This window comes from Petromyzon marinus, chromosome 60 (genome assembly GCF_048934315.1).
Source record: "Petromyzon marinus isolate PM22_M1 ecotype Great Lakes invasive population chromosome 60, UKy_Petmar_22M1.pri1.0, whole genome shotgun sequence".
Classification (NCBI taxonomy): Eukaryota; Metazoa; Chordata; class Hyperoartia; order Petromyzontiformes; family Petromyzontidae; genus Petromyzon; species Petromyzon marinus.
The window spans coordinates 7,591,570-7,847,632 of NC_133726.1; the positions used below are offsets into that span (position 1 = coordinate 7,591,570).

Genomic DNA, 256,063 nt, shown 5'->3' on the forward strand with positions numbered 1-256,063 from the left:
CCCTCGACGAGATCCCTCTAGCGGAGGCCCTCCCGCCAGCAGTGGCGTGAGCAGGCAATGCACGGCCATTCCTGCCTTTACCTCTCTTTAATGGCGTACTCAGGTTAGGACGGAATTACACGCGCAAGGATCACTATTCATCGCACGCACTCGCTGTAATTGTGCAGAGTACGCTATTAATTGCAGCGATTACAACTTTGTTCGCAGAACAGCGGTGCAATAACAACACGCCCCCCCCCTCCATAGCTCGCGGGAAAGAATAACATCAGCCACGGAAATAACTCTCCGTGGCAGATGAGACGATAGTCCAGAATCTGCGGAAAAGTTTAGAATTAAGCGCAAGAAGACCCTTTGCCAATTTACCCAAATGCCACAATTTTCAACAACGGACCATGTTGAACCCAACAAAACAAAAAGAGCGAACACGTTTTCGACGGACCCGTGATTGAATTGTGTCCCTTTAGAAGAGGAACGCTGATAATAATCATTGGGAAAGAAAATTGCTAGTAATTGAAAGGCAGGCTTCGTTAGCGTGCCCGTGAAGCTGTGAGCAGGCCAATAAAATCACAAGTTGTGAAAGGTAATCAGGGTGAAATGTGTTGCCTGCTGCGTGCGTGTGGATTATCCGCAACTGGCATAGCCAACAATATAGGGGCCTATTTGCCCTGTAATTGGCCAGGTGGCTCACAGCAAAACAAAAAAACTCAAATATTTTTTTGTGTTTTGGCACGTAAGACCCAGTGAGCTGTATAGCTCTTTTTCAGAAGCGACCTGGTCACACATGATAGCTCAACGACGTGGCTGAACGTGTGTAAATGTATAGCAGCCTAATAATCTAAACACACGGCGATTCTAAAACATGTGGAGGGAAAATCCAGAGGGAACTCGAAAAAAAATCCACGCGACCACGGGGAGAACGTGCAAACTCCAGATATACAACAGGCGTCAGGGTTGGATATCGAACCCACGACCTCCTTGTATACCATGCGAGGTAGTTAACATTTCCTAGCCACTGTAGGGCCTACCAGAGCGAGCAGCTCCCAATCAAAATATTGCGGGTTCAAATCCTTGTCTGGGGGTTTGGCTCATGCCATCATCCCTCTGCAATTGATAAAAAAATATATATTTTGGGAAGGGAAGGCAACAATAATTGGCATATGGATAAACTCACCTCCCTGCCATAGGAACGCGGAGTTTCCACCACTGGCTCAGAACTTTCAACGGCAGATGAGCACCAATCAAATTAAGCAGTGACTGTTATGTAAGCGGCTAGTCTTGCACGCACGTTTGCCCAGGAAACTTCTGCACTGCTCCCACCCATTTCAACAAACACACGTTTGAAATTTACGTATGACAAGTAAAGGTCAATATTACGAACAAAACCGTTGAGTTTTTACCCAATAATCTGGCTTATCTACCCTGGTGCCCGTTCCTCCGTTCGACTGTCTAAAATCATTCAGATTCATTCCTTTATTATACGGTTGTGGCCCCGCCACTATCTGGCCAAATTTGTGCGGCAAGACCCTCTCAACCAACCTGACGAAGTCAAACAAATTAAATTGCCACGTGGTGTGCAAGCCTTTGATGAGATCATTATTGTTTGTATTATTATTATTGCAGAGTTGAACAACGATGCTCACAAGATACATTTCACAATCGAATAGCCATTTGTATGCTGCCGAAAAGCCAGGGCTTTGTGTAATAACTTCACGGAATGCGTCTTGGGATTACTGCCAACATTTATATTCCACTAGAAATGCAAAATTGGCTCGTGCATGATTTGAGGTGTAAAGTTTTGCAGCGAGATGAACGGCTGATATCGATGTCTTTACCGACTCGCTCCATTCGCAATTTTGTGTGGGGCGGTTGAGAAATAACATCGCGTGCGTGATCTTCACGCGACGAGCTTCGCTCTCATATGCAGAGCAGGTGGCAGCGTTCGAGTTGATTTTGTTTAACTGGGGTGAGAACTCAAGAGAGCAGCATGGAGTCTGACTTTGCCAGAGTGACCTTGGGTTAAAAAAATAGCCCTCTACTGTGGCGTTGGCTTTGTGTGGTCACCTGGAGGGATCTCAGAGGTAGCTCTGTGACATCTGCTTCCCTGTGGGCCGCTCTCTATCTCTCTCGAACACACACGAAGTGCGGACGCGATGCCGATAGCGCGATCAATATGAAACAAAATTAGAAACCAGAAAAACATTGTGACGTCAGTATTTGCAAATATGCCAACACTTTTTTTACTGTTTTATATGTTTTATTATTTTATTGTTTCCCTTCAACGTGACTTTACCGAAAGAGCTGAGAATATGCCAACACTTATTGTTGTCCTGGCAGCTTTCCATCCCGCTAATTATCCACTGCTGAATACAAAGAAGAAGAAAATCCGTCCTGGTGCACGGATTTTTTTTCCCGATTAACCCCTGCACCTCCGATTAGCACGGTTGGCTACGTATGGTGCGAAATTCGTAGACAAAGATGCCCCATATAGCCGTAACAGACTGTTGGGGCAAGTGGCGTTAACGATCACCTTTGAAGGCCAGCACGGCACACGGGGGGGTGGGTGGCCAGCACCACGCCCGGCCGCCTTTGTCTCCATAGTGGCGATGTTTACTACACACCGCACCAGGTACTCCGTTGAGGCTGAGTCAACCTAGGGGAGGCCCAGGACCGGTTCAGAGCAGGAATCGAACTCGGGATCGCCGGAATCATATATCGCAGTGCGCTAACCGCTACACTATCGCTCACCTTCGCACACACAAGTGCATACATGCATGCATCTTCCAACTTATTTTGGGTCGCATCTCCTGTTGCGTAGCACTTGGCACGTAAATACATTGACACCAGAGTCCACCGTGAGATCCACTTTACTTTATTGTTACATCCAAACAAAGGGTATGCCTGTGTACAAGCAAATATTGGGCAGCGTTTGCACCGCCTAACTTCATGACAACGAGGATATGTTCCCCCGTATACAATCTATAACAAAAAAAACACATTCGGGTTCCCAACTGGTGTGAGACAGGGAAACCCTCTAGGCCAAAGCGTGGCCTGGCTGCGGTGTATTTCTCGTGGTACAGCATGTGCCTTGGCCATCCGCAAAGGATAACAGTGGGATAATTTTCAGTGTAAATCTTTGCCCAAAAAAACCTGTAAATGTAATTTGGTCTCTGTTTGTGTGTACATGGGGGTTTGTGTGTTTAAGTATTTGGGTCTCCCTGTGAGTCGATGGGTCTGTGTGTGAATCTATCAGTCTGTGTGTAAGTAAGTATACAAGGGCTCTGTGTAAGCCTTTCGGTTTCTGTGTAAGTCTATGGGTCTCTGTGTGGGTCTGTGTGTAAGTATATAGGTCTCTGTGTGAGTCGTCGATGGGTCTCTCTGTATGATGCAATGGGTGTGTGTGTGTCTGTGGGTTTTGTGTCCAATGGTCTCCGTGTAAACCAGGCTTTTGAAGCTCGGGACATGAGAGCAACACAATATAACAATCTAAATGACGTCTGCAGAGCGTGTGTGTGGAAGGGATGAGCTGACTTGTACATCCTACATTAATTTTCATCACATCTAAAAATCTATGCAGGCTTGGGGCCTGGTTGGTATTTGTATTGTAGACAGGACCTTCCTAAAAACAAGTCTTGTGGCTCTGTATGGCTTTTACGGTCAGTTCAATGGAATTATTATGATTATTATTAACAGTAGTTAATGTGTCAGCGGTGTTGAGTGATTAATGTTCTCAAAGAGGGGTGGTGTAGTTGAAATTCCCATTAATGATTACCACCACCATCATCATCCACAGGCATGATCTACCCACTGCTGGATGAAGGCCTCCCTCCCAAGCAGGGGGCATGGTGGGGGCTCGAAAATAAAAACTCAGGAAAATTGTAACTCGGCGATTGTACAGTTTCTGTGAGCATCAGAGGAAGCTTGCAGACGAGCGCTTGGGAAGGCAGCCAGAACTGGCACCAAAACAATTGCCCAAGCTCTGTGATCCTACATTCGGGATGTTTGGCCAACTCCGCAGGTAAGGTGTGGCAAGTGACGGGCTCAGGCGGCGAGCGGAATCTGCATTGCACCTCCCGATTTAGCACCTGCGTGGCTAGGTACGGTGCGAAAGAAGTTCAAACATAGTACACATAGCACGCCGTCCATCGCCTCCCCTGTTTCACACAAACCCGTTAAGAGCCCAAAAAGGAGGTGGCCCCGGGCTGCATGACGACACAGCGACGACGCTTTCCTGGCACTCGCTCGCGACAAGGACGCGCTGGACAGATGCACTCGGCTGGTATTGAACTCAGGACGAATCAACAAAATGGTGGGTGTAACGCGTGCGCGTGTGTGCGTGCGTGTGTGCGCGTGTGTGTGTGCGTTACGTTTCGTCACTTGTTCTATTTGTCGTTTCTGTTTTTCGGTGGCCTAGTTCCTTCTTAACTTAACGGCAAACGAGGCGGCGTTGGGAAATGTAAGAAAAAGTGCGAAAAAAATATGTATACGTGACGTGAAAAGTCGGGTGTACGAACCCACTCGTCCACGTTCAACCAATGAGACGTTCCACAATTTGAGTACCAAGCACAGACGTTTCGTAAGTGGCACTGCCGTTTGCAGGGCGGTGGAACGGCAGTGCGGATAATAATTTCCCGCTTACTGACATGAGAATGACAAAATGATTAATATTTCACTTCTAGAGTCGGTGGTTAAATCTTCCCAAAAATTATTTTTTTTGCAGTTTTTCGTAAGTTCACGGTAAAGGCGTTTAGTTCGGATATCAGTTTTAAATTTGACAACTTTTGCGATCGTTAAACATGTTTTTTTGTTCGCTTATTCAATCCACCGCGGAATATTAACGCGTTGCCGACAAATCAACACGACTCACAGTCACGGGAAAAATCATGTCAGGGTCTATTTTTTTGTCGAAAACATTCGCTCTGCAAAAACTCTGCTTTGGAAACAAACACAGCGCCGACTGGGATTTGGTTAAAAAAAAAACACTTTATAAATCTCACACTGATCAACGTGTACGTGTTTGTCAACACAGTAAGGCGCTGGGCTGGGGTGATTGGGTTTGCGACGATCAAGCATTTTCTCTCTCTCCGCCACATTTTGTCCACGGTCAACATTTCCCACGTGGGCTGAAGGCCGTCTGGTCTCGCTTGGCTCCCTGCACATCGCCAAACACTGGGTTCGAATGCCAGAGTCGTTCGCGGCAAGAGCTTGGCTTCATCACAATGAAGAGCATCGCAAAGTGGATATTAATGTAATAATTTACAGCCCTCTGCCAATCCACTGCTGGATGACCCTACCTCACTGCGATCACCGACGGCGGCTGATGAAGAGGGGGGTTGTGGGGGGGTGTTGTGGTAGAACTCAGCACCGGTTCAGATATTGCTCGCAGCCGATTATTATTATTGTTATTATTATCAGCCATGGCCCGGAATCGAACTTAGGTGAGCAGGCTTTGTCGCGCGGTGTGATAGCCACTGCTCCACCCTCAATCAATCGTGATTTGTGGTTTTCAGATTAATTTACCTACTTTTGCAAACGACCTTTGCACCTGCGAGTGCAGAGTGTGGCGATGAACCAAATGCGATAGTTTCCCAGTACAGTATCCTTTGTAAAGACAATCCATGTTATCCATGGGATGTCTACTGGTGGGTGAGTGAATTGCTCGGCACGAGAATTGAGGATCTTGTTCCTGTGTTGCAGCGGTCGGCAACCAGAAGCAAAGAACAAGAGACGATTTTTGTTGTTGTTGTTGTTGTTTTCGAATTCGGGACAAAGCTTACTGCTTCAAGAGCCGCGTTTGCGCGCGAATGCGCACGCTGTAGTGCAACTCCCTAACACGAGAGAGCATTCACTTCATTGGGTTCCTCTCACCCGCCCAGCATGAGAGATGATCAGAATTGAATCGGGAGGGCATCATGAATACATGGGCTCTCGTCTGGTTTTAATTGAGGGGGCTTTAGCCGTGCGACTAAAAATTTGAATTGTACGCATCGCAATGACATCGAGGTTGGTGACCCAACATTTATTAAATGAACGGCAGAGACGGGCAGTGAAAGCCATGGGTGGAGTCCTTTCACGCCCTACCCTGTAAACACGAAGCTTTCTCCCTCCTCCCCCCCGCACTGACAACGAACTTGAATAATTTAATACGCAATTATTTACCGTAAAACGGCACAGCACGGCAAAACATTTTATAACGACTCTTTATATTCTTGGTTCTTTCGGTAAAGTCACGTAGAAGGGAAACAATGAAATAATAAAAATATGAAACAATAAAATTCACAAATTTTCTTGCTGTGGTTTTCACACCTGATGATGATTGCTTGTGTTGCAGTCGAAACGTCGTGAGAATGTTATTGTTTTATATTTTTATTGTTTTATTGTTTCCCTTCTACGTGACTTTACCGAAAGAACCAAGAATATGAATCCCTGCAGTCACGAACGCTTTAAATCAAAACGACTCTTTAGCTCTCTTTTAGCATAGTGCGCCGTAATAATTGTTAAGGCGTTAACTTTTAACATTACTCGGACGTTTAACAGATACATTTTAATTAAGCGTGAGTTCATGACCTGTATGCCACGGTAGCTTGAGTCAGCGGTTATCTAAAAACACTTAAACATTCACGAGATTTGAATTCCACCCAACTGATGCTAACAGTGTTTTCAGTGACAATAAGCGGTGGTACAACTACAGTTGTAAACACACACACGTGATCATTTGTTTGGCATATGAATAATATTTCCACGCAACTTGTCATGCTATTGTTGTTATAGGTGTTTGTGTGCGCGTTTTCCTTGATGGCCATGGCGAGATCAGAATCAGTATATTTATTTGTACTGCAGGTATCCGATGAGCTCTGAAGTTATTTTTTCACAGGCGTTTATTTAATACGACGGCATCGCCACACGCACTGGACCGGTGTCGTTTTCCAGAGTTGAGATTTATTCAAACGGCAAGAGGTTAACGTCAAAGGAGGTTTAAACTATTACATCATTGGCACTCGTTTGATGAGTCACACCGAAAACACACGCCACATCCCCAGCACGAGAGAGGCGAAGAAGCGAAAACGAGAAGAGGAGGGAGGAGGAGGAGGAGGAACGAACCGCACGGTCTTCGTTAGCAGCTTGTGCGACGCAAAATAAAACTACGGCACGTGACAAAAAAAAAAAACTTTATTGTGTACGATCGGGTGATTCTTTCGGGAGCACATCTACCCAGAAGATGTTTCTGCATCCTTCTAAAGCGAGCAATGAGCGCAGAGATTCGATCGACGGAGTAGCCGCTCGCTCGGATTTTTTTTTATCAAGTCAAATTATTTGTTTTTTTTCTTCTGCCACCGGAGAAACCCACCGCTGCAAAATATGACGACGCTCTAAAATACAAATGACCAGTGAAGTGCTCGGCACCCCCCGTAACGTCGTGCGACGAGCACGTTCATATTAGGTAGAAAACAAACACGAAATCATAACACACACGCGAGACTTACACGCACGCGCACGCACGAGTGCCACGTCTCTCGCCGCCAGTAAACTCTGCACGAATGCTCTAAAAACAATTGTGCATTTCTTTTTTGTTTCTCTGGTTAATCTTTCCACCGCCAGGACCCGCCAGACACGGGCACGCAGCCTTACTTATTCAAGGACCAGTCGCACGAGCCAAATTGTCTCATCACCCCCCCCCCCATCCCCCCCTTGCCACCGAGACTCAAAAACGCTCCAGAAACGGCAGCCTAGACCCCCAGTTCGTGCAGCAGGAGAGCGACTCCAGGTCACGATGGGTACAGACCAATACAAAGGATGCAAAGGTTTACAAAATACATCCGCTGTAAGAGCATTACAGGGCATAACAGATAGCCATTGAACATTAAAGTCAAGTCTTTAATGTATCCGTAATTGTATATGTCTACGTTGTAATATAATATTAACAATAAATATTAAGAATAGTAAGACTTTAGTTATTTTATTAAGGTGTGCAGTAACACGGTCGGAGAGGTTACGAATATATTTTGCGGACTAATAAATGTCTATTGAAAACTACTGCATAATTAGCTAAAACCATACGTGTTCGTCTTATAATATAATCTCTTACAAAACATCGCACATGTTGGAAAAGCGTGACTGATGCTCTCGCAAAAACACCACCGGACGTGCCGTATAAACGTATACTTGCGATGCGTGTGGACGTGCCCCGAGCGTGTTGTCCGCTTAACGCGTTTTCGGTTAACGGCAATGAATTATTTTTTTTGTCAAAATATACTTTCAAATAAACGGTTCATAATATTGCAAATGAGTCCTTCTAAAGGATGGAAGATAAACTTATTATTTATTAAAGCATAATTCGAATCTCAAACAAAGAAGAGAAAAAAAAACCTTTAACGCGCCACGTCTCGAAACGATAAAGCCAACTTTATAAACGAGAAAAAGAAAAGACACCTTAAGGTTTTCAAGAAAAAACGTATCATAGAATATTTGTTTATACTGGAGGAATCCGATAAGCTATGAAGCTCTTTTCCACAGTCGCCCAGTATCGCACTCCAGGACCTATAAAGCTGAGTCGAATGCGGCTCCCATCGTGCAGCACAGAGTTTGGCAATGCGGTGATGAACTTTTAAACATTGCACTTCCCCCTGCCACTCCTCCCCACATCAGCCCGCCCGTCCGCCCTGAACCCTACGAACAATATCCACGCGCAGAAACCCCCATTCCCACCCGCACACTCCCGCCTCCGAGCTCTCGATACGAACGTGCCAGGCGGGAACGTGTGCTACGTTAACCTTCGCGACGCAGGTTAACAGCTCGGCGTTGCCACTTGGCACGATTGCATCTCCACTCGGGCCGCCCCTCTGCGAATCTCCCCCTGCACCTTTACACCGGAGCCCGTCCGTGTCGCATCTTTCCCATGTGTTGTTGTAGTTTTGTTTTCGATTTTTTTTTCGCGTGTGTAAATATTCCATTACCGCCGGCGCGTCCCCTCTCTCCCCGGAGGGATGGGTGGTGGTTGGGGGGGGGGGGTTGCAGGCGCTCGGACGTCCACGCGGGCTGGGATTGTCTCCGTGCACAGGAGCGCTTGCGGTCACCGGCGGTGTTTGCGCGCTCAGCGAGAGCGAGCGGGCGAGCGTTCGGAGTGACTCTCTCTCGACCCCCGACCGTCTCCTGGGCGGGACGGCGATCGCGGCTCCTCGCTGCTCGCCGCGTTGCCTCACAGTTGGTACCACTTCTTGTCTTTCGTCTTCAGCATCATCTGCACAGTGACAAAAGGCAGGCACACTCGTTGTAGTAACAAAACATTCATTACTTTCATCGTAGTAATAATAATGATCGTCTTTTCCCTAATTTGATCCTCCGATCGCGCTATCGGAGTCCACTTTTAATTGCAGGGGCTGCGCCTTTGCCCGTGTAAGAACGGCATAAGAACGAGCAAGAGGTTCCATTCATCGCAGAGCAGTGCCAAGCCCCTTTGCGTTCGAGAATGGCCTGTGTCTAATTGGCCACCACAGAGCTACCGCCGGAGAGGCCTTCAACTTCCCGAGCTTCACATTTTTATTTTGTTGAACCACGTGAGACATCAGGAGGCCAAGAAGAGTTTCATTTGCAAGAGCGACCTGGGGCTTCATGTGCGTTGAACGTCAACATGTTTTTCACCGTTCTGCAGCCATCCGTGCTAATCGGATGTGCGCTGAGAGGAAGCACAACAGACTAAACACACAAAACGCTGTTATAAATAAGTCTGCCGGTCAGGGGGCAATCATTGATATATACAATCCCAATTGAGTTATTTCATTTGTGACCTCTCGTCCATACAATAGAGAGCAGAACCTTCCCACCCACTCTGCATACGAGGGGGATGGTGCCATGGTACATGACAGTCAGACTGATATTTTAATTCCCAGAGCAGAAATGTATCCAAAATTAAGAACAGAACCAAAAGGTTAATGCGATGGGGTTTTGTTGTTGTTGTTGTTGTTGTTTGTGCAGTCATTCCCAGTCGTTTGGATATTGTTAATTCAGGGAGCAGGAATTGAGCAAAATTAATTGCAGACATGTTTTATGCTTGTATGTTGAACTTCTTTCGCACCGCACGTAGCCAAGCGTACTAATATCGGAAGGGAGGGCACTCCAGGCGCCCGCAAAGGGGCATCTGAAAGCGCACCATGCGGTGACCGTCTTTGTTTGATCGTTAACCAAAATACCGCTGCTGCGAGGATGACCGGAGTTTGCGAGATGGTTCATGCCCCTTGATGAAATCGGCAAAGGTATTGTTGCTTCCTTCGTGGCAAGCACTTTGCATGTAATGAGTGCGACCTTGCTGATTGAATGTGGCAAATATTTTTCGTTTTTTTTTTTTACGTGTGCGGTCATGAGTATCCAGACTGAGACCATCAACTCACGATACTTGAGAACCCGAATCAATCACAGGCGGCGGCTGAAACCTGGATTTGAACCCAGGATCTCAGTAATGCCAGCTCAGCGTCTCTGACCTTTGACCTCTGAGCTACCCGGAGACTTCTTCGTTTTGCCCTGCTAAAGCGTGGCTCATTCGTGTTCTGACAGTTACCAGATCTTTAGAATGAAAATTGGAAATGTAATACGTTTTAGCTATTTTTTTATTTCATACATGAATCATTGATTTTTTTCTTCGTATTAAATGAGTCACACTGTCACCACACACGAACACGGGCACCCACAAATGAGTTGTCATGATTCAGGGTTGCAAATTCATTTCATTGCGGCCTTTTTTTTCTCTACTGCCAAGTCGGTATTCTTTGTCATTTGTGTGGCCTTGTGAATCACCACCGTTCGCTTCAGTGCAACATTTGCGTACAATTCACACAAAAGGTAAAATGCAACACGAGTGTAAAGGATCGAGTCTGATAATTATCGATTCAACCGGTCGTTTTTTTTCGGGATGAGGGCCACCGAGCTAAGACTTTTTTTTTCACGGCGACCCTGCCAAAGGTGAAAAGCAAGTCACATGGGAACGGTGGAGTTTACCAGGGGTTGCGTAGAACGGCTGATACGGTGGTAGTTGGCAAGTCACATGGGAACGGTCGAGTTTACCAGGGGTTGCGTAGAACGGCTGATACGGTGGTAATGGGCAAGTCACATGGGGAGGGAGGGTTGACCAGGGGCTGCGTAGAACGGCTGATACGGTGGTAGTGGGCAAGTCACATGGGGAGGGAGGGTTGACCAGGGGCTGCGTAGAACGGCTGATACGGTGGTAGTGGGCAAGTCACATGGCAAGGGAGGATTGTGATGTTCGTCCATTATTTTCACTTTTGTCATGTGACACCATTGTTTTTGTTCCGGTTTCTATTCGCTTCATTGGCGTGCTTTATTTTACTTATTTTTAACTCTCACGTCATATTGGTGACCCCAGGTCACTCTCGCTTGCTCATCCTGGCCGCGTGAATTCTCACCTATAAACTTGAAACTTGATTTATCATCATAATCGTCATCGTTAGGACTACTGTCTTTATTGTTAACATCATCATGATCTCTCATCCTTTCTATCATCATTCATCATTGTCGTCAGCATCACCGTCATTGTTCTTCAGCGTCGTTAAGGCTTGGGTTGGCACCTCCACAACAACACCGCGTGGCATTGCCCTTGCCACTCGCTGCAGAGGTTCAAGGCTCAAATAAAAAAAATTGCCGGTATCAAAATGATGAAGAAAATAAAAAAAAAATACAAGAAGAGGCTTTTACCCTTTCTGGCAATATAAAACAGGCGTTAAGATGTTCAAACACCACATTGATATACCTACGTAGCAACGCACGCTTGTGGCAAAATACATGCAAACACACATTCTCTGATCATATATGCCTATGTCTTTGAAACGGATGCAAGTGTCAAAAGTATTAAGAGCAACCCGAGCTATTAATAATTTGATACCTTCATCGCTTTTGTAGCGTTCACCTTTTGCTGCTGTTCTCTGGCCTAACACTGGTGGTGAGACTAGGCCATACACACGTAGGCTGTCTCTGGTGTCGGCCAATCAGTTTCAAAGACAATACATGGATTATTATCATGTACTATTAACACGTATTATCATCATGTATTACTATCACGTATTGTCATCATGTATTTTTAATCACGTATTACCATCGTGTATAATTATCAGAGCACGAGGGGTTAAAATGTCGTTGCCGATACCCCCGCCCGCCCAAAAAAAGCTAAACTAAAATAAATATGCCCGAGATGAGCTGCAAGTTGATGAGCGCCTGACATCACATCCACCAATCGGGGAGCCCCGCGGCACTCCCCGCACTCCGAGGCACCACTCGGTCGGCGCGGGGGGGGGGGTGTTGGTGAGTGAGTCAGAGAGCCGCGAGCGATTAGGTGAAGTGTGCTCCTGCCAGCGGCTCTCGCCCCCCACAATCACACCCAACCCACCACCCACCGGGAAGGTCACGGCGGCGGGAAGGCAGGGGGAGTGGAGGAGGAGACTGAATGTCTTAGAGTGTGGGAGAGACGAGTGGAGAGGGGTAATCCCACTTCACTGGCTCGCTCGGCCAGGTGGGAGCGTGTCGATGCCGCGACTGAGGCTGGGCCGATGGGGCAACGGAGTTGCGGTGCGGCGCTGTGCGGGTTTGTGCGGTGGATGTGCAGAGTAGTGCGGTGCAGGCTGGCGCAATGCGGTGGGCAGCGCGGTGCACAGCGGAGGGCGGCGGTGGTGCCCGTGGTAGCGCCGTCACCTCGTGCGCGTGCTTGCTGAAGTTCTCGGCGCCGGAGAGCATCGCCGCCGTGCGGTCCTCCAGGTCGCCTAGCCGCTGCCCGCGCTCGTCCAGCGCCAGGCGCGCCCGCGACATCTCGGCCGCCACCCCGCCCGCCGCGGCCTTCACTCCCTCGGAGCCGGAGCCGTGGCCCGGGATGTGCTGCGCGAGGCTGCGCGACGCCCTGCCGGATCCGGTCTCGCCGACTTTGTTTCGACCGAGAAAACAACGGCACGCCGCACCGGTTGGGCACGAGGAGGGGCGGCCGTCGCGGCTCGCGGCGATCGCTCCCGTTCGCGAAGTTCGTGACCAAAAAATGTTACCGAACTAAACTATGTTTTATTTATAGGCCCACACCTGTAATCTCTCACAATACTGTGTGCTTTATGTTTTATTTACCAGGTAAGGCTATGTAGCTCTTTTTCAGAAGCGACCTGGCCGTAAATGATGGCTCAACGAAGTGGCTTATCACGTACGGATTTATAGCAGCTAAATAATTGAAACGCATGTTTCTAAATGTTGGAGGGAAAATAATCGGAGGACCAAGAGAAAAATCCACGCTACCACGGTGAGAACACGCAAACTCCAAATATACAGGCGTCAGGGTCAGGACCGAACCCACGACCTCATGTACACCAGGCGAGGGAGATAACATCTCGCCACCGCGGCGCTATGTAAAGTTCAAAACAGCAACACCGGTACGGGAGCTCGGTTACAAAATCAAATCCCACCGCTGCCACCCGATCACGGACGATGCCAATTCCCGGACTGTGCTGGTCAACCACGGACAGTTGGCGACCCAAATAGCACCCCATCGCCGGAAGGCACGGCCAGTGGGATCCCTTTGTCCAGCGGCAAAAGCCGACGAATCCCCGCCGCTGAAAACATTCCCGTATTTATTTTCGCCGACGTCACTGCGCGGAGGCTCGCGTCCGCCGGACAGCGGCGGGCCACTCACAGAGCTCTTCCCTGTCGAGCGAGGGGCTGTTTCCGCCGAAGAACCCCTTGAAGAAGCCTTTGTTGGGAGCCTCCGGGGTCTGCACCGGGATGAACAGCTCCCCCAGCATGTCCTGCGGCAGACAACGATCCACGGGGCTCGCTCAGCCACGTGGTGCGGGGGGGGGGGGGGTTATCGCGTGCGGGGTGCCGTGTGTGATCGGCGTGCCAGCCGGCGGTGGAGGTGATGGGGCAGCTCTACGTTCCGCACTGCCACTCGCGAGGAGCCGTTCTTTCTTTGCGTCAGGGATGGGTGGGGGAGGGCGGGCGGTGGGGGATCTATGGACCTACGGCCCGTGGGTCCAGTCAATTAAAAAGTCCCTTGACTCCGTTTCGAACGGCCGCACCAAGGGAGATGGACAGGGTTTGGAACGCTACAAAGATGGAGAGGGAGGGGAGAATGCAAAGTGGAGAACGAGCAAATACACCACGTGGAAAGAGAGGCAGTCACCAGCAGAGAAAGAGAGTTACTCCAAATCAAGGCTGAATACGGCCCACGACTTCACTTCAGAATAAGAGTCAGAATCATTATTTATACTGGAGGAATTCGAAGAGCTATAAAGCTCTTTTACACAGATGTCCAGTAAGGGGGGGGGGGGGGGATCATAAAGTTACAACAACAAATAGTACAACATACATTGGGAGTGCAAAGTTAAGGAAAGGTTAGCCAATCAGCAATAAAATAGAAAATAACTTTTTTTTATTATGTTGTACCAGGTAAAGCCCACTAAGCAATTAGCTTCTTTTTCAGAAGCGGACCTGGCCACAAATGATAGCTCCACGAACTGGCTTTTTTTTCACGTGGAAATGTATCGAAAGCCAAATATTCTAAACACGTGATGATGTTGATTCTAAATGTGGAGGGAAAAACCGGATGACGCCGAGAAATCTCCACGCGATCAGAGGGAGACACGCAAAGTCCAAATATACAGCAGGTGTCAGGGTGGGCATTGAACCCACGATCTCCTGTATACCAGGCGAGGTAGTTAACATCTCGCTGCACCCCTGCTTTACGAGAGCACATAAGACACATTGTATTTATATATGAATTAGTTTTCTCACAGTCTGTCCAGAAAGTGCCAATACTGTGTGCTTCAAAGGTATGAAACAATTCAGTTCCTCTATGATTCAATATATTGTCAGGATTCGGGCATTAACATTCATTTCGATAATCTATATATATAAAAAAATTAGTCTTATTTGCAAACGCGTCGATAATTTTTTAAGATTTTTTTTTCCTCTGGCAGCAGCAGCTGCTGACGAATTTTGGCCCAATTCATTATCGAGCGAGGTAGTTAACATCTCGCTGCACCCCTGCTTTACGAGAGCACATAAGACACATTGTATTTATATATGAATTAGTTTTCTCACAGTCTGTCCAGAAAGTGCCAATACTGTGTGCTTCAAAGGTATGAAACAATTCAGTTCCTCTATGATTCAATATATTGTCAGGATTCGGGCATTAACATTCATTTCGATAATCTATATATATAAAAAAATTAGTCTTATTTGCAAACGCGTCGATAATTTTTTAAGATTTTTTTTTCCTCTGGCAGCAGCAGCTGCTGACGAATTTTGGCCCAATTCATTATCGAGCAAATGTCCGTGCGTGGAAGGAGACTGGAGTGCCCGGTTGGGAATACCCACGCACGTGAGTAAAACAAGACACCAGGAGTGCAAAGAAAACACACCTTAGAAGAAGAGCGGACCTTCGGAGCACTGTGACCTTTACAACAAATCGTCGTATTGCTTCCTTAATGTCTACACGACTTTCAGACCGCGCAAGAGAAGGGGGTGGGTGGGGGGGGGGAGGCCTTCCTATGCGATGCGAGAGTAGCCCGGTCAGCGTCACGTCCACTGCTAAGCACGACGCCCGTAATGGGGTTATCTCGCTCACGTATCGATTCACGCTTTCCGCCTATTTGTTTACTTACTCGCTTATTCCCCCGGCAGTGAAACCGACGGGTGGATAAAGTGCGGTCGGCCCGACCGAAATCACCCGAGACAAATAACACAACGGGACGGCCGCCCTCGGGCCCCACGTGCGACGAGCTCATTTGGACCGTCTGATTGGTCGCAGTGCTCGCGTGTCCGCGGGGGTGGGGCGGGGGCTTCTGCTGATACTGGCTAATAACTGGCCCAGAATGAACAACCTGAGGACCGAGGTCCGTGTCCTACCTCGCTCCGTGAGCCCCTCTCTGTGTGTGTGAGTGCGTGCGTGCTTAGTCGACCCGTGGCACCTGCTGGGTCTGCCCCGTGACCTCCTGCCAGCGGGCGTTCGACACTTCACGTGGCCTCAGGGTGCACATAGCCTGGCACAAGCGTCGTGGTGACGTCACCGCCACTTAGTGGCGAATGGCGGTTGTTGTTGTTAGTCCGTTCTGCTCTGCTCCAGCCGCCAGACCCGTCCTCCGCGACCCACAAGGAAGGGGGTCATGGAGTGGTCATATTCCTTATTTTTCCCTATTTATTTCTTGAACCGGGTTAAGTGCCCAACCGAGCCATGTGGCTCTTTTTTTCAGCAGCGACCTGGCGATCACAAATGGCGGCTCGATGAAGTGCCGTTTCATCACGTGGAAATGTACAGCAGCAGGCAAATTATCTTAAACGCGTGGCGATGTTGATTCTAAATGGGGAGGGAAACAATCGGAGGGCCCGGAGAATAATCCATGCAACCACGGTGAAAGAGACACGTAAACTCCAAATATACAGCAGCAGCAGGCGTGAGGGTCGGGATAGAACCCACGACTTCCTGCATACCAGGTGAGGTAGTTAGCATAGAGCAGTGGTTCTCAAAGTGTGGTCCCCGGACCACACTCACCTGCTTCACCAGGTCCTCACCTGTAATCTCTCACTCACATCACCAGGTTCTCACCTGTAATCTATCACATCACCAGAACCTCACCTGTAATCTCTCTCTCACATCACCAGGTCCTCACCTGTAATCTCTCACTCACATCACCAGGTTCTCACCTGTAATCTCTCACATCACCAGAACCTCACCTGTAATCTCTCACTCACATCACCAGGTTCTCACCTGTAATATCTCACTCACATCACCAGGTCCTTACCTGTAATCTCTCACTCACGTCACCAGGTCCTTACCTGTAATCTCTCACATCACCAGGTTCTCACGTGTAATCTCTCACATCACCAGACCCTCACCTGGAATCTCTCACTCACATCACCAGGTTCTCACCTGTAATCTCTACTCACATCACCAGGTCCTCACCTGTAATCTCTCACATCACCAGAACCTCACCTGTAATCTCTCACTTACATTACCAGAACCTCACCTGTAATCTCTACTCACATCACCTGTAATCTCTCACATCACCAGAACCTCACCTGTAATCTCTACTCACATCACCAGAACCTCACCTGTAATCTCTCACATCACCAGAACCTCACCTGTGATCTCTCACATCACCAGAACCTCACCTGTGATCTCTCACATCACCAGAACCTCACCTGTAATCTCACACACCACCAGACCCTCACCTGTAATCTCTCACGCACATTACCAGAACCTCACCTGTAATCTCTACTCACATCACCTGTAATGTCTCACATCACCAGAACCTCACCTGTAATCTCTACTCACATCACCAGGTCCTCACCTGTAAACTCTCTCTCACATCTCCAGATGCTCACCTGTAAACTCTCGCACATCTCCTGGCTGTAGGTGATTCGCTGGATCTCCGTGGGCGAGCACAGGTACAGGGCCTGGCCGCCGTTGGAGAAGCAGAACGTGCGAGCCGCTCGCAAGTCGGCGAGCGGCAGGAAGTTCACGTCCAGCAGGGGACGCAGGCTGGGGAGGCTGCACAAAGACAAAGATCCCCCGTATAGCCTTAACAGACTGTTGGGGCAAGTGCTGTTTGCAAGAAGCACCTCTGAAAGCCGGTACGACACACGAGAGGGGTAGGTGACCAGCACCACGCCCGGCCGCCTTTGTATCCCCACTGGCGATTTTTACACACACCATGTACTCATTTGAGGCTTGAGTCGACATAGGGGAGGACCAGGACCGGTTCAGATAATCGTCACCGGTGTCGGCCATAAACGGGAATCTAACTCGGGCCGCCGGGTTCGTAGCGCAACACACTAACCGCTACCGCTCCCCACCATGTGCACGGTGTGCTGACGTGCAAAGTGTACGGCCAAGCGCTCGCTGGGAGCGCGGTGCGTTTTCGCTGCAGCCGCACGCTCTGCCATTTAGGGGAACAACGTGGAACATGCGCACCGCGTTCGCGTGCCGCTGTAACGCATCTCGCGTTACAACGGCACGCGAGCGCGAACTAAACCGTCACGCAAACTCCGATCACCCTCGCAGCGGCGGCTTTTGGCTGGCCATCGAGCAGAGATCTTCACCGCATCGCGCGGCTTTCAGATGCGCTCATGCGGCCGTTTGCAACGCTCTTTCCACCGACATTAGGAAGCCACTGGAACTATGCAACTTTTAAATCATCTAGATGGAACACTCATTTCTTCAGGACTACTTTTTGTCTTTAGTTTGCTGACCTTCGCCAGCACCTGCGATTAGCGTTCGGCTAAGTACAGTGCAAAAGAAGTTGGACATACGTGCATGCGTACGTACAACGCACGCACCGTTATAACGTAGTATGATCTTCTTTGGTTCTTTCGGTAAAGTCACGTAGAATGAGAATAAAATAATAAATTGATAAAATAAAATAACACAATAATACGTGTTATTCTCATTCTACGTGACTTTACTGAAAGAACCAAAGAAGATGAATCCTTGCAGTCACGAAAGCTTTAAATCGAAATTTAGCGTAGTATGAGCAACGTGGTCCGTGGGTCAAAAGAAAAGTTAGAATAATAAATGAAAACTACTGCCCCGCCTCACTGCCCCCCCCCCCCCACCAACTGTCTCCCTCCCCCCACTACCCCGAAGGAGGTCAGCAGGGGTTCAATAGGTCATGGATATAGGTCGTTGGTGCGAGCCCCTACGAATGCTTTGAAGGTTAAGAGTGCAATCATCTCGAAATGGAACCCTGTGCCTCGCTGCTGTGAGCCCAGTGCAAGGGGGCCACCACTGGGGGATTGAATGTTCGGAAGGAGCAGCAGTTATCAATAGAACCGTTTTATTTTGGTGATTTCGAAAAGATATGGTTAAGCCATGTTTCTTGCGGAAGTGCGGAGTTGGCCTGATAACTTTAATCTAAATTGTCTTATGGTTGTTATTGTTTGACTTGCATCACACTGGGATTTTTGCACACAGCGTTGTAATACGGTGGGGGTTTCTTTTTTCCTGGAAGAATTGCTGGTTCATCCAGGATGTTTCTGTTGCGCGTCGTCGCTTTAAGATGTTCTCTGTTCATATTTTGTTTGTTGCGGTTGCACCCGACTCAAGAGCCGCATGGCTCACAGGGCTATACCTAATAAATGAAACTTGAAACATTCTCAACACTATATTATCAATGGTTTAAAGAGCAACGGGAGGTCATAGTAATAGGTCGGCACCGGAGAAGATGAGTGCCTGGATTAACTCCTCTGCATCAGAGGTGGAGAGGCAGGGTGTTACCCAAGCGATGCTATGCAAATGGACATCAAGAAAAGTCCGTCATGTGTTTTTGACATGCACTTAAAAAGAAAGACAGAGCCGGATCCGCGATGACACCTAGGTTTTTTTTGTGTGTGCAAGGGTTGAAGCAAAGAATGTTACGATCGTCAAGCGACAGACTTAACGGCTTTGACAGGACGACCCTATGCAATAGATATGGGGAGCCGATCAGCACCACCTCGGTTTTGTCGACGTCGTGGGACATTAGGATGCAACCAGGATTTTACACCGGTGAACTGAGCGGTGAGAGGAGAGGCGGCAGATGAGAGGTCGGAGTTGATGTGTTAAATAAATGAATGCGAATGTCATCGGCATAGAAATGTCAGTTGATGCATGCATGCATGTTGAACTTCTTTTGCACCGTACGTAGCGAACCATGCTAATCGGAGGTGCAGGGGGAGCACAACAAACTAAACACAAAAAGCAGTTCTAAAGAAATGAGTTTTCAATCTCGATGTTTTAAAAGTGCATATCTCCAGTGGCTTCCAATAATCAGAAGGAAGAGCATTCCAGACGACCGCAGGAGCGTATCTGAACTCGCACGAGGCGCTGTGATGAGTATACTTGCAACTGGAGTTTCACGCGATGGTTTATGCCAAATCGACGGAAATTTTGGCCAAGTGTAGTCACGTGGATGGAGAATAGCAGTGGGCCTCAGGACGGAACCATGAGGGACACCAGAAGAGACATCGCCAAAGTCAGATTTACAATTTCGCAGAGTCACGAATTGTTGCCGATTATGAAAGTAGTTACCGGAGCCACTGGACTGCCAGTGCCGTCATGCCAACGTTGCTTTCTAGGCAATTTCAAAACGATTGAGTGATCAACCATGTCAAAGGATGCGCTAAAGTCAAGGAGGACGGAAGCAAGCATTTGATGGTTCAATTGAGTGAATTATGGAGCAGGCATTGAATTGACTGGGTGAGCGAATCACGGAGCAATCGCTTGAGGAAGTGAGTGAGATCATGACGGCGCTGAACGTGTCGCGAAGCGAGCGAGCGAGCGAGCGCTCACGGCAACCGGCACCTAAAGATGATGATGTGGCCATTGGCACAGAAGCTCGCGAGGCACGCGCTGGCGCCGATGGCGACGGCGTCGGCGCGCAGCACGAACGACGTCTCCGTGATGTTGTGCTTGTAGACGCAGCTCTGCGCCGGCAGTGCCACCACCTTGGCCTGCTTCTCGGAGCACGCCACCACGTACTGGGTGGCGGCGCCCAGCTCCTGCGCCGACGCCGACGGCGTCACCGACTGGGGCCTGCGGCGCCGCGCCCGCTCCCCCCGCTCGTCCCGCTCGTCGCTGTGCGAGTTGGTGTCGCGCCACGCCTCGTGCGGCCGCCTCGCCAGCGCCCCGCCGCAGTCGAGGAAGTCCACGCGGAGGACGGGGCCCTTGAGCAGCGTCACGGTGCCTGGCCGACCGCGGCGACGGGGCAGACGGCGAGAGGTGGAAATGAAGTGTGAACGTCAGGTGAACGGTCCTCCTCCTCCCCCGTGACAACGTCGGCACTGCCTACCCCCCCCCCCACCCCCCACAGCAGTGGTCTTCACTGCTAGGCCCGTGGGGGGCCGCTGGCAGGCCCCTGGTGGCCTTGAGTGCGACTCCCCGAGAATACGCGAATGTGAACCACCCCCCATCATCATCATCATCGTGCTGCTGTAAACCCCCCCCCGCCCCCCAATGGTTTCGAATGTGTGGCGGCACCGTCACACTGGTGATGTCTAATCAGAGAATGTTGCCACCCCTCTGAAAATCAGCGCCGACGTCAATCCCTGCACCGAGTTGACCGGGAGTGACCCCAAGCTATTGAGAGGGGGGGACCGGTGGCTGGAGATGAGACAGGGATGAAGAGGGAGGGGGTGAGAGAGGGGGCCGTGGGGATAAGCGGGGACGTCGGCAGGAAGAGTGAGGGGAGGAGAGAGCTGTGGATGAAGAGGAGAGAGCTGTGGATGAAGAAGGGAGCTGTGTGTGACGCAGACGGTGGAAATTAAGGACTGCAACGCGTACCTGTATCCATGTGTTGGTGAGAAGCATGTCTGCTACACTTGTGAAGACTTGGCGAGTGCAATTTTATGCAAGTTTCGTCTGGTCTGGTGAGACTTTGCAACGCATCTTTTCGCCTCGCCTTGCGTGTTGTTTGTATGTGAAAATGGCAAGTTTGACAGCGGTTGCGTGCAACCAAGGTGCGCGACTGATTGCGCAGACCTGGACTGACCCTTTATGCCTCGTGGCAAAACAAACTGCACACGCGTGTGTGAGCGCTTGTGCGTGATCAAAGGTGGATTTTATAAACTTCCAAAAGTGGAAGCTTTTTAAATAGGGGGCCCACATTCTTTTAAAAACAACAGTCCCATTTATTTTTCGCTTTAAAGCTTTCGTGACTGCAAGGATTCATCTTCTTTGGTTCTTTCGGTAAAGTCACGTAGAATGAGAATAAAATAATAAAATGCTAAACAATAACATGCTAATCCAACTCTGCTAATCCAACTCCGCCCATACAGCTTTAAAAAGACTCGGTCCTTGCGTGACAGCGTCCATTCAAGCTCTGTCTCCTGGATAGACCTGTTTCTTCACCTGAAGACCACTTGTGGCCGAAACGTCGTGAGAATTTTATTGTCTTATTGTTTTATTCTCATTCTACGTGACTTTACCGAAAGAACCAAGAAGATGAGCCCCATTTATTTTCCCTGGTTAGTTTTTCATGGTTGTCATAGGATTGGGGGGAGTGGCAATCCCACCCACCGCTGCCCCCCCCCCCACCACTGCCCCGAAAGAGGTGAGCGAGGGTTCAATAGGTCACGGATATACTGTAGGTCGTTGGTACGAGCCCCCTCCTAATGCTTTGCAGGTAAAGAGTGCAAACGTGAAATCGATTCTCTGCCTCGGAGCCAAGCGCAAGGAGGTCAGGACTGGAGATTGTGTGTTTGGAAGGAGCAGCAGTTCTCAACAGAGCCACGACATTCTCAACACATCATCACTGGTTAAAGTCCCTTGCCGGCAGACCTGACGGGAGGGCATTACAATAGTCAGCCCTCGAGAAGATGAATGTATGGATTAACTCTTCTGTGCCGCCCCCCCTACCGATGGCAATGAAAACGCACCGCTCGGCGAGATGATGACCGGCTGGCTGAGCCGCTGCTCGCTGGACGGCGGCAGGCTGAGGCCCACGGAGAGGACGGTGCCCAGGCTGGTGCCGACCCAGAGGCACGGGCACGTGGAGCCGTCGCCCTTGCGCGCGAAGCTCTCCGAGAAGCGCAGGGCCGTGACGGACTCGCGCGACTCCTTGTCGATGCTGCACACGCTGGAGCTTCGCGACTGGCCCAGCGAGTTGTCGCGTGTCTCTGCGCCACGGGCACACAGAGGTGGGGGCCGCTTGATCTCCGTCGCCTCTCGCCGTGTGTCGCCTCTCGCCGTGCGCCCCATCGCGTTTTCGTTTCTTTTCCCTTCTTGCTCACTGCGAACAAACTCTCACTTGCGCGTAATGCAATCATCTTCACGATAACAACCTGCCTCTGTTCCTCCCCTTACAACCGCCTTATATTCTCCCCCAGCACATCGTACCCCTACTTCTCCTGCCTTCCCCCCACCCCCAGGTACGACCAGGTGTACCCCAATCCCTATCACTACCCCTATCACTACCCCTATCACTACCCCTATCACTACCCCTACGACTACCCTACCACTCCCTGACCTCCCCTGCCTGTTCTCCTCTCACCATGACTACACCACCACTTCAAATAACAACCCACACTCTTTATCTCAACCGCTGTCATCTTGTGCACCATCGTTTTTTTTTTACAATTTATGTAAAAAGCCTTGGAGTAGGGTGCTCACGTGAATCTGTATAAGATGATGAGGATGTCGCGAGCTCGCATCACTCGCTCACTGCGGTGATTCACTACGTCGTCGAGTGAAAAAAGCGTGTCCTCGAAATAACGTGGCTTGTGCGGGCGACTTCGTGGGTGATTTTTTTTAGCGTTCGTACAGAATTTGGGCAGGGGGGGGGGGGGCACACGGGTGGTGCATCTCGCCGGTCGCCTGAATTCAGTCGACCCACGGCACCTGCTGGGTCTGTCCCATTGACCCCCTTCCCGGCGGGCGTTCCGACATCTTCAGGTGGCCTCGAAGTGCACCTAGCCTGGCACAAGTGGTGATATGGCGAATGGCGGTTTGTTGTGGTTGTTGGATATATTGTCCCGCATACGTAATATTGGGGAGGGGGTATAATGGCCGAAAGAGGAACTGCCAGAAATTGGTGACGATTTGAAAAATCAGCACTGCTGCCGACGTTTGTAGGTATACACGCTGTCGGTGCAGAGACATCGGTGCCGTTGCCACGGGGAGCGAGCAGGAACGTCACGCGCCCGGTGCAGTCTCAGCGTGGTCCGGCAGTCGACAGCAACTAACCACGACGCGGAGTGTCGCGCGTTCCAGAACTGACTTGCGGATCACGATGGAGGTTCGTTGTTTTTTGCATACATTTCTTTTAAACCGCTCTTTGCATTCGTGTGGTGCAGAAGTGATTATATTGCGATTTATATTTGTATAATATGAAAAGCGAAGTGAGGAGCATTGTAAGCTATACATGGGTTAAATGGAAATAATGGGGCTACACATGGGGCACCCACCCCCTACATTAGCCCGGTATTTCGAGGACACCTCGTGTATGCATTGCCCACCGTCTCTGCCAAACCTTAACTCCTTGCTTCCGGCGATCAGCTCCCTCCCATCTACAATCCCAACCAATAGCCTCGCGATGCTATTGCGTGCGGACGCTTCGTCATTTAATATCGTATCGATTTCACCAATGCGTTTAACCAATGTGACCTCGTGGGTGCTGTTGCTACCACCAGCAAAAAATGGAGTCAAGGCCATGCACGTGGAACGTGCCGTCAAATTGCTGGAAGTGAGAATCACGACAAAATACACACCAACGTCATTAAACACAGCAATTACATAACACAATTTTGGTTTGCAGGTACGAAGTGAACACCGTTCAGAACGTGCTTCAAATGAGTTGCCGTGACTTTTTATTGTTTTTTTTTTTTAACCCGAATTCACTGGCAAAAAAATCCCCATCGGCAATGTATCTATCTTGAACGCGTCTACGGGGCAAAATGATTTCTTGCAGAGCTGGGGTTCGTATGGAGCACGCGAATCACGGGGGTTACAAAAACCGCAGCAGGCAATTTGAACGAGGTGCGTTATTTCTCAAGCGGCTGCGGTTACTCCCGCGCTAAAGCCAAGCAGCTGTCAGTGTTGAAGTTACACGGGCGTGTGCACAATGGTTGGGTCCAATTCTTCATTCACTGCCACAACACGACCGTATAACGTGCACGGTAAAAAAAAGCACGCAACTCACTGCCAAAACCACCTTACTCTCTCAAAACAGTGCTAGCTCCAGCTAATCTGCTCGTAAAATGCTGCATTTTACATGTAATTACCCGTGGGTGTTAATTATTTTTTATACGCCAAATTCACACCAAATAATGGCTTTCTCTTTTGATTGTGCCGTTCATTTGCACCGCAGGATTATCCCGCACTGTGTAAACATTTACGTGAATTAATGTGCGGCATATGTGCACACATTCAGGAACGTCGGTACCGATCTGTATTCATCAAGGTGGTGGTGCAAAAGGCAATGACAAAGATCCCCCTATAGCCTTAACAGACTGTAGAGGCAAGTGCGGTTAGCGAGCACCTATGAAGGCCGGCACGGCACACGTAGGAGTGGGTAGCAAGCACCACGCCCGGCCGCCTTTGTCTCCCCAGTGGCGACGTTTTACCCGTCGCACGGGGTTCTCATTTGAGGCTGAGTCGACCTAGGGGAGGCCTGGGGACCTGTTCAATTATTCGTCACCGGTGTACGGCGTGAGCGGGAATCCACCGCGGGTCGCCGGATTCGTAGTGCAGCGCGTTAACCGCTGCGCCACCGCTCACCACGCACGAGCTCACATAGTGCAAAGCCGTGGGACTTGCTCAAGTGAATGGGCCAGATGGCTACGATCCATGAAACGAAGGCCTTCGACAGACGTGACTCTGCGCGGCGGTGAAATTTGCAGCCGCGCACGCCGTCAGTCGAGAGGCACCATCCGAGCCTCTCGCAGGTCCCCCTCCCCCGCCCGACCCACGTGCCGCTCGGCCTCAAACGAGCACCTGGCGCGATGCGCGAACATCGGCACACGAGTGTGGGCTAACCGTGGCGCATTTCATAGGTGCTCGCCAACACGGTTTTGCCGCAACAGTCCGTAAGCCTGCGCGGGGAACCTTTATCTCCGTCTTATAGTCTGCGAAGCGATCAAACTTGCGGAGATTGTTAAGACACGATTGTGACCCCCTCAAGGCCTCCTAGCATCTGGGGATGCCAGATCTTCCCTATGCTCCTAGATCGAGGCTTCGGCCAAGAGGCAATTTACCACTTCTCCGTGGAACTCTCTCTCTCTCTCCCACGAGATCACAGGATCTCCGAGTCTGTGAGGGTTTGTAAAACTTCTCTTAAAACGTATCCACGCGCCTCTGTTGATTAAACTTTTCGCAAATTAAAAAAAAAATGCTTTTAGGATTGATTTATTTCTGCCGTTTCTTCGTTTTTAGTTTCACGGGTTAGCGTCGTGCCGTGTGCCGGCTTCTGCCGTGCATGCAATGTCAACCCACACGGTTCACTCCGTATTCCTGTACAGGGAAATTGAGTGTTCAGTTCCATATGGCGTACAGCCGTTTCAGTACGGGCAAAAACAAACAAATAAATAAATTGCCTATTTGGTTGTGTTTCTCCCATGTGATGGGACTTTGCAGGGTGAACGTTGATATTTACGCTCGCGAGCCCAACTTTGTATCCAATTCAACAATGACAAACTGTTGGAAAGCAAATGCTGGCATTGGTAATTTGAAAATAAAACAGATATTTTTTTAATAATAATAATATAAAATACTCAAGCGGCTGAAAAATAAAGCACCTCTTTCCGTCAAATTGTGTGGAGACTGACAGCTGGGGTACAAGTGTCCATGCCGAGACACCGGTTACATTGTAACAGGGAGTGAGTGGTTGGTAATGGGGTAGAAAAGGATTGGGGGATTGGGGGAGAAAATGAAGAGGGATGACTGCGATTCTGAGTAGGGTTGCCGCGATATCAATTTCACGATGAACGTTGCGTTTAGATTATTTGGCTGCTGCTATCCATTTCCACGTGAAAGCCGCTTCGTTGAGCGATCATTTGCGTTAGCCAGGTCGCTTCTGAAAAAAAAGAAGCTAAAAGCTCAGTGGGCTTTACGTGGTAAAATAAAAATGAGTTTAGTTTTTAGCGATTTGCTTAACTTCGCTATGCTTTGAACTCCTATGGTGTGTTTTTGTACTGTGTGTAGTTTTCACGTTCTTACCCGCCTCTACTGGACATCTGTGAATAAGAGCTTTATAGCTCATCGGATTCCGCCAATATAAATTATTTCAAATTTTGACGATGTGGCATCGATCATCACGATACCAGTTTCGCGTAAGTTTGGAATTGCACTTAGAACTTTTTTAAAGTTTTTGCATTATTATGCTTTTGCTGTATTTCCTATTACGAATGAATATGACTGAAATGTTCTCCGTCTGCAGTTCACTTGGCACAAGCCCGACATACAACTTACGATCATTGCAACTTTACAATCTGCCAAGCTTATAACTCGTACACCGTTAATAACGCGTGGAAATCTTTCCATATTGTTATTTAATGAACTGCGAACACTATGACGCCATGCAATATATCTGCCTGCTGCGTCAATCGCTCTGGAAGAAAAAAAAACGTTTGCAAAGCATTCAATTTCCCGCAGCGATAGTTACTCGTTTAGAACGTTCATGATCGCATTCTTAATTTCATAAATGCTACGGGAACGTTTTGTCACGAACGTTTGAATATTTGGCGAATAAAACGAGCAAGGGTAATCGCAACGCAAGGGCATTCTTCAAAACGGACGATTTTTTTTTTGGTCCGCGGACATTGCATCGAAGCGGAATTCCCGCAGCCCGGCGATATCGCCGCAACCCTAGTTCTGGTGAGAAGTGGTGGCGTGAGGCATGGGATATGTGGAGCCAGTTTGAGATCCTGGCTCTTGGCTGGTAAATGACGAGAGAGATAGCAGGAAAGAAGGCACTTTGGGAAGTGAGGTTTGGTGATGTTAAAGACTTGGAGCAGGGGGGGGGGGGGTGTGGGGGGGGGGTGAGTGATGTAGGAGAGGAATGGAGCTTTTGTGCGCGTCTTACCTCGGCCATTCCACGCGTAACCGGAGGCCTGGTGATCGTCATGCGAGAATATACTGAAGCTGTGTAATTGCTGAAGCATTGCTCGCCTGCCTCCGTGCGTCGTGGCGGTCGTGGCTACATGGAGGGGCCGAGAGGGGACCAAAGTGTTAATGCCGATCCCAGGTGCCACCACGTGACACTGGCCCGGCAAAAGCTCCAATTATTTTTTTTTTTCTGGGAGGCTCAGCCCAGGGGCCCCTCACACCACTGCCAGCACCGCCCACTTTCACATATCCACACCCACTCACCCACTAGCCCCTCCCCCACCCCGCCCACTCATCCGCCAAACCCCCGCCCACTGCTTAGGTAGCCACGCCCCCTTTGCCCGTATTATGAGTTGAGCATGAGGTCTCACATCTTTACGAGTTAGCCTCTAATCTGTGAGCATCGTGCAGCTGGTGAGCCAAGGCTCATACCGCTGCATTATCTCCCCTTAGCGAGTCATAATTTCGTTTTCTTATAAACCATTTCATGGGGTCAGCTGCTCGGATGGCGATATAACATCTGCATAGATATTTTAATTGAACAATACATCATTAGCGCTGTAATGACTCCACGTTTTAAAACACCGAATGCCCGCGCATTTGCTAAGCGGGGCCAATGTGTGTGCCTCTGTCAACGAGCACCGACTGCGAGTTTAGAACCCCAAGCAAAACACCACGCAGTTCAGCTTTTGGCGAGATCTCAGGCTCATAAATGTAGGAACAGAAGTATCAGGACTAAGCACATGTGGAGGACGCGGGGATATATTTCCCCACGTGCGGTTGGGATTAGGCTTATGAACTTTGGCGGAGAAAAGCAGTGAGTGCTCTGCTGCCGTCGCTGCTGACCAGGCTGTGGATTTCGCTCGCGACGCTGCAGGATAACCCAAACGGTGACGCAAAGAGTTGAAGGGGTTTTTTTCTTTCTTTTTTGTTCTCAAACGGTCTTCACTTATTTCGATTTGCTTTTTCGCCGGTATCTTGGGCCGCTCTCGTGACGTAACACTTGCACGCGTTTCGAGAGCGCGCGGTCGTTCTAGCACTGACAAGGATAAAGTTTGGGAAATAAAACGGGTGCTTTGACAGAAGGCACACAAAGGGCCACCGGTTACATAAAAGGAATCAAAGTTTGTCGTTTGACGGCCAACTTGAAAACCAGCGCTGTCTGCCACCAATGTTACCAATTTAGCGAGGATATATATATTTTTAAGGGCAGTGGTTGATGCTTCCCCACTCTCGTTCCCTCCCTCCCCCTCCCCTCCCCCAAATTAAAAGCAGCAAGTCAGCAGCACCGGAGGTGACTGAGCATCTGCCCAGTCAGGCCGCACGCTGACGTTTGAATCCGCAGCCGAACACTGATCAGCTGATCAGACAGGACCAGCCGCCACGGGCAGCCGAAGCACAGGGCACGGGAGACAAGGGGGCTACTCAAGAGGGGGTGGGGGGGGGGGTAGCCCGGCCACACAATGCTTCAGCAAAAAAAAATTGCCACAAAAGACGATAAGGTGGGGTCGATGGGGAGACGGTCGGCAGGAGGGGAGGGGGCTGGGTGGACTGGGGGAGGGGTATTAGGTATGGGAGGGGTACTAGAGCCTGGATGTAGGCTGCTAGGTTATGAAGAGAGAGATGGGGGGGGGGGAGAGACTCGGCAAAGAAGGAGATGACACAAGCCCCGGGACAGACGTAGATGTGAAGTGACGCGGACAGAAGGGATGGAGGACACAGGACGACAGGATGTGGACAAATAAATAAAAAACATCATAAAAAAAAACATGGACAAGGCTGCAGGACTATTTTGCGATAATTTAATTTTGTTGGCCGGTGATTAGTTAGGTACAGATCAGTTATTCATAATTTATATGCAAAGTAGGAATATGCACTGGGTTGGGTTTTTTTCTCTTGTATGTAAATATGTATAAAAGTTACACATCTCATCGAGATTATATATATTGTAACGTTATTAAGAACCTTCGGATTGTGTTTAAATACATAATAAAAATAACCAGATTTAAGTTGGCTACTTTGACGTGGGGAAATCTGATATCTTCACTCCGCTTAGCGTGAAGACAGTAAAACCATGGGGCGATGCAACGGGCTTCGGACGGGACACAAAACAGCGACGACGTTTAACAAAGAAACAAAGATGCAATCGTATCCACCTCCTGCAAAAGAGACATCTCACATGCGGAACGCGGTCAGCCACGCTGGCGGGCTTCCCCGCTGCCATCGCTGCGAGCATCTGGCTGCTCACGCTCGTGACACGGGTGTCAGCGGAGGGCTTCAAACGACGTCGTTAACGCGTCGGGACCAGGGCACAATCGATCCCTTTACTTAAACAGAAACCAAAGCAAAGCCCGAGCGTCAACGGTTAATGCGGATTTAATGGAGAAAAAAATGAAAGTTAAATAACCGGCAGAGAAAATGTTGCTCTCGACTACGGCAAAGGCCGCCAAACTCAACGTGAGCCGGCAAGAAAGAGGGACATGAATGTCATTTTGAGCGAGTCGTGGTGGTGCTGCGATTAACCTCCCTGGGAAGGAGAAAAAAAAAGTGAGCCCAGCCGATAATGAAGTTGAAAAATCCGCGTCGTATCGACTCGGAATGTCACGGGGCACGCAAACGCAGATCCATCCGTGTAAATAATTGACGAGGCAGCCGGCGGCCTGCATTCTGCCACGCGCTTAACGGCATCGTCGGAGCGAGTGTGGCAGGCGACGGCCGGTGTGAAACGGACGATTCGAATCGCGCTCACGTCTTACTGCTGCCACCGCTGAAAAACAATAATGCACTGCACACCGGCACCATCGTCTGCCAGAAGCGGGTCACATCCCTCAGGTCGGAGGGGAAATGCTGCAAGCGGGGACGGCCGCTGCAGACTTGCTCGCCAGATGCGCGCGAAAATGGCGTGGCATCACGTGCCTCCATTGTAAGGCCGTCAAATGTTTTTTTCCCGAATGGACTCTTGTCGGTAATGGACGGTGCAGCGTCCGTTAAGAAAGGTGAAGTGGGCCTCGGGCGAGACGCACCGCTAAAGGGGACGACGGCCAATGATGTAGCAGCCAATGGGTGGATTGCGTCTGAGAGGATAGCAACCTTAAACTAAACTATATTTCTTTCTTCTTTAAACTATCAACGAAACATTTTTTTTTTTATTTTACCAGGTAAGGCCCACGGAGCTCTTGCTCAGAAGCAACCTGGCCACAAGTGATAGCTCAACGAAGTGGCTTACCATGTGGACATTTATAGCAGCCAAATACTCCTAACGCATGCTAATTCTAAATATGGAGGGAAAAAAACGAGAGGACGCGGAGAAAAATTCACACGACCACGGGGAGAAGATGCAAACCCAAAGTATACAGAGGCGTCAGCGTCGGGATAGAACCCACGACCTCCTGCATCCCGGGCGAGGAAGTTAACATCTCCTAGCCACCGTGGCGCCCCACCTTGCAGACGGAGCGATTAAATCAGACCCGTGTGTCCACACGTGAAATGTACCGCAGTGTACAGCATGCACGTACGTACACTCCTCTGTGAATCCATCGCTGGACGAAAGCCACCTGGTTAGTACACGTCTGTGAAGGTGGGTGCCCCAGTACCGATTCAGTTGTCACTCGCCACTGATGTTGGCCGTGGCTCGGGGGGGCGGGAATTTGAACAGGGGTTGCCGGCGTAAGCCGCTGAGTGCGCTAACTGCTGCGCCTCCGCTCAGCCCCTAACGTGCAGCGGAGTGGTGAGCGTAAAAAAAAAAGCGACTGGGATCATACAATAGCGGCGTAGGGAGGAAGAGGATTGAGAAAAAAAGATGCAATACCAGCTGGAGTGGAGGCGCCCACGCCAATGTGGAATGATTTGGAGGCACCTGCGGTTCCACAGAAACATGAGAAATACAGGGGTCAAAAGTCACGTGGGAACGCGAAGGCAGGGAGAGCGCGCGAGCGTGTCAAGCGACGTAATCACCGGGCCACGGGGCTTCGCGTACCCAAATGCGAACCTTGCGGTTTACGACGATGTGGCTTTGGTGAGCTCGCAACAGTGAGCGCAGTCGAAGCTGGATACTAGCGACAGTGCCTTCAGGAGCGAGGCCAGCGTGATGTGAGGGTGCGCGACTTGTACGGGAACTGTGCTTGGGCAAACACATCTCATTGCTGGTGGTGGTGGTGGTGGTAATGCTGCGTTGGCAGTGGCACGCAAGAACAAACGACGACAAACTCCGATTTAAAGCTTTCGTGACTGCAAGGATTCATCTTCTTTGGTTCTTTCGTGACTTTACCGAAAGAACCAAAGAAGACGACAAACTCATCGCATGCGTCGACAACGCTGCGGTCTTAAAAGGAAGAATATATGAGAGGCGTCGTTTTGGGCAATTGCCGTTCTTCAGAGCATCAGATTTTTGTATTTTTCATCAGGCCCCATGGTGTTAAATGTAATCTCTCACTCGTACCATCCACTCTGCCTATCTGCTGGCCTGCCAACGGATGTGCTCTGAAGAAGGGCCATTTCCCGAAATGGCACCTGTTATATATTTTCTTTCCTTATTGACGAAAGTGTCCAGGTTATTTGTTATTTGTGTGAGGTGTGCCCGTGTCCAGCTTCTACTGCAACAGGTTCAGTAAAGTCATAAAAGGCCCTCTTGTTAATCCACTGTTGGATGAAGGCCCACCTCATGCTATTTTGGTCATGGGGGTTGTTGGACCATACTTCACCACGCTGGTCAGTGCGGGCTGGTGAAGGGCAGTACCTAGGATCAGTTCAGATATCATTTACCACCGATGTTAGCCGTGGCCTTGATTCGAACTCAGGTTTCCGTGTTCATAGAGCAGTGTGCTATGCAACTGGCTCTACGCTACTGCATATATTTGGGCATAAACGTAAACAAAATTGGTCAAATTCATTACTATATGTAAATATACAATACAGTGCAGATATGGCTATAAACGTAAACAAAATTAGTCAAATTCATAACTATATGTGAATATACAATATAGCGCAGAAAGCGATAGTGAGATTTTAAATCACAAAATTTTTCAACAGAAGGCACACATCTTTTTTTTTTACTTTAATGTTCATGGCGAATGACTTCGGGTGAACGGTCCACAAAGCATATAACAACACAACGTCCTGTATCGTTTGCCAAGATGGATCTGCCTGATATCATTTGGCAACGTTTTGCGTGGTGGTGTCACTTGCAACGCACCGCCGTACCACCAACAACGATATCGGTGGAATGTTCGCACGTTTCAACGCACGCGGGGACTGAATCGTAGCTCACACGCTTTTTTTTCCCCTCAACAGAGCACGTGATATATTTCGAAACACTGCCACCAACTCAGCCTCCCGATATCTGTCACGTGAAACTCTAATATCATTTCTTTTTATTATCAATGTTTTGGTTGTTGTTGCATTTCGCCACCCAATATGCCGCGGCGATCGCTGATTTTGCGTACCGCTGACCAGGGCTCCCCCGCCGATCTGACAACCGATGCCACCCGTTCGTTGTACTACGTCTCGGGGGGACAAGCTGGAGCGGTTCTTTTTGTCGCTGCCGAAAGCGTGGGCTGTCACCAGATGGCACGGGTGGTGCCCCCAGCAGGTGCCGACGAGCGGGACCCAGCGATTATCCCCTGTGTGTGTGTGTGCGCCAGCTTAAAAAATAAATAAAGGGATTCTAATTTAAGTTTCTTAAGTGTCGGGTTCAGGATGTGGTGCCATTGAGTGTGCAGCAGCTTGCCGTTTCCCCGTTCATGCAATTTGGACAGGACTGTGATTTATTTAAGATGTAATATCATACATCATGGCTGCGGGAAGCCAATGTTGTTCATCGTTGGGTTCCATGATTTTTTCAGTTTCCTAGCAGCACCAATGGCCATAATTTTCAACTCTCCCAAACGTCAACTCTGCACCGCAGGACTGGCTCAAGAAAAAACAGAGAGGCTGTGGGGACAACGTTTATGTAGATGTCTCTGGTGGGTTAAACTCAATAGATTTTTTTGTTTTATCTAGTATTGTCTTGTACCAGTTTCTTCACTCTCTTCCAATTAGTTTACTTGAGACTATGCAAGACTGCGCATTGCCCCCCAATTAGTACAATGCCATAAAGGGCCCTGTTTTACAACCACTCATTTAACATTTGACACCACTCATTATACAACTTTTTTAGTTTTGCTCCAACAAATTACCAACAAGTAAACTGCGTCGTGGACACAGACCCACTGTCGTCCATTCACCCAAGCTCACCGCTGTAAACTAATCAAGTCTCTCAATTCAAAGTCGACGTCAGGAGTCTCAACAATCGGGACCTGCCACGCGGCCGTTACAGAGCAGGCCTTCGCGGTTGTTGCTGCCCGTAAGGTGTGTACCATGTGCAGTGGTTACACCCTACGGGCTATCTGCCCCATGGATCGTGATGATGATGATGCTTGTCAGGCTCTCCGTACGGCCACGAGAAGTTGTTCGGGCCTATTTTTGTCATCGTCATCATCGTCGTCAGCATGCGACCTCCCTACTCATCAGTTCGGCAACAGAATCGCTATTTGCACCGGAGGAATCCGATGAGCTACTAAGCCCTTTTTGTTCCACAGATGTCCAGCAGCGAGCGCCTCACCCCCGTACCTTCTCCGTTGGCGGGCGCGGCGGGCGCGCTGACCTCCATGCAGGCGGCGGACATCGCCTTGCGGAACGGAGGTCTCACGGGTCCCCGGCTCTTGGCCTTGGGCGCTTCGCTGGGGGCGAGGCGTTTCGCGGGGCTCCTCGACTGCTGGACCGCCGTGGGACTCGTGCACACCCCGTTCAGCTGGTCTGAGAGACACAACGGCAACAACGGCGGCGGCAGCGGCGGTGGTGGCACTGCGTGGACACGGGGCGGGCCGGGCCGAGCTGGCGCGTGCGGCAAGCGAGGGCCCCACTTCTGTCTAGCCTCATAAATGTATCATTGTTGTTGTTGTTGTCGCTGTGCTTGTCTGTCTTATTCCTATTGGATATGTTTACGGAGCGCCATGGCGCCAGGTGCTTTGTCATAGCTTGAAAGTGTTAATGGTAAATAATAATAATAATGCATTTTAGATGGCAGGGGCCAGTGTAACGGCCGAGAAATCAGTGACCACGAGAGAGGGCAGGGGAGGGACGGGAATGAGTGGAGGGGCGAGGGAAAAGGAAAGGGAATGGACGATGGAGAAGAGGTTGAGGCTTTAAGAGAGGAACGGATGGGGGCTAAGCAGGGGACTGCTTCGTGGACTGAGGAAGTGTTGAGTCTACGGGCAGTTTTCAGTTTATGGGTAGCGGTGGTCTATGGGGAGTGTTGAGTCTATGGTGCAGTGTTGAGTCTATGGACAGTGTTGAGTCTATGGTGCAGTGTTGAGTCTATGGTGCAGTGTTGAGTCTATGGTGCAGTGTTGAGTCTACGGGCAGTGTTGAGTCTATGGACAGTGTTGAGTCTATGGTGCAGTGTTGAGTCTATGGTGCAGTGTTGAGTCTACGGGCAGTGTTGAGTCTATGGACAGTGTTGAGTCTATGGTGCAGTGTTGAGTCTATGGTGCAGTGTTGAGTCTATGGGCAGTGTTGAGTCTATGGTGCAGTGTTGAGTCTGTGAGCAGTGTTGAGTCTATGGGTAGCAGTCTTGAGTCTATGGGCAGTGTTGAGTCTATGGGTAGCAGTGTTGAGTCTATGGGCAATGTTGAGTCTATGGACAGTGTTGAGTCTATGGTGCAGTGTTGAGTCTATGGGCAGTGTTGAGTCTATAGTGCAGTGTTGAGTCTGTGAGCAGTGTTGAGTCTATGGGCAGTGTTGAGTCTATGGTGCAGTGTTGAGTCTATGGGTAGCAGTGTTGAGTCTATGGGCAGTGTTGAGTCTGTGGGCAATGTTGAGTTTGTGGGCAGTGTTGAGTCTATGGACAGTGTTGAGTCTATGGTGGAGTATTGAGTCTATGGTGCAGTGTTGAGTCTATGGGCAGTGTTGAGTCTATGGTGCAGTGTTGAGTCTATGGTGCAGTGCTGAGTCTATAGGCAGTGTTGAGTCTATGGGTAGTGTTGAGTCTATGGTGCAGTGTTGCGTCTATGGTGCAGTGTTGAGTCTATGGGCAGTGTTGAGTCTATGGGTAGCAGCGTTGAGTCTATGGGTAGCAGTGTTGAGTCTATGGGTAGCAGTGCTGAGTCCATGGGCAGTGTTGAGTCTATGGGTAGCAGTGTTGAGTCTATGGGTAGCAGTGTTGAGTCTATGGGTAGCAGTGTTGAGTCTATGGGTAGCAGTGTTGAGTCTATGGGTAGCAGTGTTGAGTCTATGGGTAGCAGTGTTGAGTCTATGGGCAGTGCCGCTCAATGTACAGGGGAAGTTGATTCCAGTGGAGGGGAGCAAGGAGGGAGAAGGACCGATGACGAGATTGGCCACAGGGAGAAGGAGGGATGGAGACAGGGAGAAGATTGGGAATGAAGAGGATGAGAGGAGGGGACATGTAAGGAGACGAGAGGCGAGATGAGGTGGGGAGGCACGGCCACGGAGAGACTTAAAGACGAGTCCAAGGTTTTTGAAAAGCCAGCGGTGTAGTAAACGTCAAGCCAGCGAAGTTGGCTTATCGCTAACGACAACAATAATGGTGAATCTTTATTTTATAAAGCGCCTGCCATATCGAAAACATCTCAAAGCGCTGTAAAGCAAACTACTCACAGCTCGAAACTTCACGCGCATTAGGAAAGCCTCGCCGAGTCTCGAGACACTCGTTTATGAGGATTCTAATGGGTGGTTATATTTTATTGCATAACATTTGGTGCTTGAACATCTTAACACCTGTTTTATTGCCAGAAAGGGTAAAACCTCTTCTTATTTTCTTCTCATCATGATGCTGTTGCCCTGCGTGTCATCTCCATCGGGGCATTCGCAGGGCATTATCTTCAGCCATGGGGGGGGGGGGGATGTTCTGGCCAATACCCAGTCACGTGCTTTATTTTTTTAGCGCATCGTTAACGTGCACCAGTTTCACTGCACAACATATACCCAGCCGCATTGCCTTAAACCCAACGCTGTGCCGTGCCGCGTAGCGAATTCCGTGCATTCAACGACACCCGCTCGAAGTGTAAACGTTGCGCCCTCACCTCGCGGCCATCTCAGCGTTTACGCCTAAAACCTTGTGGGCAAGTTCCCCGTTTTTCTAGGCCGGGGCTGTCATGCCCGTCCGCTGTTTGATCGCCGCTTTGCATACGGGGTGGGGGAGGGGGGGTGCACGCGTGCTTCCCTTTAAGCACCCGTTCTTTTATTTGGTAAGGGTCTGGCCTCGACTTACGAACGTAATTCAATCCTGAGACGCCCGTTATTTTATTTAAGGGTCTGGCCTCGACTTACGAACGTAATTCAATCCTGAGACAACCGTTCTTTTATTTGGTAAGGGTCTGGCCTCGACTTACGAACGTAATTCAATCCTGAGACACCGGTTATTTTATTTTAAGGGTCTGGCCTCGACTTACGAACGTAATTCAATCCTGAGACGCCCGTTATTTTATTTAAGGGTCTGGCCTCGACTTACGAACGTAATTCAATCCTGAGACAACTGTTCTTTTATTTGGTAAGGGTCTGGCCTCGATTTACGAACGTAATTCAATCCTGGGACAACCGTTCTTTTATTTGGTAAGGTTCTGGCATGGACTTACGAACGTAATTCAATCCTGAGACACCCGTTATTTTATTTTAAGGGTCAGGCCTCAACTTACGAACATTACTCAATCCTGAGACAACCGTTCTTTTATTTGTTAAGGGTCAGGCCTCGACTTACGAACATAATTAGATCCCGAGACACCCGTTTGTAAGCCGCGGGTGTAAATACAGGCACTTGTCCGTAAGTCGATGAGTGCCCGTAGTTACCCAGGAAAGCCTCGGTGAGTCTGAATACTCTTGCACAGGTAAGTCCTGCATTGAGCGATGTTCAGGCTCCTTTGCTGTCAAAATGTCGAAGGGAATCGATGACCTCCCCCCCTCCATACCTCCTTCGCTACCAACACGTTCCACACAGGGCCAGATGAAGGTGATGAGGGGACTCAGGATAATCGGAGGGAAGCGCCTAAGTATGTAAAAGTGTTTTCATATTGCAGGAAAAAAAAAAGTCATCAAACATATTTAATTATTTTTCCTATCTAAAATTAACACATTCGACTCGGGGTAAATTCGTCAAACATAAAGCACTCGCTGCACTCATTACTTAAAACAAACAAAACTTAGTTCCCCCCCCCGCCCCCCCCCAGCTTTAGCAATTGTGACAAAGTAATTAAAAAAATGTATTCTCGATGGGCGCGCTACCGTCGCTCAGCTGTTACCTCAACGTGCAACGGAGGGCCCTGAAAGAGGCCCTAGAACGTTCGAGGGAGACTCAGCCTATGGGGTAATCCGGCCCTGGGTTCTCCCCTCCGCCAGGTCCCCGCAGCTGCTTGCCCGGCAGATACGCAGCGACCACCGAGGTCTGTCCCTTCGGCTATCGTCTCGGCTCTCTTACCGACGGTCGTACAAAACTCGGAGCTCGCGGAGACCGCTCCGGTGGCTGCGTCGGAAAATTGGCCCTGCTCTAAACAGCGCCGCCACCGTTGAGGGTCGGGGTTCACGATCCAGCTCTATCCGTGATCCACCAACCCCCCCCGCCTCACCTCCGAGGTGCCGGATCGCAGGCGTGCGCGCTGCGCTATGAAGCCGGCGACCCGAGTTCGATTCCCGCTCGCGGCCAAGACCGGCGACGATTATCTGTACCGGTCCTGGGCATACCCTAGATCGACTCAGCCTCAAATTAATGCCTGGTGTGGTGTGTAAAGAACGCCACTCGGGGAGACAAAGGCGGCCGGGCGTGGTACTGGCGACCCACCCCCGGCCCGTGTGCCGTGCCGCCCTCCGAAGGTGCGACTCGCTAACAGCACTTGCTCCCAACAGTCTGCGAAGGCTACACGGGGGATCTTTGTGTTTGTTTGCGTGCCAGCCACGGTGGGCACCGCGCTCTTCGCGAGCACCACCGTTTCAGGCTGGCACGAAACGCGACTGACCTCCCACCCAGGACCCTCCGTCTGTAGACAGAGAGCGATGGTCACTGCGGTGGCCACGCGCAACTCTTGCGGAGCTGAGAGTCGAGAGTTGTTGACCATGCAAGTGTTTCTCTTTAGCAATCATAGCACGTTTCCAAAGAAAATAAACAAGTAACAACACACACAGGGTTCGTTAAGAGGGGAGGGGGGGGGCACTTCGGTCGATTAGCCCAATTTAGGAAAGATGCATGAATGCATTTATTCTGTCACCGAGATGTCGACATTGATTGTTTTCGTTTTCTTTTTTAACTTTTCCAAGAAATTGGCCTCTTTCGGATTCAATCGAACTCCTCTGAAATAATGACACGGATCATGCTACGATGTCTTAAAGTGGTTGAGAGCCAAGAGTTTTAGATTTGGGTTTTTTTTCTCATTCGCAATCGAAGGGATGAATAAACTTTGTTATTTATACTCTAGTTTGACTCAGACTGCGGCACGGCTTTGACAAACACCATTAAATTTCACATTTTAGGTGCTCCAGGCAAACTGTGAACAACAACAAACTAACAAAAAAATCCTGGGAATGAAACACAAAGCTTCGTGACATCTTCGAAGCGACATCTTTCAGATTTGACTGGAGATATTTTAGGAGTTCATTTTTTTTCTCATCTCAACGCTCCAGCATCAGCCAATGCAACCCGGGGGTCAACGGATGTCCATCTCTCTGTGTGACTGCTGCCCGGTCGGTTGGTCACACTTGCATCGAGTTCATCATTTTGGCGATCATCTTGGACAAATATGCCCCCACAGCTATGAAAAATAAGGATAGGTTTTTACCCTTTCTGGCAATAAAAAAACAGCAAATATTAAGATGTTCAAATACCAAATTAATACCTTTTGCAAGGAATCAAGTAGGAATTAACCGTTCTTATTTTTGCATACTTTGATACTGGCTGAAAAGGTCCCTTAAGATAACCCACAATGCACTGCTTCAGGATATGCTGCTGCTGTTGTTTTATTTGCATGTGCACCATGGGCATATGCTTCATGCACAGCTCTTTGCTGTTTGAAACCTAAAGCAACGGTGAACATTTTAAGAGGCAGCCCTACAGTAAATAAGACACCTTCTGTATTCTGCATTCACCGTCCACGCAACTGAAAAAAGAGTCCAAGCACAACGAGGTACGAGTTCGGAAATTGTCTCTGCTTGGCATCCTAGCATGGCTTGCGTGCCGTGAAATTATAGTACTCCAAAACGTTTCCTCCCAGCTGGGAAAAACGAGAATCATCGCTCTGTAGGCGGTCTCATGATCGGAAACTTTTCACATGCCCGCATTTACAGTAATACCTCGATATGCGTACATTCGATAAACGAAGTTTTGGTATAACTTTGGATCTTTTAAAAAAGTTTAAACAATTGTTTCACACAGAAAGCTACGAATAAAATACGAAATAAATTAACTGATGCGAATACGTAATTTCGTCAATCTACGGTGCGATATAAGTAAGAATAAAAGTGGTTTCTTAGATGTTTGTAAGTTTGTGTTGCTAGTGTAATACTGTGCGGTATAAAACATAATTCTACTTTCGACATAAGTTGTCTTAATTTTACGACACGAAGGCTACGTTTTGAAGTGTTTATGCAGAAGCATTCTTTTAAAGTAATTTTTTTCACAGTTTTTACAAAGTATCAGCCAAGCGCATTTTAAAGTGTGCTGTCGCGCTCGCCTACCGCCAGGCAGTTACGGCGGTGCGAGCGAACCGAGTAGGTGTCACGGCCAAAAGAAAAGTGTCGTGCCTTTCGGGAGAATGACATTGGATCACCCGACAAATTGGCCACTTATCGAGTCATTTGCAGTTTAAAACGTAGGCTTGCGCGACCAATATTATCCATAATAGAGGTTTTTTTCTTTGGGGTTAGATTGCCTGAATGTTAATGTGTCGTTTAAACCGCCTCTGCGGCCATCCGGCACGGCCAATTAGTAAGGTTTGTAACCTAAAAAAAAAGTGCCAATTCGTTACTAGTACAACGCACCGGTCGTGTGTTGGAGAGCCTGATGATGCTGGTTGTAATTACTTGCAGAATGTCACGGCACTCGAATTGTAAATGTTGTGGGTTTACTCTCAGACACACAATCGGTGAGTGCTGTACCAGTATCGAACTGTGACGTGTTGTTTACGTCACAAACCTTACTAATCGGCTGTGTCGGGTGGTGGCGGGTTTAACAAAACATTCATATTTACGCGATCTAACCCAAAAAAAAAACCTGCATAATAGCTAATCATTCGCGTCCGGAGTGGCGGCGGGTCGGTCGCTGCTCATGCAAATTTGGTTGTTAAAACTTTTTTTTTCAAAGGACAAATACTTTTTTTTCTTCCGTTGCCTCCCACCGCCAATGTTTTACGCTTTGCCAGACAAAACGAAATAGACCCTGCCGCACGACAAACCCCGTCTGCGGCAGTCAAATAGTTCAAGGCCGAACGCTAAAAGCTATCGAGGTGTCGTTATTTCGCGTGCTATTGTATACCCAAGGACCCATTTTCGTTGTCTCCCGAGAATGCATTAGTGCACTGTCACTAAAGGTTTGTATATGCTCAAGGATGTCTCCTGGCTGGCACTATGAATAGGGCCTAAATGTCACCTCATTACAGACAATGGACGAGACCTGTTTTTTTTAAGTAGTTTTTTTTTTCAAAATTCTACTCGGGATTGTGCAATCAGCGTCATTCCTAGAGGCGAAGAAATCGCTGGCAGGTTCGCTGCGTGATTCTATGTTTCGGGGGGGGGGGACGGCCTGTGGAAGGAGATATCAGAGAACTACATCTGATATTCCCCTGCAGGTGACCTCTCGTATCCACGCGCTGCTGCGCTTTACCGCGCACCTTGATGCAGAGATGCTTGTCGCATGGCTGATTAAATATTTACATTTTCAAAAATAGAATGTGTCCAAAAGCAAGTGAAAATAGCAAAGACGAAGATCCCTTGGGCATAATTCATAGACTGTTGGGGAAAGCGCTGTTAGCGAGCACCTATGAAGGCCAGCAAGGCACAGGAGGAGGTGGGTGGCCAGCACCACCCCCAGCCGCCTATGACTATACAGCAAACAAAGACAAATACAGAGATCCCCCGTATAGCTTTCAACAGACTGGTGAGGCAAGTGCTGTTATCGAGTAGCAGCTATGAAGGCCAGAGTGGCACACAAGGGGGTGGATGGCTAACACCACGCCCGGCCACCTTTGTCTGCCCAGTGGCGATGTTTAAACCCTGCACCAGGTACTAATTTGAGACTGAGTTGACCTAGGTGAGGCCAGGGACCGGTTCAGATAATCATCACTGGTGTTGGCCATGAGCGCAAATCAAACTCGAGTCACTGGGGTTCATAGTGCAGCGCGCTAACCGCTACACTACCGCTCCACACTACAGCAAACACACGCACGAGCAATATACATACATATGCAACATGACGAACAATCCCTGAGCGTGAATATCAACAGGTAAACCCTAACAAGAGTAAAGCCGCTGTGGATTTCCTCATTTGGAGAGTTTTAAGACAGCTTACCGTCTCGCTCGCTCTTATCTTGTAAATACATTCCTGTGCTATCCGACGTTTGTTCGGAGATCAAGAGGAGAAGCATTTAAAGTCGCAGGCGCTCTGGAACGGTGCCACTGGCCGTAACATTTACAATATGCCAAGTGCAGGGACATCGCCGCAACACAGCACTGGAATTGGCCAAACATCAACAATATAGGATCACAGAGCTTGGGCCATTGCTGGCACAGGTTCCGTGGTTTCCCGCACCTCTGACTCATCTCTCTCTCCCCCTGCCAGAGAGCGAAACGCAAATTGCGCTGTGCACGTCGCAAGCTTCTGCATCGTTGCTCCTGCGCGTGGTGGCAACGCAGCCGGTGAGTTTAAGAGGTTTTAACCCCATCGGTGAAGCCGCCTGTGCTCGCACTTGGGGCAATTGACGGAAACCACCGTCAGGCTTGTCAACACGAAGACGCCAGCGTCTAAACGCTGTCACATTCGCCCTCGTGATTTCGAACTTCCTGCCCCAAGCGTACGCGTGGTGGTGGTGGTGGTGGGGGAATTGACGCAAGGGTCGCGTGGATCTACCCGTGCACCCTTAAGACCACATACCTGTGTCAATTACGTCATCTCGTTTGCTGTTTTGGTAGCTCTTTTGGAGAACTACTAATGAGTGGGTGAAGAACACAAATGGGAGCGAGACAGAGACAGATCGAACAAATGGAATTAACGGCGCGTCGTCACGACGGCGGCGACAGCCGAAACAAAACAAAAAACGCAGACGGGAAGAAGGAACGCGTGAAACAATTAGCATTCTGGCCAAAGCGACGTCGACCATGGTTGTCGGAAGAAATGAATAAAGTTCTCAATTCAAGCACGTCGCAGACTCGACCGAGCGTCGCACGGGTTTGCGATATTCAGCACGCGGCAACGATGGAGCGCAGCATCCACGCGAGCCGCGCGCGACATTCGCATTGGCGGCAGGCAAGCAGCAGCTGCAGCACGTGCGACTCTGCGATGACATCACTCTGCAGCGTTCACGCTCCTCGGAGTCATGGTCCTGACCGCTGGGGTTGCATTTCATTCATTTATCCCGGCAGCACCGATGATTTTTCACCCAACTACCCCCCTCCGCCGCCCCTGCCGTCACTAACCCATTCGCTTTGTACTCCCCGTTCAAATTTGAAAAACGCTGCACCCCAACCGCGTGGGGTAATCACCGGGGGCCCGTAGCAGCGCCTCCCCGGGTGCTCAGCACGTGCAGCGATCTCAGATAGTTGCAGACGGACGCGACTAAATGGTTTGCTATCGCGCGCGAGGCAGTTTACACCCGACTGGTCGAATCGTCGCAATTATATTAATTGCACAGTACCGCCACAAGTATAACGGTCGCTTTCGCGGTCGACTGAAAAATAGAGACTTCGTGCGAAGCGGTGAGCGATGCCATTTTACATCGCTCCCTTTTAGTTCGCTACTACCGTGAGCGCAGAGCTATTTAAAATGAAACGAAATTCTTATTTATTTTTCAGCGAGCGCCAATCGCCGAATAAATGGGTCATTGCGATTGACTGCGAGATGCGAGACAGTTTCTTTAATAAAAAAAAAATATTACGACCGCAATTTTTCGTAGAAACCCACAGAGATAACTGTAATTTCCAGAATGTATAGAGCCAAAACATGTACAAACCCTGACAGTCAAATCAAATAGAGGAGCCACAGCGGCTTTCTCGGAAACGCAAATGCCAAGCCACGTTTAAAAATGTATACGTATATAAAATGTAGCGTTACGTTACCCGCATGTAGAATTATTTTGACCGCCTTGCGTGACCCATTCAGACGGCCTCTTTTTGTTCGTTGCCAAATTGCAATCACCAAAAGTTCCCGACGTTCAAACTGACAAATCAACGGCGTGCGCGACTGTCGAAGGAAGGCATCGTCATCTTATGAATTCGAAACACGGCTCAAAACGCAAGACGCTAATATTACGGCGGATGCAGAGGCGGCATTATGCAGTGAGCCTCACCCCAATAGGACCGAGCCTGGAATGGAATTTAAAAAAAACCCCGATTTAATTTTTAACCCCTTGCCCAAAAGCCCACAGCCTCACCGGTCAACCGGGCCACGCAGAGATAACCAACCCCCTGTTTAGCGAGCGGCGTTTACGGGGACTCCGTCAATCGGCCACGGTCAATCCACCTTGCTAGGAAATTCATCACCAGCACCATAATTTCGAATTGTTGTGATGGTAAAATAAACTCCATCTTCATCATCATCAGTCATGATCGATCCGCTGCTAGTTGAAGCCGTTGCCATCTCCCGTGGCTCTGCGATGTTGGCGATCCATCTTGCTCCCTGCTCGTAAACGCCACGTGGTTTGCAAGCACCACTTGCTGGGGTGGTCAACGGTGGTTTCCCTTTGGACGACCTCTCACCCACCATGGTCATGTGGAATTTCCACCACTGGTACAGGACAGCCAGTGAAGATGCGTTAGCGAGAAATTGCATTCCCGTGGGCAGTGGCAATCGGTCCATGATCCCGCAGTTGCAACGATCCCACTCGCACCTACACATGAGCTGATTATGGGAATATTCTGACTGCGAAAAAAAAAACCATCCCATTGTCAGTCCAATGCCGGATGAAAGCCTCATCATGCCGTGTAGGTTATGGGGGGGTGATTGACCATACTTCACCAAGCTGGTCAGTGTGGGTTGGTGAAGAGGAAGGGGGGAAGGGTTAGGGTGGGGGGTGAAACACCAAATTTCAAGTTTCAGGTTTATTTCCTTTAACCAGATGAGAACTCTAGAGACCAACACAGGATAGTCTCATTTGCAGTTGGAGGGCTACGATTGTTCTGCGATGTACAATCCCAAGTGACCAGTTCAGGCCCAGCGTAGATATCACGAACATGGCCGGAAATCAAACTCAGGCGGTGGGGTTAATAGGGCCACGGCTAAACGCTGCGTCGTCCACTCCACCGGTCTATCTGATGTGAGTACTTAAATTAGTGTAAAACCTTTGACATGCGGCACACACCACGGGAAGGGAACGAGAGCCAAAGGATTTCGTACACGTGCAAAGGAAAAAAAGGAGCGGGAAAGAGAAGGGATTAAAGTACGGGAAGAGGATAAAGGGTGGGAAGGGAACGGAAAATTTCGGAGCAGAGAAGATGCGCAGGGCAAGCATGGGAGAAGTAATGACCGGGTCAAGATGTCAGGGAGGAGGGGGGGGTGAAGATGAAAGGGGAGGGGAAGCGAGGGAGAGAGAAGGGGGAAGCAGGCAAAAATGAGCTGCACGTAGTGGCGTCTGTTTTTCAGAGTGGGCGGGGAAAATGGGAAGGGATTCAGAGACGAGTTGTGGCCATCATGGAAGTCACGTGGTTTACGTGAGGCCTGAGTTGGTTTAGATAGAGAGATAAAGGCAGCGGAAGGTCCTTCGTCTGAAAGTAAATGTGATGGGCGATCTTGTTGAAGCTCGTTATTTCTCTCCATGGTATCCTGCAAGGTCCTGAAGCGTTATTTCCAACCCAGAATAACTTTTTTTGCTCCTTCAGTGGTGGAAATTTAACATTCCTATGGCGAGGGATAGACCATTCAAAGATTGCTGTCGATATTTTAATTGGGTTTTTTTCCACGTAATTTATTCTCTGTGGGAAAATGAATGCCTAGAGAGTGCCTTGATCTGCTGAGTATGGATTTTTATTTTTAGATAATCGGATTTCTCTACGTTATTTGTCAATTTACCTTTGAAATCTCTCTAGATTTTTTTCCAGAATTCTCTCGATTTTTTAAGTTCTTACAAACTGCAAGATAATTTAAAATACCTGCCATAATCTAGGACTGTAAAATATAATTGTTTTAATGGAACATATTTTGATTCCAACGAGCACTCATCGTTTTGCCAGGTCACGTGCCCTTTTGATCACCAGTTGTGGATAATAGCTGCGGCTGTATGGAACATAATTTTAATAACCGTGGCTTTGAGTGGCACTTGTTATTCATTCGCAAGCACCAGAAATACAAGTTCGATAATTATTAGAGCGAACAAGTAGCAATTACGTTGTCTTGTTTTGATCGAGAAAATGTGCAACATCCAAGTCGATTCCTCGGGACTCTATCTCGTCTGAGAGTAATTGCATTGACCAGTCACACACGCGCGCCTGGTTTGACCCAGCAGAAGAGGCAGACGATGAGGTTTCAGTGCGATGAGCTTGGCGTTGTTGACGTTGTTCACGAGTGCCCAGCATGTCTCTTACGAGGTGTTTTGTGTGGCGTCCTAGCGGATAAATTGCTTTGAGAAGAAAAAAAAACACAGATACTATTAAAATAAAAAAAATTGACAAAAAATAATTTTCTTTAAAAAAATCTATTATTACGAGTCATTATATTGGCCGTGAAAACGTACGTGTGATATAAAAAAAGAAAACGAATTTTTTTCTTTAGAATTTGGGAAAATAAGTGGCTTACTCTCCGACGATTTTGAAATTATCAATTCAAACAGAATTGGCTATTTAAAATCACCCCCAGCGAGGGGTTACAATGAAACATAAGGGGCACAATTAATTCTGCCTCTGGCCAACAACCAACAATGAGTTTCCGTTCCATTTAGAGTATTTAGAATTAGATTATTTTGCTGCTATACATTTCCATGTGACAAGCCACTTCGTTGGGCTATCATTTGCGGCCAGGTCCCTTCTGAAAAAGAAGCTAATAGCTCAGTGGGCCTTGCCTGATAAGATAAAAAAAAATCGTTTAGTTTTATTTGTATATATTTTTTTAAGTGATTTGTATACCTTTCCTATACTGTGCAGACCTATCGTGTTTTTTGTACCGTTTGTTGTTGTTGTAACGTTCTGACCCACGTCCCCTACTGGACTTCTATGAAAAATAGCTTTATAGCTCATCGGATTCCTCCAGTATGCATACACATTCTAATTCTGATTGAACCCTCTGCAAAAAAAAAAAAACCTCTCCCCTTGCCATTGCAGTATTTGCACTGCTGCACTGCTCTCCCAAGAATTGGAGACACCGGGTGTCCACCGGTTAATGTGACAGGTTTCATGGTCAGATATGGCATGGGACTTGTGCAATTGCGATGCTGGCAAAATGCGCAATTTTAGTGCACGAAGCCACAATGCACAATGCTTGACTTTGCGGAGCTCTGCCCGTGTACCGATGTCTTTTTTTTAGAGATGCTATGGAAAAAGCACGCTGTTACAAAAGAAAATACATGTCAGAAAAATGGGGTTAGTGGCGTCGTGTGGAAGGAAATGACCCGAGCTCAAATGCAGATCAGACATGGTTCAATGGGAAATAATGTTATTTAAAGCACTTTCAAACAACTTTACCGTGGACCAATGGATCTCGTTCAGGCGAAATGTGTATATACGCTCGCCATAAAAAAATACATTACAAGACGCCAGCACTGCTGTGGGCTTCAAATATTAAAATTCCACCGTGTAAGGTCCGCGAATGAAAGTCGCGCACGTCAATCCGCTTGCTTTGATGCTCAAAATGAACTGGATGAAAACGCAATTTTAAATGCATGGTTATGTGATCCCTGTGTGTGTATATCTAATGCAAATTCCCTGAGGAAAAACACTGCATACGCCTCATGCCTCCACAGCAATGCTGTCCCAAACTGTAACGTATTTTTGGAATAATGATGTAAAGGTCGGTGCAATATGATGTGAACCACCAGTAATGGTAACTCCCATGTGAACCACCAGTAATGGTAACTCCCATGTGAACCCCCAGTAATGGTAACTCCCATGTGAACCCCCAGTAATGGTAACTCCCATGTGAACCACCAGTAATGGTAACTCCCATGTGAACCCCCAGTAATGGTAACTCCCATGTGAACCCCCAGTAATGGTAACTCCCATGTGAACCACCAGTAATGGTAACTCCCATGTGAACCACCAGTAATGGTAACTCCCATGTGAACCCCCAGTAATGATAACTCCCATGTGAACCACCAGTAATGGTAACTCCCATGTGAACCCCCAGTAATGGTAACTCCCATGTGAACCCCCAGTAATGGTAACTCCCATGTGAACCCCCAGTAATGGTAACTCCCATGTGAACCACCAGTAATGGTAACTCCCATGTGAGCCACCAGTAATGGTAACTCCCATGTGAACCACCAGTAATGGTAACTCCCATGTGAACCACCAGTAATGGTAACTCCCATGTGAACCACCAGTAATGGTAACTCCCATGTGAACCACCAGTAATGGTAACTCCCATGTGAACCCCCAGTAATGGTAACTCCCATGTGAACCACCAGTAATGGTAACTCCCATGTGAACCCCCAGTAATGGTAACTCCCATGTGAACCACCAGTAATGGTAACTCCCATGTGAACCACCAGTAATGGTAACTCCCATGTGAACCCCCAGTAATGGTAACTCCCATGTGAACCACCAGTAATGGTAACTCCCATGTGAACCCCCAGTAATGGTAACTCCCATGTGAACCACCAGTAATGATAACTCCCATGTGAACCACCAGTAATGGTAACTCCCATGTGAACCCCCAGTAATGGTAACTCCCATGTGAACCACCAGTAATGGTAACTCCAATGGTGGGGGGGGGGGCAGGGCAAGGCAGGGGGAAGAAAAAACAAAACGTTAGGCAAGAGATTTAGACATCCGTGGACCGAAGCATGACATTATGATTCATATGAAAGTATTTTTGGGTTAGATAACGTAAATGTAAATGTGTCCTAAACCCACCTCCCCCGGACACCGACAATAAGTAAGGTTGTCTCCCTTGGTATACAGTTGGAGATTTCGAATATGCGTGTCTCTGTCTCTCTCTCTCTCCGTGCTCGCGTGCTTTTTCTTTGGGTCCTCCGGTTTTTCCCTCCACATTTAGAATTACCGTGCGTTTGTAGTATCTGACTGCTATGAATTTCCAAGTGACAAGTCACTTCGTTGAGCTATCATTTGCGATGGCCAGGTCGCTTCTGAAAACGAGATCAATAGATCATTGGAAACTTATCTGGTAAAGTAAAAAAGTCTAGTTTATAGGTTTTGCCACGTGGAACAAAACGTGGCAATTAGTTACCGCTTCAGCACACCGTCGTGTTGGAGAGCACAACCCACACGTTTAATTCCACGTGACACACCTTAATGATTGGCTGTGCCGCGGGGGGGCTTGGGGGAGGTGGGTTTACGAAACCATTTACATTGATGCGATCTAACCCAATTTTATTGTTATGATTTTAAAGTGGTCGTGAAAGGCCTACGTGTTGAAAGTTGCATGGCATTATGAGTCGATGGGCAAAACAAGATCAAAACCTTTGATCTTGGGGTAGGGTCGGTAAATGAGCCGCCAAAACAGTCGCAGTGAGCGGGCACGCCGTCGTGTTGTTCAAGCCATTCAAGGTGGATTCGCGCATCGCACAGACAAAGCTCAACGCAGCAGCATGCATACCTATGCTTGTCTTAAGGTCACTTGGGAGACTTAATTTCCGGTGTCTTTTAACTGAAATAATAAACAAAACACAGGGAACAAATTCAGTCGACGAGACATTACGACGAAGAGAACAAAAAAAAATCCGAGACAGAAATCATGATTATAATAACAATACGCTTCAAATCAAGATGGAATAACAACAATCATAATATATTTTTTTTAAAACGCGACAAGTTGTCTTGCAAAAAAAAATCATGAAAACCCCTCGAAGCCGGACCCGAGAAAAGCAACAAGGCTGCAGTAAAATAAAAAAAATATAGCTTCAAAAATAAACAATAAAAAACGTTCCAACGGGTGCAACTGTGCGTGCACTTATCGAGGGGCAAGTGGTAGGAGACTCCACTTATCTGTCGTATGGAACTCCAGTAGATGTGTACAATTGGATGCTGCGCTCATCAGCCAGGCCTGTGCAATTCCTCTCTTCTCAATCCCGCAATTTTTCAACATTTACTTTACATTTATCCCGCAAATCGGTACAATCGCATGCTTCGCTTCCATCAGAGGAATAGCTCCTTCCGCATCCGATGGAAGCAGCGGCCCACGTCTGCTTCACGGTAACATCGACTCGCGTTAAACTGCACAATGGAGATTTATTTTGCGTGTTATTAAATTATTTGGTGAACTTGTATCGTCAGACAAACGACTTAGTATTTTACAGCAAATAATTAACAAATCAATGCATTGATTGGTTAATTATTAATTGATTAATTTCTGTGTCGCGGATATCCCCCATAAACCGGAATGTCCCTCCCAAATTGTAAATATTGCGTGAACTTGTATGTCCGACGTAGGCGTTTACAATTAATTAAGTAATTATTAATTCAGCGATTCGTTGTTTGATTAATTCATTGATTGATTCATTGCAGTGTCGCAGTCACCCCACCCACAAAGCGGAAACAATCTCTCCCTCCCGATCAGTCCGGCTTTGAGAGGCTTTACCGTAAACAATAACAACAACAATCATAACGACTTGGAGCGGAAACGAAACGGCACACGGTCCACCACAACACGCAGAGGGAAGGAGCGCTTGTGCGCTCGACAGGACGGCAAGCCGAGCTAGGAACAAAGGGGCGGACGGACAAACAGCGACACGACATCACGCCTCGTTACCGCATGCAACACGAGGCCGGGGGAGAGGGACGTTGGGGGGGGGGGGGGGGCGCAATCACTGGACAATCGGTGCGTAAATTGAACATTTAGCAGCAGCAGCCGCCGGTGTTATAAGCAGACACGCGTGGGGCACTTTAGAGCTGTGCGCAAACACACACACAGCACATTTTTTTTGAACGCAGACGGCCATTTGACAAAAATAAAAAAAATAAAAAAAACAATGGTTATATTCGTGGAATCGAGTGTTCTTCGCAGCACCCGCGGCTGATGAGCGCGATGATTGTGCATTGTCGATGGCGACGGAGGCTGACCGCTTCTGAGGTTCACCCCTCTTGCAGAGAGAGAGAGAGGGACGCTGGACAGACGGTTCTTGGAATAGGTGGGGAGTGCCCACGCTTTATCCCACCGCACACGTGGCCTTTCCGATCGACTGACCGCGCTGTACCCATTAGAGATGCTGGTTGAGCAGAGGCAGTGGCGGGGGGGGGGATTTGAGAACCTCGCGCAATTGTTTTCACCCGCCTTTCGCCGGAAGATCGAACCAAACCAGCGACCTCCGGATTGCAAATCCATGACAGCGTAGCAGCATCCCACCAAAGAATCGGTATCCTCCACCATAAATGATGTCGGGGTGGAGCGGGGGGACAGAAGCGGTGGCATGGCGTGGCTGGCTCCCTGAACATTTGGTCGGCGAAATCGCTGAATCTGGTCTTCAGGCCTTCAAATGCCGAGCGGCACATGGGCATCTCCTAATGCCACCACACGCCTGTGTAGTACTACTGAGGCTTAGAGCTGCAGTGAGCCATATGATTATGCCGAATTTGATGTACTCATGTATGATATGGCTGTTGCACCCGATAAAAAAATGGCACCACTCCAATGGGGCCTCACTCCTCTTCGCTCTGTGTCTGAGCCTCTCGCGGGGGCTGTGGGGCCCCCTGTGCAGTTGCACCGCCTGCACACACTCGGTAGCTACGCGATCGGAGACGTGAAGCCTAAATCGCGGACAAAAATCCATCTCACTGCTCCTACGCGAGCTCCGTTCACCCACTGTGTGATTGCTGCTGCTGTCGAACGTGCGTTGCACGTGGCCACGCGACGTTGCATCTGCGGCCACAAACATCGCTCCGATGGTGTCCGTGCGTTCATTCCCATTTTTGTTCGGCGTTACGAAACGCCGAGCATGTAATGAGACATCAAAAGCCCTCTTTCATCCGCGCAATCCGACACGAAAATTATTTCCTTTGGGGATTCACTCGTTAGATGGCCCAGCGAAGTTAATCACATTCGCGATCAAACATTTTAAAGGGCACTTACTGGGTCACGGTAAAGCCGGTGGGGAAATGTTTATCGCGAGCCAATTTCGCCAAGAGGGAGTCTCTCGCTAAATTCTCTTTGAGTTTAAACAAATACGACCGGGAGCTTGATCACAAAATTACATCACTATTCAATCAGAGTGGGGGGGGGGGCGGAGTTATAAAATGTGGGTGACACACAGCTTGATGTATCGGGCTACCTGTAACTTCGGTTGCATCCGTTCACCTTGAAAACGTCTTAACCATTGTTATGAATTAATTAAGTGGGGAGGTTTTTAAAAAATATATCCATTAAAAAAATGACATCCACTTCAGAGATGAGGCTGTCGACCAAGACACGGGCCAGCTAATCACGCTGCAATGACCCCATCTAGGTCGGGGCTAATCATTGGTGGAACCCGGCAATGCACGTACGTACTGTACATTGAACAGTCTGTGAAGGCTACGTGGGGGATCTTTGCCTTGCATTTACGTTGAACTTCTTCCACACACCGTACGTACGTAGCGAACCGCGCTAATCGGAGCTGCGGCGTAGGGGGGGGGAAGGATGGCAAAAGTGAATTCACAAAAAGAAAGCAGAGATGCAAGGAGGAGGGATCTCTTAACGGAATGTATATAGCGTCTTAGCCAAGGCGCTTGAGGAAGAATTAACGACGGTACGAGAGCAACGTGCGAATGGAGTGGCGAGTGAGATAGACGAGAGGGGGGGTGGGAGTTCTGTGATGCGCGAATTCGGTGAAAGCGAAATTGACGACAGTGAATGACGAACGCATTGAATGAATGTTGTTGACGAGCGATAGCCATGCGTTGAGAATATGAAGAGGGAACAGCAGCGGTGGTGGTTATGAGGGGGAGATGACGCGGTCGTGGGGTGACCTCGGGGTAAACAATTAGTGTGAGTTTTGAGTGAGGAGCGGAAACTTCGTGAGCGAAGGTGACCGCTTCATGTGGAGGGGGAAGTTTTCTCCGGTGAACGGGGGCAAGAAGAGAGAGAGAGTGTCCCACCTGGCCGACATTTCCAGCGCCGGTGTAAACAAAAGGGCCCAGGTGTGTGTGTTTAGGTTTCATGTGGGGGAGCGGTGGTGCAGCGGTTAGCGCTACGCTGCGCTACGAACCCGGCGACCCGAGTTCGATTCCCGCTCACGGCCAACACCCAGTGATGATTATTTGAACCGGTCCGGGGCCTCCCCCGAGGTCGACTCGGCCTCAAATTAGTACCTGGTGCGGTGTGTTAACATCGCCACTCGGGAGACAAAGGCGGTCGGGCGTGGTGCTGGCCACCCACCCCCTCGCGTACCATTCCGGCCTTCATAGGTGTTACTTGCTAACAGCACTTGCCCCAACAGTCTGTGAAGGCTATACGAGGGATATTTGTCCTTTTTGCTTGTGTTTTATGCAAGGACCTTGCATTGCGTCCTTACGAGATCACAAGAGGCAATGTCAGTGGAAAACTTAAGTCGATCTGAACGCAATCAAGAACACGCCATGTCATTAACTTTATTTTCAAAGTTAAATTCTGGGGCATTTTTTTTCTCAATAAATTATGCATAATTGTTGATGTGGCGAATAATAGTGGTTGTTGTGTAATGGATACGTGTATCCAAGCTTTGCGTTGTCCCTCTGCACCAAACGAACTGTCAGCTCCACGAATAGTTGGCTTCCACTTGCACGCATCCAAGAACAGCATTTAAAACGCATTAATAAAAAAAATATTCTCTTTCGTTTGATGAAAGGGAGTGGATAAACCACACGCACCAACACGTGTACGCACACACGTACAGACACACTCGCGCGCGCAAAAACAAAACGTCCCCAGCATAGCCCACGTGGACTATTGAGGGCGAGCGCCGGTAGCGGACCGCCCGCCTCCGATAGCCGGCACGGCGCACGAGAGGGGAGCGGTGAGGTGGGTCTTTAAAAAAAGGGCTTCTGCCACCTTCATTAAAGCGCCCCCCCCCCCCCCCCCCCCTGTGAGAAAGGGTGGCTATTCATGTCCACCCAATAGAACTCGACGTCTTGCTGGTGAGGGCCGCCTCCTGAGGACGAACGATTAGCAAAGTCTCCACGAGGGTGCAATCAAGCGGGGCGAGGCCACGGCTGGGTGCTCGGTCTGCCACCCGGTTGTCATCCAACCGTCAGGGTTGCCACCTGCCCGGGAATTGGCGCACTCCGGGAATTTGCTTCTGTGGTGTCCGGGTGCCAGCCGAAGTCGATTTGTTGACCGCGATCTGGTACCGGTGTCGTGCTGAACTTCATTAAAATATTTTTGAGCCTAGAACCCAGTCCAACTGAGAAACATGTTTGGCCTATCTGACGCCCAGCCAGACTCTCGAACCGTCTGGGTTATGCAGTTGCATACCAGGGCAGGCAAGGTCCTTCTTGTACAGCAGAGCTCCAGGAGGAGACGATGAACCTATTTTCTGCCAGCGAGACATCGGCCTTCTCCGTGTTTATGGTGGCCAGTGGCGTAGTGTGGTTTGTGTGGGCCCTGGTGCAAGATGTTAACTCCCTCGCCTGGTATAGAGGAGGTCGTGGGTTCGATCCCGCTACTGATGCCTGCTGCTGTATATTTAGAGTTTGCATGTTCTCGCTGTGGTCGCGTGGATTTTTCTCCGGGTCCTCCGGTTTTTTCCCCTCCACATTTAGAATCGACGTACGTTTCGAGTATTTGCCTGCTACACGTTCCCACATGATGATGAGCCACTTCGTTGAGCCACCATTCGTTGGTGGCCAGGACACTTCTGAAAAAAGAGCTCCACAGCTTGGCGGGCACATGCCCGGTGAAAATAAAATGAACTAAATATAGTTTGCAGTTTTAGTTTCGTTTCCTCCCCCCGAGCGTCGTAGCCCAGCGCCTGGGCCACTCCGGTCAGTGGGGGACACTCGGTGCAGTTGCATCGCCTGCGCGCCCGATCGCCGCTCCACCGTGCAGAACAGCAGCCACGGTGGAGGCTACGTGGGAATTCCCAGGGCCCCGACGCCGTCGCGTGTCCTGCCCCCGGGGTTTGTCGTTGAGCTAACGGGGGGCAGGCAGGGAGGGGGGGGGGTCCATGCGAGCTGGCTGACGTTGCTCGAGGCCAGGAAGGAACCACGCCGTGGTCGCTGGGCGACTCCAAGCTCACGTCGAAGATGCCAACAATGGGAAAAACCGACCCGGCAACAACGGACGTCGGGGGGGGGGGGGGGGGGTTGCGGCACTCGGCTCTTAATACTGCTTCGGTGGCGCCCAAAGAGAGGCAAACGGAAGTAGGGCACCTTTGGAGCTGCAAGCTTCGAGCGATCTTTCACGTCCAACAAGGGGTTGTAGGGTCCTCACTCGTGGATGACGCCGGCGTAGCAGTCGGTAGCCAGGGACCTCGGTTCCAACGAGCCCGTGGGTCCCCGGTGCAGTTTCACTGCCTGCACACTCGATAGCTGCGCCACTGGCGATGTATGTACATACTGTATGTTGAACTCCTTTCACATCATACGTAGCCAACTGTGCTAAATCGGAGGTTCGGGGGGGAGGAACAACAAACTAAACGCAAAAAGCAGTTCTGAAGAACTGAGTTGGTCAATCTTTATGATTGCAAAGTGCGTAACTCTCAGTGGGTTTATGATTTCGGAAGGAGGAGCGTTCCAGACGGCCGCAGAAGTCTATTTGTGATGCCTGTGACCGTTTTTTTTTCGATGGCTATCTAAAAGCCGCCGCCGCCGCCGCCGCTGCTGCTGCTGCTGTGAGGATGACTGGGAGTTTGCACGGCAATGGATTAGCGACGGTGAACACAGTAAGGGCTCCCCCCACAGATTCTTACAGGCCGGTGCGGATCACGTGCGAGCTCTTCCGGCATTCCAAGGATGTTCGGAGGTGGATATTAGTGGTCAACTCCGAAAGGCACCTGACCACCGGCTCAACACATTTTGGGTCAAAGACACTGTGGACTAAATTCACGCGAGGCATCGAGAGACGGCGACTCAAGATGTCCCGGACACGTTCTCAGAATGGACTAGGACCATATACCAAAAAACTGCCCGAAGATGGACACCACCGGGCAAAAGGAATCCCTGGGAGACCCGAGGCCACCTGCCGCGAGACCACGAAGGAGGAGCTGGCAGCGATCAACCTCTCTCGGGGCGAGGGCTCAACATGTTGCCAAGGGCAGGAAGACGTGGAGGGAACTCATTGTGGCCTTATGCCCCGTAGGGGATGAAGAGGATTAACCTAACTGTGGTCTTAAAAGGAAACAAATATATAAATAGGAAAAATGTTGGGCAAATCGCCCTTCTTCTTGAGCACAATTCGTTCGCCAACCACCTGATCGATCATGGGGCCTGTATAGACCCCCAGGGGAATAAAAACGCCACCCCATGGGTGTTCCAGGAGACGCGCGGGTACTTTGGAAACCCGCGCGTAGATCTTCTTGCTTTCCCAACAGAACATTCAGCTTCAGAGCTCTTGTTGCCACTTCCAGGGAGGGCTTGGGGCGGTGGACTGAGATTGCTAGAGGTTACAGTGACCCCAAGGACCAGTTCAGGTATCACTCGCCACTGATGTTGGGACAAAGCCAGAATCGTACTCAGACCGTTTGGTAACTGAGCTCATTTGGTGCTTAGTGCAGTGTGGAAACCACTGCTATGTACACGGGGTACTGCCAGGATGTCGTCCTTAAGTGTGAGTACCAAACCCCGCTTCATGCGTAGTCTCGGTGAGTTGCACATTCCTATTTGTGTGGCATCCCATTTTGTTAAAATGGAAGGTTTCCATAAGGATATGTCCATCGTGTGGGAGCCATCATCTTGCCTTCAAAGAGCATCGCAATTGCTCTCAATCAAGTGAGGACGGAAGGAGAGATAACCCACGCATTTGGTATTCTTCTTCATTCGACGATTTATGAGCAGTCAAAGCTGGTTACCTGGATGGTAACCAGGGGAAATGTTGCATCGCGAAGTTGAATAACGACGCACCTCTCCGAATTAGTGAAGCTATTAGAGAAACAAAGAAAATAAATAGACTCTTATCGTCGTAATTCATATTCTTTCTGGATAATGTACGTGCTGTGTACAGGATATTTGTTGCGATTTTTTTACAAACTAAAATTTACACTTACAATGAGTTTTAATCCAAAGTGAGTGGGTGTCAGCATTCCAACGCATCGTTATTTACAAAGAAAATATGAACAAAATGGTAAGCATCATGCATAATTAAACTAACCAATTACAGTAATTAAGAGTTGTGTTTCAGCATACAAAATGTGCCCTGAGCATTTATGCTAAATATTAAAAATCTCCATGCTTAATTCATTTCCAGATTAGCATAATATTGCATGAATATGTGAACCACGTACAACATTTATGTATTACATTACCTAATTGAAAATAGATGTATTACTTGTAATAGCTGTATTATCTTTATATTTTATAAATACGTTTCACTGGCAATGCACAAATCCGGCTTACAAGAGATCTTCACCTCCGATTAGCACGGTTGGCTACGTAAGGTGCGAAAGAAGATCAACGTGTACATTGAAAAGTTAGGCGCGGCTTTGCGAATGTGTCACGAATCGCAGTAGCACAGCACGCGTGCCCTTTGACCCCTCCCACTGCTTGGGGGGTGGGGGGGGGCAGGGAGGGGGGTGGTGCGGAGGATCGGGAGTTGAATCTCTCACGGGGCGAAACGCACATTTCATTACGCGCCGCCGACAACAGAAGACGCCCGGCAGCCACCTCCTCGCCCTGCCCGTCAAGACACGAGCGGTGGGTGACGACAGCGAGGACCGCGGCGCTCGATGCGAGGCGCGCGGCACCGGGGCCGACGGTTCGGCCGCGGTGCCGCGGGTTGCGGCGTTTTTTTATCGCGCCCTGATTTGTAAGTAACAAAAAGAATAAAGTACATGGATGGAATAGTAATGGGGGTGCTCAAAAAGAAGGAAACTGGCTTCTCAGGACCACTTGTGTAAACTCCTCTACGTTTATCAATTCAGTCGTTGGAGCTCGGGACCGAGATGAAGCTGCAGGGGTTCCCGTGCATGTATTACCGATCCAGCGGCAGTGCGTGGATCATCAACCGCATCGGGATATCCAACATCTGATGCACGGGCGGCGATGATTACGGGACGATCTACGCTGCAGCTGTGCCAGGGCGTACTCCACGCAACAAAAATAATCGCGAACGGTCGCCCCCCCCCTCCCAACACCGATATTCACTTCTTCCCGTCGGTGAGACGGCGAGAGTTCACTAAGCATCCGATGATGCACATTCACTGAATGTCTATGCTCGATCCAACCCTTCGTAGTTGTTGCTATCGCCAGGAAGGAGATGGAATCGCCCATGATCAAATCACTCAGATTTGCACGATCCCATCGGATCTCAGAAGCTGAGCGCTGAGAATGGACGGTGCTCTGGTGGGCGACCACCGTGGGATGGGTCACGGTACTCCATTGTGGGTAGCAAAGTGCAGTGAAACACAATACGCTCTGCTGTACTGCTATGGTCACGTGTCCACGCTTCCCACCAGCAGCGGACCCGCAACTGGCAAACGAGGGTGGCGGGTGACGGTCAACTGACCCCCACAGAGGCACATGGCATGGGGAGGCCCTCATCCAGCAACGGATTGACAAAAGGGCTGTGTGTGTATGTATGCGCGTGTGTATGTTGAATTTCTTTCGCGCCACACGCAGCCAACCGTGCAAATCGCAGGTGTGGTATAGCGTCACGGCTAATCGGAGGTGTCCGTGTAGCGCCATGCTTGCGTGTGCGGCCACTGCAATGTTACCGCAGTCTCGTGGGCAAATATTCCGTGAAATTGTAACGAGTTGCCAAAAAAAACGTCTCCGGTGAATTTTCGGCCTCAACGTTTCACGATTCATTCGGGCAGCAACAAGCCAAAAATTACGGGCACCGCGAAGAACACGCAAGGGCCTTCCCCATTCCTGCCCGAGATGCACCGAATGCGACGGGCGAGCATTTACATCGTTACGCTATTTAAATTGATTTTTAAATGTGGTGTGTATATACAGGTTGCTTCAAATAAATGTTAACACTTACATGGGACTATCGTTTTTAATGGAGAAAGAACGGATAATACACTGTAACGTGATAAGAAATATATGTTTATGGCTTCAAAAAGTCTCCACTTGTTCGCCATCCTTGTCAACGCGTGCCTGGAATCATCTCCAGGTGGTCTCAAGAGCCCAGGGGCAGCACATTTATTGTGGTATCGTTGCAAATTCTCAGAAGTCTTAACATTTTTTTTAAAGCACCCTGCATATATATCAATGAGTCATTCGTCCCCCTTCATGGAAACAATGGCACGGTACCCTCCACGCCATTTAAGCCACAAACGTGAAGGCAAGGGAACGGGAGTTCGAGGCCACACGCTCCCCATTTCTGTGGAGCGAGGTGCGAGGTACTCCGGCAGGTCGGCGGGGAGAGGTGCATGGAATGCCTCCCGCCCTTCCTCCAGGGATGGGCGGGAGTTAATTAGCGCCCTACGAAACTATGACAGGTTGATAAGTTCACCACAGCGCTTGTAAGTGATTCATTCCTAAGTGCTCCTCCCTTTCCTTCATCCATAACTCCCCCCCCCCGCACTGCCTCTACTCCCTTCCTTAAGCTCTTATTCCCCTCACCTTCACCTTCCCACACGCACGCACACACGTCAACACACGCACACACACGCACATGCACACACACGCACATGCACACACACGCACGCACACACACGCGCGAACACACACACACGCACACAGGCGCGAACACACACACGCAAACACGCGCGAACACACACACGCACACACAGGCACACACGCGCACACACGCACGCACACAGACACGCACGCACACAAAAGTACACACGCGCACGCACGCACACACGCACGCGCGAACACACACACGCACACACGCGCGAACACACACACGCACACACGCGCGAACACACACACGCACACATACACGCGCACACACACAGGCCCACACACACACGCACACACGCGCGAACACACACACACGCACACACACACGCGAACACACACACACACACACACGCGCACACACACAGGCACACACACGCATACGCACGCCCCACTCGTGGTCCCCACGTGGCGGGGCAGCAGCGAGCCCAATCTTCCCCCCCCCTCCCCATCTAAACCCAGGCGCACAGCCTTCGGGACTTCTGTCTGCGCAGTTTCTGTACCCCCCCACCCCCGCATCACGGTTTTTGCTTTGTACCGGGCTCCTACTGAAATATAATTTTTTTAAAAAACATGATTATTCTTTTTTCATAATTCGTCAGTGGCTCGCTGCCTTGTTGTGGCAGAGAAGCTCCATGTCCCATTTCTTCGTAAGCCTGAGCAGCTCCACTGGATAGGGGCGGCCACACCAGGGGAGTGGTTAGCAAGAGTCGAGACAAAATGTGACTCCCTTCACCAAAACCGGCTCCGACCAGCGTTACTATCTTGCGTACCAACATCTGCCAATGGAAAACCACGTTCACGCCAAATTTATCATCATGTCAATCGTTGCCGAGGCGTGACAGTAAAATAAAATGTCCATAATTTTACATCCTTCTGTCTCCTCCCCATCTGTGTATTTAATTCGCTCGTGAGAATGTCATCTGGCTGAAAGGCACAGACTGCTCTATAATTTCAGATAAAAGTTTTTTTTTTCATGCAAGAAGAATGACAAAGCGGAGAGATTTTCAGCCCCAGGAACCTCTGGTGCTCGCCTCCTGAGAAGCCAGTTTGTGACTTTCTGTTGCACGGTGAGAATACAAACACACGGCAACAAGCGTGGTATGGTATACACGGGCAGCGTATACCAGGGCACAGATGTACCTGTTAAATAAACAAAACTCCATCTTCGTGATCGCACTACTGTGGAAAATGTAGCGGCAAAGAGAAAAAGCAATACAGCACTTGAACATGCATGAAGAGTCAAGGAACGAACATGCCGCAGAAAATGCAGAAACAAAGAAATTTTTTTAAAAAAAATTGTCAAGATTTGTTTTTTTTTTATTCAAACATTTAAACTTACGAGCGAGATGACGTGACGTTGCAATAATTAACGTAACCCACCCGGCGATAGGCGAAACCAAATCAACCGTGGGGAAATTTGAGGAGCATACGTGTCACAACGTAACTCGGGCCTGATTTAACAGCAGGCAGAGGCTCTCATCAGTGAGAGCCTGAGTTCAAATGCTGACCAGGGTCAATTGACGGCAAATAACAACATCATCATCATCACCACTACCACCATTCCTCTGGAGTTGGTGAAATAACCTCCCCCATCATCGTGATGATCAGCCATGATCAATCCACTGCTGGATGAAGGCCTCCCTAAGCCGTCTCCATCTCTCACGGTCCTGTGATGTCGCAATCCCTATCGATGCCCTACGCATAAACTTCACTGGGTGGGAGTGGTCACCTGTGCTTACCCTTTTGGATGATCTGCCCCTCGCCATGGGAATGAGGACTTTCCACCACTGGCAATGAACTGCCAGTGAAGATACTTGTGGCCCAATTGCGCATTTGAGAAAGTTAAGACATTTTAACGTGAGAAAAAAAAGACAGTTTAGAGGTCAGGGCACTTGGCAGTACAGTACAGTGTCTAATATCCGAAGCGTTGAGAACGGAGGTATAGGCAGCTATGTGAAAAGTCGGATATGTGAACATCAAAATAAAGTGACAGTTACACCACGCACAAGTAAGTCACTTTACAAATTTAAAGAGTAAGCCGCTTTAAACACGCCACAAAACCTTCCTGAGGTTTGAAAGAGAGCGAATGTACGGAGGATTAAGAATGTGTGGCTGTCAGTGAAAAAGGTGGCATTTGTGAATATCTACAGATGATTACTGTGATACTACGCGCGGACACCACACTTGGGAGTGTGGGCCACAAATAAGTGGGGGCGGATAAGTGGCAGCCAGATAGGTGACGTTGTACCGACGTTGTGCTTCTACCGTACCCACAGTTTGCGATGTATCGTGATGGATTTCGTGAGAGGGAAAGCTATCGAATGTCCATGCGTCGCAGCCTTAATTCCTTGCCAAGTGAGGCAGAATAATAGACGAAGAAGAATAATCGCTTGCGTCTCCTTCACATATCTGTTCCTCCACGTGAAAAATAAAAAAAAAACACAAAGGGAGATTTAATTTTACACACGCCATCGGCCACACGGCCTTCTGGGAGCGATTTACGTTCAGGAGTGTCTTATTTATTAAAACAATGCTGCTGGAAGAAAAAAAAAACGTACTCCCAGAAAGCCGTGGTGGCTGATGGCACGCGTGTAAAGAATGTTTTTATTTTTTAATGTTGCAGTACGGATATGGGAAGGTGTATTATTACCCACTTCTGTATCTTGTAACCATTTCATATTGCGTTCAATTAATCCACAGTGTGGCACAGGGACCCCTAAAGGAACAGCTTCCTCCAGTCAGCGTGGCAGCACCCTCTCCATTAAGAGGACAAATGAGCGGCAAATGAGGAGGAAAACACCTCGTTCAGAGAGAGTAAGTGCGTTAACCGTGCGTTAACAGTGCGTCCGTTAACTGGAACTGTGCGAGTGCTTAATAGCGGGTGAGCTCATCGCAGACACGGAGCTTAACAAAAGGCCAGCGATTTTTGCCAATACACCGATGCATAACTGCCCATCAATCGCGCAACAAATTACCACGAGCTTCGAGATGCGTGGGTATTTAATTGGAGGTTAGTCGCCGCATATTAAACGGCCATTGGGAAGATGAGAAATCTGGGACACTTGGGTGTCATTCACAAATATATGAGGTGTACATGACCCCATCCTGGTGCATGTTTACCCTGCGGCCCTGTGTCAACTTTGTTGTGGGCAATGGGTCAGCACAAAGTCTGCGTCACTTACAGAATTACATCGGAGAGGGGTGGGGGGGTGGGGCGGAAAATGCTCGTACGTGTAGAAATTAATTTCAGTCCGTCTGTGCAGTATTTTGGAAAATATCCGTCAGCAACGGGAGGCAGCGGGGGGCCAGTTTGCAAAATCCGTAGAAACCGCACAGGCGCGGCCGATGATGCTTAACGGAGAGAAATGAAACCCCACGAGCGTGCACAGCCTGCAGAGGAAACCCCGCGTCTACCTACCGGGCTCCCACATTCTTGGTTCTCTCTCGGTAAAGTCGCGCAGATAGAAAGTACAAATAAAAACAATGAAATGAAATTGAAATAAAAAATATTTAAAATAAAAAATAATACATTTAAAATTGAAGAAAGCAAAAAGAACCCACGACGTTTCGATCGCAACACAAGCGGCTCCCTTTTCATCATCCACGACTCTCACAACAGCTGTGTGCGTTTATGTGGTTTTTTTGTTTGGGGGGGGGGGGTGTGACCAGTCTAACAGCGTGACATCGAGTAGCTGTGACAGAAGGTGGCTTTTTCTTCAAAACAACAAAAAGACGCGCATATAAAGGTGCGGGCTCGACAATGAGGCGAATTAGCAATTAGCAATCATTAGTTTAATCCCTGCCAGCAGTCTGCAAGGCCGACCGTCTTCAGATTTAATTGGCCACTTTCCTCAAGGAAAGATACCAAGAAATGCAACACTGAGGAGTATGAGAAACATGACTCATCGCCCTGAGTCACTTTGTTTAAACCTTCATCTGCCCTATCAAACAATACGGTGACTAATGCCGTTCGGGGAGCCTCGTGTGTGTGTGTGCGCGGTGGTTAGCGACCAGCGCTAGGACACCTGGCCACCCGATTCCCGCTCAAGATCAACACCAGTGACGATCAGCTGAACCAGTCCTGGGCTTTAAATGGGTACCTGGTGCGGTGTGTAAACATCAGCCACTTGGGAAGACAAAGGCGGCCTGGCGTGGTGCTGGCCACCCACCCCCTCGTGTGCCGTGCCTGGCCTTCACAGGTGCTTGCTCACAGCACTTTACCCGAGTGTCTGTTAAGTCTACACGGGGGATCTTTGCATTTGTGTGTAGCTCATTGTTAACGGGAGCAGGGCCGCTTGAAGACTTATGCAGGAACAACAAAGTGTATGTTTTTTTTCAAACCGCGTGCACAACACCTGGCCAATTACATAATCGTTCTCTCTGCATTTTCAATTTCGTTTAAGTCTCACGAAAAGAGAGCAAGCAGTAGTGCAATGGGAATGTTCGAAATGAAATAGACGTAGGATAAATATGTACGTGTGTGTATATACTGTATAGTAGTTTGTTCAGAAGTCAGTGAGCGGGAATAGTAATTTACACAGCGGACCAAACATTTTCTCGTGAAGAAAATGCACCCCCGCATTGCATTTTTGATTAAAAAGGCAAACACATCAAATTTAAATCATAGTTTAGTCGCATTGATGATGATAATAATAATCATCATAGTGGTAAAACTGCAATAAGAAGAACTAAATGTATACTGTATACTCGACTCAGATCTCCCGACTGTAAGGGATTAATTATAAAAAACAAAAATTCCACCCGAGGCTTGCACGACAACTGCTGCGATTGATAACACCGTGTAACAAAACATTTATTTTGGTTCCTGGGTACTAAGTGTTATTATTCCAATTGCTTATGCCTCAAAAGTACAGAAGATGGCTATTATTATTCCCTACAAACTTTGCTTTGGTGACCAGGACACAAAGCAAAGTTAATAATCCACCCCATTAATAACACTGTGTAACAATTTTATTATTTTTTTGTTCCTGGGTAGTAAGTGTTATTTTCGAATTTTGTATGCCTCAAAAGTACAGAAAATGGCTATTATTCCCAACAAACTGTGCTTTTGTAACCAGGACAGTGATATTTTGAAATTTACCTATTTTCCAGAACATTCCAGATAGATTCAGTGCTGAGTAAACTTGGATCAACTTCTAGAACATTCTAGAACTTTCCAGTAATATACAAAGTAGAAAAAATATAGGGGCCTTAAGCCCACCAGTTCAGTTTAGTTCCAGCTGCCTAAATGGATACATACAGTGAGGGCAAAAAGTATTTTATCCCCTGCTGATTTTGTACGTTTGCCCACTGACAAAGAAATGATAAGTCTATAATTTTAATGGTAGGTTTATTTGAACAGTGAGAGACAGAATAACAACAAAAAAATCCAGAAAAACGCATGTCAAAAATTGTATTAATTGATTTGCATTTTAATGAGGGAAATAAGTATTTGACCCCTCTGCAAAACATGACTTAGTACTTGGTGGCAAAACCCTTGTTGGCAATCACAGAGGTCAGACGTTTCTTGTAGTTGGCCACCAGGTTTGCACACATCTCAGGAGGGATTTTGTCCCACTCCTCTTTGCAGATCTCCTCCAAGTCATTAAGGTTTCGAGGCTGACGTTTGGCAACTCGAACCTTCAACTCCCTCCACAGATTTTCTATGGGAATAAGGTCTGGAGACTGGCTAGGCCACTCCAGGACCTTAATGTGCTTCTTCTTGAGCCACTCCTTTGTTGCCTTGGCCGTGTGTTTTGGGTCATTGTCATGCTGGAATACCTATCCACGACCCATTTTCAATGCCCTGGCTGTGGGAAGGAGGTTCTCACCCAAGATTTGACGGTACATGGCCCCGTCCATCGTCCCTTTGATGCGGTGAAGTTGTCCTGTCCCCTTAGCAGAAAAACACCCCCACAGCATAATGTTTCCACCTCCATGTTTGACGGTAGGGATGGTGTTCTTGGGGTCATAAGCAGCATTCCTCCTCCAAACACGGCGAGTTGAGTTGATGCCAAAGAGCTCCATTTTGGTCTCATCTGATGACAACATTTTCACCCAGTTGTCCTCTGAATCATTCAGATGTTCATTGGCAAACTTCAGACGGGCATGTATATGTGCTTTCTTGAGCAGGGGGACCTTGCGGGTGCTGCAGGATTTCAGTTCTTCACGGCGTAGTGTGTTTCCAATTGTTTTCTTGGTGACTATGGTCCCAGCTGCCTTGAGATAATTGACAAGATCCTCCCGTGTAGTTCTGGGCTGATTCCTCACCGTTCTCATGATCATTGCAACTCCACGAGGTGAGATCTTGCATGGAGCCTCAGGCCGAGGGAGATTGACAGTTATTTTGTGTTTCTTCCATTTGCGAATAATCGCACCAACTGTTGGCACCTTCTCACCAAGCTGCTTGGCAATGGTCTTGTAGCCCATTCCAGCCTTGTGTAGGTCTACAATCTTGTCCCTGACATCCTTGGAGAGCTCTTTGGTCTTGGCCATGGTGGAGAGTTTGGAACCTGATTGATTGATTGCTTCTGTGGACAGGTGTCTTTTATACAGGTAACAAGCTAAGATTCGGAGCACTCCCTTTAAGAGTGTGCTCCTAATCTCAGCTCGTTACCTATATAAAAGACACCTGGGAGCCAGAAATCTTTCTGATTGAGAGGGGGTCAAATACTTATTTCCCTCATTATAATGCAAATCAATTTATAACATTTTTGACATGCGTTTTTCTGGATTTATTTGTTGTTATTCTGTCTCTCACTGTTCAAATAAACCTACCATTAAAATGATAGACTGATCATTTCTTTGTCAGTGGGCAAATGTACAAAATCAGCAGGGGATCAAATGCTTTTTTCCCTCACTGTATCTGCATTTTTCTGAGATGGCATCAAGAGGCTGCAAGCATCTGGCAAACGCATTTTGCTATGTCTGCGACCAATTTATCAAGACAAGAGCGAAAAAGTACTTGTGGAAGAATCTGCCCAGATGTGTGAGGCCTACAAGGCATATTTCGGCATGCCTGTCGGGGATCAAGACAAACCCTCGGCACCCCATTTCACCTGCGAGCAATGTAAAAAAAACCTCTGGAAAGTAAGATGGACAATTTTTGCTCGGAATTTTACTTCATGAAATTTGTTAACAATTTTTTTATTGTAAGTATAGGGGTTTTTCCCCTTTTTTTTCTGGCAACAAACCCCTATTATTATATTTTGGTACTGGCAAACGAGGTCTAATGATGTAATTTTTTTATTGTAAAAGTTTTTAATTTTAAAATGTTTTACAATTTTCAATGTTATTGAAAAAATATATCATACATGAAAAAGTGTTGCGATAATCTCTTACCTATGAGTCATGGGTGAAATAAATGTATTTTTGTAGGATGGCCCAGATGGGAAAAGAGGGCCATGAAGTTTGCTATTCCAAGAATTTGGCAGGAACCCACTGACCACTCAAGCAACTGCTACGTCTGCATGGTGGACCCTTCCAAACGTGGGACAGGTAAGAATGGACCTGCTATCATCCATAGCCCCGGTGCCACGCTGCCATGAGCTCCCCGTACCCACTCCTCCGGAGAGAGAGCAGCCGTCTTTAGAAGAGAGCAGCAAGTTAGAGAGCGAGGAAGATGTTGTAGATCCAGATGACAATTTCAGAGGTGGAGCTGAAGAGAGAAACCCATACTACCCCAACCAAAAATACCTCAACGAATTGATCAGAGATCTTGGTCTCAGCAAGTCCAATGCCGAGCTTTTGACATCTAGGCTCAAGCAGTGGAACTTGTTGGATGAAAGTGTGAAGTCGCAGATCAGAGGAAGTGTCACCAACCTTTTTGCAGCATCTTCGCCCGTCAAGATGGGCTCTGCTTCTGCCACAATATGACCAGTCTGTTCGAGTCAATCAGAATCGCCTATAACCAGAATGAGTGGCGTCTCTTCATTGACAGCTCATCCAGGAGCCTCAAAGCCGTGCTGCTCCATAATGGTAACAAGTACCCGTCTCTTCCCCTGGCTCACTCGGTGCACCTCAAAGAGGATTACAACAGCATCAAGACCTTACTGGACGCCTTGAAATATGATGAGTACGGCTGGGAGGTCATCGGAGACTTCAAAATGGTGGCATTCCTGATGGATCTCCAAGGCGGGTTTACCAAGTTTCCCTGCTGTCTTTGCCTTTGGCACAGCAGGGACACCAAGGCGCACTACCACAGGCGGGACTGGCCACAGTGGACCAAGTTCTCTGTGGGGAGGAACAACGTCAGGTGGGAGCCACTGGTGGACCCCCGGAAGGTGCTGATGTCACCACTGCACATCAAATTGGGCCTCATGAAACAATTTGTCAGAGCTGTAGATAAGGAGTCAGCAGCCTTCATGTACCTTCAAGACTTCTTCCCTAAGCTGTCTGAGGCAAAGGTCAAAGCCGGTGTCTTCGTCGGACCACAGATAAAGAAGATCCTGGAGTGCAATTAATTCCCCAAGAAGCTCACTAGTGAGGAGAAAGCAGCTTGGGACAGCTTTGTCGCAGTGGTTCGTGGCTTCCTGGGCAATCACAAGGTCAAAAACTATGTGGAGCTGTTTGAGACTCTCGTGAAGAACTACGGCACAATGGGCTGTAGGATGTCCCTCAAAGTCCATATCCTTGATGCTCATCTTGATAAATTCAAGGAGAACATGGGAGCGTACTCGGAGGAGCAAGGCGAGCGCTTCCACCAGGATATAATGGACTTTGAATGTCGCTACCAAGGACAGTATAACGAGACCATGATGGGAGACTACATTTGGGGACTGATTCGTGAAAATGATCTACAATATAACCGTAAATCTGGAAAAACTACTAAATTTCTAAATATTTTGTAGTCATTTTGTATTACTTTAGTGTAAATACATGTTTATTTAGATTCATATGTTGTTTTTTCTGATGTTATGTGAACGAAAAGACACAAATTTCTCCCATTTTCTCATTGAAAATAGGTACATTTCAAAATATCATTGTCCTGGTCGCAAAAGCAAAATTTGTGGGGAATAATAGCATTTTATTTTATTTTTAAGCATAAGCAATTAGGAAATAAAACTTACTACCCAGGAACAAAAATTGTGTTACATAGTGTATAATTCGTTACCCTATGGGTCAGATCGTCACGTGAATGTGCAATGCCGATTGGCAGTTCTATCCCACAGAGCCATCCGGGATACCAGAGCCAATCAACGCTGCCGACTGATTTAGCTTTTCGGCAACGCGCCAGAGGCACGTTGCCGAAAAGCCAGAAAAAAAATTACAACAACAATAATTGAGCCCCCACCACCACCACCACCTTCGATTGAGCGACCGTCACTCAACCAGTGCGGCGTTTAAAGCCGCGGCCCCGAGGTCGCGACCCGCCACTCACTGCCGCCCGCCCGCATCGAGCCGAGCGGCTCAATAACGTAGCAGCGTCGTCCGCGGTGTGGCCGTGGCAAAAGTTTGAATAATTACAAAGGGTTCTTTCTCTTACGGCAGGCTTATCAGAACCGAGTGCAGCCGAATGAACAACTGAAGCGTACTTCATTCCTACTCGACGGGAAAAACAACAACAACAACAACCACAAATACAATCACGGAGTTACGGGAAAACAATATCGGGGCTGGTAATACAATTAATCACATCGTGCCGTGTGCGAAATGCCATCGCGCCTACCCGTAATTCGGTGCGCTTCCAACGAAACTGCCAGCAAACATGTGTAGCTCATAGGAGGCTTTTTCGGCTCTCGCCAGGGTGTGAGGGTAATGGGAAATCTCGCCGAGTGTGGGAATGAAACTTTTTTTGTGACACGCGAATCACAACGACTGCTTTCTTTTTTGAGGGGGGAGGGGGGGGCGGCGGACGTGTAGGGGGGAGTCGAGAGGGGGGGGGGGGTGCCGTGCTACACAAGCGCGCACGTGTGTCCGTGTGTGTCTGTCTGTGTGTCCGTGTGTGCGTGTCCGTGTGTCTGTCTGTGTGTGTCCGGGGAAGCGGTAGTGTAGTGGTTAGCGCACTGTGAAACCGGCGACCCGTGTTCGTTTCCTGCTCACGGCCAACACCGGTGACGATTATTTGAACTGGTTCTGGGCCTCCCCTAGGTCGACTCTGCCTCAAATGAGTACCTGGTGCGGTGTGTAAAAACATCGCCATTGGGGAGACAAAGGTGGCCGGGCGTGGTGCTGGCCACCCACCCACCCGTGTAACGTTCCGGCCTTGAGCGGTGCTCGCTCACAGCACTTGCCCCGACAGTCTGTTAAGGCTACACGGGGGATCCTTGTGTGTGTGTGTGTCCATGTGCGTGTGTACAGACGGCGTTCGGCTGCCAACGTGGCCCGAGGGCCGTGTCATGTCGGAGCTCTCTCACCTGAACTTGGCGAGCGGCTCCTCTCTGTGTCCGGGGCCCCGATACCCTCTGTGATGTCAGCCAGGCCTGGGGGGTGGGGGCGGGGGCGGGGGGCGGGGGGTGGCAATCGGACCGAAGAACAATTCAGGGGGAAAAGTTTTGCTCACTTCCCTCCCCTTCCCGAAGTGGATGCTGCCACCCGCGGGCGTAATGGTTGCCCGGCACTCTGTAACACGCGATGCGGCCTGATGAGATTTACGTTTTAAAATTGTTTTCCCAGTACCATTTTTTTTAAAGGTACTCAGAAAGAAACACTAAAAGAAAATACATTTTTCATCAGTACCGAGGCTCCCGCAAGGCCATGCGGGAGGGGCGTGTGGCACAGTTTGGCCGCCAGCGGTCGTGTCGCTACAGTTTTCAGCGTTGAGTAACGATGTATTTAAAACAAAAACAAAGGCGCTACGTCTCTCGAAATAAAATTAACGCTCACCGCTTTCATATTAAACGGACACCCACCCTGCAAACTTTCAGATGTCTGGGAACGGGAAAGGGTTAACTGGACATTTGAATAAGTACTTTATAGTAGCTCACGAGTAACAGACAAACCCCTTCACGAATGGAAAAGTATTACGAATACATCCACTCATTCATATTAAAATTACTAAATGTTGCTGGCACATTGCATTGTGGGAAGCTTTGCCCTTGTGAGCCCATGGGACAAATCCACAGAGCCAACCATTCGCGGTTGTTTAAAAAAAACAATAATGAAACTGCCTCACACTTCTGAGGCAGAGAAGGTCTGAGAAATCAAATACGACACACACACACACGCGCGCGCATGGAACTGAAATAAATCAATTAAAATAAAAAAGACGTACGGGTTTTGTCTGACGGCTGGATCACCCAAGTTGCCTGCCTTTGGGTGCGCAAGCCCGATTGAAGCGATTTCAGAAGCACAGTCTGATGCTTTGATTAGAATCCGGGGTGGGTGGGTGGGTGGCGGGGTTACGTCGAGGTTAAAAAAAAAACAGAACCGACGGATGAAGCAAAAAAACACACGCGGATGATGCAACGCAAACATGTTGACTGTTTACCTACGCACAGCAAGACGGGGGGGGGTAGGGGGTGGTGGTAGTGGTGGTGAAGATGTGCGGTGCGCCCTCCTCTGTTTTTCGTTGACTTCTTCAAGCTATCGCTTTCACTTGCCCGCCCGCGTCTCTTTTTCGACCCCCCCCCACGGCAACGCGAGGAGCCGCCCAGCGATGAACCCGGCGCGCGCGCGCGCCCATCGAGATAGCGGAACTTCTTCCGCGCCGTACGTAGCCGACCGTGCTCGGCGCGGGTTCACCCACGGCGCAAATCGACATCTGCCCGCCCGCCCGTCCGCCCGCCCGCGGATATAACCGGCAGGTTTAACCGTTGCGAAGACGTCTTCCATTGCAAAAGCGTCTTCTGGTTGCGAAGACGTCTTCAGCTGCCAAGACGTCTTCCGGAGCCGTTTGGTGCCGCCGTGAGCGCGAGCGGGCCGACGGTGTGACTGAAAACGAACATTCGTTTGCTCCGTGAAGCAGCTCACTCGGGCAGCCTGGGACGGACAAACGGCAAGCGACGATGCAATCTACGGGATACGAGGCAAGGAGAGCTCGGAGAAGATAGCAGGGTAAGATTTTAAAGATATTGCCATTGTTGCTACGGGCCATGGGTGACTCTTGTCAACGGTGACCCGCGGGGCGTTAGAATCGCTGAGAACGATGCCCCCCGCCCACCCATGCGTGGTTCGGACAACAAACGATGGATGTGCCGACAATTCCTAACAAGTCACGCGGCTTCAATGGCCCCGCTGAAAATCCCTCCACTGGTTCCCCATCCACTCCAGGAGTAGCAAGTACAACATCGCGATCATCTGTGCCATCGTGCTCTCTCTCTCTCTAAGGTATCTCTACCTCACCTCTCCTCCACCCTTGTCACTCCCCAATGTACCCCGGGCAAGTCGCCGTGTCCTACGCAGTTCATCTTACGACCTGCTGCTGCTGCTCATCGCACCCTGCACGACCGGGGCCATCCCCTGCGGCTGAGAGGGGCGGTTTCCTCCGTAGCTGCACCACCAGCAGCCGTCTGGAACTGTCTCTCTCTTCCACTGCTGCACATTCGCAGCAGCAGCAACAGCAGCATCCAAGCACCATCAACCACCTTCAAGCAGCAGCTTAAGGCTCACACCTGTTCAGATGCTCACCTGTCCAGACCCTTACCTGTCCAGGCTCTCACCTGCCCAGGGTCTCCCCTGTTCATGCTCTCACCCGTTCCATCTCTTACCTGTACTATGAGACACAATCAGCGTGACGACTGCTGCCACCCTGCCACCTTAGCTGGAGGGCAGGTGGGGAGCGATGGGGGGGGGGGTGATCAGGTACGATGCCTTAGGGCTCACAGCCGTGGGAGGCACCAAAAATATCTCCCAAGTGCGGAGGGATCTGCACGGCTGTCACCCCAATTACGCCGACGCCTCACGAAGACGCTCCGCGCGCTCTGGGTCAAAAAAATAACCCCAACACACAATGACGCGCGCGCGCGTGCGTGTGAGTCACGGCTGCACATGACGGCGATGACAACAAAATACGGGGCAATTAGCAAGGGGGCAGCTTTGGGTGGCACGTGTAGTGACACCCGACAAAAGTAGTCTTCAGCAGCAGGAGTCTTTGTTGCTTCCAGCTCGAGGCATACACGGTGATCTTAAAGGATTCCTTTCGCTCCAAGCGTCCCGAACTCTCTCGCTTCCCCCCCACTTGTATCCCTCAAGTCACTTGCCCGAAGGTTCCTTCACCTTCCACTTTCCCTCCAGCCACTCATCTTCCCACACTTTTCCGAACGGATTCCCATCGTCCCACCCCGTCGATCATCCTCCCGTTTCCCTCTCTCATCCACTGTTGTACTTCTACCTGCAATCCCCTTCGACTGCCCTGCCTCTAACCAATCCCCTCTCGGGCCCCATTAAGTAAACAAGCAGAAGGGGGGGGAGCGTGTTTTTACCTCCCGTTCATCCGTGTCACACAGTGGTTGTCCACCGCATCCGGTGGGTATCGTTGGAAAGTCAAATTAAATGTTGTGCACGTGGATCTAGCACAATGACGTGCATCGCGTGCAATTGCAAAGTACTTTTACAAGAATATTTTAAAGCGACGGACCCATGTTTAACAACGATAAGATTGATACGTTAAAGAAAGACGCAACATTATAGTGAATTCGGTATCATATTTTTTTTTTAAAAGCATGATAAGCACACAATTGGGGCATCCGAATAAAGAGCCATTCTTGAAAATATTACGTTTTAAAGATGTCGTTTAACAAAAACATTCGCCGAATCTAATGCCCTCAGATCCTGCGGCAGGCCGTTCCAAGGTACGCAATCTCTGCCCACGTCAAAACGTGTCTGGGCGGATCTCAGCAGATGAGTACCTGGTACGGTGTGTAAAACATCGCCACTGGGGAGACAAAGGCGGTCGGGCGTGGTGCTGGCCACCCAACACCTCGTGTACCGTTCCGGCCTTCATAGATGCTCGCTAACAGCACTTGCCCCTACAGTCCGGTAAGGCTACACGGGGGATCTTTGTCATCTTTGGTAGGGAGCGATAGTGTAGTGGTGAGAGCGCTGCAATACAAACAGCGATCCGGGTTCGATTCCCGCTCGCTGTGAAAGCCAGCGGCGATTATATGAACCGGTCCTGGGCCTCCCCTAGGTCGATTCAGCCTCAAATGAGTACCTGGTGCAGTGTGTAAAAACATTGCCACGGGAGAGACAAAGGCGGCCGGGCGTGGTGCTGGCCACCCACCCCCTGGTGTACCGTTCCAGCCTTCATAGGTGCTACTCGCTCACAGCGCTTGCCCAAGAAGTCCATTAAGGCTATACGGGGGAATATTTGTCTTTCTGGGGAGTGTGCATGACTGATTGATTACTATTATTGTATTGGAATTAAAATAATTATTGGTTCAAGAAAAACCCTCTGAAAGACAGTCTAATAGTGGGGGAGAGTGTGTTTGCTCTTTCAGGACGTCTGGCACACTGCATTTAAATCACTTAGTATTACCATTATACGTTTTAATCACACCTAGATAATTGCATACATAAGTGGTTAACGCGTACGTGATTTAATGAACAACTTAATAACGATGACAGTGGCTGACGTGCCTGAAGAATTAAGTTCGTTGGCATGCAAAGTACGAGTCAAACAATGGTGAGGAAACAAAAACGATGAGAGAATGGGGGCCTCCAGCCGAGTACGCAGCGTCCAAGGTCGCTGGTTCACGTAGTACATTCATACAACAGACGGGCAACTCGAGTAGCTTAAGAATTACCGAAGCACATGCACGTCCCGTCTCGTGCACAGCTTAACTCTTGTGTGCGTGGTTACCGAGACACACAGCGTGTGTCGGTGAGGGTATCTCACCAGCAGCCAGCTGCTTGCTCTTGCGTGGAGACTTGGGTTGTCTCTGGTAGGGGTCACTGGAGCCGTAGAGGTCGAGGCAGCTCAGGCTGAGAAGAATGCTCCTCTGCAGGACGTCCACCACGACGAGGCCACTGCAAGTACCCAGCGCCACCCTGCACAGTATAGGCACACACAGAGACACAAAGATCCCACGTGTAGCCTGAGCACATCTCAGAAGCAAGTGCTTTCAGCCAGCACCTACGAAGGCCGACACGGCGCCCGAGGGGGTCGGTGGCCAGCACCGCGCCCGGCCGCCTTTGGCTCCCCAGTGACAAAGGCGGCCGGGCGGAGTTAGTCGGCACATTCTGTCACTGCCCAAGGCCCTACGCTTTGTGGAGCACTCGGGCAAACGTTGCAATAAATAAACGAATACAACTTACACACAAAGACACGAAGACAAAAAGATCCACCCAGTATAGTAGCCTCAACAAGTGCTGTTAGCGAGCAGCACCTATGAAGGCCGGCACCAGCACATAAGGTCGTGGGCGGCCAGCACCACGCCCGGCCGCCTTTGTCTCCCCAGTGACGATGTTTCCACACTGCACCATTTGCTCATTTGAGGCTGAGTCTACCTAGGGAAGGTCCAGGACCGGTTCAGATAATCGTCACTGGTGACGGCCGTGAGCGGAAATAAAAACTCGAGTCACCGTGTTCATAGCGCAGAGCTGCGCCACCACTCCCCACACGCGCACAATCGCACACGTGCACAATCGCACACGCGCACAATCGCACACGCTCACAATCGCACACACTCACAGAGTGCCCGTAGGGAAATCCCATGCGTGTGCGTTGAGAAGGATTCAATAAACGAGGAGGGATTATGCATCCCGTTTCTCCCTCGTCAGTTCTTCTTCACAACGTTGCCCCTGGTCCAAACCTCCAGGCGTTTACACGCGAGCCCGTGCCTGTTATCGACCCTGTTGTGAGACGATTTTAAGGGAGGGGGGGGGGGAAATAATAAATCCAGGCCGGCCTGTTGTGTTTACCCTAAGATTTATTTCACCTCTGCTAAGTGGCCACCGCTGGGAATTCATCGAAAGCAAAGGGAGAGGGAGGAGAAATTTCACAAGGAAAACGCAAAAAAAACCGTGACAAAATTTGATTCTGACAGCGAACCCCTCTTTGTGGCTGCCGTTTTCGATTCTGCCGCGGGATATTACGGAAAAATAACGAGTAAATATTAATATTTGTCATCATTATAATTATGATGACCATCTCTCGATGTCCCCTGGGGGTACTCACAGGCCATAGGCGGAGCTGACCTCCAAGCTGGTGGGCAGCTGCGAGGTCTCCCCGTCGGCCCACACCAGCTGCACGACGAGCTCGGCCTGGTAGCCCGGCGACTGGCGCACGGCCTCGCTCTTCACCCTGGCCAAGAAACGGCGCGCACACGCAGCAGCAGCAGCAGCAACAGCAGCAACAGCAGCAGCAGCAACAGCAACAGCAGCAACAAAACGTGACTCCCGCTTTGGCCAGATTACTCGGCGAGCCTCTCGGTTATTTTGGGGGAGCATGGTCCGAAGAGTGTCTGAAACGCCCACGGACACGTAGAGCGCTCGCGAGAGAGAGAGCGCAGGGACGGGTACACGGATCGCGCGTGCGGTGCCACTTCGTGCTCCGTGGCGAGACAAAGAAGGAACGCTAAAACTGCGCTGCGCTGGCCGGTGACAGCGCACTTCGGAAACGACGGCGACTTGCAAACATCCGGGGGGCGGGGGGCGAGATTGAATTTGCGTGGTGTGCGCGGGCAAGAGGGTTGCTCGGGTTTAGGATACCGGGGTAGGGTGTCGCTTTGCTGGGCATGCATAGGCCTGGGGGGGGGCGAGGGAGTGAGGTGGAGTGTGGTCTATTGGGGGGTGGCAGTAAACCGCCAGATTTTCAGAGAAATGCACACGTGGGGTCAGCTAGAACTTAGCTAAAATATTCTTTTAACAAATGATAGCTCAACAGAGTGGCTGATCGCGTGGAAATGTATCGCAGTCAAGTACTCCATAGTGTGGAGTGGTGGGGGGGGGGGGGGCGGGAAGCGGAGGACCCGGAGACAAATCCACGCGACCGTGGGGAAGAACATGCAACCTCCAAAAAATATACAGCCGTCGTCCGGGTTGGGATTGACCCCACGACCTCCTGCGCACCGGTCCAGGGGGTTAACATCTCGCACCTGAGGGACGGCACCGCCCCGTCGCCAGAGCCTGTGCTGGCGCTGGACGGGTGCCCGCGAGGGTACGGCAGCTGCGATGACGACGCCGGGAGGCCCGGGCCGGGTCCGGACGGCGCCGGGGGGGGCGGAAGCGACGAGGAGGGGAAGGTGGAAGAGGAGGAGGAGGAGGTGGCGGCACCGGAAGCAGCGGCAGCAGCAGAAGTCGTGGACGATGAGGACAACGAGGAGGAGACGGTCGCTATCACCGCGTCAGGATCGGGAGTCTCGGCTCCCTCTGGCTCCGGCTGCATCCTCACCTCCAGCACCTGCAGCCGCCAGGCAGAATGCTTGTTCCTTGTAGGTTGAAAACTCATCGTCTTTGGAACTCCATTATTGTGTTTAGTGTGTTGTTGTCCCCCCGCCCCTCCGATTAGCACGGTTGGCTCCGTACGGTGAGAAATAAGTTCAACGTACATACGCACATACGGTTGAGTATGGGTCTCTGTGGGTCTCTGTGGTTCTTTATGAGTCTCTGGATCTCTGTGAATAAAGAGTCAGTGGCAAATCTCCGCTTGGACGCCACACGATTTTGCGCTCTTTTGTCAAAAATATTGCTATCATATAATTAGCTGTCAAAACGCTTCAGCTTTGTGTGCAAACAAAAAACGCGCAGCTGAAGCACAGCTTCGTGACAACGGCAAATGCCGTTGGGTTGTTACGCGTTGCGATTCTGGTTCAGGCTGCATGCGTACGTAATGAAATGTCCCGTGGTTATCAAAACATTTTATTATTATTTTTTTTTACTACGAGACCTTTGCTTCCGACACCGCCGTAACAAATGTTACAATGCATGGGGAAATTGCTTTCCTTATTTCGCACTGCGATTTGCACGTCCGTAGGCGTGCAGACCTTTTGTCAATCCACTGCTGGATGAGGAACCTCCCCGCGCTGTGCGGGACGTGGGGATTATTGAACCATACTTCACCGCGCTGGTCAATGCGGGTCGTGAAGGCGAACACGATAGACGTCGCTGCATAGCACGGTGCAAAACACGGACATTGATGCACATCCCTACGAATGTCGTTCAAATTCAGGGATTTACTGCCACGTTCAATGGGAGGCATTCCATTTGCACTTCTCTCGACCTTGTGCAGCTTAAGAATTTTCCAGTTTTCGGCAATGGAGCCGTAAGAAAAACTCTAAAATGACGTACTCTTTGGTTCTTTCGGTAAAGTCACGTGGGTATAAAATAAAATAAATCACGACGTTTCGGGCGCAACACAAGCATCCGTCATCAGATGACGTTATCAGCTACCCAGGCTCCCACAAGGCCACGCGGCAGGTCGTGCAGCAGAGTTTGGCGCCGGCTTTCGTAGAGTGATGGCGGTCGTGTCGCTACGGTTCTCTGCGGTGAGTAACGACGTCTTTAAAAACAACGGCGCTGCCGACGCCTCCGCTGAATAAAATCAACACCGAGCCGCCAGAATCAGTGCTGAACGGGACACCCAATACCACGCAACTAGCAGACGTCTCACAGAGGGAATGGGGTTTAACGTGCCTGCTGTAGGGGCTCACGGTTCGGTTTCCAGAAGCCGCCCCGGTTAATACCACAGCGTGTAGCAATTGTAATGCTACTGCTGCTGCGCGCCGTCCACATGCCCCGTGACGTCGTTCAACAAGAGGAACGGGTTGCGTGCCGGCGGTCAGGAACCCAAAATTCGCCAAATTCGAAAATCGCTCAGCAAATGGCTCAATTGGGATTGCACACACAGACAGAGCAGCGATCATCGCTCCGCTGTTGGCACACTAATGCGCCTATTGGCTTTCCCACGCCGATGCTGCACCACAGGATTTGTTTAAGCAAACAAGAGAGAGAGAGAAAAAAAAAACACCCTGGACCGGTTCGATATTCCGGGTCTCGTCAGCAGGGCAGGCTTGTTAAACAAATGCGTCTGGGTGACCAAATGTTATTGGCAAGATCGCTCCGTATAAATTATGAGGGACCCATTCAACCCCCCCCCCAAAAAAAAACTGTACGCAAACTCATGATGCGTTGTATATTGAACCGCACGTATGTTGAACTTATTTCGCACCGTATGTAGCCAACCGTGCTCACCGGAGCAGAATGGGTAAACGTGAACACAAGACTATTTATTCATCCTGGAGGAATCGGATGAGCTATGAAGCTCTTTTTCGCAGATGTCCAGTAGGGGCGGGTAAGAACGTTACAACAACAAACAGTACAAAAACACGACAGTCGAGCAGAGGACAAGAAAGGTTCACAAATCTCCCAACACACAAACACAACACTAAACCATCCCTATCCTACCAGGCCAAAGCCCACGGAGGTATTAGCTTATTTTCCAGAAGCCACCTGGCTTCCACAAATGATAGCTCAACAAAGTGGCCCATCACGTGGACATTTATAGCATGAAGTTGTGTTGCTATTACAGAGACTTGCCCTGGAGAAAACCCAACAAATTGACGAAAAATTTTTTCGCATTTTTTTTAGAGAAAATAAAATTGCTTCATTGTTAATACCACGGGATTCTTTTACCATTAGCGGGACGTGGCGTGCCGCAGCCAGTAGTGTCACACGCGGTTGATGAAGAAGACAGACAGAGAAGGCGCAACATGTTCACATGTCGATCGTCGTGAACTATCCACGACGAGGAAATCACCTCGAGTGGAAGCAAAAAAAAGTGCGGATGTCGAAAACGCCAAGCAAAGGCGGCGGCACAGAGAGAAGGGGGATATCTGAGGGTGCTATTTATGAGCAGCCATCTGCTTCGGGAATTTAAAAAATATATATAAGGATATAAAATGCTTTACAATTTGATAACGCTCCCCCATTCCATCTGAAGGCCTGGAACTTGGCCCCAGGGCCACAAGGCCTCAGCTGCGGTTTTTCGCTGAAAATTAATGCAGTCCTTATGAACAGATGATGAACACATTACGGGAGCTCATATTGCGTGGGTCGCAATCTCCTATAACCGTTCACTTATTAAGTTTTAAAACGTTGGTGGCTCGAAATGAGATTTAATTGACTGATCGATTTAATTGATTGGTGTTGATTTTATTGATTGCTGTGGAGTATTTTTAGCCCACTAGCCAGAGGAAAATCATGTTTTTTGCATCTGGTTGAACAGCTCATTGACTTGATGGATTCATTTAATCGACTGATGGCTCTCGTATTTCCAATCTGCACGTCCGATGGAGCCTCCGAACGTGCCTCTGTCTGGTTGTGAAGTTAATTGATGCACAGATTGATTGATCGACTGCAGTGATGGGTGGTTGAGCAATTTTCAACCTGTGGAAATGAAGGACGCATTATCATACTAATGTGACAGTGAAATTTCACTGGTCGATGGATCCACGTCATTGATTTAATTGTCACCAGTCATTTGAACCTCGTTGTCGTGGTGGTGGCACATCAACCTTGTTATGACTTGGGTCTACACTGAACGAGAGACATTTTTTAAAGTCTTAATCGGCTCTCACACGGTTTGAAATTAAGGACCAGCAGACTGCCTGCATCACCAGTTCCGAAATGCACTGTCCAGACCAGAGACTGGATTCACTCGGCTCAAACAGAAGGTCCCACTGAGACACAGAATTACAAAAACAGGATTCAAAAAAATTACTGCAGCTATAGCAGCAACAGCAGCTACAACAGCAGCAGTAACTACAGCAGCAGTAGCCACAATAGCTACAGCAGCAGCTGCAGCAGCAGCTATAGCAACATCATCTACAGCAGTAACTACAGCAGTTGCGATAGGAGCTACAGAGGCAGCAGCTTCAGCAGTAGCTACAGCAGCAGCTACAGCACCTAGAGCAGTAGCTACAGCAGCAGCAGCAGCACCTACATCAGTAGCTACAGCACCTACAGCAGTAGCTACAGCAGCAGCACCTACAGCAGTAGCTACAGCAGCAGCACCTACATCAGTAGCTACAGCACCTACAGCAGTAGCTACAGCAGCTACAGCAGTGGCTACAGCAGCTACAGCAGTAGCTACAGCAGCACCTACAATGGCTACAGCAGCAGCTACAGCAGTAGCTACAGGGGCTTCAGCAGTAGCTACAGCAGCAGTAGCTACAGCAGCACCTACAATGGCTACAGCAGTAGCTACAGCAGCAGCAGCTACAACAGTAGCTACAGCAGCAGCTACAATGGCTACAGCAGTAACTACAGCAGCAGTAGCTACAGCAGCACCTACAATGGCTACAGCAGTAGCTACAGCAGCAGCTACAGCAGTAACTACAGCAGCACCTACAGCAGTAGCTACAGCAGCTACAGCAGTGGCTACAGCAGCTACAGCAGTAGCTACAGCAGCACCTACAATGGCTACAGCAGCAGCTACAGCAGTAGCTACAGGGGCTTCAGCAGTAGCTACAGCAGCAGTAGCTACAGCAGCACCTACAATGGCTACAGCAGTAGCTACAGCAGCAGCAGCTACAGCAGTAGCTACAGCAGCAGCTACAATGGCTACAGCAGTAACTACAGCAGCAGTAGCTACAGCAGCACCTACAATGGCTACAGCAGTAGCTACAGCAGCACCTACAGCAGTAGCTACAGCAGTAACTACAGCAGAAGCTACAGCAGCACCTACAATGGCTACAGCAGTAGCTACAGCAGTTGCTACAATGGCTACTGCTGTAACAGCAGTAGCTACAGCAGTTGCTACAATGGCTACAGCAGTAGCTACAGCAGTAACTACAGCAGTGGCAACATCAGCTTCAGCAGTTGCTACATCAGGGACTACAGCAGCTTCAGCAGTAGCTACAGCAGTTACTGCGGTAGCTACAGCAGTAGCTACAGCAGCAGCTACAGCAGTAGCTACAGCAGTGGCTACATCAGCTTCAGCAGTAGCTACAGCAGGGACTACAGCAGCTTCAGCAGTAGCTACAGCAGTTACTGCGGTAGCTACAGCAGCAGTAAAGCACAGAGCTGAGCTTCTCGTGTGCTGTCACTTTCCCACCCTCGGCTGTGGCGCTGCTCTTTGCACGCACGGGGGACCGCACCGTGCCCCCTTGATGCGGCCTCGGCTCTTTCACTCGGCTCGCTCAGCCGGGCAACGCCGTTGACTCTAAATCGGAGGGCTCGGCAAAGTGAGTTGGAGATGATTTCACGGACACCGCTTCAAAGTACTGTCAACGCCGTTCGCTTGAACCGATACCCACGTTCTGAGATATTCGTTCAAGGGAATGTCACGAGTTTTTGTTTGTTTTTGTTTATACATACGTCTCAACATTCAAGCTTCTGTGTGCTCGCCTTGAACGTGAAACCGGGCGACAGCTTTCAATCACTCTAAAATATATATCTACAAGTGTCATGTAAATCGTCGGCCCAACAGCATCCATCATACAGCGGCACCATATTTAGAATGTTACCCACGTAGGCCGTCCTTCAAGTCGGCCGTACGGATGACATTGGGAGGGTGCCGGATCTGGGCGGTGGATGGTTGGTGCACAGTCCACCTGGACTCATATTCGTGCAAGAGAATGTCATCAGTTCATAATTTTTTTTTTTATATGTCTCAACGTTTCCGCTTCTGTGTGCTCCCCCTAAATGTGAAACCTGGGTGTGGGAGGGGGGGCGCACATTCCATCACTGGACAGATTCACCGTGCGGATGCCATGAATAATTCAGCAAAGTGCTCAACACTCGCAGTCTTTTTTGTTCACGGACACCGAGACATTTGTCCGGGTGGAATATTTTGCAGGGGGGGGGGGGGGGGGGTAGGAAAGCAAGAGATGCACGTGCTTACCAGTGCCGGATTAAGCTAGCGCGGGGCCTGTAGCCGATGTTATAAAGGGGCCCTAAATTCAAAAACACAAATTTTTTACTTGCATAGTAAAGTAATCGTATCTTTTCACTTGCTATACAGCCAGATAATACGACAAATCGGTAACCTGAAACACCCCGTCGTTCATGAAAGTTGAAGGCGGCATAGTACTATAGTAGTAGAGCAAGTGCAGAATCACTGAAACGAAATTGATAGCTTGAAAGCATTTAACGTGGGCCGCATGAAAGTGCGGGGCCCGTAGCATCATATGCAGCAGCTACTACATATGCAACTACATATGTAGTAGCTACTTGTGCTACCAAGATAATCCGGCACTGGCGCTGACACTCACGTGGAACCCGTGGGCACGGCGTCTCATCAAGGGGGCCCAAACGAGTTCAGCGGCGTGCGAGCGCGAGCGCGAGTCTCTCGTACCGCAATCTCGCCGACGGCCTCCTGACGGCTGAATCGATAGAAGACGACGTGGGACGACGCGCCGGCGACGCACAGCATCCGGCTCTCGGGGCACCAGGCCAGCAGCTGGACAGCGAACGGGTCCTCGGGCTCGTCCACCGTCACCGCCGCCGGGGCAGGCGAAGGCACGATGCCGCCACCCTTGCCGACGTCACGAACTGCGACCCCGGCTGCCACGGGTCGTTCAAAAATCTTGGCCGTGCGGAGCTTGTACAGCAGCTGCAGGGTGACTGGGGGGGGGGGGGCGGCAGAGGGGGGGGGGGCACACGGGGATAAGCGCGAGAGGCTCGGTTAATACGCGGGTGCTGGGCGTTCGAGTCCGAGCGACGACGGGTTCCGCATCGCTTGCTGTCGACGGGCCGTCATCCTCATGCGGACCCACTCGCTGGAGGATGTCTGTGAGTCGTCCGCCTGTCTGTGACTCGCTGTAGGATGTCTGTGAGTCGTCCACCTGTCTGTGACTCGCTGGAGGATGTCTGTGAGTAGTCCACCTGTCTGTGACTCGCTGGAGGATGTCTGTGAGTCGTCCACCTGTCTGTGACTCACTGGAGGATGTCTGTGAGTCGTCCACCTGTCTGTGACTCGCTGGAGGATGTCTGTGAGTAGTCCACCTGTCTGTGACTCGCTGGAGGATGTCTGTGAGTCGTCCACCTGTCTGTGACTCACTGGAGGATGTCTGTGAGTCGTCCACCTGTCTGTGACTCGCTGGAGGATGTCTGTGAGTCGTCCACCTGTCTGTGACTCACTGGAGGATGTCTGTGAGTCGTCCACCTGTCTGTGACTCGCTGGAGGATGTCTGTGAGTAGTCCACCTGTCTGTGACTCGCTGGAGGATGTCTGTGAGTCGTCCACCTGTCTGTGACTCACTGGAGGATGTCTGTGAGTCGTCCACCTGTCTGTGACTCGCTGGAGGATGTCTGTGAGTCGTCCACCTGTCTGTGACTCACTGGAGGATGTCTGTGAGTCGTCCACCTGTCTGTGACTCGCTGGAGGATGTCTGTGAGTAGTCCACCTGTCTGTGACTCGCTGGAGGATGTCTGTGAGTCGTCCACCTGTCTGTGACTCACTGGAGGATGTCTGTGAGTCGTCCACCTGTCTGTGACTCGCTGGAGGATGTCTGTGAGTCGTCCGCCTGTCTGTGACTCGCTGGAGGATGTATGTGAGTCGTCCGCCTGTCTCTGACTCACAGGAGGATGTCTGTGAGTCGTCCGCCTGTCTGTGACTCACTGGAGGATGTCTGTGAGTCGTCCGCCTGTCTCTGACTCACTGGAGGATGTCTGTGAGTCGTCCGCCTGTCTGTGACTCGCTATAGGATGTCTGTGAGTCGTCCGCCTGTCTGTGACTCACTGGAGGATGTCTGTGAGTCGTCCGCCTGTCTGTGACTCACTGGAGGATGTCTGTGAGTCGTCCGCCTGTCTGTGACTCACTGGAGGATGTCTGTGAGTCGTCCGCCTGTCTCTGACTCACTGGAGGATGTCTATGAGTCGTGCACCTCTCTTTAACTCGCCACTGCATAGAGAGAGAGAGATGGGGGGGGGTTGTGTGGCACGAGATGCAACACTTACTGGCGGAAGCATCCCAGAACTTGAGGGAGCCATCCGCGTGCCTAGGATTGAGCGGGGGGGGGGGGAGGGGGCGGGGAGATAAATAAATAAAAGTGTGAATCTCTCTCCGCTCAGTAACCTTGGCCGCTCAGTAACGGGGAAGGGGGCAGTGGGCCACGCGGCGAGAGGCGCCGCCGGTTGACCCTCGCCGCTCGAGCAGCGCCACATCCCTCGCTACGTCCGTTTGTCTTCTGGAAACGTCACTGTCACCTTTGCGTCGAATATTTTCAATATACATGATGTGTTTTGTTTACACCGCTCTGTCAATACGTCCGTGGGCAGAAGGGCAACCTACGCGCTCCAGAGATCGTGGTGGGGTGGTGGTGGGGTGGTGGTGGGGTGGCGGTGGGGTGTTGGTGGTGGTGGGGTGGTGGTGGGGTGGTGGGGGGGTGGTGGTGGGGTGGTGGGGGGGTGGAGGGGGGGTGGTGGTGGGGTGTTGGTGGAGGGGGGGGGTTGGTGGTGGGGTGCTGGGGGGGGGGGTGCTGGGGCAGTCGTTCGACCGTAAACACAGCAGCGCACCCACCGCTCAACGCTGCAATATGACGAGCAAATATTTGGAACTGACGTTATATTACCTGAATGTCGGAATATCGACAAATTCAGGCAAAGCAATTCTTTGGATGATACCGCTTTTGCCAGTTGGTGCACAAGGAAAAAAAAGCCCTCAACGCATTCGTCAATGACGTAGCGCGTGTGCTCTGAACAAGGGACATGAATAAATTGCTTCTAGGGTGACATTTTCGACGAATGTGTGGCGTTTTAGTCCCGTGTAAGTTGAGAAACCAAATTGAAACGAAGAATAGTTGTACAAGAGCTCTCAGCATTGTCCAGACTACCAGCTCAAATGAACTGAATGTCCGAGTCAAGGCTAAGAGCTTTTCCATGTGAAATACTGCATCCTTTGTTCCCAGCATGCGAAATTGTTTTCTGCTGTGATGGGTTTTCTGTGTCACGTACATATTTGACACGAATGTGAAATTCAACAACATTAATCATGCCAGCAATTTGAAAAAAACAGACCGGTCATTAATTGCTAATTGGAAAGGTGAATACACACAGAAGCCGAAAGGGGGGGGGGGGGGGGTCCTGATCAACACTTGAAGGTAACGAAAGGGAAGGAATGACCTTCAATCAGGAGTTTCAAACAAACTCGCTCAGCTGCATTTAAAGCGCACAGCCCTTTGTGCTTTCTGCAACAACAAAAAATCCATTCTGGTCCTGACATCTAAGGTCTCCATCAAAATAAATTCCAGCAAATTTGACCGACTGAAAGCAGCGGCAGCCATGCAGTGATAGACAACTGTGGACTGGATTCATTGTCATCAGCACAGCCACCAACGCCTTCCCCGAGAAACTATACCCGTGGAGTCCCAACTTCGCCCACCATGGGACCCATGACCTTCGCTCGTGCCAACAGTAATCAAATCTCTGAAGAGCAAGCAAACCCATAATCGTAACAGAGAAGTAGTGCTGGCCGGAAAACCATAAGTTTCAAACAACAACAACAACAACGCAGAGAGACATTTAAATAGCACACAGTCCCTATGAGTTATGCAAAAACAACGATCCACATTTGCTGAAAAAATGCATTGTGGTCTTTTTGTCTTAGGTCGCCTTGAAAATGTATTTGAGCCAAAGTGACCAACTGACTTTACGTGACAGTAGCAGCAGCTTTGCGGAGATATCACGACGGCGATATCACGACGGTGATATCACGACGGCGATATCACGACGGAGATATCATGACGGCGATATCACGACGGTGATATCACGACGGCGATATCACGATGGCGATATCACGACGGAGATATTACGACGGCGATATCACGACGGAGATATCACGATGGCGATATCACGACGGTGATATCATGACGGCGATATCACGATGGCGATATCACGACGGTGATATCACGACGGCGATATCACGACGGAGATATCACGACGGCGATATCACGACGGAGATATCACGACGGCGATATCACGACGGCGATATCACGACGGAGATATCACGACGGCGATATCACGACGGCGATATCACCACGGCGATATCACGACGGCGATATCACGACGGCGATATCACGACGGCGATATCACCACGGCGATATCACCACGGCGATATTACCACGGCCATATCACGACAGTGATATCACGACGGCGATTTCGCGACTGGACCTCACGGGCAGTTGAGCGGGGTTCGTGTCTGCGAACTTAAAAACTCTACAAACTATTTTTATTTTCGCAGGTAAGGCCCACCGGAGCTATATGGCTCTTTTCAGAAGTGAGCTGGCTATCAAAATGATAGCTCAACGAAGTGACTCATCCTCACGTGGATATTTATAAACGCTTTTTTTAAATATGGAGGGAAAAACCGGAGGACCCGCAGAAAAATCCACGCGACCACAGGGAGAACGCACAAACTCCAAACATACAACAGGCGTCAGGGTCGGGATCGAACCCACGACCTCCTGTATACCAGGCGAGGTAGTTAACAGCTATCTACCGTGGCGCCCAAGAAAGGAGTGAGAGGAGGAGGAGGAAGAGGAGGAGGAGGAGTAGGAAAGAGGGGGCCCGCGCACTCACCCTGTGATGATCACCTCTGGGTAGCTCTGGTTGCCGATGTCCCAGCTGCCGCCACTAATGGGCCACTCCTAAAGCAGGGGGCAGGGTGACCCGTTGGCCTCATTCGGCTCGCGGACGAGGGAGCATTCGGAGCGTGCACACGAATCAGCTCCCAGGGAGGGGGGCGGGGGGGGGGAGATTCTCCGTCGCAGTGGGGATTAAGTTTGGGGAAAGTCACTAAAAGAAAAACATTCGTATCTTTAAAAAAAACATAATCGTAATAATGCATTTGTTTCACTAATTTTAATGCATTTTTTTTGCGTACAGTTATTTAACATGCAAATCCATGATCCCTTCTATTTGACATTCATTACCACAAAGCAGTGTCGATGTTTACGCTCGCTAATTAATATTGACTTGCCTCGGCATGTGGTTTACTGAAGCAGCACCAGTGTGCGTTTGATGTCGTTTAGAATCTTGTGTTAGTTGATTTATCACCTCCAATAACCCCACTGAAACAGCCGGTCAGACGTTCCCACGTGCTCTGCGTGTCAAAATAAGGTTCGTCGCGTGACAGTCAAATTGTTATTCTCAGCGCTGGCATTTTAGCCAAACGAAGAGCCGAGTTTAGTCAAATTAAGAGCAGATTTCAAACGTGATGCCGTATTTGTTGTTGTTGTGCAAGTCACTTGTGACCACGCTGAGACCGCCAACTCGTAGCTACACTGGAGAGCCCCAATTAATGACAGGCAGCTGCAAGGAATTGAAGCCAGGATCTCAGCGGTGCAGTCTCAGGTGCAATGACCTTTGAGTCCATGAGCCCAGACCAGATATTTCACTAGCTGGTGCCACCCTAGGTGGCATAACTTTACTCGTTCAAATGACTTTACGTGGCTAATAACAGTGAAATTATGTGGCAACCATTTGAAACGAGTGGGTAATCACGTAGATAACTCGTAATAATAGCCACCTAAATACAGTGAGGGAAACAAGTATTTGATTTATCATGTTTGACAAATTTGAACTTTGCAGTTTGTCCTTTGTTGCAAAGTTTGATTAAATTTCATAAGCAAAAATGAAGTCCAAGTAACTAATTGCCAATGCATGTTATATACATTGAGGGAAAAAAGTATTTGATCCCCTGCTGATTTTGTACGTTTGCCCACTGACGAAGAAATGATCAGTCTATAATTTTAATGGTAGGTATATTTGAACAGTGAGAGACAGAATAACAACAACAAATATCCAGAAAAACGCATGTCAAAAATGTTATAAATTGATTTGCTTTTTAATGAGGGAAATAAGTATTTGACCCCCTCTCAATCAAAAAGATTTCTGGCTCCCAGGTGTCATATATACAGGTAACGAGCTGAGATTAGAAGCACACTCTTAAAGGGAGTGCTCCTAATCTCAGCTTGTTACCTGTATAAACGGCATCTGTCCACAGAAGCAATCAATCTATCAGATTCCAAACTCTCCACCATGGCCAAGACCAAAGAGCTCTCCAAGGATGGCAGGGACAAGATTGAGACCTACACACAAGGCTGGAATGGGCTACAAGACCATTGCCAAGCAGCTTGGTGAGAAGGTGACAACAGCTGGTGCGATTATTCGCAAATGGAAGAAACACAAAATAACTGTCAATCTCCCTCGGCCTGGGGCTCCATGCAAGATCTCACCTCGTGCAGTTGCAATGATCATGGGAACGGGGAGGAATCAGCCCAGAACTACACGGGAGGATCTTGTCAATGATCTCAAGGCAGCTGGGACCATAGCCACCAAGAAAACAATTGGTAACACACTATGCCGTGAAGGACTGAAATCCTGCAGCGTCTGCAAGGTCACCCTGCTCAAGAAAGCACATATACATGCCCGTCTGAAGTTTGCCAATGAACATCTGAATGATTCAGAGGACAACTGGGTGAAAGTGTTGTGGTCAGATGAGACCAAAATGGAGCTCTTTGGCATCAACTCAACTCGCCGTGTTTGGAGGAGGAATGCTGCTTATGACCCCAAGAACACCATCCCCACCATCAAACATGGAGGTGGAAATATTATGCTTTGGGGGTGTTTTTCTGCTAAGGGGACAGGACAACTTCACCGCATCAAAGGGACGATGGACGGGGCCATGTACCGTCAAATCTTGGGTGAGAACCTCCTTCCCTCAGCCAGGGCATTGAAATGGGTCGTGGATGGATATTCCAGCATGACAACGACCCAAAACACACGGCCAAGGCAACAAAGGAGTGGCTCAAGAAGAAGCACATCAAGGTCCTGGAGTGGCCTAGCCAGTCTCCAGACCTTAATCGCATAGACAATCTGTAGAGGGAGCTGAAGGTTCGAGTTGCCAAACGTCAGCCTCGAAACCTTAATGACTTGTAGAAGACCTGCAAAGAGGAGTGGGACAAAATCCCTCCTGACATGTGTGCAAACCTGGTGGCCAACCACAAGAAACGTCTGACCACTGTAATTGCCAACAAGGGTGTTGCCACCTAGTACTAAGTCATGTTTTGCAGAGGGGTCAAATACTTATTTCCCTCATTAAAATGCAAATCAATTTATAACATTTTTGACATGCGTTTTTCTGGATTTTGTTGTTGTTATTCTGTCTCTCACTGTTCAAATAAACCTACCATTAAAATTATAGACTGATGATTTCTTTGTCAGTGGGCAAATGTACAAAATCAGCAGGGGATCAAATACTTTTTTTTCCCTCACTGTACATGGGCAGGAATAAAGTTTAGCCAACTGGGGTGATATCCAACTGGGGTGATATCCAACTGGGGTGATATCCAATTCTGCTCTGGCCCATAGGCTATTTGGACCATCCGGGCCACTTTTCTCAGAAACGAATTTTTAAACGTCGACGTCACCACCGCCGCATGCGCACTTTGGTGCACGCCAAAGCAGGCAGGCAGGAATTTCCGCCAGAAAACTTTGCTTCTGATGTAGTACGAAGAGAGACCTGTTTGCTGAAGCCCTGCTTCTTCTGACGGGCTCCTACAGAATACAGCGCCGGGATGATTTCCACCGAGCAGTCGGCAAAATACTCGCAGAACGTGACGGGTGAGTCGTGGATGTCCATCGCGTAGGGGTTTTCAAAGATTGGGTAGCTGCAACCGACGGGAATGCAAGCGTTAGGCACCTCAAGAAACTCCAAACAATTGCCAAACCATGGTCACCCACATCGTCCACAGAGACTGTGATCCTCGTCTAGATTTTCTCACCTCTCTCCACTCCCTACTCCACTGGCTTCCCTCCATCACCAGCAGGGTCAGCTACAACATCTCCTGTCTCCACTTCCTCCTCCACTGGCTTCCCACCATCACCAGCAGGGCCAGCTACAACATCTCCTGCCTCCACTTCCTCCTCCACTGGCTTCCCACCATCATCAGCAGGGCCAGCTACAACATCTCCTGTCTCCACTTCCTCCTCCACTGGCTTCCCACCATCATCAGCAGGGCCAGCTACAACATCTCCTGTCTCCACTTCCTCCTCCACTCGCTTCCCACCATCACCAGCAGGGTCAGCTACAATATCTCCTGTCTCCACTTCCTCCTCCACTGGCTTCCCACCATCACCAGCAGGGCCAGCTACAACATCTCCTGTCTCCACTTCCTCCTCCACTCGCTTCCCACCATCACCAGCAGGGTCAGCTACAACATCTCCTGCCTCCACTTCCTCCTCCACTGGCTTCCCACCATCACCAGCAGGGTCAGCTACAACATCTCCTGTCTCCACTTCCTCCTCCACTGGCTTCCCACCATCATCAGCAGGGCCAGCTACAACATCTCCTGTCTCCACTTCCTCCTCCACTGGCTTCCCACCATCACCAGCAGGGTCAGCTACAACATCTCCTGTCTCCACTTCCTCCTCCACTCGCTTCCCACCATCATCAGCAGGGCCAGCTACAACATCTCCTGTCTCCACTTCCTCCTCCACTGGCTTCCCTCCATCACCAGCAGGGTCAGCTACAACATCTCCTGCCTCCACTTCCTCCTCCACTGGCTTCCCTCCATCACCAGCAGGGTCAGCTACAACATCTCCTGTCTCCACTTCCTCCTCCACTGGCTTCCCACCATCACCAGCAGGGTCAGCTACAACATCTCCTGTCTCCACTTCCTCCTCCACTCGCTTCCCTCCATCACCAGCAGGGTCAGCTACAATATCTCCTGTCTCCACTTCCTCCTCCACTGGCTTCCCACCATCACCAGCAGGGTCAGCTACAAGACCTCCTGCCTCCACTTCCTCCTCCACTCGCTTCCCACCATCACCAGCAGGGTCAGCTACAACATCTCCTGCCTCCACTTCCTCCTCCACTGGCTTCCCACCATCACCAGCAGGGTCAGCTACAACATCTCCTGTCTCCACTTCCTCCTCCACTCGCTTCCCACCATCACCAGCAGGGTCAGCTACAACATCTCCTGTCTCCACTTCCTCCTCCACTGGCTTCCCTCCATCACCAGCAGGGTCAGCTACAACATCTCCTGTCTCCACTTCCTCCTCCACTGGCTTCCCTCCATCACCAGCAGGGTCAGCTACAACATCTCCTGCCTCCACTTCCTCCTCCACTGGCTTCCCACCATCACCAGCAGGGCCAGCTACAACATCTCCTGCCTCCACTTCCTCCTCCACTGGCTTCCCACCATCACCAGCAGGGTCAGCTACAACATCTCCTGCCTCCACTTCCTCCTCCACTGGCTTCCCACCATCACCAGCAGGGTCAGCTACAAGACCTCCTGCCGCCCGTGCCACCACTGCGCCTCTATGTTCAGTCATTCAGCGTGTCTCACTCCACTCTCACGTCAGCGAGATCTGACGAGATTTGGTGCATTCTGGGTAATTTGGCCTAATGTTTACATCACATCATGTATGAATAATAAACGCTCTTTGACATTTTAATAGCAAACTATTCAAGATTCATTTCAGGTCACTACAGACACAACCGAGGGTAAACGTCTGGCCTACAGCCAAGCCCGTCAGCAGCTCCTCCAAAATGAGGCAAAGAGCCAGTGAGGTCTGAAGGTCAAAGGTCATATCATCTCTCCTGACTCCACTTTCAGTTACATTACTCTGCAGTCTCCAATACCAGCATGTTATCGAACAAATGACAGCGACTCCGACACATTCATCAATAGCATCCTGGTCCTCAAGGGATGTAAATATATATGCGAGGCCAGACTTTGGGCAAATTGGTCTTTATCCGTAACGCCTTCAAAAAGGGTGTAATAATATTTAGCATCACAAGAATCAGACAATTTACGCACGCTAAGTGAATGTGTAACGTAAACTGGCATTGGCAAAGCATCCCAATGCTGAAGGAATTAGCTGAGATTTATTCAAATTGGATTACACACAGTACAAGCAGCTGCATCAGCAACATTGCCCGCTGCTGCTCAGAACAATTTGGCAGGACTGTCCTGGGAGCACAAACCTCGGTGGCCTCGATGAGTAATAATTATAATAGTAATGGTACGCAAGCATGGATTGTGAACGTTATTTAAAACCAGGCAAGAGCTCCCACGTGGATATTCTCCAGTTTCCTTCCACATGTAAGGACTCATTGACTGAAAACATCTCGATAGATAGAACACTGCAGAGCTTTGGCAATTGTTGGTAGCACTGGCTCGCCACCCGGCTGCTGCCGTCCTGCTCGTCTGTGATTCCTCACCGATTGTGAGATATCATTTGCATGAACGGTGACGCTACGTAAAGCTAAACATTATGATACTGCATCCAGCCAAAAAAGCCACTCAATTAATTGCACAAAATGTCCCCGCATACTTCTGACGCAACGTGTAAATACTTCGGACGCAACGCATCAGCAGAAAAAAACTCTGGATCGGTTTCGGCATGCAGTGTCTCATCAGCAGAGTCACGCTCGCTTGAATCACCGCTGGTGAACTCTCTTTCTTACAGGCCCAGGACCCTCTATTTGCACTATGTGGGTCCCAGTTGAACACGAAATGGTATCATACAAAACCTCAAAATAATCATGAGCCTCACTGTGAGAAATAAAAATGAGCAGACAATGACTTTTTTAACATATTGTCCGCTTTTTTTCACTTATTTATCTATCTATCCATTTATTAATATTCACAACGACGCTCGAGATTGCTTCAAATTCGGTGGGCCGCGCGGTGTTTCAGTGGCACATCTCTCACCCGCTTTGCGTGAGGTCAACCACCACCATGTCCTTTTCAAGCAACACGACCACCGCGTAAGGGTCTTGGAAATCTGAATGACAACACGACAACAACAACAACAACGATGACGACAGTGACAACCATAACACGATCATGTTCTCCTTTACCCAGCCAAGACTGGCCTCGGGTGATCTCTTTTGCAGAAGTTCAATTAAACCTGTTGAAATATATCATGATCATCAATCAATCAGAAATTACCAGTCCAACGCAGGATGAAGGCATCCACCAAAGCCATCGCCGTCCTGTGATGTAGCAATTCGGCTGATTTTATCTTCTATCATACATCCCTTCATCGCAATCTCCAGCCTGCCTCGTCAATGTCAAGCCGCGAGTCTCTCTGAGCCGGACACGGGGGGCGGACGTCGCTTCTACCGCACCTCCAGTCGCCTGGAATTCATTCCCTCGATCGACTGATGCCCGTAGACTCACACAGAGACCCGTAGACTCACATAGAGACCGACAGACTCACACATAGACCCGTAGACTCACATAGAGACCCGTAAACTAACAAAGAGACCCATAGACTTGCACAGATACCCGTAGACTCACATAGTAAAATATAATTTATCTAGATGTCATTGCACAGTCCAGGTGGACTCCTCTCCTCTATCCACCACCCAGATCCGGCACCCTCCCAATGTCATCCGTACGGCCGACTTGAAGAACGGCCTACGTGGATAACATTTTAAATATGGTGCCGCTGTATAATGGACGCTGTTGGGCCGATGATTTACGTGACACTGGTGGATATTTTTTTTCAGAGTGATGGAAAGCTGTCCCCCGGTTTCAGGTTCAGGGCGAGCACACAAGCTTGAACGTTGAGACGTATGTATAAACAAAAGATTAACTCGTGACATTCCTTAAAAATAGGTTTTAACCTTTCTGGCAATAAAACAGTTGTGCTAAATTGTTAAAACACCAAACTGAAACCTTTTGCAAGGCATCATGTCTGCATTAACTACATATACTGCAGACATATAATGCAGACATTATTCCTTGCAAAAGGTTTCAGTATGGTGTTTTAACATCTTCACACCTGTTTCATTGCCAGAAAGGGTCAAACCTATTTTTAGATTTAGATACTGACAAGGGAGGTCCCGTGATCGTGACATTCCTTTGAACGAATATCTCAGAACGTGGGTATCGGTTCAAGCGAACGGCGTTGACAGTACTTTGAGGCGGTGTCCGTGAAATAAACTCCAACTCACTTTGCCGAGCCCTCCGAATAAGAGTCAACGGCGTTGCCCGGCTGAGCGAGCCGAGTGAAAGAGCCGAGGCCGCATCAAGGGGGCACGGTGCCGTCCCCCGTGCGTGCAAAGAGCAGCGCCACAGCCGAGGGTGGGAAAGTGACAGCACATGAGAAGCTCAGCTCTGTGCTTTACTGCTGCTGTAGCTACCGCAGTAACTGCTGTAGCTACTGCTGAAGCTGCTGTAGTCCCTGCTGTAGCTACTGCTGAAGCTGATGTAGCCACTGCTGTAGCTACTGCTGTAGCCATTGTAGCAACTGCTGTAGCTACTGCTGTAGCTGCTGCTGTAGCTACTGCTGTAGCTACCGCAGTAACTGCTGTAGCTACTGCTGAAGCTGCTGTAGTCCCTGATGTAGCAACTGCTGAAGCTGATGTAGCCACTGCTGTAGCTACTGCTGTAGCTGCTGCTGCTGCTGTAGCTACTGCTGTAGCCATTGTAGGTGCTGCTGTAGCTATTACTTGTGTAGCTACTGCTGAAGCTGCTGTAGCTGCTGCTGTAGCTGCTCCTGTAGCTACTGCTGTAGCTGCTGCTCTAGCTACGGCTCCTGCTCTAGCTGCTGCTGTAGCCGCTGCTGCTGATGTAGCTGCGGTGAATATGTTGACTGCCGTGGCACTGACTGTTTGGACAGAGTGGACCAGGCTCTGGTCTGAACATTGTGTCTTACAACTGGTGATGCAGGCAGTCAGTCGCCCCATAAATAAAAACCAGGTGAGGGCCGACTAATACGTTAAAAATGTCTCTTGCTCTGGGGAGACCCAAGTCATAGCAAGGTTGATGTGCCACCAACGAGGTTCAAATGACTCGTGACAATTAAATCCGTGACATTAATCCATCGATCGGTGCAATTTACAGCCGCACGCTTCCTTCATTTCCACAAGTTGACAACGCTCGACCGGCCGTTAATGCGGTCGATCAATCAGTCCTGCGCATCAATTACCTCTGCGACCTGAGAGCGCACGTCAGAGGGCTCCGTTCGACGCGCCGGATTGAACGTGCCGGGCCGCCAAACTCGACGGAGCGAATCCATCAAGTCAATGAAACGACTTAACCGGGATGCGCGAGCGGAAAACAAAATAAAAGCCCGCCGCTTCCTTGGGGCTCCGCGAGCGCGGTGGCTATGTTGCTGGGAGGGCGCCCGCCATGGAGGCCTCTCAACGATCTTACATTGACATGCTAATTTTTACCGGGCAGCCCTTTGATTGGTGGGAAACCCCACCACCGTCGCGGTCGCTGCCCACCACCTACATTAGGCTGCTGACATTTGGGCTCTACGCCCATTTCAAACAGTCATAAACAGCTTACCTTTAGAAGCTAACCCCCTCGTCCTGATGACGAACGCTTGTGTTGCGATCGAAACGTCGTAGTTTTTGCTATTTTCTTGTTATTTTCTTTGAACCTTTCTACCTGATTTTTTTATAATGAAATAACTTTTTTAATTTTAAACAATGTTCCATGGGATACCTTTTCAGCAATTAAACAGGAGTTGTGTTAAGATGTTCAAACACCAAAATAGAAACATCTTTGCAAGGCGCCATGTCTGCATTAACAACACGCGGCACTTGTGGGAAAAGACATGCAAACAACCACGCTCTGCTAATTAATATTTGATGCATTATCTTTGAAACTGATTGGACTACACCAGAGACAGCAGCCTTCTTTACGGCCTTATCTCACTACCAGTGTCAGACCAGAAGAAGCCAAAAGGCGAACAGTACAAAGACAATGCCAGTATCAGAGCATTTATAGCGCAGTTATATCTATGGGACCTGTTTGCCAGTATATAAATGAAGAATAATAAGAATAGGTTGTACCCTTTCTTGCAATAGATATAGCGCAGACGTGATTCCTTGCAAAATATTTCTATTTGGTGTTTGAACTTCTTAACACTTCATGTGTTATTGCCACAAAGGGTAAAACCCTTTCTTATTTTCCATCAACGGCGATCGTTTCAACTTGTAACGTACCGACGCCGTGCAAGCACTCGCTCGTCCTTGCACAGAGACAGCGACAGAGAGGGAGGACGACTCAGGAGCCGCAGACGACGGGCAGAGGGACAAGGCAGCTACGAGCCGGGCCGACGCCATTTCTCGTCGGCGCTTGTTCCCCGTTAGTGTTGCGCAGTTTACAATCGCAGCGACGCAATGTCCACGTAACTGAACCGCCACTACTCGCGTATGGCACGTGTGTGCACAGCGCACACACGTCCAAGTTCAAGTCTGCGAGCCAAGCGGTGGCTTTGGCAGTCGCGTGGCGAAATGCAGCTCGGTCCCCGCCGCCGGAGGGAGCGGGCGTTGGATGCGGTTGTTCGCGATATGGTTCCATTTTAATGAGAGCCGCTCATCTCGATATTCGGGAGGGGGACCTCGCCGGCTGAGGCAATAAAACCCCGAGTACTCTTGGCTGAGGGCTCGATCGCCTCGGAATGTTTGTGGATGAACGTGTAATCATCGCAATTCGTTTGCCGTCGATGCTGCGCGATTGCAATCGATCAGCGTAAATGATTCTTCACCCGCACAGCGCCAGGCGACTGATCTGCGCTTAGCTTCACGCGCGGGGAGGCCTTTTGGGACCTTCTGAGAATTGGTTGGAATTACTTGCGGTTAATTACAATAAATGAGAATGGCCCTGTGACCAACCGAGACTACAAGCATGTGTATACATACATTAATATCCAATTACCATCACTTACGTACGCACGCGCGCAATTGTGATCACAATCACTTTGACCGTCGATTTTGATTTTAAGCACTCCACGGGTGTCGCAAAAGTCTTCAAAATTAACGTTACAGCCCTTTAACGGCTCGCTCATTAACTATGGATTCTTCCCACGGGCTCAGTAGGCGCACGACCACCACCCCCCAACTGCCCGTTGGAAAACGGAGACTCGCGCCCAAACTCTTCGCCGCGGCTCGCCTCAAGCTCGGCTCTGGCTCAGGCGAGCCAGCTCAGGGCCACGCGCTCCACTCGAGCCGCCTCTGAGCGTGGTCCACGAGCCTGACACCTGAGCCACGGCCGAGTCGCTCACCTCCGATTCGGAGTTCAACATACGTACAAGAAGTTCAACATACGCGCAAGAATTTCGACTCAAAACTTTCGTGACTGCAGGAATTCGTGTTCTTTGGTTCACGCAGATAGAAACACAATACAAGAAGTTCAACATACGTACAATGCCGTCCCTTGACTGTCGTACATTGATTAGGTCACGGGAGCTTACCGCTGGGGTAAGGCGTCTCGCACAAGGTGAGGAAGTCGACGATGTTGGAGTCCATCTCGAGCACGGTGATGTTCCTGCCATGCATCACCGACAGGCTGCTCCGCTTGGCCTTGCCCTCCACCAGGCCGCCGGAGAAAATCGTGAAGGGCTCCCTGCGTGGGGGGAACGAACGTCGCACGGCGTCACGCAGCGTCATCGCACAGCCTCATCACGCACACAGCGTCATCACACAGCATCACAGAGCATCACGCAGCGTCATCGCACAGCCTCATCACGCACACAGCGTCATCACACAGCATCACAGGCATCACGCAGCGTCATCGCACAGCCTCATCACGCACACAGCGTCATCACACAGCATCACAGGCATCACGCAGCGTCATAGGCACCGCACACAATTACACGCATCACACAGCATCACACAGAATCACAGGCATCTAACAGAATCACACAGCGTCACAGGCATCACACAGCGTCACAGATATCACACAGCGTCACACAGCATCACACAGCGTCAGAGTAATTACACAGTATCAAACAGCATCACACAGCGTCACACGATAGCACACAGTGCCACACAGCATAACATAGCGTCACAGTGTTTACACAGCGTCACAGACATGACACAGCATCACATCATACAACATCAGAGGCAAAAAAATAAAGACAAAGATCCCCCGTATAGCCTTAACAGACTGTCGGGGCAAGTGCTGTTAGCGCGCACCTATCAAGGCCAGAACGGACACACGGAGGGGGAGTTGGTGGGTGGCCAACACCACGCCCGGCCGCTTTTGTCTCCCTAGTGGCGATGTTTACACACCGCGCCAGGCACTAATTTGAGACTGAGTCGACCTAGGAGAGGCCCAGCACCGGTTCAGATAATCGTCACTGGTGTTGGCCGTGAGCGGGAATGTAACTCGGGCCGCCGGGTTCCTAGCGCATCGCGCTAACCACGACACGACCGCTCCCCCCACACACTACACAAAGACATCACACGGTTCTAGATTTAAAGCTTTCGTGACTGCTAGGATCCATACTCTTTGGTTCTATTGGGTAAAGTCACGTAGGTGAAAATAAAATAACAAAAAATCACGACGTTTCGGCCACAACACAAGGGGCCTTCATCAGGTGAAAGGACGAGACTGTCTGGAGGACAGCGCTGGAGTGAGAGAAGCCACGCTTAGACCACGACCTTTAAGCTGTGTGAGATGAAAACAAGGCGCCTTGACAAAGGATTAGCATATAATTTAGCATTGAAATGGCTCATTGAAATAGCTAAGTTAAAGTATACACATCCGCAGAGGTACCCCTTGACAAAGGAATTAGCATAGAATTTAGCATTGAAATAGCTGAGTGATTAGCTTGTAACTGGTCACAGAAATAGCTATGTTAAAGTCAGAGCATATACATTCACCGAGGCACCTAGTACCAAGTCCACCGGCACGTACACCACCTCTTTCCTAAAATCGGCCAATCAAATGCTATTTTTTATGCTAATTTCTTTGTCAGGACACCTTGTTTGCTCGCACACAGTTTAAAGGTCCGCTGTCTGAGCGTGGTTGTGTTTCGCTAAATTATCCTGTTTGATTAGTACTAGGTGCCTCGGTGAATGCCAAGGCGCCTTGTTTTCTTCTCACACAGCTTAAAGGTCGTGATCTAAGCGTGGCTTCTCTCACTCCAGCGCTGTCCTCCAGACAGTCTCGCCCCTTCACCTGATGAAGGCCGCTTGTGTTGTGGCCGAAACGTCGTGATTTTTTGTTATTTTATTTTCACCTACGTGACTTTACCCAATAGAACCAAAGAGCATACATCACACGGTGTCGCGAGACAGCACACAGCATCGCCAGACATCACACAGCATCATCACAGCATCAGACAGCAACGCAAACATTGCGCAGCGTCACGCAGCATCGCACAACGCCGCGCGTTGTATTCCACGCAACGGCAGTGCGGCCTGAGAGCGTCACCTTGTGTAAAGGGGAGGGCACGGGACCGTCAGTGTGAAACAAACTTTAAACCGCGCGTGTTAGACGCCAAACACGCAGAGTTAGCCACGGTACGAGCCGCTTTTGTCGATCGTGCAATTCTGCTGTCGCTCTCGCCCTGTGTGTATTTACGATTTTTATTTTTATTTTATTTTACCAGGTAAGGCCCACTGGGCTATATAACTCTTTTTCGGAAGCGACCTGGCCACAAATGATAGCTCAATTTAGTGGTTTGTCATGTGGACATGTCGAGCAGCTACAAATACTCTAAACGCGTGTCTCTAAAAGTGGAGGGAAAACTCGGAGGACCCGGAGAAAAATCCACGCGACCACTAAGGAAAGAGACACCGCAAACTCCAAATATACAGCAGCAGGCGTCAGGGTTCAGGATCGAACCCATGGCCTCCTGTATACCAGGCGAGGTAGTTAACATCTCCTAGCCACCGTGATGATGATGAGAGAGAAACATGCAAACTCCAAATATACAGCAGCAGGCGTCAGGGTTCAGGATCGAAGCAAGGGCCTCCTGTATACCCGGCGTGGTGGTCAGCATCTCGCCACCGTAGAGTCACAGGACACACTGCGACCGCCCATCCTCTTGATTTCTAACTACCTCTGGGTCTGTCCAGATCCTTCCAGCGACTTTACACGGTTTGTATATCAGTTTAACACCTAGTAGGAGGCTGTCACGACCAATATCATCCATAATAGAGGTTTGTTGGGTTAGATCGCGTAAATATATATAAATGTGTCGTTAAACCCGCCACCACCCGACACAGCCAACTAGTAAGGTTTGTCACGTAAACAGAACGTGCCAATTCGTCACTAGTACAGCAACACCGGTGTGTTGGAGAGCAAAGCCACAACATTTACAATCTAGAGTACGACGTTTCGCCAGTTATTAGCACTAGCTTCATCAGGCGACAGCCAGATTTGTGTATGGACGTTGTGAGTATGCAGTCGTCACAATGGGAGGGGGGGGGAGTCGTTACCACAGCCGCACACGGCGGTGTTTAAATGTTGCATCCGGATTCGTCTTGTTGTTTACTTGACTACAAGGGGTTAGAATTATTAATTGTATTACGAAGAGCAGGCACAAAAAGGCGCTGCATAATACTCATTGGAGAACGCTAAGCTGTTAGATTTCTTGGACACGTAGCGGAGAAAAGGGGGGGATTGAACGTAAATGTTTTATGGCCGGGAACAGTATAGGTGCCGTGGGAAGCCATGGAAGAAGGCCAATTAAGTTACAAAAGCATTCCAAGCAACCTCGCGCATCTGGGAGTATCTAACGCAGAGCTCTTGAGCGAATGCCATGGACAGCAGCTTCACGGAAGGAAGGCCGCGATTACTACCGACGTCCTTGAGAAAGGACACGGCACATCGTGCGAGAGAGAGATAAGGATTCAGAAAGGAGGCTGAGCTTTAATCAGGTGGGAGGGGTGAGGGCGGGGTAAAATGTGCGTATGCTTTTTGACACATTTGGTCGTCTGTCTGGTTTTAAACTCACGGTTTCCCAGCCCTGCGCTATGGTTTTGGTCGCTTTTTTTTCTTCTCACCCTTTACAGATTTGATTTAATTCACCGTCGTCAAGATGATTGCGATCGTTCGTCGGCGAGGCCACTCTTTGAACGGACATCACGACTATTGTAATCAATGACATCATAGTCTCCCAGTAGGATCGCTTCTGAACCAATCGTGGTCTTCATCATGATAATCAACAGCAGCAGGTAAGACCCACTTTTGTATGCATCGTCATGAGCATGCAATGCAATTTGGATTCATGAAGCGTCTAACTGCAACCACAAAACAAACTGTTTAAAGAAAATAATTGGGTGATACTGCTGCTGCTGCCGCTACCGCGTTGGCAATAGGTGCACAAGCAACGTAAATAACACGTTTGTCAATATCCCCGTGGCCTTAAAAAAAGTTAAAACATATAACAGGTGTTGTGTCAGGCGATGGCTGTTCTTCAAAGCACATGAACACAAAGGGTCAGACAAGGTGGAATCATTTACACTACGAGTAATTCGTGATTATCGTGCAATCGTTATCGTCACCATCATCATCATCATCTCTAATTGAAGCTTTATAAATAATCATTCGAATTGCTTAACATTGTCACGAACACTAACAACATCATCATCATCATAATCTTTGTTCATCCTGCATTCCGCAATAATTGAAATCGCCATCATCATCATTTCCATCTCTCCTATCATCATTGAGCCTTCATGCAACTCCATACATTATATATACACGTGGCCACCTATTCCTTTAATGGACCAGCGAGGGAGTAACAATTCCGGCTATATTTTGTGCTGCATACAGTGAGAACAGCTTATGGAGCAATGTTTCCGACCCCTTCCTCTCATCTCATCTCTTCCCCTCTCTAACTCTGAACAACCAAAGACAAAGATCCGCCCGTATGGCCACGACAGACTGTTGGGGCAGGTGCTGTTAGCAAGTAGCACTCATGAAGGCCGGCACTGCACACGATGGGGTGGGTGGCCAGTACACGCCGCACCAGGTATTGATTTGATGCTGAGTCGACCTAGAGGTAAGAGCCCAGGACCGGTTCAGACAATAGTCACCGGTGTTGGACGTGAGCGGGAATCGAATTCGGGTCGCCGGGTTTGTAGCCCAGCGCGCTAGCCGCTACACTCCCACTCTCCCACTTTCCCCACCACCACAAGATCCACCCCCCTCACCCTGAAATATCCCCCTAAGCCCAGTTCCTAAGGAACAGCTCCGAATTCCTTCAGTTTTCATGAATAAATAAAAATTGTTATTCTTGATTTGGTCTTACGCAGTCCGGCAGGTCTTGTGTTCCACCTTCAAGATGGGCCCACACACGTCCACCTTCCTGCCTTCTTTGAAAGGTTTTTCTAGGGAAGGGTAATGGGACATTTGTAAAACAACAACAACAACCGTGTTAAACATATCATGGGGGCCTTTTCTTTGCCAGTATCAAAAGCTAATGAAGTTGGTGTTTGGACATCTTAAAACCTGTTTTTCTTTTGCCAGAAAGGGTAAAACCTCCACTTGTTTTCCACGCCGTGTTAAACGCTCGCACGCTTCCCAGACAATTTTTTTGTGCAATCCGCGGAACAAAAACAAGAAGAGGTTTTACTATTTCTGGCACTAAAACAGAGGTGTTGAGATGTTCAAAAACACCATTAAAGAAACCGTTTGCAATGAATAATGTCTGCATGAGCCACACGTACTTGTGGTGAACATGCAAATAAACACGTTCTGATAATACATGCGTCGTCATTGAAACTCGTTGGCCTACAACCAGAGGCAGCCTATTCTTATTTTGTGTGTTCATGCTTTGAGACTGTCGAAAAGGTCCCACGTTGGAGCGGCAACACGCCCCCACGCACGCGTGTGTGTTCGTGAGCCACCAAACCCAAGCCCGATCATTCTTCGTGTGTAAATTTTTTTTATAATAATAATCAATCAATCAATCTCAAATCAAATCAATATAAAATATTTCTTTTTAACTCAACACTTTCGTCAAGAATACATCGTGGCTTTTCAAGAAGGAAAACAATAAAATAGGTGACGTTTCGGGCAATGGGCACACTTTCATAGCATGTGCAAAAAATATATATACAAATTACATTGTAGGAATGATAGTTGTTGCGTATTATTTGTATATTCTAGTAAGGTCGCAGTGTTGCTATTGACGAACTTGTTGAATCGTTGTTTATTGTGCTTGTACACGACTGCCAACGCAGCAGCAGCATCACCGAATCATTTTCTTTGTAACCCCCGCGAGGCCCTTCCCAGTAAGTATCGTGAAAGGGCTAAAGGTCTAACGCGAGAAAGAGAATGGTGGACTCTGAGCGGAGCACATGGATGCTGGCTGGTCACTCGCAGGGTGTTTATAAAGAGGCCCACGTGCCACACGCTGGCCCTGTGCCCAGGGCCAGCGGAGTAATATTTCCTTTAGCGGTTTGAGTTACGTTGGCGCTACACTTTAAACATTTTTACAGGCCATATTTCAGAGGTGCACCCTTGGATAGGTCAATGTGCGCGTGCATGCTAATACTTTTAAATTCGGTGGCATTGCGGTTAGCGCATTGCGCTGCGAACCCGGGCGACTCCGCGCTCGAGTCCCGCTCACGGCCAACACCGGTGACGATTGGGCCCCCCCCCCCCCCCCAGGTCGACTCAGCTACAAATGAGTACGTGGTGCGGTGTGCAGACATCGCCACTTGGGAGACAAAGGAGTCCCGTTGCGTGGTGCTGGCCATCCACCCCCTCGTGTGCTGTTCCAGTGGGTGTCAGGCGTTATTAGTGAGGTGCTCACCAATAACACTTTCCCCAACAATCCGTTGAGACTACACGGGGGATCTTTGCCCCGTTTGCGCATACACACAGTCATGTAGGCACGCTCAGTATGTGAAGATTCACCCTCACGTTAATTCCGTGCATTGTCACGACACAAGGTCATGGTTTGATTTGAGAATTGATTCTTGTTTCCCATTTGTAATGTCTCGATTCTATTGCCTGTCTCATACGTCCTGTCTCCCCCCCCCCCCCCCCCCGTATGATTTACATACATGTAAGGGCACAAAATTATCGAATCACCACCACCATCGTTATCGATAATCAATCCACTGCTGGATGAAGGCCTACTCAGTCTGTCATTATCATGCAATGTAAAAAATCCGCCGAGCATCCATTTGATCCTGTCGCCCAACGTTCTCAGGCGAGGTGCTCGCTGCTCGTCCGTGTCCCGTGGTGGTATTTCTAAATGGCAATCATAATTTAGAAGAAAAAAAACTAAAATAATCCATAGGTTTGTGAACTTTTTGTAAAAAACGTGTAAGAATATAGAATGTCATCAATCGCATGAGGTCTGCAAAAGGTAGTCTCTGACATGTTCCATCGAGGCGAACCGATATCGAGAAGTAATAACAAGCTCGTAACCAATCCTTCTCCCCCGACAAGAAATGTAAATGCCGCACGCGAACGGCACGGGATGATTAAAAAAAAGTTAAAGGTGAAATCGTGTTCCCTTAAAACTCGCTGATAAATCGTGCCGAACGACGCATTAACAGACAGCAGAGAAGAAAGCCCACAACCAAACGAAAGCCATTACATTAAATTATACGACGCATGATTAATTTCACTATTTAAAGCTAACAAAGGGGGGGGGGGTGATAAATACGTAAGCTTTCTATGAATAGAATAACATTTTCATTAAGCGGCTTCATTTTATTTCTGTAATCTTCTAGGCGAAAATGTATTTATTTCTTTTAAAGTACCCCACGATAACATTCACGGCCGTGCCTCGCCGCAGAAGAATACCGCATGAATTAGATCCCTCTCCCGCCCACCACCACCACGGACCCAAATCACTCCACGGCACACCGCTATGAGCACGCCGCTCAATCGTCAACTCTCTCCTCACAAATCTTTTGGTTCGCACCCCCCCCCCACCCGCCTATTAAAATGTAGCTTGTGATAATAAAAAAAACAACAACGGAGAAATTGGCAATTCAAATGCGCGGCATTGAGACAAATCGCCGGGTCCGAGCTGCTACGCTTGCAGCGGAAGGTTAGTCTCAAGACGGCCGAAGTCCGACGAAACCCAGCGAGCGGAGTGCTGTTCACGAGGGACCATTTTATGGACGAACAGTCCTGACCAGAGGCGGTGTAGGGGCGCCCTCATCCAGCAGTGGATTGAGAAAGATGCTGCTCAAAATAATTATTTAGCAAAACATTACCACTGCACGGTGGGTGGCCAGCACGAAGCGCAGCTGCCTTTATCTGCCTAGTGGCGAAGTTTATTACACACTGTACCAGGTATTAATTTGAGGCTTAGTCGACCTAGGGAGAGGTTCATATGATCGTCACTGGTGTTGGCCACGAGCAGGAAACGAACTCGGGTCCCTGAGTTCGTACCGCGGCTCGCAAGCCGCCACACTACCGCTCCTCACACACAAGGCAAAGATCCCCCATATAGCCTGAACAGGCTGTTGGGGCAAGTGCTGTTAGCGAGCACCTATGAAGGCCGGCACGGCACACGAGGGGGGTGGGTGGTCAAAACCACGCCTGGCCACCTTTGTCTCGCCAGTGGCAATGTTTACACATCGCACCAGGTACTCATTTAAGGCTGAGTCTGCCTAGGAGAGACACAGTACCGGTTCATATAATCGTCACTGGTTAGCTTGTGACCAGTCACAAGCTAATCACTCAGCTATTTCAATGCTAAATTCTATGCTAATTCCTTTGTCAATGGGTGCCTCTGCGGATGTGTATGCTTTAACTTTAACATAGCCATTTCTGTGACCAGTCACAAGCTAATCACTCAGCCATTTCAATGATAAATTATATGCTAATTCCTTTGTCAAGGCGCTTTGTTTCTTCTCACACAGCTTAAAGGTCGCGATCTGAGCGTGGCTTTTTCGCTCCAGCGCTGTCCTCCAGACAGTCTCGTCCCTTCACCTGATGAAGGCCGCTTGTGTTGTGGCCGAAACGTCGTGAGAATTTTATTGTGTTATTTTATTTTATCAATTTATTATTTTATTCTCATTCTACGTGACTTTACCGAAAGAACCAAAGAAGATCGTCAGTGGTGTTGGCCACGAGCGGAAATCGAACTCGGGTACCACTAGTTCATAGCGCTGCTCACTAACCGCTCCACCACCGCTCCCCCCACACACGCATATAGCACAGACGCGCACAGGCACGCACAGACGCACATTCAAACAGTGATAAAATCATTTCTCCAAGAGCAATGCCATGCGGAAGTAACGGGAACGTGTCCGTTGGGAGCGACCGGCATGCCATCGCGAGCGTCGCTGGCCACACAGCACCGCGCATGAGCGTGTGGCGTTCGCTATGCATGCTGCCCGTCATCCAGGGCCGCGAAGGCAGCGATGTTCGGTGGACCTTCGGGCAGATGTTGCGAAGCTCCCTTCCCGCCTTACTTGCCAGCAGGAGAAGGCGGTACAGCAATGTATGAACTAGTCTCCATCTACTCCACCCTTGCGGGATAGAGCGTTGCCCCCTCGCGCACACGCGTTTTCTCCGGGTCTCCCACTTGTCTCAAAAAAACTCGCTAACTGGCCGAATACAACTTGGTGCATAGAGGACCGCAGAGCTCGGGCAATTGTTGCCGGCGGGTCACAACCTGGCCGCTGCCTTTCCCCGCTCGTCTGTGGCTCCTCCCCGCGCCTCTGAGCCATCCTCTCGCCTCGAGAGCGAGGTGCGAACACTGCGCGGCACCTCCGGCGCCCCGTTACAAACCCAGATCATTATTATCATCATCATCATCATCTTCGAACGACGACGACGACGACACGGCCGTACTGTGGGGCACGACGAGGCCGGTGGGCCTGGCGGGGCTGCGGACGTTCCACGTGGTGAGGCTGCCGTCCGAGTGGCTGCACACGAACTGCTTTCCCTCGTGGTGCCACGACACCGAGTGAATCTCCTGGGGGTGGGAGGGGGGGATACACGGCGAGGGGAGTCCAACACGACCAACATTCTATTCTAGTTAGGATTTATATAACGCCCCAAAACAAAGATCCCCCGATTAGCCTTTAACGGACTGTTGGGGCAAGTGCTGTTAAGGTGGAACCGATTAAGGCCGGCACGGTACACGAGGGGGTGGGTGGCCAGCACCGCGCCCGACCGCCTTTGTCTCCCCAGTGGCGATGTTTTTATGCACCGCGCCAGGTACTCATTCGAGGCTGAGTCAACCTAGGGAAGGCCCAGGACCCGTTCAGATAATCGTCACTGGTGTCGGCCGTGAGCGGAAATCGAACTCGGGTCGCCGGGTTCGTAGCGCGGCGTAGCGCTCACCGCTTCACCACCGTCCCACACGCACACACGCACGCACACACACCGCACCTCCGATTAACACGGCTACGTACGGTGTGAAAGACACTCGACATACAGTACATACGTACACACATACAATTCGAAGTGGCACGCTTCAAAAATGTTCTCTTATTCTTGCCATCTTGTCATTTCCCGACCATTTCTATCCCAACTGTGCGAGCGGCGTCGAGTAAATGAGACGAGGAAGCCGTTCACCAGACCTCCCACAGAGCGGCGCGACCCTTCGAGTTGGGCGACGGGCCCGCAGAAGCGGATATCACAGAGCTACAACAAAAAGCGGCCCAACTTCGAAGTCACAAAACTCGGCAGAACTCAGAGAAGCGTGCTGAAATGAGGTCGAAAATATTTCCCCTTCGATTAGCCGATTGGTGCGGCTCGGATGCTCGAAGCGATGGATACAATATTGTATTGGGCCCTTACGGAATTGGTAAGCCTCAGGCGGGATTGGACGTGTAAAAGCAAGAGACGGCTCACTGATGAGACACCGAAGGTCAAAACCGGTCCAGAATTTCGTTTGCTTTGAACCAACGCTGCTAAGATGGTGCACTCCCAGAAGGCAGTATGGCTGGTAGGATGTGTAAAAAATACTATTTTTTTCTAGTGACAGATACGTGAAAGAGGCGCATTGTCATCTTAGTTCATCACTTATATTTCCCGTAACGACACGAATGATTACGCCACGTTACGCATTATACGTACGTACAGTAAATAAACGAAACTTTCATCATTGTGAAAATGCATCTATCGCCTCCTGATAGGTGCAATGCAGGAGGGTGACAAACGGTGCCGTGATAGCGCGTCGAACTCTCAACGGCGAGGCGTTCCCCAATGTGGAGCGCGCAATTTGTCCCGTCAGTCACGGCGAGAGGTGTGTGGCGCTGAATAACCTTGCGTGTCGGGGCCCGGACTAGGGTGGGGAGGGGGGGCTTGAGGATTACAACGCCTTTCCAAGTGACACGTAGCGATGCTGCCCACGCCTTCCACCGTTATGACTCCTCCGGGGAAATCAGACGCTCTATTTCCGAAATGGGGAGCAGCCGCCCCAGTAGCAGCAGCAGCAATCCCGTGTCCGGATTTCTCGAAGAGCCGCAAAAGACGCCCGGTGCGTCGTGATAAATTAGCGAGCGCGTCCGTCTCTTAAACACCATGTCAAAGTGGTTGCGCGAGGAGGTGAATAAACCGATTTAAAAATTCCGGATGTTATATCACCCTACACGCCGAGAAAGATTTATTTTTTCTTTTTAAGCGACGTTTCCCTTTGGTCAGCTGCTGACATTTTTGCGGGTAGATACGGCGCTGAGCGGAAGGCAAAAGTCGACGTGAACGCGTCCTGTGCTCACTACACCCCTTGCTCTACCAACACGCGCGTAGTGATTCATCATTATCGGTTCCTTAATTGGTCAGATCGCGTTGCGTACAATTAAGAGCTACGCGCCAAACAAATCGCGTTGTCAACGTGGGGCAATTGTGCCAATCGAGTTTGTGTATGTGTGTGTACGTTGAACTTCTTTCGCGCCGTACATAGCCAACCGTGCTAATCGGGAAGGCCACGGCGGACGGAGGACAACTAAACACGAAACAAACAGTTCTCTCGGTGCCGTGACATCAGCAGAACAGCCGCGCAGCTAAGCCGGGCTTAAAAATCGCAGTTGGTTTGCTGATTGATTGTAAGGTCATGCACAAATGCTGATTGATTGTAACGTAACGCACAAATGGCCAGGGATGTTCAGTCGGGCGCGTGGTGACCAAGCAAGACCAAGGCTTGATTTGAAGCTTTCGTGACTGCAGGAATCCCAAATCTTTGGCTCTTTCGGTAAAGTCACCAAGGCAGAAAAAAATTATAGATCAGCTGAGGACGATTGCTTGTGTGGTGATCGAAACGTCGTGATCTATTATTTTTTCAACCTACGTGACTTTACCGAAAGAACCAAAGATTATGTAAAGTGCAAGGCTGTCGGTTAAAACTCCGAGACAGCGTTTCGCCGGATTGTGCCGCTCCCCCCCCCCGCCCCCCATCCGAGGGAACGCTTGGCCCAGTGTTGTTCGCCCGTCGGGAGACAACGGAGAGTGTCGCTCCTAAACTCCGCCGACATCAGAACTCGTCCCGTCGCTGGTTCGTCGTTCTTCTCAATTCGCTCCCACGCTGTTTTTTTTCTTTTCTTGTCTCTGTCTCCCAAATTGGTCGCCCGTTGAATCACGAATGTCGACGACTTCTTTTTACGTGGTGTGCATCGCTTTGAGTATCTTGTAGGAGGACGCTTAGTACAATGTAATGGATTTAGTATCGTAATTATTACTAGCGACCATACCTCTTCGTAATAGTATCGGAAATCAGCCTTCTTGGACTTCAAGTCCCAGAGCACGACGGTTCCCCTCTCGTAGCCAATCAGCAGCTGTGAACGCACAGAGGGACGCAATTTCGGGGGGGGGGGTTAAAAGAGGGGGGAGGGGCACGGGGTGGGGGGCACAGGGGGAGAGGGCACAACACAACAGAAGAAGAGAAGCCATCCCTGTGAGCCACATTTGACTCTTTTGTTTATTGTACCAGGTAAGATCCCGCTGAGCTTCTACGTAGCTATTTTTCAGAAGCGACCTGGCTATCGCAAAACGATAGCTCAACGAAGTGGCTTGTCGTCACGTGGATATTTACAGCAGTTAAATACTCTGAACGCATTCTTCTAAATGTGGATGGAAAAACCGGAGGACCAGCATGAAAAATCCACCCGACCACGGGGAGAGAAAGGGACACGCAAAATCCAAATATACAGCAGGCGTCAGGATCATAACCACGATCTCCCGCATACCAGGCGAGGTAGCTAACATCTCCTCGCCACCGTAGCGTGAGATTGGCAGTCGTGGAGAATGCGCTGATAGCGCTGCGGGAAGGTGCATGGGCTCCTTCCTGCCGGCTCCGCGCCGCTCGCCAGACGGCTCCCACGCTGCTGCTACTGCTGCTGCCAGCCGTTCCCCTCCCCACGGTGGCACTTTTTCACGGAGATGTTCAAAGGGTGGCAAAGTTCCAGCCATGCACACGCCCGCTCGAGCCACCGCTGGCAGAAGGACCGCCACGAGAGCGAGATCTAGAGAGAGGGTAGTTTGGTCTACTCTTCCACGCTAATTTGTTGTTCCTCCCGCCCCTCCACCCCCGGCACCTCCGATTAGCGCGGTTGGCTGCATACGGTGCGGAAGAAGATCAGCAAAAGTACGCACATTGGCAGAGGTGGGAGTAGCCACAGCTTGCACCCACCGTACGCGAACCTGCCGATCTGATCAACTGCGGTGTATTGTAAACTTCTGGGTTGGAAAGAGACGGGGGGGGGGGGGGAGGGAGATCTAAAAACCTTCACCACAAGTTGTTTCAAATGCCACGCCGGGAGATGGAATCGAAGCGATTGCGACACAATCTGACCCAAACGAACCCCAATGACGAAGTGGAAGATGGCGAAACACGTGGATGGACTCGGCAGACGGTTTGTCGTGCGGGCAAGGCAAGGGTGATAGGGAGCGTCACACCTCAACGGATCCCTCCAGGGAGACATGCCCATTCTGGCGATGTTCTTTGCGCAGCACACAGAGCGAGGCCCAACGGACGCGACTCCTTTTAAGCAGCCGCTCGCTTCGCGGAGAAAAAGATTTGGAAAATGTTGGGCTAACCGCGCGGCATCGACTTGCGCAATCACGGCGAACGTCAAACGCTGTTGCAAAACCGTGAGTGCCAACTGTCGGCTACATCGCCGACTCCGCCACCACCACCACCACCATCACCATCATCAGTCGTCGTCAGTCCCGTCGTCGTGAACCGTTTACTTGAATTCCTTAACGGCACATTTATTGTTTGAGACATTCACGGTGAGGCACACCACACACACACACACACACGCGCCAACGCACTCAATTTCAAGCTACATTAAATCGCCGTCCGCCATGTCACGCTGAGCAATCACGGCAATGGACTACGGAGCGGAGGAAGTGCAGCTGCCGATTTTAATCAGGGCATTTACATTTCTCAAAGAGCGGCAGACTGCCTCGAAAACTTGCTTCCTCAAGGTGGGAATGGCCAACACGTTGCAGGCGAGACACGAGGAGACGTCGGTTCGAACACGTCTGGCGTCACCGTGGTGGGGCGGGCTGATCTCCTCGACGCACAAAGCCACGGTGGCAAGGAGATGATAGCTACCTCGCCAGGTATACAGGAGCTCATGGGCTCGATCCCGACCCTGACGCCTGCTGTATATTTGGAGTTTGCGTGTCTCTCTCTCTCTCTTTCATCATCATCACGGTGGTGAGATGTTAACTGCCTCGCCTGGTATGCAGGAGCTCGTGGGTTCGATCCCGACCCTGACGCCTGCTGCTGCTGCTGCTGTATATTTGGAGGTTTGCGTGTCTCTCTCTTCCCGTGGTCGCATGGATTTTTCTCCGGGTCCTCCCGTTTCCCCCCCCCCCCCTCCACATTTAGAATGGACATCGCGCGTTCAAGAGTATTTGGCCTCCGCTATAAAACCCCACGCAATAAGCCCCTTCGGTTGAGTTGTCATCTGCGGTGGCCAGGTCTCGTCTGCAACAAAGAGCTAATTTATAGCTCAGTGGTCCTTCCCGGCAAGTAAAAAAATACGTTTCTCTAGTTTCGTGTTCAGTTTCACTTGGCGCGAGCTGAGCGGGCAACGCTTGCGAGCACGGGTCCCGGTGGCGCTGAGTGCTTCACGAGACCCGGGGAGGCCGGCGTACGCCACTTACCTTCCCTTCATCCACGGGGTTGTCGCTGATGTGCACGATGGAGCCGGGGTGGGCTTTCGTCGACCTGCGGAGCAACAACGGGGTTTGCAGGAACGCACGGTGAGCACTCGCCCCGCTGTACGCGCACACGGACACAGCGTCGTCGCCAAGCGCATTGTGACGTCGCCAAGCGCGTTGTGACGTCGCCAAGCGCATTGTGACGTCGCCAAGCGCGTTGTGACGTCGCCAAGCGCGTTGTGACGTCGCCAAGCGCGTTGCGACGTCACCAAGCGCATTGTGACGTCGCCAAGCACATCAGTTATTTTAGCCGGGCTGATTCTCGCCTTGTGATTGGTCGTGTTTCTTTGGGACTCGACTCAACTACTTTTATTTTACCAGGTGAGGCCCCACTGAGCTATGAAGCTCTTTTTCAGAAGCGATCCGGCCACAAATGATAGCTCAACGAAGTGGCTTATCACGTGGAAATGTATAGCAGCCAAATACTCTGAGCGCACGTTTATAAATGTGGAGGGGAAACGCAGAGGACGCGGAGAAAAATCCACGCGACCACGGCGAGAGAGAGACGCAAACTCCAAATATACAGCAGCAGGCGTCAGGGTCGGGATCGTACCCACGACCTCCTGTGCATCAGGCGAGGTAGTTAACACCTCGCCACCGTGGCGCTAGAGTCCCGATCTCCCGTCTAGGATTGTGCTGCTGCTGCTGCTGCTGTCACCCATCCTAGACTCTCATCCAGATCCGGATGAACGCTGCTGGTGAACAGGAGCGCAGACTGCAGTGCCCTACAATACGGTCCATGCATGGCCATGATCACACTATGACTGTGCTTTGTCTTAAATGTTCCAATTCACGAATTGAGATGTTGCACATCGGCCTGTTGATGTCGTGATGCGGTTGACGGTTCCACCACTGGTGTCTTCGAGGAGGGGGAGGAGGAGGAGGGGGGAGGGAGGAGGGGGGAAGGGGGAGGATGAAGGGGGGGAGGGAGGAGGAATGTCAAAGCCAGGAGGTTGCGATGTTTGGGTCTCGAATGAAGCTCGTATTCCGGACGTCCGACTTGTTCCACTTCAATAATTACTTAAACAATTGTACATCCTGGTTGTGTTCATTTTAATCTCATTCTGTGACGTGGCTGTTGGAGTAATTACGATCGCGGCGAAGCTTGCTGCTGAGCTGTAACCGCGTGCACCTGTGACCAACGTGGCTCCTTATTCACAAGGATTCTGATGAGGGTCTCCGCCCTGTTACCCACGATTATCAATGTCTGCTCCGGTGAAACTACCTCCAAGCTTTGCGATGTTTGGCTTTGCAACAAACACTGGCGTCCTATCTCCCTCCACCTCTAACCACCTCCCAATTGCTACCCCCCCCCCTTCCACTCACATAACAATCACAACATCGTTTGTCCATCTCGGACTCTGTCTGTCGCAAGGTTCACACAAAACACGCAGAGATTTGTAAATAGCATACGACCCTCAGCCATGGTGCAAACAAAAAATACCCATCAGCATTGCCTGAACCAAGTGCATTGTGGTTCCTCTTCCATAACAAAGGTTTTTGGGGTCAGGTGGCGTGAATATAAATGTTGTGTCGTCAAACCCGCCACCACTCGACGAAGCCAATGAGTAAGGTTTGTCACGTGAACAGAACATGCCAATTCGTTACTAGTTCAGCACACCGGTGTGTTGGAGAGTAAATTGAACTAGCAACTAATTGGTACGTTGTGACTACGTGGCCAACTTTCAAATAGACACCTATTACAAGGCTTATCAATTCTGCAAGAGCCACACGTATTTGTTATGAAAATGCAAACAAGTGTGCTTTGATAACGTATGCACTGTCCTTGAAACTAATTAGGCTGCACGAGAGACAGCCTCTTTGATGGCTTTGTACCACCAGTGCTATGGATATAAAGGCAACTAAAAGGCGAGCAGTACAAGGGCAATGTGAACACCAAAGCATTAGTCGGTTTTCGGGGGCCTGCAGACAATTGTTCTGCTACCATGGGGTTTCGTCATCATGTACAGATGTGATTATGGCGTGTTCACACGTTCCCATCATTTCATTGTTGTCCTTCCCCCGCACCTCTGATTACCGCAGTTGGCTACGTGCAGTGCGAAATAAGTTCAACATACATACATACGTACCATAATTGCGTCATCGAGATTGAAACTCATTTCTTTAGAACTGCTTTTTTGTGATTAGCTTTTTAGCCTTTCTCCGCACTTCCAATATGCACGGTTGGCTACGTGCGGTGCAAAAGAAGTTCGACATCCCTACATACCACCATCACCACCCCATCACTTTCGTCAAAACCATCACCACCTCGTCATCAAGCCGCTGGAGCTATGCACTTTTAAATCATCCAGATTGAAAACTTGTTTCGTGAGAACTGCTTTGCTGTGTTCAGTTTGTGGTCCCTTGCCACCGCGCGATTGGCACGGTTGCCTACGTACGGTGCGAAAGACGCGAGTCCGTGCGTAGGTGCGCACGCATACGTGCGCTCAGACAACCGATATTCGTTTCTCAGCCGCGTTTCGCAGAGCCGAAAGAGCGCGCGCGGGGCGCCAATCCGGAGCGGCGGCCACCCGCCAGTCTCGGGACCATCAGGGAGCGAGCGCTAAAAATCCGGCTCCACGTTTCCCACCCGTTGACTGCGCTGCTTCGCCCCCGCCGGTGAGCTCATTAAACCGGGTAGGCGGAGGGGGGCATCGGCTCCACGAAAAGAGATGCCGCTCCGACTCGCGCGGAAGTTTGCTGGTTGGCGAAATTGGCACCTCGGGCTGTCGGAGACGGCATGTGCCGTGAAATCGTTTGACCTCCCGTGGCGGTCGGCGTCTCGCCGGAAGCCGGATTATCTCGCCGTGAGTCCCGCGTAACCTTTCCGGAGGTGACATTTTTCAGTGCTAACGGGACGCAGATTTGAATCGACATTAAAGGCAATGCGTTAGAGATGAAAATAAACCCCCCCAAAAAATAAATAAATTTTAGGAAACGGGGGGGGGGGGGGAAAGCACCAAGACCCCATGATATCGTTGAAAAACAATCTAATTTTCAGGCATCGTATTCAGAAGCGTGAACAGTAAAGGTGCGGCGCTGCAATTTCCTGTTCACACCACAAGCTTCCTGGGAGAGGTGGGAGCACCCCACACTTTGCCCAACCACACGCGACCCTGTCGATTGACTGTGATTCCATTCACAACTGCTGTGTAGACAGAGGCGAACAACTTTAACACACTCCGAGTTTAAGGCACTCAGATTTAAGATGCTCATGGATTAAGACGCTCACGGTTTAAGACACGAACAGTTCAAGATGACCAAGTTTAAGATGTTCACAGTTTAAGACGACACTCAGTTTAAGACGACACTCACAGTTTAAGAAACTCAAGTTTAAGATGACACTCACAGTTTAAGATGCTCACAGTTTATGACGACATTCATAGTTTAAGACGACACTCATAGTTTAAGACGACATAGTTTAAGACGACACTCACAGTTTAAGATTCCCACAGTTTAAGACGACACTCATAGTTTAAGACGACACTCACAGTTAACGACGCTCATGGTTTAAGACGACACAGTTTAAGACGACACTCATAGTTTAAGACGACACTCACAGTTAAAAACGCTCATGGTTTAAGATGACACAGTTTAAGACGACACTCACAGTTTAAGACACTCACGTTTTAAGATGACACAGTTTAAGATGACGCTCATGATTTAAGACGACACTCACAGTTTAAGATGCCCACAGCTTAAGACGACACTCATAGTTTAAGACGATATAGTTTAAGAAGACACTCACAGTTAAAGACGCTCATGGTTTAAGACGACACTTACAGTTTAAGACGACACTCACAGTTTAAAACGACACTCACAGTTTAAGATGCTCACGTTTTAAAATGACACAGTTTAAGACGACACTCACAGTTTCAGATGCTCACGTTTTAAGATGACAGTGTAAGACGACACTCACAGTTTAAGACGACACTCACAGTTTAAGATGACACTCACAGTTTTAGACGACACTCAGTTTAAGACGCTCACGTTTTGAGATGACAGTTTAAGACGACACTCACAGTTTCAGATGCTCACGTTTTAAGATGATAGTTTAAGACGCTCACGATTTAAGATGGCAGTTTAAGACGACACTCCCAGTTTAAGATGGCACTCACAGTTTAACACGCTCATGGTTTAAGATGACACAGTTTAAAACGACACTCACAGTTTAAGACGACACTCATAGTTTAAGACGCCCACGTTTTAAGATGACAGTTTAAGACGACACTCACAGTTTAAGACGACACTCACAGTTTAAGATGACACTCACAGTTTTAGACGACACTCACAGTTTAAGACGCTCACGTTTTGAGATGACAGTTTAAGACGACACTCACAGTTTCAGATGCTCACGTTTTAAGATGATAGTTTAAGACGCTCACGATTTAAGATGACAGTTTAAGACGACACTCACAGTTTAAGATGGCACTCACAGTTTAACACGCTCATGGTTTAAGATGACACAGTTTAAGACGACACTCACAGTTTAAGACGACACTCATAGTTTAAGACGCTCACGTTTTAAGATGACAGAGTTTAAGATGACGCTCATGGTTCAAGATGACACTCACAGTTTAAGATGCCCACAGCTTAAGATGACACTCATAGTTTAAGATGATATAGTTTAAGAAGACACTCACAGTTAAAGACGCTCATGGTTTAAGACGACACTCACAGTTTAAGACGACACTCACAGTTTAAAATGACACACAGTTTAAGACGCTCACGTTTAAGACGACACAGTTTTAGACAACACTCACAGTTTAACATGCTCACGTTCTAAAATGACAGTTTAAGACGCTCACGTTTTAAGATGACAGTTTAAGATGACACTCACAGTTTAAGACGACACTCGCAGTTTAAGACACTCATGTTTTAAGAATGACACAGTTTAAGACGACACTCACAGTTTAAGATGACACTCACAGTTTAAGACGACACTCACAGTTTAAGACGCTCACGTTTTAAGATGACACAGTTTAAGACAACACTCACAGTTTAAGACGCTCACGTTTTAAGATGACACAGTTTAAGACGACACTCACAGTTTAAGACGACACTCACAGTTAAAGACGACACTCACAGTTTAAGACGCTCACGTTTTAAGACGACACAGTTTTAGACGACACTCACCGTTTACGACGCTCACGTTTTAAGACGACACAGTTTAAGACGACACTCACAGTTTAAGACGACACTCACAGTTTAATACGACACTCACAGTTCTCAGACACTCACAGACATGTAGCACCGGGAGACCAAACATGCTCCCTCTGTGTCGCGCTGACAATTGCACCACAGCAGCATCCCTCCATTAGCAATGAAGTCAACAAAACAATCATAAGAATAATTTGCACTTATCAGGCGCATGTCATCCGTAGATCTCACCAATGCGCCCACCACCGTGGTATGGAAAGCCAGAAAATAAACAGAAACTACACGGGGTATATGGCCAGAACTAGGCGGTGTCTTAGCTAGCAAAGGCACAAATTGTCGCTGCATTGTCTGAGAACTGCGCAGTGCCACATGCCCAATCACAAAAGAAACAGAACCTTGACCTCGGAGTGCTCAGGAGACGGGCAAACATGGATAAAGTGGAGTTTACGCACTTCTCAGGGAATGTGGCATTGAAACACCAAACGCCCTGGGACATGAAACATTTATTTGACACAATACTGTGGGGTTGTTTTTTGTTGTTTAGCCACTATACCACTGAAGCCAAGCGAAGGGCAGTGGCAGTTCAGTGCCACTGAAGGAGCCTTGTGCAGGGAGGGCCACATGGCACTATCATGCACGCTGACCCTAAATACAAACCCACTGCACTCACACAACTTACACAGCCACGGTTCAATTTAAATATTCACTTTCGTAAATTGCAAAGCACTTTTTTTTCCCCTGGAGAGGCCCCTTCGGAACGCCAGCCACTCCACAGTCAGAATCAGAATAGAATCAGAATATGTATTTATACCCGAGAAATCCGATTAGCCAAAAAGCTCTTTTCACAGCTGTCCGGTAGTCACGTGGGTGGGAAGAGACTACAGGCGGCGATCATTCACACGTGGGGACGCCGGCGATCACCGAATGACCGCACAAAAACCCCACCGTGGTTAACATGTGGTTTTGCGCAAACACAAAATCAAATCCCAGGCGCGTGAATCACCACAACGTCGGGTTTTGCTGCGCCACGTGACGAAGCGTTACTCTCGTGCGGCAGAGCGGGTGCGAAGGCGCTGCCCACTCTGTACCAGCACGGACCAAAGTGCCACTCTTGAAGGCGTCTCTCGGATGTGGCTCTGCAATGTCCGCTTACCGCGGGGGCCGTACGAATGACATGGAGGAAGACGAAGCGGACACTTTGTCTTACGAAACGATGCCGAACGAACGAACGATAAAAAACACGTGGGAGAACCCGAGGCTTCTTGGACAGCACTTCGGAGGTGTTTCACATCCAAGCTGGGAGGCGGGATGGCGCGGAGAGTTAGCTGACAGCACTTAGCGTGCCAGCGTAATGGATTAGGTGCAAGCTGCTCGGTGCTTAACCCTCACGTCCCAATGTGACCACCTTGATAAAATAAAAAATAACCCCACCACCACAGCCTTTCCTTCTCGGGCAAATTAAAGATCCACGCAGAGAAGGAGCGCGGCCACAGGGCAGTGTTGGGGGGTGTGGAGGGTTCGGCTCACGCCTGGGCGGGGGGATGATGGATGGCCACGATCGTGGCAGCAATTTATCTGGAATTGGGGAAGGCAGAGGAGGCAGGGGGATGTGGGAATAGGGAACGCGTTGTAGGGATGTCTGGTGGCTCTTGCGGTGACGGAGACAAAGCGAGGGCACGGTGGGGGGAGGGGGGGGCGGTGGGGGCTGGAGGAACGGGGGGAGTGGAGGGACAGGGTACGGGGGGGGCAGGGTTAGCGGATAGACGGGGAGACGGGGGAACGGGGGGGGGCAGGGGGGGCGGAGGGACGAGACGGGGGGGTGGTGGGTCAGGCACCACCCCGGGCTGTAACTGCCCTCGTGGTGGCAGTGAGTGAGGTGGCCGCGAGCCGGGCTCCGTGTCGCGGACGCTCGCGGCCTCAGGAGGCGGTGGGGGGGGGGGGCCGTGGGCGTCGCCTTTCAGTCCCCCGCCCGACCCCCCCCCCCACCCCGAACTCAATGGCCACCCCACGCAGCATTCAGGCGATTCGTTTTCGGGACGCTGCCCGAGGGTTATTGAGCGCTCGCGATGACGGAGGGAGCATCGTGATTCATTGCGGCCACGCATTCGCACGTCCCTTAATTGTGCTTCGTTATCCCTTCGTAATAAAAGAGTATTCGCTGGTGTTCACCAAATTCATATACTTCTTTTTTGTACGATTGGCTCTTTGTCATTCGCGGGCTGCGGATTTACCACGCTTGCGATAAGAATGAATAGTAGGTTCTTTGCAAACCCACGGGCTTTTATCAGAGATTTGTTCATGAAGCAATTCAGATCTACAAACACAGACACAATTTCAACCGAGAGGATGGTTTCAAATTAAGCAACCATTGGAAAGATGTTCCAAATCGAACTAAACATTAAACTAATTTCAATGGTACAGTATATTTTTCAAGTAGTGGTACCCCAAACTTTCGCAGCTCTTATAAATTCCCTTTTCACACCATCAATAGGTAAACTCCCCCCCCCCCCCCGCGCCAAACGGCAAGTCCACCACCTCTTTCCTAAAATCCGCCAATCAAATGCAAATTTTTATGCTAATTTCTTTGTCAGAACACCTTATTTGCTCGCACACAGTTTAAAGGTCCGCTGTCTGAGCGTGATTGTGTTTCGCTAAATTATCATGTTTGATGAGTACTAGGTGCCTCGGTGAATGTATATGCTCTGACTTTAACATAGCTATTTCTGTGACCAGTTACAAGCTAATCACTCAGCTATTTCAATGATAAATTCTATGCTAATTCCTTTGTCAAGGGGTACCTCTGCGGATGTGTATACTGTAACTTAGCTATTTCAATGAGCCATTTCAATGCTAAATTATATGCTAATTCCTTTGTCAAGGCGCGTGGTCTTTTTCTTCTCACACAGCTTAAAGGTCGTGATCTAAGCGTGGCTTCTCCCACTCCAGCGCTGTCCTCCAGACAGTCTCGTCCCTTCACCTGATGAAGGCTGCTTGTGTTGTGGCCGAAACGTCGTGATTTTTTGTTATTTTATTTTCACCTACGTGACTTTACCCAATAGAACCAAAGAGTATGGATCCTAGCAGTCACGAAAGCTTTAAATCTAGAAATGAATAGTAGCTTTCAGTGCAAGCTTCACATATTGTATTACTATTTATATAAATATCCACGCCTTCACTAATTAATTTAACCAGCTGCTCCTCACTCGTCGAAGGTCAGTGACTCCGTGCCCACATGACCGCAAACGTCTACAATTAAACCGATGACACGTTACTCTATTTTTTTTTACTACCAAACTTGCATATGTTTTGCGTTGTCTGTGTATTAGTTTCAGCTGCTCTCAGCCCAACCCTTGGTAGGCAGTATTGAGTGTATGGTTAGTGTTGAGTCTATGGGCAGTGTTGAGTCTATGGGTAGTGTTGAGTCTATGGGCAGTGTTGAGTCTGGGTAGTGTTGAGTCTATGGGTAGTGTTGAGTCTATAGTTCAGTGTTGAGTCTGGGCAGTGTTGAGTCTATGGGCAGTGTTAAGTCTATGGCAGTGTTGAGTCTGGGCAGTGTTGAGTCTATGGGCAGTGTTGAGTCTATGGGCAGTGTTGAGTCTATGGGGCAGTGTTGAGTCTATGGGGCAGTATTGAGTCTATGGGCGGTGTTGAGTCTGGGCAGTGTTGAGTCTATGGGCAGTGTTGAGTCTATGGGCAGTGTTGAGTCTGGGCAGTGTTGAGTCTATGGGCAGTGAATGAGTCTGGGCATTGTTGAGTCTATGGGGCAGTGTTGGGTCTATGGGGCAGTGTTAAGTCTGGGCAGTGTTGAGTCTATGGGCAGTGTTGAGTCTATGGGGCAGTGTTGAGGCTGGGCAGTGTTGAGTCTGGGCAGTGTTGAGTCTATGGGGCAGTTATGAGTCTATGGGGCAGTGTTGAGGCTGGGCAGTGTTGAGTCTATGGGGCAGTGTTGAGTCTATGGGCAGTGTTGAGTCTATGGGTAGTGTTGAGTCTATGGGCAGTGTTGAGTCTGGGTAGTGTTGAGTCTATGGGTAGTGTTGAGTCTATAGTTCAGTGTTGAGTCTGGGCAGTGTTGAGTCTATGGGCAGTGTTAAGTCTATGGCAGTGTTGAGTCTGGGCAGTGTTGAGTCTATGGGCAGTGTTGAGTCTATGGGCAGTGTTGAGTCTATGGGGCAGTGTTGAGTCTATGGGGCAGTATTGAGTCTATGGGCGGTGTTGAGTCTGGGCAGTGTTGAGTCTATGGGCAGTGTTGAGTCTATGGGCAGTGTTGAGTCTGGGCAGTGTTGAGTCTATGGGCAGTGAATGAGTCTGGGCATTGTTGAGTCTATGGGGCAGTGTTGGGTCTATGGGGCAGTGTTAAGTCTGGGCAGTGTTGAGTCTATGGGCAGTGTTGAGTCTATGGGGCAGTGTTGAGGCTGGGCAGTGTTGAGTCTGGGCAGTGTTGAGTCTATGGGGCAGTTATGAGTCTATGGGGCAGTGTTGAGGCTGGGCAGTGTTGAGTCTATGGGGCAGTGTTGAGTCTATGGGGCAGTGTTGAGTCTATGGTGCAGTGTTAAGTCTATGGGGCAGTGTTGAGTCTATGGTGCAGTGTTGAGTCTATGGGCAGTGTTGAGTCTGGGCAGTGTTAAGTCTGGGCATTGTTGAGTCTATGGGCAGTGTTGAGTCTGGGCAGTGTTGAGTCGATGGCAATCGGCCATCCCGCCCCCCTCCCCCACCCCCCGAAATTCCTGCACCAATAGTTCCGACCCAGCGCAGCCGCTTTGCCAAATCACATCTCGCACGGTCGACACCAGCAGCACGCGACGAATTATTTGGTGATGCTGCTGCTGCTGCTGCGTCGTCAGTGGTGCAACAGCACAAACTACGTCCTACCCCACGCACGTTCTTCCCCATCCCGCTCCCTCTAATCCCCTCGCCTTCTCGCTCCCCACATGAAAGTACAAAACACCGCGCTCGCAGCAGCGAGCCACAATCTCGCCCACATCTCCCCACCCCCGTATCTCCACGTGAACTCAGAAGCGCAGCGTTGGGTGGGGACTTTCTGTCCTCGGTTTTTTTTTCCTGCAGCGCGCACGCTGGACCCGCGCCGGACGTTCAGTTCGAATGCGCCGTCAATTCAATGCCTCTTCATCTCTCCTCATTAGCATGTGAGGCTTTCATCACACTTCAAAGGGCATTCACACTCTCACCTTTCCGACGTGGTCAATTCACTTTCATGTCAGCTTTTCGCAAACATTTATCGGTATATAATAACGATTTGGCATTTCAACGACAACAACGAAAAAAAAACATTTTCCTCTCTCGACATAATTAACGCGTCAATAATTTACATGTGAATAATGCTCACGGCAGTGTGTGTTAAATGAAAACAATTAATTATTAATATCTCATTTTGTACACGATCATTTATTTGGACAGCGAAAGTCACGATCACATATTTACGAAGGGTTTTTTTTAATTGCTTTCAAAAAAAAATTTCGTCCCGCACACTGCCGCTTGTACCGAACCTGGCGCTGATCTTTGCACCCCTTGAACAGCTGTTTGATGGCGACTGTACGACTCTGGAAACGCGGTGTTCATTTGCGCAACGTCCTCTGTTTCACGATGCCCTCGCTCATGCCCACGACGGCCGCGTTAGGCACAACACGCACCACGTTGGATGCGCAGGAGGCACGTCATCATGCTCAGATATTTTTTTGTTCCTTAAACTCTCCGCGACGACGCTCGTGATTCGTGATTATTTTTGAGTGATGCGTTCCGTAGTTGTCACGTTGAACTGCGGCCCCTGTTCAACAGGGGCGTCTCCTGATTCTGAACATCAGGCGGTTCACCATCATTGGTCCAAGCGAGACTCGCTCTGCTGGTGAGACACTTAGTGTCAGAAAACTTGTCCAGAACGCGCTTTGCGTTGGGGGGCCGTCCATAAATCTCGATTTTTGACCCCCCCCCTCGTCACACGGCGTCACAAAAAGTCAGACCCCCCCCCCTCAAATATGACGTCACAAAGCTCTGCCCCCCCCCCCCCCCCAAATAGTAATATGAAACATGCTTCAAATCGCTTTAAACTATTGTCATTGTAGTGCGTATTTAATGTGGCGCTGCACTCTGATGTTGAAGGAGAAAACATTTATTAAAAAGTCTATTTAACTATAATTAAGTAGAACGTCTTCTTTGGTTCTTTCGAAAGAACCAAAGAAGATGAATCATTGCAGTCACGAAAGCTTGAAATCGAAATTTAAGTAGAACGTGTTATCTATATTTATTTAAAGTTGCGCATTTTGATGTGACGTCACATTTCTCAAACCCCCCCCCCCTCGTCACACATCGTCACAAATGTCTGACCCCCCCCCCCCAAGTGCGTGACGTCATTTATGGACGGCCCCTTGAACAAATGCTTCTGAAATGACGCACTCCCAGAAGGCCGTGCGGCCGATGGAATGTGTAACAATTTTATTTTTGTATTAACAATTAATAATTATTATTCCAACGTGTAACACGCCGCCGCACAGCATTCGCTCTCTCTCGAAGTGAGAGGTCGCCTCAGGAGGAGCCACAGACGAGCAGGGAAACGCAGAGACCAGGCAGTAAGCAGGCGCCAACACTTCCCCTAACTCCACCGTCCTCTGTGTGTCAAGGTTGCTAGCGGCCAATTAATGAGTGTTGACATGCGGGAGGAAACCGGAGTACCCCGAGAAAACCCACGTGTGTGCGAGGGAGCAACGCACTATCCCATACAGACAGATCAGACGAGGATTCCACGTTTACTGTGCACGGACATATATGTGAAGGAGGTGCTGATGTCCACTCATTTATTTAGCTACTTCTGATATGCATTACAAAAGAGGCTATCTCTGGTGTAGGCCATTTCGTTTCAAAGACAATGCAAACGTTACATTGTGTAACAAAAAATAGTTTTTTTGTTCCTGGGTAGTAAATGTTATTTCCTAATTGCTTACGCCTCAAAAGTACAGAAAATGTCTTATTCCCCGAAAACGTTGCTTTTGTGACGAGGACATTGGAATTTTGAAATTTACCTATTTTCAATGAGAAAACGGGCGAATTTGTGTCTTTCGTTCACATAAGGTCCTGGTCACAGGAGCAAAGTTTATGGGGAATAATAGGCATTTTCTATACTTTTTAGGCATGAACAATAAAAAATAACACTTGGTACCGAGGAACAAAAATTGTGTTACATAGTGAATTATCAGAACATGTTTCATTGCATGTTTTGCCACATGCACGGCGCGTGGTTAATGCAGACTTGATGCCTTGCAAAAGGAACCTCTTTGGTGTTTGAACATCCTGTTCTATCGCCAGAAAGGGTAACGAGTCTGTTCTCGTATATTTCATCATTTTGATACTTGCAACAACAACAAAAAGTCCCGTAAGATAAATTGCATTTTTGCGAATCGTTCTCGTCTGTGAGTGTGTGTGAGTGTGTGTGAGTGTGTGTGAGTGTGTGTGAGTGTGTGAGTGTGTCTGAGTGTGTGTGAGTGTGTGTGAGTGTGTGAGTGTGTGTGAGTGTGTGTGAGTGTGTGTGTGAGTGAGTGTGAGTGTGTGTGTGAGTATGTGTGAGTGAGTGTGTGTGAGTGTATGTGTGAGTGTGTGAGTGAGTGTGAGTGAGTGTGTGTGAGTGTGTGAGTGAGTGTGTGTGTGAGTGTGTGTGTGTGAGTGAGTGTGAGTGAGTGTGTGTGAGTGTGTGAGTGAGTGTGAGTATGTGTGAGTGAGTGTGTGAGTGTATGTGTGAGTGTGTGAGTGAGTGTGTGTGAGTGTGTGAGTGAGTGTGTGTGTGAGTGTGTGTGTGTGAGTGAGTGTGAGTGAGTGTGTGTGAGTGTGTGAGTGAGAGTGAGTGAGTGTGAGTGTATGTGTGAGTGTGTGTGAGTGAGTGTGAGTGAGTGTGAGTGTGTGTGAGTGTGTGTGATTGTGTGTGTAAGTGTGTGTGAGTGTGTGTGTGCTGCCATGGCACCTGGGTCTGCCCCGTGACCTCCTGCCAGAGGGCGTTCGACACTTCACGTGGCCTCAATGTGCACATGGCCTGGCACAAGCGTCGTGGTGACGTCACCGCCACTTAGTGGCGAATGGCGGTTGTTGTTGTTGTTGTTGTGTGCTGCCGGCGCACGTGCGCACACTCACAACTCGATGGCTCTGTTCCACATGATGACGTAGCCCGAGAGCTGAAAGCACTCCACGTTCACCACGTGGATGTTGCCCTTCTTGGTGCCGATGTAGAGCCACTTGCTCTGGAATGGCAGGTGGGCGCAGCCGATGCTGCGCGCGCACACCAAAGGCAGACGGCAATGATTCACTCCCCCCACCGCCCCCCATCCCCCCCCCACCCCCCCGTGTAGCCTTGGCAGACTCCTTGGGGGCAAGTGACAGCACCTAGGAAGGCCGGCACGGCACACGACGGGGTTGGGTGGCCAGCACCGCGCACAACCGCCTTTGTCTCCCTAGTGGCGATGTTTTTTATGCACCACGCCAGGTACTCAATTGAGGCTGAGTTGACCTAGGGGAGACCCGGGACCGATAAATATAATCGTCACTGGTGTCGGCCACGAATGGGAATCGAACTCGTGTCGCGGTAGCACGGCTCGCTAACCGCTACACTACCGCCCCCCACACACACACACACAGAAGCTCAGACATGCACAGACGCGCATTCAAACAGTGGCAAAATCAATACTCCAAGAGCCCTGTCATGTGGAAGTAACGGGAACTTGTCCGTTGGGAGCGGCCGGCACGCCATCGCGAGCGTGTCGCAGGCCACAGAGCATCGCGCATGAGCGAGCCAGCGGTGGCGCTCGCAATGCATGCTCCCCGTAATCCTCGGGGAGTCCCAGGACCAGGTTCAAAGAATCGTGAGCGAGAATCGAACTCGGGTCGCCGGGTTCGTAGCGCAGCGCCCCTAACCGCTACACCACCGCTCGCCACACAGACACACACAAAGACAAAGATTCCCCAGGATAGCCTTGACAAACTTTTAGCGCAAGTGGTTGTTAGCGGGCGCCTATGAAGGCCGGCACGGTACCCGAGGGGACGAGTGGTCAACACCACGCCCGGCCGCCTTTGTCTCCCGAGTTGCGATGATTCCACACCGCACCAGGTACTCATTTGAGGCTGAGTCGACCTAAGGGAGGCTTAGGACCGGTTCAGATAATCGTTGGACGTGAGCTGGAATCGAACTCGGGTCGCCGGGTTCGTAGGGCAGCGCTCCAACCACTACACCACCGCTCCTCACCACGCGCACACAGACAAACGCACACACACACGCGTACACACGCGCACACACACGCGCGCACACACACACACGCGCACACACACACACGCGCACACACACCCGCACACGCACACACGCGCACACACGCACACACGCGCACACACACACACGCGCACACACACACACACACACGCGCACACACACGCGCACACACACATGCGCACACACACACGCGTACACACACACGCGCGGACACACGCGCGCACACACACACACGCGTACACACACACGCGCGCGCACACACACGCGCGCCAATACACGCGCGCGCACGCACGCGCGCACACACACGCGCGCCAATACACGCGCGCGCAAACTCTCGTGCTGTGCGACACGCGCGACGCCGACGTTCCACACGGCCGCTCCGCACACGCGACGCCCCGGGCCGCCGCTGCCCGCGACCACCTTCGGCTCGACGCGCCGAGCTACGGCCGTGGAGCGCCGTGCGGCCGAGACGAACGGTGCAGCCACCCGGGGGGCCGGAGCGCGCGGGTGGAGGACGACGCCGAGGGCTCGTCGAGGGGTCGGCGAGCCGAGCCCAACTTGCCGGCTGCCGACTGCGGCGTAGGTTAGGGGCAGAGCGCGGGTCTCGCGACACCGGGCCCCTGTCGCCCACGCCTGCCGGGCAGATGAATGTTTCACGACGCTCGCGCGCAAATGCGGAGCGAGGCGTCCTTCGTCGATCGTGTGGACGGGAGAAACGGGGGGTGGGGGGGGCGGGTTTGCCCCACGGAGTTTCATAGCCGAGCGCTCCGTTCACCCAACCTGAAATGCTGCTCGTTTGAGCAGACGACCGATTTTTACTTTTGTTGCGCTACGCGTTCGTGTCGCGCGTGTGGGGAGCGGCGGTGTAGCGGTTCGAGACCCGCGCGGCGAACCCGGGGGACCCGAATTCGATTCCCGCACGTGGCCAACACCAGCGACGATTATCTGAACCGGTCCTGGGTCTCCTCTAGGTCGACTCAGCCGCAAATGAGTACCTGCTGCACATGTGTAGACATCGCCACGACGGAGACAAAGGCGGCTGGGCGTGGTGCTGGCAACCCACAACCTCGCGTACCGTTCCGGCCTTCATAGGTGCCACTCGCTAACATGCACTTGCCTCCAACATCCTGTTAAGGCTACACGGGGGATCTTTGTCTGTGGTGAGCGAGACGATTTTTTTCGCGTACGAGCGGCAGGGAAAGAAACCGCCGCGCTCCCTTTGACTTGCTCGTCGTTCGCGAGCCGCGCGAGACCCACCTCTCCTTGTGGAACTTGAGCGAGTGCAGCACCGCCGGCTGCTTCTGCCGAAGGTTCCACAGGTGGAGGCTGTCGTCGGAGCATCTGCTGATCAAAGCGCCCTGTTCAAGACACGGTCACAGCATCACACGCCGGAGCCGGCTCAGCGCAGGCCTTGCAAAACCGCCCTGCCCTGCCGCACGCACGCCAACCCACGCGCCTGAAGCGCCCAAAGGACAGATCGTCAATTCGAGATTTGAAGATCGGTGTGCTCGCGCCGTTCTCCTCTCCGTTGTCGGTGATTTGTTATTTTTTTTGTTTGTCCCCACGAAGTTTTTGTCGCGATTGTTGCCATCGCGTCCGAGAACGACACCACGGAAGCGGATATCGCAGAGCCACATCTGAGATGCTCTTCGAGGTGACCTCTGGGTCCACACGGTCGATGGCAGCGCCTTCTCACCCCGCTCTGCCATGGTACATGGCGGTCAGACTCATATTTGAATTCCCAGAAGTGGAATTTATCAAAATTAAAGTACGGAAGCAAAGTTGAATGCGAGGAGGTTTTTCTTGAGTTTTTTTGCGCAGATTGTTCGTGTAAGCGCGAGGCTGCCGCCGCAGGTGCCACGTTTGACAGACGAGCACGGTCTGCCAGTAGGGAATGATGGTGCTACGTGGTGTTACCTGATTGAGTAACTTTTAAGTAATTATTTCTCTCGCAAAATTCGAACGGCGAAAGCCTCCACAAGCTGCCCCCCTTTTTTTCGAACGCTACCACGGGGTCCTCAACATCTACCGTGAACCAGACGGCACCACATCCTCTCATTCATCCACCCGCGGCGTTAACCGGAACCCCGAGCCTCCGGAAAAAAGAGCCGCGAAAAGAGGTGCCGCTTGGCCACGTGAGCTGAAGAAAAAACGTGGCAATTGTTCCCAGACTTCCCAGCACCCTGACTGGCATTTGTCCTCACGACTACTCACACCGACGCATAGTGGCAAATCATCTCTGACATGTAAGGCACAAAGCTTATTCCATGCAACTCAATACACTCTTGCAACAAAGCTGCAAAGCCTCGTGGTTTTGGCAGGGATAGTCCCGATGTGACAACAGCTGTCCCCGGTGTCTCGAATGGCCTATGTGTGTAAGACTGCGTGCTTTTTGAGCGTGTATGTATTTGTTCGTATGTACGTTAGACTGCTTTCGGCACCGTACGTAGCCAACCGTGCTGACCGCAGCTGCGAATTGCCGAGACTTCTCGTCGATCTATGCAGTGAGATCTACACGCTGTTTTTCACTACCAGCTATCGCTCCGCTCATCCAGCCCAATCCCTGCCAGAATAGCCCCACCCCCCCCCTCCCCCCCCTCCCCCCCGAATACCCCTTGATTGATCTCGCAATTATTTCCCTTTTCCCACGCATTGCAGCAGGTGAGAGACAGAGACACCGCCACGTGGGGGAACCTCATCGGGCGGGCATCAATTTGGCGCCGGCGGTGAATACAGCGCGAAATAAAATTACAGGAGAGGAAACGGGGGGGAGGGGGGGTGTGAGGAGGGGGGGAGGTTAATGCAGGCTGCTCGTGGGGCGCATGGCCATCATCGCGTACAGACGCTCGCGTGTATCCCGGCATTTGTCGCGCGTGGCTGCACAACAGTTTTTTTTATTATTATACATATTTATGTTGGGCTGATAAAACAACAAAACGATTTTCCGAATTAATTTAACCAATGGGTCAAAGAACGTCGACGTGATTCCGCGCGCGAGTGCCCATTGACGCTGAGCTCATCTCCTGCTCTTCAGCCCTGAACTAGTGGTGGACATTCCACATTCCTATGTCGGGGGTTGAATCTATCCATAGGACAACCCGTTGTTGACTCGCACACAAAGTGGCACCCAATTTAACGACCCCCAAGGGACGATTGGCTGAGTCACCCCCCCCCCCTACCTCCCCCCCAACCAGGATTTGAACCCGTGACCTTGCGATCGCGAGCCGCTCGATCTACCGCTGACTCGGCGAATAAAAAAAAAAGGCCCATTGTTAAAAATCAATCATGTGACAAAAAAAATATTTGACTAGCCAGTGTGGTGTGCAGCGTATAATATTACAAAATCATGGCAAAGTAATGGCGCCTCGACTCCGGTCATAAACAAGTAAAGCACTTTTCCTAATGGTTTAATTGAAATACAATATATAATTGCCTTCATTGAAAAACATTTTTTAAACCAGATAATTAATTTCCCTTTCCAGCCTACAATATCGAGCTTCTACACAGTGACAGACTCCTATATATGGATCATCTCCACATAATGCATTGTCTCAAATTTATTGATAGAAAAACTCGCGCATCTAAGGGCAATGCTTTTCTTCCCCCCCAACGGCTCATTAGGAATGACGCTCTCCATTAGATCACTGTCCATTTCAGCCTCGCACGACTTGCACACGAGCTCGAAAGAAGTTCAACATACCTACAGCTGCAGATGAACGTCACTGGCGTTGGCCGTGAGCGGGAATCAAACTTGGGTGGTCGGGTTTGTAGCACAGCGCGCAAACCGCTGCACCGCCGTATAGCATTAACAGGCTGTCGGGGCAAGTGCTGTTAGCGAGGGGCACCTATGAAGGCCTGAACGGCACACGAGGGGGTGGGTTGCCTGCCCCACGCCCGTCCGCCCTCGTCTCCCTCGTGGCGATATTTTTACGCACTGCACCAGAGCACTCATTTGAGGCTGAGTCGACCTAGGGGAGGAGGCCCAGGACCGGTTCAGATAATCGCAGCGAGCGGGAATCGAACTCGGATCGCCGGGTTCGTAGAGCGGCGTGCTAACCGGCGCACCACTCACAACCATAACGGGAACACATTCAAGGAGGCATGCCGAAATTCTTCTTGGCGTGGAACTATTTGGAGCAAGGGAGGTGAAGGGACAGGCCGAATTAATGCCCAGGACTCCCCCCCACCCCTCGCCCACCACTAACCGGCTGTGGGTGAAATATGCTGCTTATCTGCTTCGCTCTGACTTCGTGAGCTGCCTCTGCTGGGATCCCTTCTCCATGGGTGGTGGGGGCAACTGGTAGTGCGAACACCCAAGTACTTAAGGCCATGGGGAAGTGGTTTGCAGAACTTTTGCAGAAACACGCATTTTATTTCTAAATAAAGCACCATCATTTTTTTTTAACTGCATAGTGGCCCCGATGAATTGTGTTTCAGTGTTGACAGTGGTCCGCTGGGTCCAGAAAGGTTGGAAGCCTGCCGGTTCAACCCGAGTTCAATGGCCAACGTCAGTGGCGAATGAAATCTGCGCCGATCCAGGGACTCCCCGAGGTCCACTGAGCCTTAAATGAGTACTTGATGCGGATACCAAAAGGGAATGCTGGCACATAGTCGATCGCACACATCTCGGCATCGGGAAGGCGATGTATCTCTGAAAAAATAAATAAAGAACAAAGTTTAAAAAAAATTCAAAGGTTGCGTCTTCATAGTTGAGATGTCACAAATGTCGGTGCGGAGCGGTGGTTGGTTAGCGGCGCCAGGCCCTCAACTCGGCGACCTGCGTTCGATTCCTGGCCACGGGAAGACATCTGATCAGGTCCTGGGGCACACACTTCTCCACCCTGCACTCACCACCGTGGTAAAAGTACGGCCTCATAAAACCTCACGAATGACACGCGGCATGGGAAGCCTTCGACCGATAGCTCAATGGCAATGAGGCTGTACGTCATGATGATACTCCTGCTAATGAAGCGTATTCGTGCTGCCTGTGTCAGGTACACGTTCCATGGCCCTGTTGTCCATCCACTGCTGGATGAGGGCGCCTCCACGCCGTGCAGGTCGTGCGGTTCACGTGAGCTTACTTCACCGCGCTGCTTCGTGAAGGGGGCGGAGAGCTTTCCATGTCAAAGACATATTCTGAACACTCGGGTTGTTTAAAACACATACGAGCGTTGAATTGTTTGACGCAACAACGTTAAGGCTACGACGATAATTATCCAACGTAAAATTGCATAAAAGTGCACATTTTGTGATAGTTTATGGATTTCCTCCGAGTCATATTTTAGACGACCACGTCCCTCGTGAATCACCCGTCAAAGATATTAATTTAGACTCGTCACAACTAATGCCCTCAATCTATCCGGAAGCACCGCATCTAACCGCACATTTTGCGCCAATCAATGTAAACAACAGCACAGGCTTGGCAAGTCTAAAACGATGACGATGATGATGATACGTAACGAGCACAAGTTGAACTGCACAGGCTGCCGACTGCCGCAAAATCCAGAGACGGATCTACACTCTCGTGGTCATTTTCCACTGGCCTATCCGAGCCAGTGTGGCCCCCTTCATGGTAGTGTTGGGCTGTCTTTCTTTCTTTCCCACTGGCTATTTGCTGAGCACGTAATACACTGAAAAAGACATTTGAATCGGGCCTCGGGGGGGGGGGGAGGGTGGGGGCAAGCAGGGCCAGGGGCGTGGCTAATGTTTTGCTCCTTGTGTGTGATGTCCGTCGGTACGCCGTGAGGACACAACATCACCACTTCACCTCCAGGCACGCGCCTCCGTTCGTTCGTTGTGACGTCGGTCAGTACGCACGGTGTCACCCACGTGGCACCGTGCACTCCACGTCTAATAAGGAGTGCTGCGGTGGTGAGATGTTCACTACCTCGCCAGGTATGGAGGAGATCGTGGGTTCGCTCCCGACCCGGATGCCTGCTGTGTATTTCGAGTTTGCGCGTCTCTCTCTCTCTCCTTGGCCGCGTGGATTTTTCTCCGGGTTCTCTGGTTTTTCCCTCCACATTTCGAATCGACGTGCATTTAGAGTATTTGGCTGTTATAAATTCCACGTGATAAGCCACTTCGTTGAGCTATCATTTGTGGCCAGGTCGCTTCTGAAAAAGAACTGTGTAGCTCAGTGGGCCTTGCCTGGTTACATTTTTTTTCTATATTCAAATATTCTACGAATGTTCTACGCACGGTTGTGAAGCAGAAAAAAAAGATTCTTTAAATATCACCTTGGGCGAATTTTGCCAAGGAATTCGACACGAGCCATTGTCTATTGAGATAAAGATGCAGCCCCTTTGCCATTGCTTGCTTGCTCACTCCACTGCCTTCGCACCTCATTGGCTCACAGGGGACGACATCACATTCATCACTCCATTTAAGAAGGAAACAGGAGGGTTTGTGGGTACACATCGACGGTGGCGAAAAGTGTCAGCTGTTCCCACCACCCAGGGCCGGATTCAGATTGCGTAGGCCCCCTGGGCTACAGGTACTGTGAGGTCCCCAGTAACATTTTCAAAAGGAAAACAAAGTTAAAGAAAGATACAATTGTTTTTTTTTACAAGGATAACAACAAATAAAATTCAGCATTGACAAACGAAATCACTTTTCACTTCATCTCTGGTGGCCCTCCAGCTGGTGGAGGCCCCTGGGCTGCAGCCACTAAAGCCCCCCACGCCTTAATCCGGCCCTGCCACCACCGTGAACCACGCTCTGGTGGTGCGGCTCGCGTTAGAACAGCGCCGGCACACGCGGCGCTGTCCGTGGCGAGACGTCGAACCCCGGGAGGCGATCTCTTGGTCCGCCAGGTCCCGGAGTAGCCGAGCGCCTTCACCAAACCTTCACCGACCCGCGCGGACCGGCGTGGTGAAGTGTGGCGAGGGCGTTTTCCCTGCACAGTGTGGGGGGCGGGGGGGGTGGGGGATGTCCTCGTCGCACACCGACCGACTTGCCGTGGCAGACGAATGCTGCCCCCGTAAGTGGGCCGGTGACACGCACGTGATTTCAGCGCAGTCCGTTCACCGAGCACCCCCACCCCTCCCCCAAGGTGATGAACTGGAGGTGTGCCATGCTACACCCCATAATCATCAGCACGATATATTGGAAACAAACAAAAAAAATCAGATATGCGCGTGCAAAGAATGCGGTGCGATTGAAACACCTTGAGGCAGGCATGGGCCTTTACAGTTCATTGCCTATCATTTCACACCGCCGACCCATCGCTCGCATTCATTCCTGGGGCCCCCGAGCTTAGCTACTGGCTCACTGTCCACTTGCGATGGGAGGGAACGTGCTCAGCCAAATGTCGCCCTCTGCCCGTTTCTCTCCACTCGCATTGCCCATTGCTTTTGCTGCATTCCCTATTTGGTGGCATTCTCCGGACATGATCAACGCTGCCTTCATCAATTATTATATCTCCAGGTTCTTTGCCAATGTCTTCATCTATTATTCTACTCCCGAGTGATTGAAATTAAACAGGAATGTGGAATATCCATTACGGCGCCGCCATGGCAGGACGAAGGCATTAGACAAAGCTCATTTGAGCAGAGAGATGTGAGCGATTCACTCCTTGCAGAATCCTTACAGGGCAGAGTGAAAGATAGTGAGCGTTGATGTCTCTCCTTTTCAACTCTGAAGTGGGGGTGGCTACCTCGCTGGGAATTTGGCATCTGTGTGCCGCTGGCAGGAAATGTATTTGTGCCGAGATCTGGCGACGGCATTTGCTCTAAATATCATTGCAGTAAAACTGCACTGCATTGATGGACCCAGGCTGACTGAGAAATATTTGTCTGGATTTAGCCTACAGCCTACAGTGGAAAGGTGTTGCAACCATACCCATCCACTCACCCACTCACCCACTCGCTCACTCACTCAATCACCCACTCACTCTGACACCCACTCACCCAACCACTCACCCACTCACCCACCCACTCACCCACCCACTCACCCACCCACTCACTTACCCACCCGCCCATCCACCCACTCACCCACCCACTCACCCACCCACTCACCCACCCACTCACTCACTCACCCACCCACCCACCCACTCACCCACCCACCCACCCACTCACTCACCCACCCACCCACCCACTCACCCACCCACTCACCCACCTACTCACCCACTCACTCACCCATCCACTCATTCACCCACCCACTCACTCACTCACCCACCCACCCACTCATCCACCCACTCACCCACCCACTCACCCACTTACTCACTAAGGTTTGCCACCAGTCCGGAAATCAGCATCTCTGTGTTCAGCTTGTGGGAAATGATTCGTAACCGCCGGAGAGATCCGGTGCCGTTTACTGCGTTGAACTAAATTTCGGTGAGCCGCGTGGCTTTCATAAACCTGGCCCGACTCGAGAAGTGCCCCCGGGTTAGGTCTCCTGGTGGGGGGGGGGGAAACGTGATAATCCTAATGAGGAGAGCTGGGTCCGTCTGTGACAATCCTGACGAGGAGAGCTGGGAGCGCCTGTGACAATCCTGACGAGGAGAGCTGGGACCGTCTGTGACAATCCTGACGAGGAGAGCTGGGGCCAACTGTGACAATCCTAACGAGGAGAGCTGGGACCGTCTGTGACAATCCTGACGAGGAGAGCTGGGACCGTCTGTGACAATCCTGACGAGGAGAGCTGGGACCGTCTGTGACAATCCTGACGAGGAGAGCTGGGACCGTCTGTGACAATCCTAACGAGGAGAGCTGGGACCGTCTGTGACAATCCTGACGAGGAGAGCTGGGACCGTCTGTGACAATCCTGACGAGGAGAGCTGGGACCGTCTGTGACAATCCTGACGAGGAGAGCTGGGAGCGCCTGTGACAATCCTAACGAGGAGAGTTGGGACCGTCTGTGACAATCCTGACGAGGAGAGCTGGGACCGTCTGTGACAATCTTAATGAGGAGAGCTGGGACCGTCTGTGACAATCCTGACGAGGAGAGCTGGGACCGTCTGTGACAATCCTGACGAGGAGAGCTGCGACCGCCTGTGACAATCCTAACGAGGAGAGCTGGGACCGTCTGTGACAATCCTGACGAGGAGAGCTGGGACCGTCTGTGACAATCTTAATGAGGAGAGCTGGGACCGTCTGTGACAATCCTGACGAGGAGAGCTGGGACCGTCTGTGACAATCCTGACGAGGAGAGCTGGGACCGTCTGTGACAATCCTGACGAGGAGAGCTGCGACCGCCTGTGACAATCTTAATGAGGAGAGCTGGGACCGTCTGTGACAATCCTGACGAGGAGAGCTGGGACCGTCTGTGACAATCTTAATGAGGAGAGCTGGGACCGTCTGTGACAATCCTGACGAGGAGAGCTGGGACCGTCTGTGACAATCCTGACGAGGAGAGCTGGGACCGTCTGTGACAATCTTAATGAGGAGAGCTGGGACCGCCTGCCACGGGGCAAAGTGGCTCATCCCGGGAAAGAGGCCACACTGGCCTCACAAACTAATTATTTTCAACGCCACGGGGGCCAAAGCGGCCGCCTGTCAGATCCGACCCTCTGTGGGCCGGTGCGGCTCACTAAAAAGCGGCGAAATAGGCTCTGCTGCTCAGGGGCTCTGTGACAAATCGGGCAATAAATAAATGTAAGTGCCCGTTATTAAATGACTTCTTTTTTTTTGCAGATGTTGCCGCGAACAGCGCTGTCAGACACAGAGATGCAGAGATGCCCTTTTATGATCCACTGTGTTTATCGGATGATTCTTTTCTGGGGGAGAGGGGGTTCGGGACAGGGGGAGGGGGGATGTAACCCCCCCGCCCGCCGCCCATTGCCGGCCCCCCTTTAGTAACTGCGCAGAGATGTGCGCTCGCAGCCACTCGCGTGTCAGGGTTCAAGTTTGCAGCGAAGATTGATAAGTAGAAACAGCGGTGGGCATTGAATCTTCGTTATTTATGCCTCCATTAACGCGTGGGGACATTACCGTACGTCAAACCCATTGAGTTTTAGCCAATTTCCAATTTATAATTATTAATGACCCATGCTGCCACGCATTGCACTGTAATGGAGAAAACCTTGAAACAAAGTAAAAAAATAAAAAAAATACAAATGTCTCTTTTGTGTGCAACCCACCATTTTGTTTTTTATCCTTTCTGTTCCGTCAATACGTATATATCTTTCTTTAAGCGGAATTCAGCTTCAAACATTTCGAACGCGTGAGCACATTCCTGACACCACGGTTGTGTCCTCCGCTTCACCTGTGAATGGGTCAAGCCAACCGGTCGACTGTGAATGGACCAGCCCAACCGGTCGCCTGTGAATGGACCAAGCAAACCGGTCGCCTGTGATTGGGTCAGGCCAACCGGTCACCTGTGAATGGACCAGGCCAACTGGTCACCTGTGAATGGACTAGGCCAACCGGTCACCTGTGAATGGGTCAGGCCAACCGGTCGCCTGTGAATGGGTCAGGCCAACTGGTCGCCTGTGAATGGACCCGGCCAACTGGTCACCTGTGAATGGACTAGGCCAACCGGTCACCTGTGAATGGGTCAGGCCAACCGGTCACCGGTGAATGGACCAGGCCAACCAGTCGCCTGTGAATGGACCAGGCCAATCGGTCGCTTGTGAATGGACCAGGCAAACCGGTCGCCTGTGAATGGACCAGGCCAACCGGTCGCCTGTGAATGGACCAGGCCAACCGGTCGCTTGTGAATGGACCAGGCAAACCGGTCGCCTGTGAATGGACCAGGCCAACCGGTCGCCTCTGAATGGACCAGGCCAACCGGTCGCTTGTGAATGGACCAGGCAAACCGGTCGCCTGTGCATGGACCAGGCAAACCAGTCACCTGGACATGGGCCAGGCCAACCGGTCACCTGTGAATGGCTCCGCAAACAAGGAGAGTGATAGTTGGTGCAAGGTAGTGGCGATGTATACTCACGTGCTGTACGCAACCGCTGGCAGTTGCGATCGTTGCTCGTCACCCGAGAGCTTTGCTCTTTATTAATTCATTTATTAATTCGTTGCGAGTGTTTACCCAGGAAAGAGTATGGCCGCCCTAAAGTCGATGCACGAACATGGGGAGCTGTAGCGAAATGGTTCTCGTTCACGGCCAACACCAGCGATGATTATCTGAACCGGTTCTGGGCTTCTCCTAGGTCGACTAGGCCTCATCTGAGTACCTGGTGCATTGTGTAAAAATCGCCACTGGAGAGACAAAGGCGGGCGAGCGTGTGCCGTGCCGGGCTTCATAGGTGCTCACTAATAGCAAATGCCCCAACAGTCTGTTAAGGCTATTAGATGGATCTTTGTCTTTGGACACTAATATACTAATATACTCTCGCACTCTACACAACAGGGGGAGACCATGGAATTTCCACGCAGAAAGGTGCCCCTGAATCGGGAATCAAACCCAAGGGACTTATTGCTGTTAGGCCACAAGCGTTACCACTGACGAGATGATATATATTTTGCAACACCTCAATATCATTCAGGAATTTACAATTCCCCCCCCCCCGCTTCCCTTACCCCCAAGAGCAATTATCTCGCACGCATTTCTCATAAATATAAAACAGGGGTCGTCTTACCTCGTTCACCATGAACATCAGCTGTGTCACCTCTACGCCGTTCTCGTGTTGGCAGAAGCAGTCCACTCCAGGCCTCCCGAACCTGTGCGGTCGTCGTCAAGGAGGAACTGAAGGAACGATGCCGTCGTGATCGAGACCGAGCACAGCGTTCAACAACAAGGCACGGGCGGCGACAGCGGGCCAGCGGCGGCGTAGCTGTGGAGTGTGCAGGCGAGTGCAATTGCACCAGGGTCCATAGGGGCCGTGGGGGCCCAGGGGGTGGGCGATGAAGAACGGTTGGCTACGTACGGTGCGAAAGAGTTTCAACATACGTACGTACATGCACTGCTCAGACTCAACACTGCTGACAGACTCAACACTGCCCAAAGACTCAACACTGCCCATAGACTCAACACTGCCCATAGACTCAACACTGCCCATAGACTCAACACTGCCCATAGACTCAACACTGCCCATAGACTCAACACTGCCCATAGACTCAACACTGCCCATAGACTCAACACTGCCCATAGACTCAACACTGCCCATAGACTCAACACTGCCCATAGACTCAACACTGCCCATAGACTCAACACTGCTCATAGACTCAACACTGCCCAGACTCAACACTGCCCATAGACTCAACACTGCCCATAGACTCAACACTGCCCAAAGACTCAACAAAGCCCAGACTCAACACTGCCCATAGACTCAACACTGCCCATAGACTCAACACTGCGCATAGACTCAACACTGCCCATAGACTCAACACTGCCCATAGACTCAACACTGCCCATAGACTCAACACTGCCCATAGACTCAACACTGCCCATAGACTCAACACTGCCCATAGACTCAACACTGCCCCATAGACTCAACACTGCCCAGACTCAACACTGCTCATAGACTCAACACTGCCCATAGACTCAACACTGCCCACAGACTCAACACTGCCCATTTACTCAACACTGTACCATAGACTCAACCTGCCCATAGACTCAACACTGCCCACAGACTCAACACTGCCCACAGACTCAACACTGCCCATAGACTCAACACTGCTCATAGACTCAACACTGCCCATAGACTCAACACTGCCCACAGACTCAACACTGCCCATTTACTCAACACTGCACTATAGACTCAACACTCAGCGCAGAGGCCGGATAACTGGAAGAGCGATCCATGCTCCGCTGATCCCAAAACAACCGAATCCCCGGATAACAGGCCCACGACGAACCGCAATTCTACTGCTGCACATTGTTCACGTGAAACGATAAATGGACGCCACGACACGCACAATTCACTGCGTGCACCTTCACGGTAGCCGTGTGCTTTAATCAGTGACTCGTTCACAATGCCTACGAACTTCGGGGGGGAGGTCCAATGATAGATGCAGAGGATAAAGCGGGACCATGTATTGATGCAAGCACAGCAGGCTTTGCCTCTCCAGTGCTGAGGATGCTTGACCCTTGGGTTCATTCCGCCTCTCATCCTGGGTATGGAGAAGTATCTCTGACCGAGGATTAAACTTGGATCGAATAAAGTAATGGGTTTCATTGGGCTCAGTACGATCACCAATGACTACACGAATACAAGAGCAGGACACCTGATTTGCGAGCAATGTGTTTCTGGCTTTGTACCTTTTCCCTTTAAAGGGACCTTTGTATACTTATTACCCCAAATCCGCCAAGACAGCTTATAATACATATCGTATTTTACGTGGTTGCGGCGAGAGAGGTCTATTTGGGGATCCGTAGGGAGTAGCCGTGAGGTATGGCCATTACAGAGTCGCCCCAAGGCATCGCTTCGTCTGTGCTCCGTGCTCTCTCTCTCTCGGTCGTCACGCTGGAAGCAAGAGGCAAGCTGTGAATGGATAATTAACCCCCCACCCCCTAAAAAAATATGCCTATAAAGAAACACCAAAACAGATTTGTTTTTCAGGCGAGCACCTTCTACGTCCTCATCAGATTAAGCCAAGCTGTGCCGAGCGTCAAGAGAGGTTTTGCTTTAGGAGCCGCGAGCTGCAGCGTCCAAACGCTTCGCCGTGCTTCTTGGCCTGCCCAGGTGTTGCGATCTTGCACCTTCACCGACGCAACACTGCGCAGCGTGGTGAAGTATGGTCAATTAACCACCTCCACCACCACCCCGGCTCCAACAAGACCTGCACAGCCGTTGGGGATGCTGTCCCTACGCGCGTGGCGTCCGGGCGCTCCGGTTTCCCCCCGCGTGTGAACACTCAGTAGTTTAATCTTAATTTGAGTACTCAGTAGTTTATATTTTTTTTTATTTAACCAGGTAAGGCCCACTCAGCTACACAGCTCCTGTTCAGAAGCTACCTGGCCATCACAAATGATAGCTCAGCAAAGTGGTTATCGCGTGGAGATTTACACCAGCAAAATGCTCTAAAGCGCGTGATGTTGTTGCTAAATGTGGAGGGAAAAACTAGAGGACCCGAGGAAAATCCAAGCGACCACGGGAGGAGAGACACCCAAACTCCAAATGTACAGCAGCAGGCGTCAGTGTCGGGATCGAACCCACGAGCTCCTGTATACCGGGCGAGGGAGTTAACATCTCCTAGCCACCGCGGCACCCAATTGGCCCGTAACACCTGAGCAAATAGAAGACCGCAGAGCTTGGGCAATTGTTGGTTAGCGCCGGCTCGTCGCCACGTGGCTGTTGCTGCTGCCTTGTTACCCGCTCCTCTGTGGTTCCTCCTCCTGGACTCCTCACTCTCTCTCTCTCGGAGAGTGAAAAGCGTAATGCTGTGTGGCGACAGCGGAGCACTGTCACAAGTTGACGTTATTTTTGTAATAATAATAAAAATAGTAAACCAAATAAAATCCATTATCTGAAGCGTGCCAGAGGGTCTGCGCGACCCCAAGACGCAAATCAATTTGGGAATAACCGTGCGGAGCTTTTGAAAAAGGAAAAACAAATCTACCCATCGTAAAATTGTGCTCATCGCCTCTCCATTACTCGCTGCCCCATTAACGACGTCTCATCTAAATCCTAACACCCCCACCACCCCACCCTCCCACAGGCACAAAAAAAATAAACCAGATCACCTCCGAATAAGAATAACTGCAGCGTCTATTGCAGCCTATAAAGGAGATGAATGATTTCATCAGCGATGAAAAACACAAGCAATGCTTGTCAACCACCCACCCCCGCCCCAGGGGTGTGTTGGGTTATATTCTGCGGCATTGTATCATTTTCATGGTTGTTTTTGCACGCGCGTGTGTCTATCCGGCTTATTTATATTTCGAAATTATATATGTGTGTGTGTGTGCGCACGACGATAATTATAAGAATGCAAACACGCGTGGATTTTTCCCTCTTGACGGCAAAGCTCCCGGGCCCCGTGGCAATCGGGTGCAGGGTCGTTCCTTCTCGAGCCGCGCACTTCGCTCTCGCGAGCGTCGGCGCGCTCCAATTTAAAGAGACCCCCCCCCCCCGTACCACCATCATCATCACCACCATCATCACCGTCGTCGTTCCTCGGCAACGCAATCCCACAGTTCTCCGTGCGCACTCCGCGCGCGTTCAGCACAATGCGTAAATGTCTAATTTATAGTCTTGCACATGAGACACTCTCCCGCGAGGCTAATTGCCAAGCTGGTGTGAAAAAATAAGAAGAGGTTTTACCCTTTCTGGCAATAAAACAAGCGGGCGTCAAGACGTTCGAACACCAGATAGATACCTTCTTGCAAGGAATCAAGGCTCCATTAACCACACGTGCTGTTGGTGAAGATGCAAACAAACATGCTCTGAAATTAGAAGCATTGTCTTTGAAACTGACTGGCCTTCACCAGAGACATCATCATGGTCCTAGTCTCACCAGTGGCAGACCGGAGAACGCCAAAAGGTATGGGATAAAAAGGTCTCATGATGCAAAGCTGTTGTTGCTGTTGTTGTTTTATGGAGGCATGTACCTTGAACAGGAATGTTTAACTCACGTATTTTTTATTTTTACAATGATTCGAAATTTACATTTAAACAGCGCTCAAACCCACCTTTTACTTTAAAGTCTGGTATTGGTTTTTGTTTCGTCGTTTCCACCGCCCGTTAAACCTTCCCGCTGTGAGAATCAAGAGAGAGAAGGAAAACGAGACAGGACCGTGGTGGCTTCTCCTGGGGATATTGAATAAGGCCACCGCCACTCCCTGCACCCCAGGGCTAACGGGCACGAGCTTGAAGATTCAACACCAAATGAAGAACAATCATGCACACACACACGCACAACAACAGCCGCCATTCGCTACTAAGTGGCGGTGACGTCACCACGACGCTTGTGCCAGGCCATGTGCACCTTGAGGCCACGTGAAGTGTCGAACGCCCGCGGGCAGGAGGTCACGGGGCAGACCCAGGTGCCACGGGTCGACTGACTGAGATGACTGCTGGTGCACCACCTGTGCCTCCTACTGTGCCAACCTGCTGTGCTTTAGCCACCCGGCGCTCCGCTCGTTGTTGTGAGCGTCGCTCCTCCGCCCTCCGTTGTTGTTGGAGGGCGACTGCCTCCAAATGCCCAATAGCGTCCTTCACGAGCCTCCTCCACAGAGGCCGATCTTGACACCGCTGGTACCAGTCATCGGCAAGTCCACTCAGCTCCACGTCCTCCTGTACCACATCACTCCATCTCTTCTCTAGCCCGTGCCGCGCCCGTTAAGCCCCCTCGATCAGGCCGAACAAAAGCTGTTTCGGCAATGCGGTGGCTGGGCATGCGGGCTACATGACCCAGCCAACGCAGCCTTGCCTGCCGATGGAGCTCACCGATGGGACCTTGCACAGATCTTTCAAGGATTTGTGAGCTCCTCACACAATCCAGCCTGGTTAATCCCAGGATGGTTCGTAGGCAGGCCAGCCTAAATGTTTCCAACCGGCGAAGATGCTCCATTAAGGGGGTCCACGTTTCGCAAGCGTAGAGAAGGGAGGGAATGACCGCGGCCGAGAAGACCTGAAGCTTAGTGCGGAGCGACAGACCAGGTAGCTTCCACACAGCGTTACGGAACCGATGAAAAGATATTGCCGCTCGACTGATTCGGAGTGAGACCTCTGCTGTTAAACTGGAGCCGGTCATAAGCACACTTCCCAGGTATGGGAAACTCTCCACTCTCTCCACAACTGCCCCATCACCGATTGGGAGTTGTGGGGGTGGAGTGTCCGATGGTACAAAATACCCAGGCAGGTGCTTAGTTTTGGTGGGGCTGATGGTAAGGCCCCATCTCTTCGTGGCACGCTCCAGTCTCAGCAGCAGCATCTCCAACTCCTCCTCTGAATGAGCAGCTATTACCAAATCATCGGCATACATAACGTGGTTGAGCAATAGGGAGCCATCCCTTGACTGCACCCGGGCATCGATCAGCCTCCCATTATATCTACACACACGCACGCACACATGCATGCACGCACGGGTTCTGTAATGTTGAAGGGGAGCAGCGGATCGCCATTCTGTCTTGTGTCTACCTTTTCCACTGCAGACCAAACCCGGACACGTGTCTCAGTCAGCACGAGGGTCAGTGACTGACACTGCACACCACGCGGGGGGGGGGGGGGGGGGGGTAACGAAAAACAAGCGCCCCATGGTAGCTAGGAGATGTTAACTACCTCGCCTGGTATACAAGAGGTCGTGGGTTCGATCGCGACACCTGACGCATGCGTCTCCCACCCTCCGTAGTCGCGTGGATTTTTCTCCGGGTCCTCCGGTTTTTCCCTCCACGTTAAGAATTGACGTGCTGTTAGAGCGTCTGGCTGCAATAAATGTCCACGTGATGATAGGCCAATCCGTTGAGCTATGATTTGTGGCCAGGTCGATTCTAAAAAAGAGGTATTCAACTAATTGGGCCTTACCTGGTAAAAACGAAAGAAAAAAACATTGTAAGTTAATCATTTCTAATCATGACAACACAGGCAATTAGTGTCCAAAAAGGTAATTATCTGCGTTGTTGATTGGCAACATTTTCTGCCGAGTCTGCTATCAGCGCAGTTAGGCAACTCCGTCCTCAGCCTAACGGTGTGAAGATTGATTTAATTAGGTGTTTTTGCTTTTGTAGTGTCGGTGACCTGGGGTCACTCTAGCAAATGAGACTCCCTCTATTCCGATCTCTTGATTTCTCACCCTGGCTAAGTGTGATCAACGGGGAACAGCTCGACACTCAACGCTGCCTGTAATCCCGCTAAGACCTGGCTCACACGACGCACACGCTCGCATTTTCAAGCAGTTTTTTTTAGTTTTGTGTCGTATCGCATTTCAACGAGAGGCCCACTGCAGAACACGGACGGGGACGCAGAAACCCCACGTGACAGAAGACCCGAACGAACTCTGCGCTCCTGGGTTTAGAGGAGGCGGGGTGGGCGTGTAATTCGGCTCACGGGCGCTTGTGAGCAGGGTGCATTGTACCTTTCCATGGAGAGGGGATGATAAGGGAGGGAGAACGTCCGTGAGGGGTCAAAGGGAACGAGGAGCAGGGGAGGAGGGAGGGAGGACAGGAGAAGTAAGGAGGAGGGGTGGGGTAAAGGAGTGTTGTTACCACGGTGCACAAGCGGTCCCATAGCCTGTGAACCGCTAGTGGTGTCCGTGTGGCCGTGGGGGAAGCGATCCATGCAACCGTTGCAGACACTACGATTTGGGAGTGGTTATCACTCAAAGTGTAGTCGCTCCTCACAGTCATATTTGCCGTTGGGTCAGACCGCTCGGGCAGTTTCACACGGCAGGATTCGCCAGAGCTCGCCGCCCTGACGAAGCTCAAAGCAGTCGGAGGGGAAATATTGTCGCGCGACGCGCGACGATTCAATTCGGTCGCGAAAAGTCTTAGAGCCGCCGGTGAGGAGGGGCTTCATCGATCACAATGTGATCATCACATCGGAACGGGACACTCAGTGATGTGTTTGTAAACACGACCGGCTTGTCGGGTGGTGGGAGGGTCAAATGCCAATAATTGTTGGCACAATAACTACCGCCACGCGGACTAGCCCGTCCAAAAACATGACTCGTCCAGAGTAGTTTTAATGATAAACTTTTTTAAAAACAGGGTAGTTTCAGTCGTGAAAAAACATGTTGCTGGTGCATAGTGGTCCGCGATACAATGTTAGGGGTTGACAGTGGGACTGCGGGTATGGAAATGTTGGGAACCACTGTCTTAGACCATATTTACTATAAATTGCCACGATGCTTTTATAGCCTCGTGCATTTGTCTGCCTAAGAGCAGTGCTTCTGGCCCATTTTATTTAATAGACTATAAAAGGGGCATTTTGTTCTGTGCAAACAAGTGTAGTTACACGAGCTCTATCGCACGGTGGTCCTCGATGGGGGGGGGGAAAAAGATGATGTAAAAACTAAGCCAAACCAAGTGCAATGATGGGATGGCTACGTGTGGGCTGCACCTACGAGAAAGTAAAACAGCCAGGAGGGGATCTGGGAAAGGAGGGCGCGCGCTCTCGACGAGGTCAAATGTCGGCATCGTTCAGAGAACGTTTTTGGGGGAAATTTCAGTTCGAGAAATATAAGCGCGCAGACGGGGGACGCGCAAAACACGCGCGTCAGCCATCGAAATAACCGACGATGTACATGGACCCGCCCTGGGGGGCGAGCGGTCGAAGAAAAGCTGAGCACCAGTGAGCACGCACAGGGCGGGCAACAACGGAGCAACGGAGGGGAGCGAGAGTCCATCCAGGGCAGCTACTGAAGGAGAGCGGAGGGGAAGGGCTGTTTAAAAAATAATAATAGTTGAATTTGATCGGGGGGAAAAGAGCAGGCGACACCGTTTGTGTGCCTTAATTGAATCTAGATTGAAAACTCGTTTCTTGAGAACTGCTTTAAGTGTTTAGTTTGTTGTCCTTCTCCCCCCCGCCCCCCGCCGCCGCGCCCGCACCTCAGATTATCACGGCCGGCTACGTACGGTGCGAAAAAAGTTCAGCATAATACATAATAGAGGTTTTATTAGGGGGTTAGATTGCGTAAATATGAATGTGTCGTTAAACCCGCCACCACCCGACACAGCCAATTAGTATGGGTTATCACGTAAACAAAAAATGACAATTAGTTACTAGTAAACCCACAACATTAACAATTCTGGCTGTCACCTGATGAAGTTGGTTGTAATTAATAGCGAAATGTTGTGGGTTTACTCTCCAACGCACCGGTGGTGTTTAACTAGTAACGAAATGGCATGTTTTGTATAGGTAACAAACCTGACTAATTGGCTGTGTCGGGTGGTGGCGGGTTTAACGACACACACATATATTTCCGCAAACTAACCACACAAAAAAAACTCAATCCCGGTTAATATCGGTCGTGACAGCCCACCCGTGCAATATATACGTACAATTTGAACCGTCTGCAGCCAGTGTAAATCTTCTGTGTAATGAAGGACGCCGAGCCTCACGAAGAAAACAGAACGAGCACTGCCGAGTGCACAAAGCAAGCGGGGAGAGCAGCGCGCGACAGAAAGGGGAGCACGTGGACCGGAGAACTCACGCAAGGCTACGGACGGCGTCATTGACCGTCGTCAATCCAAGTGGGCGAATGGCAGGGCGCCTCGCTCCAAGGTCAAGGCCGGTGATGGCAAGCGCAGCGATGGGGGCGGGCCGTGCGTTCTGCGAGGGCGCGACCGACGAGATGAACGCCGGCGCAGCGATGGGGGCAGAGTGCACGACTGCGAGCGCCGGTTACAGTGTGTGGAGAAGGGCCTTCATCGAGCAGCAGAGAGACCACGGCTGCCGCTGATGACGACAACGTGGCTTGGGTTGAGAGCAAATCACAATCACGTAGCAACATTACAAATGTCATGTTAAATTACCGTAATTACAATGATATGTCTGCATCGCTCAGAGGAGCTGCACCATACAGGTTATTGGCAGTAAGAAAACCACACAAAAGGCTCGCCACTGGCTGGATGGAACCAGTTAGCTGCAGCGTCTCCCACATATATATATTCTTGGCAAGTGCATTAAATGTCGCGTGCAACATCGGCCAGCCGAAGCATCCAATAAAACGATCCCAGCAGCTCTATCGGAGAGATTGAAAACGCGAGCTTCGCACAGAGCATGGACAGAAAGTAAAAACGCCGCGCCGGAAACTTCCCGAGGATCCTGGACGCCAGCCAGCCATCCAATTAGAGATCTCCCCGCCGTGTGCCACGTGAGCGGCGCTCCGCATCGCCACAGAGCTCGTGGCCCAAAAGCGGCCGGACGGGCGCTAGGGTACGGTGCAAAAAAAAAAACGAAGTTCAACATACGTGCGTGCGTGCGTGCGTACAACAGTGGGTTTGATAAAGGGCTGCGTGCTCTTTTACATGCCGATGATAGACTCGGTCTAACCCCCAACCCGGATTTCAACTTAGACATCTCCTGAGTGCGATGTAACAGTGGGGTTCTCAACCCGGGGAAGGAGGGGGGGGGGGGGGTACGTGAGGTGACTTATAAATGTGCGAAATTATATCGCTCACGAGAGTCATTGGTGAATAATCATGTTGCGTGAATCTGCCAAGAAAAAAAAACAGCTACGATAAAATGTAACTCCATGATAGCCGAGAACGATATAAAGACCTTTTCTAGACTCACTGATCGCAAACAACGTTGGTTTCCAAGAGTAACCGGCGGGCGTGAACAGATTACGGCTCGCGTTGCACAGCATCCGTTCAACAAAAAAAAATGTTATTCGCTTGCAGTTACTTAGCAAAGTTTGGATACCTCACGAAAATTGACTTTCGGCTACACTATTGATGCTCCTCCGCCACACCTCCAATTAGCACGGTTGGCCACGTACGGTGCGAAAGAAGTTCAACGTGCACTAACACAGACACACGTCTCGGATAAGCGTGTTGGGTCAGGCAAGGCGGGGGTGGAGGGGGGGGGGCGGGGTTACCCGGTTGAAACAAAATGCAACGAAGGAGGTCACAGTAGGCAACACAAGGGGCTGAGAAGCGACTGCTTTAGATGACGACACGACAGGGGCCGATTTGACAAGGTGGGCCGGTGGGAAGGGCGCCGCTGCTTCGCACTCGCATCATCATCATCATCCGTCAAGCCGGGCTCGCAGCGAGGAGGAGGCTAATCTTCCCCGGGAGGCCCAAGACCGCACGGAGGCCACGGAAAATGGGGGGGGGAGGGGTGGGTGGCCATACGTCACCATCCAGTCGCCCCAGGGACGAGGGCAGGTAGGCAGTTTTGGAGTCAGACGAGGGGAAGGCGATGACGGAGACGACGGTGATGATGATGATGATGGAGACCCCCCATCATCATCGTCGTCGTCGCCACCATCAACGTAAGATGGGGCCTCATAATTTGACGCGAGCACAGGGCCTCGGATGACCCCATTGTGAGGCTGAGTGGCAGCACGAGGCTGTGTTTGAGGCTCCCGGGGAAGATCGGAGCCCTCTCCGGCTTGACGGATGACCCGAGTGATGTCGTACGGAACAGGGTTTAATTTTTTTTTTCAAATCGTCCCAAAAAACTGAAACATATGAAGACACTGATGATGGTAGCGATGGTGATGATTACCCGTACTGACTTTCAGAGTTGAATAATGCCGCTGTATACGTGTGTTGGGCTGGGAAAAGGCATTCTCTTTGATTAAATGTTCTCTTTGAACATCAGCGTTCGGTAGCATAAGGGTTTAAAAATCGGCTGCCTACCTCTTAATCAGCAGGGCTTTGACAATTATGCCCAAACAATGTTGCAAAAAAATACTAGTCAGGTAATTATGCCGTGGCTCATTTTATTTTCCAAAACAATATTTATATTTTTTGTATATTCCTGACAAATAATATTTCGGAAACCCATATTCCTGTTTGTCGTTGGGGGGAGGGGGTGGGGGGTTGGGGTTGTGGGGGGAGTGGGGGGTGGGGGTGTGGGGGGGAGTGAGGGGGTAAACAATCACAGCTCACTAAGTGGGGCAATGGATTCTGCATTCACGTCGAGTGCCCACCCACCATCACCACCCAGGCGATGAGAATGGACACTTGTCACCGCGAGGTTTTATTTCAGGGCTGTTGAATGTCTTCCTTTGCGAGAGTGAGTTGTATAGTTTACGTGATGCACTTCCGACCGGAGGAGCATGCCCGTCGTGCATCATTGTCGTGTCACGTCCTCCCGCCTAGGGATAATTGAGAGAGAGAGAGAGAGACAGACTCCCCAGTAAACTTTTGAGAGTCAGAACTCATATATATTCCCAGGATATTCTCAAGGGAGTTCATAAATCCAGAACCCCACCGCGAGACAAAAAGAGACGCTCATTGTGAGGATTGTGTCTGGCCAAATGAAGAACAAACAATACCAAAATCATACCCAAAAACGCAATAAAAATTGTACCAAAAAAAACTTAAACATATGACACTGATGATGATGGTGGTGACGATTGGCCGTACTGACTTTCAAAGCTAAATCATGCCGCTGAATACATATTTCGTGTTGGGAAAAGACATTTTCTTTGATTAAATGTTCTCTGAACATCAGCGTTTAAAAATCTCCTGCCCACCTCTTAATCAGCAAGACTTTGCCAATAGTGTCCAACCATTGTTTTGAAAAATATATAATCATCCATTAATAACTGTCGCCTTTAAAAAGGAAAACAGTATTGAGCATACTTTTTGGAAATTCCTTCTGAGTGCTACGATCTGGTTGTCAGTCAAAAACAAAATTAAGTGAGCCGACAATCAAATTCTGTGTTTTTTATTTTTTAACCCAAAACTTGCTTTTGACAAAATGAAAAAAAAGGATTTCTCAGCTAAATTAATCTGAAGCCGACTGAATGACCGCTGTCGCATGGCCTCCATGTTGTCAGTGATTGCATCGTCATCATCAGCAGCGGCAGCAGCAGCAGCAGCCATGTCCCTTCCACTGCTGGATGAAGGCCTCCCCAGACCGTCACGGGCTCTCACAATCCCGCGATATGATAAACCGCTCCATCTCACTGGCAGAAGTCATTCCCTTCAGGAACGATCCCTCATCCCTTTGCTGGCAATCCGTCACTATTCTTGACCGGTGGGCCTTTTCCCTTTGGGCCATCACGAATATCCCGCCAAAACCCTCTTGCTTTTCTCAACCGCTTTTTTGTCGTCTCTCGATGTAATTCCAAGCGTGCATCTCACTAAGTGATTGTTGTTCTTTTTTGTTACATCTGTCTGGATGGCTGTACGCCAGTTAAAAATAATTATATTCCACTCGAGCTTAAGGTGAATTAATCTCAAGCACTGAGTAAGTGGGCAATACATCCCCAGCCACCAACGCAACTATTTACAAGCTAATAACAACAACAATCAGTTTAACAGGCTTTCACGACCAATATAATATGTAATATAGGTTTTTTTTGGGTGAGATCGCGTAAATATATAAATGTGTCGTTAAACCCTCCACCGCCCGATACAGCCAATTAGTAAGGTTTGTGACGACACATTTATATATTTATGCGATTTCACACAAAAAAAACCCTGTATTATGTATTCTATTGGTCGCGAAATCCTACTACCTGTTAAACTGATTGTTGTTTTTTTAGTGCTCTGTTTTAGAGTTGTACGCCTTTTGGCGTCTTCGAGTCCTACACCAGTGGAGACTAGGCTCTAAGAAAAGCCGTCTCGGGTGTGGACCAATCAAATTCAAGGACAGTGCATATTATTATCAGAGTTGTCTCTTTTGTTTGCATTTTGATTGCTTGTGTTGTGGTTATTGCAAACATGATGCCTTGAATAAAGGTGTCAGTTTTTGTGCCAGTTAAAAGGGTAAAACCTATTACTATATCTTGTTACTGGCAAAGGAGGTCTCATAATGTAAATGCTCACCCCGAGCCCTCAATACTCTGATAGTGCGCTGTTTTTGAGTTGTACGCCTTTTGGCGTCTTCTGGTCCAACACCAGTGGAGACTAGGCTCTAAGAAAAGCCGTCTCGGGTGTGGACCAATCAAATTCAAGGACAGTGCCAATATTATTATCAGAGTTGTCTCTTTTGTTTGCATTTTGATTGCTTGTGTTGTGGTTATTGCAAACATGATGCCTTGAATAAAGGTGTCAGTTTTTGTGCCAGTTAAAAGCGTAAAACCTATTACTGCTGATTGTTGTTTGTTTGTAAAATATCTGCGTTGATGTCTGGGGATTTATTGCCCACTCACTCAGTGCTTTGGATTAATTCACCTTAAGCTCGAGTGGAAAATATAAAAAAAATCCAAAAAACCTGTGTTATGAACAACTACAACAACCGCTGTTTGCCACGAAGTGGCAGTGACGTCCCCGCTGCGCTTGTGCCAGCGAAAAACAAGACCCTACCTCCTTGGTGGTGCCCTACGGTGACGCTGTGGTGGATGTGAGCAATGCCATGGGGGGAACGGCCAATTCCCAACGGCGACACCCCTCATGGCGTTTGTCGCCAGCACAGCAGCCAGATGGGGGCTCTGGACGGGTGCGAGGGGCTGGCAACCACTCCACCTTCAATTCCACTACCACTGAACTACATGCAAAAATTACAAACACACACACAGAGACACACGCTCGTTATCATAAGTGCAAATGTAGCTGAAAATACCCAGGGCTGCTTGCCTGCCGGCCCTTGGCAGGCAAAAATCTCACGTGTTATTTTGGGTTTTTAAAATTCACCAAAAGGACAGGCCGTCCCGTCCCCCAACGGAGCCTCCATCTTGTTAAATAAAGGCGACTGATACATCAGGACGCTGCTGGCGTGGTGTAACGGTCAGCACGCTTGCAAACACAGAGGTCACCGATTCGATCCCCCGGCGTGGCGTTTGAAAGAACGGTTTATTAAATACCCCCCCCTCCCCAACGACACCCCCCCCACCCCTCCCGCCCCCAACCTCCGTCCACCCCAGCAGCATGAATGGGTACGTCTACGGTCAGTCGATGGGAAGGTCGCACACGGTGGGGTATAGTGTGGGTTCTCACAGCGCGCACAGGACGTCCAGTCAGGCGGAGAGGAGCAGGCCAAGCATCTGCTCGAGCAGCTCGCTCTGCCGGAGGACCTTCCGCCAGCGGCGGCATGAGCGGGTCAAATCGCAGGGGCTGCGCCTTTACCTCCCGCTCAATTAACCCGTTACCTGTTACGGCGTGTGGGGGGACCCTGTGTGCGATGGGGCAGCGAAATCCGAATTGCGTTCCCCGCAATGAACGTTCCCGTGGCCACCGGCCACGTGAACGTTACCACCGCTACAGTCTCCCCACAGGAGCCCCTCTTCAGAGCCACCGCACTGGCAAAGCCTCAATCTTCCAGCCGCCTTAGCGGAGCGAGCGAGTGGGATCACGTAAAAGGTGAGCCAGAGCGGCCGGTCCCCCGCAGGGCACCTCGACAGGCACAGCAGTGGATGAGGACGGCTCACGGCAGCTCGCTTGCCAAAGCACATGTTATGAGTCAACGCATCTCGAGGCAGTGGTCAACAAGAATGATACATAATTACATTGCACCTGTATTTATATTCATACATTTTTCAGGGGGGGGAAGGAGGGATGGATGGAGAAGGAGGCCGACACACGCTGCGCTATGATCCCAGCGAAGCTCAGTTCTATTCCAGGCCACAGCTAACATGAGTGGCGCGTTATATTTTGAACCTAGTGCTGGGGTTATTAGGAGCTCTCTAACAGTACCGTACTTGCCTTACGTGACATGACAGTCAACAACCCCCCCCCCCCCCCTTATAGGAGTCATAAAAAATGTTTGGGTCAGATCGCCAATGTTGTGTTGTACACCCTCCTCCACCTGGCAGTGCACTATTGAGTCTGTGTGGTTTGCTTTCCGCTGTAGCGACGGTGTGCGGAAGTGATTAAAAAAATCAATGTATGCGTTTGTTCACGTGCCAACTTTATTGGGCTGTGAAGGGTGGGGGGATGGCGGGCGACACTATAAACTATTTGAAATTATAAACTATTTTTTTTATTTTACAAGGTAAGGCCCACTGAGCTATATAGCTCTTTTTCAGAAGTGACGTGGCCATAAATGATAGCTCAACGAAGTGGCTTATCGGGTGGACATGTACATCAGCCAAATACTCGAAATGCACGTTGCTTTTAAATGTGTGGGGGGGGGGGGGGGGTGGTGGGTCGGAGGACCCGGAGAAAAATCCATGTAACCACGTGGAGAGAGACACGCAAACTCCAAAAATACAGCGGGCGTCAGGGTCGGGATCGAACCCACGGCCTCCGTATCCCAGGCGAGGTAGTAAAATCTCCTAGCCACTGTGGTGCCCAAGGCCAATGACACAGCATTGGCCTTGTACTTAAGCGGCGAATCTTACCCGAACAATCACTTTAGAATCGTAACATCCGTCGATTCTAAAGTACGTTGTTCTTCCAGTCCTTTGAATAAATGAAGTTTAACAAGCAAATTACCACGACGGAATACTTTTATAATAATACATTAGTTTTAAAAGCATCTTCATCAGCGGCGCATCCTTTACTTCGCAACGTGATTAATGGCTACACGAGTGAGCGAGCGATCCGCTGATACACTCATGCAGTGGATATTAATCTAGCACCATCGGCAATCTGTTTGTAAAACCGGCGGCAGTCGCCAAATTTCTCGCCTAAATGAGAAGGCAAAGGTCAGAACTCCCGCATGGACATTGTTAATGGCTTGTTAATTGGTAAACCTTCCCAATCCATGTCCGACAAATTCACTCCGCTGTATCATTCAAATCTGAACGAAAGGCATTTTAATTCATCCAGACCCTGAAAAATAGGTCATCACTTTTTGTACATTGGGCCGATTGACATATCAATGAGTCGTAATGTTATGGCCACTCCACCACCGCCGCCCTCCCAGTGAAGGTTTGCTGGCCTGGTTGGGAAGTTGGTGATTGTGTGCGCTGGGATGTGTGGTGGACCTCATGGACTCGTTACCTTGTTGTGATGAACATTTTGTTGTTGTTGTGTGTGTTGCTGCTTTTGTTTTGGTGCCATTTTCTTAATTTGTTTACTCTTTAGATTTTTTCTTGCTAATAGGAGTTTTCATTTGCCTGGTAGTCGTGGCCATACATGGGATTTTGTCCTCATATATAATGCATGGACAGCGTTATGGGATGCTATCAGCATGCATAATGCTACACAAAATGAAAGTATAATTATTATGATTACGATTATCCGAGGAAGTACTGAGCTGGCGTTTCCCTCCACGGTTGTAGTTTTCGAAGCATGGAAGCTTACATCACTTCCGCACCGGTTTGAAAACATACTGCCGTGTTTTACCAGTTGCGTGTGTAACCGCTCCGCCCTATGCCTCTCCTCCCGTCATCGTTACGAGGGGACAGGCCGGTTAACAAGTAAAAACAACAACAACAATAATAGTAGTAGATGAGTTCGGAGGCGATGAGTGGATAATCTGCGTTGTGTTCTGCCCTCCTTCTGAGAATCGGTTGACTCCACCACCAAGGGACACCAGAGGGTTGTGTAACTGCAACTCTTTATTTCAAAGGGTTCTTCTGAGGAGCATTCGTGCATCTGTAATTATGACCAGATGCACACCATTCAACCACCAATTCACACCACCTCACTGCTAAACCCCTGTACTGTGTCCACCCGAATCTGAATAAATGCCCTGTACCCTGAATTAATTACTCTGCTGGTGGGCGTGTCCTACTGTGCACTCACGTGACTCTATAGGTCCAATCCATGGTCATTATTACTTTCATTCGCAATTATACTCGTGGTTCATTTACATTGAGCCCATACCGGCTACACGTGCAGCCAACAAATATCTTCAATCTCTGAAAGGGAATTCGCCATGCATCTGGTAAGGGCCAATTCCAAACAGCAGCTTCAATGACCCTCGGGAATAAAACAAAAAACCCAACCGATGCAGCGGATGTCCGCCACCTTAAATAATTAAGTAATGAGCATCATAAGGGGCGGTGCACCGCAACTGGAAAAAAATAAACTACGGGAAATAAATACTGTGAAACGATATTTATTTTATTTTCTTTGGATCTTTCGGTAAAGTCACGTAGAATGAAAATAAAATAACAAAATAACACAATAAAATTCTCACGACGACGTGAGAATTTATTTTTTTATCCATAATAGTGTTTTTTTTTTGCTGGGTTAGATCGCGTAAATATAAATGTCATTAAACCTTCCACCACCCGACACAGACAAACAGTGAGCTTTGTCACGTTAACAAAACGTGCCAATTCGTTACTAGGTCAGCACACCGGTTGTGTGTTGGAGAGTAAACCCACTACAACATTCACAATTCGAGCACTGTGACATTTCGCGACAATTACAACAATCAGCATCAACAGGCGACAGCCAAAGTTGTGGAGAAATCCCCCTCTTGGTTCGGTCTTAAATAGAGCGGATAAATGTGATGCCGTCACCTGTCAGCCAATCAGGTGCAAGGACCAGAGGGGGGGGGAGGCGTTAATGTATTAATTTATTTATTTTTACATATACAGGGACTCCTTTACTTACGAACATTCGACTTACGAAGTTTCAGAGATGCGAACAAACCTGTCCGTATGTCCAGTGGCAGCTGTTTGGACCGAGAGTCGTAAGTTCAACGGCCATGCAATAGGCGGCCGGTGGTGGCATCTAAATTTGTAGAACGTGAAGAACCAGTGGCATCTACACCTACAGAAATTGCTTTGCCCGTTTAAAAACCAGTCATCAGTAAACATTCTTAAAATGTAATTCTCAGCAGGCCAACGTGGGTGTAAACCAGTCCAGTCTCCAAATATTTATCATTCACTCCGTGTCTCTGACCTCTCTATTTATGTGCAGTGCAGAAGGACCATTGCCCGAGACGTTGGCTATGCAGTATATATTGTTCCTTTTACAGCCAAAGTGTGTTTTGATGAATGCGTTGTATTTTTTTCGTACACAAATATAATTGGTTTAGGTTATTTATATGTGCCATTAATCTCAAGAACATATGCGAGTAAAACGTTAACAGTACAAGCTGGCTTCAGATAGTTGGCGATCATTCTCACTAAAGTTGATTTGCCGCGCAGATCTAATAATACTCGGCAACACCCCCCCCCCGTCCCATCCGGGGGTGCTATATGAAATAAAAGAAGAACACAAACATTTACAGGCTGCTCATATTAACCGGGTGTCGCTTTGACCTTTAACTCTGCACTTCCCCGCCCCACAAATCACCGCCTGGGATTAAGAATTTTGGCGCATTCATTCAACTGAGTGGGGCGATAAATTGCGAGGCGCCACTTTTGCACGCAAATACTGCTGCAGGGCCGCAGTGTTAACGGTCAGGACACGGAATGGACTTGCGGTCCGGGTCCAGCTGTGTTCCATCTCACAGGGTGGCGGGGTGGTTGAACATGATGGTGCAGTTCGCAATCGATTGTTTTCCGGTGGAAGATTGCGTTCAGTAAAAATGTGTGTTCGCAAAACCCTCCTCCACCCGACACGCGGACAGTCAACAAAGTTGCCGCGTGAAGAAACTTGCGGCGATTTGTAATTGTGTTGGCACACCCGGCTGTGTCGGTGGGAGCGCAGCTCGTGACACTTAACGACCTGGGCTCAACGTTCCGCTGGTAGTTGCAGCCAGAGCGTCATCGGGCAGTTGCCATGAATCTTAAAACGTCGTCCCCTCCGTGGACAAAAACACACACTGGGTAGCGTGGTGAAGTACGGTCAATTAACCCCCCCCCCCCCCCAAGACCTGCACAGCCGTGGGTGTTGTACCCTACCGGGTCGCTCCGGTTCCCTCCCCGCATGTTAATACTCATTCATTTGCTTGAGAACATCTAAATATGTATAGGACCACTGAGCTTGGGCAATTGCTGGTAGCGCCGGTTCGCCGCATGGCTGCCGCCTTCCAGCTTTGTCTGCGGTTCCTCAGCGACTGTGAGATGCAATTCATATTTACGACGCGATATATAAAACTAAAGCATTATTATTAACTATATATCAATGTCCTTGGTTTGCTTTAAAACCATGCGTATTATAATATTGGAAACAATACAAATCTGGCCAACAACTCGGGGTTCTGGGGCGCGATGGTGGTGAGATGTTAACTATCTCGCCTGGTATACAGGAGGCCGTGGAATCAACATGCGCTTGTAGTATCTGGTTGCCATACATTGTTCACGTGATAAGCCACTTTGACGAGCTGTCACTTGCGGCCAGGTTGCTTCTGCAAAAGACCGATGTAGCTCAGTGGGCTTTACGAGGTCAGCAAGGTATCGTGGTTTATTTATAGCCGCAGGCCAGCCCCTGTCATTGTGCTTCCTCTGGGCCATGAGGGGCTCGGGATGCCTGCCACCCCCCCACCTCCCCCAACGCCCCCACGCAAAAAAAAAACAGATCACCTCCGAATAAGAATAACTGCAGCATCTATTTCAACCGATAAAAGGGGATGAATCATTTAAGCAGCGATGAAAAACACAAACTAGAAGTAGATAGACCACCGACTGGTGATGACGATGATGATGGTGATGATGGTGATGATGATGATGGTGTGGCCCGTTCGATAGCCCTGGCAAGGGCCTCCGCAGTAGCTGCACGGCTCCCCCTGCGGAGCCGCCGGGGGCCGATTGATTCCCCGTGGCCTGAGTCTCACCGCAGCCACGTGTGCCACTGTCGTTAGGAGAGAGGCCCCACGTTGGCACGCTACGTTTGAGCTGCCTGCTCCCCGTGGCCGTGTCCATCCTGAACATTCGCGTTGAGCGCAGAGGTTTGAAATCCCTACTCCCTGGAGGGGTTCTGTAAAGGGTGGCTACCGTGGAAGAGTAGGCCAACTACTCTCTGGAGGGGTTCTGTCTTAACCAGGACAACGGGCACATTTTCACTTTGAAACAAAGTGTTGTCGGTGACCCTGCTGCTGCTGTTGCTGTTGCGAAGAAAACTCAACGCATTCGTCGGTAACTCTGTTTGGCCTTCAAAGAAAAGTGAAATATATAATAGGCGACGTTTTAGGCAATGACACTTTTTCATAGCACATGCGTAAAGGTGCCCAAGAGACATCCACTCTGTCTCTCTGCTTTCTAAATGGGCGCTTTGAAGACGGTCCACTACCTGGAACGACATCTTCAATATATATCATTTTACATTCTAAGGCAGTGTAATTTTCACTGTCGATTCACTAATTCATTATAAATGTGCCCTCTAAATCGTACATACTTACTTACTCCTCTTTGTGGAGCATAAGGCCGCACAAGACCATGCCATGCCGGACGGTCTTTAGCAGCTTGCTCTGCTTCACCCCACGACAGGCCCATGGTCTATCGTTGGTTTTGAAAATATGCTCTTGTTGCAGTTTCCACAACAATTCTTGGGGGTTTTTTTGTCGCGGTGTGGTTGTTAGCCCCACGCCCAAACCCCAACCTGGAGGACCAGGCCTTGTCCATTTCGTCTGCCCTCTACCCTTTGACTAGTCCGGCATGGCTGGACCTGCTGGGAGCCTAAGGCTCCAGTCGGCTTTGCTCTCTGGGTCATGGAGACGTAAGAAGAAGCTTGTCCACCACGACAAGGCGACAACCCATGGGATAAGCTCTCTAAATCGTACGGTTCCACTAATCCACGCCACGTCTCATTAATCACCGCGGCCAACGGTTGGCGGCTGCGACGGCTTCACCAAAATATTTGTAAAAATAAAAAATAATAAAAAAGTTCCAAGAAAGAATCTCTCTCATAATTCAATTAAATCCTTACGCTTAGATGATCGCATGCGAAAGGGATTGAGAATGCACTTTATGCGGGCATTAACCAAATAATACGGCTATCTGTCACGAAGCCACCGCGTTTGCCTTCACAGAGGACAGAACCTGACAGGAGCGATTTAACATTTCTTATTGATGTCTTAGCTCAAGGCTTACACGCGCAAAAAATATAATAATAATAAAGAGAATCCATTGCCGGTGGGCTCGCAAGGAAATGAGACGCGTTTGTCCATTACCTTACGAGATAACAGAGCCAAACCATTTTTAAAAAAATCTAATTTAGCTTTGCTCGATTTCGATATATCACGGCCCCTTGATTTCGACCCATGAAATCAACGTCACCGTGTTATGGTTGTATACGGCACTACTCAATACAAGATAAGGGTGCAGCCCTGCCGTTGCATGTTCACGCTACACTCCAGAGAATCCCTCCAGAGAGTAGTTGGCCTACTCTTCCACACTAGCCACCCTCTACAGAACCTCTCCAGAGTGTAGTTGGCCTACTCTTCCACAGTAGCCACACTCCAGAGAATCCCTCCAGAGTGTAGTTGGCCTACTCTTCCACAGTAGCCACCCTCTACAGAACCTCTCCAGAGTGTAGTTGGCCTACTCTTCCACTGTAGCCACCCTCTACAGAACCCCTCCAGAGTGTAGTTGGCCTACTCTTCCACTGTAGCCACCCTCTACAGAACCCCTCCAGAGTGTAGTTGGCCTACTCTTCCACAGTAGCCACCCTCTACAGAACCCCTCCAGAGAGTAGTTGGCCTACTCTTCCACAGTAGCCACCCTCTACAGAACCCCTCCAGAGTGTAGTTGGCCTACTCTTCCACAGCAGCCACCCTCTACAGAACCTCTCCAGAGTGTAGTTGGCCTACTCTTCCACTATAGCCAGCCTCTACAGAACCTCTCCAGAGTGTAGTTGGCCTACTCTTCCACAGTAGCCACACTCCAGAGAATCCCTCCAGAGTGTAGTTGGCCTACTCTTCCACAGTAGCCACCCTCTACAGAACCTCTCCAGAGTGTAGTTGGCCTACTCTTCCACTGTAGCCACCGTCTACAGAAACCCTCCAGAGTGTGATTGGCCTACTTTTCCACTCTAGCCAGCCTCTAGAGAACCTCTCCATAGTGTAGTTGGCCTACTCTTCCACAGTATCAACCCTCTACAGAACCTCTCCAGAGTGTAGTTGGCCTACTCTTCCACAGTAGCCACCCCCTAGAGAATCCCTTCAGAGAGTAGTTGGCCTACTCTTCCACTGTAGCCACCCTCTACAGAACCCCTCCAGAATGTAGTTGGCCTACTCTTCCACAGTAGCCACCCTCTACAGAACCCCTCCAGAGTGTAGTTGGCCTACTCTTCCACATTAGCCACCCTCTACAGAACCTCTCCAGAGTGTAGTTGGCCTACTCTTCCACAGTAGCCACCCGCAACAGAACCCCTCCAGAGTGTAGTTGGCCTACTCTTCCACTGTAGCCACCCTCTACAGAACCCCTCCAGAGTGTAGTTGGCCTACTCTTCCACTGTAGTCACCCTCTACAGAACCCCTCCAGCGAGTAGTTGGCCTACTCTTCCACAGTAGCCACCCTCTATAGAACCCCTCCAGAGTGTAGTTGGCCTACTCTTCCACAGCACCCACCCTCGACAGAACCCCTCCAGAGTGTAGTTGGCCTACTCTTCCACTGTAGCCACCCTCTACAGAACCCCTCCAGAGTGTAGTTGGCCTACTCTTCCACTGTAGCCACCCTCTAGAGAACCTCTGCAGAGTGTAGTTGGCCTACTCTTCCACAGTATCCACCCTCTACAGAACCTCTCCAGAGTGTAGTTGGCCTACTCTTCCACAGTAGCCACCCCCTAGAGAATCCCTTCAGAGAGTAGTTGGCCTACTCTTCCACTGTAGCCACCCTCTATAGAACCCCTCCAGAGTGTAGTTGGCCTACTCTTCCACAGTAGCCACCGTCTAAAGAACCCCTCCAGAGTGTAGTTGGCCTACTCTTCCACAGTAGCCACCCTCTACAGAACCTCTCCAGAGTGTAGTTGGCCTACTCTTCCACTGTACTCACCCTCTAGAGAATCCCTCCAGAGTGTAGTTGGCCTACTCTTCCACAGTAGCCACCCTCTACAGAACCCCTCCAGAGAGTAGTTGGCCTACTCTTCCACTGTAGCCACCCTCTAGAGAACCTCTCCAGAGTGTAGTTGGCCTACTCTTCCACAGTAGCCACCCTCTAGAGAAGCCCTCCAGAGAGTAGTTGGCCTACTCTTCCACTGTAGCCACCCCCTAGAGAATCCCTTCAGAGAGTAGTTGGCCTACTCTTCCACAGTAGCCACCCCCTAGAGAATCCCTTCAGAGAGTAGTTGGCCTACTCTTCCACTGTAGCCACCCTCTACAGAACCCCTCCAGAGTGTAGTTGGCCTACTCTTCCACAGTAGCCATCCTCTACAGAACCCCTCCAGAGTGTAGTTGGCCTACTCTTCCACAGTAGCCACCCTCTACAGAACCCCTCCAGAGTGTAGTTGGCCTACTCTTCCACAGTAGCAACCCTCTACAGAACCCCTCCAGAGTGTAGTTGGCCTACTCTTCCACAGTAGCCACCCTCTATAGAACCCCTCCAGAGTGTAGTTGGCCTACTCTTCCACAGTAGCCACCGTCTAAAGAACCCCTCCAGAGTGTAGTTGGCCTACTCTTCCACAGTAGCCACCCTCTAGAGAACCCCTCCAGAGTGTAGTTGGCCTACTCTTCCACAGTAGCAACCCTCTACAGAACCCCTCCAGAGTGTAGTTGGCCTACTCTTCCACAGTAGCCGCCCTCTACAGAACCTCTCCAGAGTGTAGTTGGCCTACTCTTCCACAGTAGCCACCCTCTACAGAACCCCTCCAGAGTGTATTTGGCCTACTCTTCCACTGAACTCACCCTCTAGAGAATCCCTCCAGAGTGTAGTTGGCCTACTCTTCCACAGTAGCCACCCTCTACAGAACCCCTCCAGAGTGTAGTTGGCCTACTCTTCCACTGTAGCCACCCTCTAGAGAACCTCTCCAGAGTGTAGTTGGCCTACTCTTCCACAGTAGCCACCCTCTAGAGAAGCCCTCCAGAGAGTAGTTGGCCTACTCTTCCACTGTAGCCACCCCCTAGAGAATCCCTTCAGAGAGTAGTTGGCCTACTCTTCCACAGTAGCCACCCCCTAGAGAATCCCTTCAGAGAGTAGTTGGCCTACTCTTCCACAGTAGCCACCCCCTAGAGAACCCCTCCAGAGTGTAGTTGGCCTACTCTTCCACTGTAGCCACCCTCTACAGAACCCCTCCAGAATGTAGTTGGCCTACTCTTCCACAGTAGCCACCCTCTACAGAACCCCTCCAGAGTGTAGTTGGCCTACTCTTCCACATTAGCCACCCTCTACAGAACCTCTCCAGAGTGTAGTTGGCCTACTCTTCCACAGTAGCCACCCGCTACAGAACCCCTCCAGAGTGTAGTTGGCCTACTCTTCCACTGTAGCCACCCTCTACAGAACCCCTCCAGAGTGTAGTTGGCCTACTCTTCCACTGTAGTCACCCTCTACAGAACCCCTCCAGCGAGTAGTTGGCCTACTCTTCCACAGTAGCCACCCTCTACAGAACCCCTCCAGAGTGTAGTTGGCCTACTCTTCCACAGCAGCCACCCTCTACAGAACCCCTCCAGAGTGTAGGTGGCCTACTCTTCCACTGTAGCCACCGTCTACAGAAACCCTCCAGAGTGTAGTTGGCCTACTCTTCCACTGTAGCCACCCTCTAGAGAACCTCTCCAGAGTGTAGTTGGCCTACTCTTCCACAGTATCAACCCTCTACAGAACCCCTCCAGAGTGTAGTTGGCCTACTCTTCCACAGTAGCCACCCTCTACAGAACCTCTCCAGAGTGTAGTTGGCCTACTCTTCCACAGTAGCCACCCTCTACAGAACCCCTCCAGAGTGTATTTGGCCTACTCTTCCACTGTACTCATCCTCTAGAGAATCCCTCCAGAGTGTAGTTGGCCTACTCTTCCACAGTAGCCACCCTCTACTCTTCCACAGTAGCCACCCTCTACAGAACCCCTCCAGAGTGTAGTTGGCCTACTCTTCCACTGTAGCCACCCTCTAGAGAACCTCTCCAGAGTGTAGTTGGCCTACTCTTCCACAGTAGCCACCCTCTAGAGAAGCCCTCCAGAGAGTAGTTGGCCTACTCTTCCACTGTAGCCACCCCCTAGAGAATCCCTTCAGAGAGTAGTTGGCCTACTCTTCCACAGTAGCCACCCCGTAGAGAATCCCTTCAGAGAGTAGTTGGCCTACTCTTCCACTGTAGCCACCCTCTACAGAACCCCTCCAGAGTGTAGTTGGCCTACTCTTCCACAGTAGCCATCCTCTACAGAACCCCTCCAGAGTGTAGTTGGCCTACTCTTCCACAGTAGCCACCCTCTACAGAACCCCTCCAGAGTGTAGTTGGCCTACTCTTCCACAGTAGCAACCCTCTACAGAACCCCTCCAGAGTGTAGTTGGCCTACTCTTCCACAGTAGCCACCCTCTACAGAACCCCTCCAGAGTGTAGTTGGCCTACTCTTCCACAGTAGCCACCCTCTACAGAACCTCTCCAGAGTGTAGTTGGCCTACTCTTCCACAGTAGCCACCCTCTACAGAACCCCTCCAGAGAGTAGTTGGCCTACTCTTCCACAGTAGCCACCCTCTACAGAACCTCTCCAGAGTGTAGTTGGCCTACTCTTCCACAGTAGCAACCCTCAACAGAACCCCTCCAGAGTGTAGTTGGCCTACTCTTCCACAGTAGCCACCCTCTACAGAACCCCTCCAGAGTGTATTTGGCCTACTCTTCCACAGTAGCCACCCTCTACAGAACCTCTCCAGAGTGTATTTGGCCTACTCTTCCTTGGTAGCCAGACACCTTGGAAGACGGTGGGAGTACACAGACTTTGCCCCACGACACGCATAACCTGCCAATCCGACTGCATTGTGCCCATTCATTCGCTGCTTCGTGTGTTTAAAGTGAATGTTTTTAATTAACATACTGTATAGCTCACGATGCCATAGAACCTCAAGCACCATCCGTGCAATGCTCATGTCTCCTGGTGGTTGTCTGCAGACGAACATCCTAAGCCAGGATTTCGGATCTGGAGTGTTTAATTCGTACATAAAATCAATTTTCGTTTTAAACCACAACATTATGAGCCACGCCACCCATTCCCCCTCTCATTATCACAATCTTATTTTTACCGTGAACTAGTCACGCAAAGCCTCGCAAATATTTATACAGGGAATAATCCTACGCTGCGGTTCATCTGAAATGCCAACGTGGGCAGGGGGCCGGGGGGAACACATGCTTCTGACGTTGTCAGGCTCATAATTACATTTTAAATGTCTTAGTTTGCCATCTCACAAGCAATGGATATGCATTAGAACAACAGCGGCAGTAATGGGGCCCTCTCCAGCCGGGCATGTTTTGACTGATCTCGCACAAAGGGTGACTTGCACGCCGATGATGTACGTGGCTCTCAATTCTCCCATCGCTCACTCTCCGCTTTCCCTCCAGTGCCATATCGGTGTACAGATTACTGGGCAATCGATTGTGGGGGGTGGAGAGGCTTGGGTGGGTGGGGGAGTGTTTGTTCCTCAATTTCGCCTGCGTCCGTGTAATTGTTATTATCGCATTTAGCCACGCCGATGTCTTCATGAGATGTCTCAGGCGCTGGCCTTGAGTCTCTCTTTTCGGTCGGGTCGTAAGCGGACCGGGATAAAGCGCGGCGCCCAGTGCCGGATTATCCGAGTAGCACAACTACCTGAATATGTAGTAGCTGTATGTGTAGTAGCGGCATGTGTAGTAGCTACATGTGTAGTAGCTGCATGTGTAGTAGCTGCACATGTAGTAGCTGTATATGTAGTAGCTGTATTGTTGTAGCTGCATATGTTGTAGCTACATGTGTAGTAGCTGCATGTCTAGTACCTACATGTGTAGTAGTTACATATGTAGTAGCTGCATGTGTAGTAGCTACATATGTAGTAGTTACATATGTAGTAGCTGCATGTGTAGTAGCTACATATGTAGTAGCGGCAAGTGTAGTAGCTACATATGTAGTAGCTACATGTGTAGTAGCTGCATATGTAGTAGCTACATGTGTAGTGGCTACACGTGTAGCTACTACACATGTAGCTACTACACGTGTAGTAGCTACACGTGTAGTAGCTACATGTGATGCTACGGGCTCGCACGTTCAAGGGCCCCGTGCTAAATGCTTTCAAGCTATCAATTCCGGTTCAGTGATTCTGCACTTGCTCTATTACTACAGTACTATACCGCCTTCAACTTTAATCTACGACTGGGTGTTTAAGGTTAGCGATTTGTCGTATTATCTGGCTGTACAGCAAATGAAACAATGAAATTACTTTACTATGCATGTAAAACATTTCTTTTAATATTTACGTGGTTTCTTTTTTTCATTCAGGACCCCTGTATAACCAATGCTACAAGCCCCGCACTCGCTTGATCCGGCACACTGGCGGCGCCCCGAGCGAGAGTGAACGTCAACTCAGGTGGCAGTGGCACCAACGGGCCGCAAAACTCCCGGGGGCCTGCCGCTGACGTCCAGTGGACGAGCTGACGCCGGCAAAAAAGGGAGCCACCACCTTCGCGCCGCCGTTCGGAGCGAACGCGGCCACGTGGGAGCGTCGCTATTTCGAGTGCCGTTGTTATTCACTTCGACTTTCTTTTGTTTTTGTAAAAGTAAAACAATTACACCGCAGCGGTCCCGCACCACCGCGATTGAGTGTCGCCGGGGGCAGAGGCAACGAGCTGGCGATCCTCGATCAGCTGGCACAGCGTCAAAATTCGCGTGGCCGGCAACGCCAGCATCCCTAAAGACACCGCCTCCACCCCTGCCACCACCGCACAAAATCGTTTTCGTGGAAATTACGCACTCTCAAAAGGCCGTGCCGCTGATGGGATGTTCAAAATATGCTCGTATGTGTGTTTTTTTTTTGGTGTGCGGCGAGACAGATACGTGATGGAGGCGTATTTACTGATTTGTTTATTTTGTCACATGGTATTCTCCACAATGAGTGGTTGTTTTGTGTCGCGCCTTGTTGTATATTTGTGCATCGAAACTAGAACCCGTATCTTACAGAGAGGGGTCCTTGCCTCGAAACGTCTGGTTGTTCGCCGGCATTGGTTTAAGCAAGCCTGACTTTGCTGATGAGATGCTGCATGTCGAAACTGCTCCAGACTTTGCTTGTATTAAGCCAATGCCGCTGATATTGCGCGCTCCCCAGAAGGCCTCGTTGCCAAAGGCGTGTGCCAAAAATAAACGTAACCTTTGTTTTGTATTTTTTACTCGGAGGAGCAGGTGTGCGAAGGAGACCCAAGCGATTACGCTGCATCGTCTCCGGTCACTGCCTCGCGTGCCACGGAATTCAGGCGTTCGACGGCTTTCCCTCTCGCGAAATCCATCACGGGGTTCGGTTCCGTGTGCCCCAGGCGTAAACGCGAATTGTCGTAATTTGGGGTTTTTGACTATACCAGTGTAAATTATTCAATAATCATCTGCGTATGATGAACACGAAAGAATGCGAGCTGGGCGCACTCGTCTGTTGCGCGGGGAGTTACGTGTCGTCAAATCCACGTTCGCGTGATGGCGGGCGGTGATTTGACTCCTCGCTTCCCGCCCGTGCATGCAGCAAAGGTGCGAGTATGAATCGGGGGGGTGGGGGGTCGTGTCTGAGTGGGTCCGCCTACCCTGAGCCCGCGTGCTCTGAGACCTTACTGTGCATAGCAAACTGTGGGAGACGGCACAACGTCGGCGCAACGTCGCGTATCCGACCGCCGCTTATCCGCCCCGACTAATTTGCGACCCACACGCCCAGTATGGTATTCACGCGCAGTGTAACGTTTCGTTCTCTCTAGATGCTCGCAAATGCCACGTTTTCACTCGCGGCCACGCGTTCTTAATCCCGCGTACGTTCACTCTTTTCCAAAGCTAAGTAAGATATTTCCCCGGTATAGAATTGTTACTTAGTTGCTCCAGAGTGACGCGAGTAATTGTTTCGTGAATTTTTTTATTCGGGAGATACCTTCAATCATCCTCTCTCACCCAACACCTCGCAAGTGTTTCTAATCCAGCACACGAGTGGCTTCCCAAATGTCAACCGTCAGATGTGTTTATCAATTATAATGGGTGGAAATTTCCAAGTCGTTTTTACACCTTGATTGGACGTAGGCCGATGTTCACGCGCCGTGCGCCAGTCACCTCACTCATAAGTCGAATCACGTCCAGGTCAGCAGGCTCAGAGTACAGGGCACTAACCACTGCGCTCCACCGCTGCACAACCACCAAAGGCAAAAAAACTGACGTCCCCTGTAGCCGTTAAAGGACTCTCGTGGCAAGCGCTCGCACTGCGCACCTAGCCAAGACCATGCTCGCCACCTTTGTCTTACCGGTACTTGTGTTTGCACTACACCAGGTCTTCAATCAAGGCTGAGTTGAACGAGTGGAAGGCTGAGAGCCCAGGACCTGCTCAAACATCAGCCACCAATTTCGACGGTGAATGGGAATCAAACTCCAGGCTCAGTGCGCCAACCAAAGCAATCAACGGCTACACCAAATACAAAGATCCTCCGTGTAGCCTTAACAGACTTTTGGGGTAGTTGCTGTTTGTGAGTAGCACCTGTGAAGGCCGATTCGGCACACGAGGGGTTGGGTCGTCAGCACCAACGCCCGGCCGCCTTTGTCTCCTGAGTGGCGAAGTTTACACAAAGCACCAGATACTCATTTGAGGCTGGGTCGACCAAGGGGTCGCGCCAGGATCGGTTCAGATAATCTTCACCGGTGTTGGCCGTGAGCGGGAATTTAAATTCGGATCGCCGGGTCCATAGCGCAGCGCGCTAACCACTGTGCCACCGCTCCCCACACCTCCACGCCACACACAAACACACATCTAATGCAATGCATTAGACTGCAACTCGTGTAGGCATTGCCCTGGAGAAAGAAAAAAAAACTTCAAAACTGACAACAATTATGGCCGTGAAGGTAACAACCGGGAACGATATTCCCTTTAAAAGCTACAATTTGCATGTCATAACTTTTTTTCCCTGATAACTACGATGGAAGCTTTTGAGAGACCCACTGACTTAATTAATATTTCACCCTCGCACAACCCCGTACAGGCAAGGCCTAACCAATGGTGCTGATGCCAGCAATTTCATCCAATTGATTTATTTTTGTTTTATACTCCCAATGCAATTTCCATCTGTCACAAACACAGGCCCCCCGTAGCAGTAATAACAACAACAATAACTCACCGGGTAGAACCCAGCTGCACAAGCAAGGCTGGTGCCACGCAGACCAATACGTGCATCATCATCATTATTATTATTATTCCATCAACAGCGTGGCACAATAATTAATCACCAGCCAAGCATTATTGGGTCATTGAACCTCTGTGTTCCTTCCCGTGTGTTCAGCCGGGAGCTGAGGCTGCAACGTGGCTGCGTGTAAACATTTGGAGCCGATTATCCGGATGGATAGCATGGCACGTCCCGGTGGCTGGGGTCGCAGTGCTCTTAGATGCGATATTGGTTAAAATCCCGCGACGTTAATTAAATTAGCGACGAAAATATCCGTCAACGGGGTGGTGTTTTCTTTTATTTTCTTTTTGAGTCAGCGATGACGGACGAGCGGATGGCAAACGTCGAGCGTGACGATGCAAAATTGTCAACGATCGTTGATTGTCCGATGACCACTGGATACATAGAGGACCGCAGAGCTTGGGGCTATTGTTCGTCTCTGGTCCCTCGCGCTTCTGAGTCGTCCCCTCTTATACGAGAGCAAGCAGGCCTATCATCATTATTATTATTGTTATTGCGCAAGGGTGCTGTGAATGGGTCGTTGCACAGCAATATACTTAGAGGTGGTGGCGGATTTGGACTGGCCTGAATCCAGCAGTGGATGTATCCTGGTTGATGATAATGATGATGAGATGATGATTATTATTATTATTATTATACAGAAATGCACTGAAGGACATCCCCAGGATGATAACTGGCTATATATGCACAATGTAAAACGTGGTACTGAATTCACTGATTGGCCAACCTCATAATATTGGGGGTGGGGGGAATTATTTATCCCCCCTCCACCCCCCATCACTGCAGCGTGTGATGAGCAAGAGAGCACAAAGCGTGCGACTCACCACTTTTCGTCGACCGCTCTAAGACAACGACAAAAGCGACATCCGCAGACGGAGACAGGCTGTTACCGGCGAGACTAAATTAGGACCGGGAAGATAAAATAACAAAAACAATAATTCCCGCATCGCTTTTTGTGAGAAAAAATTGTCAGTTGTCCAATTCAAAAGCGGCTCTCCCCACCCACAAGCAACGCGGAATTTCCACCGCTGGCCCAGGGCAGCCACTGGAGGCGAGCGTGCCTCACCGAACAAAGGGCCACGCCGACTCTGGAGGGCACATTGAAGTGCAGGAGTGTTTCCATGAAGGATTTAGCCATTACGGCGGAAAAGTTAGTTTTGAAAAGCGCAATGGCATCTATTTTTGTTGCTGTCGGTGACAAACGGCGAAAAACGAATGCTCCGGTAGCCCCTTAGCCCTTTTAAACCCCACTCCTCCAATTTGTCCCACACGATTCAAATCCCACTCCACATCGTCCCACACGATTAAAATTCCACTCTGCATCGTTCCACACGGTTCAAATCCCACTCCGCATCATTCCACACGGTTCAAATCCCACTCCACATCGTCACACACGATTCAAATCCCACTCCACGTCGTCACACACGATTTAAATCCCACTCTGCATCGTTCCACACGGTTCAAATCCCACTCCGCATCGTCCCACACGATTCAAATCCCGCTCCGCATCGTTCCACACGGTTCTCGTGAGGGCCTTGCCCTCGTCCCCCCCCCCCCCCCCCCCCCCCACAGGGTAAAAAAGAAGGGTTAAAGGTGCAGCTCTTGCAATCGCTAGCTTACGCCACCGCTGGCAGAAGGTCCTCCCCGCCACCGCTTCCCCCACCCCCCAACCCCCCCCCCCCCCCCGAGAGGGTTTAATATAGTTAACGTCTATTTTGATTTGTTATATACGGTACGGATGATGGTCCCCCGTCTAGCCAGCCGTCCGGCTATTTTACAAGGGAGGAATCCGTGATGCCTGAGCGTGGCAGCAGCAACGAAACTAAATAAATGATGAATGCCGATGTTGCGGAGGAACGGGTACTCACACGAATCACAAACAAAACCAATGCAGGTGCAATGGGGAAAAGGTCAGGCATACAGGTGCACGTAAGTTCCGTGTTTTGGTTTAACCAGGAAGTAAAGAGAGAGTAATTGGCTGCTGCTATACATTTCTCCGTGATTATGGGCCACATCATTGAGCTATCATTTGTGGCCAGGTGGCTGCTGAAAAAGAGTCATTTAACTCAGCGGGCCTTACCTGCTCAAATACAAATAGTAATACATACTAAACAGTTGCGGTGGTGAAGGGAGGGAACCAAGCTGCACATGGAGTTTAAGAGCGTACTTGACCTACTCTTCCACACAGGCCACAGTTTACCCACACCACAGGTCACCTGCCTATCGACAGACTTCCGTGCGTGGGCAGGTGGCAGCAGGGTGAATTTAAGAAGTTAAGAAAACTTTGGCCGCTGTTTCAACGGCTGCGTCGGCAGATCGAATCAAAGCCGGCGACCTCTGGTTAGTCCAGCGGGCTAAAATCATTACAACCACCGTGGCAGTTTGCCCCCACACTCATTACCCAGCACGTAATCACCCGTTAAAGTGTCTGCCAGAACAGTCCGAAACTCAGCATGGCATAACAAAGACAGAGATCTCCCGCATAGCCTTCAACAGACTATTGGGGCAAGTGCTGTTAGCGAGCACCTATGAAGACCGGCACGGCACACGAGGGGGGTGGGTGGCCAGCACCACGCCCGGCTGCCTTTGTCTCCCCAGTGGCGATGTTTACACACCGCACGAGGTACTCATTTGAGGCTGAGTCGACCTCGGGGTAGAGGCCCAGGACTGGCTGTGAGCGGGAATAGAACTCGGGTCGCCGGATTCGTAGCGCAGCACTTTAACGGCGAACACTTACCACTCCCCATGCACACACACACACACGCGAACACACGTGTGTGAAGCGTGGACTCCCTCTGGCATTCAGGGCAACATAAATTACCGTGTAATAACACTTTAACGGGCCTGCAAATGTAATTACAAATTTAAATACGGTTACCGCGGGTCAACATGTTCCAGGAATTATTGGGATGTCGATATGAGGATGTCGATAGGCCATCCTTGACAACCGTGACAAAAAAGATGTATCGGTCACAAGAAGAACCCCTATCGGGTTTTTTTTCTCCCCGCTTGTCCCGAATCCATTCTCTGTCTACTGCTAGATGCAGACCTTGCAGTGTGATAAAGGTCTGGACCAGAATGCAGAGACACTGAAGGCTTATTAATTATTTACTAGTTCCCCCCCCCACCCCAAATTATATTCCAAGTGTCCTAGCAGCGTCACGTGTTAGAGAATGGTGGCCCACAGAAGCGGATATCAAAGAGCTACTTCTGAGGTGATAATCATAATAGTTTACACGCATAAGGCACATTTCGCAAAACATCTCCAGCGTGCATTTTTTTTTGTTCACCCGACAGTATTTAATTAGCAATAAAAGAGCAACGTTAAACGCATAGGCTTTCGAGATCAAAATTATCCATAATCGCGATTTTTGGGTTAGATCGCGTAAATGTGTCGTCAAACCCGCCACCAATCGACACAGCCAATTAGTCGGGTTTGTCAAGGTTTCAGTTTAATTTATTAGCTACGAGCTGTACTACCCGGCTTCGCCCGGGACATGGATCCACCACGCCCGGCCGCCTTTGTCTCCCCAGTGGCGATGTTGACACACCACAGCAGTAACTCGTTTGAGGCTGAGTCGACCTCGGGGAGGCACAGGATCGGTTGAAATAATCGTCACCGGTGGTGGCCGTGAGCGGGAATCGAACTCGGGTCGCCGGGTTCGTAGCACGGCGCGCTAACCACTACACTACAATGCGTTACGCTTCCACATGCGCCGGTCACGTGACAGATTTGACGTCACAGCTCACTTGCCGTGCAAAAAATATGCATTATTGAGCTCCCCTCCCTATAAAAAACCCAAAAATGTATTTTTATAATTGTTGCATGGTGTACAGTCTGTAAAGTACCCACATGGTAAATTTGCAGTTTGTTGCATGTCGGGAAGTACGCTAAACATTTTGAACAGACACACATTCACAACTTTGCCTTTTATATTTAACTCGGGTGCAACCGCAACAAACAAAAACATGAACAAAGAAACATCTTAAAGTGACTCCACGCAACAGAAAATTCCAGGAAAAAAACAGCAAAGTCTTCCAGAAAAAACACCGCATTTCAACGCTGTGTGCAAAAATCCCAGTGGGATGCAAATCGAACAATAACAACCATGAGACAATTTAGATTAAAGTTATCAGGCAAACTCTGTGCTTCAACAAACAAACATGGCAAAACCGAAACGTTTTCAAAATCACCAAAATAAAGCTATAAAAAACAATGTAACAGTGATCATAGGAACTGTGATTCAAATTTAACCGTAAAAGATACACATAACATGTACGACCAAACTTTGCAGCCATGGCTGACTGTAAACAAAGCGTGCCAATTCGTGACTAGTACAGCACACCGGTGTGCCGGAGAGTCAACACACAACATTTACGTTTCAAGTAAATGTTGATCGAAGGTAAAACCTCGATTATGGAAAGGAGCAACGGCCACGCGTCATGACACCATCGTCACGTGACGTGAGGAGCGCACATGGCAGAGAAGTGCTTTGCCGTTGCCGCTGGAATTAGTTTTTTTTTAATGGCGAGGTTTTTTTTTTGGGGGGGGGCTTTTAACTGAGGGCTTTTCAGCCCCCCCCCACCCCCACGATATGTGTATATATTACTGACTCGATTGTATGGAGGGTGTGTGGGCATATATGCCTGCGAAATAAATACAGACATTTGTGGGGCTGGGGAGAGTGACAATTTTTGGAATCCCGTTGAATCAACTTTTTTACCCCCACATCTGGGGGAGGGTTCACTTCGTAGAACTCTTTGATTCAGGTCTTCTGAAAGGCTCTCATCATTTAGTTGACGGACGACAAACGGAATAGACTTGTCAGATTTTGTCTCTCGCGAAAGTCCTCCACGGCACAGTACCTTAACGTTGACACTGGACTGCCTTTGCGAGACGCAATTACGACCCCACGTTTACGGACGGACAAGACAGAGGGACGGACAGAACACACGAGGACAGAACCAACGCACGGACGCGTTTCGCCTTTCGTTGGCGAACGCTCAGAAAAGACTCAAAATAACACCGCGCACATTAAAGCAATCAACACTCAACACGCGTGTGACTCAACTTCGTAATACGTGCAGAACAAATAACGGAGAAGACTCAACCCGTGAGAACTGTCCTTCGTGCTTACGACTTAAGTAGCACAAACTAGGTACGTATCCACCTAAGGCCTATGGATATAAAAAAACACCACCAATCAAAATCAACCACGCTTCTAACTCGATTTTCCGAGGCGGCGGCATTCCGCGGGACTTCTGTGTTTCTTTGGGAATTCCGGACGTTGCTGTAGAGGGGTTAAAATGTATTTTTTTACCGGCTGTGTGGGGTGGGGGGGGGATCACCAAACAGAAACAAGCCGACGGGATTCCGGTGTCCGTTAACTCGGTGGGGGGGGGGGGATGACCATATGGCTCCCTTGCCTTGCGATTAGATACGTACAGATACGTATGTTAGGTCCACAGAAATCTGCGTAAGCTTCCTCTTCCCAAACGCACTCACGCATTGTGGCATCGGGGAAGTGCTTAATAATATCCCCACCCCCGGTGTGGGGGTGGGGGGATAAAGGGTACAGGTCAGCGAACCGGTAAAATATTTTCCGCACCCGGCACACCACATCGACCATGCATCTATCGCTGTAAATATTACTACGAGTCACGTGCTACCCCACCTCCCCCCCCCCCCCCCCCGTCGCGGACGGCTCCGGTGCGACCTGGAACATTTTCGGAAGTGAATACATTTAGCGACTCGCCATAGGTCTAATGTAACATCCACGGTGGGTTTTTTTTTTGCTTAAATACCGCGGGGGGGAAAAAAAACACAAAATTGGCACGCAAAAAAACAACCTACGGCGGCTGCCGTTTGCTGAATGAACGCTCCTGCGGTCGAATATGTCGCTGTCTTGTTCCGCCGTGGCGGCTTCCGCGGATGTCTAACTTATGGCTGCCCTCATTATCTGTAATGGTATACGGCATTATGCGTTATTAAACAAGCAGAAGAGAGAAAGAGAGAGAGAGAGAAAAAAACTCCGGGAGGTTCATCGGAAATTGCATCGGCGTGCTCCCCGCCATGCAGTTTCACCACCCCGTGCCAGAGATAAACGTAGGCGCCCTGCTGCCATTGCCGTCCTCATACAAAAACTAAAATTATCGTTGTAACGTCATCGCAGCGCAACGGCAGATTTCATTTGCCGTAAACGCAACGATCCCGCGACTTAAAAAAACAAAAAGGCGAACTCGAGCAACGGGCAGTAACCCGCAAAAGATACTCGACAGCAAAAGGGAGTAACGGCGCAGCCTCGAAATGTCGTGACCGCCGCCACCGCTGGCCGGAGGGCCTCCTTCTTGAGAGCCGCTCCAGGGGGAGGGTATTTGGCCTACGATTGCACGCATGGCCAGACAACTCGGAAGAAGTGGGGCCACCCGCACTTTGGGAGCCCCTGAACGTTGGCGCTCAGCTCCCGAACGCATTCCTGCCATCATACGAAAGAGCAGACAGAAGCGATACCACCTCAGGATGGAGGCACTGCGGTGCAACCTCTAAATGTTCACCACCGGGTCATAAAACCACGAAAACGCACACATCCTCCAAAACGTTGGGGTATTGGTGAAGGGGGGAGGTGGTGAGGGGGGATGGGGCAAGTCAAGCCATTTTATCTTTGCTTTTCTGATACAAATCTGCCACTCACAGTGCCATGGTCACGTTAATAGCCGCACATCAATATAGAGCGTGTGTCAACGGTGAGAACAAATACGTACGATCGATAGTTTTATAGATAGAGGAGGTGAGGTTGCATGGGGGGGGGGGGGAGGGGGGGAGGAATCTCACAAGAGTACTTAAAAGTTTAAAATAAACATCCTATGTTGGCCAAAATTCGGTGACGTTTAGCCTACTGCACCGAATTAATTTTCGCGCTGCTGCTGGAAGAAGGGAGGGAATTCCGCACCATTTCAGCGGTCAACAAAAATGCGGGGGAGGGGGGGGGGTGGGTGATGGGGGCGACGGGACCGCCGTTGCGCGCGACGCGAGGACAGCGGAGACGATGAGTGGATATCAAGGGAACGGGAAGGAAAATGGCAAGCAACGTTGCGACCCCCTTGGAAGGCGAACACGAAAGTCGGCACCGCGTAAAATCGCAAAAAAAATCTCATCTCCGCGTGAGAACGCGACCTCCGGCGCTCTCGCGTGGACACGTTGAATGTTTTATTCCAAGCACGCCGAAGCGTGGCAGCGCTTACCTCCCGGTGCTCAGCTGCAACCCCCCCCCCCCCTCGCCGCCGCCACCGTTCACGATTCGAACGGAGGATGCGGATGCAGCCGGCGGTCGCTGGGTCCGCCTCGTTCCAGCGGTGCCGGGCGATGTAACGAGCAGCGCGATTTTGGACGATTTTTGACCCCCCCTCCCCCATCGTCACACGGTGTCACAAAAAGCCAGACCCCCCCCCCTCTCAAGTATGACGTCACAAAGCTCTGCCTCCCCCCCCCCAAAATAAAACATGCTTCAAATCGCTTTAAACTATTGTCATCGTAGTGCGTATTTAACGTGGCGCTGCACTCTGATGTTGTAGGAGAAAACGTTTATTAAAAAGTCTATTTAATTAAGTAGAACGTGTTGGCTATATTTATTTTTAAAGTTGCGCATTTTTATGTGCCGTCATATTTCTTAACCCCCCCTCCCACCCTCGTCACACATCGTCACAAATGTCTGACCCCCCCACCCCCCCCCCTAGGTGCGTGACGTCATTTATGGACGGCCCCTTTATTACTCGCTCAACGTTGGACGTTCGCGCTGGGGGGGGGGGGGGGGGAACGGTGGGGAGGTTGAGAGGAGGAGGGGGGGCGTCGGCAGTGAGTGAGCCCCGGGCCACGCGAGAGGGACATTCGTTATGGCGAGCGCAGCGCGCGGGCATTCCTGGGCTCGCGAAATAAATGAAAAGCGTGGAAATAAACATGGCAAATAAATAACGCCCGCTCCATTCCATGTCCCCGCGTAGCACGCTCACGGGAAGTCTCTCACGCGTTGCCATTGTGTGTCGGCGTGCAGAGGTGTGCCTTTGTCTGTGTCTGTTGGGGAACCCGGCGAAGCCCGACGTTCGATTCCCGCTCGCGTCCAACACCAGTGACGAATATTTTAACCCGGTCCTGGGCCTCCCCTAGGTCGCCTCAGCCTCAAATGAGTGCCTCGCGTGTGGTTCGTAAGCATCGCCACTGGGGAGACAAAGGCGGCCCGGTGTGGCGCTGGCCACCCACCCCATCGTGTACCGCACCGGCCTTCATATGCGGCTACTCGCTCACAGCACTATGGCCCAAAAGTCTTTAAAGTGGCATCGTCTGCATGGAGGAGCTGTAGCTGATGGCTGTAGGACAGGAGACCATTAATTTTGACATGCGAAGGGCGCGGGTTTGAACCCATGCCTCATTTATTTTATCCCCCCCCTCCAAACACATCGTCTCTCCCCGATTTGACACCCCTCTGACCTTTTCTGTAACAATTTAATGGAGTGGAGATATTCTAACAGGAGCCAGTGAGCTGTCAAACTCAGGCGGCGATTGGTTAAAAAATTGCCTTTGTGCATCTCCTGCATAGAGGGTTCGCGCCGCAATCAACAATTCGAGAAATCTAAAGCATCTGTCTTGTTAGTGTCCTTGAATACAAACAGCACGGCGCAATTTGTTTCTTGTTCTGAGACAGATTTCACCCTCAATGCAAAACGACCGGGCCTTAGATCGAATCACAGTGCAATATCGGGCGTGCGTAACTATTTCTAAATGATACCCGGCGGCTATTTTAAGTCGGAAGAAAATCTGCTCGGCTATTTACGTATTCTTCTTTCACCGACCTATCTGGAACATTCACGCCAAGGCAAGATCGTCACATTACAATCCCAGGGTTTGAAAGGGCGCGGCAAGCAAAAAAAACCTAACTGCCCGGGCCCCGGGCTGGTTTTCTAATTATTTTTCGAGGCAAGCGGTAATAACAATTTGAATAAATTTCATTCTGTTACAACGCTTCGCTCATGCAAATTAGCATTTCAACATGCAAATGGAGCACGGAGAAATCAAAGCAGGGAAAGCAGCCGGAACCGGCTGCGGACAATTGCCCAAGCTCTGCGGTCCTACGTTGGCGTGCGTTCGGCCAACTCCCAACGATGCTCCCCCGATCTTGAAGAGACTAGGCCGAGGTCCTGAACTCGGGCCGCATCTCTTTTCGCGATACGTCAACAATGTTGGGTCGAGGCTGATCTAGACAAACATTTATTCGTACCGATGTGTGGTGTGCATGCATGTTGAGCTTCTTTCGCGCCATCCGTAGCCAACCGTGCCAATCGAAGGAGCGGGGGAAGGAGAACAAACTAAACAGTACTAATGTACAACTCATTACTAATCATAACCATTGACTGATTACTAATCGATTATATAATTACAATACCCCCTCCGCCTCTAATCACTGCACCTGATATGAGTTAAATGATGACGTCACCCTGCTGCTCTATTTAAAACCGGGAGCAAGCGAGGGCTTTACCATTTTGGCGAATTGCCCGATGATGCTGGATGTATTTACCAGCGAAACGTCGTACTCAAACTGTAAATGTTGTGGATTCACTCTTCAACACACCGGTGGGCTAAAGTAGTGAATTATTTGTCTTTTGTCAACGTGACACTTTTTTTGCTGATTGGCCGTGTCGGGTGGTGGAGGGTTACGACACATTTATAAATAACGCGATCTAACCCAAAAACCTTTATTATGAATAATATTGGTCACGAAAGCCTACGTGTTAAACTAAACGGTAAAAGGCAGTAAACTTTAAATTATCTGGGGTAATATGGGAGGTATGGCCCCTATAAAAAAAACATGGATAAACAGAAAATAAAATAGGCTTCATAATGCAATTATTCATCGATAATTGCCTTTGGGTTAGCCCTCCGCTACCCGACTGGTTTGCCGTGTTTACCCGGATATTATTTGTAAGTCTATTGATTCCTTGCAATCAATAGACTTAACACCTCTTTTATTGCCAGAAAGGGTAAAACCCATTTATATTTTTCATACTTTGATACTGGCAAAAAAAAAGTTTCCGTGATGTTTGTAAGTTTAATTGGTAAACGGGTAGTCTTCGCGGCCAGTGAAGGCTTTCATTTCCAAGAATGCTGACGTAAAACTACACCACCACCATGAGGCCTAACCCAAAAAACAAAAGCGGACTCATTATACCGACCACTACGAAGAGCTACGTTTCTAAATTAAACGCCCACCATCGTTAACCTACGCGGAATGGGGGTACAGGCGTACTTTGCGCCGTCTGTTTTTATTGCCTCTTTAAGATGTTTGTGGGCACTGGGTCACTGACCCCCCCCCCCCCACCAAAGAGACCAAGGAGCAGATGAACGTTCTTAGCACGAGGGCGCGCGCACGCTTAAAGATGCCACTTTAATACGTATCCTTTCGCGACCAGTGTTATTCATTATAAAGCTGCTTGTTTGTTTTTTTGGGGGGGGGGGGAGGTTAGATCACGTAAATATAAATGCGTCGTTAACCCACCACCGCCCGCCTGATGAGTCTGGTCGTGGGTTTAGTCGCCAACACGCAACCAGTTAGTGCTGCAGCAGTAACTAATTAGGCACGTTTTGTTCACGTGACAAACCTCACTAATTGGCTGTGTCGGGGTGGTGGTGTTGGGCTAACGATACGTTTATATTCACGCAATCTAACAAAAAACAACGTTTTGATGAACATAAGCATGCGTTCGTTATCTCTCACTCAAGCTCCGCTAATCCGCAGCCCGCTTAATCCACCCACGGGTAATAATTAAGAGTTAACGCTGTACTGGGCGACATGAGTCTATACTGTACATGCAGGCCTCATGAGTGATTAAAGTCCAAAACAAAGTTATAACCGGATTTCAATAACGTTCAAGATGAGCACCCCCCCCCCCTAAACCTCACGTAATTAATTTGGCTGCTGAATGCAGCCAAGTGTGCATTACTTTTTTGTGTGTTTCAGCCATAAGCGCCTCCTGGCCGTCCTTGTTTAATTAAGAAAAAGGCTTAGCCGCCGCTTTTTGTGGCTCTCAAAGTCAAAACGATGCCCTGCTCAAAATCAGCATTGCGGCACTGTTACTCCTCCCCCCCCCCCAGCGGGTGGGAATTATCCCTTGCCCACGGCGTGGGACGAGTCCATCCACAGGCCGACCGCTGTTGGCTTTGAGTCCCCCCCGCCAAATCAGGATTTGAACTTGAACCACCAGCCGCTTGCTCTACTGCTGATCTACCTGGCTCCCACCTTGGGAATTACTCACTCCAGTTAATCCGTTGGTGGGGAGGGGGGGGGGTATGTGGGCTTGCCTCTCGAAGCTTCGCGAACAAATGAAAATGCAAGCTTGCGTGTGTGTGTTTTTTTAATTCTTCAGAAACATATCACGTTTGTCGATATTCACTCGCCACCAGCTGGTCATTGCCACCTCCATGCCTACGATCGCTCACTGGCGGTGACGCGATTCATCAGAATTGTTTTTACTTCGACTGCAGGAGGAATCCAATGAGCTATGAAGCTCTTTTTCACCGATGTCCAGTATGGGCACGGGGTCAGAAAAAATACAAACCACGATAGGACTGCATAAAGAGAGAAAAGGGTTATCCAGTCACTATTATATGTCCGCTTTATCAAGCTTGGGCAAGGCGGTAACAAAACAACAACAACAACATGGCCACCACATCTTCCTTGGTTCTTTCGGTAAAGTCACGTAGAATGAGAATAAAATAATAAATTGATAAAATAAAATAACACAATAATATTCTCACGACGTTTCGGCCACAACACAAGAGGCCTTCATCAGGTGAAGGGACGAGACTGTCTGGAGGACAGCGATGGAGTCAAAAAGCCACGCTCAGATCGCGACCTTTAAGCTGTGTGAGAAGAAACAAAGCGCCTTGACAAAGGAATTAGCATAGAATTTAGCATTGAAATGGCTGAGTAATTAGCTTGTGACTGGTCACAGAAATGGCTATGTTAAAGTTAAAGCATACACATCCACAGAGGCACCTCTTGACAAAGGAATTAGCATAGAATTTAGCATTGAAATAGCTAAGTTAAAGCATACACATCCACAGAGGCACCTCTTGACAAAGGAATAAGCATAGAATTTAGCATTGAAATAGCTGAGTGATTAGCTTGTAACTGGTCACAGAAATAGCTATGTTAAAGTTAGAGCATACACATTCACAGAGGCACCTAGTGCAAATCAAACAGGAGAATTTAGCATTGAAATAACTAGGCGAATTTAGCATTGAAATAACTGAGTGATTAGCTTGTGACTGGTCACAGAAATGGCTATGTTGAAGTCAAGGCCTAAACGTCTGAGCTATTCACAGTAACTGGGTATACACTACAATATATAATGAATACTATATAGTGAACCAATGAAAAATCCTAAAATATAAATTACCTCAATGTTATCAAAAAACTCTATATATTCTCTAATCAACTAAGCTACCAACAATAAGTCGTTATATATCACAATGCTATATGACGAAAAAATGGGTGGATTCTTACCCTCAACTTTAGCAACACGAATAGCTACGGGCCCCGTTCAGACGGACGAGTTCATCCATGGTCGGAACAGAGGAGGGGGAGAGAGACAGCTGCGAGGCGCTGTTATACTCCATGTTGTAAACCATACCATTAACCGTGGTCTGAGAGGTATTAAGAGTCAATGCCAGCGAAAGAGCTGCGGTCTGAAGGTCATCTTAAAATACAATTAATTAAGAATGGAAATGGTTTAAAATATCTTTCCAATGGTTACTAAGCCAGAATCCATCTTCTCGGTTGAAATTGTCTCTGTGCTTGTATATGTGAATGGCCTCATGAACGAATCTCTCATGGTAGCCAGTTGGTTTGCAAAGAACCTCCGTCTTGGAGAAGTCAATGTTATGTGAGCCCACTGAATTATACCAGTGATCTGCCACAGCAGAGGAGTTCGTTCTACCGTGTTTCAAGTCTGCTTTATGTAGCTACTACCACAGAGGCACTTTAGTTTGTAAACGCCCGGGTACTGTATGTCTGGAACAGCATCTTTTACAGATGGAACTAGATCACGGATTTTATGTACTGTGTTGAATCGGACCTGGATCTTGTGTTTATTCAGGATTTTGGAGATCTTTTTAGTGACCCCTGCAATGTAGGGTAAGGTGATGGTTTTGAGTGGCTCCACAAGAGGATCCTTCTTCATGACTGGAGTGATGGCTTTGCGGATTGTGTAGTCGGAGTAACCATTAGTCCTGAGAGCCTGGTGTACGTGCTTGAGTTCACTGGTAATGTGTTCCTGGTCAGAAATGCATTGGGCTCTATGGTATAGAGTCTTGATGAGGGAGTTCTTCTGGAATGGATGGTGGTGGGAATCCGGTTTCAAATCAGCATCTGTATGGGTAGCTTTCCTGTAGACAGAGTGGCTCATTGAACCATCATGTCTCCTTTTAATTAAGACATCCAAAAAGGGTAGTTTGCCATCTTTTTCGACCTCCATGGTAAATCTGATGGTTGGGTGTATGGAATTGATGTGGTCGCGGAATTGGTCTAGAGCAGGCTGGCCATGTGGCCAGATGACAAAGGTGTCATCCACGTACCTCTTCAATAAGGTCAGGCGTAGAGTGGCAGTCTGGATGGCGTCAGTTTCAAATTTTTCTATGAATACGTTGGCTACAACCGGAGATAGGGGGGAGCCCATTGGGGTGCCCTCAGTTTGTTTGTAGAAAGTTCCATTCCAGGTGAAGTATGTGTTGGTTAAGCAATGTCTCACCAGGGGGGGTACATCTGTATGCAGTCCTTGATGAACCAGGTCTTCAATGATAGCGATGGTGTCAGGTACTGGGACTTTGGTGAACAAGGACACCACATCAAAACTGACAAGCAGTATATCAGCAAGAAAACGTGCCAGTTTATAGGTGGGGGAGTTGATAGTAGAGACGATGGGACGAAGGGGTGTATCTTCTTTGTGTATCTTTGGAAGGCCATATAATCTTGGTGGTCTGGCAGCAGAGGGTTTCAACGAGAACTGTATGGTCTCATCAATTAATGCTGTTGAATCAGAGATGATTTTGTTCGTTTTGGTAACCAGGCTGTTGGTGGGATCTCTTTTTATTTTTGTATAGCTGCCATCGTTGAGTAGTTCTTGAATTGTGTTGTTATATTCTGTTTTGTCCATGATGACAGTGGCATTGCCCTTGTCGGCTGAGAGGACGACAATATTATCTCTCTTTTTTAATTGAGATAATGCAAAACATTCGTCTTTGCTGATGTTGCTGGGTGGCAACTTAGCGTTTTTGAGGGTTGCAGCGATTTCAGATCTTGCTACGTCTGCAGAGATGTGACTCAAGCCCTTGAGTGCAACGTCGACATGGGCAATGATATCATTAACCGGTAAGTGTCTTGGTGTGACAGCAAAGTTTAGACCTTTAGCTAAAACGGATTTCAGACCATCAGAAATGGAACTGTTACTGCGATGTATTACGACTTTGTTGACGTCTATCTTTTCGGTGTGTGGATCCGATTTTTTTGTTGGAGAGGTGATTGAATTTGGAAATCAAATTGTCCATACATTTGGTCGACATAGTGGCAGCCGAAGAGGTAGTCATATTGTCTACATGTTCCCAATCCGATGTAGACATTGTTGCTGTCAATGTTAAGTGTGATTTGAAGAGTGTCTTGTCTAACTGATCGAGTTCGGTGCGTGTAAGTCTGATTTTTTCCGAGATAAGAGCGAAGCTAGTTTTAGCTAAAATTCGTTTTGCATTGAGAGAAGTTGCAGCAGCAGAGGTTAGTGTAAATGCGGTTGGTATTACCTTAGAGTCGCGGCATCTCTTCAGAAAGGTGAGAGACTCGATTAGTTGAGCCTTCTTATCCCGGAGTCTGTTGAATGATCTTAAGGTTGTGTGGAATCCCTCCCCGTAGAGGCGGTTAAATTTTGATTTAAAGCTTTCGTGACTGCAAAGATTCATCTTCTTTGGTTCTTTCGGTAAAGTCACGTAGAATGAGAATAAAATAATAAATTGATAAAATAAAATAACACAATAATATTCTCACGACGTTTCGGGCCACAACACAAGCGGCCTTCATCAGGTGAAGGGACGAGACTGTCTGGAGGACAGCGCTGGAGTGAAAAAGCCACGCTCAGATTGCGCCCTTAAAGCTGTGTGAGAAGAAACAAAGCGCCTTGACAAAGGAATTAGCATAGAATTTAGCATTGAAATGGCTGAGTAATTAGCTTGTGACTGGTCACAGAAGTGGCTATGTTAAAGTTAAAGCATACACATCCACAGAGGAACCCCTTGACAAAGGAATTAGCATAGAATTTAGCATTGAAATAGCTAAGTTAAAGCATGAAATAGCTAAGTTAAAGCCTATGTATGCTTTAACTTAGCTATTTCAATGCTAAATTCTATGCTAATTCCTTTGTCAAGGGGTGCCTCTCCGGATGTGTATGCTTTAACTTTAACATAGCCATTTCTGTGACCAGTCACAAGCTAATTACTCAGCCATTTCAATGCTAAATTCTATGCTAATTCCTTTGTCAAGGCGCTTTGTTTCTTCTCACACAGCTTAAAGGTCGCGATCTAAGCGTGGCTTTTTCACTCCTGCGCTGTCCTCCAGACAGTCTCGTCCCTTCACCTGATGAAGGCCGCTTGTGTTGTGGCCGAAACGTCGTGAGAATATTATTGTGTTATTTTATTTTATCAATTTATTATTTTATTCTCATTCTACGTGACTTTACCGAAAGAACCAAAGAAGATGAATCCTTGCAGTCACGAAAGCTTTAAATCGAAAAATGGCCACCACAGTTGCGAACTTTCTAAATTCACCACGCAGAGCATTCACCTCCTCCGTCCTTCTGCAAATGCAGAGTTGGTGAGCGCATCCCATCAGCCACATGCGGCCTTCTAGAAGTTGCCTCCTTTCAGCCGCATTGGTTCCATGCGAGCAAACTCTGGACCGGCCTGAACATCCAGCAGCGTCTCACCGGCAGGGTCAGCTGATGGGATGCGCAATATACTTGTAATTCTTATTGTTATTTTTTTATGTTGCAGAGACATATACGTGCGACGGAGGTGTATCGCCTGCATCTTAATGTCTTGTTTCTAATCTCCACATAGGTGCTGGTGACTGGTTCTTGTATTGTGCATATTATAGATCAGCCGTGTACTTGATTCGACACGAAAGCCCGCGACGCTCATTACGTGACTTCTAAAATCCAAACCTGGACGCCTTCCACTATCAATACCGCGGGGCTTGCATTAGCCTGAGTACATCTCTGAAGTTTTACTTAGCATCTTTCATTAACTCCGTCTGGCTGGCTGTGACTGCACTGCAACCTCGGAGCAAGCAGAAACGTGCCCCAACTATTAGTTTGTCAAGTGCCGACGATCGACACTGAATTGGGAGGACCGTGGAATAATACGAGTCTTCTACAATGAACATATACAAATAACGTTTAGTTGTATTATTTTTATACATATATACACACACACATAGCGTTGAATGCAAATTGCATCTCACACTTGCCCAGAGAACCACAGACAGGCTGCAAGGCAAGCAGCTTAGGTGGTGACACCAGCGCCAACAATTGACAACTCGGAAACCGAGTGTTTGCTCGCTCCGGAAGAGGAGAGAACAACTCGGAGGAGCGAGGAGGAACCACAGACGAGCGGTGACTGAGAGCAGCCAGGAGATGAGCCGGCACTACCAACAGTATTTGCCCAAGCTCTGCGGTCATCTATATATTCAGATGTTATCGTCCAACTAATGAGTGTTTCCACATGTCGGAGGAAACTCGAGCACCCGGAGGAAATCCCATGCCTGCGAGGGGGCAACACACTATCCCACACGGAAGGGAAAGACGATATCAGTCTGCCCCTTGCATGTCACCCATCGATCGGTCTTTTTAACGTTGTTTGGAGTGAAATTTGAGTGCAATTGCTTTCTAATGTTGTTCAGACAGTCAGTGTATGCTGTTTCTTTTTGGTAATTCCCCATCTCTGTATTAAAGGCTTTGTTTTGCTGGCATCCCTGAGTTTTTTTATTAATCGATCTTTCAAATTTGTGCCAATTATTGTATTGCCTTGCAAGCCTGCTCTCCCTGGGAAGCAAGACTAACATTCTCAATTTGGGTTAAATTAGGGAATGCCTGGAAAAATCATCATCAGCAATCCACTGCTGGATGAAGGCCACCCCAAGCTTCCACCATCTCTCACTATCCTGCGATGTAACAATCCACCCAGCAACTGCACACCAGCTGAATTCATGGCTGATTTCATCTCCCTCGGTGGACGTGCTCTCGGGACGCTGCGTTCCATCCCTTGGCTGCCACTCCATTATTACTCTCGACCGCCGTCCCTTCTGACGACGCATCATGCCCAGGCCCCACTTGCTTCCCTTGACAGTTTAAATGATGCCATTCCCCCCGGGTCTATAGTCACCAACCCCAGTGTTCCTCTCTCTCCATCTCGCCCTCCGCGTATCGAAATATCCCACCCCTGACATTACGCTCCGCCTCCAGCAATGTCCCAAACGGGCGAACGCTTGGGACTTGCCAATCGGCGGCCTCCTCCCCGCTGCTCAACGTGTCCGAAGGACGACGTCATTTGGCCACCCTGCACGCGGTGCTGACAAAAAACCCGCGCGTTGGGGCGCCGCAGCCTTTAGGAGCGAGCCCATCACAACGGCGGCGACGCCGCCCGGGCTGCACCATCAACCTAAACAAGTCACAATGCCATCGTCTCGGTCTCCCGGTCCGCACGGCTGAAATTGAAGATATCCGTGCATGCGCTATGCTAATTGGACAAGCAGAATCCCCCCCCCCCCACCCCCCCCACTGAAGCGCACTCTAAACCGCGAAGTCTTATCCTCCGGGTGGCCGTGATTGCTTTTGCATGCTGCGATATCTCGGTAGTTACCGTCAAAATAGAGGGCGGTGCGGCGGTGCACCGCGATGATAATCTGCGGCTTTTTGAGTGTTCCGCTGGCTCGCGTCGTGCTGTATCGATGTCCCGGGCGATGCGATCTCTCGCATAGCCCCCAACCCCAACCACAACCCCCCACGCGCGTCATTTACTGAGGGGTAGGAAGCGGCGCGTCTATAACGTCGAGCGTCCCAGGGACGGTCTCCATTCGGCTCCGAGGGCTTCGACATTCGGTTCCGTGGCCGTGGCGTTCAAATGAAGACAACGAGACGAAGCCAGGGGCGCAGCACGGGGTTGTGTGATGTGCCACGCAATCCCACGCAATCCCACGCAAGTCCACGCAAGTCCACGCAATCCCACGCAAGTCCACGCAAGTCCACGCAATCCCACGCAATCCCACGCAAGTCCACGCAATCCCACGCAATCCCACGCAATCCCACGCAAGTCCACGCAATCCCACGCAATCCCACGCAATCCCACGCAAGTCCACGCAATCCCACGCAATCCCACGCAATCCCACGCAAGTCCACGCAATCCCACGCAATCTCACGCAATCCCACGCAAGTCCACGCAAGCCATGGCAAATGCATCCGCTTGGAAAAACCAGGGTTGGCGGATTTGTGCGGAGAAGACGGAGCGATTCAAAGTTGCGCGCGATGCTCAGAGGGGGCTTTTGTCGTGTTCTTTGCGTGCGGTGACGATTTTACTTGAGACTCGTGATAGTTGTTGTGGAAGTAATGGCTAATTCATTTATTTTAGATTTTTTATTTGTTTTTCAATACTTAACTATATACAGCATTTATTGATTTACTTTCCTGTATTATGATTTTAATTCATTTCCCAGACATATATTTACGAACTTGGCAAAATAACCTAACGATGGTCACACCTGACAAGAGCCTCAAGGCTCAGTGGGGAATTCCTGGGTAACTAAAGGGAAATCTTTTTTTTTTATTAACATAACACATTCCTAATTGTTCTTCACTGAATTTATACAAAACAACCTTTGAATTATAATTTGCCCCGAAACTCCCATCGCCAGAAATAATGTATTTGGTCCTAACACAGGTCATGAGCAGATTACATGCATACGATGAAAACCCTGCAATGGACAAAGAAGCATGGAGAGAGACGCATGCTTGGAATCGCGCTGAGCGACTGAAAGAGGAACGCGCGGAATTGAGAACGTGAATAACGCCATCAAAACCATTAAGCCTCTGGAGGTGTGCGCTTTGAAATCGAGGTAGAAAACTAATTTCGTTAGAGCTGCTTTTTGTGTTTAGTTTGTTGTTCTAACCCCCGCGCCTCCGATTAGCATGATTGGCTACGTACGATGCAAACGAAGTGTAACATACATACACTACATACTACACTACTATACAGTACACTGTACAATACACACTACACTACAAAAAACTACGCAACTATACACTACACCTTGACTTAAAGCTTTCGTGACTGCAGGTTCTTTCGGTAAAGTCACGTAGATAGGTTCAAAGAAATAACGAAAAATAACAATATACACTACACCACCATATTACATTGAAAACGCATTTCTTTACAACTGCTTTTGTGTTTATTTTTTTGCCTTCATCCAGCACCTCCGATGAGCAGTTGGCTACGTAGGGTGCGAAAGAAGTTTAACATCCATAGGTACGTACATTAGCAAGGGCCACCTCGAGGTGAACCCTATTAAGTCGTAAATAAACAAACAAAATACTCACCGAGTCTAACGAACCGCGCCGAGTTGGATTAAGGTGCTCGATTCTCATTGGCGATCTGTCACGGGGCGAGCGGGCGTATCGAGTGCACAATCGCGTGATGGCCTCAAGGTGCACCCAGTCTGGCACAAGCGCGGCGCTGGTGCCGTCACTACCACATGCAAGTTTTGGCAGGACACATCACAGCTCGACGGGATGACGGACGAGGGTGATAATGGAGGGCAGCCAAGGAATGGGACGCTGTCCCGCAGTTTCGTCCAGAGAGGAGACGGAGCGATGGAATCAGCTCCTCGGGTGTTGCAGCTGCTGGGTTGATTGTGTCCAGAGCACAAGAGGTCGAGGAGGCTCTGGGGAGGCCTCCATCCACCAGTGGATTGATCATGGCCGCTGATGATGATCAACGGACTCTCGCATGAGTCTCAGTCGAGGTCAATCATATCTATGGAACCTTTTTGCCAGTATTAAATGATGCAATAGCCTATTATTATTTTCATCAGAGGTTAACACGTGATTCACTGTGGCATGTGCACGCAATGGCATGGTTACAACATCACCTACAATGGATGTTTTTTTTTAATGAAAAAGAAACAACATTATCACGAATAAATATAACCCCTGAAATTGCATAACACACTGCATTTTCTTCTCATTCATATAAAATTCCTAATTTTGTACCAAAATATTTTACGGCCAAAGTATCCACCACACGGCACTGGACATTGCACGCCGGGCAAGCGACACAGACAGCCAAACACACACAGCACACACAGCACACACAAACACACACAGCACACACAAACACACAGCACACACAAAGACACACAGCACACACAACACACACACACAAACACACACAGCACACACAACACACAAACACACACAGCACACAACACACACAGCACACACACAGCACACACAAACACACAGCACACACAAACACACACACAGCACACACAAACACACAAACACACACAGCACACACAAACACACACAGCACACACAGCACACACAACACACACAAACACACACAGCACACACAGCACACAAACACACACAGCACCCACACAGCACACACAAACACACACAGCACACACAAACACACAGCACATACAAACACACACAGCACACACAAACACACAGCACACACAAACACACACAGCACACACAAACACGCAGCACACACAAACACACACAGCACACACAGCACACACAACACACACAAACACACACAGCACACACAAACACACACAGCACACACAAACACACACAGCACACACACACACAGCACACACAACACACAAACACACACAGCACACACAACACACAAGCACACAAACACACACAGCACACACAAACACACACAGCACACACAACACACAAACACACACAAACACACAACGCACACACAAACACACAACACACACAGCACACACAACACACACAACACACACAGCACACACAACACACAAACAGCACACACAAACACACACAGAGCGGAACGTTGTCTTTGCTGTGAGCGTGAGTGGCGCCGTGACTCCTGCGTTGGGATGTTCCTATCATGGATATCGCGGCGGCGGCTGGGGCAGGCGACATTACCACGGAGACTGCCGTTTTGTTATCACTGTCCACGGTCATCACATTCATTGCTATTGATAACAGAGGGGCTGTGTACGTGAGTGAGTGTGTGTGGTGGGGAGCGGTAGTGTAGCGGTTAGGGCGCTGCGCTATGAACCTGGCGACCAGGGTTCGATTCCCGCTCACGGCCAACACCAGTGACAATTATCTGAACCGGTCCTTGGCCTCCCCTAGGTCGACTCAGCCTCAAATGATTACCTGGTGCGATGTGTAAACATCGCCACTAGGGAGACAAAGGCGGCCGGGCGTCGTGTTGGCCACCCACCCCCTTGTGTGCCGTGCCGGCCTTTATAGGTGCTCGCTAACAGCACTTGCCCCTACAATCTGTTAAGGCTATACGGGGGATCTTTGTCTTTTTTTCTTTGTGGGGGGAAGCGCTCGCGGTCAGAGCCAGTGGCGATTATCTGAACCGGTCCTGGGCCCTCCCCTTGGTCGACTCGGCCTCAAATGATTACCTGGTGCAGTGTGTAGTAAACATTGTCGCAAGGGAGACAAAGGCGGTCGGGCGTGGTGCTGGCCACCCCACCCACCTCGCGTACCGTGCCGGCCTTCATAGATGCTACTCGCTAACAGCACTTGCCCCTACAGTCTGTTGAGGCTATACAGGTGAGGGGGTATTTGTTTTCGCGTGCGAACGAAAATATTAAAGTGGCAATGGGCAGCGCTTGGTGGTTCGGTAGCGAGGCCCTCTGGCCAGCTCCCTCCTCCTCCTCCTCCCAGGAGTCAACGGTCGCCAAGCGACGATCGCTCGCTCCTCGCATCGCAGAGCGCACGCGCACGCACACACACACACGCACACACACGTACACACACGCACGCGCACGCACACACACACGTACACACACGCACACAGACGCACACAGACGCATGCACACAGACGCACGCACGCGCACACAGACGCACGCACGCGCACACAGACGCACACACGCGCACACAGACGCACGCACGCACACACATGCACGCATGCACACACATACGCGCAAGCACGCACGCACGCGCACACAGACGCACGCACGCGCACACAGACGCATGCACGCACACACCCACACACGCGCACGCGGCATGCGTGTACGGTTGCCACCTGTCCTGGCTTCACCCAGGATCGCCCTCACCCAAGGGCTGGTGGCGCGGTGGGTGGGGGGGGGGGTTGGTAGATCACACTCACAGACACATTCGCCTAACTCCCAAACGCGCACTAGCTGTGAGCTCGCCACCCCCCCTGGCTTTGCCGGAGCATGACGTGAGCACGGCAAGTCCGATAACGTCCTTCTGCATTCCATGTGTGCGGAGATTGAGTGTTATAGCCCACCCCCACCGACCACCAGTCACAGGCAGGGGTTTAAGAGTTATATCCGGGTCCTCGGGTTTTCTCCCACACGCGTAAGGGGCCGTTCATAAATGACGTCACGCAATTGTGGACGATTTTTAACCCCCCCCCCCCTCCTAGTCACACGGCGTCACAAAAAGTCAGACCCCCCCCCCTCAAATATGACGTCACAAAGCTCTGCCCCCTCCCTCCCCCCCAAAAAAAAAACATGCTTCAAATCGCTTTAAACTATTGTCATTGCAGTGCGTATTTAATGTGGCGCTGCACTCTGATGTTGTAGGAGAAAACATTTATTAAAACGTCTATTTAATTAAGTAGAACGTGTTGTCTCTATTTATTTAAAGTTGCGCATTTTGATGTGACGTCACATTTCTCAACCCCCCCCCCCCACGTCACACGTCACAAATGTCTGACACCCCCCCCCAGGTGCGTGACGTCATTTATGGACGGCCCCTAAGCACTCACCGATGAATTTGTGGCCACACGTGGCGAGAGAGTGGTGCCTCGGTTAACGACATTGATTGGTTCCACGAAAGAAAGCCATCGTTCATTGAAATTATCGTTCGTCGAATTTAGGGAATACGCAATAATTTGCCCTACCTTTAAAAATCCTGGTCGAGGCATCCTTCTGTTGAATCCTGGAAGTGGTGGATTTGGGCGGCCCATGTTTGGCGAACCAGACCACTTGCTTCAACACGTCTTTTGTGCGTTTAAATAATGTCCTGCTTAATTTGCACACTAATAATTCTCCTCACTTTATTGTTATTTTTCACATTCATCATAGGGGCCATCGTTATTGAGCTTCTTTCACCTTTAAGATATATTTTTTTTGCTCTCAAAAAGCTCATAAAAGGGGTTGTCGCTGATTGGCTGAGGTCTGCCGAGTCCACTTAGGAGCGCTCCGATTGGCCGAAATTGTCGGCCGCGTGATATCGAAAAACAATATCGTTATCGAAAAAAATGTATCATTAATAGAAACAATGGGACCCTGTGGGAGGCGGATTGTTAATCGAAATATCGTTAATAGAAGGCATCGTAAACCGAGGAACCACTCTATAGGGCCGTAGAATTTGGGCAATCGTTGGAGCTCATTCTGGCTGCAAACCCCACGCTTTGTCTGCCGTGGGTTTCCATGCCTGTGAATCACAAAGAAAACCTGTGCACTGAGCTCCAACCTGGAATTTTTCTATTTTTATTTTTCCTCCCCCTGGACATTTCAGCACCGCCGATTAGCACGGTTGGCCACGTACGGTGCGAAAGAAGTTCAACGTGCACGAACATACGCAGTCGTCTTCTCCCGCCCGGGATGTGTATGTGTGCGCGTGTCCCCGGATTCTTGTAGCTCAGGGGTGGCAACCCTCGGGGCCGTTCAAACCCCGCGCTCAGGGGCCATCATCTCCAACAACCTGCCCCACCCCCTCCTCTCCGTGCGCTCCCCCCAGATCTTCTCCCAACTTCAATGTCACAGCGAAGTCACCCCCCCCCACCCCGGCCACCTCACCCCACACATCAACCCCAGCGTCGGTCCACCTCTCCCCTCTCCTCGCCCCCCCCAATGCCCGATTCAAGCCCAACTCCGACCCGCGGTTCAATCCGTGCTTTATACTTCACACCGCCCCCTTCCTCTCGCGCCCAGTGAAGCCCCCACCAATGGAGAAGATGAAAAGATGCGGACGCCGTTTGATCAAATAAATAAATAAATATCTCGTGCTGTGTGGATAATTTTTTTTAACAAATACACAGGCGCGGCATGCAAACCTCCCATAGAGGTAGCGGTCCCCTGTGTAGCCCACGTAGATTGTTGGGGACGGGAAGTGCTTGCTGGCTTGATCCGGTGAACGACGGCGATGGCCTCGCCAACACCACGCCCGGCGTAGACGTTTACACACGGGCACCAGGTGCTAATGAATTCAGAATCAGAATATTTATTCGCGCTGGAGGAATCCGATGAGCTGTAAAGCTCTTTTTTTCACAGATGTCCACCTTGAGATGCCCAATGGAAGGCCGAGTCAAGCCAGGCCCAGGAACTGGCTCATATATTCGATACCGATGTTAGCCGTGGCCAGGGATGGAAAACTTGGGTCGCTGGGTTTGTTGCGCATAGCGCTCACCACTGCCCGCCACTGACACTATACTAAACAATTGTATTTACCAGGTAAAGCCCCCTGAGCTATTTTCTCCTTTTCAGAGGTGACCTGGCCACACGTGGACATCCTTTTTGTGGAATGCATTCAATTATTCGGCTGCAACTCCCCCCATTAGTCTTCACTGCAGGCCATCAATTGGAATATCTATTCGTCGATTCGGGTGCACTGATCGACTACATATTCTCACCGTCCACTTTTTTTTAGGGGAGGGTCAATTACTTGAGGGGGGGGGGGCATTGAAAAATGTCAGCCGCCCTCCCACGACCTGCTTCGTGAAGGTGGGAAACCCCGACAAGCCATGCACAGTGGTACCGCCCCATCACCTTCCGTCCAGCGGCACTAACCCGTGGGAACAGTGTCGCGAACCATTAAATCGCCACCGTGTTGTTCCGAATTGTCGACTAATCGCATCGATAACCCGCAGATTACTGTAAACAACCGCACGAATAATCGAGTGCGCGGAGTGTTCGTTGCCCGTCGCGTCGGCCGTTCTCTGCGATCCATTGTTCGCTTGAAGCTTCCTCGAGTGTCGGCAGGGCCGAATTCTGCGCAGTCAATCCATCTCCACTTCCTTCCTTCACTTTGCACCTCCCCCCCCCCCACTCTCAGCAAGCCATCGACACACTCTCCTACTATCTCCACGGCATCCCCGCCCACCACATCGCCAGCTCTACAGAAGCTGTGCGTCTCTCTCTCTCTCACCCACTCGTGAATAAATTATGCATCAATCGCGCAAGACGAAGGGGGAACGACGCCACGTGGACTTCGTGACTCATTTGGAGTCGAGTGTCACAGGAAGAAAAAATCAAAGCAAGGGAGAAGTCCTGCTCCCATTCATTACAGTTCTCGAGAAGACTCGTGCTTTTGAGTGCTGAGTAAACCCAGGTTTTGTGTTATTGTAGTGAACCTATATGTATGTATGAATGTTGAACATCTTGCACACCGTACGTAGCCAACCGTGCTAATCGGAGGTGCGCAGAAAGGACAACAAACTAAACACAAAAAGCATTTTTTTTCTATTTCGTTTGTCAATCTAGATTTAAAAGTGCATGGCTCCAGTGGCGTCCTTATTATCGGAAGGAAGAACAATCCAGATGGCCGCAGAAGCGCATCTGAAAGCTTGCGATGTGGTGACCGTCTTTGTTCGATGGTAAGCCAAAAGCCGCTGTGAGGAAGAGCAGAGTTCGCGTGATGGTTTATGGCCTCTTGACAATATCGGCAAGGTATTATTCGGTGAGTCCATGTAAGCATTGGGCAAATCAGTCGGGGTGGCTGTGTGGCCCAGCTGTATAGCTAAATGGGCTTTACCTGGGAGATCAAAGTCTGACGATTGACTTCTTCTTCTTCTTCTTGAAAGGTCAGAGGGCTGAGCTGATATGCCTGAAACCTGGGTTCGAATCCAGGCAGCCGCCCGCCTATCATTAAAACCAGCCCCCCTCGAGCTAAGTGAGTTGATGGTCTCAGCCTGGTCACCCAATGACCGCAGAAAAAGTAAACCTATCGCGTTAAATTCGGTTCTGAACTTAATTTTGGTTAAATTGCAGCTCTGAGAATGAAATCACTGCTTTGACCGTCATGCAACAAATGATACTCTCAAATGTGCTGCTCTCTACTGTCAACCAGAGGTCACTATCAAATTATATCAGAGCTAGTTCTGCGGTATCCACTTCCGCGAGATGCCCTGTGACGCAAAACGCCACGCTGCTCGTGAGATCTCATCAGAGCCTGTCACGTGACACGATGCCGATAGCATAATACGGGATAAAATTGGGAACAAATCGGATCAGATCGATCAGATATGGAGGCGGGGGGGGGGGGCATATGCCCACACAATGCGCGGCCACGTTCCCCCTCTGGCTCCTGCAAAGCCTGCCGGGGGGACAGTGGCCTCACCTTCGGCCTCCTCCAGCCGGCAGAAACCCCAGCTGCCCTGCTGGGCGGGCCTCTGGGAAGCGAGCCCACACAGATACCGCATGGCTGCAGGTGGCGCGACGGGGGACGGGCAGAGAGGGGAATCTCAGCACAGACTCCCGAAGCAATGGATGGTTTGAAACAAAATCACCCCCCCCCCCACCCACAGGATCCCTCGCAGAGGGGGATCATCGTAACGAAGAAGGCCCTCAGCGCCCTCTTTAGTAGTCCGTGTATCCGCCCCGTGGAGCAGGACCTCCGATTTCCCGCACCTCTGATTTCGCACGCACGTTATTGTACCGTCTCGTGGCGAACGACGTCACGGCGGCCATAGCGGGCAGCCGCGTGCGAACGAAGCCATCAGCCGTCAATCGGCAACCGCTGGCCGCGTCGCAGAAACCAAAGAGGTCAGCGCCGCTCACGTGACCTCCGCGCTATCTCGGGGCCCGAGTCAGCCTCAAATCGAAAGCGTCATTCCCCCTGCAACAATGTAATCTCTTGTGATCACTTGAGAGCAATGACTCGCCCCAGAGGTTATCCGTGGCGGCCGGTCTGTATGGGGGCATCGGGGTGGCACCTAAACTATAAATTGGCTTTCATTTTTGTTTTATTCTTTAAAAAAATTATATATATGATATTTTGAAATGAAAAATAAAATAACGTAATTAAAACCATTTGAGGGGAACAAAAAAACAAGTCTTTCATTCACGTAATTATTTTACTTGTTTCATAGATTCAAACAGAACAGATTCATACGTATTCTTAGCTCTTTCGGTAAAGTCACGTTGAAGGGAAACAATAAAATAATAAAATATATATAAACAATAAAAAAATTCTCACGACGTTTCGACCATAACACAAACGGTCGTCAACAGGTGTGTCGGTTCGCATTAATTTATTTATTTTTCAATGGTGTCTTTATTGATTTAAAAAAAAACGTCAGCGCCACGCGCAGCGATTTGGCAGTTTATTTAGAAGGACTAGTCCATCTATGTTCTGAAAAGAGGAGGGGGGAGACGAAAAATTAATGTATGCTGTCTGAAAGCCACCGTAAGCGTGAACAATCAATTAAGACCTGAAATGGTTTATCAAATCTTTCCAATGATTGCTAAGCCAGAATCCATCTTCTCGGTTGAAATTGTCTCTGTGCTTGTATATGTGGATAGCCTCCTGAACGAGTCTCTCATGGTAGCCAGATGGCTTACAAAGAACCTCTGTCTTGGAAAAGTCAATGTCATGTGAGCCTATTGAATTATAACAATGATCTGCCATGGCCGAGGTGTTGGTCCTACCCTGTTTAAGGTCTGCTTTGTATTCACGAATGCGGTCCGAGACATGGCGTTTGGTTTCTCCAATGTAACTACTACCACAGAGGCAACTTAGTTTGTAGACACCAGGGTATTGTATGTCCGGAATCACATCTTTTACAGACGGAACCAGATCACGGATTTTATGTAATGTGTTGAAACGGACCTGGATCTTGTGTTTATTCAAGATTTTGGAGATATTTTTTTGTGATCCCCGCAATGTAGGGTAAAGTGATGGTTTTGAAAGGCTCCTCAAGAGGGTCCTTCTTCATGGTTTGAGAGATAGCTTTGCGGATTGTATAGTCGGAGTAACCATTAGCCTTAAGAGCTTGGTGTACGTGCTTGAGTTCACTGCCTATGTGTTCCTGGTCGAATATGCATTGGGCTCTATGATACAGAGTCTTGATGAGATAATTCTTCTGTGATGGATGGTGGTGGGAATCCGGTTTCAGATAAGCATCCGTATGGGTAGCTTTCCTGTAGACAGAGTGGCTCATTGAACCATCAGGTCTCTTTTTAATTAGGACATCCAAAAAAGGTAGCTTGCCATCTTTTTCGACTTCCATGGTAAATCTGATGGCTGGGTGTATGGAACTGATGTGGTCGAAGAATTGGTCTAGAGCAGGCCGGCCATGTGGCCAGATGACAAAAGTGTCAACTCAAGCTCGTACACCAACTCAAGCATGTACACCAATCTCTTAAGGCTAATGATTACTCCGACTATACAATCCGCAAAGCTATCACTCAAACCATGAAGAAGGACCCTCTTGAGGAGCCTTTCAAAACCATCACTTTACCCTACATTGCGGGGATCACAAAAAAGATATTCAAAATCTTGAATAAACACAAGATCCAGGTCCGTTTCAACACATTACATAAAATCCGTGATCTGGTTCCGTCTGTAAAAGATGTGATTCCGGACATACAGTACCCTGGTGTCAACAAACTAGGTTGCCTCTGTGGTAGTAGTTACATTGGAGAAACCAAACGCCATGTCTCGGACCGCATTCGTGAACACAAAGCAGACCTTAAACACGGTAGGACCAACACCTCGGCCATGGCAGATCATTGTTATAATTCAGTAGGCTCACATGACATTGACTTTTTCAAGACAGAGGTTCTTTGTAAGCCATCTGGCTACCATGAGAGACTCGTTCAGGAGGCTATCCACATATACAAGCACAGAGACAATTTCAACCGAGAAGATGGATTCTGGCTTAGCAATCATTGGAAAGATTTGATAAACCATTTCAGGTCTTAATTGATTGTTCACGCTTACGGTGGCTTTCAGACAGCATACATTAATTTTTCGTCTCCCCCCTCCTCTTTTCAGAACATAGATGGACTAGTCCTTCTAAATAAACTGCCAAATCGCTGCGCGTGGCGCTGACGTTTTTTATAAATAAATACATCGTTGATAAATAAATAAATTAATGCGAACCCACACACCGGATGACGACCGTTTGTGTTATGGTCGAAACGTCGTGAGAATTTTTTTGTTTTATATATATTTTATTATTTTATTGTTTCCCTTCTACGTGACTTTACCGAAAGAGCTAAGTATATGAATTTTACTGCAGTCACGAAAGCTTTAAATCAAGATTCATACGTAATAAAAAAAAATACTCTAAGAGGTGATTAGCCTCACCGTCCTGTGCATCTCATTGGCCGATTAAAACCTCTTGCCGCGGAGGATCACAATGAGGCACAGTTGGTGCAAAGAATTCCCGTCTCTGACCAATACCAAGCGGCCATAGGAAAACCTCATGTCCAAATTACCTCCTGTCTCCAACCTCCTTCACCGCCACCACTGATGATGTGAGATCGACCACAACCCCCTCCACGCGATGTCACCGCCCCAGCAAAACGCTCAAATCCAACGCATCAGCCAGCGGCCGCAAGGATCGATAATCCCGTGCCGTCGCCTGATCGCTTCGAGTCTACGAATCACCTTCGAGGCGATGTAATTTTTTGAATACATTAAATAGTTATGCCACTTAAATTTGAATGCCACACAGATGAGCATCGTCACGCGCAAGAGGGTCCGTTTTGTCACTTATGATTTACCAACAGACCACACCGAATGAATTGAGTAGGAGTGACATTATTATTACGACTACGATGCATGCGAATATTATATTTTCCAATCTCACTTGAGAAGGGAGCCCAGGCCATTCCGCTCCTTTTGAACATCTGTGGCAAATTGGATTTTCAATTTCCGCACTCAGCTGACTGTAAATTCGGTGGCAGGAGCATAAGTCTGACTCAACCCCCGACGTTATTGAATTAAAGCCAAGCTGTCAATGATACGTAAATAATTAAAAACGATTTTAGCCCGAGGAACAACTTAAATGGACTCCTTCCGATCTTGAGGAGTCAGTGGCAAAACCTGGGGCTCAGAGAGCCAAGATAAGGCACACGACGCAATGCAACAATGTATATCAAGCTTCAACAGGACGACCATAACGACGTCGTTTATTCATCTGAGTAGGCCTCGCCGTGTCTCATGATTATTTTTCGGGAGAGTCTTGCATCGGGACATTTGGCCACTGCTGGCAATGAGCGTGTTTGCATGCGGAAAACAGGGAGTAGCGGGAAGTGGTTTAACGCCAGTGTCCACAAAGATGGGTTCGTGAACACCCTCGCTCGGACTGCCTTTGCCCACCCACCTCACAGTTCCGCAAGTCGCTTAGAACGACAGCAACAATGATAATCTCGTGTATGTGTACAGAGTGCCTTGGCTCAAGATGCTTGATGTAGCTTTAAAAAAACGTGATAAAATAGAAGGATTCAGATGGCAGGATGCGTGCTCCAAGGATTTAGGAATGAGTGACCGCGATAGTGACGGGTACTGGGGGATCACGAGAGGGTAGGGGGGGATGGGAAGGGGTGGAGGGGGCGAGGGGAGAGGAAGGGAATGGACGATGGAGAAGAGACGAGGTTTTAAGAGAGGAATGGAAGGAGGTGAAGGGGGGGGACTGCTTCGTCTACTGGTGCAGTGTTGAGTCTCTGGGCAGTATTGAGTCTATGGTGCAGTGTTGAGTCTATGGGCAGTGGTGAGTCTCTGGGCAGTGTTGAGTCTATGGGCAGTGTTGAGTATATGGGTAGTGTTGAGTCAAGAGGCAGTGTTGAGTCTCTGGGCAGTGTTGAGTCTCTGGGCAGTGTTGAGTCTATGGGTAGCAGTGTTGCTCACTGTACAGGGGAAGTTGATTCCAGTGGAGGGGAGCAAGGAGGGAGAAGGACTGCTGACGAGATTGGACACAGGGAGAAGGAGGGACAGAGACAAGGAGAAGATTGGGAATGAAGAGGGTGAGAGAGGACATGGAAGAAGACGAGAGAGGCGAGATGAGATGGTGCAAGGCCATGGAGAGACTTAAAGACTTGCGTGAAGTATTTTGAAAAGGCAGCGGTGCAGCAAACGGAAATCCAGCGGAGTAGAAGGAATAGTAGGAGGAGGAGGGGGGGAGGCGAAGTGTGCGAATTAAAGGGGCGATTGAGAAAACAACTTCGTGCGGAAGCGTTTTGAACGTGTCGGAAAGGAGCGAGGGCAGAGGCAGCGAGACGGAGAAGAATGGGCTTGCAGGGGTAGTCCAGAGCCGTGTAGAGATCAGAGAATGAAGCGGGAGTGTGTCTGCAGACAGTGAAACGATGAAACGAGAAGGCGGATTTTACAGTCGTCTGTCAATCCACTGCTGGATGAAGACCTCCCCATACATGTTCGTTATGACTTTGATGTCTGCATCGTGTACAGTGAACGCTCCGTCGTCTGGCTGATACGTGTGTTAACGTAGACGAGTTAACTTTCATCAAGTGGCCAGTGACGCCGTGATATGTAGAGGACTGCAGAGCTCAGGGGGATTATTTGGCGCTGGATCATCGGCTGACTCGTCTGCGGTTCCTCCTCCTCCGTCTCGCGCCTCTGAGTGTCTCTCTCCCTCTCTTCTAGAGCGAGCGAACAATTAATTGCTCGGCGCGTTACAAGTTTATGTCAATTTTCCGTTGACCTGCGGTGAGTACACAACGTTCCGCGTCCTGTTGTTTGTTCCTGACGCAGTTGCGGTAGTGTTCACTGTGGCGAGATGTTAACTATCTCGCCCGGTATACAGGAGGTCGTGGAGTTTGCGTGTCTCTCTCTCTCTCTCCCGTAGTCGCATGGATTTTTCTCCGGGTCCTCCGGTTTTTTCCCCTCCACATTTAGAATTATCACACGTGCGATTACAGTATTTGGTTGCTGTAAATGTCCACGTGATACGCCACTTTGTTGACCAATCATTTGTGGCGAGGAAGCTTTTGAAAACGATCTGTATAGCTCAGTGGGCCTTAGGTGGGCCTTACCTGGTAAATTAAAATAAAGTTTAGCTGATAGTTTTCCGTTTATCGAGTCTCGACGTATTCCAGTGTTCAATCTTCCTCCTCTTCGCAATTCACCTCTCAACACTTTCAAATATCCCTTCAGGTAGCGGGAGGACATTTCACGGGTGGTTTCCTCCTTTTACCTGCTGACTGCAGGTAACGGAGGTGACTGGGGGGGGGGGGGTGGATGGGCGGGCATTCGAGCGGGCAGTTTTTCGTAAATTCCCGGATCCTCAGTCTTACATAAAATACCACGGACGGTTTGCCACAAACAAGAAACATTGCCCCCCCCCCCCCACAGCTACATTATCTACGAGGCAAGTACCGATTTAACCCGCCCCTACCCATTTCCCCATCCATACCCACGATTGGATGAGACCCGTTAAAGTCCACGGCTTGAGAGCGTTGCAATTCAACTCAACGATCGGAGAGCTCAACACGTACGTCAATAACAACCGTGGTGCTGAAGAGGAGATGCATAATACGTAAATAAGTGTGAATGTAAATTTTGATTTAAAGCTTTCGTGACTGCAGTAATTCATATTCTTAGTTTTTTCGGTAAAGTCACGTTGAAGAGAAAACAACAAAATAATAAAATATATATAAAACAATAAAAAAATTCTCACGACGTTTCGACCATAACTCAAACGGTCATCTTCACCAACACACCTGAAGATGACCGTTTGAGTTATGGTCGAAACGTCGTGAGAATTTTGTATTGTTTTTTATATATTTTATTATTTTGTTGTTTTCTCTTCAACGTGACTTTACCGAAAAAACTAAGAATAAGTGTGAATGTGTTTGGGATAGGCGACGTTTGGGGCAATGGCGCTTCACAATTGCACGTGAATAGAGAGGCCAGTAGAGAGACAGAGTGGATGAGAGATGGAGGCTGCACTTTACACCATGAGGCCTGATGAGAATTTAAATTACATTTTAAAAAAGCTGGATTACCGATGTTACAAATCGCCACGTGAATCGTTACCGAGCGGTAGCTACTGTTTAATAACCCCTTCAACAATCAAACATAGTATTACTAAACAAACTCATGCGTGTTAAAGGCAACGTTATAAAATGTTGCTTGCACATTGCAGTATGGGTGGAGCTGTCACGGTGAGATTGTTGAAGGCTATTTGGAGATGCTCCGATTATACATCATGTAACCCTTGTAATTCAAAGAATGTTTCCACCACCACCACCAAATAATAATGTGTATAACTCAGGAAGCGGTTATCTTGCGTCTCGCGTTCTCGTTTCATCCATCACGTTCATTCCTTCGCGTTCCACACCGTTAGCCCGAACGTTTAATTCGCATACCCCCGGCGTATAAGTTGCCTACGCAGGAATCCCCTTGCTCTGCGCGGTACCGCTGTGTCCGCGGCAAACTCTGCTTCGACCGAACATTCGCTGCCAGCGGTGCAAAGTCACTGACGTGCGACCCCGCGGTCGCGCGCGAGTGACTACATTGTGTGTGTGCGCGTGCGTGTGTGTGTGCGTGTGTGCGTGCGTGTGTGCGTGTGTGTGTGCGTGTGTGTGTGTGTGTGCGTGTGTGTGCGTGTGTGCGTGCGTGTGTGTGTGCGTGTGTGCGTGCGTGTGTGTGCGTGTGCGTGCGTGTGTGTGTGCGTGCGTGCGTGTGCGTGTGTGTGTGCGTGTGTGTGTGCGTGTGTGTGTGTGCGTGTGTGTGTGCGTGTGTGTGTGCGTGTGTGTGTGCGTGTGCGTGTGTGCTGTATGCACTACTCGGCAGGCAGCCGCCCCCCACACAGAAACACAAAACAAAGATCCCCCGTGTAGCCTGAACAGACGGTTGGGGCAAGTGCTGTGAACGAGCACCTGCGAAGGCCGGCACGTGCACGAGAGAGTGGGTGGCCATCACCGCGCCCTTCGTCTCACTACTGGGGATGTTTCTTTTACGCATGGCACCTTGGTACTCATTCGAGGCTGAGTCGACCTAAGGGAGCCCCAGTCTCGGCTCGGATAATCGCCACCGGTGTTGGCCCGTGAGCGGGAATCGAACTCGGGTCGCCGGGTTCGTAACGCGGCAAGTCCGGGCGTGGTGACCCACTCGGCTCGCTCAAGCGCACTGAGTACATCATTCGTGCGCCGCTCGAACTCTCCAGCTGAGGAATCTCTGCGCATCCGCTGCAATATTGGGTCCCAAGCGGCGCCACCATCCGCCAATCGTGGATCGAGCGTTTCCCCCTCGCTCCCTTCCTCCTCCTCCTCCTCCACTCCTCCTCGCTACCCCCCTCTCCTGCTCGCCGGTGAAGAAGAAGAAGAAGAGGAAGAAGAAGAAGAAGAAGAAGAAGAAGAAGAAGAAGAAGAAGAAGAAGAAGAAGAAGAAGAAGAAGAAGAAGAAGAAGAAGAAGAAGAAGAAGAAGAAGAAGAAGAAGAAGAAGAAGAGGAAGAAGAAGAAGATACAAAATAGGTTTTAAGTTTCTCTCAAAGTTAAGTTTTAACCTCTTGCTAATTGTATGTTTCGTGCCATCGAGTCACAACTGAACGCGCGTCCCCAAAAATATTAATGAGAAGAATATGAAGAAGGCAGACATACAAGGCGCACCGTGTTCACATTTCATGGTGAATACCACGGGGTTCTTTAACCATTAGCGGGACGTGGCGTGCCGTAGCCAGTAGTGTCACACGCGGTTGATGAAGAAGAAGACAGACAGAGAAGGCGCAACATGTTCACGTGTCGATCGTCGTGAACTATCCACGACGAAGAAATCACCTCGAGTGGAAGTAAAAAAAAGGCGCAGATGTCGAAAACGCTCAGCGCCAAGCAGAGGCGGCGGCACGGAGTGAAAGGGGATATCTGAGGGTGCTATTTACGAGCATCCATCTGCTTCGGGATTTTAAAAAAATATATATAAAAAATGCTTATTTAACTATAGAAAAATAGGTTTTTTATGCTTTACAATTTAATCACGCACCGCTCCCTCCTCTCCCCTCCCACAGCCCGGGTTTGTCCGTGTGAAGAGCTGCGACCACAGCTGCCTGCGGAAGTTGTCGTTGTGTGTGAAGTCAAGCGCGGGAGGGTTGCGCAGATGAAGGCGATGGGGGGCATCGTCAAGCGCCGCGTCGCCAGCGACCCCGACTCTCAGAGCACCGCAGCGCACCGCTCGGCGGTGGTGATGCGGGGACGGGGGGGGGGCTCGATACGGATTGGAGTAGGGGGTGTGGGGGGGGGGTGCTTTGGAGGTGCATAAGGAGACCGAGACATGGTGAGAAAGAGATAAGGACAATGAGAGAGAGAGACACACACACGGAGCAAGTGGATGACAAAATGCACACAGCAGACGTGTTGACAACCATGACGACAGGGAGAGACAGGCACGGAGGGAGAGACGCAGACAGCGAAAGGGAGGGACGCAAGAGACAGACGGAGATGCAAAAAGACAGACAGACAGCGACGTGGAGTGACATAGACACAGAGACAGACACGCAGATGGAGACGTTGAGACAGACGCAGCACAAAGCAGAGATAGACAGAGAGAGAGGGAGAAATAGAGGCAGACACAGACGTTGAGACAGACAAAGCAGAGATAGACAAAGAGAGAGAGGGAGAGGCAGTCACATACAAAGACCAAGATCCCCCCTAAAGCCTCAAGAGACTTTTGGGACAAGTGCTGTTAGTGAGCAACTATGAAGACCGGCACGGCACACGAGGGGGTAGGTGGCCAGCACCACGCCCGGCCGCATTTGTCTCTCCCTAGTGGCGAACTTTACAAACCACACCAGGTACTAATTTGAGGCCGAATCGACCTAGGGGAGGCCCAGGACCGGTTTCAGATAATCGCCACCAGTGTTGGCCGTGAGCGGGATTCGAACTCGAGTCGCCCGTGGCGGGCTCGTAGCGCAGCGCGCTAACCGCTGCGCCACCGCTCCCCATGACACACAGACGGAGAAACGTACAGAGAGACTCACGGATGATCACAGAGAAGAGAGAGGAGGGGGGGGAACACGCAAAGAGCTGTAGACCGATGGACAGCGAGGCACGGGAGAGACACCGGGAGAATGAATAACGGAAGGCAACCGTTGATTGCGAGCGGACGCGAGCACTCGACTGCTCTCTCGCCCCAGCGGGAACTCGAACGCACTCCCAGCGCCGGATGCACACGGGGCATTCACTTCACAGCTGCTGCCTGCTGCTTACTGCTGCTGCTGCCTTCTTCAATAGCGACCAGTGGGGTCGTGGCTGTGGTTGGTTGTTAGCTGCATCATTTAGCTCACTCCATCGATCGGCCTAGAGGTGTGTTGTTGTGTTGTTGTTGTTTTTACCGCAGCACTCCTGGACGAGCGAACATTGCGCGGTCTCAGCCTTACGGAGGAGGCAAGGGTGAAGGTGCAGCTCTGCAACCGGTTGCCTGCAACCGCTTGCCTGCAACTGGTTGCTCGCGTCACTGCTGGGTGGAAGAGCGTCCCCGAGAGGGAACGATTGACACGAGGATCTCGTGCAGGCTAGAGGCGTCATTTTGACCGTCAAGGAACATCAGCGGGCTTAGCGAGTGACACACCCCCAGAATGGGGGTGGTCGCCTGCGGTTGAGAGTGACTTCTGAGCGGCAGCCAAAGGAGGCAAATGATGGAGCGACGGCTGCTGTAGCGGGTGGACTGAACCACCTAGCAGCGGATCGACCGTGACCGATGCTGACGATTGAACAACACCGGACCCACCCCCCCCCCCCCCCCCGGGATTATTGCAGCCGAAGCTGTCGCAGAAACCCCGGCAGAGGTAAAATAAAAAACGAACCTAGAATGGAACATTCATCAAGAGCCCGGCCTCCCTTCGTCGGGCGCCGAGACGACCCCTCCTCGTGTTTCGGTGGGGATCTCGGAGACGCGATCACAACGGCGCCCTCTTTATCAATATTTCAGTCCTCGTTTGTCTGGCTAATTTGAACACAGCCGCGGGGGGAGGGGACGAGGTGGGGGGGGGGGTGGCGAGGGAGGGGCAAGGGGTGGACGAGGGAGAGGGGTCTCTCAGACCCCCCACCGCCCCCCCCCCAGCTCAAACAAAAATGGTTAAACAAATTACGACCGAAATCTTGACTTAAAGCTTTCGTGACTGCAGGAATTCATTTTCTATCTACGTGACTTTACCGAAAGACCCAAAGGATATAAATTACGATCGTCCCCCCCACCCCACCCCGGTACTTAGACGCAGGTGGGCAACTGCCTCACTCGCCGCTCCCAGGCCGGGCTGTGCCGCTCTTTGCCGGCGTCGTGTCTCCAGTCTCCCCGTGTCTCCAGTCTCCCCGTGTCTCCTGTCTCCCCGTGTCTCCTGTCTCCCCGTGTCTCCTGTCTCCCCGTGTCTCCTGTCTCCCCGTGTCTCCTGTCTCCCCGTGTCTCCTGTCTCCCCGTGTCTCCAGTCTCCCTGTGTCTCCTGTCTCCCCGCGTCTCCAGTCTCCCCGTGTCTCCTGTCTCCCCGTGTCTCCAGTCTCCCCGTGTCTCCTGTCTCCCCGTGTCTCCTGTCTCCCCGTGTCTCCTGTCTCCCCGTGTCTCCTGTCTCCCCGCGTCTCCAGTCTCCCCGTGTCTCCAGTCTCCCCGTGTCTCCTGTCTCCCCGTGTCTCCAGTCTCCCCGTGTCTCCAGTCTCCCTGTGTCTCCAGTCTCCCCGTGTCTCCAGTCTCCCCGTGTCTCCTGTCTCCCCGCGTCTCCAGTCTCCCCGTGTCTCCTGTCTCCCCGTGTCTCCTGTCTCCCCGTGTCTCCTGTCTCCCCGTGTCTCCTGTCTCCCCGTGTCTCCTATCTCCCCGTGTCTCCTGTTTCCCCGTGTCTCCTGTCTCCCCGTGTCTCCTGTCTCCCTGTGTCTCCAGTCTCCCCGTGTCTCTTGTCTCCCCGCGTCTCCAGTCTCCCCGTGTCTCCTGTCTCCCCGTGTCTCCAGTCTCCCCGTGTCTCCTGTCTCCCCGCGTCTCCTGTCTCCCCGTGTCTCCTGTCTCCCCGTGTCTCCTGTCTCCCCGTGTCTCCAGTCTCCCCGTGTCTCCAGTCTCCCCGTGTCTCCTGTCTCCCCGTGTCTCCTGTCTCTCCGTGTCTCCTGTCTCCCCGCGTCTCCAGTCTCCCCGTGTCTCCTGTCTCCCCGTGTCTCCAGTCTCCCCGTGTCTCCTGTCTCCCCGTGTCTCCTGTCTCTCCGTGTCTCCTGTCTCCCCGTGTCTCCTGTCTCCCCGTGTCTCCTGTCTCCCCGTGTCTCCTGTCTCCCCGTGTCTCCTATCTCCCCGTGTCTCCTGTTTCCCCGTGTCTCCTGTCTCCCCGTGTCTCCTGTCTCCCTGTGTCTCCAGTCTCCCCGTGTCTCCTGTCTCCCCGCGTCTCCAGTCTCCCCGTGTCTCCTGTCTCCCCGTGTCTCCAGTCTCCCCGTGTCTCCTGTCTCCCCGCGTCTCCTGTCTCCCCGTGTCTCCTGTCTCCCCGTGTCTCCTGTCTCCCCGTGTCTCCAGTCTCCCCGTGTCTCCAGTCTCCCCGTGTCTCCTGTCTCCCCGTGTCTCCTGTCTCTCCGTGTCTCCTGTCTCCCCGCGTCTCCAGTCTCCCCGTGTCTCCTGTCTCCCCGTGTCTCCAGTCTCCCCGCGTCTCCAGTCTCCCTGTGTCTCCTGTCTCCCAGTGTCTCCAGTTTCCCTGTGTCTCCTGTCTCCCCGTGTCTCCTGTCTCCCTGTGTCTCCTGTCTCCCCGTGTCTCCTGTCTCCCTGTGTCTCCAGTCTCCCCGTGTCTCCTGTCTCCCCGTGTCTCCTGTCTCCCCGCGTCTCCAGTCTCCCTGTGTCTCCTGTCTCCCAGTGTCTCCAGTTTCCCTGTGTCTCCTGTCTCCCCGTGTCTCCTGTCTCCCTGTGTCTCCTGTCTCCCCGTGTCTCCTGTCTCCCTGTGTCTCCTGTCTCCCCGTGTCTCCTGTCTCCCCGTGTCTCCTGTCTCCCCGTGTCTCCTGTCTCCCCGTGTCTCCAGTCTCCCCGTGTCTCCAGTCTCCCCGTGTCTCCTGTCTCCCCGTGTCTCCTGTCTCTCCATGTCTCCTGTCTCCCCGCGTCTCCAGTCTCCCCGTGTCTCCTGTCTCCCCGTGTCTCCTGTCTCCCCGTGTCTCCAGTCTCCCCGTGTCTCCTGTCTCCCCGCGTCTCCTGTCTCCCCGTGTCTCCTGTCTCTCCGTGTCTCCTGTCTCCCCGTGTCTCCAGTCTCCCCGCGTCTCCAGTCTCCCCGTGTCTCCAGTCTCTCCGTGTCTCCAGTCTCCCTGTGTCTCCTGTCTCCCCGTGTCTCCAGTCTCCCCGTGTCTCCTGTCTCCCCGCGTCTCCTGTCTCTCCGTGTCTCCTGTCTCCCAGCGTCTCCAGTCTCCCCGTGTCTCCTGTCTCCCTGTGTCTCCTGTCTCCCCGTGTCTCCAGTCTCCCCGCGTCTCCTGTCTCCCCGTGTCTCCTGTCTCCCCGCGTCTCCAGTCTCCCCGCGTCTCCTGTCTCCCTGTGTCTCCTGTCTCCCCGTCTCTCCTGTCTTCCCGTGTCTCCAGTCTCCCCGCGTCTCCTGTCTCCCCGTGTCTCCTGTCTCCCCGTGTCTCCTGTCTCCCCGTGTCTCCTGTCTCCCCGTGTCTCCAGTCTCCCCGTGTCTCCTGTCTCCCCGTGTCTCCTGTCTCCCCGTGTCTCCTGTCTCCCCGCGTCTCCAGTCTCCCCGTGTCTCCTGTCTCCCCGTGTCTCCAGTCTCCCCGCGTCTCCGGCAGAAATCCGGCATTCGGGGGCGAGCCACAGCGCCGCTAATTTCCGCCCCCCACGTAATCAGCCGCGCGGTTGCGTCGTGACCCCCCCCCCGCCGCCCTGTCTATCACTCAGTCCCACCGCCCTGTCCACGGAGCCTTGCACTCACTCCCATCCTTGGAAGACGCCAGCCAGCAAGGCCAAGTTTCATCGACCTTCAGCTGTCACTCGCAGCCGCCTGCTGGTACCGAAGCCTGCCAAATTGAGTGGCGACGACACCAACCGGGAGGATATTTTTCCGCTCGCGCGCAAAAGGAAATCACGGTGGGCTGGAGGGCACGGGGCGAAGAAGCAAGTGGGTCGTGTCACGTCGCCTCGAGTGTGACACCAAACTTACTCTCGGGCGACAAGTCGGGAAGGAGGAGGACGCGTCTCGTTTGGAACTCCGGCAGCGAGCGATGTATCGCCGCGCATGAGCGAACGTTCGCGTCAGATGATCACAGCGACACTTAGAAAGTCAAAGTAATTATTCGCTGCTGCTGCTGCTGCGTTAGCAGTGGTGCACAAGCACAAACAACAACAACAACTAACTGCAAGCGCATCCGTCGACGACGGCTCACTGAGGGCCGTGGTGGTAACCACGTTTCCACGTGCTATGAGAAATGGGCCATTGTCCAAAAAACGTCACCTATTATATGTACATTTATTTAATTATTTCCCCTCGAAGACCACGGTGTTAGCGTGTTGAGCGTTTTCTTTTTTCTATTTAAAAGTGACTTCAATCGGCATCTCTATCCACACCGCATGCGACGCCGCGTACGATCGGTCCTGCTCTTGGCAAGCGACGCTGATTTATTTGGTTTTTGTAATTCTTGGAATGACAATAATCAAATGTAAAGTGAGGGGGAAAAAAACGGCATGTTATATTGGTCTAGATTTGCCAAAAATTTCCACACCGCACATTACCACAATTATGGTACAGTATATGCACAGTATATGCACAGTATATGCACAGCATGTACTCGCCCCACTTTCCTGCAAATATCTGGCAGGACCCCTCCTTCCGTAAAAGGAGTCACGGGGACTGGGCGATGCTCTCCGTTGTCATGCTGCCATCGCGTCCCAGGAGCACGTATAGGAGGGGTACGGATGCGGCTGCCACTTCATGCACGCAAGGAGTTGTCGTCGTTGTTGTTGTTGTCTCCTGCAGCCATGGGTGGGGGTGTGGGGCCAGGCTGAGACAAGGAAACTCACTGCGCACGTGAGAACCAGGATTGATCAGAAGTGACTAAAAACGAGGATGCGAAGCCAAGCCCCTCTGCAAGTGGTCACTCGGTGTTCTCACATCAGCAACGGGGTGGGGTGTGCCAGGCACGAGAATGCCAAGCAAAAGCTTAGGGCCTACAAGAAGCTTAATGGGCCATGGATTCATAAAAAAATTACACATAAAACAGCGGGGTGAATCAAATCAGAACACATTCAAATCCTAAAATAACAAGATAATTTACATAAGCATTCAAATGCCTCTCACCTCTATCCTGCCCGCATCTCGCTCCTCTCATCTCACTACGCATTTGTTCCTACTTGAAGGAACTAATGCATTTGTGTATCCCATCAAGGTCCTTGAGTTCTTCTGATCTCCAACTGGTCAGCACTCCCAGGGTCTAGGTTGCGCTCTCTTGGCGATGGGTGCTTTTGTTCGTGTGGCACCCAAGCTATGGAACGCCTCGCCACTTGAAATCGGGAAATCGGAGTCGGTAGATAGATTTAAGTCTGCTTTGAAAACCCCGTCTCTTTAAAGTGACCTTGCCTCTATAGTTTGGTCCGTTGCCCTGGTTTTGTTTCCTGCTTTTCATGCATTGGGCATTTTGATCCTAGGATGGAATGCCGCATTACACATTTTAACTATTCTTACATCTCTGTTTGTGTGTACATTTATCTTGTCTTGCTGCATCGCCATCTCTCGCCTCTATCTCTTCCATCGTCGTACTTACCACCACCGCCACCACCAACGTCGCCGCCACCACCACCACCTCCACCACTATCACCACCACCACCAACACCACCAACACCGCCGCCACCACCTCCACCGCCAACACCAACACCGCCGCCACCACCTCCACCGCCAACACCACCGTGACCTCCACCACCATCGCTGCCGCCGCCACCACCAGCACCATCATCACCGCCGCCACCACCACCACTATCATCACCGCCACAACCACTGCCGCTGCCACCACCTCCACCACCGATAATAACAACAACCGCCATTCATCATTAAGCGGCGGTGACGTCACCGCGGCACTTGCGCCAGGCTATGGGCACTTTAAGGCCAGGTGAAGCGTCGATCGCCCGCTGGCAGGAGGTCACGGGACAGACCCAGGAGGCGCCGAGTCGACTCGCAACGCGCCGCCACGCAGGACGACTCAGGGAGGAACCGCAGGCCAACTGGCAAGGCAGCAGCAGCAGCCAGCCGGTGAGCCGGCACCAACATTTTGCCCAAGCTCTGCGGTCCGCTACGTACAAAGATGTTTTCCGCAAATGAGTGAGTGTCACGTGTGGGAGGAAACCAGAGCTCCCCCCGCGTGTCAGGTAACCAGAATACCCCATCCGACACACAGACGGGACAGGTGGAGTCCACATTCGATGCGTCTCTCTTGGCGGGCCAGAGTACGGCACCTCCTCGATGCCCACGGCAAGGGCGTATCAGAGCCCGTCCGTGCGCGATCCACCGACCCCCGCCGTCTCCGCAGCGATGGAGTACGGGCAGCCACGTTCGCAGCCACGAGAGCCCGGCTAAAAGGATTAGGACCGTGAGCCGGGATTTGTCGGTCCTTTGCTCCGATAAGCAGGACAGCCCGCAGAGTGAGCCTCTAACACAGGCCCCGTGCATTCTACAGTGGCATTAAATATTAATGCACTCCCGTGAAAGGCACAGTTAGGGTGTAATGGGTTACGTCCAAGTCGTCGAAATTCGACCGCCCGGTTGCACTGTCGTATCGGTCTCTGCACAACAGCAGAAGAAAAATAGGCAAAAAAATCACCCAAAATTATTTTTTTTCTGTCTCTCAAAGTTCAATTTTAACCTCTCGCACAAAACCAGTGGCGATGTATGCCAGTGTCACCGAGTCACAACTGAACGCGTGTCCCAGTGGAAATGACTCGAGCGCGTCGGGGGCTCCACGACACAAAATCTGATCAGAGCACAACCCAAGAATCAATGATGAACCCATCCATCTGGGCACAATGTGACCAAGGCTTAAGAAAACCCTCCGCAAGTGAATACTCGTTAACTGGCCGATAACACCTCGATACGTAGAGGACCGCGGATCTTTGGGCAATTGCTGGCGCCAACTGTGTCTTCACCGCTTGTCTGTGATTCGTCTGTGCACGGTGGTGTGGCGTCGCAAGTTGATGATTATTCTAATTATTATTTAATGCCGTGAAAAATAATTTTCACCGCGCGAGGAGGTAACTAAACCCCGTGTAATTTGTTCAAAAGATGCCGATGACGGATATACGTATTTATTTATTTCCGTTTCGATTCGTTTTTCACATCGTCCACCCGTTCCCATTAAAACGACGTTGGCCCGTCAAGTCGACCCTCACAGACATGGGGCTGGAGCTGCTCGCTCGTGCTGATGATCTTGAAACCAAACGCAACCGCCCAAGACCCTCGAGCCGTGCGCTCCCCTTAACCACACACGTCCAACGCCTTCTCATAGCCCCGCGATATTGGTGTGCGCACGTGAGCTGTGTGAATGTGTGCGTGCTGTCAATGTGCGCGTGTGTGTGCTGTTATGGAGTGGGGAGCAGCAGTGTAGTGGTTAGTGCGCTGCGCTGAGAACCCGCATGGCGATCCGAGTTCGATTCCAGCTCACGACCAACGCCAGTGACGATTATTTGAACCGGTCCTGGGCCTCCTCTAGGTCCACTCAGCCTCAAATGAGTACCTGGCGTGGTGTGTGTAAAAAACATGGCCATCGAGGAGATAAAGGCGGCCGGTCGTGGTGCTGTCCACCCACCCTCTCGTGTGCCGTGCTAGTCTCCATAGGCGCTCGCTAACAGCACTTTCCCCAACAGTCTTGCAAGGCTATACGGGGCATCTTTGCCTTTGTGCCGTGTGTGCCGTGTGTGCCGTGTGTGCCGTGTGTGCCGTGTGTGCCGTGTGTGCCGTGTGTGCCGTGTGTGCCGTGTGTGCCGTGTGTGCCGTGTGTGCCGTGTGTGCCGTGTGTGCCGTGTGTGCCGTGTGTGCCGTGTGTGCCGTGTGTGAGTGTGTGAGTGTGTGAGTGTGTGAGTGCGTGCGAGCGCGGTCTGCGTGAGTGCGCGTCTGCACACTCGACTGTGGGCGTCCCTTCGTCGTGGCCGTGGGTGTCGGGACATGGGGTCCGTGTCCCAGCGAGAGGTGGCGCTGGTGAAGATTCCCTCCACTAAGCCGCACGCTCCGGCGAGGGCACACCGGCGCGAGAGAGCTATTTTATGCCCACATGCATTATTCATCCGATGCACGCGCTTGGATTTCATATAGCCTCGCTGCAAGGGAGGATATTGAGATTTGCAACTCGCCTAAATTGCATTTAGGAATACAGCAGCGCCTATTGGCTTTCCTTAGGTGCTCGCAAATTCAAACTGGGAGTCGTGCGTTGAGTGGAAAGCAACCACCGCCTCATGCCCGCTTGCAGGCCAGGCGCCGAGTCGCCTTGTGCCGCACAGGGACAGCTGCCACCGCGGGGGGGTGGGGGGGGTCTCACCCCCTTTCAGACGTGTTGAAGATGAGGCGTGACGATGTTGAGTCAGCTCAGGGGATGCCCACCCCTCTACCCCCGACGGAGAGACCGGGGCTGGCCGCTATCGGAAGCAAATGGCAATTGTCGCGGTAAATTCCCATGGGACACACTGGGGATGAATCATTCAAATCAACTCCAAAAATTAAACAACCTCCCCGCCCCCCCCCCCTCCTTTTACTCCCCCCCCCCTCCCCACTATATACGGCTCAGCTGCATCAGGACGGTTCTACGCAGTCTCCGATTCCCGAATTTGCGACCTGCCCGACGTGCTCTAACGGGCTCCGCGTTTTGTTCAAAAGAAAGCAAAAAAAAATACATTTAAAAACAACCGTCCATTAGCATGGTACTCTATATACGCATATATTATACATATATTATACATATATTATACAAGCGCGCAAAATCCCGTGGCGCGCCGCTCTGACTGGCAGGCGCCCGCAAGCGACGATGCGTTTGCCAGACGGCGGCTTCTCACGCGCGGTGCAGCGGGCGGTGTTGTTTTGGGCACGATCGGGGTTTTCTATTTGTTTCGCTGCTCTGCCGGGTTTATTTTTACAGACCAGGTGCCGACGCCCGAAACAGACGACTCTGTGCGAGCGAGCGAGCACACGTGGGCGCGTGGGCTCGCAGGCGAGCGGGGGCACGCGGGCGGCACCGCCAAGGCTGTCGCGCGAACTTCTCGGGCGTGCCAGCCACAAGTTCGGGAGTGGATGTTCAGGTCACCGCACACGTGCGGTGACCTGAACATCCCATTGCGGAGAGAGCCCCTGACTTGCTGGCGCCGTTGTACGTTGAGAAGGGGGGTGGGGGGTGGGGGGGAACGCTTGCGGTGAAAAATCATCCTGTGCAGTTAATTCGAGCTTCCCGTAAGCACCGTCATCTGGCACTGTGGAGGCGATGGGGGGGGGGGGGGGGGTGTCGGTGTCTCGTCAGTGGAAGGCGGCACAACAAAATGTGGACTCCCGACTGTGCCATCTGTATGCATGGGATCGAGCGTTGCTCCTTTGCATGCGTGAGTTTTCTTTGGGCGCTCTGGTTTCCTCCCACACGTAAACACGCATTAGTTGGGCGATAGCATGTGAATGTATAGAGGACCACAGAGCTTGGGCAATCGCTGTTGGTCGTGCCGGATGATCACCTAGCTGCTGCTGTCCCTGGATTGGTCTGTGGTTCCTCCTCGCACCTCTGAGTCATCCTCTCCTCTTCTAGAGCGAACTCTCGGTTACGAGCTGACAATAAACACATTCTCCTATATCTGCCATCGCAACGCGGGTCCTAAAATATTGAGACGGGATCCAGGAAAGAATATCTCGCTTGAAACATGGCTCTGAACATTTTTTTAAAAGAAGTGACCCATTTTTTCACAACCCACGTCGCGTAATTATGCAATAACTGTCTCAGAGAGAACGCTCCAAAGTAATGTGAACACGAAATACCTTCCACCCCAATCCTTCCAGCCACTGCGGTACACACTCCGAGGGGGTTATTGTTTTAATGAACTCATTAAGGACCAGCACTGTGTGTTTTTTTAAAGCTGCCTTTGGGTTGCAGAGCACATCGAGCTGACTGCACGCGTTCATTGCCATCGTAATCAATCAGAATTACAAAGCATAGGGCCATAGATTCAACTAATTGGTGATTTCCTCACAGAGACTTTGATCCTCCCTTAAGACTGAGACAATGAGTCCCATTTTAATGAACAGCTCTTTTTGTTGTTGCCGCTGTTGCCATTTAACCAATGTTATCCCTGATTGAGCTGTCGGCGTCGCGCTCGCAAATAGACGAAGAACTCTAGCGCAGCACAACCCCTGGGGTTAGAGAGCGGCCCGCGGAAGTGGATACCGCAGCGCTACCTCTGAGATCATGTCAAGCGACCTCTGGCTCACGCAGTAGAGGTCAGTCGCGTGAGAGTCATGATGCTCATCGCATGACAGTCCAACCGATGGTTTCCTTTCTCAGAGCTGCAAGTCAGCCAAATTGAGCACGGAATCCAAACGTGGCGTGCTGTTTGTCGCGCTCTCATTGGTCTACAGGCGACATCTGGGCATGCATGTCCCGTTGCCTCCTGCCAGCGGGCGTTCGACACTTCATGTGGCCTTAAAGTGCACGTAGCCTGGCACAAGCGCCGTAGTGAAGTCACCGCCACTTGTTGTTGGTGTGCAGGCTGAGATCATCCACTCCCTTACACCCGAGAATCCAGTTCGAGGGCAGGCAGTGGCTGAAACCTGGATTCGAACCCAGGTTCTCAGCGGTGCCAGCTCAGCGTCTCTGACCTCTGATGACCAATCGTCTGGCCACCAGCCACCTCATGACGAGGCATTGCACGCGCGCACACCACGTGCAATGAGTGCCGCCCACTGGAACACGACGTGGCGTCACAGGCGGGTGTCAGCGATCCTGACACCAGCCTCACCACAGGCCACTCTGCCCACCTTGCTACCCCCCCCCCCCCTTCCCCACCACTAATATTTTGCCACGAGCAATTGTGCTCACAAAAAAATTAAGACCGACCTAAAATATTAAGACCGAAACAGAGGAGGAAGATTTCTCCACAACTCTGGCTGTCGCCTGATGAGGCTGGTTGTAATTACCGGCGAAAAGTCACGCTACGCGAATTGTAAACGTTGTGGGTTTTAGTCTCCAACACAACTGGTGGTGCTGAACTAGTAACGAATTGTCACGTTTGGTTCACGTAACAAACCTTACTAATTGGCCGTGTCGGGTGGTGTTGGCGGGTTTAACGACACATTTATATTTACGCGATCAAATCCATAAAAAAACCTCTATTATGGACTAAATAAAGCATTCACTTTCCACCAGAGCCCCGTTCTCTCGGAAAAATACGACTGCTATTGACCACCCCCTCGATCCCAAGGAACCATACGATGCTGTCCGGCTCGCTGGGATCAATTTGAATCTTTTCCAGGCGCAGCGAGCAACGGTCACAATAAATAAATGAATGAATCGATGGACAAAATGAGTACACAATTAGCGGGATTTATTAGCAGAGTAAAACGGCGATGGACGCAAACGCGTTTGCGCTAATTGATTCGCGAGTAAAACAAATGTGGCCCCAATTATTATTTTCATTTCTTCGCACGCGATAAAAATAACGCTCGCTTTATTGTCATTCTATTTATTTCACAGTACGGCTGGACACCCGCTGAGCCGAGTCGAAGATTCAATTCCCACGACTGTGTGACCTCCACCCCCCTGCCCGCCTCGCCAAAAAATCCACAGGGGATTACCAACTCACGCCGCCTGCACACGATAAAGACCTCATGGCCATCCTTCTAAGGCGTCGCTCATCCTCTGTTCCAGTGGTTCGAGGCCCAACCAGCAGCAGCATCATCAGCAGTCATCATTAATCCACTGCTGGATGAGTGCCTCTCCACGTCAACAACACCGTCTCTTATGGCTCTGCGATGGAGCAGCCTATCCAGCGCCCGATGTCACACGAGCTGACTTCATCGCTCCCCATCCCTTGGCTGCCTCACTCACATCGGTCACAACCAATGGCCATCATTCCTTCCCTCTGACAGTACGATGTCTCTCTCGTGCACGTGTTGCTAATTGTTGTCGCCCGGTGCAACCGCCAGCATGGATCTCTCCACGCTTTATATATGTGTTTTTATTTTGCGCCAATCATGATCACATTTTAAATATTCTACAAATTAAAAAGCAAATTGGGGATTATTTACACAACAATAACAACGACGAAAAAATGCATTTAACAACTTAATAATTCTTCAAATGTATTACGATGATGAATCTCAATGGGCTCTAAACTCTTCAAATGAAAATAATGCAAATATTATCGACAGATTCTAAGCAGGTGCTGTTAGCGAGTGCCTGCTAAACCGACTATACACACGAGGGCATCAGCCCAGCATCGCACACGCAGACACCTTTGTCCCTGCCGCGCTAATTTTGATGATGACGCGATGACGCCACGTGCTTTTCATTGTATGCCGAGTTTACCTAGGGGAGTCTCGGCGTAGGTTCAGAAACAATCATTACCGACATCATTAAACGAGGCTAGGCATCGAATTCGGGCCGCCGGCACTGTGGTGCGCCGTGCAACAAACCCCTACAAAACAGAAAAGAAATACGCATGTATGAACATTGTTACTGGGCTTCGTCTAGTTTGACTCAGCCATAAATGAGTGGCCAAGAGCAATATGCAACGCAACTACTGCTAGCGAGCATTCATTAAGGTCAGCACAGCGCATGGGGGTATGGCGCACTGTACGTGGCGAGCGCCACACCTGACTGCTTCTGTCGTTGATGATTACACACTCACAACAAAAGACAAATATCCCCCGTGTAGCCATAAAAAACGGCTGGGGCAAGTGTTGTTAGCGAGCACGCCACACGAGGGGGTGAGTGGCCAGCACAACGCCCGACCGCCTTTGTCTTCCCAGTGGCGATGTTTTTACTTACCGCACCAGGTACTTATTTGAGGCTGAGTCGACCTAGGGGAGGCCCAGGACCAGTTCAGATAATCGCCACTGGTGTTGGCCGTGAGCGAGAATCGAACTCGGGTCACCAGGTTCGTAGCGCGGCGTACTAACCCCTACACCTACCGCTCCCCACAATTACACGCACACACTACACCAGCAGTACCCATTTAAAGCTGGGTCGATCTAGGGGATGCCTGGGACGGGTCCAGGTAACACGTCATGCATTGTCTAGAATCTCACACGAGGTGTCTGGGGGATGGTAGCACACCGCGCGATGACCACCGCTCACCATACAAAGACCCCCCGTACAACCTGACAGACGTGACAGGCCAAGTGCTGTTAGCGAGCGCCTATAAAGATCGGCGCGACGCATGTGTCCAAGGCTTGCCACGTTAAATACAATCGGAGCGGAGTGGTGCTGAAACGGACAGCGACCGTCTACTGCTGACGCGAGCCCGGCTCAGGGCCAGAATGAGAAGGAGCTTCCGCGGATTTCTATTTCATATCAATCCACTTTAGAATCGAGTTAAAGGAAATGGTGGCGACGGGAGTGTTACGGACGAACGGCATTTATAATCATTATAATAATGAAAACGCATGTTTCTAAAAGAGGAGGAAAAACCCGGAGGACCCGGACAAAACCCTACACGACCACGGGAGAGAGAGAGAGACATGCAAACCGCAAATATACAGCAGCAGGCGTCAGGCTCGGGATCGAGCCCACGACCTCCTGCATACCAGGCGAGGTAGTTAACATCTCCTAGCCACCGTGATGTTGATCAGAGAGAGAGAGAGACCTGCAAACCGCAAATATACAGCAGCAGGCGTCAGGTTCGGGATCAAGCCCACGACCTCCTGCATACCAGGCGAGGTAGTTAACATCTCCTAGCCACCGTGATGTTGATCAAAGAGAGAGACACGCAAACTCCAAATATACAGCAGCAGGCGTCAGGCTCGGGATCGAGCCCACGACCTCCTGCATACCAGGCGAGGTAGTTAACATCTCCTAGCCACCGTGATGTTGATCAGAGAGAGAGACACGCAAACTCCAAATATACAACAGCAGGCGTCAGGCTCGGGATCGAGCCCACGACCTCCTGCATACCAGGCGAGGTAGTTAACATCTCCTAGCCACCGTGATGTTGATGATGAGAGAGAGAGACACGCAAACTCCAAATATACAACAGCAGGCGTCAGGCTCGGGATCGAGCCCACGACCTCCTGCATACCAGGCGAGGTAGTTAACATCTCCTAGCCACCGTGATGTTGATGATGAGAGAGAGAGACACGCAAACTCCAAATATACAGCAGCAGGCGTCAGGCTCGGGATCGAGCCCACGACCTCCTGCATACCAGGCGAGGTAGTTAACATCTCCTAGCCACCGTGATGTTGATCAAAGAGAGAGACACGCAAACTCCAAATATACAGCAGCAGGCGTCAGGCTCGGGATCGAGCCCACGACCTCCTGCATACCAGGCGAGGTAGTTAACATCTCCTAGCCACCGTGATGTTGATCAAAGAGAGAGACACGCAAACTCCAAATATACAGCAGCAGGCGTCAGGCTCTGGATCAAGTCCACGACCTCCTGCATACCAGGCGAGGTAGTTAACATCTCCTAGCCACCGTGATGTTGATCAAAGAGAGAGACACGCAAACTCCAAATATACAGCAGCAGGCGTCAGGCTCTGGATCAAGTCCACGACCTCCTGCATACCAGGCGAGGTAGTTAACATCTCACTACCGACGCGCCCAATCAGTCGTAGTATGACGACTCCGTTGCCCGGCTGACAAACACGAAGGATGCATCGTCACAGCCGTGATTCACGCACCACTCTGCTGCTCCCGACGCGATCATCTGGGCTCAACCACCTCGGCGTTCAACGATAGCCTTAGCTCTACTCCGACGTCAGCCATACAAAGCGGACGTTAGCATCAAATCAATATTACCCCCTTACATCCATCAAATCGGGGTTCTCCACAGCAAAATTACCTTATATCATGGGCTTCAAACAAAGGTGTTCAAGAGTTAACATCACAAAATGTAGGGCAGTGGGTAACTGATTTTAGGTTAACTAATTTGATGAAGTACCCCAGCAGATGCGTAAGAGGTGGTGGGGCCGTGGGAAGACCTTCATTGCACAGTGGAAACACAACAGCTGCTGATGATGATTATGATTACATTTATAAAACAAGAACGGAGAATTGCTCGTGATGACACGACCCACTGATACAGTCCTTTACAGTAATCACAAGACTACAATTACGAATGGCCTACCCATGGTGAGCAGTAGGAGGGGGGGGGGGGGGTGCGTGAATGTGTGTGTGTGTGCGTGTTAGTTGCTAGCAAATAGCACTTGCCCCAACAGTCTGTTAGGCTGTATGGTGGGTTCATTGCATTTGTCTTGCAGTGGGGAGCGGTGGTGTAGCAGTTAGCGCCCTGCGCTTCAAGACCAGAAACGCGAGTTTGATTTGCACTCACGGCCGACACAAAGTGACGATTATCTGAACTCGGTTCTGGGCCTCTACTAGATCGACTCGGCCTCAAATGAGTATCTAGTGCCGTGTGTTTCAACAAAAAAAAACATCGCCACTAGGTGAGACAAAGGCGTCCGGATGTGGTGCTGGCCACCCACCCCTTCGTGTGCCGTGCCGGCCTTCCTAGGTACTACTCGCTAACAGCACTTGCCCCAACAGTTCGTTAAGGCTACACGGCGGAGAGAGGGGGGGGGATCTTTTTCACAGTGACACATCCCTGCCCGAAGATCATTACCACCCAAGTTCGATTGCCGAACACGCACAACCATCACCAGTGGTGGCAAGCGCGATCAAAACCTGTTGCTTGGGCTTCCTCTCGATTCACTCGGCCCGAACTGAGTGTCCGATGGGCTGTTCGCGAATAACAGCACGCGGGAGACAAATTTAATCGTGCGGTGATGTTCGCCACACAACTTTTTGGTTTTGTGCCCGGCCTTAATAGGTGCTCGCTAACAGCACTGGACCCAACGCTCTGCATGGCCATGCGAGGAATCTCCGTTTACGAGTTGCGAGCATGTTGTGTGCGCTGTACAGAATGCGTGCACGCATGTACTGTGTGTTGGACTTTTTTCCCGCCGTACGTAGCCAACCGTGCTCATCGGAGGTGCGGGAAATTACCGGAGTGGTGCGATTCTAAATGAAGGCCACCGGCAAAAGAGATGTGCGTGGAGACGTGCATGCATTTACGTTTACATAGTTGAGATTAGCAAACGAATATGTAAATCAGAGATCACCAGTGGTGGGGGTAGTCTCGCTCACTGTGCCGTGACAACATTGAATCATGATACTCATGTCTGCTGCGCTGGATAACTCCACGTGGACCTTATTAAAACATTTATTTACCCAAGGGATTGCGACATTTCAATATTTTTTTTTTACAAATCAACACGTGTCGGCATTTGTAGGCAGCAGGCATTTAACCGCACTTGCCTGCCACTAAAACTGCTAATTATTTTATTTTCTGTTTAACCGGAAAAAACATTCGCTGAGTCTTGACACAACATTTCAAGAGACTCCTGTCACATGAGGACGGTTGGCCAATTACACATGGCTCTGTGTGCTTGGATTCGCGTGGCATGAAATAAAACGATGAAGTACACAGAGCAAACCGAGACATGGGAATTGGGTGCCACTCGACGTTTTGCACAGACAGATTCAAGAATCCCCATTGCTGGTACCGCTGGCAGGCATGTCCTCGCCACCGAGAGCAGCCCACAACTACAACTGGCACCTCCAGCCAGTCTCAATCCGAATCGTAACCAACCTCAGCCCTGCTTAGCTTCCCAGAGCGGGGTGTATTGAAGGTGAATTTGGTGAACATTGTTGGCTCGGTTCCCGTCATAAATCCGCATAGTAAAAAAAAAAATCTACTTAGGATTAGCAACATCGGAAAATTGATTGTTGTTACTTTCTGCTCCAGCGCACAGCGCCGTCTGCTGATAAGTAGGTGTCAAATACCTCCCGCGCGAATCCCGCACGGGCAAATCGCCGCCATGCATTTGCAGATAACAAACGTACGCATAACACGTTACATGTGTGTGGTGTGTGTGGTGTGTGTGTGTGTGGTGTGTGCGGTTAGCGCGCTACGCTATGAACCCGGCGACCCCGGTTCGTTTATCGCCCACGGCCAACACCAGTGACGATTATCTGAACCGGTACTGGGCCTCCCCTAGGTTGACTCCGCCTCAAATGAGTAGCTGGTGGTGTGTATGTGGTGTGTGTGTCTTGTGTGTGGTGTTTGTGGTGTGTATGTGTGTGGTGTGTGTGTGTGGTGTGTGTGGTGTGTGTGTGGTGTGTATGTGTGTGTGGTGTGTATGTGTGTGGTGTGTGTGTGGTGTGTGTGGTGTGTGTGTGGTGTGTATGTGTGTGTGGTGTGTATGTGTGTGTGGTGTGTGTGTGGTGTGTGTGTGTGTGGTGTGTGTGTGGTGTGTATGTGTGGTGTGTATGTGTGTGTGGTGTGCGTGAGGTGTGTGTGCGGTGTGTGTGGTGTGTATGTGTGTGTGTGTGGTGTGTGTGTGGTGTGTGTGTGGTGTGTGTGGTGTGTGTATGTGGTGTGTATGTGTGTGTATGTGTGTGTGGTGTGCGTGAGGTGTGTGTGCGGTGTGTGTGGTGTGTATGTGTGTGTGGTGTGTGTGTGTATGTGGTGTGTGTGTGGTGTGTGTGTATGTGGTGTGTGTGTGTGTGTGGTGTGCGTGGTGCGTGTGTGTAACTCGACTGAGCAGGGGAGACGGGTCAGTCTATCCGTCTCGCGTAAATGCGTCACGAATGTCCACGTGGGGGGGGGGGGCATCGCCTCGGCCCCCCACCGAGGCGCGGCGCGAGCCACCGGCCGCTTGCAAAACGCCGCACGGGCGGGCAGCACCCCCCCCCCCCCCCATCCCCTCCCAGCTTGAATCTCAGAGGACTCCCAACCGGCACGAACATCCCGAACCGGCACTGGACACCGGGCATCATCCACAACAACAACAACATCATCATCATCATCGTGACAACAGCAACAAGAACAATCATAGCAGCGACAGCCAGGGCTGCGCCCTCCACGCTGGGCACGCGCACAGCGAGCCACGTGGGACCCCCCCGTGCCGACAACCGTGACGACGCGACGGCTCACCACCCCCCCCCCCCCCACACCCCCACCACCAATGCGTGCCGGCCATTCACATCGCTCACCGTGGAAAGCCGTCTTTGTATCCCTTGGCCGTGCGGAATTGCGCGGCTTCTCCTGCTTGCTTGCCTGCCTGCCGCTGTTTGCTACTGCAGCGGGCGTCCCGAGGGGGCCAAAGGATACACTCGCAAGGCGCCTCCGTGCGTCCCTACCGCCAGGATCTTCTGCACCGGGTCGAAGGCGAGCGCCGTGGGTTGATGCGGGAATCCGTGTCTCACCGTCTACGGCCGCGTGCCGTGAACAAGAACGTTTAAGGGGACGTCAACACAGAGGAAGAGAGAGCCTAGGGCAGCCACCACCGACTCCCTCACCCCCCCCACTCCCAAAGAGGACAACTGCGAGGACCGGCGGTGATTAATGCGCGTGCGTTTCTGCCGGATGCTTGCTGAGGCTAAGTGCACTGTTACACCGCAGGGAGGCCTTCGTCCAGCAGTGGATTGATCATGGCTGACGGCGACGCGTCCCCAACCGGCGATTGTGATGAAATATGCAGAGGGGGTTGAAGGTCAGTCGGCCGAAACGTCGATATTTCGCTTTTGCTAAGGATCACCTATTAACGGCTGTTCAACTGACGAGCAGCTGCTGTCCGCGGTACGGGCTCATCGAAGGCGCAGTGTTGGCGACGGCGACTAATCGAATGGCGCTCCGCGTGCCTTCGTCGTGGCGATCACGCTAAAAATACGGGAGAGTAGAACCTGCGTGTGTGTGTGTGTGCCTGTGTGTGTGTCTGTGTGGGTTTAACCTGCAGGCTGGATTGTGTGAGGAGCTCACAAATCCTTGAAAGATCTGGGCAAGGTCCCATCGGTGAGCTCCTCCGGCAGGCAAGGCTGCGATGGCTGGGTCATGTAGCCCGCATGCCCAGCCACCGAATGCCGAAACAGCTTTTGTTCGGTCGGATCGAGGGGGCTAAGCGGGCGCGGCACGGGCTAGAGAAGAGATGGAGTGATGTGGTACAGGAGGACGTGGAGCTGAGTGGACTTGCCGATGACTGGTACCAGCGGTGTCAAGATCGGCCTCTGTGGAGGAGGCTCGTGAAGGACGCTACTGGGCAGCTGGAGGCAGTCGCCCTCCAACAACAACAACGGAGGGCGGAGGAGCGACGCTCACAACAACGAGCGGAGCGCCGGGTGGCTAAGCACAGCAGGTTGCCACAGTAGGGGGCACAGGTGGTGCATCAGCCAGTCATCTCAGTCAGTCGACCCGTGGCACCTGGGTCTGCCCCGTGACCTCCTGCCAGCGGGCGTTCGACACTTCACGTGGCCTCAGGGTGCACATATCCTGGCACAAGCGTCGTGGTGACGTCACCGTCACTTAGTGGCGAATAGCGGTTGTTGTTGTTGCGTGTGACTGTGTGTGTCTGTGTGTGTGTGTGTGACTGTGTGCGTGACTGTGTGTGTGACTGTGTGTGTGTCTGTGTGTGTGTCTGTATGTGGGGAGCGATAGTGTAGCGGTTAGCTCGCTGCGCTATGAGCCTGGCGACCCGGGTTCGATTCCCGCTCACGGCCAACACCAGTGACGATTATTTGAACCGGTCCCGGCCCTCCCCTAGGTCGACTCAGCCTCAAATGAGTACCTGGTGCGGTGTGTAAACATTGCCACTAAGGAGATAAAGGCGGTCGGGCATGGTGCTGGCCACCCACCCCCTCGTGTACCGTTCGGGCCTTCATAGGTGCTCGCTAACAGCTCTTGCCCCTACAGTCAGTTTAGGCTATACGGGGGATCTTTGTTTTGTGTCTGTGTCTGTGCGTCAAGTATCTGCGCCGTGATGCAGGGCACGGCTTGGCGAGGGCCACCGCCGCGAGCTCCGCACAAATCCTCGCCACCTCGGGCGCGCGCTGCCCGGCCACTTCAATTGTCCTCGAAATTACGTTTCGTTTTTTTTCGTGTCGTTGGCGAATAAACCAAAAATAAAAACAATGTGGCACGATACGGCACTTTGATGCGAGTTCATTGGTTCCGCCCGTCCTCGGGCGGGTGTGGGGGAACTGTGGCGCAGCGGTTAGCGCAATGCGATGCTGAGAATCCGGACGAATCCGAGTTCAATTCCCCCGAGCACGGCCAAAGATCCGTGGCGCCAAGCCATCTTATCCAAATCGCTTGTGGCCGGCGTGGTCAAAGACTGCTCCCTCCCCATCGTCCAGGAGCGGATTGCCAGAGCGCAGTCTCTCCATGATTATTTGCGATTATAATTTTTCAACCAAAACAAAACATCGTCGCCTATTTTATATGTTGATAGTTTCCCTGCGAAGGCTACGCACGGGCCTAATTATTGGTGAGCGTGTTGAGTGATTTTTGTTGTTATTTGTGCTTTGTGCACCACCCCTGCCAACGCAGCAGCAGCACCACCCAAATAATTCGTGATAATTTCTGTTTTACTTACTTGCTCTTAGAACTCTACTCGGCTGTGAATGAGCGTTACTCGTATGGGGCTTGCGGCATTGAGGTGCGCGTGCGTCTTCGCGCGCGCGTGCACGGGAGAGCGGTGGCGCAAGCGGTCAGCGCGCTGCACTGCAACCCCGGCGAGACGAGTTTGATTCCCGCTCACGGCCAACCAACACCGCTGGCGATTAATCTGAACCGGTTCTGGCCTTCCCCTAGGTCGACTCGGCCTCAAATGAGTACCTGGTGCAGTGTTTAAAAGAAAACATCGCCACTAGGGGAGACAAAGGCGGCCGGGCGTGGTGGTGGGTCACCCATCCATTCGTGTGCCGTGCCGGCCTTCGTAAGTGCTACTCGCGAACAGCAGCTGCACCCAACAGTCTGCTAAAGGCTACATGGGGTGATCGTTGTCTTTGTCAGTATATACAAATGCGTGTGTACGCGCGTGTGTGTGTGTACGTGTGTGTGTACGCGTGTGTGTACGCGTGTACGCGTGTGTGTGTGTCTCGCGTTATCGTTCACCTTTGATACTTGGAAGTGTTCGGAGGCGAGGCTCTCCGCGATCTCGCTCTCGGGCTTGCTGGGGCTCTGCGGGGCTCCCGGCGTGGTGAGGCCGTCCAGCACCTTGCGGAAATTGTCCGTGAAGCGCTTCATGGCGACAACGGCGAAGAGCGGGCGGCGGGGCGCAAGAGAGATTCGCCGTCGGCCGCAATAATTTTGAACCCGTTTTTCTCTTTATGTGGGGGGGGGGGGACTGTGGAGGGTTCCGAGGATATTTAAAAGGGGGGAGGGGGTGGGATAAATAAACAAGCAATTCCCCTTTTAATTCGACTACATCGGAGCGTGGCAAGTGCCGTCCCTCCTACTCCTCCTCTCCCCTCCGCTTCCTCTCTTGTAAGCTATTCGCCTCTCCCTTGTAGTAGTAACACGCGCACGGAAGACGAACGCGCGAGATGACCGTCCGTGCTCGTCTCGCCCCTCTTTCTCTGTCTCTCTAACCCCGCTCGCGCGCGTCAAAGGCGAGCAGTGCGCTCCGTTCTCTCTCCCTGAGCACTTCCCAGCCCGTCCGCCTCCCTCCCTTTCCCCTCTCGCCGTGTCGCTCCGGCGCCTCTGTCGCGCTCGCTTTATGCCGTGCACGCTGGGCGCGAGAGAGAGAGGGAGAGGGAGGGAGGGAGAGCGGTGGGTTGTTCAACCAAACCGCACGCCTCGCTCGTCATCCGCAAAACCCATCCCCTTCATCCCCCCCCCCCCAATTGGGTAGCAATGGGTCGAGCTGGGCCCCCACCACCTCACCACCCCACACCACTGCGAGAGACGAAGAGGAGGAGGAGGGAGGAGGAGGGGGGTTGATCTCCCTCGTGTTATGCGCATTGCCACCACGGGTGCGCGCTCTGCACCGGCTGCGTCTTGCGGATGACGGTGACGATGGCGTTCGAACACGTTCAGCGGACGGATGGCACATGTCGAGAGCGGGGTCTGCTCATTACTCCTCGATTGGAACTGATGCATCGCAATCATCGCCACCCCCTTCTCCCGCCCTCCCCTGCTGGCAAGACTAACACAGCGAGGTCCCTCTAGCAACACGAGACGCAGCGCTCTCTCTCTCTTTCTCTCGAGCTCTCTTCCTCCTTGAGACGACGTCGACGTGAAGGAGCAGAGAGGCGCGCGCGCGCGCGGTGTTGTGCATTCGATTCCGTCCTTGCGTATGATGGCAAACACGTTCAGCAGCTCATGCCAACGCCCGCAGACAGCTGCCCGTGATCGCCACGGTCGTTGTCGCTGGTGGCGACCGTTCGCCCGGCGCGGCAGTTGAAGCGATGGGGCGAGGCGTGTACTGTATAGCCACCTACCGCTCACTGCCTCTCTTCACTCAGCACCCAGAATCAGAATCAAAATATGTATTTATATCGGAGGAATCCGCTGTGCTATGGAGCTCTATTATTTTTTAATATGCCCAATATAGCTGGGTACTTATGCCACATTTACTCTGTTGGCCCATGGTCGCGTAGCGATGGGACAGGGTGTGGGCAAGCCCACCTCTTCCAAGTCGGGTTGCCAACCGTCCCGGATTGACCGGGAGAATCGACGGGGATATGGCATCGATTTCCCGGTGACGATTGAAAGGAATCCCGGGAGATTTGTTTTCACAGAAAATTAATCGAGTACAAATAATCATAATTCGCTGATATCTCCCGGAATATCTTCAGTCAGAGTTTGTGACCCTAATTCCAGCGTGGGAAGAGCAAACAAAATACAACTCGGCTCATGACCCCTATGGCGGATGAGCATTCAGCCAGCAGTGGCGTGAGCAGGAAAGCAATTGTGGAGCAGGGGGGGGGGCTACGGGGGACGGGGGGGGGGCTGAGTCCCTCCACCCCTCCACCATCCCCCCCCCCCCACAAAACTGACAGATCAGGCTGCCCCTTTAACAAATGGTGTCGGGCAGTGGTTCTTCTGAACCTGTGGTGCACCCTGCACCCCCTGGGGGTGCGAGATGCCCTTTCTGGGGGGTGCGAGACGCGACGCAGGGCCAGACTAAGGGGCCGTCCATAAATGACGTCACGCGATTTCGGACGATTTTTGACCCCCCCCCCCCCCTCGTCACACGGCGTTACAAAAAGTCAGACCCCCACTCTAATATGACGTCACAAAGCTCTGCCCCCCCAAACCCCCGAAAAATATAAAACATGCTTCAAATCGCTTTAAACTATTGTCATTGTAATGCGTATTTAATGTGCCGCTGCACTCTGATGTTGTAGGAGAAAACATTTATTAAAAAGTCTATTTAATTAAGTAGAACGTGTTGTTTATATTAATTTAAAGTTGCGCATTTTGATGTGACGTCATATTTCTCACCCCCCCGCTCCGTCGTCACACATCGTCACAAATGTCTGACCCCCCCCCCCTAGGTGCGTGACGTCATTTATAGACTGCCCCTGATTTGTTTTAGAAGGTAAATCATCGAAAACACCGACGGAAGCACGGGCACGTAAGTTACAACTTACTTAGTTTCATTAAACCCCACGTAGTTATTAACATTCTACATTTTTTTACGATTGAGAAGCAAAGAGGTTTGGCAGGCTGCAGTAAAAGGTTCATCACCGATGCTGTAGGCGAAGCAGAGCATTTTGATTGGATAAAGGCTTAACAAACACGGTACAATGGCAGCTATGGCATCATCACCACAAAGACAAAGATCCACCGTATAGCCTTAGTATACTGCTGGGGCAAGTACTGTTAGCGAGGAGCAACTATGAAGGCCGGCACCGCACGCGACGGGGTGGCAGCATCACGCCCGACCGCCTTTGTCTCCCCAGTCGCGATGTTTACACACCGCACCAGGTACTCATTTGAGGCTGAGTCGAGCTAGTTTTCAGTTTCAGTTTCTTTATTTTGGTATAGCCCTGTGAGCCATTCGGCTCTTGAATCGGGTGCAACCACAACAAACAAAAACACGAACAAGAAAACATCTTAAAGTGATTATGTGACTGTGCAAACAGAATATCCATGAAAAAAACAGTAAAATATTCCCGAAAAAAGCACCGTACACCAACGCTGTGTGCAAAAAATCCCAGTGGAATGCAAGTCAAACAACAACAACCACAAGAAAACTTAGATTAAGGCCATCAGTCTAACTTTGTACTACAATAAAACACACATGTCTAAACCAAAACACGTTTTCGAAATCACCAAAAAATAAAGCCATAATTGCAACGTAACAGTGACCGAATTTTTACAATAAACTACATAAATAACAGCTAGGGGAGGCCCAGGACCGTTTCAGAAAATCGTCACTGGGTGTTGGTGGCCGTAGTGAACGGGAATCAAAAATGAGGTCACCGGGTTCGTAGCGCAGCGTAGCGCTAACCGCTGCACCACCACTCCCACCGCCACCAGCACCACCAGCACCACCACCGCTCCCAGCACCACCAGCACCGCCACCACCAGCACCAGCACCCAACAACACCAGCACCACCGCCCCCAGCACTACCACCACTCCCACCGCCACCAGCACCACCACCACCACCAGCACCACCAGCACCACCAGCACCACCACCAGCACCCAACAACACCAGTACCACCACCGCTCCCAGCACCACCAGCACCACCACCACCAGCACCACCACCGCTCCCAGCACCACCAGCACCACCAGCACCAGGACCACCAGCACCACCAGCACCACCACCAGCACCCCAACAACACCAGCACCACCACCGCCCCCAGCACCACCAGCACCACCAGCACGACATTGCCTGAGACACAGAATGGGTGAGAGAGAAGAGAGAGAGACGCCACAGAGACACGCACGTCGTGTCGTTACTCACTGTGTTTACTTAGCGTTTGACATCTGTTTAAAGTTTGTTTAGCATTGATTGTGTCGTGACCCCCCCCCCATACCACCCATGCCCCCCCCCCTTTAAACAAGGTAACGACACTACATGGTTGTTGATATACACCGTGTGTGTGTATTTGTATCGACATATACAGACACGTCTCGTCGATGCTCACTTACAACGACTTGTCGACAGCGGCTGCACTGCGTTTGCGTCCCATGTGCCCGGCCAGGAAGGGAAGTCGTTCCTTCGCCCCGGCCCCTGCGATCGGCACGGTTGCCTGCGTACGGTGCGAACGAAGTTCAACGCACAGTGCGTTCGCTCAAGTCGGGAGCACGGTTAAGCAGCAACGCCGTAGCGGTCGCCGTGCATTGATACGACCAGTAAAGGGTGGATCGTGTCGTAAAACCCACACCGCTCGCTTACATCGGGGCTGATCACAACTTCACGTGATCAAAGTGGGACGACTCGAGTGAAGCCACCTCAAGGTGGTGCCGACCGACAAGCGAAGCCATGCGTAAATATATAAATGTGTCGTTAAACCCGCCACCACCCGACACAGCCAATGAGTAAGGGTTGTCACGTAAACAGAACGTGGCCAATTCGTCACTGGTACAGCAACACCGGTTGTGTTTTGGAGAGCCAAGCCACAACATTTACAATCTGAGTCCGACGTTTCGTCAGTTATGACAACGAGCTTCAACGCCGTACTCAGGTTGTAAATGTTGTGTCTTGGCTCTCCAACACAAGAACGGTGTTGCTGTCCACGTGACGGATTGGCACGTTCTGTTTACGTGACAAAACCTTGATAAATGGCTGTGCTGTTAATCCATACGAAAGAAAACGATCATCGCGGAAACGCGCATGAAATCCAAGGAGTTGTATCCGGTGATGCTCCTGCTGCGCTGGCAGTGGTGATGCACAGGTAAACCCGACAACCTCGACACGTCGTCTGTAACACTGTGGCCCTCAATAGGGAAATGTATAAGAGGACGACGTTTCGGGCAATGGGGATTCGTCATAGCTGGTCCTGGGCGCATGTACAAACAATAGCGATATGTGTGTTTAAAAACACGTAAAATATATACAGTATATGACAATTACAATATTTACCAACATTTACCGGCAAGGTATCGGTCCATTGCTATTTTGAAAATCCATATTATTGTGTCCAGCCCCCCTGGAAGAATGCCGCCCCACGCCGTGTCAGTCATGGGGGTGGGGGGGGGGGTGGTCATTTGTCCATACTTCACCACCATGGCCAGTGCGGGTAGATGAAGGGAGTGGGTAGGAGTGCGGCCAAAATGAGTTTAGACATCACACCCTGGTCGGGAATTGAACTCGGGTAATAGCGCAGTGCGGTAACCACTCGCCTCTGCTTCGAAAGAGGGCAGTTGCTTGAAACGTTAGCCACGATTGTATTTCGTTGATAACTCATTCGCATTCGTTGTGCAAGCATGTACAATATCATCCTAGAACTAGTAACATCCGTGTTACTGTGAAGGGTTAATGCTATTGCGAGTTAGTCCGTGGACTCAAATGATCCACTTCTGTTGTTGATACCCTCATCCATTGAAATGAATGTGTCAAACCTGTGCTGTACATGTATAATTTTATATATATACAGGGTGGCCCAAAAGTCAGGACACATAGGGTTGTTATATTTACTTTAACGCTGGAATTAAAGCATTTCAATTGTTTATTCTTCAAGTTAACGTCGTATCTATTATCGCAATTAATATGTATTTTCTCCTTCCTTTTCACGTGACATTTAAAAGTGGCAAGAAAATTGTCTGAATTCAGACACCTCCTTCACCAATTACTTGCGGTGATCAGCGTGGTGAAGTATGGACAACCGCCACCCCCCCCCCCCCCCGCGACCCACACAACGCGCGGATGGCCTTCATCTAGCAGTAGATTGAGAATGGCCCTAAATTGTATTCGGTCCAAACTTGGACTTTTTGCCCCCATCCTCCCGACAATGTCATGGGATATTTACATTGGCCCGTCTCAGAATGAGAATATGAATCGCTACTGGAGGAATCCGATGAGCTATAAAGCTCTTTTTCACAGATGTCCAGTATCTCACGACCCGTCGCTGCTGCGAACGCCTAGAACGCAACGTAAAAAAAACATCCGTACGATCAGCGGCGACACGTGTATACACGATACCGTTTTTACAACAACAAAAACGTTTCACATTAATTAATTCATGTCATGCGAATGTGAACTTGTCTTTCCGGTAGAGAAGCAACCCAGAGTCTGCCGGCTTATATATTTAAAGTTTGCTTTTGTCTCTCACCGAGGTCGCGTGGATGTTTTTTTTTTATCCGGGTCCTCTGTTTTTTCCCTCCACATTTAGAATCATGCATTTGGGATAATTTAGACTATTTTGCTGCTATAAATGTCCAAATGATGGGCCACTTTGTTGAGCTATCATTTGTGGCCAGGTCGCTTCTGAAAATAAGTTAATACCTCCGTGGACTTTGTCTGGTAGGATGGGGATGGTTTAGTGTTGTGTTTGTTTGTGTGATTTGTGAACCTTTCTTGTACTTTGCACGACTATCGTGTGTTTGTACTGTTTGTTGTTGTAACGTTCTTACCCGACTCTACTGGACATCCGTGAAAATTAGTTGTATAGCTCATCGGATTCCTCCAGAATGAATACATATTCGGAGTATTGCCCAGGAGTGAGAAACGGGTCAGATATCGGTGTAGAAGTTAGATCGATTCATTAGATCGACGTGGATCCGTCAGCCGAGAGCCTCGGGACGGTGCCTAGTGACTGACGGGTGGAGGAACACCTCGCGCCCATTGGCCGTGTAGAGCAACCACCACCAATTTGTACAGCCAGCTAGCCAGCCAGCCTGGAGCTAGACTTGTAACACAGCCTAGAGCTAGAGTTGTAACACACAGCCTAGAGCTAGAGTTGTAACATACAGCCTGGAGCTAGAGTTGTAACACACAGCCTAGAGCTACAGTTGTAACACAGCCTGGAGCTAGAGTTGTAACACACAGCCTGGAGCTAGAGTTATAACACAGCCTGCAGCTAGAGTTGTAACATACAGCCTGGAGCTAGAGTTGTAACACAGCCTGGAGCTAGAGTTGTAACACAGCCTGGAGCTAGAGTTGTAACACACAGCCTGGAGCTAGAGTTGTAACACAGCCTGGAGCTAGAGTTGTAACACAGCCTAGAGCTAGAGTTGTAACACAGCGTGGAGCTAGAGTTGTAACACAGCCTGGAGCTAGAGTTGTAACATACAGCCTGGAGCTAGAGTTGTAACACAGCCTGGAGCTAGAGTTGTAACACACAGCCTGGAGCTAGAGTTATAACACAGCCTGGAGCTAGAGTTGTAACATACAGCCTGGAGCTAGAGTTGTAACACAGCCTGAAGCTAGAGTTGTAACACGCCTGGAGCTAGAGTTGTAACACAGCCTGGAGCTAATTTGTAACACAGTGATATTTTGAAATTTACCTATTTTCAATGAGAAAACATGGTGTGTATGTGTGTCATTTCTTCACATAAAGTCCTGGTCACAAAAGCAAAGTTTGTGGGGAATAATAGCCATTTTTCATATTTTTGAGGCACAAGCAATTAGAAAATAACACTTACTACCCAGAAAGGAAAATCGTGGTCCATAGTGTCATCGAATGGGTTTTTGATCATAATACAGATTTTTTTTTGGGTTATATCACGTAAATATATAACTGTGACATTAAACCCGCCACCACCCGACACAGCCAACTAGTAAGGTTTGTCACGTAATCAGAACATGCCAATTCGTTACCAGTTTTGCACCACCGCTGTGTTGGAGAGCAAATCCACAACATTTACAATCTGAGTACGACGTTTCGCCAGTAATTACCACGAGCTTCATCGGGCGGATAGACAGATTTGCGGATGATATTATGGACGATATTGGTCGCGAAAGCCTAAGCGTTAAACTGGGTCGTTGTTGTTATTGTTGTTGTTTTCTCCTGCATCCATGGGTGGAGGTGTGGGGCCAGGCTGAGACAAGGAAACTCACTGCGCACGTGAGAACCAGGATTGATCAGAAGTGTCTGAAAACGTGGATTCGAAGCCAAGCCCCTCCGGAAGTTGCCACTAGGTGCTCCGACATCAGCATGGGGGTGGGGGTGTGCCAGGCGTAAGGATGCCAAGCAAAAGTTTAGGGCCTCCAAGTAGCTTAAGGTGGCATGGCTTGCTTGGGGCCTGCCACGGGGAAGGGAGCTACGTGGTCAGCAGAAATCAGCGGCGACAGTAAGAACAAACAATTGTTGTGCTGTATTATGCTCCAACGTCGATACTCCTCACGACCCGAACCTTCGCCAATGTGTGTAGGTTTAACTTCTTTCGCACCGTACGTACAACAAACCGTGCTCGTAGGAGGTGCGCAGTACTGTGCATGGGTGTAGTAGTAGTAGTAGTTGTATCCCATTGTGTGTACAGCGCCCCAACGTACCACCATAGGACAGCACCTGGCGGAACAGCTGACTCTCTCTCTCTCTCTCGCGTTTCACGCTGAATTGAGACAGCGGTCCAGGGTAACTCGCTCTTCGTCGCATAGCAACGACCCCAACATTTACAGCCTTCCGCAACGCGATGCGTGTTACATAAGCAAATTATGGAGAGGGGGAAAAAAAGCCACAGCGATGGCAGGAGCAGGGGCAATTGCGGCAACGCGTCGATACAGACAAGCGGTAGAGGGTGGGAGACGAAGCTGATCAATTTTAACTTTACTAGTAACAAAAATTACTTACTACGACCACCAACTACTACAACAATGAAAGGTGATGCTGCTGGCGGCGATACATGCTGGTGGATGGATTTATTTGTTTCCGTCCGCCGGGGTGGAACTTTCGCGCGTGTCTCATTCTCACCGCCGCTGATGATGAGGTCACGATGACTTAACTGAGCCGACGCTGTCTTTAATTTGGGGGGGGGGGGTGGTGGTGGAGAGCTTTTTGGTTCCTGAAGGCCAGTGGAGTCGACGGCCGAGCCGGTGGACAACCCGTCGAGTCTCCGGGCAGACCGGCTGGGTTCTATTTTGGCGATGGGGCCTTTTTGCACGCGTGGCACCACGAGCTTATGGGAACGCCTTGCTCCTTGCATTGAGGACAATCGACGGATTCAATTTCCACTTTGAAAAGTGGAGGGAACGGTCGGTTGCCCCTGGTTCTGTTTTTGTTTCCTGCTTTTCATGCATTGTGCATTGGGATCCTAGGATGCAATGCACATTACACATTTGAATTATTATTATTACTGTTGGAGAGAAAAACCCATTTTTCTTGTTATAGCGCATGAGTATTAATGTGGGGAAAAAATTTAATCTGCGGAAGTTTCTAAATCAACCCAAATTGCGTTTCCCATTTTTTAACGAGCAATTTACATGGCCATTTGAGTTTCTCTATCCTGGAGAAATCCGATAAGCTACGAATATCTTTTTCACAGACGTCCAGTATATGCTGTGTATTCCTCACCCCCCCCCCCCCCAACCAGAACTATATTTTTCATGAAGAAGTTCTATTTAATGTATTTACTTATTTCCTAAGGGATTAACCATTGAGGAACGCCACCCTTTTCAAGAGGGGTTCTTGTTGTCGACTCGCTTAGCCAACACATTGGTTCCCATCAGGTGGCGTGCGTAACAAAAAAAAAACCTCAACGTAAGGCTGCCTCTTTTCCGCACCACGTGATTTTAAAACAACCCCTCTGCGACCCATATTTCAACTGCAGCAAAGACAAAAAAAATCGATGTCATCCATTCATGCATGAACCGTGTAATGACGCAATAGGTGATTGGTTGCTGGCTCGTAAGCACGGAAACCTCAACCATGCGCACTGGAGAAGACTGTTATTTGAGACACCCTTTCTAGGTAACTTAAGGCCAACAGCGGGCCCAACAGCCCATCACCACGTCGTACACACCAACTCGAGTCCCGATCTCCCTCTCTTCTGGGATCGCGCTGCTGCTACTGCTGCTGCTGGTGTCGCCACCCTAGAATCTCAGCCAGATCGGAAGGACGCTGGCTAACAGTGGAGTGAATGCGGACGTCCAGAACAACACACGGCCTAGCTCCTCCGAGGACACAAATCGTCACACCGCCTAGCTCCTCACCCTGGCTTTGACGTTCCTCCTCCTCCTTCTCGAAGACGCCGGCGGTGGAACCGTCCAACCGCGTCACAACATCAACAGCGGGCCTGATGCTGCACCATCACCACCACCATCACCACCACCGTATCATTCATCAATGGCAAATGTGGGGGTGAAGCCACAGTACAGTGCGTCTGGTCAATGCTTGCTTGATGCCTCGTAATATAGGTGCGTCTATTTGGTGTTTAAACATCTTAGCCCCCTCCTAGACTTTTGCGAGAAAGGGTAAAATATGTTTTTGTAACGCTACAAAAAGGGTCCCGTAAAAAAAAAACATTTATTTGACCAGGTAATGTCCACTGAGCGACCAGTCCACACGTGATGATAACTCATCAAAGTGGCTGGTATCATCATCACCATCATATTTGGGGATTTACAGTCGCAGCCAAATAATCTAAAGGCGTCTTGTTTTCTGAATGTGGAGGACGAGGAGGGCAAAGCGGGAGGGACCCAGAGAACAATCCACGCGATCACCACGTGGAGAGGCAGAACAACACGCCGACCCCAAATATACCATAGTAGGCATCGCCAGGGTCCGGGATCGAACCCACGCGCCTCCCGCGTAAACAGCCGAGGGAAATGACATCTCCTCGCCACCGCGGTGCCCCAACACTGCGAGAGCGCGGACGCTAAACCCTGCTTGCTGTGCGCACGTGCGTATGTGTGTATCACGTTGAACCTATGCCGCGCCGTACGTAGCCAACCGTGCTAATTGGGAGGTGCGGGAACGCGCGCTCGTTTGCGATCGTGCTCACCCTCCCTGCGACAATCGTCAGCATCATCATTAACCCTTTGCGTGGCTGAGGACAAACACAATGACACCCCCCCCCCCCGCGATCCCCTTCATTGTGGTTAAGACGGTGCGCATCCTCCTGCGGTTTGTGTTCGTTAATCGCTTGTTGGCATTCCTGTGCCAGCCACGGTAAAGATAGCCCCATGATGCATCTCTTGTCTACACTGTGTGGTGCACACTCACCGAGTGGTGCCGCTTATTGCATTTGCCCAGAGAGGATGATGATATGGTAGTTGTTTGTTTGTATATTATTGGTTATTTGGAGGAATGTTAGGGTGGTTGATTAGTGAATTGATGGATGGATGGATAAATGTATTGTTTTTGTTTCTAGTTGGTCGATGTGGATTGTTGGTAAGCGTGGTAAGTTGGTTGGCTGAATTATTGCTTTGTTGAATATTAGGATGGTGGGTTGGATGGGTGAATGTTTGGATGGTTAGTTGGGTTAGGCAGGTGGATATGTGTTCAATCAGTGGATGGTTGTATGGATAGATATTTGGATGGTAGGCATGGATAGCTGGGATGAGTGGATGTATGTTTGAACGATTGGCTGATTTTGTCGATGAAACAGATGGGTGAGTATTTGGAAGATCATTTCACGGTGAGGATAGTGGTTGGTTGATTCGTTGATCTGTTGGCTTTGAAGAAACACGTTTGCTTGGCTGACGACGAAGACTATTTTTTTTTGCTTCTCTCAAAGTTCAATTTTAACATCTTGCGAAATGTTTTTTGTTTCCACGCACAAACCAGTGGCGATGTGTGCCAGTGCCACCGAGTCACAACCGAACGCGCGTCCCAGTGGAAATAACCGAGCGCGTAGGGGGCAGCACGACACACAATCGGATCAGATCACCATTGCGAGGCACCAACCAATTATGAACCCATCCATCTGGGCACAATGTAGCCCAAGGCTTAAGAAACCCCTCCGTAATGGAATGCTCATTACCTGGCCGACAACACCTCGATAAGTAGAAGACTGCAGAGCTGGGGCAATTGTTGGGGCTGAATCAACGCTAACCAGGATTTGAACAACAACAACAACAAAGAGCATACATTCTGGAGCAGTGCCGGATTAAGCTAGTGCGGGGCCTGTAGCATTTGTTATCAAGGGGCCCTAAATATAAAAAAAACACATAATTCAAACATACGTTTTTTACTTGCATAGTAAAATAATTGTATTTTTTTCATTTGCTATACAGCCAGATAATATGACAAATCGCTAACCTTAAATACCCAGTCGTTCACAAAAGTTGAAGGCAGTATAGTACTATAGATATAGAGCAAGTGCAGAACCACTGAACCGGAATTGATAGCTTGAAAGCATTTAGCGAGGGGGCCCTTGAAAGTGCGGAGCCCGTAGCATCATATGTAGCAGCTACACCAGTAGCTACTACATATGTAGTAGTTACTACACCAGTAGCTACTACATATGTAGCTCCTTTTGCGACTAGGATAATCCGGCACTGCTCTGGAGACGTTCGGAAAGCAAAGTCTTCGCGAGAAGGCGTGGTGAGGGGGGGGCTGGTGCTGTGTCTGAAACTATGCCCCTGTTCTGCGTTAATCCTGCAGCGCCTCCCACTGGCTCGCAGCGAAACACGAGGTCGCGTCGCGCGCACGAAAGGGGACTTTTGTTTTTTGAATCAGAATATGTATTTACACTGGAGGAATCCGATGCGCCATGAAGCTGTTCTTTTTTTTTACAGATGTCCAGTAAGGGGGGGGGGGGTGGCAGGTCAGAACGTTACAACAACTAACAGTACAAAACAAGATAGCAGTGCAAATGATAGAAAAGGTAAACACATCACTAAAACAAAACTATATTTTTTATTTTACCAGGTAAAGATTTTTTCAGAAACGTCCTGGCCACAAATGGTAGCTCAACGAAGTGAGCTATGTACCTAGCCAGACAGCCAGCCAGCAAAACTTTGTTCAAATACAATATGCTACGATGAAAAATAGGAATTAGTTTTACACTTTTTGTAAATGAAACAGGTGTTTAGCTTTAAATTTTGATTTAAAGCTTTCGTGACTGCAGTAATTCATATTCTTAGCTCTTTCGGTAAAGTCACGTAGAAGGGAAACAATAAAATAATAAAAATATAAAACAAAAATAAAAATATGAAACAAAATATATTTTATTGTTTCCCTTCTACGTGACTTTACCGAAAGAACCAAGAATATGAATCCCTGCAGTCACGAAAGCTTTAAATCAAAATTTAGGTGTTTAGCTGTTCAAACACCAAATATAAACCCTTTGCGAGGAATAAAGTCTGCATTAACCACACGTACTTGTGGTGAGGATGCAAACAAACATGCTCCGATCATTGTATACGCATTGTCTTTGAACCTTATTGGCCTACGCCAGAGACAGCCTTGTGGCCTAGACAGAGAACGCCAAAAGGCGAATAGTACAAAGACAAGGGACATATCAGAGGATAAATTCTATATCTGAAGTTTTCGTGACTGCAAGGATCCATATTATTTGGATCTTTCGGTAAAGTCACGTAGGTGAAAAAATAATAAAAATAAAAAATAAACATGAAACATAAATTAAACCACGACGTTTCGATTGCAACACAAGCAATCATCATCAGGTGTGACAACCACAGCAAGAAATGTTTTTACTGAAGTGGGAAAGAAGCCAAGGTTAGGGCAGTTAAATAAGTTAGAGAGGGGGAGGGTGGATTTATAGCTCGGGATGATCAGCTATATCATTGGACCGTTTTTGCCAGTATCAAAGTATGAAAAATAAAGTATGAAAGGCTAAACCTGTTCTTAGTCCTAGATTTGAAGTTTTCGTGACCGCAAGGATCCATACTCTTTGGTTCTTTCGGTAAAGTCCCGTAGGTTAAAAAAATAAGAAATAATGCAATTAAATAAAACTAAAATGAAAACAACTAAATTAAGTCACGACGTTTCGAAGGCAACACAAGCCTCCGTCATCAGGTGGCTGCTCCAGCAAAATTACTGTAGCGTATGAAGAGAGCTATTTCTGAGACGCATGTTTATATGGGATATTAGAGGGGGGAGGAGCCAAGTGGCCGAGGAGGGAGAGAGAGTACGCGGCATCTTAGTCCAATGATATAGTCTGCTACTCTACACGGGATCCTTTCGAAAATTAGTCTTCAGAATCAATGAGGCTCGATGGATGGGGGCACTAGAATATTACCGTGATTGTTTTTTCCCAACAACAGCGATATGACCGGTTGTGGATATTACACGATAAATTGCCAAAGCTCATAAACTGCCATGCTATTTGCATACACGTGGTGGGATATCCCTCGGATTGTTCTGTTACATTGATATGAGAGTGGTATCCTCGGGAAAATGAGACTTAACTTTGCCACTGTGAGTGGCAGCCGAGTATACGCGTGTGTGTGTTTTGTATTCCCCTAGGTCGACTGAGCCCCAAATGAGTACCTGGTGCGGTGTGTAAACATCGCCACTGGGGACACAAAAGCGGTCGACAAAGACGACCAGCAGTGGCGTTTGCTAACCATGCCCCTCGTGTGCCGTGCCGGCCATCGTAGGTGCTCGCTAACAGCATTCGGTAGCCGTGGCCGGGAATTGAACTCAGGTGTGGCGGACGACGCTGCACCCTACTACTGCCAGAGTGAGAATTTAGAAGTGTACACAAATACAAAGATCCCCCGTGTAGCCTCAACAGACTGTTGGGGCAAGTGCTGTTAGCGAGCAACCTATGAAGGCCGGCACGGCACACGAGGGGTTGGGTGGCGAGCACCACGCCCGGCCGCCTTTGTCTCCCTCGTGGCGATGTTCACTACACACCGCGCCAGGTTCTCATTTGAAGCTGAGTCGACCTAGGTGAGGCCCAGCACCGATTCAGATAATCGTCACGGGTGTTGACCGTGGCCGGGCATCGAACTCGGCGAGTTCACAGCGCAGAGTTGCGCGCTAACCCCGCCGCACTCACCGCTCCCCACGAAGACACACACAGACGCACACACGCAAGCGGACAAGCAAGCGCATCCGTGATGTGTTTACATTGTGTATGACCCCCAAACCCAGCCTTCACATTTCACGCCTGGCTACGTCCAATAGCCCATTCGGCTGCGGGGTCGACGTTGAACTCAATTCGTGTCACGCGTGGCACCGCCAACAACAATACCGAGTCGGGCATTTGCCGCGTCGCTGAACTCGGAGCCGGCGACGTGAAAGGCACGGGAGGGTGACCCGTGGGTCGAGGCTTAAGGTACACAAATAACGAGTGCGCTTTGATGGCGATAAGTGCATTGAGATCTGCGCGCGTTGATAAACAGACGGGATCAGCCAAAAAATGGCTCACCACTTCGAAAATAAATAAATATTCAGTCCATCAGCCAATGAATCGTAATCAGAACCTTTATTTATGCTGTAGGAATCCGATGAGCTATGAAGCTCTTTTTTGTACAGATATCCAGTATGGGCGGGTCAGAAAGTTACAGCAAGCAAACAATATAAAACACGATAGGAGTGCAAAGCATTAGGAAGGCAAGAAAATAACTAAAAAAATGTATGAACAAAACTACGTTTTTATTTTACCAGGTAAAGCCCACGGAGCTATGAGCTTCTTTGTCAGAAGCCACCTGGCCATCACAAATGATAGCCCAACGAAGTGTCTTGTCGTCACGTGGAAATGTACAGCAGCGGCCAAATCCTCCTCGAAACGCGTGACGTTCATCCTAAATGTGAATGGGGGGGAAAAGCGGAGGACCTGGAGAAACAATCCACGCGACCACGGGGAGACGAACATGCTTGGACAATCGCTCCCAACAAGGCTCTTGTCTACACAGGCCAACTGTCCCAATTTTGACCCGAGTCCCTGCATCGACTCAAGCCTTTTAGTTTCACGCACGGGGCACAAACATGCGTGTAACATGTTGTGTAAAGCGCACGTGCGCTTTGTGCGTTTTGCAACAACAACAAAAAACACATCGGCATTTCCTGAACAAGTTAATTGTGGTCCTCTTGTGACGTCTCAGCTCTCCTGCCTTCAACCCACGCTGATCAGCGTGGTGAAGTATGGTCAACACACCCTCATGCCCCGCACGGCGTGCAGAGGCTCTCATCCAGCAGTGGAATGACAAAGTGAGCTGTTTACAGTGAACACACACACACACCACGCACCACACACACACACCCTCGTGCACATTCTTAATACCGTATTCTCTGGATTGTAAAGATACTCTGGAAAGTAAGATGCATTGCGACACTTGTGCAACGCATCTTTACCGGATTATAGGACGCACGCCGAACTTAGTGAAATGACAGGGGAGTCTTACCTACGGTGTGAGTGGACTAGTGGCCACAGGAGGTAATGACAGGGGAGTCAGCCTACGGTGTGATTGGACTAGTGGCCACGGGAAGTAATGACATGTGAGTCAGCCTGCAGTGTAAATGGACTAGTGGCCACGGGAGGTAATAACAGGGGAGTCAGCCTGCAATCCGAATGGACTGGTGGCTAGGGGAATGATCGAGAATAGGAGCGTGGCCAGGCGACGGACGAGGATGGTAGAGTCTGCTGGTAGAGCGAGCGGTCTAGAACCAGCGAGAAGGTTCGAAAATGGGAATGTGGCCTCGGACCGTATATAAGGGAAATGCACAGGAGACTCGGGGCTGTTGCAGTGGGGGTCTCCGCATGTTCGAGTGTGAGCACGTGGCTCCTTAAATAAATAAAACCATCTCGAGACAAGTGCGTCCAAGTCGTCATTAAATTAGGATGGACCGAGTCGAGTCGCGTGCCGTTTGATCTCCGGGAGAAATCTGCACTGCCGCAAACTGCTCCGTGACTAGCACGGTTGGCTACGTACGGCGCGAAAGAAGTTCAACACCATACATAAGATGCTGATGACGATAGCAGGAAAGAGGGGGGTGGTAAATCATTAAAGAGTGCACATCGGAGGGTGTCACGACAACGGAGGGTGTGACCAAATCGTAGGGTGTGACCACAACAGAGGGGGTGGCCACACCAGAGGGGTTGGCCACACTGGAGAGCGTGATCACACCGGCGGATTGTGACCCACACAAGGACACAGGCAGAATCGTCCCATTGCATCGTCCAAGCGCGCACAGGCACGTGGCCGACTACCACGGGCCAAGGAGCGGTCACGAATTGAAGGCGTGCGCACCGCGTTACAATAACGGTGACCCCCCCCCTCCTCCACAACTCCCCTCCCCACGTGCACGTGTGGGGACTTCCCAATTACCGTGCACGGTATCAGCTCGCAATCCGTATCTCTGTAATTAATGAGTATGCTGCAGTGGTGACGGCCCTGAGGGCCAAGCTTAGTCCAAGGGTCGGAGCAGAATTGATACTGTTAAAAAAATATATATTTACCAATTTTTTTTGGTTTCGCGACCAATATCAAAAATATCGTTGTTTTTTTTTTGGGTGGGGGGGGAGGGGTTAGATCGTGTAAATATAAATGGTGTAAGAGCCATAAGACAAAAAGTGAATGTATTCTTTCTGTGTGTACATTTGATGTATATTTCTTATAAATAAAAGTCTCCGCGTGCGCGCGCTTACGGGGGATTTGGCTCTCAAACGGTGGGGTTCAAGTCCGAAAAAAATTGCCGGGTGGCACGCCCCGAGCCCCCTGCTTGGTATAGGCTATTCCGTTTTCCCAGCCGTCAACTTTAAATTAGTTTAATTAGCCATTTAGTGCCATTCTTATTTTAATTATTTACTTACTGCACGAGCTGGACCGTACCAACTGACGTCAATTGCGTGGGAGGGGGGGCGGACCCTGTCACGTGATGCGCGTTCAGTCGAGCTCACGGCCACACCACGGCACTCTGTCACGTGAGTACTTTGTGCTATAGAGTCACCAAATATACTGATATACAGTCAGCATGTACTCCTGTAGAGTCCATAAATACTGCTATAAAGTCAGCCTGTACTACTGTAGAGTCCATCAATACTGCTATGGAGTCAGCCTGTACTACTGTAGAGTCGATAAATACTGCTATACAGTCAGCATCTACTACTGTAGATTCGATATCTACTGCTATAGAGTCAGCATGTACTACTGTAGAGTCCATTAATACTGCTATGGAGTTAGCCTGTACTACTGTAGAGTCTATACACACTGCTATACAGTCAGCATGTAGTAATGTAGAGTCGATAAATAGTGCTATAGAGTCAGAATGTACTACTGTACAGTCTATATACTGTTATAGAGTCAGCATGTACTACTGTAGAGTCCATTAATACTGCTATGGAGTTAGCCTGTACTACTGTAGAGTCGATAAATACTGCTATACAGTCAGCATCTACTACTGTAGATTCGATATCTACTGCTATACAGTCCGCATGTACTACTGTAGAGTCGATATCTACTGCTATACAGTCAGCATGTACTACTGTAGAGTCGATATCTACTGCTATACAGTCAGCATGTACTACTGTAGATTCGATATCTACTGCTATACAGTCAGCATGTACTACTGTCGAGTCGATATCTACTGCTATACAGTTAGCATGTACTACTGTAGAGTCGATATCTACTGCAATAAAGTCAGTATGTACTACTGTAGAGTCCATTAATACTGCTATACAGTCAGCATGCACTACTGTACAGTCCATATCTACTGCTATACAGTAAGCATGTACTCCTGTACAGTCCAGTAATACTGCTATACAGTCAGCATGTACTATAGAGTCGATATCTACTGCTATAGAGTCAGCATGTACTACTGGTGAGTCCATATCTACTGCTATACAGTCACCATGTACTACTGTACAGTCGATATATACTGCTATAGAGTCAGCATGTACTACTCTACTCATAGCAGGTACCACCACTGTCGCTTGCCCTGCTGTAATCATAGCTTACACCACAGTATACATGCACTGTTGCTGGGAAAGCAGGTACCACCACTGTATGCACTGCTGTAATCATACCAGGTACCAACACATTCAGTATGCACTTCAGTTGTTAAACCATGTACCACCACAGTATGCACTGCTGGTATCTTAGCAGCTACCACCACAGTTAGTATGCACTGCTTTTGTAATAGCCGCTACCACCACTGTCAGTATGCACTGCCTTTGTGATAGCAGGTTCCACCACGCTCACTAGGCACTGCTGTAGTGATACCACAAACCACCACAGTCGGTTTGCACTGCTGTAGTTCAAGCAGGTACCATCACAGGCCGTGTGTACTGCTGTAGTGAAAGCAGGTGGTGTGTGTGCGTAAGTCCATGTATGTGTGTGCGTAAGTCAATGTGTGTGCGTGGTGTGTGTGTGTAGAAAACTACTCTTTTTTAATTAAGTTACTTCTTTCACAGTAATAATGCCTGCGTCTAAGTCCATGTGTGTGTGTGGGTCGATGTGCATGTCTGCGGCCATGTGTGTGCGAGTCAATGTGTGTGCGTGTGCGTCGCTCCATGTCAGTCAGTGTAAGTACATTTCTTTCTATGTGTGTGTTTTTTGGTCCATGTGTACGTGTGAGTCCATGTGTGTGTGTCTGTACGTACATGTGTGTGTGTGTGCGTACGTCCATGTGTGTGTCTCAGTCCATGTTTGTGTGCCTCTATGTGCGTGTGTCAGTCCATGTATGTTTGTGTGGGAGTCTATGTGTGTCAGTCGATGTGTGTATGGCAATGTGTCTATGTGTGACAGTCCATGTGTGTGTGTGCGTCGATATGTATGTGTGTGTGTAAGTTCATGTCTGTGTGTGTGAGTCTATGTATGTGTGAGTCGATGTGTGGCTGTCAGTCGATGTGTGTGCGTGGGTCCATGTGTGTGTGTAAGTCCCTGTGTGTGTCTGTAAGTCCATATGTGTGTGTAGGTCAATGTGTCTATAAGTCTATGTATGTGTGTGTGTCACTCGATGTGTGTGTGTAAGTCAATGTGTGTGTGTGTCAGTCCATGTGTGTTCGTCGCTGTGTGTGCGTGGCTCAATGTTAAGTCAGTGTTAGTCCATTTCGTTGCGTGCCTGTAGGTCCATGTGTGCGTATTAGTCCATATGTGTGCTTTATTCACTTGCTCAGGGCCTATGATACCATCATTAGGCCTGGGCTCTGGGTTGCTCCTCGTACGTTTCGAGTCCCTGACCCTCTGCTCACGATCCTTAAGGACCTTCATGATGGTGAGCGGCCCCACATCAAACTACGTGACCGTGACTCAGAGCCACTCCCTGTACATCTTGGGGTGCGACAGGGATGTCCACTGCCTCCCACATTCTTTTACATATATTTGGACCACGTACTTCGTTAAGCCTTCAATGCCTCTACCGGAAGAATTCACATCTAGTACAGATACAATGGGAGACTCATCGATGCCCGGGTGCGGTCAATCGATGGCTCCCTATTGGTCAACCACGTTATGTATGCCAATGATCTGGTAATTAATGCTCACTCAGAAGAGGAGTTGGATGCGCTGCTGCTCAACCTGGAGCTTGCCACTAACAGGTGGGGCCTTACCATCAGCCCCACCAAAACTAAACACCTGCCTGGGTATTTTGTACCATCAGACAATCCACCCCCATAACTCACAATTGGTGATGGGCCAGTTGTGGAGAGTGCAGAGTTTCCCATACCTGCCCAGTGTACTCATGATCGGCTCCGGTTTAACACCAGAGGTCTCACTCTTAATCAGTTGAGCGGCATTATCTTTTCATCGGCTGTGTAACACTGTGTTGAAGCTACCTGGTCTCTCGCTCTGCACGAAGCTCCACGTCATCTCGCCCACGGTCATTCCCTCCCTTCTCTACACTTGCGGAACTTGGACCCCCCTAATGCAACATTTTCGCCGGTTACAAACATTTAGGCTGACCTGCCTACGATCCATCCTGGGTTTAACCAGGCTGGATTGTATGATGAGCTCACAAATACTTGAAAGATCTGGACAAAGTCCCATTGGTGACCTCCTACGCCAGGCAAGGCTGCGTTGGCTGGGCCATGTAGCCTGCATGGCCAGGCAAGGCTGCGTTGGCTGGGCCATGTAGCCTGCATGCCCAGCCACCGCATGCCTAAACACCTTTTGTTCCGCCGGATCGAGGTCTCTAAACGGGCGTGGCACAGACTAGAGAAGAGATGGAGTGATGTGCTACAGGACGATGTGCAGCTGAGTGGACTTGTCGATGACTGCTACCAGCGGTGTCAAGGTCGGTATCTGTGGAGGAGCCTCGTGAAGGACGCTACAGGCCAGTTGGAGGCAGTCGGCCTCCAACAACAACGGAGGGCGGAGGAGCGACGCTCACAAGAACGAGCGGTGCACCGTGTGGCTAAAGCACAGCAAGTTAGCAGGGTACAGGGCACAGGTGGTGCATCTGCCAGTCATCTCAGTCGACCTGTGCCATCTGGGTCTGCCCCGTGACCTCCTGCCAGCAGGTGTTCGACACTTCACGTGGCCTCAAGGTGCACATAGCCTGCCATATGTATGTGTAACTCTGTGTTTGAGTCGCTTTGTGTGTGTAACTACATGTGTCTCTCAAGTCGATGTCTGTGTGTGTGAGTCCATATGTGTTTGCGTGCGTGTAAGTCAGTGGGTTTCTATGTGTATGGGTCCATGTCTGTTTGTAAGTCCATGTGTGTGTCTGCCTTTTTCGCCCGGGCAACGCCGGGTACTAACCGCTAGTCTGTTAGACATTTGTTGAGACTGGTTATATTTCATTTGGAATATTCCAACGGTTTAGAAACCCCCCTGTGGTTAGACGCTCCATTGGTTGAATCCATGAAATCACTTCCGGTTTTACAGTATAAACGTAAAGAGAAACGCCGGGCGGGGAGCGAGTGGACACAGTCTTCGACTGCGCGACAGCGTGATGCAGTACGTGAACAGGCGAAGATATAACTTTAGAAAACGTTCGTTTTTGTGCAACTAAGAAATAAAGAAATACTTTGATTTGAAACACCTCGAACACGTGTCAGACTTATTGCTCCCACTTGTTTAGGCGCATCTTATTTTTTGGTACAAGAAAGCTTCGCCTACAAATGGATCATTAAACCCGCCACCACCCGACACAGCCAATTAGTAATCCCGCACACTGGTGTGCTGTACTAGTAATTACAGAGTACGGTGTGCTGTACTAGTAACGAAGTGGCATGTTCTGTTTACGTGACAAACCTTACTAATTTTGGATTTGCTCTCCAACACACCGGTGTACTGTACTCGTGTAGTGGGTTCCAAGGAGGCATACACTTTAACTTGGAGGCAACAACTTTATTCTCACACCCCAACAGGGTAACTACATAAACGTACATTGGTTAACTAGACCACAACGGGGTAACTACATAACCGGGTCACAGTAACACACTGCCTGACTCACGATGCCAAGCTTAAGACTGAAGACCGAGGATCGAAGAGACGTAGCCCCGACATGTTGATTCCAGCAGACAGACGCGATTGCTCTCGGGACCTCCCTTTTATGCTCCCGAGCGTGGCCTCGCTCCGGCCACGCCCCCTTCTGGATCTCACCAGAAGGTTCTCGACCGAGCACCACGTGTCCCTCAAGCCAACCTTTGGGCCCCATCGCTACCCTGTCCCGGTCACGTGACCTCTTGGGTTCACCCAGACTGTCACGTCCTTACTTGACCCTCTCTCTGACCGTCACCAGAACCATGCCACCTCGGGCCCGCTTCCATGCCATACCTACTCTGGTGCCAGAGAGAGGCTCAAGAGGCACAGTTCCACTCTTGTGATAGTAGCTGGCGTGAAACGCCATAGTGACTCCATTTACGTCACTACACTCGGAATGCATTGGCACGTTTACGTGACAAACCGTACTAATTGACTGTGTCGGGTGGTGGCGGGTTTAATGACACATTTATATTTACGCGATCAAATCCCAAAAAAATATGGATAACTATTTTTTATAGCATCACGTAAGCCCCAGTGAGCTGTCTAGCTCTTTTTCAGAAGCGACCTGGCCATCAAAAATGATAGCTCAACGAAGTGGCTTATCATCATGTGGCAATGTATAGCAGCCAAAATACTCTAAACGCGTGACATTGATTCTAAATGTTGAGGGAAAACCCGGAGGACCTGGAGAAAATAAATCCACACGACCACGGGGAGAGAGATATGCAAACTCCAAATATACAGCAGGCGTCAGGGTCGGGATCGAACCCCCAACTCCCTTTATACCAGGCGAGGTAGTTAACATCTAGCCACCGTGGTGCCGATGGGTGATTATACATCATGAACAACATCCAATGCGGCTGCACTACCTTTAGTTGGAACTAAACGTCCCAACTCCAATAAAAGACTTTGGGTTTTGAGTTGAGCACTCCAACTAACCACATGCACTATGAAAAAGACCCATCACCTGAAACGTCACCGATTGTACATTTTTCTTCTTTTAAGGCCACAACAGTGCTGTTGATGAACGCATTGACGTTTTTAGTTGGGGGCAGTGTTCGTCACACGGATGGACCGGCTCCTGTCACTGCAATGTGCAATGCCTTCGACGTCATGTGCCCTTCGACTCACAACATGTAAGCATCCAGTGCTCAATTTAAGAGGTGGAGGATACCTTGAATTTTCAGACTTTTTAGTCAACCAACGCACGTTTTTTGCTTACCTCCTTCGACCATTCAAATGTGGAAAGCAGCCGAATGCGGCCACACGTAAAATATCCGAGCGTAATTAATTACTTTAAGAGTGAGCAGCCATCTAAAGAATAAGCAATGTTGTGGGTCGTTAGACACGGTTTGCAGGAAACGCAACAAAACTGTTCATAAATGAATTTTTCGGGGTGTATTTGATATTTTTCAAATATGATTTTTTTATTTATTCAAGTAGGTCGTGCATCTCCGCAATTCCGCACTTTGGGGACACGCTGTGAATTCCAATGAGGCCGGAGTTGGTGCACGGGCACGTCACGCGCTGCGTTACGGCCACCCCGCTTAACATCAGCGACCAAGTGACAATCCTCGTTATTCACGGTGATACTCCCCTTGCCCTTGCCATCCAACGATCCTCCTCACCGCCCGCAGGATGTCAGCGGCGCGTCGTCTCCCGAACGGGAGTGACTCTGCACGAGCTCGCGTCCAGCCCCCACGAAAGGTTAAGTCACCGGTTGAATGTCCCGGTCACCTCTGTTCTCCTGTTTGGCTGGCTGGCTGGCTCGCCGGTTGGGTGAAGAGGAGCAGGACGAGGGAGGGGGGAGGTCCCTATACCTCTGTCCTCAAAGCTCTCTGCGGACTCGTAGAGAAGGGGTTTAGGGACTTTCCACCCACACTGGTGTTGTTCCTATCTGACCACGTGGAAATGCGGTTAGAGCGATCGACTCGCAATCGGAATGTGGAGTAGAACTGGGATGATTGTAAGTCAATTGATCAATAGTAAATTGTAATTGCCTACTTAAAAACGAAAATCAATTCATCGGCCTCCATTAAAAACGATAGCCGCCCTGCCTCGTGAAGGCAGGAAACCGCCTACACACCGAACCCAGCGTGACGTGGATGATGACGTCACAAAGCCTCGCCCGCCAACTCCGATCCAGCAGTAATGCGTTGGGGACAGAAGCGAGACAATCGTCCCCATCTCTTGGTTGCGGGTTTAAATCACCTTTTGGAAGGGAGGCAAGGGTAACGCAGTGCTATTGAAGAAGGTGGCGAGATGTATTTGTTACGCGTTGTTACCCGGCAAAGAATGAAGTGCAAATTGCTTTCAAAACGTGGGGCAGATGCTTCGCTGCGCTTTTAGAAACGGGGGGAATGTACGCGAATATGAAGACTACCGTACGTTTTAATATATGGAGAATTTTTTTTTTTTTAATATATTTTTAACTCGTGTATGGGGAAGGGTTCGGGAACGCTTAAAGTAACCACCACCGGTACTTCTCACTGTAACACTGACTTCCTGTTTGGAATGTTACGCACAACCACAAACGTTTGTAACAGATAAGTTATTTACCGGGTGTATTTTTTTTTACTGTAGCCAGTCATAACAAACATCGGGGCACAAATTATTCGCAGAAATCGATGCTTATACGTCCACAAAATGCAGGAGCAGTCCATAAATGTACATTTACGAAAAATGTTAATTCCTCCCAATCAACACGATTTTCCTTTAACATTGCATGCGGCGAGAAATGTTCTTCTGACTTCGTTCCAGGGCCTCGGGTTTAAACGACATTTGCCAAATTACTAACGCACAAATAATTACCAATCTCCCGCATTGAGATGAAGCCATTCCGAAGATGCCATCAGTTTTATTGTATAACTAAAGTGGTGAATTCTGTCCCAGAGTCAAAACACGCATGATACATTTGTTCTCAGTCTGTGCGAACAGAACTGATGAATGAGGTGCAGCGACTTTTGGCTGACCATCGAACAAAGACAGTCACCGCAGCATGCGGCGCTTTCAGATGCGCTTCTGCGGACGTCTGGAAAGCTATTCCTTCCAATATTAGAAGCCACTAAAGCCATGCACATTTAAATACTCTAGATTGAAAACTCATTTCTTTAGAAACTGCTTTTTGTGTTTCGTTTGTTGTCCTTCCCCCGCACTTCTGATTTTGCCCTTCCACCGCACCTCAGAGTAACGCAGTTAACTATGTACGGTTCAACGTACATAAATATATGTTATGGGTCCTGGTTCAAATGGATGCAATGGGCCCGTCCCCTCTCTCCAATGTTTCTACTCTTCTTAGAAGCTCGGCACCTGTGCCCCCCCTCCCCTTCGGCTCATGGGTCCCCGGTGCAGTTGCACCACCTGCACACCCAACAACTACGTCCCTGCGTGTACATAAGTCCCACGTGATGCAGAGTGCCTATTCAAAATTAAGGGCTCTCTTGCATCATATGGCTCATGTATGCGCACCGCCTGGTGTGTTGTTGGGTATATCATTGGTGGCATAATTAGAAAATTGACACATCCGCGTGTACATCACAGCCACTTCTCGTTGTGAGAACATTGGTCTGGATTATTTTGGGCTTGTTCAGAACCAAGTTGATAACACAAGAAGACGTCCGCCTGCGATAGACGCACAGATGCCCATGTTATGAATTACACCGCCTGCCAACTGGCCATACGCCACTGGAGCGACGCAGATACAAGTGTCAGTCTGACGGGATGGATCGCTAAGTCTCCTTAAAAGGATGAATTGAAATGTCCCGCAAGTAAAGGCTGAGCCCAATGTTACGCAGACTCGCCGGTCAGTGCACATGAGACTTCCTACCAAGCAGTATACTCCACTCACGCTGGCTATAATCCAAGTGACTGTTGAAAGACAACGTAAACCCACAACAATTGTAAAGGTCGTGGGTTTACTCTCCGACACACCGGTGTGCTGAACGAGCAACTAATTGGCATGTTCTGTTCACGCAACAAACCTTACTGATTGGCCGTGTCGGGCGGTGGCGGGTTTAACGACGCGTTTATATTTACGCGATCTAACCCAAAAACCAAAAAAAAACTTTTAGCGGTTAACATTAGTCGCGAAAGCCTGCTACTACTACGCGTTAAACTTAAAATGTAAACAAAAACTATCATGTCAACGGTGTACAAGCGCAAATAAAAACGACACATTTCTGTTCACGTTTACCGTGTTGAAAACAAAACAGAGAGGAGTCTGGTGTTTGGGGCGATAGCCCTAACTCAGGAGCAAAAACAAATTAAGAGCAAAAAAAACATCGACGGACTTCTCGCTGGAGACTGCACTCTTAAATGCCTTGAAAACACCAGGGTCAACTTCGCCTCATTAAGTATAAATCGCCAAGCCGTTTCATATTTCCATCCTGTTAACCCTCTGCCAGATGAGGACCCCCCTCCAAGTCCATGCCCAGTGGTGGGTGTTATATGACCATACTTCACCACGCTGGTCTGTTGTACGTTCAAGGCGGGGAGGATAGAAGTGGGGAGGGGGGGGCATTGATGAACTGCATTCTGGCTAACTGACCATCTAACCCCCGACAGCAGCCGGTGACACCAAACAATGCATTGTGGTCACCCATCCAGGCACGATTATCCAGGCTCAAAAAGCCTGCTGAGCTTCGGGGAGCTAATAGGAAACGGGCGCAATCCGGGGTGATTTGCCCATAAGGGACCTTACCAATGCCGTTTAAATTGCAAGATTTTTTCGTCAGACATTTGCTTTTACTGGCTCCACCGAGTCCAATTCCTCAACTCGGGAGAGCGGTGTGTGAGGGGGGGGGGGTGAGAGAGTCTGAGACCCACGCGTTCGGGTCTCTGTTAACAGATATATTTAGGCTCCCCGCCTGAACAGGATTATTTAACAAGAAAATCTTCTTTCATCAGCACAACGAGCCGACAGGCCCCAGGGGCATGCCACCTCCGGTTGCTGTCCGGCAGTGCTCCCTTAAAACGAAAACGCCGTGGGGGCGATCCGAGCCGCTAATCTCGCCACGTGGAACACCCCGCAGCCCCACGCGACAGAAGCCACCGGGCGCCGGGGGCTGTCATTTTCAATCCGATTATAAAGTGGAGCCTCACTCGGCCACAAGCTTTACCTGCACAATCAGGCCTTCTAGAACTCGGCGTGCCGAGCCCTCGCCAAGAGTTCACATCTCGTCACACGCGCTCGCCCAGTCGTATCCCTTCGAATAGAAGCCATGCCCCGCGCAGTACGCGCACCCACGTGACAGCCGGTGGCAGACCAGCGCAGCGGTGACACAAGTGGGTCTCTCACAGGCATGAAGCCACTGGGTTCGATTCCCAACCTGGGCACGCCTTTTCTGTATGAAGTTTGTATGCCATCCCCCCTCTTCCGAGTGGGTTTTCTCCGGGTTCCGCACAGAACACAAGCTAAAAAAAAAACGAATATACGTCCAATGTATTTGGTATTGTCGAAAGATCCCAATGATACAAATTCGATGCAAGATACTCAACTGAGATTACAGTTAAGATTTTCCTGGGTAAACACGCACAATAATAACCCAAACAACTATTTAAACTATTTTTGTTTTACCAGGTAAGCGACCTGGCCACAAATGACAGCTCAACGCAGTGACTCATTACGTGGAAATTTATATCCGCCAAATACTCCAAACGCACGTTTCTAAATGTGGTGGAAAAACCTGGAGGACCCGGAGAAAACAATCCACGCGACTACAGGGAGAGAGACACGCAAACTCCAAATATACAGCAGGCGTCAGGGTCGGGATCGAACCCATGACACTCCTACATACCAGGCGAGTGAGTTAACATCTCGCCACCGTGGCACGCCATAAAGCTAATTAAACATGCCAAACTTGCAGCCATTACCCAGTACCAATCAGAAAAACACATTAATGAAAGCGAAATCATTCGTCATCAAGTGTACGCATGTTCCTGCTGCGGTTGTTTCCTGCAGTTGCGCTGCGGTTAGGGGATGTAGTACCTCGCAATGTTTGACGTGATATGTCCGACGTTACGCTACACCACGCTTCGAGCTTTGGAATTGGAAATTCAGGAAGCGAGTTGAAGCACAAAGCCAGGCACTGTGAGGAGCAGCACGTGGTTACAACCCGAACACACAAGCGGAGAGTACCGTGAATGAATCTGTTGGCACTGTATGAATATATCTTGAACTTCTTTCGCACCGTCGTAGCCAACCGTGCCAAGTGGGAGGTGCCATCACCGGAAGACAAGTTAATCATCTCATATATATGTGTGTAATGTATTTGTTTAATGGGTATGATTTTAATTACGGAGCACGCTTGCTTAACAACTCTGGGGACTGCAATCAAAGCAGTGCTCAATCGCTCCTTAAATCGCACTCAGGGACGCACACACACACGCGCACACATACACACACACGTGTGTATGCAAACGCACGCGCATGCACACGAGTCACGACAGTGCGCCCACCACACTGTGTGACGCAGTCAACTTATCCTCGGCGATTTTGGGGGGAGGCAGACAAAACTAAAACACGGGTGTAATACAAAATGTGTACAGATGAAGCTATTAAAATTAAACCCCGTTCAATGTTTACCTTCGTAGATGGGGGTGAAGCTGCAGAATGTGTCGGCTGTTTTTTTACCGCTTATTGGACCCGATCACTGACTCACGAGTGAGATTTCAGTAAAAAAGAAATGTTTTTAAACCAGGTGAGAACTCGAGAGGCCAAGAATAGTGTCATTTGTGAGAGTGATCTGGGGGGAGGGAGGTGCATTAAGTCGCGCCGGCATGTGTGGGGGGGGGGGGGATGACTACTGCCGCCCGCCTAATCCCCACCGGGTAAATTTGCAGGTACTTTCAAATTATTTAAGACCCAAACAGGAGGGAGATCTCTCCACATAATCTGGCCGTTTGCCTGATGAGGCCGGTTGCTGTAATTACCGGCGAAGCGTCACGGTACTCGAGTAGTAAATGTTGTGGTGGGTTCACTCTCCAACACACACACACACAGCGGTGTGCTGAACTAGTAACGATTTGGTACGTTTTGTCTACGTGACAAACCTCACTAATTGGCTGTCGGGCGGTGGCGGGTTTAACGATATATTTACGCGATCTAAACAATTTGGCAAATTTGGACCCCCGACGCAGGCACACGATGGCCTACTCTTGCGAATAACGTTAGATGATCTTGAGCATCCGATGTGAGCTTAGCAAACTGAGAGGCGTTTCATTAAGATTACACTGCAGCATTAATCATGGCGGCCGCCAGATTTGAACCGTGAACCTCCGCAGCAGGCGGCGAGCGCTGTCGATCGCTGGGCCGCGTCACCGCACCACAGAGACGGCTAATAATAGAACGAGCGCCTTCACTGGCGCACAACACCAGATATTTTTAAAAAAATTCTTCGCAAAGCGCAGTTAATCCGCAATCTGGATTATCCACCCGCAGGATAATCGAGAGTTCGTAGCAGTTCTCGTGAAAACACAAACTTATTTTTAAGGATAAATTAGCGAAACGGATAGCGCTGCATTCTACATGCAGGCCTATTCAAAGCCTAATAAATCTACCGTATATATAGATATAAATAAATTAGTACATGAACACAGAGCAGATATCTCACTTGTCGGTACCACCCGAGGTGGCACAACTTTAGCGGTTCCAATTTCTTTATGTTGCCAATATCGATTAATTATGTGATGACCATTTGACATGAACGGGAGTTTCAAGTAATCTCCCCTCTCATTTGCCGTGTAAATATACGGTTAATATCTTTAGTGTAAATATATGGTAAATATTTTTAGCGTACACGTGTGGTTATTATCTCTGTGTAAATATATGGTTAAAACTAAAGGCTTTGCTCCCTTTGATGGTACGGATTTCGGCTCTGGATAATGGACGAATTCGGTCCTCACGATTTATAGCCCTAAAAACAAATGGGGAAAAAAGCCTGAACGTTTCAGATGAATACCGCTTTGGCCAATTTATTCAAATCACTCTTTTAATATTTAATGCTGCGGAGTGCATACATCTTGTGGGCTTTGATTGGTTAAGTTTGTATGAATTATAACTATCACTTTGGAGAAGATTGCCCGGTGCAAAACAGCTCATATGTCGAATTGCATTTTCTCACGAGGCATTATTTGCAATGGAATTTTAGATATTGTCTCCAGTTTTATTTTGAGGAGCCGGTGGAGGAAGTTCTGAGTAAAGGCAATAATCAAGTCTAAACTCTCATAAACAAAGACCTAAATATACATAATTAACCCTTTCCCGTAACGAGACGTCTGCAAGGTGCAGGGTGTCGGTGTCCTGTTCACCGCTGAAGCTCCGAATGTGCAAGCGGTTCATTGTTATTTTATACAAAAAGGCGTAGGGCCGTTGTTTTTCAAAGACACGACCGCCGCACTCTATGATAGCTGGCACCAAACTGTGCCACACGCCCTC

The 256,063-nt window shown here is 50.1% G+C and overlaps 1 protein-coding gene and 1 long non-coding RNA gene across 10 annotated transcripts; one reads left to right on the top strand and one right to left on the bottom strand.

The window, feature by feature from the left end:
• Positions 1-2,853: 2,853 nt before the first annotated feature.
• LOC116955617 (syntaxin-binding protein 5-like) lies at positions 2,854-226,229 on the bottom strand. 9 transcript variants are annotated; one of them, XM_032976777.2, is made up of 31 exons: positions 225,565-226,229; positions 222,787-222,884; positions 138,266-138,347; positions 127,993-128,093; positions 125,610-125,744; positions 112,263-112,326; positions 109,838-109,921; positions 106,995-107,118; positions 102,475-102,553; positions 97,681-97,832; positions 93,177-93,249; positions 89,978-90,125; positions 87,034-87,101; positions 84,415-84,455; positions 82,812-83,080; positions 76,612-76,916; positions 75,693-75,818; positions 74,412-74,563; positions 69,991-70,056; positions 60,776-60,811; positions 49,497-49,547; positions 42,672-42,725; positions 34,157-34,342; positions 31,359-31,406; positions 27,528-27,641; positions 22,387-22,626; positions 20,315-20,696; positions 17,359-17,524; positions 13,667-13,778; positions 12,691-12,914; positions 2,854-9,235 (listed from the first exon to the last, which is right to left on the bottom strand). In XM_032976777.2, exons 1-31 carry the CDS (start codon positions 225,694-225,696, stop codon positions 9,194-9,196), a joined length of 3,954 nt encoding a protein of 1,317 aa, XP_032832668.1. In that variant the 5' UTR covers positions 225,697-226,229; the 3' UTR covers positions 2,854-9,193. The 9 variants fall into 9 exon arrangements, with proteins under 9 accessions (XP_032832668.1, XP_032832667.1, XP_032832674.1 ...); XM_032976776.2 differs by having other exon boundaries at positions 60,776-60,814; XM_032976783.2 differs by lacking the exon at positions 27,528-27,641 and having other exon boundaries at positions 60,776-60,814.
• On the top strand, positions 22,558-34,209 carry LOC142905988 (uncharacterized). The gene is made up of 3 exons (XR_012930019.1): positions 22,558-22,647; positions 23,582-23,744; positions 34,126-34,209. It is a non-coding gene; the product is annotated as an uncharacterized LOC142905988 (long non-coding RNA).
• Positions 226,230-256,063: the final 29,834 nt, after the last annotated feature.

What these genes read in the sequence shown, in the direction of transcription:
- LOC116955617 (XM_032976776.2), bottom strand. Translation starts at nt 225,696, where the DNA reads ATGAAGCGCTTCACGGACAATTTCCGCAAGGTGCTGGACGGCCTCACC. An exon ending in AACACTTCCAAGTATCAAAG is followed by an intron (nt 222,885 to 225,564) that starts GTGAACGATAAC and finishes ACGCGGCCGTAG; the next exon opens with ACGGTGAGACACGGATTCCC. An exon ending in TTACGCGTGGAATGGCCGAG is followed by an intron (nt 22,627 to 27,527) that starts GTAAGACGCGCA and finishes CCCGTGGCGCAG; the next exon opens with AGACACGCGACAACTCGCTG.